The sequence below is a fragment of the Ochotona princeps genome, chromosome 7 (genome assembly GCF_030435755.1).
Source record: "Ochotona princeps isolate mOchPri1 chromosome 7, mOchPri1.hap1, whole genome shotgun sequence".
Classification (NCBI taxonomy): Eukaryota; Metazoa; Chordata; class Mammalia; order Lagomorpha; family Ochotonidae; genus Ochotona; species Ochotona princeps.
Genome location: NC_080838.1, coordinates 49,036,139 through 49,271,992, shown reverse-complemented (window position 1 = coordinate 49,271,992; position 235,854 = coordinate 49,036,139). Strand labels below are relative to the sequence as shown.

The following is a 235,854-nucleotide window of genomic DNA, read 5'->3' as shown; positions in this document are numbered from 1 at the left end:
AATAAGGAAAATATTCCAGAATAATAATGCATTGGTTAAGATTGCTTCTCCTATAAAACAGAAGTAAGATCAAAATGAATATTTATATGTAACAGAAACAAGGTTAAAATAAATTAATTCAAAACATTTTCCTCTCCCCTTACATTACAAATCTGCAACATAGGCAGCTCAAGACTGATAAAAGGCTGTCTAATTCTACCACAGACTCAGAGCTCATTGTGCCAGACTGCAAATCTTCCTCTGGGCTGGATAATATCTGCTATACTCCTAACATGTTTGCACTTCAAGCAGGAAAAAGAAAGATAAGGGGGAAGGGTGCAGAGTGATGGTCAGACCAGTCAGCCGCTTGTTCAACAGTGCTTGACCAGCAATTTCTGCTTGCATCTACTTGCTTAGAACTGGTCCTCTGCCTTGCTGGTGTTGGGAGCATTTCAGCTTGATCCAAACAAAAACTTAAATTCAGTTAAGAAATAGAGAACATACATGTATTAGGCAACCATTTGCTACTTACATTTACTGAATTTCTTTTCCGTGACTGCCTTTGAGTCGTGAAATTGTAGGTGATTCTTCTATCTCCTTGCACAGTCTGAATTATTATGAGTGTTCTGTTTTTTTTTTTTCTTTTTCAATTACCAAAACTATATTCAGTTTGCAGGGCAAAACAGAAAGTCTAAAGGTTCATTTTAAAAGACTGCACTAAAATATCCATGATATTAAATTGTCTTCTTTTAATGGCTATGTTGAAATATTCTTACTGAAAATATAACTTTATGCATACACTCTCTGAGCCTTGGTTAACACCTCTATAAAATAAAGACATTATACCTAACTCCCAAAGTTATTATAAAATTCAAATGAGATAATGGATATAAAATACTTAGCACAGTGCTCAGCAAATAATAGCTTTTATTAGCCCTACTTAAATACATTGTAAATGTGAAAGTCTTTTAATTAACTGTATTATGTATTGATTTTACTTAACTATACCTGTTGTGTTCCTTCATTTCCATTGAGCATTTACTATGCAATAGGAACAGTGCCAAGTGTCCTATCAATATTAATCATTTAAAGTTAAAAATAACCTATGAAACAGACAGTATTTGCTATCTTCCTTTTTGTAAGCAAAACAAAACCCAAAAACAAACAAACAAAGCACCCTGAGGATTAGAGAAGTTAAGGAACTTGCCCAAGCTTATATGGCTGGATGTAACAATCCTGAGTTCAGAGCCACTGGTTTGACTCAAATTTTTCATTCTTACTCAGTCTTGCTACAATGCAAATATGAAATTCCTCTATTTTGAAATAATGAAAGCCTCCATGGCTGGGTCATAAATCAGTTCATTTAAAAATTTACTTTAGGCATTTAAATTTGTAAGCCTAGCAAAAAGAGATGTAATATGAGCTGAATACATTTTAAACACATAATCAAAAATTTAAGCATTGTGATTATAGTATTTTCTAACCATAACACCCTGCATTGTATACTCTCTAATCCTTCTATGGTAGGTGCTCAAAAGTAAAGATTCATGCTTTTGGTAAAAATACCAATTTTTCAAGTTAATGTTTGTGCTCAGTGTAATTTGTCTATGTTTAGACAATGAACAACACTATGGCAAAGTAGTAAGCAATCTGTAATAGAAGAACAACATAAATAGCTACTCAAATACTGCATTGGAGTAACTAAGTTATTAACTCTTCATGCAGCTGAATTCATAAGAACAAAGGTAAAAATGTGAATAAAAGATCTTAGTTTTTAAAATATTCATTGAAATCATATAAGCAATTTACAAGATATCTGAATATAAAAGAACTATGTAAATGGCAAAATAGACTAGAAAATATTTTAGATAATTTCATATAGCAAATGGCTGTGTGAGCACAAGCATTTACCTACACAAAGTAATTCCAAGTAATAAAAGTTGAGGAGTGTCTAATATTTTTCTACAGGCTAGTTGGAAAGGCAGAATTTAAAAACAAATATAGTGCAAGAAGTGAGTCTTTTTAAAGCATTCATGAAGTGCTGGCCCATGGTCCCACCAGGATGTGCCAAATCTGGCATAGAGAGAGGTTCTGAAGGAGGAGCTTGGGAAACTCCTCTGTTGGGACACAGTCCCTGCAGGTGAGCACAAGAACCATGATAGGGTGCAACCCAGACCAGGCCAGAGAAAGACACCCACTGGCATACATTTGGCATAGGTTGGGGCCAGACCAGGCTGAACCAGTTCACATCAGCCACTGGTGAAACCGAGCACCAAAACAGAGTGTGGGTCAGGCCAGGTTCAGTCATGACACAAACCAGTACACATTAAGGAATGCCAAGGTGAGGGGAACTGTACCAGATGTGATTGCAGCACCCAAACAGCACACATGAGAACCAGGGAGGGAAGGGGCAAAGCCGGCAAAGGGAATGTGGGCTCCCCTGCTGGACAACCACTCCCACTGGAGAGCATGAGTTGGGATGAGGGCAAACCAGAACAGGCAGGGCTACAACACCTGTGGGCCTCATGTGAGCTAGATCAGGGAAAAGCCAGGTTGGGCTGACTGTTCCTACTGGTGCAAGCAAAAATTAGAGTGGGTGAGGATTGGTTGGGTTTTGCTGCAGCATCAGCTGGCAGAGCCTGGCACTGGGAGCTAAATCTGTTAAGTTAAACTGTAGAACCATATGGAGAGTGCATAATCTGACAGTGGGAGTGGCCTAGTAGGGAAATAGTGAGCACCTCCCTCTTGGGTTACCACTCCCACTGGAGAGCACAAAAACCAGGACGGGCAGGGCAGGCTAGACATAAAGGCACCCGCCAGCATGTGTGTGGGCTGGATAGTAGGGCTGGTTTGGTTGAACTAGGCTTCAATGCCCATTGACATGTACAAGAGCTAAATGGGATGTGGAACAGACTGAACAAGTCTGCAGTACATACTGGCAAGCATGGGAACCAGGGGAGGTGGCCTGACTGGTGGGGTTATGGGGAATCACCCCGACTAGGCTGCAGCTCCCACTGGCTTGCGGGAGGGCCGAATATTGGACTGGACTGTAACACCCATTGGTTCACAAGGAAGACAGGGCTGGAAGCAGAACTGACTTAGCAATTGCAATGACCAACATGTGCAAAAGCTGATTGGGGCGACAGATTGTGCCAGACTCTGTACCGGCAAGCATACACAAGAATTAGGTCTGGGATCACCTCAGACGAGGTTTCTTTGGGTATCCGTCCAACTGAACTGCTGATCTCAGAACCTCAGCGATGAAGAGACTATGTCAGACAGTGGATTCAGAAAAGATTGCACCATGCTTGGAATGGCGAGATCGGCAGCAATTCAGAACTGTTGCACTATCAAAACTGCTTGAGCAGGACGCTCGGAGCATGCCTCACATCGGGGACCTAGGATGGGTGGAAGGCTGAGTGGGGCTTTTCCCTGTGTTTCTCCCCTGACTCCAGATACGGGGGAAAAATGATGATATTAGTGTGGAAACAATGGTCTTACCCACTTTCCTGTAGGCCTTGATCCTTTGTACCCTAATCAACCATGTAAGATTCTTAAAAAAAAAAAAAAAAAAAAAAAAAGCATTCATGAGGTAGAGATATAAAAAGAATTATATCCGAGGACCCATTAGAAGAGCTTTAGGTAGAATCTACCAAAATACTTCTTTAAAAAAGAAGCAAATGATTTTCACAAAATAAAAGTATCCTAAACAAAGCCGCCAATATGAGCAAGAAAACTATTTTAAAACAACAAAGTGATTTTGAGTGCTTACTTTTGACAAGCCTGAAAATAAATTTTGTGGAAAGAGATGAGCTGTTATGTGTGAAAGAGGTGATTCATGGGGGAATCTCACCCACCGTAACTGTAATTTGAGCCCTACCCGAGGTCAGTGAGGAGGCACTGAAAGATTTATACCAGTAAAGTAATGGGGTGATCTGGCATTTTAAATCAACCACTCTCATCACTTTGATAGATAGAAGATCCTCGTATTATTATGAAACATCTCTGCTGCTAGTAACACAACTTGCATTAAATGCTATTTTAATATTAATTCACTATGTTCAGCTAAACCAGTCTTGTATCAATTTTTGTGATTTAGACTTTTCACTCTTTTATCTTAAATGTTTATGCAACATTATTTTTCAAATTTTTTTGCAACATATAGTCATAGACTTCTTTAATTATTTTAAGCCTTAATTGTGACATTCATTAATATTTAATGCAATTTTGCTAGTACAGCTGTTTCTTTTCTTATTTGTCCTACTTCTACAGACTTTTTTCTATTGTTTTACTCTGGCATATGTTAAGGAACTTTTATTATGCATCCACACCCTCACCATTTGCTTACTAGCTATACACTTTTAAACTATCACTTTAGAAATTACTCTAAAGAAAGTTTCTCAGCCATAGTACCACTGGTTAAATACCAGTTGGTTAAATGCCTAAATGGATTGAGTGTTGGGAATAAGGAGCAGTTTATGTGTATATTTTAGGACGTTCAACAGTGTCCACAGTGCCTTCTTATTAGAAACCACTTGCTTCAGCCTGACTTCCCCAGTAATGGCATTCAAACACATCTTCCAACATTTCCAGATATCCCATGGAGATCAAAAATCTTTCTTTTGAGAACCACTGCACAAGACCTGGATTAAATATTAGCTAGTAACCACATGTGAGCGCTTGAACTGTGGCTTGATCAGTTGGGAATGTGCTACAAAGAGTAGCAAATTTCAAAGACATAATTTTTAAAAACTAGGACATCAGAACATTCTTTTCATCTTTTTTGTGCTATTGATGTCAAGTATTTTAATTCTGTATGTTATATAGAATTCTGTACGGGGTGGCTTTGCATTCTATAGGGTAAAGTGACCACCTGCAATGCCAGCTGTTGGTAATAGGAAAAGAGGCGACGAACTCATTCTGGCTACTTCTTCCTGGGGAGAGGCATTGTCCCTAATTGTGGTCCAGAGAGGGCTACGTGGGCACTGGAATGTAGGGGTGGAGAAATGATTGAGAGTGACCCATGAGGCTTCACAGATTTTTTTCTTTGGCAAACCTTAGAAAACAAGGGGCAATTGTTAATAAAAGGCCTATAACTATTAATGGGGTTGGTATAGGCATGAGCCAGATTACTAGGGGGGATTCCCAGATGTTAAAACCTGAATTTTTGCTCATATTGATCCCTTATTGATTGGAGATTTTTTTATCCTGGTTTCTACTATGCCAATTCAGTAACATAATAGCAACACTGTTCCTGTAGGAAGACACAGGTCCCCTCTTTGCTTGTAGTCAGAAGATCCAGGGCTCATTAATTCTGGAGTACCACTTCAGCCAGTGAGGTGATTTGTCACTGCAGGGATGCCAGGGACCTGGCTGAGTCCAGGATAAACTCAGTAACAACTACCACATAGGCTGCATGGCAGCAACTATGCAGGTCAGACACCGAGCTACCATCCACTAAAAAGAGTAAGGTCAGGAAACTGTAGAGGCTGGTGCAGCAAGCCTTGCCTAAGTAGAAGATGAGAATCACGGACCTGCTGGCAAGAGTGAGAGATCAGGAGCTGAGGAAAGTGTTAAGGAGAGAGGAACTGGGAGAGGACGGTGGGTAAAGTTCTCAGGTAAGACATGAAGTTACACCTCATTGGTACATAACTGGAACAGTGCTGTGGGAAAGGGGAAGCAGGAAGTGATGCCAGGGTCCGTGATGGGATGTGGGAATCACTCTCACATTCCTCCCTTTTGTTATATATTGGGGAGGAATGGCAGGCTCCTAGCCCTGCAAAAGAAACTGGTTAATGGTTTGGTTACAAAACTTTTTACGTTTGAGAGGAAGACACAGGAATGGAGGCAAGGGTTACTTATCAAAAAATGATGGCTTGAGTTCCTCCTGAAGTTCATTGAAATATGTAGTCTCTGAAGGTTGATCTTGAGGAGCTTCTTTGGGCTGCCTCTCTGATGGCAGATGGATCATCATGGCAGGTGTTGACCTTTTGTATAGACTCCTCATTCCAGCCATTCTTGGATGGAGTGCCCATTTGACTTTGGCAGAGAACTGAGGACACTTCTATTCAGCCTTTTGTTGTATGGAATTAGTGGGGAGGCTTAGGCAGGAACATGCACGAAAACTGGTTAAAACTATCTAGTGAGGCCTTGAGAAAAAGATCGGATGTATAGTCTGGCCTGCTTCTAATCCTATACTCTTTTTCTCCCTCTACACATGGGGGACTCTGGCTTCTACCAGGAGCTAAGTAAGGGCCTATGGTAAGGCCAAGGATCCAGTAGACGGTGGCCTTCAAGGGTACAGTGCCAGCTAGTAACAACTGTTTCTAAGGTTTTACATACATGGACACTGGAGTTTCAAGTCTAGATACACCCAGGAAAGTTCTGCTGTTACCCAAATCCGAAAGTTGGCCAGGTGCATGTAAGGTCCACGACCATTTATCTCTTCACGCGGGGTACCGGAAGAGACATCATATAGGAAGTGTGAAACTCTCGGGAGACATCCCGTTGACTCCCATTACCTGGCTGGACAGAGAAGAGAGCTGGCCTGAAAAGGAGGCTGGTACAGAACTCCACTATTCCATTTTTGATCTATGTCCCTGTTAACGTGCTTGGGAGAGCAGTGGGAATGGCTCGGATGCTTGTGTTCCTTCTGCCATGGAAGACCCAGAAGAAGCTCCTCACTCCTGGTTTCAGTTTACCCCAGCCCTGGTTATTGAGGACATTTGGGGAGTGAACCAGTGAATGGGAGATTGACTTCCCCGTTTCTTTTCCCTCTTTGTAGCTTTGCCTTTCAAATTAATGAATCAATCTTTTAAGCATCCTATATGATATTTCATTAGATATTGAAACATCATTCAACATTGCTTTTATTCCTTTATATTGACACTATTTATCCACCTTTGATTCTCTCTTTTGTTCTTTACTGATTCCTGCATTTCCATGCTCCTATCTGGAATCATTTTCTTGCTAACTAAATAACTCTTTTTGCTATTTTTTTTACAATGTATCTACTAGATTCTCTCAATTATTGTTTTTCTGAAAGTCCTTCCTTGTACCTAAATAATGTTCACACATTAATACATTACTGTAACCACAGCCTAATCAAGAGATGGAACATTTCCAGCACTACAAAGAATGTTTTAGGTTTCTTCTAATCAATACATACTTCCCCAAAGGTAATACCTTTCTGACCACTATGCCATAAATCGGTTTTGCCTTCTTTTGATATCCACATAAATGGAGTCACACAGTATGTACTCCTCTGTGTCTATTTCTTCTGTACAACATTATATCTGCAAGATTCAGCTACTTCGTCATTTTCTGAAAGTATTCCATTGAATAAAAGTACTGAAGTTGATTTATCCATTGTCATATTGTTGCAGATTTAGGTTGTTTCCTGATGTAAATAATTATGGATAAACCTGCCAGGAACATTCTTGTACATGTATATGGTGAATATAACACTCATGGTAGGTTTTAAGTTTCTGGTAATAGATACTGCCAAAAAATTTCAAAATATGGTGCCAATTAACATTCCCTCAACAATGAATGCCAATTCCAGTCTTTCCACCTCCTCATTACATTGTTACAGTCAGTCTGTTTTATTTGTAGTGAATGGAGTCCTTCTGGGAATATGTATCTTCTGAATTCACTCTTCTAAACTTTCAATCCTTACCATTCATTATCTTTTTAATAAATTTTGAATAATGTGGTACAATTTCGTATAGAATGTGATTCCCCTCAAAATCTCACTCCCTGACAGATTGTCCCCATTTTACTGTAATGGTGTAGACCTTCGTAAGGACTCACAATTCCATCAGTCTCTCTTATGTAAATGTACCCCAACATTGATGGTACAGACAATGTCAGACAGTCCAGCATTCCATTGTCTACACAGTTCCAACAGTTTCACGGAGAATCCATTTTTCAACTGGAAGCAGGAATGAATGTTGCATTATGCCCCCACATCTGGATATCGTGGACCCCAGTACTCCATTACTATATACATTTCCATAATTGAGAAGCCATGAAACAAGGACAACAACTGGTATGAGTTAGAACAGGCACAACAACAACGATGACAAAAACAAATTACAGCACCACAAAAAATGCGCCACTGAGTAACCAACACATGGATGACAAAAAGGAAGCACAAAAGTCTCTTGGGGAAAATGATGCCATCATGTAATCCATGAGCCAGCAATGAATTTGACAAGAGAAAAGAAAGTCTTTGGAATAAGTAAAACTGAGATTAAAAACATCAAAACACATGGGATGCAGCAAAAAAAAAAAAAAAAAAAAACCAACCAAACAAACAAAAAAACACAGTATGGATCGGATTATTGAAGTTACTCTTTCCATGCTGATTTTCTTAGATAAGAGAGAACATGTGGAACATTTGTTTTTTTGTGATTGACTCATTTCACTGAGCATAATGGTCTCTAGTTGGGACCACCTAGTTGTAAATACCACTCAGTGTCTTTTGATAAGTAAAACTCATTAACTGTGATGAGGTAGAATTTTTCAGTGGTATTGGCTAGTGTTACTACTTGTTTATGAAATAATTGCTTACTCTCAAGATCATGAATAATGTCTCACTATTAGTCCCAAAAGTTTTATTACTTAACTTTCACACTTATATTTGTTATCCATTTTATGTCCATTTTTAAGACACTTTGTTTATTTTGAATTTGTGGCATTCACTTCCATCTTGCAGAAGCTATTTTACTGTTGTTTCCGTCATTTCCATTGAAAATCTTATTGTTCCTTCTTTAAAGAGAAATTGTGTCTTTTTGCTGCTTCCACAGTTTTTTTCCTTGTATTTGGTCTTCAGCAGTTTGTCTCTAATGTGTCTACATACGGTTGTTTTTAAATGTCCTATTTAGAGTTCATTATTCTTTCGGATTCTGTAACTTGATGCCTTAGGTTTTAGAAGATTAGGGTCACTATCTGTTCAAATACTGCTTCTAATCATTCCCTCTCCTCTCTATCTTGAACACAAATCACATATGCATTAAAACATGCCATTGTGTCCCAGGATTCCATTCAGGGTGGAAAGCAGAGGGCCATGTAGGTGTGTGAGGAAAAAGCAAGAAGGGCAGCCTTACTTAATAATAGACTGTTCTCAAGGTTAATAATAACGTTCTGGGAGAAAAAACTCATTCCTGTGAGAGATGCACTGATTCTTCTTAATTTGCTTTTCACCTTTTAGAGGTCCAACTTCCTAACACCACTACATTGACAGACTAAAACATGAGCTTGGGCCAGGAGTAGAAACTGTATCCAATTTATAGCATATGTTGAGTGAAGAAGCATCCACTCTGTTCAATTATTTCATGGAAAGTAACTTATTCCAAACATGGGTTCCTTGTAACCTTTTCTTGCTTTTAACTTTATAAAGTTAAAGGGCCATGTTGATACCAGCTAAGTGGGGAGCTTGTTAGTGAATAAGGTTGCTGAAAGGTTTCCAGTAGACTTTGTATCTTGGCTCTCTCTTTACTTCCAAGACTCTACTCTTCCTTGCTGACTCAGCATACCTGCTTTTCCATGATGCGCCTGAGCCTGAGCCTCCTCATCATGCAGGAAATGCCATGATGAAAATGCATATTGAGTTTCGTGGGCATACCATGAAACCTTCTCAAGGATCACCGCATGCACTGAACTCCAGTCAAATTCCACTCTATTTGTATATTCATTTAAGACACCATCCTCTACCTTAAAAAAAGGCATGACTGAACTGCTTGGGGATGATTCTCCCTCAAAGAGGTTAACTGCATCACCTCTGAGGGTGTTCTTTCTGATGGTTGCCATGGTAACCGGAGGAGGGCAAAGTCTGCTTCTAGCCCCATTTCCAGCTACACCCCAGAAGGGACAGCAGAATTCAAGCAGCAGGGTCACTGCTGCATCAATGATGGACACAAACCAATATTCCCCACCAAATAAGGGCCAAAGCGACCCCCGCTTCAGCTTTCATGTTAACAAGGAATTTAAAACCCCTTTGTAGGGCTCTTCCTGGCTCTTCCTCCTCTGTAGCTCTCTCCTTCACGTCTGTTTTTCTGCTACACCAGGAAGGGAAGCCCGTGACCAAGGATCCCTGGAATAAAGGCCATCTAAATTCTTTTCTGTGTTCGGCTGATGTGTTCCTCCCCTGGTAGTCGGCGAATCTTTTTCATCTCTGAATAAATCTTGCTCCCATTCCTGGACTACGTTTCTGCTTTGAAACATAACAGAGATAATACATATCTCATGCTGAGATAACAACTTGGAATAAACTCAGCTAGATACATGCCATTTCATAACAGTTGGACAGCTTTTGGCCATAGATTTAAGTATTTCCATATCTTAAGTATAGATCACAGAAGCAATACATGGATATAAATGGCACAAAGCATATATAATTTCAAGCTGGAGTTGTTCTGATAGCACTGATTAATTAATAGGCCCTTCAACAAAACTCACTGACCAAATCTGTATCCTGCCTTTTCAACTGGCTAGTTCTATACTAAATATCTAAGGTCGCAAAATCTCAATTGCCTTATTGGCAAGATGGAAATACTAAGAACACCTAATCCGTTGAGATGCTATGACAATTAATTGGAAGGATGCATATGAAGTGCTCAGCACAGTATCAGACATAATACAAAATATCAGTAAATATTAAAGGGTTTATAAGTTCAGATCAAATAAATTGCTTGAAGGTAAAATTAGTACACTCAAGTGACTATTGAATTCTACTTTAAAGCACCTTTCACCTCTGTCTAAATGCCAGGGGGGATCTAGTTGTAACATTTTTAATGACTTTGATCATCAGAACTTATTTAAACTTGAATTAATTAAAGGTCTGGAAGTCACAAGTCCTAAGTGAGTTTTAGGGGGTTAAAACACAAGACTGACCAAAGCTTATTTCCCTGAAAAGTTCCAGAGGAACATCTGCTCTTTTCCTCTTCCAGTTTCCAATGACTGCCAGGCTTCCATGGCTTGTGGCCACATGAATGCAGTGCCTTCTTCCCTGGGTATGTTGTGTTCTATTCATGATCATCTCCTACATCCCTCTTGTGACCATGCTGAGGACTTCCTGAAACCCACCCAAGGTGTAATATTCAGTGTATCCAGGATAATCTGTTATCTCTAGATCCTCAGTTTGACATTACCTACAAAATATTTTTATGGTATAAGGCAACGTAGCCACGGGTCATGGCAATTCAGAAATGACATTCTTAGGAAGGCCTTTATTGAACCAACTACAGTCTTATATGCCAAGTCTAGCAGCAAAGCCCTGGGGAAAAAATTTTATTGGAACATCTTAAATCATATGCCCATCCTAAGCTAACCACTATGACCAAGCGGATCAATTCAAGGATAAGCCAACCTAATTTTCATGACCATTCGTGAAGAATGGAATGAGAATGGAATGGCCCATCAGGGCCATAAATATCTGGAGAGGAATGGTTCTCCAAAGGAAAGGTTGCTATTACCAGAAGAAAAGAGAAGAAATGATAATTAAAAAACAAGGCAAACAAATAAACCAAACAACCCACACAGAAAACAAAACACATACCACTACACATTCCCAATTGAACCACATTGTCCATACGTTTTAGTAAGCATACAGGACTGTTTTCATCCTGTATGGACAAGGATTCTATATGCATTTGTCTATAAATATTTGACTTGGACTCTAAAAAGCAAGTAGGATATGAATTTAGGCAAACTGCTCTATGTCTGTTTAGGCATACATATATACACTATATATATATGTACATATATATATATGCTTACAACCTGAGACTATAGAGTAATATATAGAGTATAGAGTAATATAAATATTAGACACATCATTGAAACTTCCTGCTTTTCAGTTTCCTTCTAAAATAAAATATTTGCTACATTGAACATGGATATTTGTCATGATTTTGCTTTTTTGTCTTTAAAGATTTATTTATTTGAAAGGCAGATTTATAGTCATTTCTTCCCTCTGCTGGTTCACTCCGGAAATGGCTGCAATGGGCAGGGCTGAGCCAGATTAAAGTCAACAACTTCATTAATGTAAGGTCCCAGGTATTTGGATCATCTTCTACTGCTTCCCTTGGATTATTAGCAGGATGGGGAAACGGGGTACCAGGACGCCAGCCTCAATTCACAGGAGAGTCCAGCGTCACCAGTGATAGTTTGACTCACTGTACCATGCCATTAGTTCTGATGTTTGTCCCATTTTTTTAAATTACCCACCACATTTTGAAATTCCATCACTACATTGGAAAATCCTAACATAAGAGTCCTGCTACCATAGAGTAAAATGCAGAAAACTTTATTCCCAACCTCTCTAAGAGCTCAATCTGGGAATTTGACAGTAGGAAGGTTCTCCAGTCTGATTCATATTGGTGGAAAGTTGACCAGTAAGCAAGCAACAAGCAAAAGGATAAATAGTCACGATCCATTTTTTATGATTTGTGGGACAACTTTGTCTTCTTGGTTTGAGAGCACCAACAGCATCTATAGCTTTTTAATGACTTCAAGCACTGAACTGGCCTAGGCAACTTGACAGCACCTGTCCTAGCACTCTATGGAATACCATCAGGAGCAGTAGCTTCCTCTTTGGGTCAATCCTTTCCTGTGGTTTTCAAAACCATTCCTGGAAACTCAATTCCAAGAATAGTTAGCCAGACTTCCAAATACTTCTATGGGCTATCAAATATATTTTAGTTTTAAAGAAAAAAGCAAAAAAATTATTTTCTGTTGGTTGGGTAAAGAATTCCATTGGCTCAGTTGATTGAAATTAAGAGTGCTGATTATATATCGTCCTCAGAAAGTTGTCATAAATAAATAACATACTGCTATGCAACAAAATCCCAGTTATCAGTCAGTACTCATTCAAAATGTGCAAAAGTAAAGTTTATTGGGGAAAATTCAAGGAGAGAGAAAACAACAAGCTGTACAAACTCTCTGGTACACTGTAAGGTAGAATGGTCTTAGGTCACACTCAGGGTGAGGGATCCCAGTTTCTGATGTGAGCCTTTATGATACATGAGCAGAGAAATGTTGGCTCTTACTCTCAGGTGATCCATGACCAGAATGTTTTAATAAGATAACATGGCAGAACTGCAATGCCAGCCCTATTTTTTTTTAACTTTTTTTTTAATTGATTACATTGCATTATGTAACACAGTTTCATAGGTACTGGGATTCCACCCACCCCTTCCCAAACCCTCCCCCCATGGTGGATTCCTCCACCTTGTTGCATTACCACAGTTCAAGATCAGTTGAGATTCTTTCACTGCGAGCACATACCAAGCATAGAGACCACCATTTTATTGTCCCGACAAATTCAACGGCTTGTTGGGGAGATCATCTCTGGTCTGAAGGTAGAGCCAGCAGAGTATCATCCCTATTAATTAAAAGCCCTGACATAACATCAGCAACAATTTATAATATTATGGAATTAATTGACATAGTATTGAATAACCAACATGTTGAAAAAAAATGCAAGTTCTTTACCACATCCTGTGACTCCTTCGTTGATATTTCAATTTCAGTTTATACATGACCAGGTTCTTTTTTAAAGCTCACTTTCTATATTTGTAGCAAGCAGGAACACTTCACCTGGAATGATCAGGGTCTCAAGCTCTAGTCTTATGGTTGACCAGGATTGATTGCCTTGTTGTTCAACTGTGACCAATTTTCGTAAAATCCTGCAGAAGGCTAACTCCTTTTCTTTGGAGGCTAGCCCATAGCGAACTAGTTTGGGGCAGTTCAATTCTCACTTCTTGGACTAGATTAATTGTGTCCCCAGAAAAATTAAGTCATTTGGAGCCTCAGAATGTAAATCTTGATGTAAAAATAGTCTTTTTACATGGAATCAAATCATGTAGAGCTCAACTGTAGGAGACAACCTCCACTCACTGACAGCTTCATACTCCAAACCCTTGTGTCTCTCCTCCCTGCCTGAGGGTTTTCTCTGATACTGTGGAAGTTTGCTCTGCTAATGTCACTTAAAGTAGCACCAACCCAAGGGAGATAGAAATAGGGGAATAAATGCTCCAGGCTTCTCACTGTCCAGCAAGGTTTTTTAGTAGCATGCTAGACACTGAATATATAGGGAGAGACATGGCCAGACCCTACAAAAAGAAGGACCCTTAACTACAATCTACCGAAACTAGCCCAGGACCCAACTCATCTCTATAGAAAAGCAATCTACCAAATGCAAACCATACTCATATGATATCAGATCACTATCTATAGCAGACAGCCCAAGAAGTTAAACAATACTTTCTGTGATAGTTGATCCTGAATGACTAGGAATAAATAAGTTCTTTTAGTTTTTTACCTCTGCTTCCAACTTAGGACGTACAAAGAAACTCAAGGGTGTACTCCTAACCAATCACATAGGGTGCTTTGTTTGCCTTAGCCTGCCTGCAGACTCCCCAAGTAAACCAGCCTCCAATCTGAAAGCTTCCTTGGGATCTGCTTTTGAGGGCACCAAAGGAAACCAGACCACTGTAATGGTTTCTTCCAGTCAAAATGCCAAAATGTCAAATATCATTTTTAGAAATTTGAGATTACTTTAGTAACTTTCTATGTCATTAATGTACTTGAGATTCATTATTTATTTCCATTAAAAATATTGGCCAAATTCCCACTAGGGAATAGTCTTTTAACATGTCAAGTCATTTTTTTGTCTATCCCAGGGTCAAAGGACTAATGCGTAATCACAATGAAAATAGTGCTGAAATTTAAAAGCACATTTAAAGGAGAAAGCAAAATATTCAGTAATTTGCTGCTGGTTGGCAAAGTAGTTTACAAGAAAAGCTAATTACTTTTGGGAAGCATTTGAAAACTTTAGTCTTAGAATATGAGAGTGGTTTTTCTTTGAACAGATTAAGAGAATTGACTCATCTTTGCTTCAAACTGATCCAATTACATTTAGTAAGAAAATATTCACAATGTTTGAAACAACAACAAAAACAGAGCACATTTTCCCTGCAGGCTATGACTTGAAAATTCAATTAAGATTTATTGATAAAAGACTGCACCAGCTAAAATATATTATCCTAATTTAGAAATCAATAAGCATTTCTGTGATTTTACGCACTATAAATTGTATGTTTTAATTTATGCCTATCTGATGTCCAAGGGTGTTGGTAAATGAGATGCCTAAAGCGAAGTGCGTAGGGTGCAACATAATTTTGTTAATGTTGAAAGAGGTGGCATTTGTATTCTAGTCATGATGGAGCTTATGCGGACTGTTTTAACAACTTGTGTACAAGACCTGTATTTATTTAGTGCTCCTTCTGTCTGTGGTTTTCTGCACCTGGCTGATCTACCCACACATCATAAAAACAAATGGGGAGATCAACAGAAAGTATAAACAGCTACCTCTACACTTTCCCATTTTCCTCGCCCACAACTCTCACACCTGCTTGTAGCCTGCTTTCATTTTTAAGGGCCTGTACATAAAATGGAGTTCTGGGCGAGACTGAATTAATCCTGAGTGACAAATTGGCAGCATTGCTTGGTTTGGGTACCTGGCACCTGTCCCCTAGGAGAGTTTCTGTTTTGCTTGTCACCTCGGAAAGTTGTTCAGGCATCTGTTCTCCTGGGAGAAAGTCTCATGATTTCATGTTTCTCCTGATGACTTCTAAGTGTGCAGAGCTTGCCTCTAGAGAAGCCTGCATGCTGCTGAAGGAAGTGTGAGTGGAAGCACAAGCAGGGGATGAATCAGAATCTGACCAATTGCCCTTCTGCGGTATAATGTTTTTTTTGGTTTTTTTTTTTTTTTAAGATTTATTTTATTTTTATTACAAAGTCAGATATACTGAGAGGAGGAGAGACAGAGAGGAAGTGGAGCTGCCAGGATTAGAACCAGCGGCCATATGGGATCAAGGCGAGGACCTTAGCCACTAGGCCATGCTGCCGTGCCCTATAGTGTTTTTTTTTAAAAAAAATTTTTTTTCTCATAGTTTGAGTTGGCTCAGCTCAACAATATTCATTGGAAAGTGGCACTAAGAGTTTTGAAGTGGAGCTTTCTTTCGTGATTTGGGCTTAAAATATAGTCATCTCAAGAATCTGGCCATATTTTTTAGTTAAAGCATGTGTGGAAAGCAGCACAGTGAGCTCAGTCCGCACCAGACTAGCAAGTTGTCAGCATGGGGGTTCAGTGACTTCATATGTATAAGTTTGATGCTGCACCATGGTCAAATGGAATAGTGCTGAACACACAAGGACCAGAAAAGAGGTCACTGCAGTGACGGCTGAGAAATGTTCACCAGCCTGTGTGGAGCAGGGGTCCAGGAGAGACAGGGAGCATGCACTGGTAAAAACTTGTAAAGTGAAAGGCTCTCAATGACTTTTTAGCCTTCTCTCCCCATGTATTTTTGGAAGCTGAACCAACCCATGTGGACACTCTGATGTAGGGCAGCCGCAGCAGGCAGGCATTGGCATTTTCACAAATGGGAGAACGGGGTTGCTGATAGATTTGTGCCAAGCTGACAGATTAAATTGTGGTTTCCAGCTTTGCTCACTTCCAGAGTTCTGGCAGTCACTCTCCACTCCCATGTCTGACTTTAAGCTACATATGTTATAAACTTAGATCATGGGAGTACTGATTCCAAGGGAGTATAAAAATTGAACAGAAAAGATAATGATAATCTTTTTAAAGTTATATTTTTTTTATTAAAGATTTATTTATTTTTATTGGAAAGTTCAGACACACAGAGAGGAGGAGAGACAGAGAGGAAGATCTTCCATCTGATGATGTGCTCCCCAAGTGGCCACAACAGCCAGGGCTGAGCTGATCCAAAGCCAGGAGCCCAGAGCCTCCTCCAGGTCTCCCACATGGGTACAAGGTCCCAAGCCTTTGTGCCATCCTCAACTGCTTTTCCAGGCGACAAGCAGGGAGCTGAATGTGAAGTGGGGCCACTGAGGCACGACCCAGTGGTTATATGTGGTCCCAGCACATGCAAGGCAAGAACTTTATCCACTAGGCTACCATACCTGGCCTGAAAACATATGGTTTTTTTAAAAAAAACATGGTGGTGCAAGTGTTTCTTTTTTTTAGAAGATGTATTTAATTTTATTGTAAAGTCGGATATATAAGGAAGAGGAGAGACAGAGAAGATCTTCTCTCTGATGATAACACTCCCCAGGCGGCCACAACGGCTGGAGCTGAGCCGATCCAAATCCAGGAGCCAGGAGCTTCCTCTAGCAACTTGCTCTAGGTCTCCCACGTGGGTGCAGGGTCCCAAGACTTTGGGCTGTCCTTGACTGCTTTCCCAGGTCACAGGCAGGGGGCTGGATGGGAAGTGATGCTGCTGGGATCAGAACCAGCGCCCTTATAGGATTTTGGTACGGTCAAGGTGAGGACTTTAGCCGCTAAGCTACCACACTGGGCCCCAAGTATTTCTTAGATACAAAATGTTGATGTATTTTGGGTGTATACCCATAAGTTTATAACTGTTCCATATACTCAAACCAAACTAGGGTCTTTTGCTTTTTAGTTGATGAATTATTATTAAATGGGACATCAAAACCTTAATAATGTTTAATGTAATTAATAATATTTATTAATGTTTAATAATAATGTTTGATTAATAATAATGTATGGTTGTATATACATTAAAAATAAATTATCTCAAAAATGAAAGAAAAGGAGGGAGATGGAGGCAGAGAGAGGGGAAAAAAGAATTGTTCATTATTAAAAAATATATAATCTCTGAAGGAAAATACACACTACTTTTTAAAATTTTATTTTTATTTATGTAAAAAGCAGAGGCATAGGTCTTTGCTTTGCTGATTTACTCTCCAAATGCTCTAACAGCTAGAGGTGAACCAGGAAAAAGCCAAGAACCAGAAATTACTTGCAAGTCTCCCATGTGGGTGACAGAGATCCAATTACTTGAGCCACCACCTGCTGATAATGTGGCTAATGTGCACATCTGCACGAAACTGGAGCTGGGAGCAGAATGCTACGACTGTGATCTGGGCAAGCAGCATCCTAACTGCTGCACCAAACACTTGCTCCAGGTTACACTTCCTTTTCCCACTATTTGGATGTTACGCGCAGAGGTCTAAACTCAGTGTAATGCGTCTCTCCCTTCACATTTCCAATAGGGTGGAAAGAGAGATGAGAACTCTCAGCAGAAACATTTGAGCCGTGAGCTGATATGAGCAAGCCATGCTGCTATAGCAGTAAGAGAATGATAGGAAGAGGGACCAGCAAGCTCAAAGAGGCTGAAATATTAGTAGACTTGACTAGTGTGAAGCCAGTAGTTACACGGGGAAGAGAGTGAAAGAAAGGGATTAGCAGGCAATATGAAAAAGAAGCCTGGAGTTGCTCTTTTTAAAAAAGATTTATTTATCTATACTGGAAAAGCAGACTTACAGAGAAAAGGAGAGACAGAAAGAAGGATCTGCTGGTTCACTCCACTGCTGGCTGCAACAAGCTTAGCCTGGCTGGTCCAAAGCCAGGAACCAGGAACCAGGAGCCAGGAGTCAAGATTCTTACAATCTTCCACAAAAGGGTAGGCTCCCAAGGCATCAGCCCTTCTCTGCTGCTTTCCCAAAATCAGAGAGCTGAATAGAAAGTAGAGCAGCAGGGACACAAACCAGCACCCATATGGGATGTCAGAACGTGTAAGTGAAGGATTAGCTTATAGAGCCGAAGCACAGGCCCCATGAGTCAGATCTGTTAGAGTCTTCTAGGTCACAGTAAGAACTTTGAATAATACTTTGGATAAAATTAGAAGGCACAGGAGGGTTTGTGAGAAGAGTGTTTTGATCTAATATTAACAGAAAAAGAGGAATAAAAATAGATAAGAAGCTTATGAAAAAATAATCAATTCCTATTGTGTTGAATTCATACTATTTTTAAAAATTGATGGGCCACTTTTGTCACTAAGACAAGAGCAAAAATTAAAAGGCTGAAATACCCAGTAATGGTGAATCGTTAGGGAAAGAGGCACTTTCATCTGCCTTTGATAGATGTCAGCTGGTACACCTTTTTTGGCAGACAATTTGTTAGTTTAATTTAAAAACAGATATAGTAATAACCTTTAAAAAGGGTTTAAATAATAATGTCATACAAATGTAAAAAAAATCGTAAAGCAATTTATAAAGCAATTTACTTGAAGCATTACTGAAAGTAGTAAAATAAGCATTTTGCTCAACATTAGTATCGGACTTGTTGTGTAACTCATAGTGATTCTATATTATAAAAACTTCAATGATCTAAAATCACCTGAATTTCTGATCCAGTTTCCTGCTAATACATCTGGGAGGCACTAGATTATTGCTCAAGGGTTTGGGGTCCTGCCACTCACACGGGAAACCCAAATGAAGTTCCTGGCTCCTGGTTTCAGCATGGCTCCGACCTGGTTATTGTGGCCATTTGGGAAGTAAACTACTGGATGGAAGACCAATCCCCCATTCCCCAATCTCCCTTTCAAGGGTTCTTTAAGAAGTTCATTTGTTGTTTAATAGTCAATTTAAATCTAAAAATAAAAGCTAGTGGGCCTAGTGCAATGGCTCAGTGGTAAATCCTTGTCTTGAATGTACCAGGATGCATCTGGGCTCTGTTTCATGTCCCAGATGCTCCACTTCCCCTTTTGTTCCCTGCCTATGGCCTAGGAAATCACTGAGGACAGCCCAAAGCCTTGGGGCCCTGCACCCACGTGGGAAACCTGAAAGAAGCTCCTGACTCCTGGCCTCAGATCAGCTCAACTCCAGCTATTGTGACCACCTGAGGAGTGAACCAGGAGACAGAAGATCTTTCTCTCTGTCCTTCTCTCTGTAAATATGCCTTTCCAATTAAAAAAAAAATCTCTAAAACAAAAGAAAAATGATTGATAACAATCCATCACAGCAGTGAGGAATGAGTGACAGGTAAGAAATTCTCACTTGCAAAGCATGTATGGTCTCAAGTCAATCTGAAACAATAGTCTTACATATTTTATAAACAGGTGCTATTAAGAATACATTCACTAAAGACCAATAAGAAAAAATATCAACTGTTTTTGGAATTATGTCTATTTTATGACATGAGAATATCTTCTGAACAGACGCTTGTTCACATAGCCCTAAATTATACAAAACCCATAATGATATCACAATTCCGTAAGAAATGTGACATTCACCACTGTTTTTATGTTTTTTTTTAAAGATTAGTTTATTTTTATTGGAAAGGCAGATTTACAGAGAGAGAGGCAAAGAAAGATCTTCCATCTGCTGGTTCATTCCCCAAGTGGCCACAATGACCAGAGCAGAAGCTTCTTCCCCACGTGGGCGCAGGGTCCCAAGGCTTTGAACCAGGCCACAGGCAGGGAGCTGGATGGGAAGCGGCGCTGCCAGGATATGAATCAATGCCCATGCGAGATCCCAGTGGATGTAAGGCAAGGATTTAGCAACTTTTTAAACACCACTTTCCTGACTGTTACTCTACCTTGTCTGCTAAGGCTGAATACTTTTCATTTCCACCATTATGATAGGTTGCCCTGGGTTGTTAACACGTAGCCCATAATAAGTGATGGCATTCTGACATTTTCACAAGGAATAAAACAATGTATGCATGTGTACACGTCAAGTTTTTGATGTCCAAATTCATTTCATGCTTTTTCTAACCTTTACTTTTTGCCTTTATTTCTAACACCTATTTCTGAGCAGAGTACTCTGGATTAAAATCATCCTGATTGGTTGACATCTTCTTGGCTGAACCACTGTCAGATTTCCATTTGGCCTTTGTATTTTCATCAACTCCCACTACAGAAACACTGAAGGGGAAAAAGCAGATATTCAGAACCAGCCTAAAAACTACACAGGTTTTTTTCTACACTGGCAATGTCGGTGGTATGACAGCCAAAATACAATTATTATTTTTGCAGTAATTATATTAAGATAGAACTAAAACCACTAGTAAGGCACCTTACTCTTTAAGGACATGGCATTCTATAACCTTTCTGAAAAGCTAATGTGGTGAAATCCTTTTTTTATTTTAATTACAGAAATGGAGATACATTACCACGGAAAACAAAATTCTCCAATTGACTGAGTCAAAAGCTTCCAAGAAGGAGATGTTGCCATGGTGATTATTATTATGGGTTGCTGGGCGCTGCCGGATAATAGCCTCCCAGAGAATCAAGGTACCTAGTGCTCAGCCTTTGAACATGTGGGCAGATTTGAACAATGCCTTCCCTATTTCATGACCTACTCTTTAATTATGTCCTTCCGTTGAAAACCCTAGGGATTTCTGTTTTGCCTGAGTCAGTCCAGGTTCTATATAGAATTATCCTCCTACTCCTATACTTTTAAAATATGCTAATGAACCTGAGGAGATAGATGACTAACACATGATATTTTCTTTGTAAGACCTTTTTAAAGATAATATGCTAGTTCCTTATTTTGTCAATCTTATAAATTTTAAGTTTCATATATTAAGTAATGAATGATACCTCTTGTGAGTAACATTCCATATAATAACTCTTTATTAAGGTACGTGAAGTATGATATTGGCACCAAGACCTTAATCAATATTCAGCTAGCTTTAGAAGAATAGCTACCATTGCATTTTTTTACAACTGCATTTTATGTGATCTATTTTTATGAGATATAAAAGGAAAAGGCTGAAATTTTACTTATTAGCATAATAATTATTAGAAATGACAATAATGCTATGTAAGTCTTTAAGATGATTACATGAGAAATTAAAATGTTTGATTGTAACTAGTTTCTTGTGTAAGACTTATTTCTGTATTTGGAAGGCAAAATTATGGAGAGCAAGAGAGAAGAGAGTAAGAGAGATGAGGTTTTCATTTGCTGTTTAAACCTCCTAATGATTGCAATGCACAGGCCTGGACCCAACTAATGCCAGGAGCTTCGTCCAAGGCCCCTACAGGGGTGGCAGAGGCCACGCTTCTGTTAGCTTACCAGGTGCATCTTGTTTTGTCTTCCTAGGTGCATTAGTAGGGAGCTGAACCAGACATGGTGTGGCCAGAACTATTCACTTCCCCATAAATAATCATTTACTTCCCATAAATAATTCTGTTCTCAGACATGGTGTGGTCAGTATATTACTTCCCCTGACTGGCACAAAACAACAGAAGTTTTGGAGACTAAAAGAGAAAATCCCTAAGGAACTCCTGGATACAATCCTAGCTCACCTCTTCAAGTTTCAGGAAATCCCTAAAAATCCACAGCATTTCTTGGATTGCAGCTACAACTCTCAAATCTGCCTTTATCTTTTATAGGCTTCCTTTAGGGATGTCTCTGTGTGCCATCACCTCTATAGAAACACCTGTCATCAGACATAAGGCCCACCCTAATCCAGTGTGATCTCATCTCAAGATCCTTAAGTGATTGTGTCTGCAAAGACCCACTTCCAAATAAGGCTGCCTTCTGAGGTTCTGAGTGCACGTGGATTTTATGGGAATGCTGCCCAACCCACTACATGTGTGAAAAACCCAAACCTTCCAGCAACTATGCTCTTGAGTCTCTTAAAATGCTACAGTTTCACGGTTTCTGTCTTTTGTAAAGGTGAAGCAACTGTATGTTTTAATTCTGAAGTGCGAACAGGAAATTAACAGCTGCAAGAATACAATGGGGTGGGTTATAGCAAAACTGTTTTGGTTGAACAACGTGGCCCAGAGCATTAGAGAAGCACCAAAGCCTCCAGATTCCCACTTTACCCTCCTGAGAGCACAACTTTCCCTCAAAGGATGACTTCTATATGCATTCTTTTCACATGTGTCTGCCTACTTCTGATAGAGAAGCTGTGCCATTGCTTCATTGTGGAAAATGAAAATGAAGGAAAGGAGATAGGATATAACTCTTGCAGGCATATTATCTGACTCCCTTTTTTCATACAAGAAAAACCTCTCACTTTGTTGTTAATTGATGTTTCAATTGTACAATTCATTCTTATCTCGACCTTTTCTTTCTCTTTCTAGTTTAGCATATTCATTCACGGAATCATGATTGGATTATTTTATCTGAAACTTTCTGTTTGCTTATTAATGTAGAATAGGATGTATGAGACTTTAGAAATATTAGTTTATAGTTGTTTTGGTGTTTGCATAAAGATATGGATTTTGGAAAAAATCTTCACTATTTATAACATGGATTCTTTATTCTTTACATAAAATTAGAAAAAATGATATGTGAAGCAGGATTCTATATTTATAAAATCATCTACTCGTTATTCTTTGTTGTCTTCACATTTTTCACATCGCAAAGAAAGAATAACTTATAGCAGTTCAATAACTTTTTCTAACATGGGGCAATATGTTCTATCTACACTGTATCTTAGCCAGAAGGCTGAGAAGCAGTGCATAATATAATATGTTCTATCTAACTTAAAGAATAGGGCCCAACACGGTGGCCTAGCAGCTAAGAGTCCTCACCTTAAGTGCATTTGGATTCCATACAGGTGCCGGTTCTAATCCCAGCAGCACCACTTTCCATCCAGCTCCTTACGTGTGGCATGGAAAAGTGGTTGAAGATGGCCCAAAGCCTTGGGATCTTGCACCCACGGGGAAGACCCAGAAGCAGCTCCTGGCTCCTGGCTTTGGATTGGCTCAGTTCTGGCCATTGTAATCACTTGGGGATTGAATAATCGGAGGGAAGATTTTCCTCTCTGTATATCTGACTTTGCAATAAAAATTAATTAATTAATTAAAGAATAAAAACATGTGAGATGTTTAGCCAGAGTAGAAGGAGCTGATTGTAAAGAGTTTTACAGACTCTTGTCCCTGCTATTGAAGTACTGAACAGACTAATGGTAATGATAAGAAAATAATTCTATTATAATGAAACACATCTACTGTAATGATCCTTTCATACTACTAGGATAATACAGAAGGCTAGGTAGTCAAACAGGGCTTTACTGGGAATTGGCATTTGAGTTAAATCTGAAAGTATAAGAAAGACTTTATCAGGAAGGGGTAAATTGGAAAAACTCAAGAAATGAAACAACTATGCTAATTCATGGAGTATATTGTGTTCAAAGAATGGTAAAAAAAAAAAAAGTGTCTTGGGTCTAAAGAATAGGGCTTGTGTGTCAGACAGAATGTGGGAGGAAACCAAGACAAAGTAGATTGGTATGAAGATAGGATATGTTTTATCTGTGCAATAAGGATAATATTTTCCAAATCCTAAACTAACACCTTGGAATATCTCTGCTAAAATAGGTTCCTTTGCACTCTTTCACTCCCACAGTCAAGTTGTAAGTTTTATCATATCATAAAAAGGTAAATACTGGAAAATAATGGAACCTTGGGTTAGTTCTGACTCCTACATGAGACCATTTTCTTATCTCCTTGGAATATAGCAACTGAGTAAGCCAGGTTTTGTAAGAGAGGGAAAACAATTCACTAAATTTCTTGGTTTAGTCCCTCAATATTCAAAAAGCCAGCAGTGCTATTACTATAAGGACGTGGGAGGTCGCCCCTGGATGTCTGCCTGCTTGACATATGTGGGAGCCCGCAGGGAAGCAGCACACCGTGTCCCCAGGAAAAGCCCCTGACAATGGTGCTGGCTCACTGAGACCTCAACTGGCCTGGTCACTGACCATACAGGCCAAAGTGGTGACCTCACCCCAGTGTCTCTTCTCTCTCCTTGGCGAGCTATGTTGGGACTTCCTTGATAAGCAACTCTGAGAAGTCAGTACAGTGTCACATTGTCTGCCAGCCACACGTGCTGTGCATGTCAGCTGACCCACAGCCACATGTGGTAAACTTGACCTGCAGCATACCTGCCAGCCATGTGTATTGTACATGACATGCTGCGTGATTGGACATTCTCTTTGTTCGTTTGAGTATGGTGTCAATAAATCTGAGAACTTTTGTCCTATATGATTTAAACCCAACAGTCCTTACCATTAGCAAATCTTTGCTTCTAATATTCTCCTGAAATGAATTCACGGGTGGTAAAACTGACTTTAAAAGAAATTATATAGTATTTAATATCATATATAAGATAAAGTAAAAATTCATATTTTAATATATCAGTGCTCAGGTACAGCTACATTGAAACATATGACATAGTCAGATGCTTGTATCTATATATACAGACTCACCATAAATGTAACAGCCACAAATGCAGGGTTTTTTTTAATATTTCAAAAAGAGGACACAGAGAAGGAGAGATATTCCACTCACTAGTTCACTCACATATGTCGGTAAGACTCCAGACTAGGCTAGTTTAAAGCCAAGAGCCAGGAACTCCATCCAGGTCTTCCATGTGGGTGACAGGAACAGATGTGTTTGGGCCATTGTCCACTGCACATTATTAGCAGGCATTAGCAGGAAACTGGATGGGAAGGAGAGTAGCTAGGAATGAAACTGGTACTCTGATATGGGATGTTGGCATTGCAAGCGGCAGTTTAACCACTTATGCCACAACGGCTTCTTAGTTGTCAACATATGCATTATTAGAGTTATAAGCCTGTTTGGACTACCCTAAAATTCACCAAGTTCAGTAAAAATCATGCTTCAATACTATAAGCTGCTAAATATAAACGTGAAAATAGACATGAAACAGCTGAACAGTAACTACCCTATAACCATTTTAAGGAGTATAGCAGCTGGTTCTATATAAACTAAAATTGAAATATCAATGAAGTAGCCACAGGATGTAGCTAAGAACTTGCATTTTCTAACATATTGGTTACTCAATACCATGTCAGTTAACTCCATGATGTTGTAAATTGTTGTTGATGTTACGTAGTGACTTTTCACTGGAGGCAAAGATATTCTGACAGCTCTACTTTCAGACCAGGGATGGTCTCCCAAGGAAACTGTTGAAACTATCTTGACAATAAGATGCTGGACTCTATGCATGGTACATGCTCGCAATGAAGCAATCATGACTGAATATGAACTGTACTACTGTAACAATGTGGAGGAATCCAACATGGGGGGAGGGCATGGGGAGTGGTTGGAGGAATCCCAGAGCCTATGAAACCCTGTCATTAAAAGAAATTAAAAAAAAAAAAAAGAATCACCAAGATGACTTCTAGTTCAATTTGCTCAGCTACTGTCTTCAGATCTTTGAATCTGGGCTATCACCTAGTTATTCATCATAGCTTTCCTGTAAGAATAGAGGAGTTACAGCCTCTCTAGATCCAAATCACCTACAGCTGAACTGTAGGTTTTTGTTAGCAGGCACCCCTAACTCTTGATGGGGCCAAAGGTACACAAACCAAAGTCTCATAAGTGTTGGATTGTGGCACATCAAGTTAAAATCACAGCCTGCACCACCAACATTCTGTATGGGTACCAGTCTAAGTCCTGAATGCTCTACTCCTGATCCAGCTCCCTGCCAATGCACCTAAGAAAACATGGATATTTGTCCAAGTTCTTCTTCCCTTACATCTCCTCGTACCCATGCAGAAGAATGACTGAAGGTCCTGACTCCTTGCTTCAGGCCTGGTCTAGCCTCAATCCCTGTGACCATCTGGGGAGTGAACCAGCAGATAGGACATCTTGCTCCCCCTCTCCATATGTCTTTCTGTAACACTACCTTTCAAATAAGTAAAACACATCTTTAAAAATTCAATGGATAAATTCTTTCACACAGTGGAGCACTTCCTCACACCTGCCTCCCAATACCAGAGAATTTTCAGAAACATCTGAAAATATCTACAGGGCTCTCAATATCCCCTCTGCTATTGTCCTTCTAAAGCTTTCTTTCTGTTTTCTGTTCTCACCTGAGCAGCCTACAAAAGAGTTGGTTCTTCAGGAAATTGTGTAACACAGGCAACCTTTATAAGAGTAGAAACACAAACAAAAAAGTCAATCTAGCAACATTTCATAATGGTTCTGGCAGAAGCAACAGGTCCTTAGCCAGCATCTTGATTACCCAATGAACACCATATCCCTGAGGAGACTGAATCCCAGAGGGATCCCTTCCTCCTCACTTATACCTTACAATGGAAAGCTGGTGCTTAAATTTATCCATTGAGTTAAACTCTGAAATATTTTCAAGGCCAAAGGAAGGGCCTTACATTAAGTGGACGTTGGAGAGTCAAATGACTTTGTGGATAAATGTTGTTCTTCCTATGTGACACACATGTCATCTTTCTTGTGAGCACTCAATCTGTCCAGGGGCCACAGCATGAATACAGAATACATCTGAAAGACTTTCCATGTTTTGCAATTTTCACTGAAAATCTGCATTTTACTAAGTCAGTGCTACTCGAAAAAACTCATAGTTTGAAAAATCAATATTAGCATGAAACTCCAAATTTTGTCCCTCAACCCAAATCATGTACACACACACACACACACACACACACACCCCTCTTAAATTTAATAAAAAGTGGAAATAAAAGTTTGACAGCCACTTGCATTTTCTGAACATGCAAGATATGAACTCATGAAATCCCCAACCATCCTGGAAAAAGAAAACAGGTAATTGGAAAGAATTTGGAATCTGAATTAGTTGAACAGAGGTGCTTACAGAGATGGAAACAGATTTTTATCTCCAGCATGCAACCTTTCTGCCATCAGTGATAGGTGAAAGACCACAGATGCTTCCATGTCTTTGTAGAGCATATATAGGCTACTGAACATCTACAGGAGAGTAATTCATTTGTGTTGATGTCTACGGAGAAAATTTTGGAAACTATGTGCTAAATTGCTTCAATTATTCTTATGAAGTAATACAGTATGGATGTGATTGCATAAATAGATAAGACAAGTCGTCATTATTTTAATTACAATTCCAATGAAGTTGCAACTAGTGGCCTGCTTATTCTCCATGTCCTGTTATATTTCTGTGTAGCAGAATACCCAATATAAAGCACAATAGCAAATACTTAGCTGTGCGAAAAGGAGATGAGGTGGGAGCACAAATGGAAAATATAGTCCTACAGGCATCTGAACTACTAATGTCTGTGTAGGCACTGCCTCCCCCATGAGGCATTATAATTAGTTGAATTTCTAATATGATAGGTGTGCTTTTAAGGGTTTTTTTTTTAAATATTTTTTCTTTCTATTCTTAGAAGTGATGACTGTGAAATATATTGAGCTACCTTGATAGCTGGGGTTAGAAAAAGAAATGATAATAAATAGATTCAAATCCTAGGTCATTTTTTCAAACCAAATGTATTTAGATAATGAGTTCTCACTTAGCTATAATCTCTTTGGGAGCTTCTGTTCAAATTCTCAGATTTGAGAACCTGGGAAACATAAGCTGATGCAATATTCTGAAAAATCCTCCAGGGTAAAAACATCTACAAAACAAGCATACAAATGAATTGTGTTCAAGAATTTAAACAAAATGTTAAAGCTAAAAGAGCAATACAGGATCATAAACTTAAAATTATTTCATACTGTTATTTAAAATCATTACCTCTGTTTGGGAAATGTAGTAATTACAAGAATATATTCTTTGGGCCAGTGCCGGTGCAGTCCGGACCTCCCCTTTGCCTTGCTTGAGCTGGTGAACATTGCAGTCCGGCCCACCCTGCACCCCCTCAGGATGCACACTCGAGCGCCGATGCCCCAACTAGTCCAGATTGCCGTCAGTTCTCCAATCTGTGGTCAAAGGCATGCTTCCCAGTCACACCTAGCTTAGTCCATCACCATTCCATCTCTAGAAGTGACCTGTGGGGCTAGAATTTCTATAGGGTTTGGCCCTCGCCTCGCCAACTGAGTCCTCCCCCGATATGTTTCTCTGGCGTGTTGTTAATGTCATAGCCCTGCTTAAGGTGACCGGACTCCGCTGGGTCAGTTCTGTTTCCAGTTCCGTCATCCACCTGGACCAACGGGTATTGTGTTCCGGCTCGATCCTACCGACTTCACACTCAGTCCCCACACAAATCAATGTGAGCTGTAGCCCGGTTGGGACGACTCCGCACAACCTCCACCCGATCTACTCCCTTCCCTGCTTTTCATGCATGTGAGTGAGTTACTGCAGTCTTGTTCAGTCTGTCCTACCTCTCATTAAACTCTGGAACTTATTGATGCATTTTGAAGCCCAGCTCGACCCGACCAGCCCTCTACCCAGCCCAGACAAAAGCAGTGAACAACTAGGAATGTCAAGTAGAAAACAGGGATGGAATATGGAACCAGCCCAGCAACTGCAACCACGAGCCGATAGGGGTGATGGACTGTGCCAGGCCCTGTGCTTGCTGGTGCATACAGGAATCTCACAAAGTTTCTTCTGGGATCCCCGCAATCGAGCTTTCGGTCTCTGGATGCCAAACATCAAATGACAGGACAGAACAAGTCAATCGACCACCTCAGCTATATATTGACAATGAAAAAATGGCCCAACTGGAGACTATATGGAGTATATCAGTGGATTCTCCAGTGACCGCGTCGTTCCTGGAGTGGTGAGACTGGCAGTAATGCAGTTCTGTGAAACTATCAAAACTACTTTGCCAGCTCTACCTTTGGACCAGAGATGGCCTCCCCAAGAAACTGATGAGCTTCTCTAGACAATAAGATGCGGCACTTCTTGCCTGGTAGATGCACGCAATGAAAGAATCTCAACTGAATTTGATCTGTGGTAATGCAACAAGGTGGAGGAACACACTATGGTGGTGGTGGGGAGAATCACAGGGCCTATAAAACCATGACACATAATGCAATGTAATTTAAAAAACCCCACAAAAATGTAATACAGCAACGGGGTGGAGCAATCCACCATGGGGGGAGGTTACAGGGAGGGGTGGGGGCATCCCCAGAGCCTATGAAACTGTCACATAATGAAATGTAATTAATAAAATTTATATTAAAAAAAGAAGAATATATTCTTTGACTTAAAAGCTGTAGTTACTTTGTCCATCTTGTTTTTTAAAAAAAATAATATTGCTTTTATAACAGCACTGGGATAAATAAAATAAAATGAAAGGCTTCTCTAAAAGCACAGTGTTATTTAAACAGCTCATGGTTTGGCTGCACTCACCTAGAAATATTAAAGTAAGATTAATGTTCATATTAAACCTCACAGGATTTGCAAATATTTTATGAGTTTCAATTTGAAAGTTCCTATGTGAAACATTTGCATTTGCTACTACGTAAAAAAAAAGCACGGTGTAAGTAGGATAGATACATTAATGAATTAAAACATTTCACCAAATGCTAATTCTTGAACACCTGCCCAACCATTGTGACAGTACTCTCACTAACTAGCTAATGTGTAAAAGACTTTAATTTATAATTTCAAGTAGTTTTTTTTCTTTTAAGTATACGAAATTCCTACCCTGTAAACTGATTAGTGTCAGTTTATATGTTAAAATGTTAATGTATGATAATTAAGCTACCTTCGGAATTACTAGTTTAAAGTAATCACTAACATACTTATTTCTGGGCCCTGGGTCTGGTTGCCTAGCAGCTAAAGTCCTCTCCTTGCACACCCTGGGGATTCCATATGAGTGCTGGTTCTAATCTGGGAAGCCCCACTTCCCAGGCCTTGGGAACCTCTGTGGATCTGGAGGACGCTCCTGGCTCCTGGCTTTCGGATCAGCTCAGCACCAGCCATTGCAGTCACTTAGGGAGTGAATCAAGGGACAGAAGATCTTTCTGCCTCTCCTTTCTGTATATCTGACTTTCCAATACAACAAGTAAATCTTTAAAAATATATGAATTATTGAATCAAACATACTCAAAATAAAGCAAAATTTTAATGTTTGACATCCAGTCATTCATCTTTGTTCTCTGTCCTGATTTTCTATTCAGTCGGTTGTCTTCTTCCAACTTATTTTAAGAACTCTGTTTATCATGGATTCTGGTCCTTTGTTTAGCAAATGTGTGACATTTTTTTTCTAGCTTGTGGCTTATGGATTGCTGTTTACTGTATTTGAGATGATTTGTCCATACAAATCATTACACATTAGCTTTTAAAATTTTCAGGCTTCTACTTTTCGTGATATTCTCCAAAATGTCAAGCTGTTTACTCACATTTTATTTTTATACATTTGTGATTTTGTTTTGTTTAATAAAAGTGAAGGCTTTGATCTAACTATTTTGATTATGTTAGTAAATTAGATAGCCCTCTTATTTTCAAATAGGGTGATTGCTTAATTCAACATCATTTATAAACACTCCTCCCTTTTGACTTGATATGAGAATAACCTTCTGTAGTCTTTGATTGAGCTGACCTGGATAATCCAGTTTAATCTCCACCTCACAGCTACATCTGATCATTCCACTGGCCGCTTTAATTTCCCTTTGCTACATGACCTCACATATTCACAAATTCTGGGGATCAGGACATGAACATCTCTGGGGGACCCTTTTGTTCCATGTTCCACAGAAGGTTGGCTTAGAAGTGAAGGAGAAAGCAAAAGAGCTGGATGAATCAAAAAGAAATTTGAAGAGGCCACCCCAATTCCTTTGCAAATGATAATAATAACCGCACAACTGTAAAGAACAACTTCTTGTATCATCAAATATAATAGTTTAAGCAGAGAGCTTTTCCAGGAGGGTGTTCTCATCTGATATTCTTGGTTCAGAGAAAGTATGAGGAACTAGGTTACAAAAGATGGCTGAGAGATGGGCTGTCAAGATGACACTGTGAGTTTAAGCTTCCACGGACTGAGGCAGCAGCAAAACTCTAATAGTAATAAATTTAAAAATCGAGACAAAAATCAAAAAGACCTAATCAGACTCAAATGGAAGATAAATCTCTATGGATAAGAAGCAAAAGAGAAATAACAAAACACTGCTGGATTCTCAATTTAAAAATAAGCAGTGGTGGATAGTACTTGATTGCTGAAGAAAAGTAGAAAACTATATGTTGCAAGATGGAGAACTGTCATTGCTCAAAGCCAGGGCCTATGATGGAACTCCCCTAAAATGAGAATGAAAAAAAATACTGTATCTGTGGCTTTCGTGCTGGTACATTCGCAGCTTCAGGCGTAGGCAGCGAGAGCAATAAGCACCAGTCCTCAATTATGTAGTAAAACAAGCCAACAGGGGCTTCAGGAACAAACTTGCAGCACTGTTGGGGAGCAAGAACTCCACACTAGTACAACAAAACCTGACTCGCTCTGGGAGCCAGGGATCCTGGACAGAAGAAGCCACACAACCACCAGACAAGCAGGGTTGAGCAACTAGTAGAAAGAGAGAGTGAGAAAGAAAAATGCAGTAACAAAAAATCAAGTGTCTGTTCAAAAAATGGAAGACAATGAGCCAATGAATGTGAATGAATTAAAGCTACATTTTTTTAGATTTTATTGTTATCATTTGATAATACAGTTCCATATTCCCTTATCCCCTCCCCAATTCCCTCTCCCCCACCTAGGTCCTCTGTATCATTACTAACATATAGTTCTTCATACACAGTCATATGTCCATCATTTCGAGCATGGACAATGGCAGAGAGTCCAGAATCCTATTGTCAAGATGTAGTAAACAGTTTCATTGTAAGTCCGTCTTTGTCTGGAAGCAGAAATGCATGCCAGACTGCATCCTCACATCTGAATGTTAGTCTCCATTTCACAGCTACTGTACATCGCCTCTAATGAAAAGTCATAATACAAAATCAACAACAGAAAGAAAAATAGAAATTTACAACACCTGAAGTTAAATGACATGTTACTAGAGATGACAGTCTCCATTACACAGCTACTATACATCCCCTTAAATGAAGAGCCACAAAACAAAATCAACATCAGGGAGAAAAAAGAAATTAACAACACCAAGAAGTTAAATAACATGCTATTAAATGACTAACGTGTAGCTGAAGAAATGAAAATCAAGAACCTTCTTGAAGAAAATGATGCCACTGCATGATCTACATCTTTTAATGTAGGTAAGTTAAAAATCTAATGCTGAATGAAAAAACTGTAGGATGATACTGAAGAAAACTTAAAGACTTTTCTGGAAGTCTTTAAATATGCAAAATACTTATATAGAATTGTTTGTAGGTACCTATGTATATAACTGTATACTTAGAAAAAAAAAAAAAAAACTGGACCCGGCGTGATAGGGTAGCGGTTAAAGTCCTGGCCTTGAACGCGCCAGGATCCCGTATAGGCGATATGGTTCTAATCCCGGAGGCCCACTTGCCATCCAGCTCCCTGCTTGTAGCCTGGGAAAGCAGTAGAGGATGGCCCAAAGCCTTGGGACCCTGCACCTACCTGGGAGATCCGGAGGAAGCGCCTGTCTCCTGGCTTCGGAATGGCTCAGTTCTAGCCATTGTGGTCGCTTGGGGAGTGAACCATCGGACAAAAGTTTTTCCTCTTTGTCTCTCCTCCTCTCTGTATATCTGCCTTTCAAATAAAAATAAATAGATCTTAAAAAAAAAAACACTAAGGCACAAACAAGCCTAATGCTCAGTATTGTTGTCTTCCATGTTAAAGTTTTGCCCAGCAGGAGGTCTTCTGGAACAACACACATGGAGTGATCATCTCCCAGGAGCAGAAGATCTATAAGTTGAGCCAGGCAGTGTCTTGCAACCACTACACCAAATTCTCACCCCCATGTTTTCAAGTTTTTGAAGGAGAAGGAGCTTTCTGAGGTCTCTAAGTGCCTTTTTCAAACCCCTCACTGTTAATTTTGGAGGGAGGTTCTTTTTTTGCTTTTGTAATTGGCTTTTCTCTTGCCTCTCCAGCTACACATTCACTAAGCAATAGAAATTTTGCTGTTTTCATCTTATGGATACTCCATTGCATATGCAGCCTATATTTTCATTTTAACCAGAAGATCATCATGTTACACATGATTGGGTAATATATAACTAAGAAGATGCAAATATCATACACACAAGGTTTCCTAAGAAGGAGTCCAAACATTATTTGCTGCACCCAGTGTTACGACTCACTGGATAATCCTCTACTTGCAAGCACCAGGATTCCTTATGGGTACCGATTTACATCTCAGCTGTTCCACTTTTCATCCAGCTCCCTGCTTGTGGCCGGGGAAAGCAGTCAAGGACAGCCCTAAGCCTTGGGACCCTGCACTCATGTGGGAGACCTGGAGGAAGCTCCTGGCTCCTTGCTTCTGATTGGCTCTGCTCCATACATTGCCTCATTTGGGAAGTAATCCAGTGAATGGAAGATCTTTCTCCCTGTCTCTCCTCTCTATTTGCCTTTCCAATAGAAATAAATAGATCTTTTAAAAATTATTTATCTTGCTATACAGTGTAGAATAAGTACATGTTCTTTTCTCCATGAGATTCCTCAAGGACAAAAACGTGTGTGTGTGTGTGTGTGTGTGTGTGTGAAGGTTTATTTTATTGGGGACTGGTATGATGGCTCAGTGGCTGCATCCTTGCCCTACACAAGCCAGGATCCAATATAGTCACTGGTTTGTGTTCCAGCTGCTCCACTTCCAATCCAGCTTCCTGCTTGTAGCCTGGAAAAGTAGTTTAGGATGACTCAAAGCCTTGGCACCCTGCACCTGTGTGGAAGACCTGGTAGAAGCCTCTGGCTTTGGATCAGCTCTGTTCTGGCCATTGTAGCCAATTGTGGAGTGAACCAGCAAATGAAAGATCTTTCTGTTTGTCTCTCCTTCTCTCTGTAAATTTTCCATTTCAATAAAAATAAATTAATATTTAAAATACCTTTTTCCCTCTAACTCTGCCTTTCAAATAAATAAAATAATCTTAAAATATAAAAGCAAGTATAGGGCTGAAAATGACTAGCTATTGGGAATAAGAAATGGAAACTCGATAAAGAAGGATACGAAAAGTTTTAAATGCAATGTTTCAAAAAATAGCTAATTAAATCTGCCAAATACTCGAATTTTAAAAATCTAGGTGGCAAGTATAAGGGTATTCAAAAAAAAAATAAAAATAAATAAATCTTTAAAAAAAAACCAAAATATTCTTATTTACACTTTTTGTAGGTTTGAAATGTGTCATAATATAAATAAGATGCTTTGAGCATCTTTAGTAAGTCAATAATAATATGGAAAATGATTTAAATGAGTGGATAAAAATATTTACAAAATTGATAGTTGTTGCTGACATATAATTTCCATCTACAATCAGTGCTTGCTAAATATATTACAGCAAATCAATCATCAAGATAGGTATTATAACTATTGTGAATAATGAACAATGTATATTAAAACATTTGAAGTATTTTTAAAATGCTGAACTTCAACTCCAACTTAAATTCCTTAATACAAATCTGGAAAGGCTGAAGCTGCCATAAAGTGAGTCCCCAGTGTGTATCCCTTGCACACCACTTTTTGGGGAATCACAAAATGTTAGCACCAGAGAACTAAGAGGATTCAGATGGCTCATTTACTATAAGACCAAATTCACAAATTTTATTTGAAAAAGAAAGATTTGTACATCCCAACCATCTGTTCTATAGTTTTCACAAGTAAATTAGCAAAAAATAATACATATGTACTACCTGTTATCAATGAACTTGCAATTTGCCATACTACCTACAAATTATATTCATGAAACTACTTAACAGGATTATAAAATTCAAGTGGAGGCATGACTTTATTAAACCAACAGAAAATGTTCTAACCATTATTACATAAGCAGTTGCTTCAAATTATGAACTGTACATAGTGTAGTACATTAATATGTGTGCAAATGCATTACTGGGTAAGCTGTGATACGGTGTTTTCCATCCATGGGCTATATATACTAGACATATAGTACTTACATGCTTCCATGTCTCAACTGACTTCATGTTCCTTTATTCTACATAGGATATGCAATTATTTTTCTCTATGTGAGTGACCAATTCCAAGCATAAATCAAAAATATTCTGAATTGAATAAAAATTTTTTTCAGAAAAATATGTGTTTATCTTATAGGAAAGGCAGATTTACAAAGAGAAGGAGAGACAGAAAGAAAGATCTTCCATCCATTCGTTTAATTCCCAAGTGTCCACAATAGCTGGAGCTGAGCTGATTTGAAGCCAAAAACTGGGAGCTTTTTCTGGGTCTCTCCTGTGAGTACAGAATCCTAAGATTTTGGGCCATCCTTCGCTGCTTTCCACGCCATAAGCATTGAGCTGAATGGGAAGTGGAACAGCCAGGAAACTAACCTGCATCCATGTGGAATACTGCTGATTGGAGGCAGAAGATTAGCTAGCTAAGCTGTTGTGCCAACCCTAAAAGTTGCTTTTTAAAACAAGATAAAAATAATTCACCTAGCGGCCCGACATGGCAGCCTATTGACTAAAGTCCTCGCCTTACATGTTCTAGGATCCCATACGGGTGCTGGTTCGTATCCTGGCTGCTCCAAATCCTTTCCAGCTTGCTGCTTGTGACCTAGGAAAGTAGTAGAGGACTGCCCAAAGCCTTGGGATCTTTCGTCCATGTGGGAGACCCAAAAGAAGCTTCTGTCTCCTGGATCAGCTCAACTTTGGCCATTGCTGCTACTTGAGGAGCAAACCAGTGGATGGAGGATCTTTGTCTCTCTTTCTGTAACTTTCCAATAAAAAAAAAAATAAATCTTAAAATAGTACTAATAATTCACCTATAATTCTTATAATTCTTACTTTTAAAAAATATTTATTTATTTTTAGTAGAAAGGCAGATTTACAGAGAGAAGGGAGGTAGAAAGATCTGTCCACCGATTCACTCTCCAAGAGACCAAAATGGCTGGAGCTGAACTGACCAGAAGCCAGGAGGCAGGAGCTTCTTCCAGCACTCCCACAAAGGTTCAGGGTCCAAGGCTTTGGGCCATACTCTACTGCTTTCCCAAGCTGCAAGCAGGGAACTAAATGGGAAGTGAAGCAGCCAGGACATGAAATGGTACCCATACTATATCTCAGCATGTGCAAGGTGAGAATTTAGTCACTGAGCCATTGCACAGTCCTATAATTATTTATTTTTTCATATCATTAACATGTCTTAATTTTAATAATTAAGTTAAATGAATTATTATATAAAATCTTTATTAACTATGTAGCCCTGGATTCCTTAGAACACTGCTTCTCAATGTGAGGTCTGAGGCCTTGTGGTGATCTACAAACTGATAATGACCTGTGGAACAGTACGTTCATAAATTGCTGGGGTGGGCATTGTAGTGCAGTGGGTTGAGCTGCCCCATCAGAGATACCAGCATCCCCCATGGGTGCCAGTTTCTCTCCTGGCACCTCCATTTCTGATTCCAGCTCCCTACAGATAAACCTGTAAGGCAGAAGAATGTGGCTCAAGTGCTTGGACACCCACAGAGAGACCTTGATGAAGCTCCTGAATGCTGGCTTTGGCTTACCCAACTGTTGCCTTTGTAGGCATCTGGGGAGTGAACCAATGAGTAGAAGATTTCTTTCTGGGTCTGTGCCCCTCTCTCTTTCAAATAAAACAAATAAGCCTCAAAAAATAGAGAATATACCTTTGAAAATTTGTTTAGCGTATGATAATAATTTTATTGTTTTTATTTTTTTCAAGTAATTTATTTCTATTTGTATTGAATCACAACTGATTGATAGTTTATTTTTATTTATTTTAGGCTTTAATTTTATTTTTCATTAATTCCAACAGACATGTAAATTATATATAATGATAATATGATGCTTTAGTACATGTATTCATTGTGTGTCTGATCAGGGTAAATATATTTATTTACTTAGCCAAGTAGTTAACATTTTCTTTACAGTGAAAACACCCAAGTCCTAACCTCCTAGTTTTTTAATGAGAAATGTATACTAAATCAACATTACATATATGCAGCTTACTATACACTAGAACACGCAACTGTTTACTCATGTTTAACTGTCATCTACTACTCAACAGTTAATCTTTCTCCACCTTTCCTTCTATTCTCCATACTTTTCTTCCCTCTCTAGCCTCTGATAAACATGCATTACATATAGTCATACAGTACCTATTTTAAAGATTCATGTATTTATTTAATAGCTGGAATTAGAGTGGAAGAGAAAGAGGGAAAGAGTAATCTTCAATCTATTAATTCATTCCCCAGATGATCACTATAGCCTGGGCCAAGCCAGGAACTTCTGCATTTCCCACATAGGTGGCAGGGGCCCAAGTACATGGGGCATCTTTGGCTGCTTTTCCTAGGCCAACAACAGGGAACTGGATTGGAAGTGGAATAGCTGTGCCTTGAGCCAGCACTCTGACAAGGGAAACCAGCATCAAAGGCAATTGCTTTGTGTGCTATGCCACAATGCTGCCTCCCTACCATTATATTTTTAGTTTCTATGAGAGCACCTTTTATGTCAAACTCCACATATGGGTAAATTCATGTGGCACTTGTCTTTCTGTGTTGGTTTAGTTCACTTGGCATAATGACCTCCAGTTCCAAATGAAAATATTTCATTGTTTTTATGGTTAAATAGCATTCTATGATATATACGTACCATATTTTCATTATTCATTTGTAGATGGGTAGATACTTAGTTTCTATTTCTTGACTACTGTGAAAATATTGCAATAAACATTGGATGGCATATGTCTGTCCAACATATGTATTTCATTTTCCTTTGAATACATACCCTAAAGTGACATGGCTGGATCATATGGTAGTTCTGGTTTTGTTTTTTGTTAAGAACCTTCATACTGTTTTCCACAATGGCTAACCTAATTTACATTCCTGCCAAAAATGTCTGCTGGTTCGCTTTTCTTCACGTCCTTGCTAGTGCTTATTATCTATCTATCTAACTATATCAATATATCTATATCTATATAAAATAGCCAATCTAACTACAGTGAGTTAGTATCTCATGGTAGTTTTGGTTTGTAGTTACCTGGTGTTTAGTAATGTTCTTTTTAAAAAAGATTTATTTATTTTTATTGGAAAGGCAGATCTACAGAGACAAAGAGAGATAGAAAGATTTTTCATCTGTTGATTCAATTCCCAAATGCCCACAGCAGCCAGGTTGAGCCAATCTGAAGCCAGGAACTAAGAGCTTATTCTGAGTTTCCTACATGGGTACAGGGTCCTAAGGAATTTAGACACCCCCCATTGATTTCCCCGGTCACAATCAGAGAATTGGATGAAAAGTGGAATAGATGGGACATGATCCAGGGACCATATAAAATTCCAGCTCTTAGAGATGGAGGATTAGCCAGGTGAGCCAATGCTAATTAGTCATGTTAACCGCAATGCTGATTAGTAATGTTAACCCTTTCTTTTATTCACCTGTTGACCATTTGTACATCTTCCTTTGAGAAATGTCTGTTTGGATCTGTTCTCCCACTTTCAATTGCAATATTTGTTTTGTTGGTTGCTATTGGGTTGTTTGAGTCCGATATATATTCTGGATTTAACTCCTTGTCAGATGGATAGTTTGAGAATGTGTTCTGCCATTCTGTAGGTTGTTGCTTCACTCTGTTGATTGTTTCATCTGCTATGTAGAGGCTGTATAATTTGACTCAATCCAGTCTGTCTATTTTTGCATTTGTTACATGTGCTTTTAGGATCTGATCTAGACAATCCTTGCTCAATCTAATGTCCTCTGATATTGTCCCTATGGTTTTCTCTTAACAGTTTCAAAGTTTCAGGCCAGGTCTTTGACCCATTTTGAGCTGATTTTTATACATATGAGATCTAGTTTCAGTTGTCTGTGTGTGTGTGAGACACACTTTCTTCAGTAGCATTTTATTGAAAAGATTATCCCTTTTCCAATATATGTACTTAGCCCCTTTGATAAATGTCAGCTGTAAAGATGTGGGTCTGATTGGAAATATTAAAATCTTATTGCTTCCAAGGATAGTTTAATAAATACTAGCCAAGAAAATCCATTAATTTTGGCCTTAATGCTTCTAGACTTATTTTTGATATGTCAACTAAAAAGTATGGGTAAACAATATTAACAATATATTATATTCATTTATTACTTCATATTCCACCAACCTGCTAATTCTAGTAAGATAGGGTGTCAACAATATTTCCATGTTACACATAGGGGAATTAAAACTGAACTAAGTAAGTGACCTGGACAAAGTTGACCATTTTTCGCATAGCAGGGCTGTAAATGGAATATAAATCTAACACAATAAACCAGTGTTCTTTTCCATACATCACACACAAGGGGAAAATATACGCTTGTTTGATTTGAAAAATTGAAACCAAAATTTTATCACTCAACTTTGAAATGAAGTTATTCATGCTTTTAAATTCAATTGAAAGTGAATGGTCCTGCGGATTCAGAGGAAGAAAATAACCTACACTTGAAGGTTATTTTTTAGGCTGTGGATTTAATCTTAAGTAATCTTAGATTTTACTTCCATTGTCTATAGAGATTCTGAGGTAACAAAATGTTAATTCTCTGTTGATACATATCAAACATGCTTTAATATACACATAGCATAAATAAAACATATATCAAGCACATATATCAAAATACTTTTATTATGTATCAAATTTTAAATGTAAAGAAAAAAGGTAGAAGGCATACACTAAAACAAATGAGCAAAGAGCAAATGTTAGAAAGCATGTTCCAGTCAGCACTGTTTAGTAATAAACCACTAGCTATACAGGCTATTTAAGTTAAATTAACTTTCAGTTTATCATTTGGGTTGGCCACTGGTTTACTGTATCGGATAGTTTTCTATCACTGTGGAAAATTCTAACATAAATACTCTCTTTTTTTCTTTTTCCTAAGGGACTCCTCTCTTCGAAAATGCTAAAATGAAAAAGATAAATGGATCCAATTAATAATCTTCTACACTAAGAAAAATTTAACATATACACAAATATATAAGTAATGTGTATGTTATTTACAAAGCCAAATTGTTTCATACACTATATCCAGTCAGCTAAGGTTAATGGTGGGACTCTGTCCTAAAATTCATAGAAAAGGATTAAAATTAAAGAACTAGAATTAACATGCATTGGGAAAAGAACTAAAGTCTAATTTTGAGACATAGATTTAGCATGAAATTAAGAAATATTAAATAGTGTATCTTACCTTTAAAATTTACAAAAAGAAAAGAAAAGAAATATGTAGGTAATTAACTATCAAGCGAGAACCAAAAGAACAGTGCATTGCTCCCCAACAGTTTCCAGCAATGCCAGCAAATCAGAATATTATGGTCAGTAACTTACATTTGATAATGGAAATCATAATTGTAGAGAAGAAAAGCTAAAACAATAGGACAAAAGGATCCTTTAATATTGAGAAAATCAAGTAAAGTCCAGAAATGGGATGTATTCGTAGATTCATCTCCAAAGACATATGGCCAGCATTATAAAAACCCAGTTTCCTACTAGCTGCCGTGTTCAAACCCTGAAGTGCACTTCAGGCAAAATCATTGTCTATTGTACACCTTTTTGCTCTAACTCTAAAGAAATAGACTGGCCCCTACTTCAAGAAAGCTTTCAGGGGACCTTACCCGAGTCCCATCTATATTCCTGACCCGTAGACAAGCTGTTTTGGGGATAAGACACAGACAAGAAGATGATTTTTAGAAAAATAATTAATAGAGTATATTTACTTTCAAAATACTTCTGAAATCCATTGCATTCATCATAATCTGTATTTCAGAGGACTTTATGAACAGTTTATCTGATTGTTGCTAACACTATAGAATTAGTTAGAAACGGGAAGATAGATGACAATGCTGAATGAGGAACCATGTGATTAAAAATGCTCACAGGACTACAAGAAGCAAAGAGGTAGAGTGGAAGGGACACTGGCTCTGTGGATAGGTAGCCCTTGGTTAAATGGGCCCCTTCCTGTACCTGCATGGGGAATTGATACTATGTTATTGAATGTATCACCTGCAATTTAGAAACAAAGATATTTGTTATCTTGTTGCAAAAAAGATTTGTAATGATGACTAACAAAAATAATTTTTAGAAAATTGCAAGTTGTTACTGTTGCAATCCAATAAAAAGGAATTCCAAAAAGCCAAAGAAAAACCATGTTACTAAAAACAAGTTCTACATAGTTATTATCATATTATCCCAAGAAATGGAAAAGGCCATTAAAATTAATGTTAGCTACAGACCAATATTTAAGAGCAATCGAGTCCAACTGCAAAAAATGTGGAACTAAGATTTGACTACTGTAGATTAGTATTATAGTGGGCTTTCGAAGATCAAGGCAGAAAATTAAAAGCAGCAGAGAGCAGTGCAACCTGCAGAGAGCTAAAGAGGTTGTACCAGTCAAAAGGTATTGGGATTTTCAAATGTTTAAATCCTGTGTGTGTGGCACAGAACAAAACCGTAGGCGGATTTGACCTGAGGAATGCCAGTTTGGAAACTTTCACAAAACAATGACAATCTGCCATCTGTAGACTAGTTACGTGCAATACAAAACAGCAAAGATCCTGTCCATGCAATCCAATTCTCTGAGCTACGAGGGAATGAAGATATGGGTTAACAAATGGTGTGTAACATTTTCTAAAGCCTGGTTTTTGCTAAAAAGGATAGTCCTTACTCATCCTGTATTCTGACCCTCTCACATTAACCTCATAATAGATAAAGGAAGGAGGTATCAATAGACAAAGCAAGGAGGTATCAAAAGTATGATGTCATAGCTGTTAAAGTCCTCGCCTTGAAAGCCCCGGGATCCCATATGGGTGCCGGCTCTAATCCCGGCAGCTCCACTTCCCATCCAGCTCCCTGCTTGTGGCCTGGGAAAGCAGTCGAGGATGGCCCAAAGCCTTGGGACCCTGTACCCACGTGGGAGACCTGGAAGAGGCTCCTGGCTTCGGATTGGCTCAGCTCCAGCTGTTGCGGTCACTTGGGGAGTGAACGATCAGACGGAAGATCTTCCTCTGTCTCTCCTCCTCTCTGTATGTCCATCTTTCCAATTAAAAAAAAATAAATCTTTTAAAAAAATACAGAGTGAGGAACCTATATGCAGGGGAATATGAGCCATCTTAAGAAACAAACAAGACTACAAACCTGGAACACTGCTAAAGATGACTCTTTAAAAACTGGAAAATATTTTTAAAAAGAGAGAGAGAGAATATGTTGCCTAGAGAAGAGAGAGAAGCAGACACTTTTCTTTTTTGCTCTTTCTTTCTTTCTTGGCATTGAACGATGATCAGCATTTATTTCTACAGGAGGAGTGGGTGTTTCACGGTTAGACACCCACAGCCTGCATCAGTTACTTGGGTGCACTGCTGACTCCAGCTTCCTATCAATGCAAACTCTAGAGGTGGTGATAATGGCTCATGTACTTGAGTCTCTGCTACCTATATGGAGGACCTAAATTGAGTTCCCAGCTTTGGCCCTTGCTGCAAACTGACAAATGAAAGCATTTGGGAGTGAATTGAGATGGGATCTCTCTCTTTTTTCTCTGCTTCTCTACCTCTTAAATATATATATAATGTCCATAGCAGAGGTAGAAACAGCTGAGAAAACTGTGGATTCTTGGTCTTTCTGCTTCGTTGGCTTTACATCTTTTACGTAATGAGCTGTTAGGGCTCTGTCTTTGGTGGCTGAGAGCTTCTGTGGATCCTTTTCAGCCATTTGGATTTTAGACTTATTTTTCCTGTCCTGAAATGAGGAGTGCTAATTTAATAAGGAATAAAAGCATGGGAAAAGAAGAGACTAACTTTTTCAAGAGATCTATTTGTTTGGAAGTCAGAGTTAGAGTGGTTCTATCTGCTGACTTGTTCCCTAGATGGCCCAAGAGCCATGGCTGAGTCAGGCTAAGGCCAGGAACTTCATCTGAGTCTCTCACACTGGAGGGCAGAGGCCCAAACAATTGAGACATGTTTTGCTGCTTTTCCCTGGTCATTAGCACAGAGTTGGATTAGAAGTGGAGCAGCTAGAACTTGAACTGGAGTACATTCAGGATGCGGGCATTGTCAGGTGATAGCTTTACTCTCTAGGCCATGCAAGCCCCCTGAGAACTAATTGTTTGGAACTGACTCAGAGTTAGGCTTAAGAAAAACAAGTAGAGAATAATTGCGGATGTCTTTTTGAATTTTTGAATTTTTGTAACAGATATTGTTGTCATTATTTCTTATTTTAATTGTCAGGTATTTGAACCATTATCTTTATTGGGGAATTGCCCAAGGCTCTATGGGAAACAAAATCTCTCTTTTCAATACAGAAGCCTGATACTCTTTGCTAGACTCCCCTGCAAGTCAGATGAAATGTACCCAGGCTCCACTTTAAGGAGTTAGTGACACAGGGACTGTGTGGCACTCCATCCAGGTGTCTCAATAGCAGCAGTCCTAGCAATCATATCTGCTGTCTCTCATCAATGTTGATAGCTATTCAAGCTGCAGTGTCTGGGCAGTGGAGACTTGTGGGGGCCAGTCGAACCTAAGATTTAACCACTGTCTGTGGAGCCTCTAAGCTTACATTTCTTGCCCTTCCTGATAGTCTAAGAAGTAGCTAGTATCGTTTCCTAAAATGTTTTTCAGTTTAGGCTTAATAGAGCTGGTTTTTATTGGTTATGACAATAAATACACCCCTGAAGCCCAATCCACAAAGAAAGTTCAGCATACAAACTCTGTTGAGAAACAGACTGTCCATGTGCTTGGGCATCTGAAAATGGTAGCTGAGGTGAGAATGTGCATAATCTACGAATCCCATTTATACTGAAACTGCTTTCTCTGAAGCGTTTCATGATTATCTGACTGCTAAATCTAATGGCCTTTGTTCACTTCTCAAAGTTGACTTTTCTACCACTGTTGAACACCTTTCTTGGACAAAGAACATCTTGAGAGCAAAGCTTGAGCAGGACTATCTTTGCACTTGCCACTAATGACATTTTGCCATGCACATGGCACTCAGTGGAAGTTGAATGAAACTATAAGTGAGTAGATTTGTATTTTCTAACTGTGATTTTAAAAAAAACCCTGATAGGCCATTCCCACTTGGCTGGTTCTGATCCTGAGAGAAGCCCAGGGAACTGAGCCAGTGCTGCCCTGTGAACTCCCTGCCCCGCAGGAGCCCTCTGGAGGACACCCGACTCCTCAGGAGCTGGGAAGTGGCATTTGGAGAGTGAACCAATGGGTGGAAGAACCCTCTCTTCCTGTCCTGAAATATAATGAAACTACTGTACATCCCCTAAATGGAGAGAAATGATGCAGGATCAACAATAGAAAGAAAAGAAGAAGTTTGCAACGCCATGAAGTTAAATGACATGTTACTAGAGATGACAGTCTGCATTACACAGCTACTGTACATCCCCTTTAATGAAGAGCCACAAAACAAAAGCAACATCCTGGAGAAAAAAGAAATTGACAACATCAAGAAGTTATATAACATGCTATTAAATGACTGATGTGTAGGTGAAGACATGAAAATCAGGAACCTTCTTGCAGAAGGTGGTGCCGCTGCGTGATCTACGAGTCATTGAATGATTTGATCCGAGGCAAGTGTTTTGAAGAGATGAAACCAGCAGAAGGCAGCAGAACCCATGTGATATAGTTTCCGCTGATCTTTGTTGAAGTGTGTCTCCTCCAGATAATAAACAAATGGGTTTTGGTTTTAAAAAAAAAAAAAAGCCTGATAGAATGAAGCACAACAGAAATACTGGTCAAACAGTAAAAAAACAAAACAAAACAAAAAAAAACCCCAGCATTACAGTGATTGGTAAATGTCTATATATGTGCAAATTATATTAATCAATGCAAACAAGAAAACACAGGTAATTGACCTATCACTAAAATACACCAATAGGATTGGCCTATCTGTTCACATTTTGATCAATCAATTGAATTGGAAAGTAGAAAGATAAACAAAGAGCTATAAAAACTGCACGCAGTTGTCAAGATCCCCAGCAACACCTGAAGGTCTGTGGGTACTCAGTGAACTAGACAGATATTCACTGCAACAAAGTCAAAAGGCCCCTTGCTGCTTTAACAATATCACAACCATGTTTAGGTCTTCAAAGATCACAACCGCAGCTAAATCCAGTGATTTTTATAAAAGTGACTTTTATCTGGGAAAAACTGAACCATCTCTGTAGGAGAGTTATAATTAAATAATATTTAAACCAAGATCAAACATGTACTAACATGACAGGATAGCAAATGAGCAGGCACTGATTGATCAGAAAGAGAAGTCACAGAATATCAGCCGAGAGCAGGAAGTTTGGTGTAGTGGTTAAGAAGCCTTTTGGAACACTCACGTTCTATAGCAGAGTACTGGGTTTGAGTCCTGGCTCCACTCCAAACTCCAGCTTTCTGTGTCTGAGCGTCCAGAGGGGCAGCAGGCAGTGTGGCTCAAGTGGTTGAGCCTGGACCAGGTTCCTGACTCTTGGTTTCAATTTGGCTCAGTCCAAGACATTGCAGTGAGCCAACAAATGGTGGCTCTGTCTGTTTGTGTCTGTCTCCGCATCTCTACCTTTCAAAAAAAAAAAAAAAAGCCAGCCCAGCATCTGTTTTTATCAATACAATTTTATGGAACTAACAGTGCGCATTTGTTTGTCTATTCCTCACTATTTTGCTGTACAATAGTGCAGATTAGTAGTGAAGACAGAGGTGGCATGACACATGAAGAGCCTAAAATGGTTGCTATCTGGGCCTTTGGAGAAAAGCCCTGCTAAGCCCCAGTCAAGAATATATGGAGAAAGTAGAGTCTCTAGACTTACTCAAAAGCTCCCTCAAAATGAGAATTTGTTGACTTGTTTTGATCCCACACCCAGAGTCAAACTTATCCGCTATCCTATCCCATCCAAATCCCCATAGCACTATATTCAGGAATTATGATATTGAACAATTTTGATAACTAAACTTTTTGTTAAAACACTGTGGTATATCAGAATTCTATTTCATCTTAAAATTACACCAATTCTTTTTCCTGAGTTCTCACATTGCTTTCACTCTTTCAACAATAATAGTTTCTTTTTCATTGGCAATCTTTCTGCTTCTGACGACTCTGAGTCAACCTGCTTCTCAGTCCTCTTCTTTTCCCATAAAAGTCTAAAATGTAGTACATGTCATAAGCACTATTTTCTTCCAGCTCCACACTTGCTCATGCATCATTTATCTGCTCTCACAGCTCTCACCATCGTTTGGTGCAGTTAGTTCCTTCTTACTCTAACCTTTCTTCTAAAAAGCCCACACATGCATTTTCAAATGCTGCACATCTTCATGTGGGTATGTTGAATGCCTACTCACCTTTGTCTGATGTGACATCTAAATCATTACCTCTGCCCACAAAAACAAACCATAAAATACACACAGAAATAGCATAGCTATTCATTGCTAACTCAGATAATTACATCAGTCTCCCACTGATTGCTGAAAGTAGGAATAAGGGAACCTTTCACCTTCTACATCCAACCAGAATTGTGAAGATTTTTAAGTTTAAAATGCACCTAGAATGATCTATTTCATGTGATTTTCCAAACTCTGTTTTATACTCATCATTGAAAAGTTGCTTAGTTCCTATGTTAGCTCACCATCTCTAAAATTTATCCTTTATATATATTGTTCCCAGAATTATCTTCCTATACAACAAATCTGAACATCTCTGTGAAAAAAATTCAAGACTCCTCATTGACCTACAAAGCAAAACCAGAAGTTTTTGAAATGGCTTTCAAGGATAATTATGCCTTCAATTGCCTTTACAGGCTTACTTCCAACTGAGCCTCATCATGGAAACTTAAAATCTAGTAACATAGTATTATCTTCATTGTCCAATCAAATTTGTGGCATAAGAGTAGATTTATCCTTCCTATCCGCACCTGTGTGTTGACTCTTCTACCATGCACTTCAGGAACAATAAGTGCTCCTAGTTTGGCTCACTATTACATTTTGCTTTACTAACTCATGCAAGCTGATTGAGTTTTGAGAAGATGGAGAAAGAAAAGCAGGCCTGAGCAAGGTGGTTTAAAAGGCTACTAACAAAAAACAGAGCAACACCCAGGAGCGAGGCAATTCTTTGAGAAAAACTTTTCAGAAAAAGCAGTGTTAGATTCTTTTTGCTGTGTGACTCCTGTTTGTTTTCCTATTAAACTTTCAGAAAAGTCTACATTTCTAAGCAGTACTCTCACAGTTGTTTAAGAGCTGTAATTGGGTAGTGTGGCCTGAAGGTTTGCATGAACCCAAAACTTGTATTCCATTTTATTATTTACATGTTTGCCTCCCTGATAGTATGTTAAAAATCCTTAGGGGTATAGATCATATTTTATAGCAGTTGATTTCTGTTTGTGCAATTGAACAGAATCCTATCCAGTTCTATCCTGCTCTCCCCACCCCCTTCAATTGCCATTTAATGCTATTTCTGTGTTTTGCTCTCTCTGGAAGTATAACCAGGCAGCAAGACAAATGGGTTAGCTTCTTCCCACAGTTTCAGCTCCTATACAGCCCTGCCACAGTGACCAGCGTTAACATAAGCTCTGAAGCCCATTCATTCATTTTCTGAGTCTGAAGTTTGCAGCTTATTTAGAATCTTCAGAAAATAGTTGTTCCATCAGACATCTCCCCTCCCACCAAACAACAGTTGTTAGGTAGGGACCTACTTCTCTCTAAATGACACTAGGTGGACTCTTCTAATGAGGCCATTTTACTTAAAACTGTATCTTCCTTTACAATTAGAGCGTGTAATTGATATTTAAAAGAAAGTTGTACCATGCACTGTTCTAACATTGCAAGTTAATAAGAGAGAAAGCCTTATTGTCCTTGTCATATTCTAGTACGGAGAGAAAACAAGCAAATACATAAAACAGGAAAATACCAAATAACAAGGCTATGAGCAAAATGAAACCAAATGAGTGATTATTTGGGATTTGTTTGTGTACATTATTGAAGTGAGGCACTAAATTCTTCTGAGATATTTGTTCTGTGACCTGAATGACAAGTAGGCAGCTATGGAACTATCTGAGAAAAGAGCATTCTTGCCTGAAAGAATAGCTATTTTAGTAACTCAAGCAGGAGTAAGTTTGATATTCAGGAAACATGAAGAATGCCATTATAAGGCAGATTAAAATTTAAAGGGCTTTCTACCATTGTCCATACCTACAATGTCTTGATACACTTAGTAGCAGAATGCTGGACTTGGGACTGTTGCTGAAGGACTATACTATTATAATAATATAGAGGAAAACAATAAGGGAATGGGTAATTGGAGACGATGGAAGGAAAAACCCCTGAGTCCATTGAACTATATCATGATAAATAAATAAATAAATAAATAAATAAATAAATAAATAAATAAATAAAGGCAGCAAAAATATAAGCATAAATATATCACTTCAGATTCATAGTAGAGTAAGAAGTTTTGATATCCTTCTATGTAAGGTAGTAAAGTTTGGAATATTTTAGGCATGGAAATAGCGGATCTGATTTTCATTTTATGATGATGACTCTGATAGCTGTAAGGAGAATAGACTATAAAGTAGCAAGGGAAAAGTTAGGGACACCAACCAGGGGGTACTTGAAGAAATTTAGGCATAAGAAGATTGTACCTTGGACCATAGCAGTGTAAACAAATGTGATTTCCATAGAAGGAAGACTTGGATGGATTGGATGTGTGTGTGCCTGAGTGTGCTTTTGGGGTTTTTGTGTCTATATGAAGTAGGGAGGAGGGTGGCGAGGGAAGGGTAGTGAATGACACAGAAGCAATGGGAAGAATTAATAATGACCTTTGGTTTACAAAATGAGATGATAGTGGTTGAGACAAGACCAGATTGGGAGTAGGAGAACAAGCAAAATTATTGTTTGAGCCACAAAAATTTGAATGTGTTTATAAAATTCAGGGGTGGCTGATATACACATTTGAAATTCATGGTCAGGATTTGATGGAAAGACTTCTTGACTTGGCCTATTTCTATCTTTGATACATTCACCTCCCAACCTGACTATGAATCCATCTCCCACTCCAGATCAATTAAAAGCAAGGAGCAGACACTATCACAAAAAATCCTATTGCCATTTAGGGAATTCTCCAACCTGCAGTCATGCCCAGAATGGTCCAATATGATTACCATGTGATTTTCCTGCGATGACCATAGAAGCAACACTGACAATTTGAGTGTGCCATGTGCAAAAAGTCAACATCACCTGTGCAGAACACCAAACTCAATGCACTATGCTGAGGGGGATGAGCTAAACTCCGTGCCAGGCGGAGATCAAAATTCCACGAACTATTGGAGAACTACCACAGCCCCTCAAACTCATAAAAGCATCTATCCATGCAACTCTTCAGAACACCAGTCAACAGAACCTCTTCCCACTCTATTGCCTCCCTCCTGTTTGAAAATAAGCCTCCAAAAAACCTTGTCTGGATTACACATTAGCCTCTTGTCAAGTCAAAAGAATGTGGGGTCCATAACAGTGGGATTCAATGAAGACATTCAAAGGGGAAAGTGTGGAGAAGAGAAGAGAAAAAGGGGGAGAGGAGAGGACCTACCAAGGACTAGAGGAAGGCAGAGGGGAAGAAACTTCTCTGAAACAGGAGGAAAAACAGAACACAAATCTTCATTGTGCGCCATACTCCACGTGTAATATCCATTTTAGAGTCACTCCCAAACAGCTAAGGAGATCTTACTCCTAGCAAAATTCAAGGGTTTGCTGTGAGCCCCTGCACCAACACACTGGCTTGTTCTAAGACAAGTGCTTCCGATGTCTTCCTTCTTTGACTGATGATACTTCTTGTGCTGCAAACCACCCACCAGTCATTTTGAACTCAGCATACGGTTATCTGGCTTTAGCATCTGGATGTTCCTGCTTGTTCCTGATGGCACAAGACCTGTTGTAGTGGTGTTTCTGGGGGGAGGGAGAATCTCTGTTTTGTGTTTCTTTTTAGCTTTTCATGCCTGATCAAATTCCATCTCCGTGACTGAAAGCATCTTGAGAAAAGTATTTTAGACAGAAAAGCTTAGCACTCAGTGCTATAAAATTTGGCAAATCCTTGAAACTCATTTGCCTCACTTATACAGTGAATGTCAAAAGTTCTGGAAGTAAATGTTAAGTGAATTTATAGGAGCAAATGAACATTAACACATTTCTGAAGACTAAGAGCTGAAGCAGTTCTCTTCATCCTCTGAAGTCTTATCAAACAATAATGGTTTTTTATTCTCACCCATTTGGTGGTTAAGAGTTGTGTGTGAGAATAATAAATTATTGGTGTTAATCTATGCTTCCTTCTTTCACCTTCCCAACTCCTCTTTCAATATAAAATTCATTGTTAAAACCATTGTTTGCACATAGTTGATACTTAATAACTATGCTAAAGTGGGACATTTTGGCATGAATCCCACAGTACAACAGATAGTCTCCAGAAAGAACAATCATCCTAAAGTTGTTCTTTGACTGTTTTCCATAACACTACATTGTTAAAATAAAGGGGCCATCGTTCTTTTTCTTCAATGTGGGATGTACATAAGTAAACAAAGTATTGGGCCCAGCATGATAGCCTAGTGGCTAAATCCTCTCCTTGCATCCACCGGGATCCCTTATGGGTGCCAGTTCATGTCCCAGCAGCTCAACTTCCTATTCAGCTCCCTGCCTGTGGTCTGGGAAAACAGCAGAATATGGCCCAAGGTTTTGGGACCCTGCACCCACATGGGAGACCCAGAGGAAACTCCTGGCTCCTGGCTTTAGATCAGCTCAGCAGCATAGATTACCATCATTTTGGAAGTGAACCAGCAGATGAAAGATCTTTCTGCATCTCCTTTCTGTCTATCTGCCTTTTCAATAAAAATATTTTTCAAGATATTTATTTATTTATTTAAAGATAGAGTAGCTGAGGGAAAAACAACGAGATACACATTTTCCACTAGGACAGGGGCTGGGGTGGCTAGACAGGGACACCCAACAACATCCGTGAAGGCTGGATAGTTGAGCTGGTTAGATGGAACAAAGTTTTAATATTCATTGACATGTATGAGACCACAAGGGGATGTGCAACAGACTGGACTAGTCTGCCACACATACTGGCAAACCAGGTTAGGGGGCGGGTCTGATGGGGGTTATTGTGGGTCGTTCTGACTAGGCTACAGCTCCCACTGGTTTATGTGAGAGCCAAGTATGTGCTGGGCAGAACCAGGCTGGACTGCAAACACCCATCGGTTCCAGTGGAAGACAGGGATGGAAGCAGAACCAATCCAGCAACTGCAACCACCAGCTGATCGGGGTGATAGACTGTGCCGGGCCCTGTGCTTGCTAGTACATACAAGAATCTGGTCTGGGGCCCGGTGGCGTGGCCTAGCGGCTAAAGTCCTCGCCTTGAAAGCCCCGGGATCCCATATGGGCACCGGTTCTAATCCCGGCAGCTCCACTTCCCATCCAGCTCCCTGCTTGTGGCCTGGGAAAGCAGTCGAGGACGGCCCAATGCATTGGGACCCTGCACCCGCGTGGGAGACCCGGAAGAGGTTCCTGATTTCCAGCTTCGGATCAGCACAGCACTGGCGGTTGCGCTCACTTGGGGAGTGAATCATCGGACGGAAGATCTTCCTTTCTGTATATCTGACTTTGTAATAAAATAAATAAATCTTTAAAAAATAAAATAAAAAATAAAAAGACATGAATTTTTTTCCAGTGTTCTTTAGTGTAAGCATATTTTTGTCCTTACTTAATCAGCAAACACTTGGTATATAAAGTAGACTCACTAGGGCTTGGTATTGAGAACTTTATAAACTCATTCTCTTTCCAGCCCTCAGTAACTCTGCCTTTCAAATAAATAAAATGGATCTTCTTAAAAAGGGAAAACAATATTAGGATAATAAATGTTTGCAAGGTGAATTTTATGCAGTTGGGGATGGGCTTGAGAAATAAGTAACATGATTTAGGAAGCAGAAATAATTGTGTGCTTCTTCCATCTGGCTGTACTTATTTTATGAGTTAGCTCTTCTATGAAATCAGTATGGGTACAAACTGAACTGAGGAGCAGGCCTCTGAGCCACTATATCACAAGATGTTAAACCAAGATTTCTTTTAAATGTTTGGGCATTTCTAAATAAATATCTCTCACCAGAAAAGGATGAAAACACTGGCAAATCATTATAAAACAATTTAAAACAATTGTTACGTTATCTCATCATTTTTAATTTCTGTTTTTATGTTTGCTTTTAAGGGTACATATTATAGTAGAACATTGTTGAATATATATCAAGACTATTTAAAGACTACTCAAAAATGTTTACTGAAGAATACATAATAACAGAGAAATTTGGGGATTATTGCTTTGGTGTATTCAGCCCAATAATGCCCCAGGTTTTTTCCTATCTTAGTTATCTTTGACAAAACAAGTCCTTGCGTCATCTATTACAACCTAATCTTCAATTTCTTTACAGCTGTGTAGTATTCTAAATTGACTGAGTCCCCACTCCTACCTCAAGCCTTGCACTCTGTTGTTGAAGAGTTCTGCATCTGGGATCAGTAAAATGCCTGTTGTAGCTAATCTCCCTAGATATTACCCAGTGGATATCATCTTTTAGCATTCACATCCTTGTGAGTCCCCTCCCTTGAATCCAGACTGTTTTTGTAACTCATTGAATCCAGCAAACATGGAAAAAGTCCTGTTGTACACATTGTAGATCTGATAATCAAATGCTGGGTGTTTTTGGGAGCCTTGAAAACACCATGTCAGACTTTCAGCTGCACTGATGGAAAGCTCATAGGGAGAAGGGTGAATAAGAGATCTAGCCAAGCTATCTAAGCTCTGCTTTCCAGCCTTGCCTTCTAAGGTACCTGATAGGCCAAGAGCCATCTTGCATATTTCAGTCCAATTAAAGCCTCAGATTATCTCAGCCCTACATGGCTGCATGATCGCAAGAATTATTTTGCTGGATCCAGTTAACCACTAATGCTTGAAAAATCACACACACACACACACACACACACACACACACACACACATATTGTTTAAGGCATTGCATTTAGGTGTAGTTAGTTAAGCAGCAATAGAATACAAAACCCTCTTTTACATACATACTCAGTCTTTGGGGAATGTTCCCTCCCATCCTTTGACTGTAAAGCAACTTTCCACACTTCATCGAGTAGCCCTTACAAGTGACATCCATGTTTTCCTTCAGGCTGTGAGTGCTTAGAGCCAATAAAAAAAGAGATTTTCTTCCAGCTTCCCCTTGTCTTCCTGCAGTCTCCTCTGCTGTCTTGAAATTCATGCCATGTCTCTCTTCCCCTTTCTTTCTCTCTTGATCTCACTTCTGCCATCTTCTGTGATCTTGGCCATTCTTCTTTTCTCAGATACCCTGGCTCCTTGCTCACACTCCAGTTCTGTTTTCTTAATGACACTCCATGATTTCTGCATCCACCTGGATGACTGAGATGTAGCCTTTCAGTCATACCCTTGACTTCTTAAATTTTCCTCTATTCCACTTCAGCAACTTGTTCCCATAAATATGACCTAGATTTTTTCAGGCTAACCAACAACAGCATCTTAAAGGTTGCCTTCCTCCACTTGTCTCCATAGCAGCCAGAGTGGTCTCTCCATTCATAAATCAGCCTACATAGTTCCTTCTAAAAGCCTTGCCCTGCTTTTTTTTTAGTTATACATATCTTTTGTTACATTTGATTTTATAACACAGTTTCATAGGCTCTGAGATTCCCTCAACCCCTCCCTGTACCCTCCCCCCATGGTGGAATCCTGCACCTTGTTGCAGTATTACAGTTCAAATCCAATCATAATTCTTTCATTGCAAGCATGTGCTTTGCATAGTGCCCAGCATCTTATTGTCAAGATAAATTCAACAGTTTCTTGGGGAGGCCATCCCTGGTCTGAAGGCAGAGCTGACAGAGTATCATCCCGATCAATTAAAAGCCACAACATAACATCAACAACTGTTTACAACCTTATGGAGTTAAATGACATGGTATTGAGTGACCAATATGCTAGAAAATGCAAGTTCTTAACCACATCCTGTGGCTACTTCATTGACATTTCAATTTTAGTTAATACACACTGTCTGCTATACACTTAAAAATGGCTATAGGGTACTATTCAGCTGTCTCATGTCTATTTTCATTTTTGTACTTAGTAGTTCATAGTGATGTAGCATAAGTTTTACTGAACTTGGTGGATATGGGGATAGTCCAAACAGTCTTATAACTGTAACAAGGCATATGTCAACAGTTGAGGTGCAGAACAGTTTTAGGAGGGGTGTGCAGAGAAATCTTCAATACCTTAGTGAGGAGTAACTTCTGTTCGTGTCCTACCTAGTAAGGTATATGTGAGTCTCAGCTAACCATTTCCTGTTTGGTACTAAGCTTTCCTTGTTGTTCTCTGTCTATCTAATCTAATTTTTTTTTTTTTGTAGGTGGGGAGCTTCGGAGCGATCCTGATGGTCATTGCAAGAGAGGGTGGGGATCCAAAGTTGGAACTAAGTAAGGACCAGAGAAAACTCCTCTCCCGATTCCTAAAGGAAGTTTACTGTTCTTCTGTTTCTGCAGGCCACTCAGGGTTCCTGGCTATTGTTCCTATGACATTGGCTCCTGCGGGGTAGGATCTGGGCTTCTTCCATCCCATGTAGGAGATCCAAATGGGAGTGGATGACCTCAGAGTTCTTGGCTTCCGAAGGCACTCCAATTCCCCATGGTCTCCCTGGCTGTTGGGATATAGTTCTTGGTTCCCGTACTGATGGTCCTTGGTGAGGAATCAGGAGTCTCCAGGGTTGGGATACAAGCCTCCTCCTGTGCCCCTGCTCCACTTTGGCCCCCTGACCCCGCTCTGTGCACATGACCTCCTGTTAAGAGGTTGTCAGGATTGCTCTTGATTCCCCCCTGTAGGTCTTTATAGTTTTTATATTGTCTAATGCTGATTCGAGTCTGTTGTCTAGAAATTACCTGTTATGTTCTTGATAGGTTATACTTCACGTCATCCTCACACATTCTAAGGAGATGGAAGATTTCTCTGCTCTCCCACCCCGTTGCCGAGTAGCCTAGGGTCTTCAAAGTATATTAGGTTTTACAATTCTTTGGTGTATATCATAAGCAGTCTGACTCACATTGATTGTTGGTTCATTGGTTACATCAGAATATCTTATTGCATGTGATACAGGCTGTTTGAGGTTGAAATAGAATTACAATTTACAGGTACTATTTTTCATAATGACATCATTTCATCTTAAATTAAGGCAAACATGTGGTATCTAACCTTTTGGGATTGGCTCTTTTCCCTTAGCATAATGGTTTCCAGTCGGGCCCATTTGGCCACAAAGAACTGCATTTCATTTTCTTTTAATAGCTGAGTAGTATACCATGGAGTAAGTGAACCATAGCTTTCTCATCCAGTCTTCTGTTGATGGGCATTTTGGTTGCTTCCAAGTTTTTGCAATTATTGAGTGTGCTGCTGTGAACATAGGTGTGCATGTTGGTTCCTTGTGTAACAGGTGTTTTGGATATATTCCTAGGAGTTGCACTGCTTTTCATTAGGATGATACTCAGGTTGTCTTACGGCTTAGACAGCCTAACTGATAGATGTGTTAGGAAAGGGCCTGGTGCAATGGCTCAATTGGCTAATCCTCCCCTTGCAAGTGCCAGGATCTTCTTTGGGTGCTGGTTTGTGTCCTGACTGTCCCACTTCACATCCAGCTCCCTGCTTGTGGCTTGGGAAAACAGAAGAGAATGCCCCAAAACCTTAGGACTCTGCACCTGTGTGGGAGACCCAGAAGAAGCTCTTGGCTCCTGATTTCAGATTGGCTCAAGTGTTAGGATAATGTTAATCTCCCCCCAGCACATACATATACATACACACTTCATGAGGGGAGAGAGCTTTTTCTTTGTAAAAGTAAAATCATGGTAACATCCCTGGCCTCTTTCAGCAACTGCCTTCTTTACTCCTTCCCCTAGGTGCTTGAACAGGAAGAGGGAACGATCTCAGTGGTGATAGTGGAAATAAACACTGAGCATGTATGGTTCAGGGACTTCTTGGGTTCCTTTTTTCAGCATGGTCTATTTTTTTTTCAAAATGATAAATGATCATTTTTTAAAGATTTATTTATTTTTATTGTAAAGACAGATATACAGAAAGGAAGAGAGAAAGAGAGGAAGATCTTCCATCCAACGGCAATGGGTGGAGTTGTGCCAATCCGATGCCAGGAGTCAGGAGCTTAGCATGGCCTATTTTTTCTCTGCCTTAAAATCAGCTTCTTTTTATGCTCAGACCTCAGATATTCAAGAGAGGTGTTCCCAAAGTTACATAATAATAATACCTTCCCATTGCGATGTTTTTTTTTCTTAATATTTTACTTATTTTATTTGAAAGGCAGAGTTAGAGAGGGAGAGATCTTCTATCCAGTGTTTCACTCCCCAAAAGGCCACAATGGCCAAGGCTTGATTAGGCTGAAGCCAGGAGCAAAGAACTTCTTATGGATCTTTTGTGGGTGGGAGGCCCCAGGAATTGGGCCATCTTCCACTGCTTTCCCAGGAGCATTAGCTGGGACTTGGATTGGAAGTAAAGCAACCAGGACTCAATTCCATATGGGATGCCCAACTTACTGTGCCACAGCACTGGTTTCCCCATGGCCGTTATGGTCTATTGTATTTCTTTATGTGCTTCACTTACACTGCCAGTCACATTTTATGTGCTGTTTATTTATTGGATCATTGTCAACCTCATTCCAATGTAGTCTTTGAGGGAACACATCTTTGTCATTCATTATGTTATTCCCAGGGCTTAAATCATAATAGACAAATAGTATAGCATTGTGAATGATTACCATCACCTAAGAATTCATATCTGGCTTGTCAACTTTATAACTACAAAGAATTGATTTCAATTATTATATCTCAAGCAAGAATTACTTTCTTACTACCATGAAACCAAATCTGCAGAATGCAAATGCCTTGGAGACTGTTTTTTTTTTTTTAAAGAAATTGATGTTAAACATGTTAAAATACACTTAATCTCATTTTAATTGGAAAGGCAGAGAGACAGAGGCAGAGATATTCCTTCTACGGGTTCACTCTCCAAATCTTGCAACAGCCAGGGCTGGGCCAGGACAAGAGGGGAGCATGAAATTCCATGCAAATATCCCACATAGTGGCACAGAGTTTGGCCGTGATCTGCTGCCTTCCATGGTGCACAATAGCAGGCAGCTGGAATTGAAACTACAGTGGGACTCAGATCTCAGTAATTCAGTATGGGATATAGGTGTCCCAGGGAGGAGTCTTATCACTCTGCCAAATGTCCACCCCCTTGGAGACAAAATAACTTCAAGAACATAGTACAGGAGTCAACTTACTTTTAAAAGATTCTAGAAACGAATGGAAGCCATAATAAAGAAATTCTTGGTCGTTCTGGATAGACAAACATACATATTAATTAAAACATACACACAAAAGGTAAGAAAGTTTGTTTAATTTTCAAGTTAACTCACATTATCATGGCTGTATCATCTAAACAGTCGGTTTTCAGCATTTTTTATAAAACTAGTTAATAAAACTTTGAAGTAAATTCACATTAATGTACCATGCCTGTATCATCTATACATATAAGTCTAACTAATTTTCAAAAATTTAATGTAGCTTAAATATGGATTTTATTAATAATGCACATTAATAATTACTACATACATATAGGTCTTACTAATTTTCAAAAATTTAATGAAACTTAAAATAATTCATTAATTGTTGAATTAGGGAGACCATGTTTCCCAATATTCCCAAAAGGATCCAGAGCCGTGGCCCAATCCCTGGAACCTGTTGAAATACCACCTTGTATGCTATTACCAATTGGCAGGTTCTCTAGTTTGTATGCACACTATCACCTTCTGACAAAGGGAACACATTAAGGGACAAGTCATGTCAAGTCCAAATCAATCTGTCCATTCAGAAAAGGATTTGAAATGTATAGAGTTGAGGTAACTGAGGAAGAACAGGCCAGATGAAGTGAGAGACAAATGAAATGCAGAGGGAAGGGGTACGAAAGTACTTTGAACATGTACCTTGACAAATCATGTCTTTCCACACATGCTATGTTCAAGGATGACTGAAGAATATGCCAGAAATGGTATGTTCAAGGTGTCTAATGCCCTTAGAACCTGTCACTTAACATTGTAATGAACCATAAGGGCAGTTATTTTAAGTTGATCTTCACAGGCTTCAGATGTAAGATTGGTGGCAGTAAATTCTGCCCAGTTTTATCAGGGATTCTGGAAAAACAACTCGGCTGTTTATGGGTTTTTTATTTATTTTTTAATTGAAGATAACTATTATGGGATTGAAGTTACTATGCAACAAGTGAGCAAATGACTGTTATGGTCTGTTAGTATGTTAGATAGTCCCAGGAAGTTGCAATTAAGCAAAGGGAGAAAGAAACTTTTGTTTGTCCATGACTTCGTTTACACAGTAAATGATTTTGCAGATGCGATTAAATGAAGAATTATGACATGGGGAGATTACCCTGGGTTATGTACATGGACCCAATATAATCACAAGCGCCCTTAAAAGGCAAAGAGAAACACAAGAGGTTGACAGAGGGGGTGTGATATCAAAAGCAGAGGTTGATGTTGATGATCACAGGCTGGAAGAGGGAGACAAGTTACGGAATGCAGGCAGTCTGGAAGATAGGGAAGGCAGGGAAGCAGCTTGCCCCTTCGAGCTTTCAGGAGGACTGCAGCCCTGCCTACATCTTGATTTTTGCCTGCTGGGATCCATTTTGGATCTGTAACTTCCAGAACTGTAGGGCAACACATTTATGTTGTTTTAAGCTATTAAACTGGTAGTCATTTGTTACAGCAGCCACAGGAAACTAATACAACTACATTAAGCAAACTTTATTCAGCCGTTAGTACTTCAGAATTCTGCAGCCCTTTAGGGTTATCATTATGAGAATCAATTATTAGCAAACTGTAGATAGACATGCTGGTTAATGAAGCATTTCTATTCAGAAGGCTAAAATGAGCCAGCTTTAACTACATAAGCTTTGTAAGTGATAAGATTTCCTTAGCCAGGACTGGATGAAGTTAGACCAGGAAATATTTCCTAAATGAAGTGGAGCTATAGGTGAGTTTTAAAGAAGATAAAGGAAGACTACGAAAAAAGTTTCAAAAGAAACTTTAAGAAGACCTGGGAAAAGCTTTAAGAGTAGGTAGAATAAGCAGATACTTGTTTTTTTCTTTTTAAGATTTATTTTATTCATTTCAAAAGTATAATTACAGAGAGAAGGATAGAGAGAAACAGAGAGTGAGTTCTTACATCTGCTGGTTCACTCCCCAGATCACTGCCATGGCCAATGATGAGCCAAACCGAAGCCAGGAGGCAGAAGCTTCTTCAGGATTTCCCATGTGGGCACAGGGGCCTAAGCACTTGGGTCATTTTCCCTGCATTAACAGGGAGCTGTATCAAAAGTGGAGCTGCTGGTACTTGAAAGTGACTTACCTGGGATGCAGGTCTAATGGGCAGCCATATAGCCTGATATGCTGCAATGCTGGCCCTTGGCCAGTTTTCATTTAAGAGATGCGTAAGTATTGAAAAAAAAAAAAGATAGTCTTAGCAGAAGCCTTCTTTTAATTACTTTACTTGTGTCTAAATCTACTCAGTAATAAATATATCTGTTTCCTAAGACTTGGGGAAGAACGATTTCAACATAAATATTGATTAACTTCCTACTGCTCTGAAAAGGAAAGTTCTCCTAGTTAGGAGCTGAACCAGACATTGCCAGTGTGGAAATGTAAGTATGGTAAAATACAAGTGTCTTTTTTCTCATGGACTGTCGCAGTGGATGTGTTGTGGTGACGAAAACAAATGGACGGAATATAGCACGTAAAATGAAACAGTTGTAATCCAAATTACAGTTCACTACTTATTGATCATGTGATAATGCATTTATAAATGTGCTAAGGGAATAGTCTTATATTTTGTGAAACTTTAACAGGTTAAAAAATGAAACAGGGCCTGGCGCAGTAGCGTAGTGGCTAAAGTCCTTGCCTTGCATGCTCCAGGATCCTTTATGGGCGTAGGTTCTTATCCTGGCTACTGCACCTCCCATCCAGCTCCCTGTTTGTAGCCTAAGAGGGCAGTCAAGGACAGCCTGAAGCCTTGGAACCCTGCACCCATGTGAGAGACCCAGAAAAGACTCCTGGCTCCTGGCTCTTGGCTCCTGGCTTCGGATCAGCTCATCTCTGGCCAGCGGCCACTTGTGGAGTGAACCAATACATGGTTCTGTCTCTCCTCTCTGCTTTTGGACTTTCCAATAAAAAAAAAAATTAAATGAATCTTGGTGGAAAAAAATAGTATTATAGACAATCTTTGTTTGAAGCAAGAGTTTTATGCCTTTAAAATTCACTTCTGGGCCCAGTACAATGGTTCAGTGGCTAAAATGTTCTTGCATGCAAAGATGGGTTCTTGCATGGGTTCTTCTTGCACCCATGTGGATGCTGGGTTTTGTCCTGGCTGCTCCACTTCCCTGTCAACTCCCTGCTGGTGGCCTGGGAAAGCAGTGGAGGATGGCTCAAAGCCTTGGGAGCCTGAATCTGCATGGAAGACCTGAAGAAGCTCTGGTTCCTGACGTTTAACAGACTCAGCTCTGGTCTTTGTTGCCGCTTGGGTAGTAAACCAGCAGACACAAATTCTTTCTGTCTTGCCTTCTAAAAATCTGTCTTTCCAATAAAAACAAATAAATAATTATTTTTTAAAGTTTACTTTTGTTTCCAAAAAGTCCCTGAATTATTCTCACAGCATTACATTTGTGGATGTTTCACAATGCTACTTTTGATTAGAATGAAGTCAAGCTACTGATGAAATATTATTTTGCTTATTTTAATTTCACTTGGCTTTGTCAATCTAGTCCATGTGATGCTTAAAGGGTTCTTTTGAGAGATATAAGAGAAAGATGAAATCTTCCTTCAAAGAAGTCTAATGAGTTTCCTCACCTCATTTTATCCTCAAAATTTCATAAGAAAAAAAAATTCTGCTTTTGAAAGGAGAAACCATGCCTTGTCCTTCAAGTGTCAGAAATAATCATTTGCATGGAGCCTGGTTCTGGTAGAGGTTTTTAGTTCCACTACCTAAAGTTCTCTCTACTTTCTCCCCCATGCACACACCATCCAGACTTACCAAGGAAACCTTTCAAGTGACAAAACAATCCATTTCTTGTACCCTGGACTTGCTTAAAGCTATTGAAGGCAGTAACTGGAATTAGTTTTTGATGCCTGTGGGGTGATTAAGGTGTCAGAAACTCTCACATAATGGTAATGGTTTGAGTTAGGCATTTTATAGATAAGGAAAGGGAGATTCAAATATTCTCATTAATTCTCCAATGTCACATGATCTGAGTAAGGTTGTAGTGGAAAAGCCTTCTACTTCCCTTGCTTACAAATGGCAGATCCTATATGAGATTATTTAAACTTTGCACATGTTTATAGCTTTATTTGTAAATCTGAGATGACTCACATAGTGTTATTACTTAAAATAATCAATGCTGCACAACCTGTCCCCATTCTAATACTGCCTCCTTAACATTTCTCAACACTGTCAATCACTCGCTAACTGTACTGCCTTATCTCAGTTCAGTTCACACATGGAATATTACACAAGTCTCCTAACAGTTTCCTAATCTAGATTCTATTCTTAGCCATTTTCCACTTTGTAAATACTAAAATACAAATGTCATAAAGTCACTTTAAAAATTATTTTATTTGTTTGAAAAGCAGAGTTGGGCAGGCAGGGAGAGAGAGAGAGGAAAGGAGGGAGAGAGAGAGATGTCTTCCATCTGCTGGTCCACTCCCCATATGGCTGCAATGAAGCCAGAAGCCGGTAGCTTCTTCTGGGTCTCCTATACGGATGGGTGTAAGGGTTCAATCATTTTGGCCAACTTTACCTCCTTTCCCAGGAGCCTTATCAGGGAGCTGGATTTGGACTGGAGCAGCCAGGGCTCAAATTGCCACTAGCAATGCAGATGGAGGTGTAACTCCCTATACCACAACACTGGCCCCTACAGCATCACTTTCAACACTGTAATTCACCAACAGGGTGTGGTCCTTCTTACTTGTCCAGTGTTGTGCCATGATCTGTCATTCTTGACAAATATGCAAGCCTCATGCCAGCTCTAAATACTTGAAGATTCCTCAGAAACCCAGACTTTTGTGTCTAGACTTACATAGATACAACTTCTACCTACTTTGCTTGTGCTCATCTTTCAATTCTCTAATTAAGCGATCTTTTTCCAGAAGGCTTTCTATGGAAGATAATGCTCTTTCACATGACCCCACTTGATCATTGTAGTACTATATTTTATTTATAGCATGAGGATAAGTAAAAAATTTCACAGAAAAATGAGATTGAAGGATGTTTGGTATAGAAAAATTTAACATCTGCAGTTTTTCCATATGTGTTTTCTAATAACTTTCCCAAGACCCTTCATATGCACTGATGTACTTCTTAGCTTTACATGTCAGTCTTGGGCACTGTAGGGTCCCATAAATATCACAGATCTCAACCTTAGCTTATGATATTTCCATCTCGTGGAATATACTCCTTTCTTGTCATCACCTCCCCCTGCCCCTTGGGATAACCTTTTATACACATTTCAAATATCTTCTTATGAAATAGTATTTGTTGTTTGGACTAATCTCCTTTATTCATCATCATCTATAATCTTTTTCATAAGATTTATTTATTTGAAATACACAATTATAGAGAGGGACAGGCAGAGAGAAAGAGAGAGAGAGGCATCTTCCATTTGCTGGATCACTCCCCAAATGTGTACAATGGCTGGGGCTGTGCAAGTCTGAAGCCAGGAACCAGGAGCTTCTTCTGTGTCTTCCAAAGGGTGCAGAACTCAAGCAACAAACATCTTGTGCTGCTTTCCTGGGTGCGTATCTGGGAGCTGGATCGGAAGTGGAATAGCTGGGACTCAAGTAGGTGTCCATTTGGGAAGCCAGCATCACTGCAGAGAGCTTAACCCTTCACACATCAATGGAAACTCGCAGTACTCATAGCCTTAGCAGAGTTTCTTTTAAGATTTATTTTATTTTTATTGGAAAGTCAAATATAGAGAGAGGAGGAGAGACAGAGAGGAAGATCCTCCTATGATTCACTCCCCAAGCAGTTGCCATGGGCGGAGCTGCGCCGATCCGAAGCCAGGAGCCAGGAACCTTTTCTGGGTCCCAAGGTTTTGGGCTGTCCTCTACTGCTTTCCCAAGCCACAAGCAGGGAGCTGGATGGGAAGTGGGGCCACTGGGATTAGAACCAGAGCCTATTTGGGATCCCCGTGTGTGCAAGGCAAGGACTTCAGCTGCTAGGTTACCACATCCGGCCCCTTAGCAAAGTTTTTAATAGGAAGAGAATTTTAAAAAAGACTGCCATTTCTCTTGCATTGTATGATGGTCCTAAGTTATAACATTTAGTTTAGTGCCAAATTCATAAAAGATAACTATTCAGCTGATTTTAAAGTTGCATATCCCATCTAAAAATATGTAAGAAGATATTTTAAAGTTCATGGAAAATAGAATAATAATATAAGCTTACATTGGTGCAAAAATTGTTTGGAATCCATGCCTATGAGGTGTGCTCCAAATGTTCAGAGTGAATATATATTATGTAAACACTAAGGATTTAAAATTTGTTTGCAATAATATAAATATATTTTTAATTCCATGCCCCAGCAATTTTTGAAGCAGTCACTTGCATAATCGAGATCTATAATTGTCTGAAATGTGCAACATTAGTTTGACGTGATGGATTATTAAAAAAAATAAAATTGAAATTAAGCAAATCAAGGTGGGTTAACAGCAAGCATAAGGCATTTTAGTTGCTCAACCTGGACTAAATTAACCTCACCAAGGAAGGTTTTTGAAAATAAAGAGTTTAGGCAGAAAACGATTCACCACCGAATTATTTTTTAGGACTGCAAAGTTCGGGAAAACTGCTCCCGTGAGATCCTCGTAAATGATATTCACAGCATCATGGTGAAGAGCAGGCAATCAGTTCCCTATTATTCTTTAAAAGAACACTCTTGTTCTTCTCTTAATAGTTCTTGCTTTACCCTTCCCAGCATATATTTTTTTAAAGAATTTAAATGACTTTCTAAACTTTTTAAGTTTATATGCTTCAATGAAGTAAGTTTTTCCAAAATGTACTGTGTCTGGTCTTTGCTAATAGACATTCCCTGCATACGTTCCCTCCAAAATCCAGAAATTTAGTGAATAAACCCATTTTTAAAAAAAGATTTATTTATTTTTATTGGAAAGGTAGAACAGATTTATGGAAAGGAGAGACAGAGAAAGATGTTTCATCTGTTGGTTCACTCCCCAAGTGGCCCCAACAGCTGGAGCTGAGCTAATCTGAAGCCAGGAGCCTCTTCTGGGTCTCCCCAACGCAGGGACTGGATCCCAAGGCTTTGGGCCATACTCCTCTGCTTTCCCAGGCCACAAGCAGGGACGTGGATGGGAGGCAGAGGAGCCGCGCCACAAATTGGTTCCCGTATAATACCCTGGTGTTTGCAAAGGGAAGATTAGCCACTTGAGCCATCACAATGAGCCCTGAAAGAAACAATTTCAACATGTTATTGAAATAAGTCTTTAATTCATAGTTATGTTTCCTGGATGGAATCTGAAAACTTCTGGAGTGGGTCAGAAGTCCCTGCTTTATTTTGTGACAGACCTAATTACATCCTGGCAGTTGCCTGACCTGTTGTATGGGCACTTGCAGATTGATTTTGGAAAACATTGCTTTATATCATTAAATCCTGTAACTGTTTTTATGATTAACAATGAGAAGTCTTATGAAACAGTTTTCTAATCTCTAAGCTATTTGAAGGCAGGGACCACCGTTTTTTTGTTTGTTTGTTTGTTTGTTTTTTGTTTTTAAATCCCTAGTGCATATCATAGAGCTTGGCCATACACAAATGTCTACAAACTGAATGAGTGAATAAAAGTAGGACAAATATTCCAGTCAAGAGTCTCATAGTTTAAACTAAAAGCAGCACAGCACATTTATCACTCCTCAGGGTTATAATTACTAAACAGTTAATTTTATTTGGTGAGATGTTAGGATTTATAGAGAATATTAGCAACATTCTTGCTCTCACTCAAGATGAAAGCTCTGAACAAAAAAAGGTTTACATAACACATTTTATTAAGCATTTTGTTGTCTGCTGACACTGTTTTAGGCAAAGGAGGCAGACAAAAATCCTGGCCTGTGTAGAACTTACATTTCAATACGGATGACAACCAAACTGCAAAATAGGTATTAGCTTTTTGAGTAGTGCCTCAGAAAAAACAAAATACAGAATGAAGCACAGAAAGTGGGTGGAATGTTAAAGTTTTAGATGAGATGGTAGGAAAGGCTTCACAAGGGTGACTTTTGGATAAAGAGAGAAAACAGAGACCTGAAAAGATGCTATATTCTCATCATGAGACAAGAAGGGGAGAAGGTGAGATTGGTGTTGTGTTTGTAAGAAGTGTTGCATTGGTCCTTGCTGATTCATTTCTGCTTGTGGCAGTCAGTACCGGTTCTCACTGCTGTTACCCACCTGCACACTGGGCCGCAGCGCATACACTAAACCTGAACAGCCCTGTGGCTTTAATTGATGCAAAGGTTGGGGCCTGTGGATTCAAGTGAAACAAAACGGCATGAAAACCAGTGTCAGGTGGGAGGCCATTAAGCCAATTCAGCTCCTTTGGCTAATATCAATCGATACATTGAAAGGAAAATTGCAAGTTGTCCTAGGGAATTATTGCCATAAATAATAGGAAAAAGAAGTAGAAGCGAAGCGAAGCAAACCAAGTGAACTTGGGCATCCAGAAGAGATTCATGAAGGTTAAGCAAAAGCAAAGAGGTCAACCACCAGCAGTAATACAAAGGCTCTGCATGGTTCCTGGACAGTCAATAGTTGAGAATGGAACATGGCAAATGTATCTGAGCAGGGTGGCCATAGTGGTGGAGCTTCCACGGGTGCTTTAGCAGATGAACTGTGCTCTCCTGCACTCACATCTAAAAGGCTTAACCCCTAGGACCTCACATCATAACCTTATTTGTCAGTAGGGTCACTGCAGATACAATTAAGTTAATGAGTTCACACTGGAGCATGGTAGGCCCCTAATCCAGCACACATGGTGTATTGGTGAAAGAGAAACGTGAAATAGAAGTTGAGCATCACGTGGAGCACGGAGACTCCACAAGCCATGTGCTTCAACAGACCATGCTGCTGCCACATTGCCTTCAGATGTCTGCCTTCCAGGGTTGGGAGACACATCCCGTGCTCCCAATCAGCTTGTGGTAGTTGTTTGAAAAGCCCCAGGAGACGAATTGAGTTTAAGATTATTTTGAGGCCAACAGGAAGCGTGTCTGATTGTCCTGTGCACTGGGAAGTTTAACTTCCGTAGTGAAATTGTATTTTCCTGTTTACCCAAAGCTTTCTGTTCACCGTGTTTCATTTTCGTTTCAGAAGAATCACACCCAATCTCTGTGATTAACAAATGCCACGGCCGCTTGTGATGCATGTGTGTGCCTGCCGTATTATTAATCACACGTGCACATACTGATTTGTGAACATGAGGCACAGATGAAGAAAAATAAAGCCCCTTCTCAACGCAGAACCGAAGAGTATAAATTGGAAGAAATGTGTGTTGACTGCTTCTTCCTACAGGTTGTGGTGCTACTGGAGCCCCTCTCCTGCAGTCGCTGCAGCCCTGGGAGTTCATCCAGGCCCTCCCTCCGCCTGCCGCGTTACAGAGGGGTCAGGGCCAGAGCAAGATGAGAAGAAACACAAGGTTTTCTCAACCTCCTTTCCCAGGGCACTGGACCCAAACCGAGCTTACACTCCTGCGCATGCCTGGTCGGGAAGGCGCCCCAGGAAGGCAGCGCCCTTGCCCAGGTCCTCCCTGCAACCAGGCCAGGAGGCCAGAGCCGGCAGCAACCCCTGGGACCGCGCAACCTCGGCTGGGTTCCCCTCGACCTGGCTGCTGCCAACTCGGCTGGGCTTCTGTTTAGTGGCCCAGGAATGTCGCTTAAAGGGAAGCGGGCTGCAAAGGCACGTCCCGGGCGCCTAGGGGCAGCCGGAGGAAGCGCCCTCCAGGATAGGGAAGGCCGCGCGCCTCCTCAGGGAGAACGATGCGCTCGCTGGGGCAACCCCTCTGCTCGGCTCCCCGGGCTTCTCGGCTCAAGCTGGCCACAGCCGGGAGAGCCCTGACCGTCCGGGTTAGACGCTTTCTAAGACTCTCTCAGCTGCCGTCTCCGCGTAGCCCCGTGACGGGCGGGCGTGCCCCAGTATCCCCTAGCGGAATCGGCCTTCTCCGCAGCACGTGCAGCCCCGCTTCGTTCCGGGGCGGCTGCTTTGCCTCTTCCTCCCCCGGGTCTGGTGGAGCTGCCCAGTATTTTGGAAAATTCCCGCCCCATGCAGCCGGCCGTCCAGTCAGCGACTGCGGTAGGCAGGACGTGAGTCGGCAGGTAGTTGTTCGAGTTCCGGAGCCCCAAACGCTGCCTTCCTCCAGGAGGGCCCACCCTCCCGGCCCTCAGACGGCCGCCATCAAGCTCCTCTGCAGCAGCTGTACACGGGTAGGCAAACACGCCCACCAGCACGCTCAGCCTCTCCGGGCACCAAGGAAAAAGAAAAAAAAAAAAAAAGCAGCCGACGAGCACTGAGCATGCTCCGTGTGGAGGGCGGGGCGCTCCGGGCCGCGCGTCGGAGCCGGCGCTCCTGAGGCCGGCTCGGCGCCTCCGCCGCCCGCCCGCACGCCCGCCCGCCCGGAGCCGCGCCCGCCGCAGGCTGCGCCCGGCCCGCCCCGCCCCGCCCCCCGCTCGTCCCCGCCGCCCGCAGCAGCGGCAGCAGCAGCAGTGGCAGCGGCGGCAGCAGCAGCTGCTCCTCCCCGGCGGCCGCCCGCCCTTCCCGCCCCACCGCGGGTCCCTCCCCGGCCGTGGGAGAAGGAGGACACCGAGCTGCGCCGCCAGCGCCCCAGACCCTCTTCGCCTCGCCCCGCCGGCTCCTCACCCTCTAGGAGGAACATGGGTAAGTCATTCTCCCTCCCCCCACCCTCCCCTCCAGTCATCGCCTGACATGTTTCTCGTTCTCAGCGTGCTGCAGGGAGGGAAGCGTTTTTCTCGTGCAAACTTGCCGGATTCCTCAAGCCCACGGTCGTGAGACGGGTGGCTGTTTGCAGCGGGGCGCGTCAGCGCACGCGGCACGCACGCCGGTGCCAGTGCCTGGCCGGGAGGGTCCCGAGCCGGGTGCGGTTGGGGCTGGGGCAGGCCTGCCGCCCTCGTCTTCTGGCACCTGGCTCGTTGCCTGCCTCCCTCCCCACCCCCCATGCTTTCTGCCGGTGCCCGGGCATCCCGGAGCCGCCTGGCAGGCTCGCTTCCTCTTGCCCCCAACCTCACTTCTCCCGAGGCCGCCCGCTGCCCGGCTCCCGGTGCTTGCCGGCCTCGAGGCGCGGATCCGACCCCCGGAGAGACCACTTGGTGTAACTTCCCTTGCTGTCAGGGCGACCTTTCCCTCATCTGGGGGACGCCTCGTCCTGAGCGGGGAAGTGGGAGCAAGTAGTTGGCGAGGGCGATTTTACAACCTGCACCAACACGGTTCTCCATGGGCGAGAGTGGACAGCCTCATAGGTTGGAAGGATGGCTTGTCAGAGGCCAAGAGGGAGGGGAGAGCTGCTAGGTGTGGAATTAGTGTTGGGTGTTGCTGTGCTCGGCTGGTTTTCTAGCTTTCGTCTCCTACATAAGGAAACTGCGCTCTATGACATGTTATTTCCCAACTTACATGCTGGTTATTCCTTCCCGGCTTCCCCTGCCTAAATCTGCATAATCTGATTTTAGTTCCTTTTTGTATTTAATCTCGAGAGATGGGTTTGGACGAGATATTTGAAAAGCAAACCCGTTTAACAAAAGCACAATTTAGCCTGAATTTCTTTTTTCTCATTCTGTATTCTGTTACATCCAGTCATGACCAGCACGCCTACATGTGTTAAATTGTGCTAATGCCATCAAGAGCCGAAAGTTTCTTTTAATAGGAGCAACTTGGGATACTGTACTTCACAGTACGCGTGTTCTCCAGTTTTCACTCCTGTCATAGTCGCCTCATTTACAAAATGTGCTCGGTTGGCATCTGTCAAGGCGGGCTTTTCCCACCCATTCTGTGCAGATTGTTTTAAGCTTGAGTTGAGTGTGGTGTTTTTATCTGCCTTGCACCGCTCAAGGCTACTTACAATGGTCAGGGAAGTGTCTTCATTTAGAACTGGTGTTGATGGAGCCTCCTAGCAAAGCAGAGGCTTCCTGGAAAAGCTCTGATTCAGCCCTTCGGCCGTATAGCGGGAAGAGGTGGTACTCGGGTAAAATGATGTAGGTGCCTGAATTTCGTCTCCAGTTGTTGATAGGATGAACACATTTCTGCAAGAAGTAGGTGGCCTGTTTGTATGTGCCTGCCCTTTCTCTGGGAGCAGAAGTTTAGATAAATTTTAAATAAGATTACTGGACATACTGTGTTTTTGCTTTAAACGTATACACATTGTCTTAGCTGTAGGCCACAAACCTATAAAGACCTATATAAAATGCTTTTCTCCATATGTCAAGGTGAACAGTCCATTTAACCAACATTCATGTCAAACCAGTACTTTCTCATTGGAAAAAAATCCAGTTCAGTTTAAAAATACTGGAATGAAATAACCTACAGCAGATGAAATTGCCTACTTAAAAATTATTCATCTTGAAAATAATGGTACTGTTTAATTTAAATATAAAAGGCCAAGTAGAGAACCTCTCATTCTGAAACCATAGAAACTCTCGTTTTTCTTTCCTTATAGTACTCTGGTGGTACCTTGTTCGATTTTTAGACTTATAATGGAATCGTTGTGTTTGTTGTGTACTTCATCATGAGTCCCTAAAGATGCAAATATGTCCTGGTAATTTTTGTGTCTCAGGGCTTTTCAGTAAATCTATAGCAAACTAATTGAGTTAAAACCACTTATCTTCGTATTTTCAACACTTGAATCTACATAAATCGGCGCTGAATAAGCTTTTCAACAAACCTTTGGGTTGGTAGCTATTATGGAGATGTGGAGGAAGTCGCAACCAGGAGGGAGGTATAATTATACTCTGATTTCTTTCTCTTTGAAAAAGAGAAAGTGTTGGACTGTTCTGGCAGGTTTGGGTCAGCCTCAGGCAAGACGTTCCTTGCTGTGCTGGAGTTTCCAGTGGTGAAGCATCAATGACCAGTAGGTACATACGGGCATGGGAAACTGACACCCAGGGAAGCAACGATTTGTCTGAGCCAAGGAAGTTAGAGCAAGTCACATATGTCAGATACAACAGGAAATATGTAGTCATGTATGATGTGGTTTTCTCCACAAAAAAGTGATGAAAAATTACTGTTGTAGCCTGATAGACCATAATTGTTAGTTTTTTTTTAATCAGTCATGCACAGGGTTATGTGAGGATAAACTTTCATTTCAAATTTTGGTAATCCTTTTTATTTTAAAATTAACTTACTTGAAGGAGTAAGAGAGGCCTTGCATGTGTAGGCTCGTTCCCCAGATGCCTCATTGGCCAGGATTGGGCCAGACTGGAGCGAAGAGGCATGGACTGCTTCTAGATCTCCCAAGTGGGTGGCAGGTTCCCAAACACTTGGGCCATCATCCACTGATTCTCCAAGACCGGTAGTACTCGGGGTGCTGGCACAGTGGAAGCTTTATCTGAAACATCACAAGGTCAGCCCCAGTTGCTTGTAATCAGAACAAAATGTTACACACACACACACACACACACACACACAGAGATAGCTAACAGAAATAAATTTTGAACTGTTACAAAGTGTTAACATATACTGTAGATTCATGGGATAGAGAGAATGATTGAGAGAAATGGTGTAACTTGAACCAAAAGTCAGTTTAGTTTCTGAATGGTAGAAGTGAGACTGTTCATCAAAATTGGGGGTTGGCAGCAAAAATAAAAGGGAGAGAGAGGGAACATTTAGGGGATTTCTAGGATATGACTAATGATGTGAAAGTAAAAGAATGGTCAGTGATAGAGATGAAAGTTTGGATAGATAATGACCAGATATGGGAAAACCTTAAATTCAAGCTGAAGAATTTATACTTGCCTATTAAGGGTAACGACAAAATATTTTAATGCAAATAAGTTAGGGACTACCTCTGTAGTTTAGGAAAATTAATCCCAGTTCCAAATGGATTAGATGATTAGATGAGAAATGAGAAAACACCTCAAAAGGGAGTTGCTACAGCTTAAATAAAAACATTTCCTGTCCTGATTTAGGTTGTGACGATGTTAATAGATTTGCAACTAAAGATCAGGATTTACTTGACAACTGATTGTGCAGGTGAGAGGAAGACACAGGTTTTGCCTAGGTGATAATGACAGTATGGGGCTCTGTTAATCTGCTGGAAGAGGAAACATGAGCATTCAAATTTGAACTTCAGTTGGACGTTTATGGCCTGTTGTGTAGGTCTGCTCCTTGATAGCAGAAACTTTGTTATATTAGGTTATGAATGCATTTGTAATATTAGTGCATGGCCCAGAGTAGCTGTATATGGTGGAAATGTGTTGACTGGTACTAGGCAAAAAAAAAAAAAAAAAAAAGTTGCAAATGTTTATTTAACTTTTGAGAGGGTTTGTAGTAGAGATTTGAAAGTTACCCACAGATATTCGGACTTGATATCTGAAGTTAATACAGGAGAAGGATCAATAAAGAAACAAGAATCTGCCCACGGTATGAATCTTGAGGAATGACCCATAGGTAACAGAAATGGTGTGATTTGATACTGAAAAAAGACTGAAATAGGTAGCAAAGACTAGAATTGGTATGTGGTTGGTTTTAAGAACGAACGAATGTTTAATAATATCTTCTGCTGTTGAATGATCAGAATGATAAAGGACTACAGAGGCCCAAGTTGATATACTGTATTGAGGATGTTGCCCTGTATGATCAGCCCTCATGCCTTTTGCATCTATAGATTCAACCAACTAGAAATGGAAAATATTTGGGAAAAAATTAACTCTGCATTGAATATGTTATAGACTTCATCCTCTTTGGGGCGTTCCAACAAAAAAATTAGATATCAATTCTATGCAAATTCCGTGCTGTTTCCTGCGAGTTCCAGCAGCCGAGGATTGGGTGGTAAGATGGTCCTAAATGGAATCACTTAGTGTGCTGATGGACAATTTGTACATTTTCTAGACTGGTAACTTTATCCATTGACCTTTTTCTTTAAACAAATCTTTATAATAAATGCATCATTATTTTTATTGGAAAAGCAGATCAGATGTACAGATGTACAGATCCCCAAGTGACCACAATGGTTGGAGCTGTGCCAATCTGAAGCCCGGAGCCAGGAGCTTCTTTTGGGTCACCTACATGAGTACAGGGTCTCAAGTCTTTGGGCTGTCCAATACTGCTTTCCCAGGCCACAGCAGGGTAAAGCAGCTAGAACAAAAACCGTCACACATATGGGATCCTGCTGCTTTGCAAGGTGAGAATTTAGCCATTGAGCCATTATGGTGGACCCCAAACAGTTAACTTTATGAGGTCTAATAAATATGGAAGCTAATTGTAAAGTCTTAAGTGGGTAAGAGGTTAAACCAGCTCATTGTGTATTTGTGTTGTATTCCTTTGTGTAAGGATTTGTAAAAAAAGCTTCGTTTTTTTAAAAAAATACTGCACATTAGTTGAAATGATACGTTATTACTTTGGCTCAGAATAATTTTTAATTTTGCCATAGTGGTTTTTTTTTTCATTTCTTTGCTATTCCATTTCCTTTGAGACTTAGGATACTAGTTTTTTTTTTTTTAATTTTTGTAATGTCTGTCATATATAATGACTTTAGAAATGATCCTACATAAAAATTTTGCAGGTAATTTTGCATAAAGAACACTTTTTACTGATAAATGATTTTGCTACCTTTAATTTGTTAGACACCGTAAATGTGAGGACTTCTCTAGTTTGTTCTGTATGTCTCTATTTTGTTAATTCCTGGAGTTTTGTTTTTCTCTGTGGATGTAAGTATCAACTTTATAGTCATTTTCTCTTATTTCTAAGTCATGGAATGGCTTAGTAACAACTACTTTCATCTGTTATTTTGTGATAAAATATTTTTATTGAATTGATGCTTTTGCAAGAGAATAGATGATCAGAAAGTTCAGTAATTTTTCTTATTAGTATTATAATCTGTTTTCTATAAGCCCTTACCCTTTCATGGGAGGTGAGCTATATTCCAAAGCATCTCTAACGGTTCTACTGTTTGGAAAGTTACAATACGTGTAACTTGTTTTGAAAACCAAGGAATTTTTGCTCTTATAGTGAGATTTTTGGAGCTTTTAAATACTTTCTGGGAAATAACGTGCTTTGCTTCCAGAAATGCCAGGTCACTGGACCTCAGTCCTGGCACTTCTGGAGTTGCTGGTGGCACCAGCACAGCCATAGGAATTGCCTAGATGCTTATTTTCCAGTTACAAACATCAGGAAATGAGGAGAGAAACCCCATAAAATTTTATATAGGTAAATCTTAGGATAACTGATAAGGCAAAAATTCTTTTTCGTAGGCTTTTAATTTGACAAAGCTTAGCAGCTTAATATATAGAGAAGAGAGAAGAGTGAAAATAAAAATGTCATAGGTTATGATATTAATCCATTTTGTGTCGTAGAGTATTTGAAATGGAGTTTAGGATCAGAAATTTTGTCTTTCACAGTTCTGGAAGCTACAATATCAAGGTTTGCAAACGTTTGCATAGGAGTCCCCTGGAGAGCTTGTTAAAACAGCATTACCGTGCAGGTCCTTAGAAATTCAGAATCAATATCTGTGGGATAAGTTGACAATTTGCATTGTCAAGGCATTTCCTGGTGATTCTGCAAGGAAAAGCACTAACCATCCAGGAGAGGCTGATGAGCTTTAAACGGTCAGGTAGAAAGTCTGAGGCTTTGCCAGCAAGATCAAGCATTTAATGTGGAAAAGAGAAAATATGTATGAGAAGACAATAGATATCCTAATTCAAAATACGATAATATCAGTTAAACACAGCTCATTGGAATACAAAGCAAAAAATAGGAACTGTTTTTTGGGTGATCTAATTTCACTTGTCTGGGATTCAGAGTTACCCTGTTTGAATTGACTGCAGATGCTTACCTGCTGATGCAGATCTACAGTAGTTTGACCTTTGAAGTCTTTTCCACGCAGACAGGTGTCTCCAACTGTATATGATCTTAATGAGCGTGTTTTTATATGGAAGATGATTTATTTTTTGATCATACTGCAGAATAGAAAGTAGATTGTTTATAACTTGCAATTTAAACAATGAATCGAATAATTGTACTGTAGTGTAAGTTTCTCACAAAAGCACTTCTCTGTCTCATACCCACTAGCAAAGGTTATCCAGTCTGCAAATTCTATAGTTTCCAGAGCCATTTATAATTTTGTAGTAGTGGTTGATAGTCTTTTTTTGCTCTGAAAATTTCAGTTTTGCCCTTGAGACCAAAAAATCACAGCAAAACTTTGCAGCTGCTGAACTATTGGATTTCTTCTGCATGATAAAACAAATTAGGATATCCACTTTTATTTGTGATTAAAATGCACAGAACTGATGATAGTTAAGTCTCGCTGTCCCACAGCGATGGACTTGGTGCATGGAGCTGATAATAACATGCATGGACTCTGACTGATGGTCAATAGTCGAAGTTTATTAGTGGCATCAGACTTTATACACTGAGGGTCATATGGGATAAGGGAGAAATTATTGAACTTATCACCAAAACCCAGCAACTGTTTCTATACTTTTGTTTGGAACTCTTGTTTTATATATTCTACCAAGTGTTCTCATTCACATGTTGTCCACTTAGCTGTTCTCATACAAATGATATCCAATCAGTTATACAAAAGGTATCCATTTGGTTGTTATACAAATATGCGATCAGTTGTAATCCTGTGCTGCCTGACCTTCTAGGATCACAATGCCCTCCTACAGTTAAGTTCTGAAAGCAAGTGAATTTCACCATTGATTCAGTGATCTAAAATACAAGTATTTTCCCATAAGAGATATGGATTAATAATAGAAGGATGGACCATAAATGTTGTACATTAATTCAGTTAATCCTTTCTGTTCATGCATTTCTGCTACCATTAATTGTAACACATCTTAGCAGATTCCACTTCAGGTTATTCTAAAATAGTATTTTCTCAACTTTGAAAATATGCCTGCCAATCACTCTTCTTTACAAACTTTTCATAGAAGCTCATTCAGTTGCTACAAACTTGGAATTGACTTCTTGAAAAAAAAATAAAACATTATCAGTATCTTTCTGTGATTTAAGGGTCAGAAAATCTCCTTTTTTAAAGTTACAGTAAGTGTTGCTATTGTTCCTGTTGTCCTCACTTCAAATAGCTGTTCTCACTGAAAGCTATTTCTTTTTTTTTTTTTTTTTTTAAGATTATTTTATTTGAAAGGTGAAGGAGACGGGGAGGAATGAATGGAGAGAAGGAGGGAAACAGATATTTCATACTCTGGTTTACTTGCTAAGTGGCTGCTACAACTTTGGAGTAGACCAGGCTAAAGCCAGGGCATCATGCAGGGTCTCCCATTTGAGTGACGAGGCGGTATTTGAGCATCTTTCTGCTGCTCTCATATGCATGGCAGGAAGTTGGATTGGAAGTAGAGCAGCTGGAACTCAAACTACTACCCATATGTGATGCTTCCCTTGCAGGCCATGACTTAACATCACAACACTGGCCCCAGAAAGCTGTGCTTAAGTTAAACAAGTTATTCTCTCTGGAAATACTTCAAGTTATTTTCTCTAGAAATCTTTATTTGTTGATGCTATAAAATATTTAGTTAACTCCTATGTACACAGCTCTCCTTTCTTGAGTCACTCATGTTTGCAGCTTCATTTTCATGAAATTCTGTGATGAGGCACTTTGTTTTATATTTTCTGATTGCTGACAGTTGCTTTCATAGGAGTTCAGAATGTGATGAATTATTTAATGCCAAAATATATATTCTGTTTTTGCAGAAGGGCTGCAATGTCATTGCATAGTACACTGGCTTGCCATCTAACTGCATACATAGCAAAGCAGTCCAAACATCATTTTAAATGCCTTAAATGCATGACATTTGAAGCAAAAATGCTCAGTGTAATTTATAGTGAAACTTTGTCTTTATAAACACAGTGTAAGTTGAAAATATTTAGGTAAAAAAATGCATTTCCTACACCTAACCTACTGAAAATCATGGTTTAACAAACCAGTGTATTATAGAGTACAGGTCATTTACTGTTACTGTTAATGTGGAGTTGGGGCTTGTGGCCCTGCCTAGCATCATAAGAGTATTTTATTGTATTTTGTTGTTCAGGAAGAAATCAAAATTCAAATTACTGTTTGTACTGAATGTATTATATTAAAATATTAAAATAAGGGAATTGTGGTGAGCCATTGTAAGTTGGGGACCATCTGTATGCTTTTCTTTTGACATTATCAAAATTAAATCTGGTATGACAGTATACATGATACTTGAAACACGGAGTCATAACTATGTCACTGCAATTTGTAGTGCATCAAACAGCAGTGTTGTGATATGAATGCAGCCATAAACAACACACAGAGGAGTGAATTGTGTTACAGTAAAAATTTATTTAGACCCTGAAATTTAATTTTCACACAATGAAGTATATTCTTTTAAAATCATTATCACTGTACATGCGTAAGTCATCCCAATGTATAGACTGTAACATGCCAACTTCTGTAAGAGTAATGCTGTGCTACTTTACTTTTCCCAAGACCTTCTCTTCACAATGAATCCCAAGGCAACTCTTGCCTTTTTTCCTCATTAACAAGTTGAAGGTATTGTATGATGAAAAGAACATCAGTTTAGGATTTATGAAATAAAAAAATCTAGATTGATAATATCCCTGGCTAAAAGTGTGACCTAAGATAGTTCTTAAACTTCTGACCATAGCTTCACTCATCAGAGTGAAAAGATATAATAGAGTCCTGATATCAGTATTGGGAATCTTGGATTTTGAAATGTCTTTCAACTCCAAAACCCAGCAATCTGCAGATCTTCAGGAGAGATCTGGATTTCTTCTTTTGAATAACAGATATTCTGGCTTTCTTGTTACACATACCTATGTGGAAAAACTAAGGTTGAGGATAGAGTCCCTGTTTTAGACTGGATAAGTGTGTGTTTTGTGTGTGTGTGTGTGAACATCTGCCTTTACAAGGTAATAGCAAAAATTCACTCAGGTAGATTAATAAACTTTACATTACCATTAGTAACAATTAATACCATCATAATCCACATTATTATAATATTGAGATCATTTCTTAGATGGCGGCTAGATTTTATGCTTTCTAATCCTGTCATGTGACAGAGTAGCCCTTTTTTAAGATACTTGTCAGTTATATCACACTTAAGATTCTAATATGTCCATTGCAAATTAGGTTTAAGCTTTGCTTTCAATGTGTAGAAATTTGCTGTTATATATATATTTAACATATAACTATGTATTTTAAAAATACGTTATTTTTAAAGGATTTATTTATGTGAAAGGCAGGATGAGAGAGGAACAGAAGATGATCTTCCATCTGTTGGTTCACTCCTCTATAGTCATAAGTATCAGAGCTGAGTCAGGCTGAAGCCGGGGACCCAGAACCTAATCCGGGTGTCCTTTGTCTTCAGGCATCTCCCCAGGTGCATTAGCAGGGAGCTAGCTTGGAAGCAGAGCAACTGGGCCTCGAATTATTATGTTGATACGGGTTCCTGGCACCACAGAGAATGTTTTATTTCTCACAATTCTGATACTCGAGGTACTTCAAAAAGCTCTTGGAGGATAAAATTAAAAGGTAAATTTGTATTGATTCAAAAAACTTTTGCAATCCATGTGTTGCATTAGCAGTAGATCTTAACTGCTGTGTCTAATGTTCATCCCTTGACGGAACCCTCTTTCGTATTGATCAAAGAGTTTGGTTCTTTTTGTAATGTATGCCAGAGGAACTCTTCATTGTTTTTTCCATGAAGTTTTAAAGTCCTCTTACATTTTTTTCTGATATTGTCTGTCACCTAGATGTTCTTTACTAATACCATTGATAACAGCCGTCTAGCTTTGCTCCTGTTATTCGCTCTCCTAGATTTGCTCTTAACAGTTCGTGGTCTAACTTGTGAAACTCTTTTTTTTTTTTTAAAGATTTATTCATTTTATTACAGCCAGATATACAGAGAGGAGGAGAGACAGAGAGGAAGATCTTCCGTCTGATGATTCACTCCCCAAGTGAACCGCAACGGGCTGGTGCGCGCCGATCCGAAGCAGGGAATCTGGAACCTCTTCCAGGTCTCCCACACGGGTGCAGTGTCCCAATGCATTGGGCCGTCCTCAACTGCTTTCCCAGGCCACAAGCAGGGAGCTGGATGGGAAGTGGAGCTGCCGGGATTAGAACCGGCGCCCATATGGGATCCCGGGGCTTTCAAGGCAAGGACTTTAGCCGCTAGGCCACGCCGCCGGGCCCTAACTTGTGAAACTCTTACCCGTTTCACTCCTTCAAGAATTTCTTGTTTCATGAATTTCAACACGTGTAAAGTGGTATTAATAGTTTAATTCACTTAATGGTTTGTATTTTTTGTGAGCATTTAATAAATACTGTGCTGATGCTGTAGAGTCATAGGATTTGGGTCAAACTGCTGCTTAATGTAACAGCATTATCCTATAGTTTTGACAAAGGATGTAAACCAGTGGACCAAGCAGATGTATTTTCTTAGGGAAGTTTTAAAAATTTGAATTGTCCACTGTTTTTTTGAAAGTCAAATATGCAGAGGGGAGAAGAGACAGAGAGGAAGATCTTCCATCCACTGATTCAACTCCCCAAGTGGCCACACAATGGCCGGAGCTGAACCGATCCGAAGCCAGGAGCCAGGAGCCTCCTCTGGGTCTCCCTTGTGGGTGCAAGGTTCCAAGGCTTTGGCATCCTCTACTGCTTTCCCAGGCCACATGCATGGAGCTTGATGGGGAGTGGGGCCTCTGGGAAATGAACTGGTGCCCATGTGGGATCCTGGTGCTTGAAAAGTGAGCACTTTTTCTGCTAGGATGCTGCACTGGGCTCTAATTGTCCACATTTAACTGTTAGGAAATTTCTGATAAAAATCTGCCTTATCTACTTTTCTAGAAAGATTAAAAAATTACCCTTTGTTCAAATTAATGACTATTATAGTTCTCTGTAGTTCATTGCTTCCTGTAATCGTCCATTAAACAAATTTGATTCATGAATACTGCATATGTCTGGCTATTGGAGGTTAAGGATTTATTTGTGTCCAAAATTGTGGTAAAGTTGAATTTGTATTACTTCTTGAAAATTAGTGAATTGTTTTAAAATTAAGAACTTATTATGAAAATTAAACCAATCAGGAGCACAGTCACGATAATGATTGTAATTGGTCATCTGTCATGGTTAAGTGAATTTTAGAAGGGAAGAGGATGGATTCTCTGCTCTTCCTCAATCTGTGTAGTGGAGCTTTTGACCAGTTACCTAAGTTCTTAACATATTAATAACAATAAAATCCAAAGAATAGATTCCAGGTAAAATTGGAAAAAAAAGCGGAGTCCATTTCATAGGTAGTACAAACTGTAACTTGGAAACATCAGTTTCACTTGCTTGATAGGAACTTCACCAGTCTGAAGCAAGATCTGTTCTATTTTTCTTTTTCTTTATCTTTTTTTTATCCTTGAGCGATAGACATATCTTCTAGGAATAGTGATGGGGATGAGGTTTAAAAAAATCATCTGAAATCAGAAGGGTCACTAGGTTGGTTTATAAAGGTGGAAAGAGGGAGAGAAGAGAGAATATCTTTCATTCTTTTTCATTCCCCAAATGGCTGCAATGACCAGTATGGACAAGGCTGAAGCCAGGCACTTTCTCCAAGTTTCTGACATGGGTGTAGGGGCCCAAACACTTGGGCCGTTCTCTGCTGCTTTCCCAGGTGTATTAGCAGGTAACTGGACCGGGAATGGAGCAGTTGGCACTTGAACTGACACCCATATGTTGCTTAACCTGCTATGCCACAATGCTCACCCCAATATTGTTTTCTTGTGTCTTAGAAAGCATTTTCTTTCCTTTTTTTTCTTTAAGTCATTTTATTTGAAAGGTAGAGTTGCAGAGGGAGGTGGGGTAGAGAGCGTGAACACAAGAGCTCTTCCATTCACTAATGACAGTGATGGCTAGCACTGGGCCTGAAGCTGCCTCTGAGTCTCCCATGTGAGTAGCCTGGGCACCAGCACTTGAGCGATTTCAGTGATTTCCCAAGTGCATTAGCAGGGAGCTAGATCAGAAATGAACCAACCAGGACTCCTCTATTACACAGCCTAAGAAAGCATTTTCTGAGATAAAAGAATCACAATTATTTCAAATGATTATATACAAAGAGTACATAAAAGATAGAATTTAGATCCTAAATTTTTTAAACTATATAAAAACTGTATAAAACCATATGACTATTTAAAATTTTCAAATAGCTAGTAAATTCTCCTAATTTGTGGTTGGGAGAGTTCGGAGTCAGGAAAAAAAATACTGGGAATTGTACTTTTGCCAAAACATTTCTTGCAAAGTTATGAAAAACCCTCATCTAATTTTTTAAAAACAGTTCTTTTTTTAATTTGAAATACAGACACATACATAGTTCCCAGTTGCCCTCAGCAACTAGGACTATGTCAAGTTGAAGCCAGAAGCACAGGACTCAATAAGGTCTCCCACATGGGGTGAAGGAACCCACGTATGTGGGTCATCTTCAATTCTACCCTCACCAGGGCATGTATTCGCTGGAAGCTGGATTGAAAGTAGAGCCAAGACTGAAACTCAGTTTCAAGTGGTGTGTTAACTACTAAAATGCGTGTTCCTGGGCCTGGTGCAGTAACATAGTGGCTAAAGTCCTTGCCTTGAACGCACTGGGATCCCATATGGGCGCCAGTTCTAATCCCTGCGCCCCTGCTTGTGGCCTGGGAAAGCAGTGGAGGATGGCCCAAAGCCTTGGGACCCTGCACCCAAGTGTGGGAGACCCAGAGGAGGCTCTGGGCTCATGGCTTTGGATCGGCATGGTTCCAGCTGTTGAGACCGTTTGAGGAGTACATCATTGGGTGGATTATCTTCCTTTCTGTCCTCCTTTCTATATATCTGACTTTGCAATAAAAATAAAATCTTTTTAAATGTGTGTTCCTGTGATTTTCTTGTTTTATTTGTATGATAGAGTTTCAGGTGTTTGACGTAGTAGTTAATAAGCAGGTTAGGACGCTCACATATATCAGAAGCTGAATTGGATCCCTAACTCTGGCACCTGACTCCAGCTTTCTGCTAATGCAGACTCAAGGAAGCAGTTGCCCTGCCTCAGGTAGTTGGGCTCCTTCCACCCACAGGACAGAACTGGTTGAATTTGCAGTTCTTGGCTTTGTCCAACTGGTTGACGCGGATATTTGGAGAGTTAATTGGGAGATGGGAGTGTTCCTTATCTGCTGTTGTTTTCTCTTTCACTCTTAAACTAAATGATTGAAAAGTTTTATATTCACTCTCTACAGTCAGAGCAGGGGAAAACATTTATATGGGCTGGTTTACATACTTTTAGTTGCGTAATTACATTTTGTAGTTGTTAAGATCCAAGAGAATAACTGTAGTACCACATTTCTAGCTTTTATATGGTTTGTACAATAAACCAGTCAAATCAGAAATACAAGATTTTAGACATTACAGAAAGTAACAAAATAAGTAGTGCAAGTACTCATATTTTCTGTACAAACTCAGACTTAACTGTGCGTAAATAATTGAACAGTAGAAGTAAGATTAAAAAAGAACACACCTGTAACAAATTTTTAGTATTTAGTAAAGCTTTTCTGGCATATGCAACTCCTATATTAAACAACCTGGAATTTTTGAGTGGATGCCTGTAGTTGGCTCACTTATTCAATTGATCATTCAAAACTATGGTAGGAATTCTGCATTGTATGATTTTTGCTATAGTATGGTAGAGATTACCCTGGTAGAATCCATTGTTACTTGGGTTGCATATTCTGATACATAGGCACTTGTTAGCTAGTAACTAGCAGAGTTGGATTATAAATTCATCTTGAGGAGTTTAAGCATTAAGCGAGATACCAATGATCCTTTCACTGCATAGCTCTCATTCTTGTGAGATTTATGCTTATTAATTGTGCAAAAAGCCAACTACTTTTCTGTTCAGAGACAAGAGCCTGAACTTTGAAGACTAAGATGGTAGTATCTCAAAAGGTTTTTGGAAAATAGCATTATAAAGATTAGAATTTGCTTTGGTACAAAAAAAAGACATCCATGCTTAGTTTTGTTTTTGTTCTTGTTTTGTAATCCTTGTTTTCTATGTATTCTAATTTTTTGCATCAAAATAAACAATGCTTTTAATTCAGTTGTTCCATAAGCTATTAAAAATTTTGTTTACTTGAAAGAGTGACATGAGCAAGAGATGGATTGCTGATTAACTTCCCAGATGGCTGCAGTGGCCAGTGTTGGCCCAGGCTGAAGCCAGGAGCCAGGAGCTTTGGGTGGGTCTCTGCCTGGGAGCAAGGGACCCTTGGGCTATCTTCAGCTGCTTTTCCCAGGCCATTACAGGGAACTGGGTCAGAAGCAGAGCAGAAGGGACACAAATTAGCACACATTTGGGATGCTGGTGTCACAGGCAGTGCCTTTAGCTGCTTCTCACAAACTCATACATGTGATTTTATCCGTTTTTGGGCATTCTCTGCCAGTTGTTCAGCTTTTCCGTTTTTCTCTGTTTAAATACGATGATAATCTCACTGATTTCACAAGGTAGTTGCCAAGTATAATGTAAAATAATATCCATGTAAATTTTGATCTCATATCCAAAGATGAAAAAAAACAGCTGTTTCGGAAATATTTCAGGATAAAACCAGACAGTATAATGACATTAATTGTTTTAAAGAAACAGTATTGTCAATATTGTTACTATACCAAATTATATTTTCTGCAAATAGCCATAATGAGCTCTCTTATCTTACATATTCTTTTAGAATATGTATTCTTTTACTACTTCTCACTGAGAGTTAGTCTTTATCCTCCTGTTCAGTTTCAGTGTGCTTATGACTCACTTGGAGCTAGTAGAATGTAGTGGAAGATGGTTCTGTGTGACCCCCTTTTTTTTTAAGGTTTATTTTTATTGGAAAGGCAGATTTATAGAGAGGAGGGAGACAGATCTTCCATTTGCTGGTTCACTCCCCAAATGGCTACCACAGCCAGAGTTGAGCTGATCTGAAGCCAGGAGCAAGGATCTTCTTCTGGATTTCCCATGTGGATAAAGGGTCCTAAGGCTTTGGGCCATCTTCTGTTTTCCCAGGCCGCAAACAGGGAGCTGAATGGGAAGTGGAGCAGCCAGGACACAAACTGGTGCCCATATGGGATCCTGGCACTTGCAAGGTGAGGATTTAGACACTGAGCCATCACACTGGACCCTTGTGTGACTTTTTAAAAAAATTTGTTTAACTCATTTTAAAGGATTACACACAATCTCTCTCACATACACACACACACACACACACACACACACACACACACTTTCCATCTGCTGGTTCATTCTCCAAATGGCTACAATGGCTGAGGCTGAACCAGGCTAAAGCAGGAGCTTCATCCAGGTCTCATACGCGGATGTAGGGAACCAAGGACTTGGACCATCTTGTGCTGCTTTTCCAGGTGTATTAGCAGAGAGCTGATTCATACTCCAACTCATGCCCGTATGGGATGCTTGCATTGCAGGCACAGCTTAACTCATTATACCATAATGCCAGTTCCTCGGTGACTTTTTAGCCCAGCACGTAAAAAGCTATGTGGCTTCCACTTTGTTGGGCACCACCATACTTGGAGACCCAAGAAGTCTGTGCTGTGAAACTGTCAGGTTGTTGGGAAGCCTTATGGAGAAGTTTCACATCTTGGGTACTAGGTGTTGGGTCTTAGGTCAGGAAACCAAGTCTTAAAGATCTTTCTTCTTGGTCAGTACATGTGTGAATGAGTGGACCATTGGATTATTAATGTGGTGCCAGCTTTGGCCATTGAGTACATCCCCACATTATCCCTAACCTCTGAGATTGCATAAGCGCTGGGGCCCAGACTTTGTGGAATTGACAGAAGCCATATTCAGTGTGTTCTTTGTCAGTTCTTGTTTGCACAGAATCTGTGAGCACAATGAAATGGCTGTTTTGTGGCAGCAAGCTTGAGGTGATTTGTTATATAACAATAATTGAAATAGTTGTAAAAATGGAAATGGTATTTTCTCAGTAATGAATAATTGCTATTGTAAAATTCGTCGAAGTGGGAACTGCCTGCTAAATAAATGTTTACAGAGTTTTCTTAATTTTAAGTTAATATAGCCTAAGAGAATTTTGCCTTGGCAAGTTGCATTTCCCTGTTTTCTTTGCTTGTTCTTTACTGTAACTGCAGTTGCTTTTAAGAAACACTAGTTGCTTTTTTAGGAGACAGGGAAGACATACATATGTTTAAGCAGTATACACGGTTCATCTTAGAGTCATTTTTTATTAGATAAGTTTCTGTTTTTTTTTTTTTTCCCACAGCTTATTTTTATTGTAAAGGCAGATTGACAGAGAGGAGAGACAGAAAGATCTTCCAACTGCTGGTTCGTTCCCCAAATGGCCATAATGTGGAACTGAGCTGATTCAATGCCAGAAGTTAGGATCCTTGAGCCGCTTCCAGGTCTCCCATGTGGGTGCAGTGTTCCGAGGACCTGACCCATCCTCTGGTACTTTCCCAGGCCATTAACAGGGACCTGGATTGGAAGTGAAGCAGCCAGGACTAGAACCAGAGCCCATATGGGATGCTGGCACTGGCAGGCCAAGGATGAGCTTATTGAGACAATGCGGTGGCCCTCATGAGACAGAAAGGTCTTTCATCTACTGGTTCATTCTCCTGTGGGTGACAGGTCCAAACACCCAGGATGTCCTCCACTGCTTTTCTAGGAAGACTAGCAGGGAGCTGGAACAGAAGTGGAGGAACCAGTATATGGGCCAGCACTCGTGGGATGTCAGCATTGTAAGCAGCAGTTCAACTTGCTATACCACCACACTGGCCCCATCTTTTGTTTTACTCTAGAACTGCTCACAATAGATGCAGCTATCCCAGACCAAAGCTGGGTTGCAGGAACATGACCTGAGCCATCAAGTGCTGCCTCCCAGGGTCTGCATTAGCAGCAAGCTGCAATTGGAAATAGAGCTGGGACTCAAATCCAGGCAGCCGATACGGGATGTGGATGTGCCAAGCAACATCTTAACTACTGTGTCATATGTCTGCCTGTGTAATGGATACGTACCTAAGGCAAGATTTTTTTTTTAAAGATTTGTTTATTTTTATCTGAAAGGCAGAAGCACAGAGAAAGAATGAGGGAGGGAGAGAAAGCTTTCATCCGCTAGTTTACTCTCCATATGAGCTCAATGGCTGGGGCTGGGAGGACAGCAGAGGTATAGCATGTTCCTGGGAGGGACCACATGGTGAGCATGAAGCAGGAAGATTGGGCCTGATTCACATTTTTATAACCTTGTCTTTTGCAATAACCACCTTAGAAGGGAACACCTCTAGTTACATAAAGACCTTTAATAGGGCCCACCTCCTAAACACTGTAATTAAGCTTCCAACTCCTTGGTATGAGTAACTTCATGGCTTTGGAGTTTCATATGCTGCAGGGTTTGGCATTGTGCTGTGTGTAGTGGGTAAGGTTGCTACTGCAATGTTGCATTTCATATGGGTGTTGGTTTACATCCTAGCTACTCCACTTATGATCCAGCTAACAGCCTGGGAATGCAGTGAAAGATGGTCCAAGTGCTTGGGTCCCCGCTACCTATTGTTGTGACCTAGATGAAACTTCTGGCTTTAACCAGATTGTTCTGAGAAAGTAGTTAGTGCCATCATAACTTTTAAATTGCTTATGCTTTAAAGTGTGTGTGTGTGTGTGTGTGTGTGTGTAGCCACTGTGGAAGTCAGTATGGAGAATACGCAGGCAACTGAAGATTCCCCTAACAACATATGATCCCAGCAGTCCCGCACCTGGGAATATATCCAAAAGTAGTGATGTATACACATGAGATCCTGCACCCATGTATTCATTGCAGCACAATCAACAATTGCAAAAACATGGAAACAACCTAAATGCCCATCGAAGGAGGGCTGGATAAAGAACTGTAGTGCCTCTACGCTATGGTATAATACTCAGCTAATAAAAAGATGAAATATTGCCCTTTGCAACCAAATGGTCCCAATTGGAGACCATTATGCTTAGTGAAATGAGCCAGTCTCAAAAGGGCAAATATCATATTTGTTGTAATATAGGACAACCTCATACGAAGGTATGTGGTAAACCAACGTACACTTGCAGCCTCACAAACAAAAGATGTAGTGGAGCCCAAAATATCAGGAATCAAAGAAAATTGACAGGAAGAATCTCTACAACTGAATAAACTTAGATGCCCCCCAGCAAAACTTCAAAATATACGTAGACAATAGAATATTAAACTTTCTACCCTTGCCTATGCCAGCTGTGTCATGACCCATGTAAGAGCAGTAAGTTGGAGTCAGGACTATACTGGAAAGACTTTCACTACAAAATACAGGGGACAATGGAAAGGAGACATAAAAGTCCTTTTTAATGTTTTTGCTACATCTCATGGGATCTGATAATTTTGCTTTTAATTTCATTTCTTAAAGTTTTTTTCTGCTAATCTCGTCATTGACATAGAGGTCATGCAAGTAGCATCCTTTCCTACGGGAGGTTTTTGATTTTCATTTCTTTAGGGACATTGGTCATTTGGTAGCATGTTATTTAACTTCATGGTGTTGTAATTTTTTTTATTACTGTTCCTGTTGATTTTGGCTTATGGTTTTTCATCTGAGGGTAAGTATATTAGTTATGTAATAGAAACTATCATAACCAGTTGTCAAGATGCAGTACAGTCTGCATCTCTACTTCCAAACCAAAGATGAACTGCTAAAGAATGTGTTAATTATGTCTTGACAATAGAATGCTGGACTCCTGCCTTTGTACATATGTAAATGTAAGTTTACACTTAAATGGCAGAGTGATGGACATGTAACTGTTTATGAAGCACTATACAACTGCAGTAATATAGGGGATATCAGCTAGGGGAGGAGACTTGGGGAAAGGGAAGGAGAAATCCCAGAGCCTATGGAACTGCATTGTAAAATAATAACAATAATAAAATACAGTTAAAAAAAGATTCATTCATTTACTTGAAAGAGTTACAGAGAAAGGGATAGGCACAGACATTTCATCCACTGGTTCACCCCCAGATGGCTGCAGCAGCCAGAACAGGCCAAAGCCAGGGACCAGGAGCACCATCCAGGTGTCCCTTGTGGGTGGCAGGAGCTCAATCACTTACTTGGGTCATCTTCTGCATCTGGATTGAAGGTAGAGCAGGTGGGACATAAACAGCACGTGAATGGGTTGCCTGAGTCACAGTGGCGACTTTACCCACTGCACCACAATGCCACATTGCCACACAGTGTTTAAGTGTAAAAAATTGCATATGCATGTTCAGAATGCCTCTGGAAGGATATATAAGAAACTTAGCATTGATTGCTTCCAAGAGTGAAGTGAGATGTGTAAAAGTAATTTCCCCTATTAGTGGAATAAAAGCTATGGTATGGTTTTCTATATTGTAAAAAAAATGGAGGAAAGGACTGTGAGGTATTCCTCTATTTACTTTTAGTACCTAATGTAGTATTTAGGATTTGTTTTGTTAATTTAGTCACCTTGTATGCACCATTCATAATACAATAGATAATGATATTATTCACTGAAAAAGCAATAGTCCTCTCCCGTGTTTGTTCTTTGAGGGCTGTTTATATATCAGTCTTAAGTCTAGTCAAAAGACAAGCCACACAGTGTTAAGTTTGTATGTTTATGTCACTTATTCTGACAGCAAACATGAGGTTTTAGTGTTGGTTGCCCAAGCTCAGATTTCAACAGGGTCACACACTGAGAACCCAGTGTTACCTTTCACATGTAGGCATATTGTACCAGGTGAGGAAAACCTTAAAATTATGACGTTGTATATTTAGGGTTGCTGGCAGTCACAATTATCTATCCAAAAAATATACACACACCTCATCTTTATTCTGGAATTAAACAAATCCCCCCTAGGAAGGTAGAAGCCATCTCTATAAAAGTAAGCTGAGGGCTCGGCAGCGTGGCCTAGTGGCTAAGGTCCTTGCCTTGATCCCATATGGCTGCTGGTTCTAATCCCGGCAGGTCTACTTCCTCTCAGTCTCTCCTCCTCTCAGTATATCTGACTTTGTAATAAAAATAAAATAAATCTTTTTTTTTTTTTTTAAGATTTTATTATTATTGGAAAGCCGGATATACAGAGAGGAGGAGAGACAGAGAGGAAGATCTTCCATCCGAAGTTTCACTCCCCAAGTGAGCCGTAACGGGCCGGTGCGCGCCAATCCGAAGCCGGGAACCTGGAACCTCTTCCAGGTCTCCCATGCGGGTGCAGTGTCCCAATGCATTGGGCCGTCCTCGACTGCTTTCCCAGGCCACAAGCAGGGAGCTGGATGGGAAGTGGAGCTGCCGGGATTAGAACCGGCGCCCATATGGGATCCCAGGGCGTTCAAGGCGAGGACTTTAGCCGCTAGGCCATGCCGCCGGGCCCAAAATAAATCTTTAAAAAAAAAAATTATAGAAAAAAGTAAGCTGAAAGCAGATTTCTGGGAAGAAAAGGAATTTTTGTTTTTATTGTTATTACAATCCTCATATGTCTTCAGGGTGGGAAACTCAGGTTTATTACACTTGCCGGTTTCTTTTGTTTAGAAAGCTTCAACCATGCAGAAATGCCAAGAAATATAAGAATACCTGTAAAATGTAATATTATCTCAACCTCATGTGGTTAAGAACTTGTCTTTTTTTTTTAACGTACTGGTTACCCAATACTCTGTCCATTAATTCCATAACATTATAAATTGTTGCTGATGTTATGTTGGGGCTTTTAATTGGTTAGGATGACACTCTACCGGCTCTACTTTCAGACCAGAGATGGTCTCCCCAAGAAGCCGTTGAACTTATCTGGACAATAAGATGCTGGACTCTGTTTGGTATATGCTTGCGATGAAACAATCTCAACTGAACTTGAACTGTGGCAATGCAGCAAGGTGGAGGAGTCCACTATAGGGGGAGGGGTTTGGGGAGGGGTAGGGGGAATCCCAGTACCTATAAAACTGTCACATAATGCAATGTAATAAAAAAAAATTTGTCTCCCAATGAAAAGTCACCAACAGGGAACACTGAATGCCCAGTTATGAAGCAGTGAAAGGGAAATAACTAGGAAAGGTGGCTAGCACACTCTGAAGAGCAGTTAGACAACCAGAAACGTATCCAAGGTGTGAGGAACTAACTTTGGAAGGTAGGTTCTCATTCCAAGATGTCGTTTTAACCTTCTGGGTATGTATAGGTTCATTTGGTTACCCAGGCCAGACTGGCTCACAGTTCCCTGACATGTAGCAACAACTGTTAGGTCTGTTGGCTTAACAAGCTGAGGTGGGTGTGTGGATACACAGAATTGCCGGTACTATTGGAAGTGAGAAATGGAGAGGCCTCTGCAGGAAGCTGGCATGTGTCTCAAGCCATCTGTCCCGTGAGGCTCCTAGCACCTGCAAGCCCGAGGAGCTAGTGAAGGAAGCAGTGATCTGTGCAAGGGTCTGGCCTCGGGCTTTCTGGGGCTAGCCTTGGCAGTGTTGGAAGATGGTGTGAGAATGTGTGGTGAAAGCCGTGGCTTGTAGGCAGTTGACTCTGGAGACTATCGTGTGGGCTGAGAGGAAAGAGAGCACCTTAGCATCCGCTGTCCTCTGTAGACAGAGCTTTTACTATGTGCTCTGACAAAAGACCAACCCCTAGTGTTCAGGTTTTGCACATTAGGTAGTAAGAGTAGTTAGAGATGAGACATCAGTAAGTAGATAATTGACAAAATCTGTTGTTTAACTTTATTATTTTATGGGCTTATGTGATTTTCTGTTTTCCTTATTTTTTATTGCTTTATATTGATCCCCAAACTTAAAAAAAATTTATTTTTATTGGAAAGGCAGATTTACAGAGAGCAGAAACAGAAATTTCTCTTCCTCCTAGCCACCCCCTCCCCCCACTTACTCCTGAAATAGCCAATATGGCTGAAGCTGAGCTAATTGAAAGCCAGGAGCCAGGAGCTCTTCTGGGTCTTCCAGGCAAGTGCAGTGTTCCAAAGCTTTGGGCCATCCTCCACTGCTCTCCCAGGCCATAAGCAGGGAGCTAGAAGGGAAGTGAAGCGGCTGGGACAAGAACCAGTAACTGACAGATAGAATGCCAGTGCCTACAACTAGAGAATTAGCCAGTTGAGCCATCATACCGCCCCCCCCCCCCAATTTTTTTTTTTTTATTTTGGTTAAGGGTATCCTGTGATAGCCCACCTTTATAGATTCATGAATGATAGTTTAGATCATATTTTTTGTTAGATTTTTACACTTCTGAAAATATTGCTTAATATTTATGTTAAACTCCTTTTCATGTTTATTACTACTTATACATACATCATTTTTCCCTTTTGGGATTTTATTACCTGAAGAAATTTATGCTGCTTAAAAATTTATGAATTTCACTGAATTTTATCTCTTCTATATTATTGGGCTAGTGAGACTGTTTAGCACCAAACTTTTTTTTGTCTTGTTTTATGACAGTTTCATAGGCTCTGGGATTCCCCCAACCCCTCCCAATGTCCTCCCGCCAGGTTGGATTCCTCCACATTGTTGCAGTAGTACAGTTCATATCCAGTCATGATTCCTTCATTGCAAGCATGTACCGTGCATAGAGTACAGCCTGTTATTGTCGAGATAGTTTCAACAGTTTCCTTGGGAGACCATCCCTGGTCTGAAGGCAGAGCTGGCAGAACATCATCCCCTTCAATGAAAGGCCACAACATAACATCAACAATAATTTACAACATCATGGAGTTAATTGACATGGCATTGAGTGACCAATATGTTAGAAAGTGCAAGTTCTTAACCACATCCTGTGGCTACTTCATTGACATTTTGATTTTAGTTTATACACAACCTGCTGCCATACACCTTAAAATGATTATAGGGTACTAGTCAGTTGTCTTGTGTCTATTTTCACGTTTATATTTAGCAGCTTGTTGCATTGAAGCATGATTTTTACTGAACTTGGTGAATTTTAGGATAGTTCTTACAGGCTTATTCTAATAAGGCATATATTAACACTTGAGACTCAGAACAGTTTTAGGAGGGGTGTGCAGAGAAATCTTCAATACCTTAGTGAGGAGTAACTAATCTTTGTGTCCTACATAATAAGGTTTATGTGAGTGCAGGCTGACTGTTTCCTGTCTGTTCTAAGCTTTCCTTATTGGTCTCTGTCTATCTGATCTAATTTTGGGGGGACTCCGGAGCAACCGTGATGACCATTGCAAGAGAGGGTGGGGATCCAAAGTTGGAACGAAGTAAGGACCAGAGAAAACTCCTCTCCCTAGTCCCAAAGGAAGTTTACTGTTCTTCTGTTTCTAAGAACCACTCAGGGCTCCTGGCTGTTGTTCCAATGACATTAGATCCTGTAAGGAAGGATCTGGGCTTCTTCTATTCCATGTGGGAGGTCCGATAGGGAATGAATGACCTCAGAGTTCTTGGCCTCCGAAGGCACTCCAATTCCCCGTGGTCTCCTTGGCAGCTGGGATATAGTCCTTGGTGCCAGTACTGATAGTCCTATGTGAGGACCCGGGAGTCTCCAGGGATGGGATACAAGCCTCCTCCTGTCCTCTTGCTCCACTCTGGGGTTCTCCCCTGCTCTGTATTTTGAACCAATCTTAAGAATGTTCTGTGTATACTTCTCTAATTAATGAAAGCCCCATTGATCTAGACCTTATATGTAAACCTTTAGTCCTGTTCTCTATTACAAAGCTTTATAAAGGAGGGTCTTTGCTACTTTCCCTACCACTGTATTTCCTGAGTCACATCTTTGAATGTATTGTGGTGAAGAATTCTGCTTTGGAATTCTCAGTAGCTAATCCTAAACACGTTTCTTTGTTTAACTTGTACAGCAGTAAAAATTCCCCTGGATCCTCAGGATTTCCTTTTGAATTCATATTATCTCTCCCTGTCTGTCTTCTCTCCCTGTCAAGCATATCCCAGAGTCTAGGGCAGAATTCGGAGTCAAGATGGCTTTTACTTTTGTGAAAGTGTCAGGAGCTTCCAAGGCATTGTAGGCAGCGACCTGTCTAGTATCCTGAGAAGTGGAAGTACACAGCTAAGGTAGTAAGCCCGAGATCACTTGTCCTCTCAGGCTAGCATGCTGGAGTTTGAGAGCTGAGAGACAAATCAGGACTGAAAAGGTGGTAAATACAGAATAGGATAATCTGAATAAGCTAACAAGGTATCATTATGGAACAATCCTTGTGATAAAGTGCTGATAAATGTGAGGTCTTAGGTTCACCTGCAGGCACATTGTATAAAGGAAACAGTACAAGGCAGATATGCTTCAAACAGACTTGTGTATGTTTCAGTTTCTGCTTTGTTCTGCATGTAATTATTTCACATGTATATAAGTGAAACTTGAAAGTGTATGTCTAACTTCCCAGCATCTGTTGGAGCTGCTCCATGTATAGCAATCATTGCAACAATTCTTTGACACAGAACCTACAATGTTCCATTAGTAATTCCTGCAGTTCTTTATAATTTTAACATTTACTGTTAAGTTTGTTTATCTGCATTGAGTGTATAAAATGCCTTGTAACGTCCTGAGTTTTGAACACTGATAGAACATCTTAAATCTCTTTGTTTAGGAGACTGTTGAAGGAACCACCTAGGGTTTTTTTTTTTTTTTTTCTGTCAATTCTGGGAGAAAAAAGTTAATATAGCCTACATCTGAACATGAATCATGTGGTTTATACTACTGTGGAACTGTGATCTTCTTACTGTCTTGTTGAATATTTGAGTTGTGGTAAATGAAGCCTGTGAATATAAATTAAAACTATGTCTGGAAAAACTGATGAAGAGAGAAGAGGAAGTGAGGGAACTGTCGTCTTGAAACTGTACCCATGAAATGCATGTAATTGTTCTCTTTATATGAATTTTTTTATTAAATTTATTCATTAATTACATTGTGTTGTAATTACATAGAATCTGGGATTCTCCCCCCCACCCTCCCCCCATGGTGGGTTCCTCCACCCCGCTGCATAACCATAGTTCAAGTTTAGTTGAAATTCCCTCCCTGCAAGAATTTGCCAAGCATAGAGTCCAACATCCCATAGTCCAGACAAGTCCAACTACTTATTGGGAAGACCCTCTCTGGTCTGAGGGCAGAGTCAACAGAGTATCTTCCCGGTCAAAATAAAGCACTAATGTACCATCTGCAACAATTAACATCATTATGGATTTAATTGACATGATATTGAGCAGTCAACATGTTACAAATAAATGCGATTTCTTAACCACTTTCTGTGACCCCCCCATTCACAGTTCAATTTTAGTTTATATACTACAAATGACATAATATCCATAACATAACATGATATGCTTAACATCATATCATATTAAATTAAGGCAAACATGTGGTATCTAACCTTTTGGGATTGGTTCATTTCCCTTAGCATTATGGTTTCCAGTTTGGCCCATTTGGCCACAAAGAACTGCATTTTGGTTTTTTAATAGCTGAGTAGTATTCCATGGAGTAGATAAACCATAGCTTTCTTATCCAATCCTCTGCTGATGGGCATTTTGGCTGCTTGCATGTTTTTGCAATTACTGATTGTGCTGCTATGAACATAGGAGTGCATGTTGGTTTCTCATAAAACAAGTGTTCTGGATATATTCCTAGGATTGCTATAGCTGGGTCATATGGTATGTCGATTTTGAGTTTGAATATTCTCCATACTGATTGCCATAGAGGCTGTACCAATCTGCAGCCCCACCAGCAGTGGAGTAGGGTTCCTTTTTCCCCGCAACCTCGCCAGCAAGTGTTGTTGGTGTTTTTCATGTGGGCCACCCTTACTGGCGTTAGGTGGTATCTCATTGATGTTTTAATTTGAATTTCCCTTATTGCCAGGGAGCTTGAGCATTTTTTCATATGTTTATTTGCCATTTGGGATTGTTCCTTTGTGAAAAGTCTGCCCATTTCCCGTGCCCATTTCTTGAGTGGCTTGTTTATTTTGGTGTTTTGGCTGTTTTGTAATTCTTTGTATACTCTGGAGATTAGTCCTCTATCACCTATGTCGTGCGCGAAGATCTTCTCCCATTCTGTGGGTTGCCTTTTTACTTTGTTGATTGTTTCCTTTGCTGTGCAGAAGCTTCTTAGTTTGATGAGGTCCCATTTGTTCATTTTGGTCTCAATTTCTACTGCTTTTGGAGTCTTTTTTAGGAAGTGAGGGCCTACCCCTAAGTGTTGCAGTGTGTTTCCAACATTTTCTTCCAAAAGTTTGAAGGTTTCTGGATGCAGGTTTAGATCTTTTATCCATTTAGATTTGATCTTAGTATATGGTGAGAGATGTGGGTCTATCTTTTTGTTTCTACAGGCTATCAACCAGTTGTCCCAACAGCATTTATTGAATAGACCTTCCCATTTGCCTGGATTATTGTTTGTCCTTTTATCAAAGATTATTTGACTGTATCTGTGTGGGTTCCCTTCTGGTGTTTCTATTCTGCTCCATTGATCTTCCTCTCTATCTTTGTGCCAGTACCAGGCTGTTTTGGTAACCACTGCCCTGTAGTGTGTCCAGAGGTCTGGGACTGTGATTCCCCCTGCTAACTTCCTGTTCTTCAGGATGGTTCTAGCTATTCGTGGTTTTTTGTGTTTCCAGATGAACCTTTGGATCATTGTTTCCAGTTCCATGAAGAATGTTTTTGGCAATTTGATTGGGATTGCGTTGAATGTATATATTGCTTTTGGCAATATAGACAGTTTAATGATACTGATTTTACCTATCCAGGAGCATGGGATGTTACTCCATCTTTCTAGATCTTGTTCAATTTCTTTTTTCAGTAGTTTGTAGTTTTCCTCAAGTAGGTCTCCTACATTTTTGGTTAGGTTTATTCCCAGATACTTCATGCTTTTCCCTGTTATTTTGAATGGTATCTTGCTGGTTAGATCTTTTTCCAACTTGGAGCTGTTAGCATACACTATGGCTGTTGATTTTTGTTCATTAATTTTGAACCCTGCCACTCCACCGAACTCTCGTATAAGTTCTAGTAGTCTCTGTGTTGAGCCTCTTGGCTCTTCCATATAAAGAATCATGTCATCTGCATATAGTGAGAGCTTGACTTCTTCATTTCCCATTTGGATTCCTTTGATTTCTTTTTCTTGTCTTATGGCCTCAGCAAGTACCTCTAGAACTATGTTGAACAGCAGCGGAGAAAGCGGACATCCCTGTCTTGTTCCAGATTTCAGTGGGAAGGGTTCCAGTTTTTCTCCATTCAGTATGATGCTGGCATTGGGTTTTTCATATATTGCTTTAATTATTCTGTGAATTTTTCCAACTATGCCTACCTTGGTTAGGATCTTTAGCAGGAAGTTGTGCTGGATTTTGTCAAGCTTTTTCTGCGTCTATTGATACTATCATGTGGTTCTTGTTTTTCAGTTTTTGGATGTGGTGTATCGCATGTATGGATTTCCGGATGTTGAACCACCCCTGCATTCCAGGGATGAATCTTACTTGATCCAGAAGAATGATCTGTCGGATGATTTTTTTGAATTCTATTGGCTAGGATTTTGTTGAGTATCTTAGCATCAATGTTCATCAGAGAGATAGGTCTGTAGTTTTCTTTCTCTGTAGGATCTCTGTCCAGTTTTGGGATTAAGGTAATGTTGGCTTCATAGAATGAATTTGGAAGGGTTGCTACCTTTTCTATTGTTTTGAAGAGTTTGTAGAGGATTGGGGTCAGTTCTGTTCGGAATGTTTTGTAGAATTCTGTAGTGAAGCCGTCTGGGCCTGGGCTTTTCTTTGTTGGGAGGTCTTTAATCACTGATTCAATCTCTGCTTCAGTTATGGGTTTGTTCAGGTCGTTTGTTGCCTCTGGGCTAAGTTTTGGCAGGTTGTGTGAGTCTAAGAACTTTTCCATTTCTTGGTGGTCTTCTGATTTGTTGGAGTACAGTGCTTTTTAGTAATTTCTAATTATGTTCTTAATGGTTGTAATGTCTGTTGTTATGTTGCCTTTTTCATCTTTGATGCTGTTAATTCTTGCCTTCTCTTGTTTTTTCTTTGTCAGTCGGGCCAGTGGGGTGTCTATTTTGTTTATCTTCTCAAAAAACCAGCTTTTTGATTCATTGATTTTGTGTATAGTTTTTTTTTATTTCTATATGATTGATTTCCTCCCTTGTTTTGATGATTTCTTGTTTCCTGTTGTGTGTGGGGCTCATCTGCTGCTGTTTTTCCAAATCCTGGAGGTGTGTGGTTAGTTCCTGTATTTGGCGCCTCTCTTGGGCCTTGACATGAGCTCCAATTGCGATGAATTTACCCCGCAGCACTGCTTTGGCAGTGTCCCATAAGTTTTGGAATGTTGTGTCAGGGTTTTCATTGGTTTCCATAAATTTTTTGATCTCATCTTTAATTTCTTCCCTGACCCATTGTTCATTCAATAGCATATTGTTCAGCCTCCTAGAGTTTCTGTATTTCCTTGGGCTTTTTGAATTGCTGATTTCCAGTTTCATTCCGTGGTGGTCTGAGAAGGTACTTGGTATGATTCCTATCTTTTTGAAGTTATTTAGATTTGTTTTGTGTCCTATCATGTGGTCAATCCTGGAGAAGGTGCCATGTACTGCTGAAAAAAATGTATAATCTATGGTCTTAGGATAAAAAGTTCTATAGATGTCTACTAAGTCCAATTGTTCTAATGTTTGTATGAGCTCTGTTGTTTCTTTGTTGAGTTTTTGTTTTGTTGATCTGTCTGTTGTTGTTAGCGGAGTGTTAAGATCGCCCACTATTATTGTGTGCATATCTATGTCTCCCCTTAAGTCTGTAAGTAATTGCTTCACGTAGCTAGGTGCATTGGAATTAGGTGCATGTATGTTCACAATTGTAATTACTTCCTGATGGATCAGACCCTTCACCATTATATAATGTCCTTCTGTGTCCTTTTTGATGTCTGTCAGCTTGAAGTCTAGGTCATCTGAGATTAGAACAGCTACTCCAGCCTTCTTTTCTCGTCCATTGGCATGAAATGTCTTTTTCCATCCCTTCACTTTAAATTTATGACAGGCTTTCCTGGTTAGATGTGTCTCTTGTAGGCAACAGATTGTTGGGTGCTGTTTGATCCATTCCATTAATTTATGCCTTTTGGTTGGTGAGTTTAGGCCATTTGTGTTTAGAGATAATATCGAGAGAAATTGATTTTGGGCTGCCATGAGTGTTTGTAAGTGTGCAAGTGTGTATTTGCAACTATTAGAGTTTCTGACTGGTTGACTTTCCTTGTATGGGTTTCAGTGGGGAGGTCTTCCCATTTGCCATCTTTGATTTTGGTTTTCATTTTTTCTCTCTGGGTTTAGCACCTTCCTGAGGAGATTTTCCAGAGCTGGTTTCGTGTTGATGTATTCTTCGAGTTTCTCTTTACTGTTGAAGTATTTGATTTCATTCTCAAATACAAATGAGAGCTTTGCTGGGTACATTATTCTTGGTTGGCAGTTGTTTTGTTTCAGGATTTGATAGGTTTTACCCCATTCTCTCCTTGCTTGGAGCGTTTCTTCTGATAGGTCGGCCGTGATTCTGATTTTCCTTCCCCTGAAAGTAATCTTATCCTTTTTTCTTACTTGTCTTAAAATAGTTTCCTTATGTTCACTTGAGGGTAGCTTGAGGACCACATGTCTGGGTGACGATCTGTTTGGATCATATCTACTGGGGGTCCTTTTCCTTCCTGGATTTGTGCTGGATTTATATTTCCGGTGTTCTGGAAGTTCTCCTGTATTATCTCATTGAGCACCCGTTGCAAGCCTGTCTCCTTTTCCACTCCTTCGGGAAGGCCTATTATTCTAATATTTGATTTTTTGAGGTTGTCTTTCATTTCCTGTATGGACCTATTGGCTTTCTCTAGATTTGTCTCCAACTGTTTGATGAACTGCTGCCTTTCATTCTGATTGTCTTCCAATTCTGATATTCTGTCCTCTGCTGTGTTCATTCTGTTAGTTGGGCTTTCAGTTTTGTGCTCTATATCGAGGATTCCCTTTTTGACTTGGTTTATTTCTGCAGTGACATGGTTTTCAAATTCCTTGGACTCTTCCCAGCGCTTCTCACTGGGGCTCAGAAGTCCCCACACCAGCTCTGAACAGTGGAACGGCTGCTAGAGCATCCACTGGCTCTTACCGCTGGGCGTAGCCTGAGCTCCAGAGGCCGGGCAACACTGGGCACAACCCCACAACCTGGGCAGAAGAGCAAGCCAGAAGGGGCAAGTACGCGTGCTCCCCACAGCCCTGCGCTCCCCAGGACTCTGCTTCCACGGTTGAGAATGTGCAATTGAGAAAGTAGCCTCTCTCAGGCAGAATCCCCTGCTGGGCCCAGCGGGAGAGGCCAAACCAGAGCCTACTCAGCTGAATCTGCGAGACTGGTTCTTCCAGCAGGAGCCCCGCCCAGAAGAGTCTGCTTGTGGTAGCTGGAGGTGGCGCCGCCCCTCTCAGCAGAGCAGCACCTGAGAGGGAATTCTGGAGCAGCACTCCCGAGAGGGAATTCCAGAGAGCAGACTGGTGCTGAGGCCCGCGGAACTCTCCAACACAGCCCGGGGCCGGGGATCCCAAGTCTGGAGCAGCAGAGGCCCACACGGAGGAGGAAGTCCTCAGTGGGGCAACGCCCCCGAGACGGTAGAGAAAGCCAAGCTGCGCAAGTCTCCTGCGCTGCACCACTCGGGGCGCCCTGTAGGAGCCCTAAGCCCCGGCTCCCACACAAGTTGGAGTGTTCAGTTCTCGCACAGCTTCAGACTGGGAGAATTCCGGGGGAGAGGGGGCACTGAGCAGGGTCAGTCTCAGTATGGTTCTCTCAGGGAGCGAAAAGCCCCCAAATTTTTTCTTTTTCGCCCCTGGCGCACTCCACCTCTCTGGGTTCCTGTGCGTCGTCCCGGAGTCACCGGTGCCCACTCCACAACAAAGCTGCTAAGCCAGGTGCCTCTAGGGGCCCGTGTGGCTTAGAGCGCCAAGCAGTCTCACAGCTTTGGTTGCTGGAAGTTCCGCCAGGAGGGGAGCGGTCGCTGCTGCTGGCAGGGGCCTTCGCAAAAGGCAACCCGTCCCGCTGTCTCCAGCCGCCCTGGGTCCTCTGGGCTTCCAGCTGATGCGCCCCTTTCCCGGGATGACTCACCACGTTTTAACCGGGTCTTTGTGTTTCCTGCGTTCCTTCTCTGGATTTCTTCCGAGTTATGTGTTTCTTCTTGGATGCTTGATGTCCAGGGAGCTTCTGGCACTCCTTCCTGTGGTTCTTTGGTCCGCAGATCTCTCTCCAGCCGCACCCTGTCTCACTTTTAGCGCTTCCCTTTCTATGCCTGTCCTCTCAGGTCGGCCATTTTTTCTGTCTCCGAATTTTTTGAAGTAAAGAAGGGAAGGTTTTCTGTATTAAATTTAACCTAAGGTAGTAAACTGAGTAGGCTGTCAGTAATAGAGTATGGAGCTGTTTTCGCATCTGATCTTGGAGACTGGCACAAACATTAGAAAATAAGGGCTACTCTGATCAGTATTTGCTGATCAGATAATGAAATGCATTAAAACACAGGTGACTTAAAACCACTCTAATTTTGTTAGTGGCTGAATATGTGATCATAGGTAATTGATGTTTATTCCATGCACATCTACCAATATTTAAAAATGGAAGAATTGTTTTCACTGATGACATCATTCTAAAACATACTGCATTGAATTTAACAATAAAATCATAGGATCTTTATAAATACAGACAGTTTTACCGGGGGATCCAAAATGAAATCTGAACAAAATAAAGTCTGTACAGATAGTGGAGGGAAAGGTTTTGTTGTGAAAAAATGCAGGTGATCGCGAAGTTAAAATAGAGACTTAATGTAATTCCAGTTATAAGTTATTCACTGTGGAGTGATGAGATGAGTTTAGAGACCTGGAAGCAGAAAGTCTGGATAGCCAAAAAAATAGACAGTAGTATGAGAGGTAACCTTCACTAGACAGCAGAACATTAGATAGAGCCAGTGTAATTATATCAATATGGTATTAGTATAAAAGTAGAGATCATTGGGTGGAAGAGAGAGGTTAGAAATGTTTTTCTGGATATGAAAAGAGGGTGGTAGTTTGGTGGGGGAAAGGATGGAACTTTAGAACTACTTACACAATAAAGTAAAAGTAAACCCTCATTTTGAGTCATACATAAAAATAAATTCCATAAAATTGAAGACTTAAGTCCAAAAGAATCATAATGCCAGACATGGAAAACATTTGTTGAGAATCCAAGAAATTTCCTTAGGGCTGAAAACCCAGTTGCCATAAAATAAAACTAGGAAAAAATGCATAAACCAAACCAGTAGATTAATGATAGATTTGGGAGAAAAACATTAATCATAGATAACAAGCGAAAGTCTACACTGACAAATGTTGTTATTACACAGTGGGTACAAGATAGGGTAATATATTTGAAGACTAGGCAGATAATTGAATTAGCATTTTATTGGAAATAAAATTTAAATGACCAACAAATACAAAAAGATATAATAGTTAAATAAACGGAAATTAGCAATTATATCACTCTAGACCCATCGAACTATCAAAAAAGTGGGGAGCTATATATTAATAGCCTGGTAGTTGCAAAAAGAATAAGGACACTTCTAAGAGCTGATGGCAAAAAAAAATGGAACTGAAAGGTAATTTTATTTTGTTGCATGGTTTTTGTAAAATTCAAGCACAGTTTTTGTGATAACCATTTTGCTTTAACTTAAAATGCTCACTTTATGTGAATAATAAATTTCACAGTATGGTTTTAGGAGCATAGTGATGCTTCCCTCCCCCTTCTTCTACTCATATTCCCCGTCAACCCTCCTGCTTCCTTACTCCCCCCACCCCCTAGGTTTTTACCATAGCATGCTTTGAGTTCAGTGCTCAACCACAGGCTTACCACCCCATTAAGTGAAGAATTCAGCAGCTAGAATGAAGGGGGAATAAAACAACCCTACTGTTCCTCAAGAATGTAGACAAAAGCTACAAACAATAGTCAGTTCTCCGAATATTTATCTTGCTTCTATAGATTACATTTAAAAACAATGCTTGAAAGTCATAATTACAAAGAGATGTTAAGATGGGGAGAGAGAGAGATCCTCTAGCTGCTGGTTCACTCCCCATATGGTGGCTTTGGCCATGACTGGGCCATCTGAAGTCAGGAGCCAGGAGCTTCTTGTTGGTTTCTCATGTGAGTGCAGGAGCCATAGGACTTGAACTTCCTCTGCTGCCTTCCCAGACTGTGAGTGGGGGGCTGGATTGGAAGTGGAGCAGCTGGAGCATGAACCAGTACCCACAGAGGATGCTGATGCTACAGGTAGGGGATTAGTTTTGTTACACTACCGTGCCAACCCCAGATTAAACATCTTTTACTCTTTGTATTAGTTACCACAGAGGGGGGAAGCCGTATAGTTACCTCAGAGGGGGGAAGCCGTATGATATTTGTCCTTTTGGGACTGACTTCTTTCACTAAGCCTAATGGTCTTCAACTGTATCCATTCTGTTGCAAAAGACAGGATTTCATTCTTAAAGCTGAGTAGTATTCCATAGTGTGCACATATACCACATTTTCATTTTCTAGTCATCCTCTGTCGGACACTTGGATTGATTATATATCTCATCTATTGTGAACTGAGCAGCAGTGAGCCAGGGTATACAAATAACTCTCTTGTATGCTTATTTCATTTTTTTAAAGTAAATTCTCATTATGGTAGGTTAATTTTCAGGTTTCTGAGGACTTTCCAGAGTGTCTGTCATATGATTGTACTAGTTCACATTCTCACCAATTGGATTTTTTCCCCTACTTGTGTACTTTCCCCCCACTTCCTCACCAGCATTTATTGTTTTCTCATTTCTGTATTGTAGCCATTCTGACTGGGGTGAGATGAAACTTCACTGTGGTTTTGATTTGCATTTTCCTGATGGCTAGTGATATTGAGTGTTTTTCATGTGTCTTTTGGACATTTGTATTTCATCCTTTGAAAATCACTCATTCATGCTGTTTGCTCACCTAACTGAATTGTTTGATTTGTTCTTGAGTTTCTTGAGCTCTTCATAAATGCTATTTATCCTCTATCAGTTGGAGAATTTGCAAATATTTTCTCCCATTCTGTTGGCTGCTGCTTATTTGAGTTTCATTTGCAGTGAATGGATTTCTTAGCTTGATATAATCCCATTTGTTTATTTTTGCTTTAATTGCTGGTGTTTCTACAGTCTTTTAAAAGACATCTTTGCCTGTGCCTATGTCTTGAGGAGTTTTCTCTATGGTTTTTCCAGTAATTTGATGATATTGGGTTGCAGATTTAGATCTTGAATCCATGTAGAGTTGAGTTTTGCAAAATGTGCAAAGTAGAGGTCTTGTTTCATACATCTGCACACAGAGATCCAGTTTCCCAGCTTGCATCTCAGGCCAGCAGGAGGGTAGAGGTGTGTGTGTGTGTTACTCAGTCCCAAATGACTGCTTCATCTCTTTCCCCCACCCTCCGCAGTCTCATGTCAGTGGGGAACTACCATATTTGAGGAATTGCATTCACTGCACAGAGCCAGGCGAGCCTTGGAGCAGAGCTAGGCATACACCCTACAGCTACTGCTTCCACGGGAGCTTTGCTGATTTTAAAGTGGTTTTCTAGTCCAGCTGACCCACTCCGCGCCCCCCCCCCCCAAGATGGTGCCTTCTCCCCACTGGTCCAGGCACTATGTAGGGAAATGAGGAAAAGCCTTGTGCTCCTACCCCAAATTGCTGTGGTGGCACTCTCCCCCTGCTCCGGTTCCAGGCTGAACCCGGAGTGAGCGTAATCTCTCAAAGATTCTATGTCGGGCAGTGTCACCGGTAAGTTTGGCTGCTGTGGTCTGTGTATCCTCCATTTCCCATTCCTGAAACATACCTGTTGCTGTGGAATAGTGCTGCCCACTCTACTCCAGTGTCTCTGCCTTCTGCAGAAGCTTCACTGTCATAGTCTACCCACCCACACTGGCAGTGTGCTCCCTCTGCTTCCTTTCACTAGCCCGTTCCACTCAAAATCAGTGGGTCTTGACGCTGTTCAGCCAGTTGTCTTGATCCCCCTTGGTTTTCATTAATGTTTGCAAGATCTCTTGAATCTTGTGGGTACCAAAAGTAAACTTACCTTTTAATTCCATTTTCCACCAACTGTGAAGTTCCCTACCATTCTTAACACCCTGCTGAAGGAAAAATGAAATCTTTCAGTCATTTTGCAAGGTAATCAGGCAATGTCAGTTGAAATTAAGTCCTCAAAGTGCTATGCACATGTACAAACACATTTACTGCACTGTTGTTACCAATGGCCAAAGTGAAATAAAACAAGATAGTGAAGATCAGTGCGTGCAGGGATAATTAACTTGGGTTCCATCCATGCCCTATTGGGGCACTTCAGAAGATTCATGGAGAATGCGTTTAAAAGGTAAAATTTGTTGGTGCGAAAGATTTGAAATCCATGCATTTTATATAAACTTTGTGCCACAATGGTTACCCCTCTACAAACTTCTTGAGGGACTCTCTGAAGCATGGCTGTTATTTAAAAGAATGACTTACAACTATCCAGACTGACTTGTAATAATTTTAAGGATTTTATGGACTAAGAAAAATGTAGAAAAGTATTATGTAGAAAACAATTCCAATTCAGTTAATAAAGTTCCTAAACTTTTTGGTATATTTGTACATAATTATGTGAGGGACAAATATGAAAACTTTAAAAATACTTTAAAAATACTGTTTTATTGGGACTATGCTATTGTTATAATATGGGGGGAAAACAGTGGGTTAAGTGGAACAGGGAGGGTGGAAGGGGAAACCCCTGTGCCTAAGGAACTTTACCATGAAAAATTAAAATTTAAAAGAAAAATCAATACTGTTCATTGACATGCAGAAAGATTAAACAAAAAAATCAGATATCATAAGTTATACATGTTAATGATGCTTTCTGTCAATGTATTAAATTAAATAACCATGAAAAAAGAAAACTGAATACAATTTTTATTCAGCACTGTCGTTTTTTGAATGCCTGTTTACATGCATGACCAAGTGATGGGTGTGATGAGTATGCAGTGATGACAGTTACAATTATTATATCAACAGTCAGTGTAGTTCCTGTTTAAGAGTATCTCTTCATTTAATTCTCGTAGTAGGTTAAAGAGATGGGTTATTTTTATCTATGGCATGAAGAAAAAAAAAGAAAACCTTCTTAAACTTAAATTCTGGCTCACATTTAATGCATTTAAGTGCAAATAGGATTGCTCCAGGTGTGCATTGTTTTTTTTTAAATATATATTATATTTTGGACAATCTTAATTAGGGTAAAAAGGTTCAAGGTAAAGAGGGATAAGCGCCACCCAGTTTCCCACCCACCCCTGGTCCCGGATGTGGCGCATGCTCTGAGATTCTTGCTCAAGTGTTTTTGATAGTTCACCAGTTATGAATTGTTGCCAGTCTCGCCACTCCGAGCACGATGAGGCCGTTGAAGGATCTACTGATTGACATAGTCCATCCTAAAGTCTCCATTTGCCCAGTATTTCGCTGCCGACATATAGCTGAGGTGGCTGATTGACTTGTTCTTTCTTCTGTCTTATCTTGGTTAGGGTTCTGAGTCCGGCATTTTGATTGGGGAGATCCCCAAAGAAACTTTGAGGTATTCCCAGACTAGATTCTTGTATGTTCTAGAAAGCACAGGGCCCGGCACAGACCATCACCACGATCAGCTGGTGGTTTCAATTGCTGGGTTGGTTCTGTTTTCAGTCCCGAGTTGCACTGGAACCAATGGCTGTTGCAGTCCAGTCTAGTTCTGCCCAGCACATACTCGGCCCTCACATAAACCAGTGAGAGCTGCAGCCTAGTTGGGGCGACCCACAATAACCCCCACCAGGCCCGCCCCTACCCTGGTTTGCCCATATGTGCAGCGGACTAGTCCCGTCTGTCCCACATCCCCTTGTGGTCTCATACAGCTCAACTGTCCAGCCCTCATGGATGTTGTTGGGTGCCTCTGTCTAGCGACCCCTGCCCCTGTCCTGGTTTTCATGCTTTCTAGTGGGAATGGTAACCCAAGAGAAGGGAGCCCACTGTTTCCCTCCCAGGCCACTCCCACTCCCAGATTAAGGTGTGCATTGTTAATCTTAGCATATACTACCCTTTGTTTCCTGGAGTTGAGTAGTTTTGGTAAAACTTTTGTATAACTGTTCATATAGAGAATAATGAAATGAATACTGTGGCTGAGATATGAACAAAATATGGAAGCTTGTCAAAGGAAGAAGTTGATCTTACGCCAGAGAACAGGAAGACTCACTGAAGAATTGTTGTGTTAATTGATTTTGTAGAGTAAGTCAATTTTGTGAGCGGTGAATGCAATGTCATTGTAGACAAGAAGAATTTAATTCACATAAATGTAGAAATGGAAGCATGCTTAGGAAGAAGCCAGGAATGTAAGCGACTGACAAACATGATGTTGTATGGTAAAGTAATGGGAAGTCAAAGCATAAAATTGAGGCTGTTGCTTTTCATGCCAGTTATTTTGGACTTGAGGCAATAAGCCACTGAAGAATCTTAAAAGACTAGTAATACATTCTGGAAAGAGCACATTTCTGAGGACTCTAGCCTGGATGAGTAGAAGTTAGGAAGGTGGGCTCAGATTACTTAAGACTCCAAAAACATTATTCATGTACTAATTCTAGCATGAAGAAGAAAGTTAGGCAATTTAAATTTATTTTTAAATCAGGGAGGAGGCAGTAACTAGATGTGACTTCAAATCTTCTATTGGTCTTTGAGTTCTCTCTTAGCTGAAATTCATTATTATGCAGAAACAAAATGTGTTTTTCCTTTCATGTTATATAGCTTAATGGAATATGAAATAGGTTAATTTGTTTGGAGACCTTGATTTTCAGATTGGCTTAGGATCAACTCTGTAAATATATATTAAACAAGGGACCATGTCAGTAAGTATTATAAATTTCAAAATATTATAATTGTTAATTACAGTAGTTTCCATGTGTTATGCTAACAATTATTCTGATTTTACTAGATAATTTTTTTAAATGGCATCATTTTGTCAGATAGTAAACCATTGATGTAAGAGACACCTAACATTCAGGAGAGATTGCTGTTATTTCTAACTCTCAACCAACTGCCTCATATTTCTTAATGTTGTTCATTTTGAGATGAGTTTCAAATTCTTCCTTCCATGCATTGACTCCATTGTAGGTGCTTAAAAGAACCAATTAGTGCAGAAACTATTTTTCTTTTATATTTGATGTGTGTAAAAATGATGTGAAGAGACCACTGGTACTAGTTTTGTGAAAATTATATTAGCTTCAAGATACTTACACTAATCCCTTTTATCTAAAAGATTACTGCTGTTACTGAGCAACTGTAGATTTAGGGGGAAACTGAATGACATTTGAAGGAGGATAAAAAAGGCTTGAACTTTTATGACCTTGGTTAGCAGTGTCATGCACTGTGGGTTTTACTGTCAGTAATGGCACAGTTGTCCCAAGATGATAAACACACCCACCTATCTATCTGTCTAAGAAAAGCTGATGAGAAAAGATAGAATTTTTTTCAATAATCTGATTGCAAAAATGCTTGTATGATGGTTCCAAAGAGCCAATCTCAACGTTAGACAGGATCATGTTAGGCTAATACGTCTTGAAATAATTTGTCATGTGTAGAAGCATATTTTTAGTGTATCTTCCTTGAAATATTATCCAGAAATATAAGCTTTATTTTCTACTTCACTGGACATAAAATACTTCAAATTTTTAATTAATTCACTGTACACAAGTAGCTGAGGGTAGGTGTATGGATGGATGAGTGAACAGATAGATGTTTGAAAGAAATGAAGGCATCAACACTCACATCAAAATTTATGGGACACAATCAACGCAATGTTAAGAGGAAAGTACATCTCAGTCAATGCTTATGTTAAAAAACTAGAAAAGCACCAAGTAAATCAGCTAACTCTACAGTTAAGGGAAGTAGAAAAACAACAGTAAAGAAACAGTAGTACATCTACTCCATGGAATATTACTTAGTAATTAAAAAGAATGAAATTATACCATTTGCAGCTAAATGGTTCCAACATTATGCTCAGGGAAATCAATCAATCCCAAAAGGATAAATACCATATGTTCTCTCTGATGTAAGGAAACCATCCTTACTTCCAAATCAAAGATGGACTCCCAGTGATAACTGTTAGACATATCTAGACAATGGGATGCTGGACTGTCTGACATTGTCAGACACCATCAGTGTTGGGATACACTTACGTCACAGACTGATGGAATTTTAACTCCTGTGAAGGACTATACTGTTTCAACAGTATGGGGAAAATCAGTGGGGGTGTGGGAATTTGAGGGGGGGTAAATCCTAGACTCTGAAATTGTACCATAAGTTTCAAAATTCAAAATAAAAAATTTTAAATTCATTAATTTATCAAGATGAGAAAGACACAGAGATTTTCCACCCACTTGCTCACTCTCCAGAGCTCCACAACAGCCTTCACTGCACTGTTCCAAAGCAGGAGCCAGTAATTCCTTCCTGATTCCCCCAATTAGGTGGCAGGACTCTGAGGCATCATCTGTGGTTTCTCTAGGAGCCTTAGCAAGAACCTGGATCAGGTACTCCAAAATGCACTATCGGCCTTAAACTATTGCACCACAACAGCCACCCCTGACTAAAAGTTTTAAGTCTTACCACTGCTTGAGAGGATCACCGCTTGATGTTGAATTTCTGGCATGCATTAAAAAAAATCCAAAGTATAAAACATCATCGTATTTTAATTATTTCAGATTTCACATGGCAGTTAATGTTTAAAGAACTATCATCTATTAAGTTTTGGTAAACTATTAAGGAATGTTCAGGTAGCTGGGGCCATAGGCTAACATGTAATGCTAATGCCTGCAGTGTCGGCATCCCATATGGGCAGAGTTGGAGAGACAGATACATAGATTTTCATTCACTGGTTCACTCCCCATATGAAGTTGGACAGCCAGGGATTGGTTGGCCAGGAAGTCAGGAGCATCATCTAAGTCTCTCATGTGGATGATGGGGACCCACACACTTAGGGCATTTATGGTTGCTTTTCCAGGCCCATTAGTAGGGAGCTGCATCAGAAGTAGAGCAGCCAGGACAGAAACCAGTGCCCTTATAAAATGTCAACATCTCAGGAAGTGACTTAATCCTCTATGCCACAATGTTGGCGCTGAAATTTGTTTATTATTTGAAAGGCTAAATGACAGAGACAAAAAATCTTCCCTTTGCTGATTCACTCCACAAATAGCTGCCACAGCCTGGGAAGGGACAGAAAGTCCGAGTCTCCCACGTGGGTAGCAGGGGCCCAAGTACTGGGGTTATGATCCATTGCCTTCCTAGGTATATTTTTGTAGAGGTAAGTTGGAAGCAGGGCAGCCTGGATCTAAGAAAGCACTTGAAAATGAGATGCTGGTATCACCGGTGGGGGCTGAAGCAGCTGTGATTAAGTATTAGGCACCACAGTTCATGTCTTGTACAGTTACATTATTTTTTTTAATTTATTTTATTGTATTGTTGTTGACAATGGTTACATAGTTAATTATGGTTAAAAAAAAAAGGTTCGGGGGTATAGGGAAGTGGGTAATACTATTATGTCCATATTATTTCCATCATGTATCCGAGGTAAAGGGGAATATTGAGGGAGAAGCCTCGCCCGGTTTCCCGCCCACCCCAAGTCCCAGATGTGGGGCATGCTCTGAGATATTTGCTCAAGTGGTTTTAATAGTTCTGCAGTTATGAATCACTGCCAGTTTCGCTTGATGAGGTCGTCCACTGATTGATATGGTCCATCATAAAGTCTCCGTTTGCCCCATATTTTGCTGCCAACAATATACAGCTGAGGTGAATGATTGACCTGTTGTCTTCTGTCTTGTCTTGGTTAGAGTTCTGAGTTCAGCAGTTCGATTGGGGAGATCCCCAAAGAAACTTTGAGGTATTCCCAGACTAGATTCTTGTATGTTCTAGAAAGCACAGGGCCCGGCACAGACCATCACCACGATCAGCTGGTGGTTTCAATTGCTGGGTTGGTTCTGTTTTCAGTCCCGAGTTGCACTGGAACCAATGGCTGTTGCAGTCCAGTCTAGTTCTGCCCAGCACATACTCGGCCCTCACATAAACCAGTGAGAGCTGCAGCCTAGTTGGGGCGACCTACAATAACCCCCACCAGGCCCACCCCCTACCCTGGTTTGCCAGTATGTGTAGCAGTAGACCAGTCTGTCCCCCATCCCATTTGGCTCTTGTACTTGTCAATGGGTATTAAAGCTTAGTTCCATCTAACCAACTCAACTCTCCAGCCTTCACGGATGTTGTTGAGTGCCTCTCTATCTAGCCATCCCAGCCCCCGTCCTAGTTTTCATGCCCTCCCACGGGACTAGTGACCCAAGAAGGGGGAACCCGCTTTTTCCCTCCCAGGTCTCTCTGTCCCAGTTTATGCACTCTTCAGGTAGTTCTGTGATTTGACTTGACAGAATTAGTCCCCAGTGCCAGCTGATGTTGCGGCTAAGCCCAAACATCCCTCACCCACTCTAATTTATGCTTGCACTAGCAGGAATAATCAGCCCAGCCTGGCTTTTCCCTGATCTAGTCCACATGCAGTGCACAGGTGTTGCAGCCTTGCTTAGTCTGGTCTGTCCCCATCCCAGCCCACGCTCTCCAGTGGGAGTAGCTGTCCAGCGAGGGGACCAGTCCCTTAATCCCCCTGCCAGCTCTTCCCCTCCCTTCCTGGATCTCACGTGTGCTGGTTGGGTGCTGCATTCATATCCAGTACAGGCAACCACGCCCTGGCATTCCATAATGTGTACAGGTTTTGTCGCGACCAAACCCGGCTCAACCCACACTCTGTTCTGGTGATCGGATTTGCCAGTGGATGACATGAACTGATTCAGCCTGGTCTGCCCCTGACCCATGCCGAATGTGTGCCAGTGGGAGACTTTCGATGGCCTATTCTGGGCTGTTTCCTATCATGCTTCTTGTGCTAACCTGCAGGGACTGTGTCCTGCCAGAGGAGTTGCCCAGGCTCCTCCATCAGAACCCCTCCCAATGCCAGATTTTGCGCATACCAGGGGGTCCTTGAGCCAACCCTACTCAGTTCACCTCCTGTCCTAGCAGAAACAGTGGCTTTTCCTGGCTGGCTTTCACCCCATTCTGGTTCTTGTTGGATGTTTCAGCCCAGCCATGGCTCGTCCATACCCACATACAGCTCACACATGACTTAGTAGGGGGTTGAGACCTAGCCTAGTCAGTCCCACGTCTACCCTGGTTCTCCATGACACCAGATGGTGTTGGGGTCTGAACTGGCCTGGTGCATCCAATCCCAGCTCACACTAGTGCCTCGGGTGACTACAACTGTTTCCTAGATAGAATGCAGCCCCCATTCCAGCACACGCAGCCCTTGGTGGGAACCTCAACCCAGTTAGGGTGTCCCGTTACCTCCCCATTTGGGCCTGTTCCTAGCCGTAAATCACGCACCTGCCCGTGGTTGCTCTGAGGACCAGTAGGTGCAAGAGCCTAGCTCGGTATGACCTGTGCTCCATGCTGGTTTCTAGTTTTGCTTGTAGGCTAAGGTTTGCTTAGTCCTGCCCAGCACATTCTGTTCCAGTACCAATTTCACAGCTCAGCATTGTTAAGTGATTAGAAGTTCTTCAAAGGAAGAGTTACTGACATTGGGAATCTTTACGATTGACTCAGATCCCAGAAACATTGCGGTCAGCCTGGAGCTACCTAAGCAATGATTCAGACAACCAATACCCCAGAGCTCCCCAGCCGGGCGGCCAGCAGGCACAGCCTGGCGCCAAATGGCGCACTGGCCGCCCAGGCCCAGCTCAGCATGAGCATGAGCACTGGTGGCTGGGATCGGGATCCGAGCTAGACGCTCCCTCCTGCAGCCCACAGCAGACTCCCAGCTGCTGAAGTTTAAACCTGCAGGACCAAGGTTGCGCCCCACCCCAATCCCGTCCACCACCTAATGAGGGCGGTGGGTGGGCCCTGGACCCACCCAGTCCCGGAGACTCCACCCCTTCGGTGTACTCACCCGAAAGGAAGCAGTTCCCGAATCCAGGTGGGCCCAGGCCCAGCTCACCATGAGCACGTGGTGGCTGGGATCGGGATCCGAGCTAGATGCTCCCTCCTGCAGCCCACAGCAGCTTCTCAGTTACGTTATTTTGAGGCCTCTCCAAAATTTCTCTTTCATTTTACGTATTTAAAATACAAGAAAGGGTCCAAATCAATTTTTTGAAAATTTAGTTTTTCTCAACTGTAGCTGGTAACTGATTTTGGTTTTCAAGCTGAATAAAGTATAAGAACACAGAAAAGAATGTTCTGTGCTAATCAGTGAACTTTTTGTTTCACATTTAAAAACTAATTGCTTCATACTTAAGTGGATAAAGCTTTATTTTAAATAATTTGTAATAGTACAGTCCAGTGCCAGTTTGGAGTGTCTGTGCGGAGTAATCCACTGTAGTGGGAAGTTTTTGTGTATTAGTAATGACTGTTTATACTTCAATTAGGTAAAAAATGACAGTGATAAAGTGGGTTGCGTTTCTGATTTTTCGTTTCCCTTTTAAGCAGATAATCTCAGTGAAACCTTAAAGAAGCTGAAGATAACAGCTGTTGACAAGACCGAGGATAGTTTAGAAGGATGCTTGGATTGTCTTCTTCAAGCCCTGGCACAAAATAGTAAGTTTTATTACATTTCCTCAGAACAAATAAACAAATCAGCAGTCATTCCAAAATTGGTATGTAGCTAAACACATAGCTTGTTTCAACATAACTTGAATGTTTTTGAATCCTATCCCTGAATGCTAAGATTGTTTTACAAGTTCTACTCTCCCACCCCCCTTCCCACCAACAAAATATATTCAAAGCCACGTAGATAGGCAAAGAAAGGAGGAATTGATTGGTGGTGATGATGCTAAGACAGGCTCAGAGAGACCATTATTTCCTTTCTACAGACCAGCATTATAATTGTTTATTTCGGCACACCTACCTTTGTGCTTTAGGAAAGTGTTTGTGGAATGAGTGGTGGAGAGAGTGAGAAGTGTTGGAAGGATTAACCTAAAACACTTCTCCCCTTGAGATCTTATAGTTGCCACTTAAAGTAATTTTAATTTACAACAATGTGTATATGCATCGATTAAATCGGAAAAATAATCAACAGTCAAGTGAAAATCCCTTGAAATTGAGACAACTTTGGTCTGTGGCAAATATGAGACATAGGAATTACGGAATTCTTCATTTTCTACCACATTGTGTTATTTCATTTAATTTGTACTACTTTCCATTCACAAATTTTTGTGAAACAGTGAATAAGTATAGAATGATTTTCATTTCTTGCCTGATTTCTGCTTGTGCTGTACTTGTCTTTAATTATGCCATTATCTTAGCCTGAGGCTAATTATGTAGTTGACAGAGAATTCAGCGGAAAATACATATTGTTAGTTTTGATTTCAAGCACTCTGAGATGCATGCTATTGTTTTGCTTTTTATTTTTTAATATACTGTGATTAGAAAAAGTAAAGTAATTTAAAACAGTACTTTTCAACAGAAAAGAACATATTAAAGGTAGCTTTAAAAAGCCTTTGCTTTTGCAATTATGATGTCATCAAGTGATTTAATCTTTGTGATAACAGGAGATTGAAAAAAAAGTTTAAGCATTTGGACCATGCTCAACATGATAAAGTGAAAGAGTTTCTCAAGTCTGTAGTGTCCATTGTAGTTGTAATGAATTTCCTGAAACTTAAAATTCAGTTCTCCAGTGCTTTCATTCAGTGGTTAGGTTTGGAAAGTGACTATTTTATTGAGGGAAAGAAATATAAAACATTGTTGTGCTCAGTGAAAATTCTGGATAGCACTATTCTAGAACCTAAAAAGAACTAAATGTTGATGTAATTATTCACACTTACAGGCAACTTCATGTCATAACCTAAGAAGATACTTTTTTTATACTCTTACTTCTAATAACTAGTTCTTTTCCCTTTGCATTAACAAACAGGAATATTATGAAGGAGCCATTTGCTTTAGAAATGTGAAGGACACACATGTCTTTAGTCAAATCTAGATGAATGCTCTGTCTGTTCCTGGGAAGATTAGAGACAAGGACATGAAGAATGGGAGAGAGATGAGAAATAAAGAAACAAGGAAGCCACAGTCTGTAGAACAGATTCAAGAAAGAATAAGTATGTAATTGTTGGATTAATGCTCAAATTCATTTTGGGCTTATTCATTGAACCTCTTTGTTGAACATGATTCTGAAATTCTGCATCACAAAATATAACCAAAAGATGTTAACAGCAGCAAATTTTTTGATGGCATCCCAGGAAGGGAATAAAAGCAATGTCTTCTTAATAATCTGTACGCAGGTTTGTAAATGTTCTTGTGTCTAACACTACTGGTATGAAAGAACTTGCCTCAGAAGAATTTATGCAGAAGTTCAGTTTTTCAGTTGTATCTAGTATCTGTCATTAGAATGCCTGTTGTGTATTAACATTGAGCTGCAAACTGTATTTACTTTCCAGTCTTTTCTTTACTCCACAAGGTTGGCTTATTAGAAAGGACAGAAAACAGAGCAGCTACGATTATTCACATTGATATGTCACAATAAAGAGTTTGGAATTGAATTCTTAGTTAACAACATCAGAAAAATTATACTTTAAAAGTGGGTTTTGTTGCTGAATTTAGACAATGTGAAATTATCCAAAGAAGCTAAGTATTAATGTTGATTTAGTCTTTGTCTTTAAAACAATTCCAAGTATTTATCAGTAACTAGTAGAATAATCTTTTTTTCCTTTGAATTTCCTTGGTATACTTATCATGTGGGTATTTATTAATACAATTTAAAAATATCTGCTTTGAAACCGTAAAAGGGTAGTGTATATTATTTTCTATACTGTTTATTTTCTGCATTCTTACTTGTGTAAGTAGTTGACCCATTGCCACTTCAGTCCTCTTTAAGACACCATTTAACTAAAGGGGCTTTTTTTTTTTTTTAAACAAACCTTTTAATTTCATAATTCTTCCCTGGTATCAAATGTTTTTTTTTTTTTTAAAGATTTATTTATTTTTATTACAAAGTCAGATATACAGAGAGGAAGAGAGACAGAGAGGAAGATCTTCTATCCAATGATTCACTCCCCAAGTGAGCCGCCACGGCCGGTGCTATGCCGATCTGATGCTGGGAACCAGGAACTTCTTCCAGGTCTCCCACGCGGGTGCAGGGTCCCAAGGCTTATGGGCCGTCCTTGACTGCTTTCCCAGGCCACAAGCAGGGAGCTGGATGGGAAGTGGAGCTGCTGGGATTAAAACTGGTACCCATATGGAATCCCGGTGCGTTCAAGGCAAGGACTTAAGCCGCTGGGCCATGCCACTGGGCCCGGTATCAAATGTTTTACCAAAATTTTTTCTGTTTGCACCAAAATTGTACCTGGTCAAAAAAAAAAAAATTCTCCATTTTGTGCAGATTCAAGATGGCAGTATGTATGACAGAAATTTAAACCAAAAGTTTACTTTATAGTCCTCTAACTTGTTATTGGAATGTATATTTTGGAAAAGAATTTTGTTTTTGAAATATCTGCACTATGTGAATTTAGTCCATTTGAATTGCATATAAGTGATCTCATGAAAATTTTACTGTGGCGTAGGACTTGAGTGGTTTGCTTCCTTTTTTTCTGTAACATTAAGCATGGTGTCTGTGCCAATTTTAAATGAAAGACTTCAGAAGGTTTGAATATGTAGAAGATTTTATGGAAGACATTTTTTCTAAATTTATATAAATCTCTGATCTGATTTAATAAGAGGCATTGAATTACTTGTGTAAATACTAAAGATCTTAGTTTCTAAAGTGTTTTTGGTAAATATAGGAAGACTACCAGCCAAGAAATCAGCCTCTGTTTATTCTAGTCTCTTTTGATTGAGATTATAATTAGATGGTTCTCAGTAAACGCTTGTTGAATTACAGTGTGGCTATTCTATTTCATGCTTGTTTGGAAATTTAAAACAATAAGCCACTTTTTTCATCCCTCAACATTTAGATAATAATTGCCCTTAGATTGATATCTGAGTCACCTTAGAAGGCAAACTGCTAGCTAGGATGAAAGGTAAGAAAAAAGTTACCATTTTTGTCATAAAAGTTCTATTAATTCTCCCAGATCTTCCTCTCTGCCTCTCCTCTCCGTATATCTGACTTTCCAATTTAAAAAAAAAGTTGGTTGCTTCCATGTTTTTGCAATTACTGATTGTGCTGCTATGAACATAGGGGTGCATGTTGGTTTCTCATAAAACAGGTGTTTTGGATATATTCCTAGGAGTGCTATTGAGAGGATTGGATAAGAAAGCTATGGTTTATCTACTCCATGGAATACTACTCAGCTATTACAAAAAACAAAATGCAGTTTTTTGTGGCTAAAGGGGCCAAACTGGAAACCGTAATGCTAAGGGAAATGAGCCAATCCCAAAAGGTTAGATACCACATGTTTGCCTTAATTTAAGATGATATGATGTTATGTTATTTTATGTATGTTATGTTATATGTAGTGTATAAACTAAAATTTAAATGTCAATGAGGTGACCACAGAATGTGGTTAAGAAATCCCATTTGTTTTCAACATATTGGTTACTCAATACTATATCAATTAATTCCACAACGAAGTTAATTATTGCGGAGGGTATGTTGGAGCTTTTAATTGATCGGGATGATACTCTGCTGGTTCTGCCCTCTGACCAGTCAAGGTCTCCCCAAGAAGCTGAGGAACTTGACTGGACTATAAGATGTTGGACTCTATGTTTAGTTTATGCTTTCAAAGAGGGAATCTCAACTGAACTTGAACTGCAGTTATACAACAAGGTGGAGGAATCCACCATGGGGGGAGGGTGCGGGGAGGGATGGGGAGAATCCCAGCACCTATGAAACTATTACATAATACAATGTAATCAATGAATAAAAAAATAAATAAAAATTAAAAAAAGTTCTATTCTCCCCAGTCCTGGGCAGCTGCCTGAGTTGCTTTGTATCTCGACAAGTGTTGTACCTGGGAGAAAAGTAGCCTGCAGCTGGAGGGCGTTCTGGCACTGGTTAATGCAAAATTTGTGTTAACTATACCAGGATGCCAGCAGTTGCTTACTTATTTTTTTTTTTTTTAAGATTTATTTATTTTTACTGCAAAGTCAGATATACAGAGAGGTAGATCTTCTGTCCAATGACCCACTCCCCAAGTGACTGCAATGGCCAATGTTGCACCTATCTGAAGTCAGGAGCCAGGAACCTACTCCAGGTCTCCCATGCGGGTGCAGGGTCCCAAGTCCTTGGGCCATCCTCAACTGCTTTCCCAGGCCACAAGCAGGGAGCTGGATGGGAAGTGGAGCTGCCGGGATAAGAACCAGCGCCCATATGGGATACCGGCGCGTTTGAGGCGAGGACTTTAGCCACTAGGCTTCCACACCGGGCCCTGCTTACTCCATTTTTTAAAAAATTTTTTTGTTTTATTTTTAAGGTGTATGGGGGTGACAGGGAATGCTGGGCCAGGATATGCTACCCTGGCCCCCAGGGCAGGGGGCAGGGCTCCAGATTGCCCAAAGAAGGGGATATGGAACATATTGGAGTGGAAACAGGTGTGGGCATGTTTGACAGGGGAGTAATGACTTCTAGGGGCTTCTACAGAGCAGGCCACAGCACTTTGAGATAAACGAGAGAGCTGAGACAGAGTGGTTAGGGCAGCAAACCAGACGTCATGTTTGGGTCAGGCCAAGGTGTTCGCCTAAGTGGGAGACCTGGGCTGGGCTGAATGGTATTGTCCACTTCCCTCTGGTGCACACAAAAGCTGGGGCTGGAGGGCATGGCTGGCTGGGCTGGTCCACAGTACCGGCCCATTATTGTCAGAGAAGGGGTGGGTCACGTCAGGCCAGGCATAGCACCCACCAGACCTGGACCTTGGTGCAGATTCTGTAAGGGACTTATGGGCTGGCCTCCGTGGGACTGCAGCACCCTCTGTCCCACAGGAATGATGACAGGCCAAGTCAGGTGGATCACAGAACTCACTTAACAGGAGTGTACCTGACACTTGAAGGAACTGGGCTGGGAACAGGCTGGGTAGGAGCAGGCTGCAGTACCCACTGGCACATGCAGAGGCTGGAACTGAGAGCAGATCATTGCCAAGGACGAAACACTTCATATCCAGAACTGGAAGCAAGCCTGGTAGGGAAACTTAGGAAAATCCCCTACTAGGCCACTGCTCCTGCTGGGGAGCACAGGAGCCAGATCTGGGGGCAGACCAGACCAGGCAGAGCTGCAGCATTCATCAGAATTTGTACAAGTTGGACTGCGGTACCCCAGCACCCACCGGCACACATGAGATCCAGGATAGGGTGTGGGCTGTACCCAGCTGGGCTGGACCAGACTGCAGTTGGGCCATACCAGGCTGGGGCAAAGCACCTGCCAGCATTCACAAGACCCCGTGACTGGGAATGGACCTAGTAGGGGAAATCTGGGGACGCCCCTGCTGGGCTTCAGCTCCCACTCTTGAGTGGGATAGTCAGGGCTATGGGCGACCAGGCTGGGCAAGGCTGTAGCACCATCAGCATGTACGTGGCCTGAGTCTGGGATCGGGCCAAACTTGGCTAGGCTCCATTACTTGCTGTTATTCCAAGAGCCAGAATGAGTATAGGACAGGCCAAGCTAGGCCATGGCACCTGCCATGTCACCTGAAAGCCAGGTCTTGGAGTTGGTCAGACTGGACTAGGCTGTAGCACCCCATCTGTGACAGTGAGAATGGGTGTAGACCAGCTAGGCTAGGCTGCAGTAACTGCTGGTGAGTGCCAGGACTGGGCACTGTCCATGTTAGTCTGGACAGCAATACCTGCTGGCACAGGCAGTATCCATTGCTGGAAGTAGGACTCATAGGGGAATCTGGAGAACTCCCCTACTAGGCCTCAGCTCGTACTAGTGAGCCCAAGAGCCAGGGCAGGGGGGGCAGGCTAGATCAGGCTGAGCTGCAGCACTTGACAAGCATATCTGTGAGTGGGTCTGGGAGAGAGATGGGCTGGGTTAGTCTTCAACACACTGGCGTGAATGAGAACAAGGATGGGGTGCAGGTCAGAACCGGGTTGATTGTAACCCTTGGCACTTTACATGAGGGCTTAGGATGGGAGTGAGCAGGCTGGTCTAGGCTGCACACCCTGTGACAATAGCTGAACTGAACGTGGTCCAGGCTGTGGCATCCCCTGGCATGCATAAGAGTCAGAGCTGGGAGTGGGCTAATAGGGGAACCTGTAGGACTCCCCTGGTGGACCACTGCTTCCAAAGGTAAGCAAGAGAGCTGGAACTGGCAGCAGATCAGGCTGGACTAAGCTGCTGCACCTGTTGATGTGCATAAGAGCCAGAATGGATGTGGGCCAACTGGGCTAGGCCTAGCAGTAGCTGGCAAGTGCCAGGATTTGATGCAAACCATGCAAGGCTTAACCACTGGACCTTCAGCAGGTGCAAGATCCAAGGCTGAGAGCATGCATGGCAGAACTGTGGGTACTCCCCTGCTAGGTTGTACCTACCACTGTTGAGCATGAAAATCAGGTCTGGGATATGACACTCTGGACAACGCAGTGGCACCTTTTGGAATACGTGAGGGCTGGGTCTGGGGGGTAGGGTGGGCTGAGCTAAGCCACAGCACCCATAGGTGTGCATGAGAGCTGGGTAGGATATTGGCTAGGCCAGGCTAGGCCACAGCAGAGGCTGACATGCACAAAAATTGGGGTTGGGGGTAGGTCTGATAGAGGTCTTTGAGGTCACCCTGACTAGGCTGTGGCTCCCGTTAGTATGCATGAGGGTTGGGCCGCAGCACCTGATGGTTTGTGTGAGGTGTGGGGCTGACTGAGCAGGCAGCTGCATCCACCTGCATGTGAGTTGGTTGGTATAGGTGATAGACAGCACTTGACCTTGCACTGCTTGGCACACACAAGAGTCCCCAGCTAGATGGCTGGACTCAAACCCCAGCCACAGGGAAAGATCACAATATATGTAGTGCGACCTTACAGTGCATGTATTGACACTGTGCCTCCTCAGTTTTTGATGCCCATGCAGTGGGACAGCATGCCCAGATACGTACTGGGGGACATTATAGCCAGCACATCTAGGCTAGCAAGGGACATTGAAAGATTTTCTCAATCCTGGTACAACAAAATTGATGATAATCAAAAGTTCTGAAGTAACTCACTCAGGGTGGATGCCTTCAGAAAGGCATCATGAGATGATCGTCCTCCGTCCCCAGGTGCTGATTTAGTTGGACAGCAAAGAGCAGCCCCCACCTACTCCTCTGGGCACATGGGCTGAAAAACAAGAGGCCGAAACATTTGTCCCTCCCACCTTTCCCCAACTTGACCCTCTCCACCCTAATCAGAAACCTATATGAGCATGCATCCCTCTCAGTTATGTAAGCAATATTAAAAAGAAAATTAAAAAAAATTTAAGTGCTGTTAATTCTATTCATTATAAAATGCAACAAGATACTATTTTGAAAGAATTGCAAATATAGTGCAATAATATTGCCAGCAGCTTTAAGCTGTTCTGAAGAATTACCCTGTTCCTCTGCCTGTTACATTTTTTTTTTGCATTCCAAAATTTGTTGCTTGCCTGTTAGAAATTCTTACAAGAATTACATAATGATTTTTTGCAAATAACTCTGAGACAACACGTAAACTTGTCTTCCAAGAAGAAAGCATTTAGTATCTAGTTCCACATGACTAAGCTCAGTTTATTTCCTCTTCTTGGTTTGTATTTTATTTTTTATTGGTTTTTGGTTCTATACTAGGCTACGATCCTAAGCATATCAAATTACTGCTCCAGCTGCTGATAGGACCTTTCTGTTGTCAGTTGCTTTCAGTCTGGTTTTAGATTGTATTCTCAGTATTAGGGAATTTTTATTCCATCAAGGCCATTTGTATACTTATCATTTGCAGGCCATATACAATAATCAACTTTAAAAATTAGCTGCCTATTGATTTATGGAATTTCAGGTACTATCTGTGGTAACCACAGCATGGGCAGACCAAATGGTTTCACTGGCCTGTGGGTCATACATCCCTCCTCCCTGCGTGTCTTCAAATACACTTAGCATTAAGTAGATAAGTTATTTCTTAACCAAGGAACTTTGAAATGTATTTATTTTTCAGTAGCTATGCTAAAGCTTGTTGAGCATAGAATATTGCTGTTGTTTTTGTACACATGGAAATGTAATATTTTACTGTGGTATTTCATAGTAATACCTCAGGTGGATGTTGTCAAGTGTACAACAGATGTGGTATTTTATAGTGCTTCTTTAGTTACTGTGTTCAAGAATTTAGCCTAAAGGTAACATTTGAAGACCATATAAGATTCTCAGCCACACCAAATTTTTCAACTAAACGACCAATTTGACAGTTCCTGATAACTCAAGACTTCTGGACTGTCAGAGCCTGGTGGTGACTAATAATCTAATCTTTGCAGTTATTCTCAGTTCATACTAATCAACAAAGTCATCAGATATAACCAACCAACCATAACTTGTGCCTTTAATAAAACTGGGAAACAGATTTCATTTTATTAAGGAGAGAAATAAATATTCAAATCTAGCTGCTCAGTTAGGTAGATTTCTGTCAAGACTGCAGAACCTACATGAAAAGGAGATTGGAGAACTAGGAACTCAACAATCATAGTATACAGTAACACTGACTTCAGAAAAATGAAATTCCTACTCTAGTGGGAGAATATTAAGCTGTAATTTTAGGTTCAGTTAGAACTTTGGCTCTTAGAAATGCAGGGCACCACGTGTAACAGTTCAGGAGAGTGCCAGTTTGGGGGATGAAGTTCTTCCTTCTTGTGTACTTGTGGAGAGAAGAATGCAAAAGGAGGAAACTAAGTGTTCTGTAGAAATACAAAAATCTTGGGCCCGGCGGCGTGGCCTAGCGGCTAAAGTCCTCGCCTTGAAAGCCCCAGGATCCCATATGGGCACCGGTTCTAATCCCGGCAGCTCCACTTCCCATCCAGCTCCCTGCTTGTGGCCTGGGAAAGCAGAGGAGGACGGCCCAATGCATTGGGACACTGCACCCGCGTGGGAAACCCGGAAGAGGTTCCAGGTTCCCGGCTTCGGATCGGCGCGCATCGGCCCGTTGCGGCTCACTTGGGGAGTGAATCATCAGACGGAAGATCTTCCTCTCTGTCTCTCCTCTGTATATATCTGGCTGTAATAAAATGAATAAATCTTTAAAAAAAAAAAAAAAAGAAATCCAAAAATCACAAATTCAGAAGACACTCTCATTTCCTTTTTTTTTTTCCAGTTTAGAAGGGGCAGTATTTCAGTCAAAGAACCTTGGCATCTATCTCAAATCTTAACCTTTAAAGCATACAGCTTTTATTGCTGTTGTGGGAAAATAAAACTTAAACATTGAGTAGGAAATTTCAGTGAGATGCATATGCAGGTGCTGCGAGGAGCAAAGCAGAAAGTAATAAAACATTTTAGCTATTAAGTCTTCCTCTTAAACCATTTATGAAGCAATTATCAATAATATAGCACCATGTACATGATATTAAACATCCTTAAGCTTTTGAAGATACAAAAAAAACCTTTGTGTCAGATATCTAAAACCAGTTTTTGAAACCATGAAGATGTGAAATGAGAATTGGCCAAATTCCAGAAGGAATGACAGAATCATTCTAGAAATTACAAGTAAATTATCAGATTTGGAAGGAAGAGTGAAGATATTTGAAAATTTATAAGAAACAGTAAGGAAAGGGTTGAGAGCAGCACAAGAATCAAGAGGGGAAAGACGATCAGTATAGATGATAGTAAAAGATATGCATCATGCGTGGATTAAAGTTCTTAACAAGCTGAAACAATGAGACAGAAGTGGTACTAAAATTAGCTTTCTAGAAGTAGAGGAAGACTAACACCTGCATGTTGAAAGTGCCCACCATTATAAGCCTGTGGTTGCAAAGAAATATGAAATCAAAAACTGTCAGGATATTCATATAGAAAAGATCAGATAATTCACAAAGGAAAGAAAATCAGAAAATTATCAAACTTTTCAGTAGGAATATACACTTCTGTAATGGAGCAGTATTTTTCATCTAATTCAAGGAATAAGCATTTTATATTGAGACAAGCTGTTCAATCAGTGGCAAAGCTAAAGAAAAATATTGTTTAACATAGAAAAACCGGTCTGGCGGCGTGGCCTAGCGGCTTAAGTCCTCACCTTGAATGCGCTGGGATTCCATATGGGCGCCGGTTCTAATCCCGGCAGCTCCACTTCCCATCCAGCTCCCTGCTTGTGGCCTGGGAAAGCAGTTGAGGATGGCCCAAGGCTTTGGGACCCTGCACCCACGTGGGAGATCCAGAAGAAGTTCCTGGCTCCTGGCTTTGGATCGGCATAGCACCGGCCGTGATATTTCACTTGGGGAGTGAATCATCAGATAGAAGATCTTCCTAACTGTCTCTCCTCCTCTCTGTGTATCTGCCTTTCCAATAAAAATACGTAGATCTTAAAAAAAAAAAAAAATAGAAAAACCAAGGAAATGCTATGCTCATTCATTTTCTAGAACATTCTAAACTTCTGTCCAATATAGTAGCCACTCTCCAACATGGTTTTTGAACATTTGAATTAAGACTAATCTGAAATGTGACATACAGCAAGTATAAAATATGTAACTAAATTTCAAAGATTACCTTAAAAAGAACATAAAAGGTACTAGTTAGGAACATAATTGCATACCGATTCATTTTTTTTACGTCTTATGTTTAAAAATGTTTTATTTAAGCTTTGGGCCAATATTTCTTCAGTTGTGAATAGGAGCTGATCAGGGTGGATTTGAAGTTTGAACTAGCCAGTGTGATAAACTTGAGATTGGCACTCGGTGTGGGATACTGGCATTCTAGGTGTCAGCGTGGCAAGCTGCACCCCTTGTAAGCCTCTCTTTTTACCTTTTTAAGTATGCCTGTTTAAAAATGTAAACCAATGTGCTTGGTTCTTTATACATTTCTTTTGGGCAGCAGTGTACTAGAACAATCATTTTCAGACTTTAAGATTCATAAATTTATTTAGAGATCTTGTTATCCTAGATCCTTGGGTCCTGTACCCCATAGATTTTGATTCAGTAATTTCAGGATGGCATCCCATAATTACAATTCTGCTAAACTTCTAGAAGATACTGATGTACTGATCGATCACTTTAAGTGCAGGTTAAAGTGAATTAAAATCCAGTATTAGCAGTCACATAATTCTGATTCCGTGTATTCTAATTTGTAAGTAAGATGTTGTTAGGGCCAATGTAGCAGGTAAAGCCAGCACCTGCACTGCCAGTATCGCAGTTAGGAGCTGGTTTAAGTCTCCACTGCTCCGGTTCCAGTCCACCTCCCTGCTAATGTGCCTAGAAAGGCAGTGAAGGATGGCTCCTATGCTTGGATACTTGCTGCCACTGGGGAGGTCTGGAGGAAGCTTCTGGCTCCTGGCTTCAGCCAGGATCAACCTAGCCTGTTGCATCCATTTGGGACGAGAACCAGTAGCTCAAAGATCTCTCTCTGTTCATCTCTGTATCTCTGTCTTTCACATTTTATGTAACTCTGACTTTTAAAATAAATCTTCTAAAAAATATATTGTCATGTGATCTAGAGGATTATAAATATAAAAATTGTTCTGGACCTTTGAAGAAAAGGATCTCACATTGCTAAGTTTTAAACGGGTATTAGTTTTAAACGGATATTATTAACAAATAAGAAAATACAAAAATAAGAGCAACTATTTATCAACTGAGTAAGATTTAACATGTCATTTCTTCGACTTTACACCTGTAAAGAAAGGAGGGAAGAAAATTGTAGGAAAAAATTTGCATACTTATGAAAGTTTGATTACATGTGGCGCAGAAAGATCTGGTAAAGCTCTTGGCTTTTTCAAGATTTTTGTCCTCTTATTTCTGTATTCTTAACAAATTCTGTCAGAAATGATGAAAATGAAACGGAGAGAACTATAAGAAGTCAGACAAGGGGAGGAAAACGGGGCTCATGTATAATGGACAGCCATAAGGAAATAGATGGGGAACACAGCTTATTCTCTCTTATGATACTTTCAGATCTGTTTAACTCATGAGTCTCAGGCCAGGGACTATGTTTTAGTCATATTACCATCTGATTTTGTGGTTTTTAAATACCTCACCAGCCTCAACTCCAACTGGTAATCCTTTTCTGTCTTATCCTTAGCAAATAATTATTCTGTCCTTCTGAAGAACTTCATTTTTTTAATGAATCTATTTCATTTTTTTATGACCTAAGATTTAAAAACCATCTTTTAATATTAATTCCTCATTTCCCTTCTTGCCACACTTTGACCCCATTTCCAGCTCCTGGGAAAGAACATGTTTGCTCCCTCACAGACCTTCTGCATTTGAAGATAATGATTGTATTCCTGTTTCCTCAGTTGGTCCTCTTGATGACAGAGACATAGTGCTGTGTTACAGGATGGCAGAACATCCTGCTGTTTGTGTGGCAGTGTTTGTTGGATTGTCTTCTAGGAGCTGCTCGTATCCAATAAGAGATGGGTGGGGGAATAGGGAACTGTACATAGAAACTGAAAGAAATAGGTTCTGAGAGAGATTTTAAGGAGTTTCTTTATAAGATTATGGCAAGTGACAAGTCCAGATATGCAGGATGTCATGACCTTGGGCAGAACAGGTGCTGCAGTCCAAGACTGAGAACAGCTGGTGGAATTCTTTCTTGCTTTTGTTCTGCTGAAGGTGTAACCTGTGTGAGTGAGTAAATTAGGGCGGCAAATCTGCTTTGCTGAGAACTCACTGTTTTTAAATGTTAATCTTGCCTTGGAGGATCCAGAATAAATGTTTAACTAAACAGCTGGGCACTGTAACTCTGCCAGGTTGGCATAAAATTAATTTCACAATGGAATGTACGTTTCTAATGAAGCACCAAGATGGGTTGTTTTGCACAGTATTTATGTGTTGGGATAACTTCTGCAAGGAATTCCAGTTAGCGTTGGAACTTTGCACACAAGAATCTAGCATTTTACTGAGGTTTTCATGACTTACTTTTTGATACTGAATCAGCCTCAAGATGAGGTTCTAAAAGGCAGAATAATACTTGGGTTTTGTTATTGTTTTGTTTTAGAGACCTATGGAACTGAGGTCTAACTTTTAGTACAGTGTCCTGGAAAGTGAGTTCATTTTTGATGCTTATAATGTTCTCATGTTGAGTGATAGACATCTCTTCATGCTAAAGGAGTAAGCATTGTTTTCAGTTGACTCATAATAACTTCATTATGAATCAAACATCTCTTTCCAGTGTGTGCATGTAGGAAGGGTACTATAAAAGCAAGGTAATTTTCTACAATGATTTCTGAAGGTTTAAAGAACGCTTTTGCATATATTTGCTTTTCAAAAAATATCTGTGATCTGATTAGCTTAATGCAAAGTGAAAAGTTCAGTTTCTGCTCGAGTCAGTGATGGATAAATTTACAGAAATTTAGCTTGAAAATGCTTGTGAGAAAATTCTTGAAAATACAAGGCAATTTCCTTTTCAGTTCTTTCCTTTTTTCTGGTAGAAGTAATTAGAGCTACTACAGTATCATAACCCAGTTGCTTCATCGTTTGTATTCTCATGACAGATGATACGATCTTCTGTTCACATTTATATTGGTATATATTCATTATTTTTAATATCTTTTTCATTTACTTACAAATTCAATTAAGAGCAAGTATGCAGTTGTACTCAGTTAACACTTATAAGGTGATGCCATGCTTTAGTTCTTTGCTGTGAAAAGTGTAATGTGTAGGTAAATAAGTAAATTTTAGATTTTAAGATAGTACGATAGAGCTGATTACGAAGTATTAGAAACAGCTGGGTTTGACTTGTAAGAGTCTAACAAAGACTGTACAAGTCTCACACAGAGTCTTACAAAATGAATGACTGATGTTTCAACTGTGACTGATAAATAGGTGTTTATAAGTATATACTGTTTTCTTTATTCTACTTGGCTTTTAACATGGGCAGTGCCAACCATCTATTTTTTAGGATTTCTGATTACTGGTAACCTTTTGCTGATTGCTAAAAAGTGAACCAATGGACAGAGTGCTACCATTACAGGTTATGTTCTCTGGCCTCAACTGTTGATGTTTTTATGTATTCCTTCTTTGTAAATGTCTTTCTTGTCGTTTATTTATTTATTTATTTATTTATTGTATCTTAGGAGGTTTATTTCAACGGGGTAGGAACGGGGTAGAGACGGTGAAGATCAGGAAAGAAGGGAAAGGGCTCTTGTCGTTTATTTAGAATGTGCTTTATTGCCCTTAAAACTTCAGATCAGATGTTACCTTCTCAGTGAATAGTCCCATTTTATACAACCTTGATGTCTTTCCATTGTACCCTTTGTGTAAAACCTCTATGATAGCATTAGTCTTATTGAATTGTAATAAATTACAATTATTATCCTGTCTTTTACCAGACAGTTGTTAGTCTAAGGGTATGATTTATGCCCTCTTTAGCCAAACATAAGAGCAACTTAGTTAAAAAATGAAGTCCTTTCTTTGAATAGTCTCATAGATTAAATACATTTTAACAATTCAAAGCCAGTTATGTTGAGTGTCAGTATTGGGGATGAAATGGATGAAGCCTCCATCTTGTCATCACGGGCAATCTCATGACTTCTGGACTTTAAGATTCACATGAATTAGCCAAATCCTGTTCAAACCACAGTACTAAGTAAATGAGGGGCCTGTGGTTGAAGCAAAGGAGATAACCTGAACAAAAATACAGCAATAAGAAAAATCTCTAATCTGCTAAAAAAAAAAATAAAATAAAAAAATACACTGAAAAATTTGGTGTGGCTGCCAAAAAGAGTTTAAGTGGAAAAGTAGAAAAAGGAAAACCAGAAAGGGAGTAGGGATCAATCATGAAGAGATCTTAAAACTGTTAGTTTTTAAAAAAGCTTTTTAAAATTTTTATTGGAAAGGCAGGTTTATAGAGAGAAGGAGAGACCGAAAGAAAATTCTTCCATCAGCTGATTCACTCCCTAAGTGTCCACCATGCATGGCTGTAGGTGAGCCAATCTGAAGCCAGGAGCTAGGAGCCTGTTCCTGCAAGGCTTTGGGCCATTCTCTACTGCTTACCCAGGCCACAAGCAGGGAGCTGGATGGGAAGTGGAGCAGCCAGGACATGAACTGGCACCCACATGGGATCCTGGTTCATGCAAGGCGAGGATTTAGTCATTGAGCTGTCACTCTGTACCCAAATCTGCTATTTTAAAGTCAAGGAGAAGACAGAATTGTATGACTGGATTCATACGGTGTTAAGATTGAATAGCAAGATAACACAGATAGGATTTTAGAAACTGGGGTAATAGAATTGTTGAACTCATTTATCATTTTACTCAGAGTGGGAAAAGTTGAAATAAATCATGGAAAGGACTGATAGGAAGAGAATGAGCTGTTGAAGGAATAGATTTCAACAAGGCTAAAAAAAATGTTTACCAGTAAGGAAATAAGAGATATCTTAGAATAGAAAACTGATAAGAAAGCAATTTCCACAGTTAAGCTTTTTAGCATGGAGCAGTGCTTTGTGATGACACCCTCAAGATGATATTTTTGGTGGGTTCTTTTTTTTTTAGACATTTATTATTATTGGAAAGCCGGGTATACAGAGAGGAGGAGAGACAGAGAGGAAGATCTTCCATCCGATGTTTCACTCCCCAAGTGAGCCACAACGGGCCGGTGTGTGCTGATCCGATGCTGGGAACCAGGAACCTCTTCCAGGTCTTCCACATGGGTGCAGGGTCCCGAAGCCTTGGGCCGTCCTCGACTGCTTTCCCAGGCCACAAGCAGGGAGCTGGATGGGAAGTGGAGCTGCTGGGATTAGAACCAGCGCCCATATGGGATCCCAGGGCGTTCAAGGCAAGGACTTTAGCCGCTAGGGCACACCGCCAGGCCCCTTTGGTGGGTTCTTAAAAGGAGAAATGGAAATTAAGCCATTTGGTAAAGTTGGGGAATACGAGGCCAAGTTGTTTACTGTTTCCTATGGATTCAGAGTTGTTCATGATGGCAGGAATCAGGAGGGAGAGAAAAACTGAGTGTGTTTGGATGTGTTAGAATGCTGTGAATGAGAATGGAACAACAATCTCAAGAGATGGTAGAAATTCAAAAGAAAGAGTAGTTTTCAAAGAAGCGGGAGCATAAGCGTCTCAGCCATTCTTGAGCTAAGAAAGTGAAACTCAAGTGCAAAGCCATGTATCTTAAGACAGAAAGTGAGGAAAATAGAGTTGAGTACTTCCTCTGGAAGGTTCTTCAAGAGAACTCTCAGAAGAATTCTGACTAAGTGTGAATGAGAGGAGATGGAATTTGGGGAATGTCTGCACTTGGCTCATATTGATTAATAGTAAAGAGGAATTGAAAAGCAAGTCTGGAGGGATAATGAAATCTAATGCGAATACTGACTTGATACTGGTAAATTATGGTGGCCGGACTTTTTTTTTTTCTTAGTTCTGATAGATTTTTATTGTTTTTGTAGTCAAAGCATATTGAAATAAGCTGTTTGAATGCTTAAGTGATTGCTTCTTCTCCTCTGAGCATGATTCAGTTCAGTTGTAATGCTGGATATATTTTATATAGAATTATTAGCAATTGGTTGTTTAGTAATACTCTTGATGTCTTTTGACAAAAACAGAGTAATTGTTTTTTTTTCTCCCTAAAATGTGTACTGACTGTTTAACTGATCCTCACAATTTTGTGCCATAGTTTTGTCTATTACTTTTCTTGAAGTGCTTTGGTTTGATATTTCTTCCATTCGTTTCTTAGAATTCTCTCTCCCTTACAAATGCTTTTTAAAAAACTGAACTTCCTCTGAATACTTTACAGTTAACAATTCTTGTGTTGTAGACTGTATTTTACCTATTGTTCCCCTTTCACCTAAAGGATCATATAACATTATTGACTTTTATCATTTTTATTAAGTCATCTATTCTGAAGTACTTTAAAAAAATCAGGGAAATTAATGCCTTATTTGCTCTTCGTTAGTTATATCCTTTTTTGCTTCTCCATTCTCCAACCCTACCTTCATTTTAAAGGTTTGTTTTTTTTAAGCGAAGGAGCGGCAGAATGATCTTCAATCAGCAGGTTCGCTCCTTAGAAAGCTGCAATGGCCAGAACTGGGCCAGGTTAAATGCAGGTGTATAGAACTCTGTCATGGTTTCCCATGTGAATGAGAGGGGTCCGGGTACTTCCTCAGGCACAATAGCAGGGTACTGAATTGTAAGTGGAGTAGTGAGGGCTACGCCAATGTGGAATGGTGGCATCACAAGTAGCAACTTAACCTTTGGGCCATAATATGGGCCTCTCAAAGCCTTGTCTTGAACCTCTTTGATAACTTTGACATTCTATTTTCTGAGATTTTACTTGAAAGAAAATTGTAATTTACTCCCACAGGATTTAATTTTCTTCTTAAGTCAACATGGTTTTTCTTAGATTTTCCTTCTCTTTCTTTAAGGGTGTTTTGGGTAATGTTGGTTCTGTGTGATTCTTCAGCTTTTCCGCCTTTCTGTGTAACTTAAGAAGTATTTTAATTATTTGAGAAACGGAGAGAGAGGAGAGAGAGAATGACAGAGGATACTCCCCACCTTGTGTTTCCCCAGATGTTCTCCAGATGTTCTGGAGCCAGAAACTTTTTCTAGGTGTCCGACACAGATGGCAGGGATCCAACTATTGGAGCTTTCACCTTTCCATGGTGCGTGTTAGTAGGAAGCTGGAATCTGGAACTGGGATGCAGGTATTGCAAGGAACATCATTACCAGTGGGTCAAGTGCTGTCTCCCATACACCTTTTGATTGTTTCCTGCATTTTCCTGGAAATGTGGAATACATTTTGTAAGATACTAAACTATAGTTAGTAAGGTTGCAGTATTTTCTTAAATAGATTATTTGAATCACACTTTGTTTTTACATGTGTTATAGGAAAAATGTACTTGAGAACAATGTATTATCCTGTAGGCTCACAGTAAAGATTAGTAAATTAAGGACTTCAAGGAATCCTGCCATCCCACATCTCATTAGGTTTGTTTACTTTGTATTTTTCCTATGCTGTTTGATAATAGAATGGAAATGGACTTTTTTTACTGAAAATGTTTTTAACTGTTTTTTACTGGATCTTCATTCTCTCAGCCTGAGACATCCACATTTCTAATAGGGACCTACATCTTCAGTAACTATGAGCTGGTTACTGCTAATTTTAAAGAAAATAGTAAAACTGGGACATCCCTCCACTTACTCTAGTAATGCTTTCTAAATGTATAAGGTCCCACTCCCATGGCCTACATTGTAATTACTTTAAAGCTATCAAACTCATGTTTTTTGATTCTGTAAATTTAATCTCACAGCTTAATTTTTTGTGTTTCTGTGAGCACTGTTTTGTTCCACTCTTTTTTAGGTCTGCATCAGTCCTCTTCAAGGATCTCTGTATGTTGTAGATCCTTAGGAGGGGAGAAAATCCTCACCAGTGAGGGGAAAATGCCAGTTTATTATTCTCCCCTCTTGCGATTTTTCTTGTAGAAGTAGGGACTTCTCATTTGTTGGGCTTTTACCTTAGTCTACTGAGATGCAGCGTATTTCTACTGTATGTTTGAACCCTGCTTCACTATCTGTATATTCAGTTGGTTTCTTCTGTTTTAATCATTGCCTTGATTTATCTCTCCCCAAATTCTGTACATACTTTTTCTAGTTGTTTTAAAAATTTTATTCCTGTAAAACATATTGACCAAAAATGCACTTCGCATAATAACTTAGCAATCAGACAAGAAGGTATTATCATCATCAAGTGTCTTCTAAACAGCAGTTTGATGGGAAAAGATTAAAAACCAAAAGATTGGTTTCTTATTCCTCTTTCAGTATAACCAGTGTATCATCTCTTCTGATTCTGATTTGTAATTTATCTATGATGGCTTTTTAAAGTGAAGAGATAATGTTTGAAAATTCTTTTCAATTAACAGGTACTCAATTTAAAGTCAAGGTACAGAGTTCTTATGTTAGATATCATTAAAATATTAAATGACTTCCAGTTGGGTATCTGAATAAACGCCGTGTAGGTCTGAGTAGGAATTAGCCAGGATGACAAGGTAGGAGGAGCAGCATTTCAGGGAGGGAAAACCATGTGCACAATGAGATTATAAAATAAGATGATTCATTTGGGTTAAAATGCAGATGAGTAACAAAATATTTGCATTTCTAGAAATGTATTCTGATGTCGCGGTTGATGACAGATTGTGTAGGAGTGAAACTGGAGTTAGGAAGAGGCTTAAGGAGGCTCTTGTGCATGTAATAAAGTTCCACACTGAGAACTTGAAGTAGCGTGGATGTTAGAAAGCAGAAGACTCCAGCGAGCTGGGACCCCGGGGACATAGTTATGATTAGATGTGACTATATAAAGCTGTAATCTAAAATAGGAGCATTTATGATTATTTTAGGGTTTCTGGCTTAGGTAAGTTCCATACCATTCACTGAAGTAGAGGCAAGAATACATTTAAAGGAAAGAGTAAATGTGATTTAGGGCATGTTGAGTTTGAAGTATTTATGATATTTCCAAACGTAAATGTTTTCTGTTGGATAAAATAAAGGACTTGAAACATTTCTGAGTGGCTAAAAAATGAAACTTTAGATTTGAATCAGACTGGCCAGAACCAATTCTTGTTAAACTTTCTTAGAAATCTGCCACTTGAAATAATATATGGTTCTCCAGATACCAGGGTATCCATGGCCATTTGAGCAATGTTGCTGGTCTTTGCAGTCATAGTCCTCGCTGAAAACCTGTTCTGTTACAAACTGCCACAGGGAAACACTAGGCCATGTAATATCAAGGTAACTTTTATTGGGCTCATAATTCCCAGTAAGACTTACTTTTTATGCCTCCAAAATTACACTATTGGTGTTATCCAATTACATTTTTTACCTAATAGAGTGATGGCATGGCAGTGACCATTTTTATTTTTCTAACTTGGAATTTGCTATAAATCAATTATAAAATAGTGTTCATTAGGTTATTTACATGAAACCTATATGATAGCATAACATTTTAATTTGATTGATTATAATAGCATGCCTGCACACTCTTAATTTAAACTCTAAAGCCAGTTATTTTAATGTAATTACTTATCAGCATTGTTGGGCACTTTAGCCTTTCTCAAACTGTAGTCTTCACACATGATATGCTTCTCATTCTGTCTACTCTCTCCTTTCTGCTACTCAGTTATTAACCTTGAGGAATTGTGTGAGTTGTGCTTTAACTTCCCCTGCTGTGGCATCATATCCTGTCTTGTTTTATTGTTTTTCCCAAGCTTCTCTGGCCCGCTAGCCTACTTTATCTTATCTATCACTGGCAGTGTGATAAGTGAACAGCCCCTGCACCATCAGGCCAGGTGAAGTGTTGGACAGGATTTCATTTTTATGTGAAAGAAGGCAATACTTCATTTTAAAATTCTAAACCTACAGATTTTTTTAAAGTAGAAATCAAATTTGTATGAAAAATTAGGTTATGTTTTCCCTGTCCCATGTATTTCTCAGATAATAGTATTATGAAAAGACCATTCCTGATTCCTGATTCCTCTTTCAGCATTCTCCCAATTCCTTTAGTTGCATTTTGTGGAAAATCTCATTGTGTAGGAGCTCTGATATTATGCCATTCTTTTAGTAATAGTTAAAACCGAGACGTGCATGAATGGTTTGTAGTTACCCTGTTCACCCCTATCCACATGAATGCCGCACCTTCACATCTAATTGTGATCCATGCCATATGCCAGACTCTTAGTGTCATCCCAGCAGCAGCAGATGGCGGGGCCGGATCCCCGGGGCAGTGTGTCCCCATCTTCTGAGGTTGTGCGTCTGGTATGTTGATCAGAAAAGGAAGTATTTAAACATGGCAGTGGAGTTCAGTTTATTTTGGCTTTCTGTTAAAAGAGGGACATTTTAAATTAATGGGCCTTAGGTGTCAGATTTTCATATGGTGTCTTCAAATTTTAGTCTATAGATATGGGTCTCTGGTCAAGACCCATGGTTGGAGAAATATTTTACAAATAGCAATGCGTTCATATATAGTTACATATACATATTCCTAGTTCAAACCAAAATTTTAGTAGCAGTGCTTCATTTTACTATGAGCAGCTTCTAATCTATTTCTCACTTGTTATTAATTTTATTACTGTTTTTAAAAATTCCTCATTTTCCGTTATAAAATAGATTTTAGAATTTGCAAAAAAAATAGATTGGATTCACAGTTGGAAAGATACTTTTAAATGATCAGTTCTTACATAAAGAAATATATATGTCCTTTCATGGATTTCCTAAAACTAATCTATTAAAGTGATTTTACTACTCAGCTGCCACAGGCTTTGGAAGACATTTTTATGCTTTTCTATTTCATCCATCCTTTGGTATTTACAGAAGATTGTTTCTAGAACCCTTTACTGGTATCGTGTTTCTTATATAAATGACAGACTATTTTTCTACAACTTACAGTACAGACATCTTGCCATGTACTTTAAATCATCTGTTAGTTTCTTTTTTTTTTCCTTTTTTTTAAAATTTATTATTTTTAATTCATTAATTACATTGTATTATGTAACACAGTTTCATAGGTACTTGGATTCTCCCCACCCCTCCCGAAAGCCTCCCACCATGGTGGATTCCTCCACCTTGTTGCATAACCACAGTTCAAGTTCAGTTGAGATTCCCCCATTGCAAGCATATACCAAACATAGAGTCCAGCATCTTATTGTCCAGTCAAGCTCAACGGCTTCTTAGGTATACCCTCTCTGGTCTGAAGACAGAGCCAGCAGAGTATCATCCCAATCAATTAAAAGCTCCAACATACCATCAGCGAAAATTTACATCATTATGGAATTAATTGACATAATAATGAGTAACCAATATGGTAAAAGTAAATGCGAGTTCTTAACCACCTTCTGTGACCATCTCCTTGACATTTCAATTTTAGTTTATACACAACATATAAAAAACCTAACATAACATGTTATACATAATATCGTGTCATCTTAAATTAAGGCAAACATGTGGTATTTAACCTTTTGGGATTGGCTCATTTCCCTTAGCATTATGGTTTCCAGTTTGGCCCATTTGGCCACAAAGAACTGCATTTTGTTTTTTTTTAATAGCTGAGTAGTATTCCATGGAGTAGATGAACCATAGCTTTCTTATCCAATCCTCTGCTGATGGGCATTTTGGCTGCTTGCATGTTTTTGCAATTACTGATTGTGCTGCTATGAACATAGGAGTGCATGTTGGTTTCTCAGAAAACAAGTGTTCTGGATATATTCCTAGGAGTGCTATAGCTGGATCATACACAATGTTGATTTTGAGTTGTTTGAATGTTCTCCATACTGATTTCCATAGAGGCTGTACCAGGCTGCAGCCCCACCAGCAGTGGAGTAGGGTTCCCTTTTCGCCACAACCTCGCCAACAAGTGTTGTTGGTGCTTTTATTCATGTGGGCCAGTCTTACTGGCGTTAGGTGGTACCTCATTGATGTTTTAATTTGGATTTCCCTTATTGCCAGGGAACTTGAGCATTTTTTCATATGTTTATTTGCCATTTGGGTTTGTTCCTTTGTGAAGTTCTTGCCCATTTCCCGTGCCCATTTCTTGAGTGGCTTGTTTATTTTGGTGTTTTGGCTGTTTTGTAATTCTTTGTATACTCTGGAAATTAGCCCTCTATCACCTATGTCGTGCGCGAAGATCTTCTCTAATTCTGTGGGTTGCCTTTTTACTTTGTTGATTGTTTCTCTAGCTGTGCAGAAGCTTCTTAGTTTGATGAGGTCCCATTTGTTTAGTCTGGTCTCGATTTCTACTGCTTTTGGAATCTTTTTTAGGAAGTGAGGGCCTACCCCTAAGTGTTACAGTGTGTTTCCAACATTTTCTCCTAAAGTTTGAAGGTTTCTGGATGTAGGTTTAGATCTGTTATCCATTTGGATCTGATCTTAGTGTATGGTGAGAGATGTGAATCTATCTTTTTGTTTCTGCAGGCTATTAACCAGTTGTCCCAACAGCATTTATTGAACAGACCTTCCCATTTGCCTGGATTATTGTTTGTCCTTTTATCAAAGATTATTTGGCTGTATTTGTGTGGGTTCCCATCTGGTGTTTCTGTTCTGCTCCATTGATCTTCTTCTCTGTTTTTTTGCCAGTACCAGGCTGTTTTGATAACCACTGCCCTATAGTATGTCCAGAGGTCTGGGACTGTGATTCCCCCTGCTAACTTCCTGTTCTTGAGAATGGTTCTAGCTATTTGTTGGTTTTTTGTGTTTCCAGATGAACCTTTGAATCATTGTTTCCAGATCTGTGAAGAATGTTTTTGGCAATTTGATTGGGATTGCGTTGAATGTATATATTGCTTTTGGCAGTATAGACAGTTTAATGATATTGATTTTACCTATCCAGGAGCATGGGATGTTACTCCATCTTTCGAGGTCTTGTTCAATTTCTTTTTTAAGTAGTTTGTAGTTTTCTTCAAATAGTTCTACATTTTTGGTTAGGTTTATTCCCAGATACTTCATACTTTTCTCAGTTATTTTGAATGGTATCTAGCTGGTTAGGTCTTTTTCCATCTTTGGGCTATTTGCATACACTATGGCTGTTGATTTTTGTTCATTAATTTTGTACCCTGCCACTCTTCCAAACTCTCGTATAAGATCTAGCAGTCTCTGTATTGAGTCTCTTGGGTCTTCTATGTAGAGAATCATGTCATCTGCATATAGTGAAAGCTTGACTTCTTCGATTCCCATTTGGATTCCTTTGATTTCTTTTTCTTGTCTTATGGCCTCAGTGAGTACCTCTAGGACTATGTTGAACAGCAGCGGAGAAAGTGGACATCCTTGTCTTGTTCCAGATTTCAGTGGGAAGGGTTCCAGTTTTTCTCAATTCAGTATGATGCTGGCATTGGGTTTTTTATATATTGCTTTGATTATGTTGTGGATTTTTACATCTATACCTACCTTGGTTAGGGTGTTTAGGAGGAAATTGTGTTGGATTTTGTCGAAAGCTTTTTCTGCTTCTAATGATACTATCATGTGGTTCTTGTTTTGCAGTGTTTGGATGTGGTGTATCACATTTATGGATTTCCGGATGTTGAACCATCCCTGCATTCCAGGGATGAATCCTACTTGATCTGGATGAATGATCTGTCGGATGATTTTTTGAATTCTATTGGCTAGGATTTTGTTGAGAATCTTAGCGTCGATGTTCATCAGAGAAATAGGTGTAGTTTTCCTTCTCAGTTGGGTCTCTGTCTGGTTTTGGGATTAAGGTGATGTTGGCTTCATAGAATGAGTTTGGAAGAGTTGCCTCTTTTTCTATTATATTGAAGAGTTTGTAGAGGATTGGGGTTAGTTCTGTTCGGAATGTTTTGTAGAAATCTGCAGTGAAGCCATCTGGGCCTGGGCTTTTCTTTGTTGGGAGATCTTTAATCACTGATTCAATCTCTGCTTCAGTTATGGGTTTGTTCAGGTCGTTTGTTGCCTCTGGGCTAAGTTTTGGCAGGTTGTGTGAGTCTAAGAACTTTTCCATTTCTTGGTGGTCTTCTGATTTGTTGGAGTATAGTGCTTTGTAGTAATTTCTGATTATGTTCTTAATGGTTGCAGTGTCTGTTGTTATGTTGCCTTTTTCATCTTTGATGCTGTTAATTCTTGCCTTCTCTTGTTTTTTCTTTGTCAGTCGGGCCAGTGGGGTGTCTATTTTGTTTATCTTCTCAAAAAACCAGCTTTTTGATTCATTGATTTTGTGTATAGTTTTTTTTTATTTCTATATGATTGATTTCCTCCCTTGTTTTGATTATTTCTTGTTTCCTGTTGTATGTGGGGTTCTTCTGCTACTGTTTTTCCAAATCCTAGAGGTATGTGCTTAGTTCCTGTATTTGACGCCTCTCTTGGGCCTTGACATGAGCTCCAATTGCGATGAATTTACCCCGCAGCACTGCTTTGGCAGTGTCCCATAAGTTTTGGAATGTTGTGTCAGGGTTTTCATTGGTTTCCATAAATTTTTTGATCTCATCTTTAATTTCTTCTCTGATCCATTGTTCGTTTAATAGCATATTTTTCAGCCTCCAAGAGTTTCTGTATTTCCTGGGGCATTTTGAATTGCTGATTTCCAATTTCATTCCATGGTGGTCATGGTATGATTCCTATCTTTTTGAAGTTATTTATGTTTGCTTTGTGTCCTATCATGTGGTCAATCCTGAAGAAGGTGCCATGTACTGCTGAAAAAAATGTATAATCTGTGGCCTTGGGGTAATAAGTTCCATAAATGTCTACCAAGTCCAGTTGTTCTATTGTTTGTGTGAGCTCTGTTGTTTCTTTGTTGAGTTTTTGTTTTGTTGATCTGTCTGTTGTTGTTAGTGGGGTGTTAAGGTCCCCCACTATTATTGTGTGCATATCAATGTCTCCTCTTAAGTCTGTAAGTAATTGCTTCACGTAGCTAGGCGCGTTGGAATTTGGTGCATATATATTCACAATGGTGATTACTTCCTGATGTATTAGTCCCCTCACCAATATATAGCGACCTTTCCTGTCTTTTTTGATGTCTGTCAGCTTGAAGTCTATATCACTGAAATTAGAATAGCTACCCCAGCCTTTTTTTCCTCATCCATTGGCATGAAATATCTTTTTCCATCCCTTTAGTTTCAGTTTCTTAGAGGCTTTTCTGGTTAGATGCGTCTCTTCTAGGCAACAGATAGTTGGGTGCTGTTTGATAATCCATTCTGTTAATCTGTGTCTTTTGATTGGTGAATTTAGGCCATTTGTGTTTAGAGATAATATTGAGAGAAATTGACTTTGAGCTGCCATGAGTGTGTGTAAGTGTGCAAGTGTATATTTGCGACTATTAGAATCGCTGCCTGGTTGACTATCCTCTTATGGATATTAGTGGGGAGGTCTTCCCATTTGCCATCTTTGATTTTGGTTTTCATTTTTCTCTCTGGGTTTAGCACCTTCCTGAGGAGGTTGTCTAGGGCCGGTTTCGTGCTAGTGTATTCTTCTAGTTTCTCTTTGCTGTTGAAATATTTAATTTCATTCTCAAATACAAATGAGAGTTTTGCCGGGTACATTATTCTCGGTTGGCAGTTGTTTTGTTTCAGGATTTGAAAGGTTTTACCCCACTCTCTTCTTGCCTGGAGTGTTTCTTCTGAGAGATCTGCTGTGATTCTGATTTCCCTTCCTCTGAAAGTAATCTTGTCCTTTTTTCTTACTTGTCTTAGAATTGTTTCTTTGTATTTGCTTGAAGGCAGTTTGAGGACCACATGTCTGGGTGAGGATCGCTTTGGGTCGAATCTATTGGGGGTTCTCTGACCTTCCTGGATTTGTGCTGGATTTATATTTCCGGTGTTCTGGAAGTTCTCCTGTAATATCTCATTGAACACCCGTTGCAAGCCTATTTCCTTTTCCACTCCCTCTGGAAGGCCTATTATTCTAATATTTGATTTTTTGAGGTTGTCTTTCATTTCCTGTATGAACCTATTGGCTTTCTCCAGATTTGTCTCCAACTGTAGGATGAACTGCTGCCTTTCATTCTGAATGTCTTCCAATTCTGATATTCTGTCCTCTGCTGTGTTCATTCTGTTGGTTAGGCTTTCAATTTTGTGTTCTATATCGAGGATTCCCTTTTTGACTTGATTTATTTCTGCAATGACATGGTTTTCAAATTCCTTGGACTCTTCCCAACGCTTCTCGCTGTCTCTGATGAATCTCATCACTAGTTTCTTAAATTCCTTCTCTGGTAATTCCTCTAAGTCATCATCTTGCATCTCAGGTATTGAGATTAGTTTTTGGTTGTTTTGGGGGGAAATGCTTGATCTTTCTTCTGAGTCATTACCTTTTCTGATACTTCTCCTCATTGTGTTGTTGTTTCTTGCCATTTTGGGATTTTAGCCTCTGACTTGCTTGTCTGGAGCCGTTGCCCTCGGTGCTGTAGCTTATAGGAAGTGTGACCCAGCAACTGCTGTATGGAGTGTTGGCCTAAGTATAGCTAAGCACAGCAGGGGGTTCCAGCTGCTTGTTGTTCGGAGTTTGCAGACCACAGCCCCAAGCTGGGTCAGGAGACTCTATGTCCCAGCCCTAGTGCCAGGCCTTCCCCCTGCAGCTCCCACTCACAGTCGTTGCTCCACTGTAAGACACACTGCTCCACGCCTCCGTCTGGGTTGGTTTACTCTGCTGAGCTGTGTTTTGCCTCTTGGGCTCAGGGCCTCTGGGCCACCTCAGGACACAGGTCTACAGAGCTGGTCCCGCCTCTTGGGCTTGGGGCGGGAGTCGCGTGTAGCTGGGGCCTCTGCGCCACCTCAGGCCACAGGTCCACAGAGTCTCGTCTTGCCTCGGGCTCGAGGCGGGAGCTGGGGCCGTGGCCGCGTGTAGCTGGGGCCCCTGCGCCACCTCAGGACACAGGTCTACAGAGCCAGTCCCACCTCTTGGGCTTGGGGGCGGGAGCCGCGTGTAGCTGGGGCCTCTGCGCCACCTCAGGCCACAGGCCCACAGAGTCTCGTCTTGCCTCTTGGGCTCGAGGCGGGAGCTGGGGCAGTGGCCGCGTGTAGTAGGGGCCTTTGCGCCACCTCAGGCCACAGGTCTACAGAGCCGGTCCCGCCTCTTGGGCTTGGGGCGGGAGCCGCGTGTAGCTGGGGCCCCTGCACCACCTCAGGACACAGGTCCGCTGGGAGAACTTGCCCTGCAGTTGCTTCGGGGTCTCCTGCTGAGCTGAGCACAGCCGGGGATCTGTTCAAGTTCACAGTCCTGCCCTGCCCCCTTTACAAGGCTTTTCTTTCTCTCTCTTTTTTTTTTTTTTTTTTTTTTTTTGCACTTTCTCAAAGGTGTTCTGCCGTTGGGAGCAGAGCCGTGGGAGTCATGTAGCTGTGCTCCCACCAGCCTGCACCTCTGTCCAGGGAGGCTCTGCCGAGTGTTGCCCCGCTCCTAATGCTCAGACTGAGCCCAGCAGCAGTTTCCACTGGAGACTCTTGTAGTTAGCTGAGTTGGGGATTACTGTAACCCGGACCCAGAGCGCAGCTCCAGTCTCCTCTGCACTCTGTCAAAGTTGCTGACCTGCTGCAAGGCAAGTTTCTGGGCAACCCCCCCCCCCCCCCCCCCCGCTTATCTTCGTGGGATGATGCCCCCTTTGTTCAATCCAGTAGCCTCCTTTAGGGTCTCCTGCACTCCAGTGGTCTGTGCCCCTGTGGGTGTGGACGCCTGTGCTTCCAACCGTCTTTGTCCTTCCAACCGTCTTTGTCCTCCCAGGAACGGCTGAGATTCCGCCGCCTTCCCCCTGGCTGGGATGGTGACTCACCAAAATTCTCACGGCGTGCTGTCTCCTCTTTTTTCCTTTTGATGGTTGTCTCTCCACGCTGTGTAGATCTTCTTACTTCAGCGAACTCCAGTGACCTTCCTACACCTATCCCCTCAATTCTGTGTCTCCTGGCTTGTTTCTCTGCTGGATCGGTTCCCCTCTGTCCCCACACTGCCCTACACCAGCTCTCTATGGTCGGCCATCTTCCCATCTGTTAGTTTCTTACAACATAAATGATGTGTCAGTTCAGCCATTGTAGATTTAGGGAATAATACCCCTCAAAAAAGTCTGTACATGCCCAGTGTGCACATTTCCCCCTCCTAACATTTCTGATTCTCGGTTGAAGGTGGGTATGCAGAAATCAGATATACAGAGGGTCTGTTGTATTTGTGTGTGTTTCTCAGTATCTGAAAGATGTGTAGGAATTAAATGGAATTGAAATGCAATAATGGTTTTTGTAACCCTCTATATTTACATACATGCCATTTCTCTTGAGTGTTCACAAATAGTAATTTCACTTCCTTAAATTTTTATTTGCGTTATTACTCCAAGTACTCACATTGCTTATTATTTTAACAGACACAAAATTCTTTTGTAGTGTAGGCTCGTTGTTCATATTTTAGCAAAAAAAAAGAAGGAAAGAAAAAGAGCATCTTGCATTACCAATTCACCAACTGGAGTTCTGAACCAATGACTTCCACTGTTCAGAATTGCTGTAGTATTATATGTAACCATATGGTTTATATAAAATATGGTATTGTGCTGTTGTACCTATGAATATGAAAGGGGTGTAGAAAAGGTATGATATAATAATATGTCTGGAAAGAATCCCTTTGTAACTTGGCCATAGTATTGTGAAGTGTTTTGAGCAGCTTAAATTGCAAGATAAAAGTGGATAATTTTATATAAATATGCATTTGATTTTTCTTGAAACTAATGTCTATTATGGATTGGGGGAAAATGTTGGTGTTACAGATTTTCTCTGAGACTCTTTGTATCTCTTTCTTTCAGATATGGAAACAAGTGAAAAAATACAAGGAAGTGGAATACTTCAATTGTTTGCAAATCTGTTGGCTCCACAGTCATCCTGCACAGCCAAAGTAGCTAACGTCATAGCAGAAGTAGCCAAAAATGGTGAGGTTTTCCTCAAGAACTTTTCTGCTGAGAACATCTTCAGTTTTACACCTTACTTGTCAGTATGTTTTATTAATTTATGTTTTACTTTTGTAGATTAGATGTTTTTAATTTCTCCTTTTTAATATATTGTTTTAAATGACTAATGTTACAGTCATTTTACTCATACATTTGTCATTTGCTATTTCATTCTTTTAGAATAGAATTAAGGAAAAGAATTACTAGCCTCAGCTATACTTGTGTTATATGATTATAATAGATTCTACTTCTTGCCATTGAGTAATTCAATGTATTGCCATGATAGATGCCTTTTCTAATATAGGTATTAGTTATGCTCAAGTACACTCAGATATTTATTTTTCTTTTGTTTGTCCTTCTGGCATTTGTGTTTGATTTGTTGCAGTTGAGGGATATGTTCTGTTTTTGATACTCATTTTCAAAGAATGTTTATGTTTCTTAGATTCTAGTGTAAGAATTCTCTAGGAAAACAATAATGATTGCATAGTTTGGATTATGTAATAGTTTCTTCCTTGAGTATTGTTTATACCCAGTGAGTCTTTTTTATGCCTTATTTTGTTCATTTGAAAGGCAGAATGAGAGACAGAAGAGGGTGGTGTTCCATCTGCTAGTTCATTCCCCGGATACCCACAATATGAAAGGATGGTTCAGGCTAGAGCCGAGAGCCAGAAATTCCATCAGGGTCTCCCCAAGTGAGTGACAAGGACCAAAGTACTTAGGCCGTCATTCGCCATCTTCCTCCCCTTTCCCTTTCTCTCTCCTTCTCCCATTTTATAGTCACCTTTCAAGTCAGTCAATGAATTGGTTTTGTAAGAGTGAGCACGTATACTGTAGCACAAATTTGGAAATTTGGGTAGCAGGATTTTTGTGAATGCATTGCTCTGCCTATATATTGTTATTTTTAATTGTATCGTTTCTTCATAATGATTTGTCACAGTTTAATGATAATTCTGCCAGAGGTTTCTTCTAATAATACAATAGTAGAAAACAGCGTTACCCCAAAGATTCAGTTTTTTAACATTCCTACTTTAATGAGGTGCTGACTAGCATTTATTGGTAAAAAATAACTTAAATGCATTTGGATGTTTATTACTTAATCAGTGTGTTGCTTTTTTATGTGACTTGCTGAGAACTAGAATCTTGTTGATTGTTCTTTTTAAAATAATTACACATCTTTGTAAATATAACATGATACAGCAGCTTATATTAACTGGGCTTATATTTCTTAGAATCTTCACAATGAAAAAGATTCTCTGAACCAAAAAAAATGATGTTTGAAGTTTATTTGTTCATATTTACTATAGTGTTATGTAGCCACAGAGAAAAGAATCCGCATGTGCGTGTTAGATTTGTATTAAATACAAAGTACTGGAATATTTAAATTTGTATATACAAAAATATGTAGAAACTAAAATATCTGGCTATATGCTGATGTTCAAAATTCAGAAGATTGGTAGGAAGATTAAAGGACGAACTGAATTGGAATGATAGCTGTGACCATATATTATAGTGAAAGATTCTTACCGCCTTTAAATGAAGTATTCCTTTATATATACTGAAGACAAAGAGGTGAAATGTCCTGCTTATGCAGGTAGGCACTTAGGAGCTACCATTTATAGATTTGGTTTTTTTTCTTTGTTTCTTTTCCCTGTTTTCTACATAAAAGTAGAGGAACATGAGTAGTCTGAGTACAGGAATACAATATATGCAATGAACTGACGTGAAAGTGCAAAAGCAAGCAAACTTGAGACACTTGTTATCTGTTTCTTCAAAGCAGCAGTTTCCTAATTGGATCAGCAGCATCAGTCACCCAAGAACTTGTTGCATACAAATTCTTGGATCCTCTCAGTCTTACTGAATTGTAAACTTAGGATTGGCGCGCACACATCCATTCTTACGTGTCCTGTATATAATTTTTTATGAGGATAAATCTTGAGAAGCAGGTCTCAGTGAAAACCAAAAACACTTATTTTTTTTTAAGATTCATTTTATTTTTATTGGAAAGGCAGATAAACAGAAGGAAATACAGAGAGAAAGATCTTTCGACCACTGGGTCATTCCTCAAGTGGTTGCAGTGGTCACAGCTGAGCTGATCTGAAACCAGGAGTCAAGCAGAGCATCTTCCAGATTGCCTACATGGGTTCAGGACCCAAAGGCTTTGGGCCATCCTCTACTGCTTACCCAGGCCACAAGCAGGGAGCTAGATGGGAAGTAGAACAGCCAAAACATGAACCAGTGCCCATACGGGATCCTGGCAGATGCAAGGCGAGGATTTAGCCGCGAGGCTATCATGCTGGGCTCCCCTCCTTTCTTTTTTTCATCTATCCTTTTCATGTTGCAGATGAAAGATCTCTCACCCTGTCTCTCCCTTTGACTTTTAAAAGAAAATAAATCTTTTACATAAAATAGATTATTGTAAAAAGGAGTTTTAGTAAATCTCAGTGTATGTGAAAAGAAAACTGTCTTTTGATTTTCAAAAGCCTGTAAATTCAAAAGATACCAAAAGGAATATAATTCAAATAGGTAAGTGATAAGTAAGAAATATTTACAATGTTTAGAAATTAATTCAGTTAACAAATATACTAAAATTGTGAGAAGAATATATAGTTATGTAGAAATCAGATTTATAGGGCCCGGCGGCGTGGCCTAGCGGCTAAAGTCCTCGCCTTGAAAGCCCCAGGATCCCATATGGGCGCCGGTTCTAATCCCGGCAGCTCCACTTCCCATCCAGCTCCCTGCTTGTGGCCTGGGAAAGCAGTCGAGGACGGCCCAATGCACTAGGACACTGCACCCGCGTGGGAGACCCGGAAGAGGTTCCTGGTTCCCGGCATCGGATTGGCGCGCACCAGCCCGTTGTGGCTCACTTGGGGAGTGAAACATCGGATGGAAGATCTTCCTCTCTGTCTCTCCTCCTCTCTGTATATCCGGCTTTCCAATAATAATAAAATCTTTAAAAAAAAAAAAAAGAAATCAGATTTATATTAAAATTAGTTGACATTGGGATAGAGCATTGCTTATTGCTTAGTATTGGATCTCTACATTAAAATCCACTTATACAGAAATCAAAATGAATTTTCTATGTAAACACACACACAGCAGTACCTCATGGTTTCCACTGTATTTTGTTTTGGTCTATCTATACTGTGCTCCCCACGCCACTTCTCTATTCTAACGCTATGGGAGATCAACTGACCTTTTTAATTTTATTATTATTTTTTTATTTAAAATTCATTACCCTTGTTCTGTTTAGTTAGACCAGCCTGCTGTACAAAGCTGGACTGTAGCCGGAATTCAGCCAGCTGTGACCAAGTTGTCAGCTTATGCCATGTGAATGTTGAAGGGGTGGCTACAGGAACTCTTAAGGATAACCTCTACAGCCATTCTAAAGCTTTGACAATATGATCACAAACACACACCAGAATAATGTCCTATGTTCAAGATTAGTTTAAGTGGGCCCCCACTGTTTGTTTTCAAAAGTGGATTATCTTAAAAGAGAAGGACTTTCCCAATAAAAAATAAATCTTAAAGAGAGAGACAGACTTGTTAGGCTTATTACTCTCTCCTGAGTCTAGCAGTGTTTTCTTTTACATTTCCTGAAAGCTGAGCACCATTCTACCTTGGTCGTTGTGTTTTGAGTAAACAAATGGTTTGGAAAAGTTTTATTTGATTCTATAATTTTCCTGTAATTTACCCTGCATCATTTTCAAGATTACCTGAAGATCCAATTAAAGAATCAAAGTTTGAAAAAGTGACACTGTCGGCAGTGAGAATGTAAGAACAAACCAAAGTAATAACAAGTAGAAATTGTCATGCTTGAAGAATATCAACACCAAAACAGACATAACGATAAATCAGGTTCTGTTTATGAAGCAAGAGTGCAGATGGATTGTATCTTGTGTTAATGAAATGATCTCACTGTTGGAAACTGCACAGAGCCTGTTGAGAAGGATACTTTTGAATTGGTGACGTGTTAATTTAAGATTTAAGACCTATGAAGAGTCTAAGCTAACCATTAGATTAAGAGGTCATCAACTAGATTGATATGTCATCAACAAATGATCATTCAGTTAATAGATGTGTACAGCATAATTCCTTCTCTGGACACATAACAGGACAGTTCATACTGCTGAGTTAAAACTATCAGTGACAAAGTTTAAACGTAGGAAGGACTCTATCGATCTTGGAAGTTTAAATATTGAAAGTTTTTGGTAATACTGTGTTATGTTAGAGAGAGGATAGGAAGGAACAATGTCCCTTACTGCTAAGGAGGGAAAGAAGTTGCTTTCAAAGGTGACAGCTAACAATAGCCTTTTTGAGTGCTCTAAAATTTTAAAGTAAATAAATAGAAGGAAGATTGCTTATGAGGGTCCATGGAGAAATAACTCTTTGAAAGAGCCTGTGCATGGGCCAGCCTTGTGGCATAGCAAGTTGGGCCATCGTCTCCTGTGGCGCACTGGTTTGTGTCCTTGCTGCTCTGACTGCTGTCTGACTCCCTGCTGTTGACCTGGGAGAAACAGCTAAAGATGGTCCCTGTGTTTTGGCCCCTGCCACCCACAAATGAGAAGTGAGGCACAACTCCTGGTTCCTGGCTACTGCCTCATCTAGTCCTAGCCATCTGGGGAGTGAGTCAGAGAATGGAGGGTTTTTCCTCTCTCTCGCTCTCTCTCTGTCTCTCTCAGTATGTTCCCCCCTCCACCTTTTCTCCACTTCCCCCCGTCCCCCTCCCTCTCCTATGTTATCCTGACTTTCAGATTAATAAATATTTTTGTAAATGTGTAAATATTTTTGTTTTAGTAGGACAGGTTTTGTTTGTTTATTTATGGGGAATGAGTTCTTTGTTGAGTAACTTCATTGACCTGAATATTCCGTGGGGTAAGTGATGATATCAAAAATGCCGGTTTTAATATTGGTTATTAGAGCTCTAACATTAATTATTTATCTTCATTATCATTAAATTATATGCTCCATCATGAGGCACTATAAAAAGTTTATTTCTGATCATGGTCGTGTTCATATCATTAGAAATCAGTATGTATTGAGATACAAAATAAGGAAAAAGTTTGAAATATAAGAAGCTTAACAGTTGATTCTGTAAATCAGTAAAAACGTGGATAGTGCAACTGATAGGAGTAAGCTACAAAGTTTATTTTATAAAATTAATAAATTAACATAAGGAGTAGATGATTCCCTGAGGGCTTACCAATTGAAATGGATGTATTATTTTCAATGTTTCGCTGATAGCTTTTTAAATTGGAGAGCATATAACAAAAAAAGTCAGTTTTTGATGACTGGCAGTGTAATTATCAAGCTCATATGAAAATCATTGCCAGTGTTTCCTCATATTGCTTCCAGAGCAATCCAGTTATTATAAGATAGTTGCAGATTAATTGTGATGAAAGTTAATTTAAAAATCCTCTGGTTTATAAAGAAGCCTATGAAAATAAAAATATGACCCATACTCATTTTTGTGAGCTTAGTTCCTAACATATCCTTATTTAGTAGGTTTGTAACAGTATGCTTTTGAATTAAATAGTAAGCTAGCCTAAACATTGTAGTGATAAGTACTTTATTAAGGGAAATGACATATAAGTTGTGACTCTTTAGCTTTTTAAATTAATTATTTCTCTTATTTTCAGAATTTATGAGAATCCCATGTGTGGATGCCGGCTTGATTTCTCCGCTGGTACAGTTGCTGAACAGCAAAGACCAAGAAGTACTGCTTCAGACGGGCAGAGCTCTAGGAAACATATGTTATGATAGCCGTAAGTGTTGGCACGCCAGCACATGCTGTGCATTGCTAAGAATTGTGATTTTTTTTTTTCAGGTTAATTTCACTTGGGTGCAGAGATTGACTTTACTAATCTAAGACTCTTGACATCAATTGCTATATTTTTTAGCTCTGCTTATTTGGCAGAACCAATGGAAATTTGGGCCACGGTATTCTTAATTCAGAAATTGAGAATTCTCTTCCTGTATTAGCATTAGTCATATTTTTGAGGGAAATAAGTCACTTTCTAAGAAACTGGGGTTTTAAGGTTAGCTAAATTGCAAATGTGTATCTTCTCAGTTGTGTTTTATTGAAGCACTCTAAGAATGAGAATACTTCTGGTCAGATTTTTTAAATTTCACATACATTTTTAATTAATTGTAACTCAGTGAAAACTGTTCATAAAATCATTATCTTCCTAAGAACTAGAGTGGCCTGTTGCATTTGTATTGACTCCATTCCTATGTATCGTTATCTCATTGTCATCTTCATCATCTTCTGTGATAACTAACACTGTTTACTAACCAAGCAAAAGCAAGATCTCAGGTATGGGTACATTGTGAAAATGTTACAATCTTTACATATAAACAAAGTATAGAGAAATCTTGAGTATATTCATATTAACTAGGCTTTTTCTGGTTTTCTTTAGATTGTTATTTTGTGAATTAGAACACATTTATCATGCACCTTTAAATCTCTTAGGAATTTCATTTTATTGATGTAATTCAGACAATTTTTAATGCTGATTTTCTGTTGAGTTTGTAACTTGAGTAGTATTTTTTATAGGCACAAAGATATGGTCCTTTCATCACAAACATTGCTTCCAAAAGTGGATTATAAATCTACATGAGCCAGACAGCAAATAAGGGCCTAAGCAAATTCAATTATATATAAGGAAAAACTAGATAAAAAAGTTTGTCAGTTACAATGGTATATAACAATATTGGCAAAGCAAGCCTCATTAATATTCCGTTTTTCTTTTTTCTGAAGTATGTTTCTATGCCCATTAAGACTTGAAGTACCAATAGTTCGTAAGAGGGCATGGCTGTCTGAAAGTGAATCTTAATTTATGGCTTCTAATGCTCTGTTCTGTAAATATATCTGCTTCCTCCAATCCAGTTATTTTAATACTAGGATATTAGCTTTATAAAATTCTTGTACTTTCTAATTTTACATTTTCATAATTATGATTTTCATCCAGTGCTACAGCTTGTAATGTGAGCTCTGAATATATATTTTATAATTATTTTTAGTGAAACATATTTGAAAGCTATTTACTGAGACATAGCCAAAGATTCATGGCATATGTTTGGAGTATTTTGATTATTACTGATTTTATTCTTATCCCCTTGTGTTAATTATTTGGATAAGGCTACCAAAAATATTCTTCAAGCATTGTTCAGCATAGTTTTTCTTGAATTATGTATTAGTTGCACATAAGACTATTATCTGGTTGAGTACGTTTGCTGTGGAGTTTCACTTAATATTGGCAAAATAGAAAAAGCACATAGTTATCATTTGTCTTATATTGCTATGTTTTAATGGGCATAATTGTTTTACTTTCTGTATACTCCTAATTACTTTCAATTTGGGGTCATGTCCAGGTAATAAGATTATTATTTTGATGAGATTTAAGCTTATTCATTTATAGCATCTTTAGGAATATGCCTTATGAAGTTCAGTGGATATTCTTTGGCATTTATTATCAATAAATATTTATAATTATTCTTTGTCATTTACTTCAGTTCTAATTAAATGAGTAACTAAGCATAATGATGCCATGCTGTTATATATTTTAACCTTAGTTAAGGAAAATGAGGTTTGTAGTTTTAAAAAATTAATAAATTTGCAAAGTGATTTATTACTCTAAATCATGTGATGAAAATGTATTCAGTATTCTGTCTTATGCATAGTTTTTCCAAACATCTGCATGATTTCTTATCCTTTTATCTGAACTTAAAATTTTTAGCTCCTTAGTGATTTCTCCAGGATTATAATAGAAAAACTACAATGCCTATTTTTAAGTTACAAGATGATGCAGAAGTCTGTAAGTGCGATGCGATGTGATTGACTTGTGAATTTACTTGGCAGGTATTTTTCTGTTTTGTCAGTTGTGCATTTTAAGGAACTTAAAAAATTTCTCTTTAAAAGCTTAATGGCGTCTATTTTAGTTAATTCATCAGCTACCTTCCCTCTTAGGAATATAATGCTCAGTGTTTTTGTGTTGTAAGGAACAGAAAAAAAAAATAAAACAATTAGGCCTGGTACTCTTGCAAATACAAAGAATCTTTTTCTTCCAAACAAAAATGTTTAAAATTTTTTATCAAATATACTTGTCAGACTAAGCAGTCAATCTGACTTAATATTTGAGAGGCAGAGACATAGAGCTTCCCATCTTTGGTTTACTCCCTAGAGATGTGGAACGGCCAGAGCTGAGCCAAAGCTGAAGCTGGGCACCTGGACACTGGGAACACAGTCTGAGTCTCCCACAGGGTGGGAAGGCCTTGAGTACTTGAGCAGGCACCGCTGCCTTCCATGGTCTCCATTAGCACAAAGGTAGAGGCAGGAACCGGAACTAGGTTTTGCACTCAGGCACTGATATGAGATGTATCTCAGCTGACCTCTTTACTGCTCAGCCAAATGTCTTCTCTGACTTCTATTTTATTAATATGATCTAAGTGATTTTTCAGAATTTATTCAGATGATGGTGATTACAGCAGACAGTAAAGCAGACGCACACAGAAAGTAGTATAAGTAGTTTACTATTGGAAATAAATATTTGAGAAATCTTTTAAGTGCCCTACAGATTTTTGTTTTGATAGTTTAGGAAGTAAAACATTTGATAACATAGTTTATTTGAAAGGAGGAAAGCTCCCTCTGTGGGAAAAATGTGTCTGCCATAAAATCCATGGAAATCGTTGGGGAAAAGTAGGTCAGATTTCAATTTGGCCAACCTTGACAGTTTCCATTTTAGGAACTCTTCTAATGGATGAAAACAGTCTTTTATAATCCTAAGGTCAAATAACAGATGGCTGTATATCCTAAAAGCAATGAAATGAGGCTTTGTTGCTGATGAACTTTTTGTCTTCTAGTATCCATTTTGCATATAGAGATTAGAGAATCACAGACTGGAACTGTATTTCATTTAAAATGCTCAGTCTTTTTGTTTCATTCCAAAGAACCCCCAGTCGTTTCATTTATAGGTTTTTCTTTCAAAGTATCCAGACTTCAGAAATGAACAATGTTCAAAAAAAAAAAAAAAAAAAACCTTATGGTTTAACTTTGCCAAATATTTCTTTTAATGAGAAGTTTGACTCCTTTTAAGAATAGAGAAAGTTTGTATTTCAGTTAGGAAAGAAATCAGCAAAGCTGTGCATTTAAGAAGATACAGTAGGGAATGTGGTTTTTTTTATAACCAAACGTGCTCACGTTTGTCCTGTTCATTACCGTTCTCTCAGTGGTGATACGAGTGCTTTGTCTCCATCCATTGTGTTATTCTCTTCTCTCAGTGATTTGCTTTGTTTATGTAACTGTGCACATTTTAAGTTTCTGATATTTTAAGTGACCTATAAATTTGGAAAACCTTTATGATAAATTCTTATATCCTGCATTTATAATCCCGAGGAATAAATTGGTGATTAGACAGACTGAATTTTTTTTTTAATCACTGGTTGAGGCTAGGAAATAAAAGATATTTAATGTACTGGTTAAAAGATGCTAATAGAAGCTAGATTACAGTGTTACCATGCAATGAAATATTTGTCCTTTTTCTAGAGAGAGCAAGAAGAATGAACCTTTTTAAATTAAGTATGCCATTTTCTAAAGGTAGAATTACTGCTTATTATATAACTATTCCTAGTCCTGGGAGGATCAGCACATTTAACCATGCATATGCTGTGTAACATGATCTGGAAGGAAAACTGTTTTGTTGATCCCTGTTGAATAAACAGATATGCAAAGGGAGGTGGTGTTTGTGAAGCAAATAGGACATTGTTTATTTCATGGAAGTCAAGTGTTAAATGGGAAGGATATTCAGCTATATATATGTAACCATTTTTTCAGTAGTAATTCTTAATATGTTACGCTACCTTAGTATAAAGAAAGATGACTGCAGATGTCGAAAAATAATTAGCAATAACTGCAATATGTTACCAAATAAATTGGTCAGTTAGATGTGCATAAACAGAGTGCAGTGATACTTTGGAATTGCCAAGGTAATCGAGGTATATTTGCAGTAGTCTGTATGTACCTTATTAAAAAAAAATAGAGCCAGTAAATTACCTAAACTGCTGCTTCAACATTTACCAGTTAATCTTATAGTTTATGAATAAGTTTATCAAAATATCATGTATATACATACATACATGATCTGTATGCTAATGCTACTCTGGAGATAGAAAGTATGAGTAATATTACGTGAAAATACTTCATTCTAAAGATGTCCTAAGTATACAGGTTGCAACTGATGCTGTTTTGTGAACCTGTGAAATATACACAAAATATTTCCCCCTCAGGTAGACTTAGTAAAGAAAATAGCACGAATACAGGAGCATTATGAATGACAATTAACAGGGTGTATATTTAAATTTTCTGTTTTTGCAATGAAAAACAATGATGAAAGTATCAATTTGAACTTTTTCAAAGAAAAAATAATGCATTTCTTATCAATTCATTTAAAATTAATGTAAATGTATAAAATTGTAATATGTCTCCCTGGATGGCTGGAACTACAAGCAGATAAGATTTTCCAGCATTACTATTGCATTTTGTCATTTGCCCTTTCTGATTTTAGTTTCCCCATTGATAAAGTAATCTGATTGTATGGATTAAGTAAGATTATATGTAAGTAGAAAATAAATTATTGTTTATAGAATCATTTCTAAAATGTGTGCTGATGTATTGTAATATATATTCTAAATACACATGATATTTAAAATAAAAAATAATAAAAGCCAGAAGTTATATAGAAAAGCAAAGATAAATTTATTAAAAGTCAGGGCTAATATGCAACCATATATAACCAGTGGTTTAACATCAACATTTTGGCAGTTGATGTGGCAGAAATATTTTTATATAATCTGTATTTATTCTGTAACTTTAATTTTATGTCAAAAAGAAATATTTAACAATTCTTACACAAAAATTTTTGAAACAAAATTCAGAAAAAGGTATATAATCAATTTATTAGTTCTCTGGATGTCAGATACCTACTAAAAGATAATGACTGCAGTTGGCAGACAGTGTCTGAAGTAACGGTTCTAGAAATTTTGTCAAAATGTTTTCCATGTTATTGTGTAATCATTAGTAAATCCAAGAAATGATACTGAATACTTCAGTAAAAGTATCTGTTCGGGTAGTCTATTTGGTAGTTGAACTTGCTTTGAGGATAAAAGTTTAAAAATCTGAAAATACAGTTCTACTTTGCCTACACTATGCCTTACATTTTCACAGTGAGAGTTTTGTTTTTGTAGTGGTGATTGTTTTGAGAGTTGTTTGTTATTTGTGGAAAGCAGAGAGAGATTTTTCATTCTCTGGTTCATTTTCCAAATCGCTGCACATGCCATGGCTGGACCAGGCTAAGCCCGGGAGCTTCATCTGGGTCCCATATGTGCGGTACAGTCCCAGGTATTTTGACCATCCCCTGCTGCTTTCCATGCACGTTACAGTGGAGCTGCATCACAAGTGCAGCAGCCTGGATTCAAAGATGCAGCCATATGCTTTGCTGTTGTTGCAGGTGGCGATTCAGCCCTCTGTGCTACAGCATCAACCTTCAGTGTGTTCTAAAATATATCCAAATTTTATTCTCTGCAACCAGAAGAATACTTGCCTTTGAGTTTTTAGTAGCTGTTTATCAGATTGGCATGATAGGATCTAAAAACAGCATATTGATGGTGGTTACATGAATCAATATATATGATAAAATTTCTTAAACATACATATCTAGATACATCCTAGAACATGTAAGTGAAATATTAATATGATTATTGATTATATAAATACCAGTTTCCAAGTTGGGATGCTGTATTATGTAAATGTTATAATTGGAAGAAAATAGATGTCATGTACATGAAGTGTACATGTCCATGTGTTATGCTTTTTTTAATTAACATCTTATGAGACAGTGATGTCGAAATAAAAACCTAATTGAAGCTCCATATACTCAGGAGACATACCTGTGCTCTTTTTTATGGGAAACTGGCTTTATTTTTTTCAGATCTCCTGAGGCAGAAAGTAGGAGGAGTATATATACACATACACATAACATTCTCAAATTTGATCGACTGTAGTCTTTTTTTAACATGTTGTACAATTCAAGTGAATGATAAAATTACTTCTGATTTTTTCTTCTCCCTCTATATTTGACTTTCAGACAACAATCCCCCAGATCAATTGTTTCAGAATAAAAAAGGACTACAAGTTTATTGAGTGAGAATACTATTGACAAGAAAAGAATAAATTTCCTAGAGGGAGCAATAGTTGATGGAGAAAGGTCATAGACAAAAAGATAATAAGAAATGAAATCATAAACCCAGTAAATGAGTTGAAATAGGCTGGTGTTAGATTGAGAGAGGTTATTTTTCCCTTAGAGACAAGTATAGAAGTGAAAGGTTGAAAAAGATTTCAGGTAATAAAGAGCATGTTCAGGCAACTCCCAGGGTGTCCCAAGTTCCTGGTTTGGCCACTTCTTCCTAGAAAGATAAAAGTCAACTCCATTAAAGAGAGTAGCAAAGTGATGCTAATATGGGGTAAAGTTCAGAACTGGAGCTGTGGAATGTCTTGTAAACAGTTATGAAGATAGGATTTTTTTAAATCAAAATGGTGTTTTGGCTTACTGTGGGTAGAAATCTTTACATCAGTGTATTAATGTGTTTATTAAATGTGCATAACAGAGGACTTATTTTTGCATTAATTTGTATAAAGTAACTGAAGAAATTGGTATTTTCATGATAGCAGCATATAGTTCAGATTGGCATAGGAAAAGATGTAAGAAGGAGATATCAGGAAACTGTCATAAGAGAAACCAAATGTGATGTAGCAATGAGAATGAAATCAAAGTGCAAACGTGAGAGACACTACCCAGATGGTTTGTTGCTGGTCTGTTTTTTTCCTTGCATGGTACTGTTCCAGATTTAAGCATTCAGGTAATTTATAATTTGAGGAAGTATAATATTTTCATTTTTTACTTGAAATCAAAAGTACTAGAGATTCTGAGGTTTTAGGAATTGTTACTTTAACAAAAATTGTAGGACAGAGAACACATTATTTGGCTACTTTTCTTCAGTGCTGCTATACAGAGCTAATGCCTTGATAAAGGCATGGAATATTAGTTTTGGGTAAGTGCTACTGATTTTACTGACGTGAAATTGGAAGTAGCGTGTGTGAGAACATCATTGTGTATGGTAAAAATATTAGATGATTTTTCTTGTGTTCTCTGTGAAGTCATGTTACTTTTTTCTCACTTTTTTAAAAATTATTTTTATTACAAAGTCAGATATACAGAGAGGAGGAGAGACAGAGAGGAAGATTTTCCATCCAATGATTCACTCCCCAAGTGAGCGCAATGGCCGGTACTATGCCGATCCGAAGCCAGGAACCTGGAACCTCTTCCAGGTCTCCCACGCGGGTGCAGTGTCCCAAAGCTTTGGGCTGTCCTTGACTGCTTTCCCAGGCCACAAGCAGGGAGCTGGATGGGAAGTGGAGCAGCCGGGAAAAGAACTGGCGCCCATATGGGATCCCGGGGCTTTCAAGGTGAGGACTTTAGGCTCTAGGCCACTGTGCCGGGCCCTCTTTTTCTCACTAGCACACTAGACTCCCTCATAGTTTTTGAAACAAAAGCCTTTGTTTTCCCTCCTTGATTAGTAAGTTTTAGATAGGTTTGGGAAAATCTTGATTATAGTGCTCTAGGAAAAAAAAAGCTATTCTGTTTATTTTGTGGTTTAAATTCTTTACCCCTAATCCTTACCAGCCTAGTTTTTTTTGGTGGTCAATATTTAGACATAAAACATAAGTCTGCTTATGGAACCCTATCCTATCCACGCATATCATTATGCTCATTTTAATGTTTTAGTTTTCTAATTTTGTTTAAGAGCTTAAGTTTTACGAGCTTTACATGCTCTTTTTTAAAAGATCTATTTATTTTTATTGGAAAGGTAGATACACAAAGAGAAGGCAATTGAGAGAAGGATTTTCCATCTGCTGGTTTACTCCCCAAATGGCAGCAATGACCAAAGCTGAATCTTTCTGAAGCTGGGAGCCAGGAGCTTTTTCTGGGTCTCCCACGCAAGTGCAAGGTCCCAAAACTTTGTGCTGTGCTCCACTGCTTTCCCAGACCATATGGATACTGGATGGGAAGTGGAGTAGCCATGACAGAAATCAGCATCCATATGGGATGCTGGCTTTTTCAGTTGAGCCATTGTGCCAGCCCAAACTTCATATGTTCTTATTAATTAAAGCCTTCCAAAGGAAGTTATTTCCCTTGTCTGGTAGGGAATGTGAAAGTGCTAATATTTAAAGGAAGGTAATTCACATTTTATCTGCTGAGTGAGATAAAGATTTGTATCTCTAAAACTGTGCTGTCATCAGTTAAGGTTAAATTCAGAAATCATATGTCGGGCCCGGCACCGTGGCCTAGCGGCTAAAGTCCTCGCCTTGAACGCCCCGGGATCCCATATGGGTGCCGGTTCTGATCCCGGCAGCTCCACTTCCCATCCAGCTCCCTGCTTGTGGCCTGGGAAGGCAGTTGAGGACGGCCCAAGGATTTGGGACCCTGCACCCGCGTGGGAGACCTGGAAGAGGTTCCAGGTTCCCGGCTTCAGATCGGCATAGCACTGGCCGTTGCGGCTCACTTGGGGAGTGAATCATCGGACAGAAGATCTTCCTCTCTGTCTCTCCTCCTCTCTGTATATCTGGCTGTGATAAAATGAATAAATCTTAAAAAAAAAAAAAGAAATCATATGTGGACATGCATTGGAATAGTTTCCATTAGATATATTGTCATCTTTAAAAACATCTAATTTTAAATACGTGGGATAAAATTTAGTTTTTATGAAATTTTGCTAAAAATATAAACATTAAATTATAGTGTTATCTGAAAACTATTTAGAAAACATTTTAAATAAATTTTAAAGGAATAAATTTAACAATATTTCATACTTTGTTTTGACCAACATTCAGTCTTGGTAAAATAACAGAAATATAAAAATATGGGGAGTAAAATATTTTCATTTATGAATTATCTGGTAGAGAATATGTTTGAAAATGTATAATCATTAAATGATTTTTAACTGATGCGAAATCTGTATTACCATAAGTAATACCATTATTAGCAACAAACATAATGAACAAACATATTAGCTTTGATATGTGCAACGAACATAATAACTTAAACTTTTTTAAACTGCATTTATTATACTAGTGCTTTGGGAAATGAAACAGTTTATTCTTTTTCCTGATTGAGCTTTATTAGTGTTAATATATATAAGTATCTTGAACATTTTCAGCATATAGGCAGAAGTTAAATATGATTTACCTTCCAGCCCCCTTTTATATGTGAAAATTCAGTGGTCTTGGTGACTTTTGCTTCATGACTCATTCTTGTAATTTCGTTGATATAATATTTACAGCTTTTGATTTTATGCCTAATTTTGCATAATTTTATATGCACCTGCAATATGAACAAATTGCTTTTTTCGTCTTTTAAGATTTATTTTTATTGCAAAGTCAGATGTACAGAGATGAAGAACTTCTGTCTTATGATTCACTCCCCAAGTGACCATAATGGCCAGAGCCAAACCACTCCAAAGCCAGGAACCAGGAGCCTCCTCTGGTTCTCCCACGTGGGTGCAGGGTCCCAAGGCTTTGGGCCATCCCCGGCTGCTTTCCCTGGCCACAAGCAGGGAGCTGGATGGGAAGTGGGTCTGCCAGGATTAGTACTGGCATGCATATAGGATACTGGCGTGTGCAAGGCGAAGACTTTAACAACTATGCTACTGTGCCAAGCCCACAAATTGCTTTTTGAATTTCAGTTGGTGGGTTTCATTTGAATGCTTGAGATGTGTTTGAACGTGGCTTAGGTATAAAATAAAACTTCAGCAAAATTATTGGAGGAAGTAAAGCATCATTTTTTCATTTTCCTCAGCAAAATTCATAAATATCTTCTAAATATTTCTTGAAAAATAATATAAGTATGTCTGCTTAGCATTAACTTGTTTCAGAAAAAGAGCACTTCTCAATATTTAAAAAGTGGTATATTTTAGGTGAGTAGAAAAATTTCTTACGTAAGGATTTTGATCAAAGACAACTGGTGTATGTGATATTCAAGATATGATACTGCTGCCAAGGATTTGGATATTTGCTGCCACCATTTTCTATACAAAGACCTCCTTTTAACACAAGGATGATTGTTCTCTTATCATATACAATAATGACTCTACTAATAAAATCTGTTTTTAAAAAATATATTGATGCTCTGTATATTTCAAGGATAAAAAATTCTGTCTTGGAAGAGAAGCCTTTATCATTTGCCAAGTAAAAGTTGTCTGGATACTCTATGGTGCCAAGAAGTGCAACTCATATCCAAAAAAGATGTGCCAGCATAATGAAACAGTAAACAAGTATGAAGATTTCATGTATTGAATCTTCCCTGTTCCTCCAAATATATTTATTTGGAAGATGAAGAGATGGCAGGGCAGTTGAGATGGAAAGGGAAAGAGACTCAGAGCATCTCCCATCATGGTTCACTATTCAAGTGCGTTCAACAGCCAGACCACAGGCAGACCCCAGGAGTCCAGCCTGGTCACACATATGGCTATCAGAACCCGACCCATCATCTGCTGCTTCTCGGGGTACACTGCAGCAGGAAGCTGCAGTGGAGAGCACTGTGGGGATCTGGACTCAGACACTGCAATATTAGGGTGCAAGTTTCCCATAGCAACTTAGCTGCTGTGCTAAATGCTCACTCCTAGATTTTCCTGGGTTTTGTTGTTGTTGTTGTTTCTATGCTTTCTGTACAACAAAGGACAAAATTTGCCTCTGCTGAATGAGGTTAGAATTAGAAACATTTTATTCTGTCATTGGACACGGTAGCTTTTATTGTCATACTTTTGTAGTAGTATCACTTTCTGGAAGCTAACACTGATAATGTAGGACTTGAGTTTTCATTGCTTTGACTTAAACATGTATTCTGTTTCAGAATTTTTCCATGTGGCATAGGTCTTTGGGATTAGGCTTTGAAGTTTACCTTCAGAAAATAATTTTTGATTCATGTATCAGAATTCTTAATAGTTTGCAGGAATAGTTGTTTGAGAAAAGTACATTAAACACCCAAACTACAATGAATAATGATGGGAAAGCTAAGACTGCAAGATATGAGAGTTTTATTCCTAAGGGAATACACTTGCTTTCTTTCTCCCTCCCACATGCGTACCTATACTTCACACGTAGTATTTGGACACATGGAAAGAAATGAATTACGACTTGTTCATTCTTACAGGCCTATAGAAGAAAAGGTTGTATATACGGTTAATTCTTGGCTGTGCGTCTAAATACTGTTATTTAAAGCACTTCCTATGGAAGTTTTCAAATTCACTCACTCTCAAAATGAATCTCGATGAATGTGTTAGTGACTTTCCATGAGTTTGGTGAAGAAGTGAAAATTGTGTTGTATAGTGCCAGTTTAAATTTTTACCAATTACTTGTGAAGTGAGCTTTGTCAATTAACTTCTGTTTGTTTGGTATGCACTTTAGACAGCAATGGTATTTATAAATTACTGTTTTTCTCAGATTTTTATTTATTTTTATTGGAAAGTCAGATCCACAGAGATGAGATACAGAGAGAAAAATCTTCCATCCACTGCTTCACTCCCTAAGTGGCTGCAATGGCCAGAGCTGATCCAAAGCCAGGAGACAGGAGCTTCTCTGGGTCTCCCATGTGGGTGTGGGCTCCTAAGGCTTTGGGCCCTCCTCTGCTGCTGTCCCAGCCCACAAGCAGGGAGCTGGATGGAAAATAGAGCAGCCAGGATAGAACCAGTGCCTATATGGGATCCTGGTACTTGAAAGGCCAGGATTTAGCCACTAGGCTACTGCGCCAGTCCCCATTGATTACTTTTAATAATTGTTATGTTCATAAATACCTTGAAAAATTTGGAGGTGGAAGAAGGCAATTATTTTTCTGAAATACAAATCCAAAAATAGATTATAGAGGCTCATGTTATCTCTTTTAATGCACTACCTGCAATATGGGCATCATGTATAGGCAACAGTTTAAATCCTGGCTACTCCACTTCCAATCCAGCTCTTTGCTAATGTGCCTGGGAAAACAGTAGAGTGTGGTCCAAGTGCTTGGGCCCTTCAACACACAAGGAAGATCTGGAAGATGCTCCTGGCATCAGCCTGGCCCAGTCTTCAGCCATTACTGCCATTTGTTGAGTGAATCAGTGAATGGAAAATTTCTCCTGCTCCCTCTCCATCTTTCCCTGTTTCTTTTTACTTTTCCTCAAGTCTCCCTCTGTCATTCTGCATTTTAAATTTTTTAAAACTTGATCATGCTGAGATGGCAAAGGCAGTATACCTTTATTAGAAGTATTTAATGAGGATTCAGACTTCAGACGTATAACTCAGACTTCCAATGTTCTTAGAATGCTGATGTTTAATCACTTCTTTTCTTTAAGCACAAAGTCTAATATGTAAAAAAGGCATGATTTATAATTGGTCTTAATTATCATTGTTCTTTCTAAAATATACCCACAATAGAAGCTATTCATGTGTTCTTCATACATTGGCTTTTATTATAATCTTCTACAACCTTAAGTAGCATTTTTGATGTATACTGTATACCCTCTGTTATTATGTGTGACATTTAATACTGAACTGTAGCACTTGCATGCAGAGCCTGCATCTTTAACAGTTGAATATTCATTATGAGCAGGATGCTTTCAAGAATGCAGAGAAAATGAAGAATTGTAACACTCCGTGATACCTTATAATATTAAAGGTGAACTCCTACTACAGAAAACTTCTTTGAAAACAAAATACATTTTATCCAACAGTATCTCCACACAGTTTTATTGTGTCACTTAGTGTTACTGTAAATGAAATTTAGATGGAATCTTCTTACCACTCTCGACTCTTTCTGCTTTTTCCTCCCATGTACTTGGTTTTGTTTTGTGGTGCATTACGGTTATCACTGCAGTAACAGTTACTGATTTCGCAAAGGATAGCGTCTGAGAATAAATCATCTGATCAAATACACGCAGAACCAAGATTCTGTTTTTACATACATAATTAGAGTGTGGGAGGAAAACCAATGACAAATATGTATGTGGGCATAATTCATTATTTGTATTTGGTATGAGAATTTCCAAGAATGTTTTTTAAAAGGTAATATTTAAGCCATAAAAATAGAAGACAGCGTGAAAATTAGATTCTGCATATGCTTAACAGATGATGATCTAGTCAGGTTATTTTTTTCATCTCCTTAAGTCTTTTTATAAAAATTAATATAGTGCTTATTTACACATCTCTGGAGTATGGTGAGACAGTTTAATAAATGTACACAGCCAGCATGCACCAGTCAGTGAAAGCAATTGGTGTTCACCTCTCCCCATCATTATTTTGTGGAGGCTTCAAGCTCTGTTCATAAAATATATGTGGACTGTGGTTATCCTCTGCTGTGGTACCCAGTGTCCATCCTGTCTCTAGTCCACCTCTGTCCCCTCTGAAATTTCCCTGTTTCTTACAATCACTACTCTATACCTTAACAAATACCACTCATGTGGAAAAGAACACATGCTCGTTGTCTTAGTGTAATTTAACTGCACTTATTCTGTCTTCGGGTTCTACTCATTTGTTGCAACTGATGATTCATTGTTTTTATGGCTAAATAATATTCCATTGTGTGTATGTGATATATTTGTACACACACACAGTTCACATTTTCTTTACTCATCTGTCAGTGGGCAGCTAACTTTCATATCTTAATTGTTACATATTAGTAGTTAAGTATAAACATGAGGGGGCAAGCATCTCTTTGATAGTCTGATTTAACTGCCTTTGCATCTGTACTCAAAAGAGATAATTGTATCATATGGTAGTTCTATTTTTGTACTTCCATTCTGTTCTCCATAATGACTAGGCCCATTTACATTCCTGCCAACAGTGTGTGAGTTCTTCTGTCTCCACATCCTCACCATCATTTATTACTTTTTAGTCTTCCTGTCAAAACCTGGGGGGAGATGAAATCTTGTAGTCATTTGATTTACTTTTTCCTCCTGGCTAGTGATACTGAGCATTTTTCGTGAAATTGTCAGCCACTTGAACTTTTTTATATATTTCCATTTTAAAAAGTGGAGTTCTATTCATATCCCTCTGCCCATTTTAATTGAATTTTTTAGTTTATTATAAGTTCTGGATAGTAACCTTTGTCAGATTTAGTTTGCAGAAATTTTCTTGAATTTTGTAAGTTGTCTGTTCCTTTGCTGATGATTGCCTTTGCTGTGAAGGAATTTAATTCAGTAGATCCCATGCGTACTAACTTTTGTTACCTGTGTTGTTGGGATTTTATTCATAAAATTATCACCAGTACTATTTGCTTAAACTGCTTTTCTCATGTTTTCTCCTTATAGTTTCAATATTTCAAGTCTTAGACTTATGTATTTGATCGCTATAAGTTGACTTGATGTAAGGTTTGAGGTTTCTTGAGTGGGAAGGGGGGTGTCAGGTTCAGTCTTCCGTGTATGTGTATCCATTTTTCTATACAGCTTATTGGTGATAATTGTCCTTCTCCAGTATGTGTTTTGGCACTCTGACGAATCACCTGGCTGTACATACATGGGTTCATATTTGGGATCTCTGTTCTACTGCAGTAGTTTGTGTTTTGTTTTTAGTGACAGATCTGTTCCACTGGTTAATGTAACTACTTTTCTGTCAGTACCATGCAATTTTGGTTGATACAGCTCTTCGGTAAATCTTAAAATCAGATTTTGTGATACCTCTTGGTTTGTTCCTGTTGATTATGATTATTTCAGCAATCAGATATTTTTGTCATGTATCAGTTTTGGGATTGAGTTCTGTGATGAATATCATTGATTCTTTGATGAAGATTACACTGGCTCTGTAGATTATCAGTACTGATTCATATAGTCTGTGACCATAGGAAATCTTTCCATTTATTTATGTCTTCTTTAATTTCCTTCACTTACATGTTTTGTAATTTTTGTTGTATAATTTTCACATCTTTCACTAAATTTCTTTCAAGGTATTTTTAGTAACTATTGTGGATGGAAGTGTATTATAATTGTTCCATGACTCATTATTATGCAAAATTCTGATGAAAACATTGCAGCTTTGCTGAAGTTACTCATTTTAACAATCTTTTGGTAGAGTTCTTATTTCCTGTCCATTGCAGACATTTTTTCCTTGAAAGTTTGCTTATTTAACAAGCATAGTGATGGGAGAGACAGAGATTTTCCGTCCACAGGCTCACTCATCAAATGGCTGTAGTGGCCAGGACTGTGGCCAAGTCAAAGGTATGAACCCAGAACTCTGTGTGGATCACCTAGATCTCCAGTTTGGAATACTGAGGTCCCAGCTGCTTGGTAACCCATGGCATTATAGTGCTAGCCTTTTGGTGGAGTTTTTAGCATTTTTTTTACAAAAGAATTGGATCATTTTTTAAAAAGAATAATTTTACTACTTCCTTTCCTGTTTATATGCTTTTTTTTTTTTTTTTTTTTTTTTTTTTTGCTTTACTGCCCTATAAAGAGTGCCGAGAGTGGACATCCTTGTCTAGTCCATATGTTAGAGAAAAAGACTTCAGCATTTCCCCAAGTCAGCATTGCCTGTGAGGTTGTCATGTATGACCTTTTTCATACTGAAATTTAGTACTACTTTTTCTTTTAAGAAAAGATTTGTTTATTTTACTGGAAAGGCAGATCAGATTTACAGAGAGAAGGAGAGAAAAAAAGATCTTTCATTCCCCTGGTTCTCTCTCCAAATGGCTGTGACAGCCAGAGCTGTGATAACTCGAAGCCTGGAGCCAGGAGCTTCTTCTAGGTGTAACACATGGATGCAGGGTCACATGCTTTTGGCCATCATCTGCTGCTTTCCCAGACCCTAAGCAGAGAGTTAGATGAGAAGTGGAGCAGCTGGGACATGAATCAGCAGCTATATGAGATCACAGCTCTTTGTAAGATGAGGATTTAGCCATTGAGCCATCTAATCAATATAGCCATGCTATACTTAATTTTTTCAGAGTTTTAATCCTTTTGTATGATGAATTTTGCCAAATGCTGTTTTCTTGATCTGTTGAGATATTTATATTTTTATCTGTCTTTTGTTCATATGAGGCATTTTTAAAGTAACATAAAATTGTATGAAATTTATAGGATACCTTGTGATGTCTTGATACACATATACTTTGTTAAATGTTCAGTTCATGGTAAACATAGTGATATTATCAAACATTTTAAAAAATCCTCCCCTAGAGTTTTTTTTAACCAAATGTAGGGTACATACCTGTGACATTACAGTTATCTGCCTTCACTTTGTGGCAGTAGAATGTCAGAATTTCTGTCTTCTGTCTAATAACTTAGTACCATTAATTGGCTGGTTCTATCCCACTCCCCACCCACTGACTCTCTCCAGGCTCTGATAACTACCATCCTATATTCAACTTCAAGATTATAATTATTTATTTTTAGATTCCACATGAGTGTTATCAGCTATCACTTGCCTTCTCTGTGTCTAGTTTATTTACAAGATGTGAAGATAACAATTTCATCCTCTTTAATGGTTGAATACTGTTTTATTGTTTATGTGTATCATATTTTCTTCACCAGTTGATAGCTCTTTTTGGCTACACTAAATAGTACTGTAGTAAATATTGGAATACAGATGTCTCTTCAACAGAGTGAGTTCATTGCCCTTGGATAAATATACACAGTTTTGGAATTGCTGGGTCATATTGTACCTTGAAGTTTAATTTTAAAATTGTTTTATTTATTATATATTTTGTGAGAGGTAGAAGAAGTGGGATGGTAGTTGCAGAAGAGGGAAATCAAGATACCTTTGCTATTTACTTTCAAATGCCCAAGACTACAAGAACTGGATTGTGTGAAATAGGCGAGTCAGGAATTCCATCCATATCTCTCACACTGGTGGCAGAAGCCCAGTTACCTTAGCTCTTCCTGCTGCCTCCCGGTGTTGCATTAACAGGAAGCTAGAACCAGGAGCCGGAACTGGGAACTGAACCCGAGTTCACTGTTGTGCAGATAGGCAAGTTAACTGTTGACTTGGCCCTATTTTTAATTTTATGGGAGACCTTTTTACTATTTTACAGAATGACTATACTTACATGCCCACCAACATAGTACAAGTGTTTTTTTATCCACATCTCTTTCAGTATTTCTGCCTTCTGATAAAAGCCAGTCTAAATGACATCTCATTGTGATTTTGATTTGCATTATCCTGGTTTAGTTTTGTTGAAAAAAAAAATTTTTTTGCATATGCATAGAACATTTATATCTCTTTCTTGGGGGAAAACATATAGGTGTAGATCTATTGCCTGCTTTTAGTTGGTACATGAAGTCCATTTACCATCCTCTGGCCTTACCAGGTGGTCGAACTGTGTCCAGAAAGTTATCAGTTTCAGCTAGGTTTTCCAATCTGTTAATATATTCTTGTTCCTATTACTTAATCTTAATGATCCTTTGTAGTCTTGTGGTATTAGTTGTAATATCTACTGCTGGGGTCCGTGCAGTGGGTGTGGAGGACACGAAGGTGTGTGGAGAACTGTTCCATTGCAGGCAGGGCCACAAGGAATTTCCCATTGCATGGCAGGACCCGGAAGCTGTCTCTACAAACCACCTGAAAACAGTTCCACTTTCGTTTGCATGGACACTGGACCACCCGGCAGAATTCTGTAATCTTTTCAGGCATTGTTTGCTGCTGTGGAGTTGGTTTTTTTACTATCAGTGTGAGCTTGGAGGTTAATGTCACTGATAATTGCAAAAGGGCCTGTCTCTCTCTCTCTGCTGCCCCTATTTGACCATCCTTGATCGTTAGGTTTCCCCCTTTTTTTGTGATACATTTCTTCCCTTAACTGATTCAAGATTGAGTTGTAGAATAAGAGTTGTAGCAGGAATGTGTTACTGATTGATACACACCTGCTATTGAAAACTTTCTGTTGAGAATTTTTAGGTGAAACAAACGGCAGAATTCTTAGATACACCCACTTGACCATGATGTCAATAGTCTGTGCCAGAGCTCGTGAGGGTTTCTGTATAAATAAAGGGGACAGCTTTCTTGCATTTGTCCATTATGATCCCGAAATTGTAGTGGTCCATTATTTTCCCTTTACGCTTACTCCATGCACCCTTCTTGAGTTCCTAACTCAGCTGGAACTGGACTCCAGCAATCTACCTTTTTGTTTCGAATTTTGCTTGAGTTACTTCTCTGTTTTTCTTGCTAAGTCTAGCTAATAAGTCTGATTTATTTTTTTAAGATTTATTTATTTTTATTGGAAAGGTAGATTTACAGAGAGCAGGAGATAGAGATCTGTATGCTGGTTCACTCCCCAAGTGGCTATAATGGCCGGAGCTGAGCTTACTTAAGCCAGGTGCAGGGTCCCAAGGCTTTGGGCCCTCTCTACTTCTTTCCCAGGCCACAATCGGGAGCTGGATGGGAAGTGAAGCAGCCTGGATTAGAACCAGTGCCATTATGGGATCCCAGACAGATGCAAGGAGAGGATTCACTCACTAAGCCGTCATGCTGGGTCCAGGTCTGTTGATTTTATCTTGTCAAAAATGCAGTTCTTGATGTCACTGCTCTTTTTTAATTTTTTCCCATTTTGTCCTAATAATGATCTTATTCTTTGCTTTGCTCTTGCTTGTTCTTTAGATACATCCTGAGATTGTTCAGAATTTGGGTTGTGGTTTTGTTTTTGATATATGTGTTTATTGATATAGAATTCTTATCACTGCTTTTGGCATATCTTATAAGCTCGGTATGTTGTGTTTCCATTTCCTTTTGCTTCAAGAAGTGTTTTCATTTCTTTTTGGATCTCCTCAGTGACCAAGAGTTCATTCAGAACCATATTATTCAGTCTCTGTACTGGTGGGTTTTTTTTTCAAGTTTTTCTTGTTAATTTATAGTTAATTATATTAAGATATACAGTATGATATTTATTGTTTTGAATTTTCTGATTTATTTTGTGAGTTAATATATATTCAATTGTCAGGAATGTCTCTGTGCTGATGAAAATAATATGTACTCTGCAGTTATTGAGTTATTGGGTGAAATGTTCTGCTGTGTTCTGTTTGGTCTACTTGGTTGATAGTATAGCTTAACGGAAGCATTTCTTTGATGGTTTTTTGCCTGGCTGATTTAACTATTAATGAAAATGGAATTTGCAAGTCCCCAGCTGTTACTGTTTGGGAGCCTTTTGCTCTCCCTTTCAATAATGTTCATTATGAAAGTCCGTGCTTCAGCACTAGTTATGTATACATTTAATTGTTATCTGATTTTGTTGAGTTGATCGCTTAATTATATTTGTCCCTTTAACATTTTTTTGTCTTAAAGTCCATTTGTCTCCTAAGTATAGGTATTACTTCTTCTACTTCCTGCTTGGGTGGAATGCTGTTTCCATGGTTTCACTTTCAGACTTATGTTTTAGTGGTACAGTTTCCTGTAGACGGCATGATTCAGGTCTTTTAATCCACTTAGCTAGTTTGTGTCTTCTAACTGGGAAGGTTAGTTCATTGACATCAAGGATTATTATTGGATAGCAGTGACTGTCCTTTCATTTTAAAATTTTCTGTTTACTTTGTGTATATTGTTTTCTTCCTCACATTTTTCTTCTTCATGGCTTAGCAGTTTGCTATAGCAATAAGGCCTAATTCTTTTTTCTTCCTACTTTGTTTATCTGCTCTGCTAGTAAGTTTTCAACTTTCAAGTGTTCTCATAATGGAACACATCTTTCTTTTGTTTCTAGATGTGGTTACTCCCTAAAGCATCACTTGTAAAAGTGACCTGATGGTGATGAAGTCTGTCAGTTGTTGCTTCTCTTGGAAAACTTTCATGCTTGCCCTATGTGTTCTCTAGTGGGAGTTTCTATAAAAATTTGGCATTTTGTTCTTGCAGATTTTGGAACTCTCATTTGATGTTACAGTATTTTTAAAAACTTGAATTTCTTTTAATTACTTACTTGTAAGTCAGAGTTAGAGACAGAGCTTCCTTCTACTGTTTCATGCCCCAGGTGGCTGCAATGGCCAGGGCTTGGCTAGACCAAAGCCAAGAGCTTCGTCAGAGCTTCCCATTTGGATGCCAGGGCCCTCTGAGGGCTTGAACCATCTGTGCTTTTTCCAGATCATTATCAGGGAGTGGGGATTGGAGGTGGAACAGCCAGGACATGAACCAGAATTCGTACAGAATACTGGGGTCCAGGGCAGCTCTTTTACTCACTGCATCACAGTGCTGGTTCCAGTGTAATATTTTGCAGTTTGATTGTAGAAAGTTGCATTGCAGTCTGGGTCTTTTGTTTTCGTGTCTATTTGTGGTCTGTATGGCCCTTTTATTTGTGAATGTTCATATTTTTCTCAAAATGAGGGAAGTTTGAGCACAGCACCGTAGCCTAGCAGTTAAATCCTCTCCTTGCATCCTCCAGGATCCCATGGGAGCACTGATTTGTATCCCAGCTGCTCCATTTCCCATCTAGTTCCCTGCTTGTGGCCTGGGGAAACAGCAGAGGATAACCCAGTGCCTTGGGACCCCTGCACCCGCATGGTAGACCCAGAGGAAGTTCCTGGCTCCTGGCTCCTGGTTTCAGATCAGTTATCTCTGGCAATTGTGGCCATTTGGGGAGTCAAGTAGTGGACAGATCTTTCTCTCTGTATCTCCTTCCCTCTGTAAATCTGCCTTTCCAGTATTAATTAATTAATTAATTTCTTTTTTAAAAATGGGGGAAGTTTTTAGCTTTTATTTGTTGAATATTTTTTCTGTGAATTTATTCTCCTTCAGAGGTTCCCCAGATTTGTGGGTTGTTTCACTTAACAGTGACCCAAAAATCTCAGAGGCGTTTACTGTTTTTGTTGCACCGGGCAACGAGGTTTGGTCTGGTGTATTTTGTAAGATTTGGGTAGCTGTGCATCAGAGTATTAGCTTTCAGCTGTTGGGGCAGGGCGTGGGTCTGGGGAGTGTCTCTGGCAGGCAGTGTTTGTCACGAGCAGATTTGAAAGCTGCCTACAGGGTACAGTTATTAGAATACTGTGGCAGTACTAGTAAGGTTGTGTGGATTCTGTGGCCCGTGAAAGTTAGGCTGAGATTGAATGAGTCTTGGTAGCAGTCTAGGAATTATAAGATGGCCAAGTCTAAGTTGTTGTCTCCAGCGTGATAAAGAATTGGAGGATGAGACATATGTAAACTTAGGAGAGGGATATGATTTATTTTAACAAAGTGAAAATATTCACGTGAAAGGCCGTGTGGACTAGCTGACCATGAGCTACATCCAAAATCACATCACCCTGCATGTGATTTGTTTAATGTTTTTGGACATTATGGCATCATTCCGACATGCACCAATTTGAACCTTGACTGCATCATTTCCTGTTCAACTTCCTGCTAATATGCCTAGGAAGCAGCAGGTAAAGGCCAAGTACTCGAGCCCCTGCCACTCACATGGAAGACCTAGATGGAATTCAGGCTCCTGACTTGGACCTGGCTCAGCCCTGGCTATTGTGGCCATTTGGGGTGTGAGTCAGTGAATGAAGATAACTCTTACCCCTCCGCTTCTCCCTCTTCTCACCTCCCTTTCACTGACTCTCTCTCTCTGTGAGATAACTGTCTTTCAAAATTAAAAAAAAATGTTTTTTGGAGAAAATATAAATTTTGGTATAAAAGTATTTGATATCCAGGTGTCGTTTTGCCATAGTATGCATTTCCCACTCACTCTTTAAACTGCCCGCCTATTTTATGTTCTTTAATTCCTGCTGCACTCCTGAGAAACAGATGACCTAACCTTGTTGTATATCCGATACAAGAAATACAGAGACTAGGTAACTGCATGTTCACACTGCTGCAAAAGGGTAGGCTAAGAATTTTTAAATTAAGTTTATATGCCAATTTTCTTCTCCAGTATTCGGCTGCCTTGCCAGTTTTCCTCCTTGCATGCAGGTTTTTTCTTTGTTTTCTTTTGTTAATTTGAACCTTCTGTCTGTATTGTGTTGTTGTGTTTGCCAGTTCATGTCCTAGCTGCTCTGCTCTGATCCAGCTTCCCACTTACGGCCGGAAAGGCAGTGGAGGATGGCTGAACTCCTGGGGCCCTGGGCTTCAGGAACCCTGCACCCACGTGGGAGGTCCAGAAGATGCTTATGGCTCTCAGCTCTGGCCGATTGCAGTTTTATGGGGAGTGAACCAGCAGATGAAAGGCTTTCTCTGTTTCTTCTCCTCTCTGTAAATCTGGCTTTTCAAATAAAAATGAATACATTGGTAACCAAGAAAAATAATCTTTGAAATAAAATAGAGTTTAAAGAGTTGATAGACTATACTTTTGTTTAGCTGGATGCCTTAGAGTTGCCAGTAGTTAAGATATAAATTATATATAGAGAAGAGTAGCAGCTGACAATTCTTCACAAATTGTTACTATTACAGAAAGAGTTAAATGAGCCTGTGTGATGAATATAAACGTTGAGGATGAGGAATCCTTTGGAGATTTTTCCATGACTGGTAATATTCATCAGTATAAAGAAACTGTGGAGCTACCTTGACTATGAAGTATCAGCTTATATGGACTTCTGCAATGATAGGCATTTAAATTCCTAATAGGCATTTAAAGTAAAAAAAAAAAAAAAAGGATTACTGTGTAAATTAAGTAACTTGTTAAAGTAAAAGGTGGGCCTACATTTAGAAATGTGGACATTCAGGAATGTGGACCTTTAGTATGAGGATGCTTTGGTTTTTTATCCTCAAATTCACTAAGATTGTAATTTCTACTAGGGAGATAGTTTATGCTCCACGAATACCTCTTATTAACTCATGAATAAGGGACTGCCATGGAGACAGCTTGCACAAAGGAAGAAGAGTATGGAAGACAAGAAGAGGAAAAACATTGGTTCTCAAAAACTCTTTGCCCTGTAATTGTACTGTGCTCTTACTTTTCGTTATTAAGTTGTTGAACAGATTTGAAATGTGGAATAGCTGTATTGATAGAAAGCCATCTTCAGCTTTAAAAACTCACTGCAGACCGTCTTCACATATTTTCTACGCTTTAGTTTCTTAGTACATGAAATTAAAACTTAATATAATTACTGTCTAAGTTAGTCCTCATATATCTCGAGTTTTAATGACAGGTGTTTCGGAAGCCTGTTTCCAGCATTTAGAATCCAATACTATCTGAGTTTTCCCATCAGAGGTTGGGGTATACTTAGCATTCAGAATATTGGAAGTCTGAATGTTTGAATTAAGTAGTCCAATGTTTAGTTTTCTGAAACAACATCTCTGTGCAAATTGCTGCAGAGTTTAGGCAATCTACATTTATTACTGGAAAATAAAAACTTGGAGATACAGATTTCCAGCTTTCATTTGACACTGTTAGTTGATTCATCTTACAAGTTATTCTGACAGTAGAAGAGATTTTTGTGATCGTATTAGCCAATTAGCATAGCTATTGATATGCATCTGTATATTATTACAGTGCAATTAAGTGGATTAAAATACTTCGTTGCATTTTAATATGGATTTTCTTAAAAGTTTTCAAAATTATGAAGCGAAGCTAGTATTTTTAAGGTTCCACTGTGCTGGTATGTAAGTCCAAACACCACACAATTACACATCTTGCTGTATAGTATCATTCAGCAACAATTTAATGGCCTTAGTTTTAGACCCTTTGTTAAAGCAAAATAGCACACATTAACTTCGCAGCTATAATTCCCTTGTGAACCATTTCTTGTATTGATCCCTTTGTTATGCCTCTGTAGCTGAGCCGTCCACTGTGGTGGCCATAAACCTAATGTGGCAGTTGAGTAATAATCTGGGAAAGCACAGTTGGATTTTGTAGATTTTAGAAACAATGTAAGATATCTCACTAATAGTTGGTATAATAATTACATCTTACAATAAAATTTAGTTTTATTGGGTTCAATAGAATATTACTAGATTTCATTTCTAACTTTTTAAACATAGCCAGCAGTGAGTTTAAATTACACATGTGGCTTACACTTTCTGTTTGTGTTTTTATTATACAGCACAATTCTAGGGGCTGTCGTGTTTCATACAAGGAAATCAGATTTAGAAAGATACTCTTTTTTTTTATTTCTTTGCAATCCTATGAGTCTGGAAGGTATTGTAAAGCTATTTATGAATCCCAGCAGTGAAATAATGCCTGTTCCATGCCATGTAGATGTGCGCATAAGGGAATAAGTGTGTGTTTGAGCATTGTCTGACACTGGTTGTCAGGTTGAAGTATATTAGTATGTTCTAGAAAATGGGGGAAAAAGAAATATAAAGTAAAAAAAGGAAAACATTCTTCTGAGGTATTAAAAATGACATTGAAAAGAACTTAGCACTACTAATAAAATTAAGCCTAATAGTATACAGTTTTGTTTGATAATAGGTAACTTTGAAAGCCACCGATATATTCTTTCATTTCTAAACTGAGGAGCAAACTTATGCAGTAGAATATCACTTAGTTGCTTTTTCTTTCTGTTACACAAACCTGTCATTTGTGAAAGAAGGGGTAAACTTCTAGGACACAGAAAAGTTATTTAAATTCCTGTATGATGCCAATGAAAGTAATCTTTTTTTTTTTTTGGCCTTAAAAAAAGTGATTGTCTCTTCTCCCCATCCCACTCCCATTTCCATGTTTTGTTTTGTTTTGTTTATCCAAAAAAATATATTTGATGCCCTGCTTAAGTTTTTTTTTTTCTGCTTATTTAATAAAGATTAGTACTGTTATGTTATGTATTTGAAGTTATAAGGTACATTTATTTTTTCTTTTATTTGTAATTTAACTCTTTGTTTTACAGATGAGGGCAGAAGTGCAGTTGACCAAGCAGGTGGTGCACAGATTGTAGTTGACCATTTAAGGTCACTGTGCAGTATAACAGATCCCGCCAATGAGAAGCTCTTGACTGTCTTTTGTGGCATGCTGATGAACTATAGCAATGAGAATGGTAAACAAAACTGAAACCTTGCTTTATCTCTGGGGGAAAAATTAAAAATCATCTCTAGTGTAAAACAAAAATACTTGAAAAATGATGAATAAAGAATATCCTAACTGATAAAATTAGTAAATAGCTAACATTAAGTTTTAAGGTTTTGAAAATACAGAATGGTCTAATTTAGTAAATGGGATTAGCTTTTTAAAGGGTCGCCCGTATTAATCAGTACAAAACAAAACAACAAAATCTTTGGTATAGTTTAAGCTTTTTTGGCTCTGAACACTCCTTGAATAAAGAGTAGTAACATCAATTGCATTGTGTTTGTTAATTTATATTAATACCTGAAGTAGCTTTAAAGCATAAATGCTGTCTATATAAATAAAATTATTTTATCTAGATGCTAGGTTGACTTGGAAAAATGTTTAACAAACCTCAGTAATGTCTGGTTTTAGGAAAGTGGCGTTCAGAGCCAGTTCAGACAGCATAGCTGAGTCATGTAGTGAAGTCTCTCAAAGAACAGATTCTGTTCTCTGTCAGACATGCTTAGACTCGAGTAACAATTTTCAGATAGCCTAGAGGGTTAAATAAATGTACCGAAAAAAATAGTGTTATTAAGGCTTCACTGTACTTTGGTGTCATGAAATATCATTTTATCATTTTCTATGAGTTACTGTGTGTATCAAACACTCAGATTCTGAGATGTTCTTGGCATTTACTAAATATAAAGTCTTTGGTTTGCTTTGCAGAGGTTTTTCAAGTTGTCTTTGTACAGATTTGCATATTGAACATGAATGATATTCTTTGATTTTATGTGGTCTAGAAACATGTTGTCTTTCAGCATCTTTTTTGATTGTTTTTCATTTTTACTAGTTGTGGGTCCAAAGAATAATTCTTAGTATTTTTTTTAAAAGGTAAGCCTTGACAAGCCCATCTTTGGTCCTTGGTGTTAGAAGAATGATGGGTTCTTGAGTTTGACAACTCCCCATGTCCTATAGAAAGGGGAGAGCTTCTACTCCTTTCTAGGCAGTTGTGTTTAAATGTCAGCTTGGCCAAATTCTATCTAATCTTTTTATTTGAGGGAAAAGGGAGGTGGTAAAAATGTTTCTTTTCATAATGACATCTGATTTGTCAATGTTGGATTATATTTGCTTCTTTATCACTATTAACAGGAAGTGTGTTCAGGTCCCATCCTGGCTGATGGATGAGCCTCACAATTAAAATTACCTATAATTATATTACCTATAGGTATATATTATAGGTAATATAATTACATATAATTACATATATACCTATATATTATATAGGTATATATGTAAATATAATATATAGTTTTTGTTAATCAGATGGCTAACTTATTAAATTTGAGCTAGTAACAAGCTGTAGTCTTTTTGTGATCATTTTCTTCTGTATCTCCCACCCCTTGGTAGAATTAGTTTTGAATAGATACTGTCCTGATTATGAACAGGAGAGCAAAAAGGATAGTCTGGGTAATCTGCAAAACAGAGTAATTTCCTAAATAATTGAAATTGATCTTAAGCTTCCACGTTGCATTAAGAAATAATTGATTCACTTGTCCATGTTACTTGCACTCTCTCTAACTTTATTTGGGTTTAAGCATCTGGGAAAGTAGGTAAGTGTTAAATAGGAGAGTGTTTCAGAAAGCCAAATGAAAGGAATTAGTCATGAAGTTATTAAAACAATTCTGGATTTAATGAAATTACTCCTGTTATTTGAAGAAGCTGTGTTTAGAACTCAAAGTTTATCGAATGATGCTCAAGAAAGCATTGCTAATTCTAATCCAAAGCAGACAGTAATAGAAGCTATTTAACAGCCTAGAATTGTAGAGAAAATAATGATTAACAACATACAGAGTGCATAGGCTGAATGCCTGTTTCTTTCTTAACAGTATGCCTTTTCCTAGTGCTCAGGTATTGCTAGGAAACAGCCTACATAATTTAGAGACTATTAAGTTTTTTTCCCAAATATATTTGGATAAAGGGTTTTGTTCTATTATTCCAAAAACTGTTACTTGAATGTAGCTTTTAAACTTGATACTTAAAATACAAAAATTCTTTAATAATTTGAAGGAACAAATGCCAAACTATCGTCATCCCTTTTGCTGTTTTCCTCTTATGTTATCATAAGCATCAAAGTTTGTGAAGTGATTGTTTTTTCTTCTTTATGATCTTTAACTTCGGTCTTTTAGTTCTCTTTAGAATCTTTATTCTTTTCTTTAGAATGTGTTAAATGATTTAAATGTTAGATTTTTTTTAAACTAACTTTAGATTACTTAGTATTGATTCTGTCCACCTACATGTGTTCCTGAGACAAAAATTTAGAGCTTTTCAAAACTCAGGAAGTACTTTTTTTGTTAGCACTAATATGCATAATTTATTTTTATATGTGTTTATATTGAATTTAAATGATAAGCATCTATTAATTTGTGAGTAGACCATAAAATTGAGGCAATTCTACTCCAGCTGGGAACTTTGGAGTTAATAATCAAATATTACCAATAATTAGGGATTTATTGTTTAGTTGTACATGATAAAAAAAATCTTAAATATGTTGATAAGGAAAAAAAACATAAGAAACACAAAATTATGTCAACATTGTTTCCCCAAAGACCATTTTTTCACTAGATTGAGACTTACATCTCAATTTGAATACTTTCTGTCCAAACATACTTACTCAATAAAGGTGTTTTCTTACTATTTGATAAAGCTGTATACACACATAACACACATATATGCATATATTTATAAACTGAATTATATAAGCTGAAAATTACACTTGTTTGTAAAAATATTAATATACTCTGGTTTCTGTGCTTATGAGGCAATTAAAATTTGTATATTCAGAAAAGTGTGGAATATCTGAATAAAAATTACAATGCTTAGCCAGAGAAGTTATGTCAATAATAGCATGTAAATGACATTTTAAAAGAAGGCAGAAATAAAAAAAATAACCATCTCATATTTGTCCATTCTGGAAAAGGATTCCTGTGTCATGCAGCAAAAAACACGTTGTAATATATTTGACCGTTGTGACTATAAAAAAGCATGTTAACAACTTGGCATTCAGTTTGAGGGAATATGCTGAATTTGCTGATTTTTTTCTTTTGATTAAAACTAGAAAATGTGTTTCAGCAAAGAATTCAGACTTTTAAGTATAGATATTTCTACAAGAATACTTCATAATTTTATGAAAAAGGTGGAATCAAGACATAAAATAAGTTTATTCTGGCATAAACATTTAAATCTGTGCATTTTTTAATGTGCATTTTCCATGAAATCTGTGAAGACCCTTTACGAATCTAGTCAGTTTCTTAAATGCTCTTTTTGACTTTGGCTGTTCAGTCTGAAACATTGCCTTAAAGACTAAACATTTTCTTCAGTTGTATTCTCAAGTGAAGATGCTCCTAGACTTGAAAATGTGGTTAGATCCTGAAAACCCCATCATAACTTTTAATCTCACGATTCCCAAATGCATTTGATTTAATCTACCAAACATTACAGTTCACTGTCATGTGCTAGTTGCTTGCCCTGTAATGAAGTGACAACTCTGGATTACAACTCACTGACGTTACATAGCATCATAGGAGTTTTGTGCCACATATTGCCAGCGTGGAAAAAGATCAAAATTTTAAGTATGGTTTCTTCTAGTAAGTTCAAGTCACTTTAGCATCATTGTAAAGTCAAAAATTTTAGGCAAGTTTCTGTTAGGTCACAGTCAGTATTATTTTAGCACATAATAGTTTTGAAAGTATTTATTGACTTCTCTTGAGATATATGTAGTAAGTCTAAATTAATTAGCAAAATCAATGCTTGGAAGAGAAGTATGGTTGGGAATTAATTTACTTCACTACCTAAGGTAGAAGCCTTACATATTACTTCATATATTAGTCTATAGTCCCTATCCACGTACATAGCAGTGAGCAGAGAGAGACACTGGAAAAATCGTGATAACAACAAGTGCCAGATCTACATTTAAAACTGTCCCAAAGGTGAACTGTAGTGTTGATAAGTCTGCCTGCATACATATAAAGGTTAGTTGCTAGTTTGAATAGATACCAACTAGTAATACTAAAGCAGTTCACTGCACACCAGAGGAACACCTTATTGAGGAATCTCAGGTGGTCACCATTGCTATATAGAAGTACGCCCAATCAAGAATTCTCTAATTCTGTAGTTAGTTTTATTTTTCGCTTTATGCGATTGTGCTGGAGTCTCAAAATGGAGGGCGATCTCTGTTGTAGCTCTAATAACTGAAGTTACTTGCTTTGTATGTAATGCATACTGAGAGAAAAAGTAGAAGGAATAAACTTGCTATCAGTAAAAAAGTAGTTCCTTCTAAAATTAATATGTACAGTCTGTGACTTCTGATCTATATTTGTGTATGTGCTCCTATGGCTTCTATAAATAGAGCTGATTTTACTTTAACTCCCTGTTATCGAAAGACTATTGTCTGGGGTGGGAGAGCTGTGTGGTCCCTTGTATCTTAAATACATTCATGGTAGTTTTCATATTTTTTGCTGTGTATAGTTATAACTAAACCATGGTTGAAATGAACATGTCTGTGTTATTTAGGAAATGCAACTCATGGGATGTGTTGCAAAAACATAACACTTGATTTTTATATTGAACCCAGTACTATAAAGTATTTTCTGATCTCTTATTTGAAGATCACTGAATTTTAGCCAGTACTTTCATTTCAACCTGTAGACACAATTTCTTTTTTTGAATGTGGGTGGGTGGGAGATTTACTCTTTTTAAAGTAATTTTTTATTTTTTAATTATTTCATTTTGATAATCTTGACATAGTTGATTAGGGTGCCAAGGGACAAGGGCTACAGGAAAGTAAGACCATTGTTTCCACACTATTTTTTTTTTCTATATCTGGGGTAAGGGGAGAATAAAGGGAGAGGTTTTTAGTTTCAGAAGATGAACAGATTTCGTATGTTCAGGTTTAAGAGCAGAGTGATTATTATCTTACCCTATCCTCGTTCCCACCCGCACTCCCATTCTTCCCTTCTCTTATTTCTTGTCTTTTAATATTTACACTGACATGCTTTCATTTTTTTATATGTATATAACAAGCTTAACTCCTCACTAAATAAATTCAATGAAAAGTGAATAGAAAAGCCACTGTTCCTCAAAGTGTAGACTGGAGCAGTAAACAATAATCACAATTTTGCTCATATACATGACAGTTTTTGTACTCTGAAGATCACAGTCAGGGAAAATGTGATGTTTGTCTTCTTTGGAACCGGTTTATTGTATCAAGTGTTACAGTTTCTAGTTGCATCCGTTTTGCAACAATTTCACAGTTTTAATCATGCTATTCATTTTCGTAGTGAACACAGCCAGTAGTTTGCTTTAGTTTGTCTTCATCCTAAAAAAATAGAAGAGTAGACATGAATGAAGGAATGATCCTGATTAAAAATAAAATGCTGCTTGACCTAAGTGCACATTTACCTGTTTTGATGCTTATTACAGGTGAGAAAGAACATCTCCTAGATTGGACCTTTGGAAAGATTTTTGTTTTAAATGAGTGACAAACTGTTTCCAAAGCTTAATTACTATGTGTACAAGCCAATCAGTAATTCCATGTATTTCCCAAAAGAGTGAAATTGTTTTGGGTAAACAAAGAAAAGAAAATGTATAAAATTGTGTTTTAGCAAGAATTGTCTTTTTTTTCCTACCTAAAGATAATTTTCCAGTATGCTATTTTAAATATACCTGTGTTCACTTTGTTTATAAAGATATGAAAGACATTCTGTTAAGTTTATATCACTTGAAGCCTAGTTTGTCAAATTTAGTGCTTTAAAGATCTTCATTGTAGAAAATGAGAAGTTGATACAGATACAGAGAGGGAGGAAGAGAAGAAGAGAGATCTTCCACCCACTGATTCACTCCCCAAAGGGCCAGCAATGGCTTACCACAGTCCTGGGACTGCATCTAGGCCTCGCCCTTGGGTGGCAGAGCCTCCAGTGCTTATGCCATCTTGCACTGCTTCCCCAGGTGCATTCACAGTGAGCTGAATCAGAGATGGGGCAGCTGGAACTTGAACTGGCACTCACATTGGATGCCAGTGTTACTGGCAGCAGCTTAACTTGATATGGCACAGTGCCAGCTCCAGGGTGTCTGTATTTATTTGCTGTTCCAACAACTATTTATTTGCTTTATCATTATTCTCTTGAAAATATCTTAAAATTTTTATCAGCAGAATTTTCAGTTTTCTGAAGCAGGTTGCATTCTTAAAGTTTTCCTGCAAATGCCATTAAAGAGAAATTGTTTCAGTGAAGGAGCAGTTTATTTGGTATCTCTTGCTAACTCTGTTAACCCTTAGAGTGTGGTAGCAGCCATAAATGCTCCTAGACAATTACTTCAATTAGAAAAACAACTCTAATGACTTCATCTTACAAAGAATCTGGTTTTCTGCAGTGAGAGCTGGTGTGTGTTGGGCTTTTTCCTCTCCTTCTCCCTGTCTGTTAACTGCCTGCTGTGATTTAATGAGTAGGCTGAGAACATGGTTTATAGTAGAGGTGTATCAAATACATAATCTCATTCCACATGAACAAATAGCACTTAGCTTTGTCCACGAAAGAATGAAGTTTTACCTCAGAAAAATGAAATGGTCTATATATTTTTGTCAATAACTTTTGGTGGCTTAATATTTGCAGTATGGCATTAAATTTTTACATGAGTGAATTTTAATATTGTTACTTTCAAGATTGCCTCTGTAATCATACTAGCAAGTTTGGCATGGTACTACTACATAGATGCTCCCTTTGGACTATGGGTAGTGGAGGAGCAAAATACATTTGGGGCTCATTCTGAAACATGGTTTTCTTTTTATTTTTTTAGAAATGCCTGTGTTGAAACTGCCTAAACATAGATGTTACTTAGTATTATTTTCAAGGTTTCTTTGATTGTGAAAACTGGAAAACTGGCTTTCTGATTTTGACTTATCCTCACAAAATGTCAAGAATTCCCCCATGGTCCTTTTTAATTGATAGACTTATGATTTGAATGAAATTAAATAACTTAAAAACTTTTCCCAATGTATACTTTATGGTGTAAAATCTAGAGAACAGATGATACATTTTCAATGATTCTGCTTTTATTTGATTTTTTGTTTGTATAGTTTATACCATTGTTAGTTTAAAGATTATTTCTTAATTTGATAGATACATACACACAGGTATACTACTCAACTGCCTGCAACAATGTGAGCTAGGTGAAGCTGAGGCCAAGATATTGAAACTCAATTTGGGTTTCCCACTTGCATGGCAGGTACCCAATTATTTGGGCCACTTATTTGCCGGTGCCTCACAGGGATATTAGCAGGAAGCCATAAGGATGTGCAGAGTAACAAATGGTGGTATAACCCACTGCATCACAATCCCCCTTTTTCGTCAACCCCCCCCATGTTTTACTTTATTGTTGATGTTGTTATAATAGCTGAAGTGATGGTATCAGCCATCATGTGCATTGATTCTGGATAAATTTTTAGGGTCCAGAAAAGACCTTGAAGTTAGCACTGAGCTTAGGCTGATGTCTCAGGTGAATAATAACCAAATATCAAGCCATCTCTGATTTATGCCACTTCCAAAGTCTATTCAGAAAAGAATTGAAAAAGGTATCATTTATAAATTACTTTTATAAAAATTAGTAATCCTATTTTCACAAGTAAAATATAATACTCAACTGCCTATGTTCTTTAAATACTGTTTGAAAAGCGAGAGTGTTGGCTGGAAATAGAAAAATCTTGCACATGTCTATGTATCATTTTAAGACAGTTTTTGCATTTCAAATAACTTCTATCTAAAAATGTAAAACTAAATCACGTTTTAGGATAATTAGTAAAGTTTCTTTAAATCAGTATATCCTTTTGTAAAACAATTTTTTGTATTTTCAACAGGTCTTTTTGTATTTTGCAATATAAATTAGCCTGGCATTTAGCTTAATTTGCTATGCAAGAATTCAAGTGAAAACTCAGTGCTTACGATAGGTCTGACTTAACCTCAGCAGTGCTGTTTGAGCGCAGAGACTATTGGCTTCTGTTACTGAGATGTACTTAAACAACAGCAGGCAGTTAACTGAAAAAGAGAGGAAAAAGAAAAAGATTTACCAATTTTCACTGCAGAGACCCAGATTCTTTGTAAGATGAAGTCATTGGAGTTGTTTGTTTTTCTAATTAGAGAGCACGTTTACAGAAATTTCCTTTGTAGCAATATTGACTAAAGCAAGTGTTGTTGTGTAATAAACAGTTCATCCTGGAATGTGGAAAGTATTACCAGATTAGGGCGTGATCATTTTAGATACCACTGAATTCAGACCCATAAATGTAAGAGCCGCTTAAGACTAGTAAAGTACTTTTCCTGTTCTGATTTTTGCCCTTATACAGTTTTGTTGTTGATTTTTTGAACTTTCATGACAGAGAAATGTTGTTACATTGAGATTTTTTTGGGAACACAGAAATTTCTAGTTTTATTCATAAATTTTTTTAATAAATTTATTTTAGAAGCATAAAGACACAGACATCCTGTGCTTTGGTTCATGCTACAGATGTCCCCAGACAACAAAATGACAGACCCAGGGCTAAAGTTGGGAACTGGGAACTTGAACTGGGACTCTTAACGTGTGTCACAGACCCAATTACTAGAACCATTCCGCCTGCCTCTTAGACATCTGAGCCAACCGGAAGCTGAATCTCCGGGTATTGAACCCAAATATTCCTAACATGGTTTGCCTGTATCATAACAGCTATCTTAGCCATTAGATTAGACACCATGCTCTGAATTAAGTTTCTTACTGATAACTTTCACATAACAATAAATATATAAATTGCTCTAAGACACTAGTATTCTGAATACCACTAATTTCATTTCACTTGGTTTTCCCTATTTGGAAACTTTCATGTGTCACTAAAATGTCTGTAACTTGGTGCATGGAAGAGTGGGTGCATGAACTGGGTGAAAATACATCTGCATGTTTTGTAAAAGAAGGCTTTTTAAATCATGACATGCAGTTAGAAACAAAAGTAAATAACCTAGATTTTCATCCTCGACACCAGGTTTAGAATAAAGCTCTCTACTGATCAACAAAGTGATACAAAAGAAAGTTAAAGAAATACCTTTCTGCTGTATATTGCCGTTTATGGAGCTTTTACTAATCATACTCTTAGTGTTTAAGTCACTTTCCTTTTCACTGTTACAATAGAACTAAAACCTACATAAACTGCAAAGCCCTGCTTCACTTTATATCATTTCTTTTAACTTTCATATCCTTTCCATTTTTGAAAACATGTTCTCATTAAGTCTCTATTATGTCTTTGTTATGCCCAAATGGTTTTTAACCAATTTCTAACTTTTTACCAAGTTTTAATCCATTTGGCTGTAGATGAGATTTTCAATACAATCTATAATAGTGATATTGTACCTTAATATTATGAATGATATATATGTTATATATACAGCCTAATATAGAAACTATGTGTTGAATTGTATCTTATTTTGACACAACTTCATCCTTAGTCTTAGTAACCAGTAAATTTAGTAATCTTATATCTGTAAAGGCTCTAGGAATAAGATAAACATGTTATAATCTTTAAAAACTTACTTTTAGTGATGAGTCAACATACTTCCAGTTGAGTTACTAAGAATCTGAAGATACTTTTCTGGACCTATAATCTAGTCTATACCAATGTTTTAAACATTAAATTTAAAACTCAGGAGGAAAAGGTTCCTCAACTTGAGATCTTCTCTCCAGATCTCCATTCTTTGGAGTTCCCATGAGTGTGACCTGAAGAACTTGGAACCATTGAAATTCAAATGTAGGTAGGTAAGTGTTCACACCAGCGCATGCGTTGATTGCCTTATATCTCTTTGTATATGCATCTGTTTTGCACCCCCTCAGTTTCTTTCTTCCTCTTCCTCCCATAGATCTTGTAGGGCCTGTGTCATCTGGGTATTACATAATTTTGTAAATTTTGTATTTTGGTCTGTGATGTGTGTCAGGAACAATTATCAGAACATCTTCAGACGTTTGTGACATTTATGATGTTGTGCTGTCTAGAGACTGTCTTCCACACCTGTCTGCTGTGTATGGCCTGGGTTGCATTTTTATGAGTTGCTTTTTGTGGAATCCTGATGAACTTTGCCCTGAGGCTTGTGGTACTCCATGAGAGATACAAAAGTCAGCTTTTTGCAGAAAGCAGTCAAGAGTTGTTCCAGTAACTTCCTTATATATTTTATTTAGAAAATGTGAATTATTCTTGATCTAATCTTGTTAGTATTTCACTTTAAAGTCATTCCTGATATCATTTACTGTATATGAGTTTAAGCCACACAGACAGAATCCATAGTCCTCAGTGCACTCCTGACCCCATCCCCACCCATAAATGAGGAAGATATGTCCAGATACTTAGTTTAAGGTCATGTCTCTGAAAATATCTGAGTACCAAAATCTAGGATTCCTTCATTATTTCAATTTTCACTTCCTTTTGTTTGGTCTTTTCATGTTTTCTTCATTCTCCTACCCCTCATCTGTAATGAAAATTAGGTAATCTTTTGACATTGGAGCCTATACTTATGATCTTCAGACTCTTTTAGACATCAAGAAATTAGATCTTAGACATTTTTATGCAAATCAGTTACATTTATTGATATTTTCTGTATTGGAAAATTTAAATGGAAAAATGGATTTAAAATAAACCAATCATTAACATAAATAACATTTTCGTCAAAATTAAAAAAACAGAAAACATTGAAAATTCACATTTTACCTGGATTATATGATCTTCAATGCAGTGGCTACTAATACAGTTCAATGCCATTTTGAGGTTAATGCTTAAGTGGCAGGAGCTTTATTTTTGCAGTGTCGGTGTAAAAAAGTGAAACCTTGACGTTTTTATCAAAAGAATTTTGACTTTGTGATCCTCTGAAAGGATTTCAGGGACCCCAATTTGAGAACCATATCTAGGGTGTTTGCATCATAAAATGAAGTTGTTTAACAACCTGTTTAATAGGAAAAATCACATGTTTCTTGGGCCTTCACTCGCTGAGGAGAGTGACTTGCCTGCAGTATGGACATATTTTGTAATTAGTTCACTTTGATTTTTGCGTTAGTTAGCATCATAGAAATAATGGATGTAAAGAAACGAAGCCAAATGGTCCAAAATAAGTCTGTCTAGTTGAATGACTAAATCTCTCTTCTTGTGTGTGATATATGTGTTGTTACATGTGAGTGATTAACTGGGTTCTTGTGTTGTTTCAAAACATTTCCACGAAGCAATGTGATTTTCATGAATTATGGCAGTTCACATAATGCACTATTTGGCTATGCAACTTTTCCTGATCTGCCACAATTTCAAATATTACAAATACTTTTATTAAGCTCTGCAACATTTCTTAAATTTTTGGCCCTCTTTTCCTTGGAACCAAAATTTACAGCATTGTAAAAGAGGTCCAAATCGGCGCCAAGGATGCCAAATTAGAAGAATGTGAAGAACGTCGCATCTTCTAAGTGGCATTCCCATGTGGAATCCTCTCCATGATCAAGTGTGTTACTCCTGATATCCCTGTGCTGTTGGATTCTTGTAGTTCTACCAACAGTACTGAGGGGGTGTGTGATGCTTACAAGTATGCAGACATATAGTGGAATTTGACTCACACTCAATGCATGCGCTAGTGCCCACGCTTACATACCTGAGACTTAATGATTGTGCAGCTCTGCAGTATTTGACAAGATAGTCAAAATAAATAATTAAACCAATTCTTAAAGAACGAGGATATGCAGAGGTGACTTACACACTGTGTTTCCTGGTAAGTGATGTGATTTCCAACTTAGAAACTCCTCAGTGCATGGTCTTTATCAGTACTGTAAGCATAATGCAAGTACTCTGCCATAATAACATACAGGTTTCAAACTATTTAAGTATTTTGCCTCTTAAAATATATGTTGAACTTTGTTCATTACTGCTGAATTCTGTATTCAGAAAAAATATGTACTAAGAAAGGTGTAAAAGCAAATCATTTGGTTAAATACACTACACTCATGTATTTGTATTTCCTCTTTGAATAAATTTCATATTTCCATTGCTGATTTGAAGTTGTTTTAGACTATTTGCAGTCTAACCTTCCCTCTTATGTCAGGTTTCTTTGCTGTTGTTTTGATAATATGGCCTTTTTTAATGCATAGACCTTCCCCCTGCCCAAGCAAACCAGATGATTATCCCTAAAAACCCACTCACTCATCAGTTTCCTGGAGCAATAAGCCTTTGTTGGCTTTCTCCTACCTTACTCTAAAAGCAGGAATTAACAAAGACCACCAAACAAGTCACATCTCATAATCCACCCAGTTCCTTATCTACAGTTTAAAAACTCTCCAGACCAACCCTGTCCAGGGATTTGTATTATGAGGTCAAAAACAGAGTTCTTAACTTTGCATACCAAATAACTAACATCAAAGTATTTGGAGAAAAGTATTCACTTGAAAATACCAGATAGTTTTAAGGAGACACAGAACGTAAAACACTCCTCTGTCCTACTGAATCATTAGTGACCGTGTAGCACTGCTCATAAATGTGAATGTATGTGTCCCAGCTTGCTGCCAGAGGCAGTGCGTTAAGTTTTCACTTCACCTTCAGCCTTGCTGCCGGTATTGTAGTTGCTGTGGAACCATTGTAGAAATCCAAAGCAAGTTTCCTGCCTTCTATAAAGCCACTTAGTTGCTTAGAAAATGAAGTCAAACCGTGGTATGTGATTATGTTGACCTCACCCATTACCTCTTGAGCGCACTTTTTTTTTTTTTGGAAAGAAAGTACTTTAGTTAACCCTGTTTTCCTTGTTAAAACTGCATTCCTTCCTAGAGTGAATCTTAATGTTTACTGTGAAGAAACTTTTTAGAGATCTCTGAGTTAATCTCCTTTGTTGATCTTTATTATACCTTTTTCTGAGCTTTTCATATTCTCTCATTTCCTGTCATGTATATATTATATAATCTATGTTATAAGTCAGTGGTAATGTTATTTATATAGCTTCAAACTCTGACCTTCAGGAAAAGAAAAACAAAAACCATGTTTGGATGTATTTTCTGAGTCCAATTTCATTTTTACAAATCTTTCAATTAAAGGTTCAGAACTCAGCTCTTCCAAAGCACTCTAAGTGTTCCAGAAAATCACGTGAATGGGCATCACTTTTTCTTTGCTGTAGTTTAAGTAGCACTGAGCTTGTAATAGAGATTTAAAGACTTTTCTTGCTAATATTCATTTCAACTTGAACACCTTTTGTTTTATTTTTTGTTTTATTTTCCTTAACAGATTCTCTTCAAGCTCAGCTTATCAATATGGGTGTGATTCCTACCTTAGTGAAATTACTGGGCATCCATTGCCAAAATGCAGCTCTTACAGAGATGTGTCTTGTTGCATTTGGAAATTTAGCAGAACTTGGTAAGTGATAGACATAAACCATAAGCTGACTTAATTCATTAAGATACTTTCAGGTTTTCCTTTAAATGTCAAAAACCTCGGAATTCATTTTTGGTTGTCTAAATTTTTAGGCATTCCAGGTGTTTTCTTCAGTGTTAAGAAACAGTAAATATGGTTATATCTTATGATCATATTATTTAGAATTTACTACATTGCTTCCTAATTAATTTCTATATTAAGGCATAATATTTATATCATATATTATTTAATAGTTGACTATTAATACTAAAGATAGCTAACTTTAGTATTGATTTTAATATTCTTACATTATAAATGGCCTTGAAATTTCATTATAGTTACATTGTATAAATTTTTTGAGTAGAAAGAAATCTAGCCAATGAAGATTCTTTCCTTTATAAAATCCCCCCAAATAACAAAACTTTTTCAGGAGAATATATTTATAGCATGTAAAACATAGTTTCTTTTTAAAGATATATTTTTATTTGAAAGGAAGCATTTCAGGGAGAGAGGACAAGAGACAGAGGTCTCCATCCACTGGTTCACTCCCCAATGGACACAATGGCCAGAGCTGAGCCAATTCGAAGCCAGGAGCCTCCTTCAGGTCTCTCATGTGGGTACAGGGTCCCAAAATTTTGAGCCATCCTCTTGCTGCTTTCTCAAGGCCACAAGCAGGAAGCTGGATGGGAAATGGAGCAGCTGGGACACAAAATTGCACCCTCATAAGGTCACGGAACTTGCAGGGGAAGGATGAGCCAATCACAGAGAAAAACTAGGGATAAAATGAATAAAGAAAATGCCATGTGCATGGAAGTGGCTGAACCTTGAGAGAATTTAGCTACAGAAGTCTTGCATTTTCCAATAAGGTAGTACTGGATATGTATTGAAAACTCCCCTTTACAACTGTCCCATGAAGTAGGCAAGCCCTAATTATTACTGCAAATCCAACCTTGTGGTTTATTTGGCGACATGAATTTAGGATCAGCTTATAGAAGGGAATTTGTGATAGGGAAGGTAGGCCACACATTTAGACTTCCTCTACATCATTTGGTATGTAAATGCTAATATAGATCTTGGAATGTTTAAAAATGTATTATAAATGCAAAATTTTAACATTTTTCCAAAATTACCTCAACAAAACCCAGAGTATAAGGTGGTTCACCTGAGGACATTATTTTTCAAACATTCCTGAATTGTGGCCCATAGTATGAAATACAACTTGTACCACTTATTATTGCTAATCACATCTGAAACTGAACACTGTTGATTCCCGCCATATTCAGGGTACTCTGATAGTTCATCTTTGAACTAGAGTAGTTATACAAAATTTATTTTTAAAAGAGAAATTTCACAAAGAAGCAGCTTTATTTTGCTGGTGATTTTAACTGTCGCTTCTGACTTTATTCTTTGTGATTGGTTTATATCATTTTATTAAAATATTTGTCTTATTCATATTTTAAGTATTAACAGTTAAAATTGAACTGTGTATCACAATTTTCCATAATGTTTGTTGAGTATAAAATTTGCATTTAAAGAATAGTTAATAGTTCATGGAAATACAGGGAATTGTGGGTGTTGAGTCATAACAGATTAAGCTGGTAGTTGGGACTCCTACATCCCAAAGCAAGTTTACCTTCACTTCCAATCCAATTTTCTGTCCATTTTAATGGATGATGGTGGAAATACTTGGTCCCTGCCACCCAAGTGGGAGAATACAGTTCAAGGTCTTGGTTCAACCTGGAACAGCGCTGGCTATTACAGACAGAGAATAAAGTAGCAGATGAAAAATTGCTTCTTCCTCTAATTCTCTCAACTTTAATTTTACTCTGTATCTTGCTCTGCCTTTCAAATAAATAAATTTAAAATTCATGAAATAAAGAAAAGCTTGTTTAGGTACAAAATAGTTTTGCAGCAATGTATAGTTTCAATGCCTAACTTTTACATAATATGTTTTGCATGAATATTTTGAAATGAACACAAGAAATTAAATCTGTGAGTTTCAAAGATCCAGAAAATGGTACTTCTCTATCTTGAACAACCCTGAGATCTGTGACAGTTAACAATTTGCAATTTTGTTGAAATAGGTTTGATAGAGATGCACGCTTCAGGGTGGGTGCAGGAGAATGGGCACTGATTTAAGTCTCAGCTGCTCCACTTGTGATCCAGCTCCCAATTGATGGGCTGGGACAGCAACGATGGCCCAAGTGCTTGGGTCTCTGGCACCCACATAGGAAACCTGAAGGAAGCTCCCTGCTCAAGGCCTCAGCTTGTCTCATTCCTGGCCATTAGAACCCTCTTGGAGTGAACTATTGGATAGAAAACTCCCCCCTCTTCCCCTTTGTCTCCCTGTCTGTAACTCTACTTTGCAAATAGATAACTCTTTTTAAAAATTTAAGTATTTAGTTCTTTTAATTCTATTTTTAAGTGCTCTGATACATACTTTATAGTAGATGGATATTTTTTAGTTTCTGTATGCATCACATCAACATGTACTTTCTCACTAAGCTGGTATTTTTATTGAGTCATGTGGAATGAAAGTGGAACAGTGAAAGAATGCTTCCACATTGGATTTTCAAACATTTTATTTTTTGAAAAAGAAATATTTACCAGAAACTGAAATCCCAGAAATAGCAGGAATTTTTTTTTTCGAGTTTCAAAAATATGCATTTATTTTCATTGAGTTTGAAAGACAGAGAAACAGAATGATAAATACCCACTGGTTTACCTCCCAAATTTTTTTTTTTTGTTGATTATATTGCATTATGTGACACTGTTTTATAGGTGCTGGGATTCCCCCCACCCCTCCCCAAACCAACCCCCATGGTGGATTCCTCCACCCTGCTGCATTGCCACAGTTCAAGTTCAGTTGAGATTCTTTCATTGCAAGCATATACCAAGCATAGAGTCCAGCATCTTATTGTCCAGATAAGTTCAGTGACTTCTTGGGAAGGAATTTGTGCTTTTGCTCTCTTCATTGAAAACTCACTTCCATTAACTAGTCCTTTTAAAAAATATGTATGATCTTCAAGATAGCCATAATTATCAGGCATCTACCTCTTAAAGATTACTTTCCAGTCTGTTAACATCTTTTTAATGTATCTTACCAGTAGCTGGCAAATACTGTCAGATGCACGACATAGAAATGACCAAGGAAAATGTTTTATCAGAACACGTGTGTGCGCGCATGCACACACATACATATATATAACTAAATTAGATTGGGAAGATGGAATGTGGGGGTTGCACGAAAACATGCTTCATTTTTCATTCTGGAAAGTTGATCAGAAATACCTAAAATTAACAAATTTAAGTAATAGTACATTAGAGATAGAAAATTAACCATTAAGCTGAAAGAGGTTTGTTTCCTTGGCCCTGAAGAAGAAATAGTGGTAAAAGGGGACTAAAATGTGGTAATGTTATGCTAACCAGCCCTTTAAACTGTGTAATTTTGATTTAAAAAGCTTTAGTAAGTGAAGTTCTTGCTAAAAATCTATTAAGAATTTGTGTCATTTAGTGTGGGTATCATGTTGTAAGCATTCTTCATGCTGCCTTTCATTTTATCCACCTACAGGGTAAGTACAGATTTTGTTCTTTAATTATTGTATATAAAAAAGGTACATTGTTTCTTCTGTCAGCAAACAAGACCCGAATTACATAGCAGCAATTTGGCTTCAGTATAATAAATGGGTAAAGAGAATATATTTTGCAAAGAAGACAAATAGTGTTATTTTAAAGAAGAATAAAAGCACATAAGTAGATAAGTGATGTTGTCTGTTTACATCACCTATAATTTCATTTATGAAATTCATTTCATTTATAGACTTCTCGGAAGCAGAGGAACAACCAGAAATGTTCTAGAGTTAAATCATCTCTATTTAAATCAAACTGTCCTCCCTTTAGGGTAGAGTGCTGACATTTACAAAATGTGATGTCTGAAGATTTAGTAGATTATTAGAAAGGGCACCTCACCTCTGCTTTTTCACAGCACCAAAGAATCTAACATTCTTGAGGGAAATTTTCATGATTTTGGCATATCTGATGTAAGCAGTGAAATACAAAGAAAATTAAAATCACATTGAGCTGCATTAACATCTGTATTTGTCCTTTCTCAAAGTTAAGCTTGCAGCACTCAGTTTTCTATTTGATATGTAACAGATTTATCTGAAGATTAGAGAATATCTGAATCTTGCTTTCATTTACATGCTTGTTACTTCCTCATTTAGTCCACTTATTTTGAATACCTATTTATCATGCACTGTTCCTGTCTATTATATTGTGGTACACTATCCCTGCTCTCTGGGTGGAGTAGAGTGGAGAATTACAAATAAATAGGCAAATAATTATTAAGTATGGTGACTGCTATTAGAAAGTAATGAGATAAGGTGAGACTAATGTAAACAAGAGGAATAGAAAGAATGTTTTCAGAAAGTTAAGGTTTCTAAAATGCTTATCTGTACACAGTGTACTATAACTTTCTCCGGAAAATTCTGCAGTATGCATCCACCCAAATAAGGCGAATGAGAGGACAGTAGTTAGAGTCCCTGATTGAGGACGATGAAATGGTCCATCAAAGATATTCTAGAATGTCAACTGTGCTCCCAAACAGAGAACTCATGTATATTGGATTTGGTTGGAATTTTCTGAATTTCCAGAAAAATTAGCAGAATGTCTGGTTTAACCAAATAAATTGAGAAACAGTTTGGAAAGAAATGGAGTGGATTCTAGTTGTAAATTGGAGGGAGATTGGTAGGTCTTGGTGATTTATTGATATGGAGTGAACACATGAGCAATGACTCCTTGATGTCTGCCCTTTTACAGAGTCACTGAGTTAGAGAAGTCCAGAGGAAGCACGGATTTCAGGGTATATCGGATAAATTGTTTTACATATTGAGTTTAGAGGTGTCAGATAAGCAGTTAAATACATAGCTTTGAATCCAGAGGAAGACTACATGGTTGTAAAATACCAACACAGAGATACGTTTCACTGTGGAAGAGAATTAGGTTACCTAGTGTAAGAATCAAGAAAATAAGAAGGCAAAGCACTAGTAGGTCCCAAGGGACAAGAATTCATAGAAGTCTGGTAGAAAAGGAGAAGCAAACATAGGAGACTACAAAATGAAGAGACCTAGAATGAAGGTAGGTTAAGAATGCGAGTTGAAAGTACAGGCTATATACATAGACATTGCTACCAAGAGACTTGGTAAAAGTGACCGAGATTGAATGGTAGCTAAAAAGAAGTTGAATAGAGGAATGTGTGTAATTCTCACATTGTTTCACATTGGGAAATAATAATATTCCTAAATACTGACTGATGGTGAGGAGTGGATGGAAATGCTGAAGAATCAAGAGGGAGCGACATCTGAAGTATATGTGAACGATTATACTTCAATAGCAGACTTGTTGGGACCAGTGCAAAAACATTCCACTTTAGTGGTATAAAGATAAAATGATAAATCACGCTTAATTCATCCAGTCTGCTCATAAAGTCTGTTATGAGTAATCTAAAGGCCTTGAAACTATGCATTTATGACTTAGTAATTTTATTGTTGCTATGGTTACCTGTAATGCTAGTGAAAACATTTTTTATAGTCTCAGATATAATTGGGTCAAAATATTTTCTCTAAAACCTTAGACATTTTTCATTTCCAGGCATTAAGTTTCCTACACTTGAAGAATGCTTGATTATTTTTTTAATCACTAATGATACAAAGTGACCAAGTATTGAAAGTAATACAACAGTTTATGGGTTTAATTTTGTTTAATTTGCCAAATTTTTCTTTTATTTTGCAGAGTCAAGTAAAGAACAGTTTGCTAGTACAAACATTGCTGAAGAGCTGGTAAAACTTTTCAAAAAACAAACAGAACATGATAAAAGGGAAATGATTTTCGAAGTTCTTGCTCCGTTGGCAGAAAATGGTAAGGAAATATACCTTTTCATATTTGATCATGAAGACTTTTTAGCTTTTTCATAATATTTCTTAATCATTATTTAACTCAAAACCTATTGGTGTTTTATTCATGATGTGTTAAATATGATGTCTACATTATGTACCCTTTAACTATATCTATGTTGACCAAAGCTACTTAGAAAGTTACTTTGAGTTTAATGTATTACCAAAAATGTATCTGTAGCTTTCACCTTTTTTGTGCTAATCTATAAATGCCAGCTAAGAGGCTGAACACTACTTCAGTGTCCTTGTAAGGCAAAGGGGATAAAAACGGGAGTGCTAGGCCCGCCAATGGTAAGGATATTTGTCAACTGTTACTCTCTTGAGAAAATATTAAGAATTTACCTAATGAGTTACTGAGTCATTGTAAAGCCATTCCTTGTAATTAATTTTCAAATATTATGTTTACTATGCAATCAAAAGAACTAGACACTGCATGAGAAGAAAGACAGTAAGCAAGAACCAGCACAGAGAGTAAAGCATCAGCACAAAATTTCCAGATACTGGAATTATTATGCATTGTCTCAAAACAGGTATGCTCATTATGTTCAAAGAATTAAACTGGAATCTAATAAAAGTCACACAGCAGATCTGAGAAATCAACAAACGAAAGTCCATGACTTCAAAAATCTAACCAAAATTAAGAATTTAGTGGGGAGGTTTTAACAGGAGAGTAGATATAGTTCAATTAGAAAACAAATAGACTGGAAAGTAGCTTGGAAAGAAGTCCAAAATGAAGCTTCAAGACAAACAAAGCTAGTTTATTTTTTTTTTGTCTTTTATTATTATTATTATTGATTGCATTGCATTATGTGACACAGTTTCATAGGCTCTGGGATTCCCCCAATCCCTCCCCGTGCCCTCCCCCCACGATGGATTCCTCCACCTTGTTGCAAGTATTATAGTTCAAATTCAGTCAAGGTTCTTTCATTGCAAGCATATACCAAACACAGAGTCCAGCATCTTGTTGTCCAGATAAATTCAACAGTTTCCTGGGGATACCATCTCTGGTCTGAAAGTAGAGCTGGCAGAATATCATCCTGATCAATTAGAAGCCCCAACATAACATCAACAACAATTTACAACATTATGGAATTAATTGACATGGTATTGAGTAACCAATATGTTAAAAAATGCAAGTTCTTAACCACCTAATGAGACTACTTCATTGACATTTCGATTATAGCATATATACAACCAGCTTCTATACACCTTTAAGTGGCTCTAGAGTACTATTCAGCTGTCTTGTGTCTATTTTCATTTCAGTATTTACCGGTTTATAGTGTTGAAGCATAATTTTGCTGAATTTGGCAGATTTTAGGATAGTCTAAGCTGGTTTATAACTCTAACAAGGCATACGTCAACAGTTGAAGTGCAGAACAGTTTTAGGAGGGGTGTGCAGAGAAATCTTCAATACCTTAGTGAGGAGTAACTAATCTTTGTGTCCTACCTAGTAAGGTATGTGTGAATCCACACTGTCTGATTCTAAGCTTTCCTTGTTGTTCTCTATCTATTCTATTTTGTTTGTGTGTTTGTTTTGGGGGGGTTCCGGAGCGACACTGGTGGTCATTGCAAGAGAGGATGGGAATCCAAAGTTGGAACTAAGCAAGGACCAGAGGAAGCTCCCCTCCCTAGTCCCGGAGGAAGTTTACTGTTGTTCTGTTTCTGCGGACCGCTCAGGGCTCTTGGCTGTTGTTCCGATGTCCTTGGATCCTGCGAAGAAGGATTTGGGCTTCTTCCATCCCATGTGGTAGATCCAAATGGGGGTGGATGACCTCAGAGTTCTTGGCCTCTGAAGGCACTCCAATTCCCTGTGGTCTCCTTGGCAGTGGGGATGTAGTCCTTGGTGCCCGTACTGAGAGTCCTTGGTGAGGATCCTGGAGTCTCCAGGGCTGGGATACAAGCCTCCTCCTGTCCCCCTGCTCCACTCTGGGGTCCCCCCCTACCTCATGCATATGACCTCCTGTTAAGAGAATGTCAGGGTCACTCCTGATTCCCCCCATATGTTTTAAACAAAGCTAGTTTATAAGAAGAGGATAAAAGAGGCACAGAATGAAGTGAGAAATTCCTGTGCATTTTTTTTAGAGTACAAGGAAAGTAAAGATTGGGGGGTGGGGAGAGAAGCAATATTTGAAGAAAAAATTTTTTTTAGATTTTTTTTTTTTTTTTGCAAAGTCAGATATACAGAGAGGAGGAGAGACAGAGAGGAAGATCTTCCGTCCAATGATTCACTTCCTAAGTGGCCGCAACAGCTGGTGCTGCACCTATCTGAAGCCAGGAACCAGGAACTTCCTCCAGTTCTCCATCACAGGTGCAGGGTTCCAAAGCTTTGGGCCATCCTCGAGTGCTTTCCCAGTCCACAAGCAGGGAGCTGGATGGGAAGTGGAACTGCCGGGATTAGAACTGGCGCCCATACGGGATCCTGGCGCTAAAGGCGAGGACTTCAGCCACTAGGCCACGGCTCCAGGCCCCTGAAGAAATTTATGGTGAATCAGAAATCAATAAAACATATTAAGTATTCAAGAAGTTCATTGATTCCAAGATATGATAAGCAAAGGGAAATCTACATCTAGATGTATCATGCTGATCTTAAAATTACCCAAATTATACCTTCAACTGAGTAAATGTTTCACCGAAAGCAAGCTTCTCAACAGCAATAATGAAAGCCAAGTGAAAGTGGAATAACGTCTTTATTTTTGCTAAAAGAAAGTAGTTACCAGTCTAGAATTCTAAACCCATTGAAGACAAGGATAAAACATTGTCTGATTAAACACCAACAAACTTTACCACCAATTTAGCTTCACTATAGCCAATTGCCAAGGTTACTCATCCAATAGAAGGAAGATGACATAGCTGCAGGGAAGAAACTTGTGGCTATGTAGGTGTAACTCAGGAAGGCTGAATGTATTTATCATTAAAATTTAAATGCAAATTGCAAATTTAAAAATACTACAGGGACTGATTCTTGTACTGCAGTTTAAGCCGCCATTTGGAATGCCAGCATCCTCATGCAATTGCAGTTCTGGCTGCTTGATTCCTGAGCCAGCTCTGCTAATGGACCTGGGAAAACAGCAGAGGATGACCCATGTATTTGGGCCCCTGAACCCTGGGGAAAACAGAGAAAATGTTCCTGGCTACTGGCTTAAACCTAGTCCAGCCCCGGCCGTGGTGGCTATTTGGGGAATAAACCAGCAGATTGAAGTTTTCTCTCTGTAAATCTCCTTTCAAGTAAAAATAAATAGAGCATTTAAAATAATAACAATACAGTACATTTTAATGCATGAGTAACACAAGAAGGAATAAAAAAGCTGAATAAATCTTTTAAATTCTTCCGGATAATTGTAAAACCAAATATGCTTAATAGATTTATTTTAATGAAACTATTGAAATTTTTATATTGCGTTTCCAACAAATACAAGAATAAAGAGCAGTGACATGAGCATAGAACTAAAATTCCTCCAAAAATTTCAGCAAATGAACTCCAGTAATATTTTGAAATTAAATATAACATTACATCTTTTGAAAATGTAATACAGTTTAATATTTAGAATGCAATCAGGTTGATTCACTACCTTAAAAACATTGAAGAAGAAAAAAATTCAAGAAAAAGGATTTGCTAGGATTAACCATCCATTCATGACTAAAAATTCTTAGGAAGATGTCGGTAAGAGGAAATTTTTAAAATCTGAAACCCTACAGAAAGCATTAAAGAGAAGCATTTGCTTGGAGACTTGCAATAAACATTATTTTAATTTCTACTTCTTTTTGAAGAAAATGATCATAAAGAGATTTAGTCTTAAATAGCGCTTAATTATTTATATTTAACTGGAACATTTCATAATGTTAGAAAAATATAGGACCTAGATGTTGCATTAAAGAGGATGAAAAAATGTAGCAAAGAAAATTACTATTTGTAAATGGTTGTTATTAAAAAAAGTCTGTAGCTCAGGGCCTGGTACGATGGCTCAGTAGCTAAATCCTCATGTTTAATGTGCCAGTATCCCATATGAGCTCTGGTTTGTGGCCCACCTTCTCCACTTCCCATCTAGCTCCCTGTTTGTGGCCTGGGAAAACAGTAAAGAATGTCCCAAAGCCTTGCAACCCTGCTCCAGCATGGGAGACTCAGAAGGTCCTGGTTCCTGGCCTTAGATCAGTTCAGTTCTGGCCATTGTGGCCACTTGGGGAAAGAACCAGTGGATGGAAAATCTGTCTCTCCTTTCCATAAATCTGATCTGCCTTTCCATTAACAATAAAAAAGTGTTAATAGTTTTTTAAAAAAAAATCTGTAAACCAGGTTTCTTGATGAGGGTTTTTAAAATTAATAATAGATTTCTGGCCTCCTGTGTAAATTCCAGCTAGGTGAATGTTATAACCAGAAGTTTTCTGCACATGTTTATACTCCTGTGGAACTCTGATCTTCCTACTTTAACTTCCTAATGTTACAATTAAAGGCCTCTTAAGCCTATGACTATAGAGTGGATTAAAATAATATCATACAAAAACTGATGAAGAGTGGGAAGGTTGGGATATTGAGAAGTATGGAAGTGAAGGAAATATGCCTATAAAATATACGGAATCTGTTCTTTCATAAAAATAAATTTAATTATATAACAGGAAAATAGTATCATGGCCTTGGAACACAGCAAGTTTTTTTTTTTTTCAGTCATGCAAAGCTCTAATCATACAGAAAACAATGGACAAGTTTGCTTACATTATTCAAAGATGCCATTTAAGACTGAAAACCAAGAGTGGACCAAAGGCTGTGTTTACAATCCAGCAGAAGGCCCAAGTGTACAATGTACTTTTAAAAATTCTGACACACCAGTTTGAAAAATGTAGAAAACAAAGCAGGGAAAGATGACTGAAAAGATCTGAACAGGCACTTGAAAAAAGCATGAAACTGGTTAATAAAAATATGCCCAATAATCAGGTCATACAAAATGATAAAATAATATTGTATACCCATTAGAAAGTCTAATAAAACCAAGTGTTGATGAGATGTGGAGTAAATTCTAATGGCAGTGTAACATGATTCAATTTGGAAATTAGGATGTACTGTGGTTGGAGCTATGCATCCCTCTGGTCTGGCAATTCTGATTTTAGGAATATACCGAGAGACATGTACACCAGACTATTAAAGCAATATTATTCATAATGATAAAAAATTGAAACCAGTCCATATCTACTAACAAAATATACACTAAGCAGACGATGGCAGTCACACAATGGAAAAACACAGAATTAGCAAAAGAAATGAAGACATTTCTAAATTTTAAATATGGACAAATTGTTGAAAAGCTTACATTGAGAAACAATTTATTCTATGTGTATAAACTTTGAGAGGTAAATTGAGTAATAGAAATGATATATGATGAAATAAAAATATAGATTTGATTACAGTAACAGCCTGGGTAACTTAAGACGGAAGACAGCAGAAGCAGTTGTGAGGAGGAAGGGGAATCAGTACTTCAGGGTGTTGGCAATACATTTCTCCATCTAGCTTTCTGATAATTTATTTACTTAACATGTATATTGTATCTACATTTCTCCATCTGCAGACTTTTATTACCATCTCATTTATTTTTTAAGAAAACAGTTTTATTTTGAAAGGCACATCTTCCAGAGAGGAGAGAAATCTCCCATCCTCCATTGGCTCACTCCCCACATAGCCACAATGGCCAGAGCTGAGTTGATCTGAAGCAAGGACCAGAAACTTCCCTTCAGGTCTGCCACATGGAGACAGAGGCCAAGGATTTGAGCCATCCTCTGCTCTTTTCCCAGATCTTCAGGCAGGAAGTGGGATCAGAAACAGAGCAGCCAGGGTCTAGAACTGGCACCAGTGTGGATTGCTGACACCTCTGGTGGAGGATTAGCTCCTCTATCACCATGCTGGTCCTTTTTATTACCATTTAAAAAAAGGTTTCAGGGAAGGCATTGTGGTGTGTCAGGTTAAGCTGCCACTTTTGTGGCCCACACTCCGTATCGCACATCAGTTTCTCTGCTTCTGATCCAGCTTTCTGCTGATGCATTTTGGAAAGTAGCTGACAGAAGTGCTTGGACCTCTGCCATGCACTTGGAAGACCAGGATGGAGTTCCAGGTTCTGGGCTTCAGCCTGGTCGAGTCCTGGCTGTTGGGGGTATTTGAACAATGAACTAGTGGACCGAAGATTAATGTCTGTCTGTCTCTCATAGTCGCCTAGATGAAAAATTTTAAATGTACACATAGATGTGATACCAGCATACACACATACACACACATACAGGAGTTCTAATTGTATGCAAAAGAAGGTGGTAAAGATAGAAGTCTTCAGACTGGTGTTGATACATATGTTAATGTGTCTGTTTTGCCAGAATACTTTGCTAATCCTAATTAAAGCATTGTAAGCCTCCTATATTATTTGTGGTTGCAGTTAAACCATGAGAGATGTGTAAACTTTAATCTAGGTCTTGTCTTAGGGAGCAGTTTGTTTTTCCTCTCATTTAGTGGTTTCTGTCAGTTTTACATAGAAGATTATCAGCTTTCTTTATAGTATTTCATAGTAAGAGTTAGTATTATTTTCTCCCTCCATCTCCATTCTTCAGTTCTATAACTGTTCCATCTGTGAAATGATAGCTTTTAAGAAACCTGCTTTGGGACTGAGCTTTTGAAAATCAGTGTGGGGCCCAGCGGCATGGCCTAGTGGCTAAAGTCCTCGCCTTGAACGCCCCGGGATCCCATATGGGCGCTGGTTCTAATCCCGCCAGCTCCACTTCCCATCCAGCTCCCTGCTTGTGGCCTGGGAAAGCAGTCGAGGACGGCCCAAAGCTTTGGGACCCTGCACCCGCGTGGGAGACCCGGAAGAGGTTCCAGGTTCCCGGCTTTGGATTGGCACACACTGGCCTTTGCGGCTCACTTGGGGAGTGAATCATCGGACGGAAGATCTTCCTCTCTGTCTCTCCTCCTCTCTGTATATCTAACTTTGTAATAAACTGAATAAAGCTTAAAAAAAAAAAAAAGAAAATCAGTGTTAATTTCTTTTGTATGCAAAGGGAAGAAATTCTGGTGTAACAGTTAATATTTGTTTAGTTTAAGGTTTTTTAGTATAAGGCTTTTTCATGCTGTTTTTATTCTAGTTGCCACAGTTCTAGCCTTAGCATTCTGTAACCAAGGAAATGTCCTATTTTGAGCACAGCATAGTACAAGTAATACCTTTAAAAAATAAAATATTTGAATATTCTGAAACAAATCTTAAAAAGAAAATTCAGTGACTGTAGTGACAGAAAAATACTAAGTTTTTACACTATATTCCCTTTAAGAGAAAGTCTTGGCATGTGTATATATTTTAAAATCTTTGTTTTACCAGTATGACACACTGAAATTTCCAATGCTGCCTATAAAAATATGTGCATACATAGGGAAACCAATCGCTATAGTATAATGCAACTAAAAAGTGAAATTTAAGAGCTGGCTTTGGCACAGCTGCCACCTGCAACACTGATATCCCATGTGAGTACCAATTTGGATCTTGGCTGTTCCCCTTATGATCTAGCTCCCTATTAATTTGGGGAAGCAGCAGCAGATGGCCCAAGTATTGGGCCTTTCTATCCAACATGGGATACCTGAAAGGACCTCCTGCTCCAGGCTTTGGATTATACAAGCTTTGACCTTTGCACCCATTTGGAGGGTGAATCAGCAAATGGAAGAGCTCTATAACTTTACCTTTCAAATAAATTTTTTTTAATTATTTATTATTTTTACTTCATTAATTACATTGTATTATGTGACACAGTTACATAGGTACTTGGGTTCTCCCCACCCCTCCCCAAACCCTCCCACCATGGTGGATTCCTCCACCTTGTTGCATAACCACAGCTCAAGTTCAGTTGAGATTCCCCCATTGCAAGAGTATACCAAACATACAGTCCAGCATCTTATTGTCCAGTCAAGTTCAACGGCTTCTTAGGTATACCCTCTCTGGTCTGAAGATAGAGCCAGCAGAGTATCATCCCAGTCAATTGAAAGCTCCAACATACCATCAACAAAAATTTACATCATTATGGAATTAATTGACAATAAATTTTTTTAATAAAATAGAAACTAAAATTTACATTTAAAAATCTCTGTGTAGAAAATGTATTTCTAAATTCAGTTGATCAGAATTTAGATCAATGTAAATCAGATGGGAATAGGAAGCAGTTATGAATGTGAATATAAATTCTTCATTGAAATAAGTATTACGATGAAATGCTAAACATTGATTTAGTAGCATGTTATAAGGATCATTTTTTGAAATATAATTAGGTTTAAATTGTTTTTATAATACTCCATTTTGTTGGTTACCCCTCAGAGAGCTTTGCTGTCATTTCTTTCACCTTCTATTATGGACATTTAAAAACATACTCAGAGGTAGAATTTAGTATGATAAAGTACTAATTAACCAAGAAAGTTTTAAATTAAGGAAGACCTGAAGCTTTTCTTACAAATATGACTCTAATGTTCATAGTGTTGGATTAGCTACGCTAGAAAAATGGCATCTATGTGCATGTAAGTCGAAATATACTTAGGGTGTAAGTTGAAATTAATAGCACATTGCTTCTCAATAACTTTATATTCAAGATTCATCAGATACATTTTTAACTTTTACAAAACAAGTATTATAGGCATATTTGACATAAGATTTTATACTGATGACTTTCTAAACAGAAGCATAATGCTCGAAATAATTTTGGTGTGATACTAGAGGTCTTCAGAACTGAGAATTGAGTTGGGTGTTGTATGATACTGTGAAAGGTGCTGTAATTCTATGTAGAACAATGAAATAAAATATTACATATTTAAATTGCACAGATACTTTCTTTTGAAACTGATTCCTAAACCCATGTTATATAAATCTGCCATTTTCTTTGTTTCTCTGGTTCGTGATAATGACTTGCTACTAGGAAAAATCTTGTTTCACCTTGCATTTTGGGGTTTTTTTCTTTGGTTCATTGTTCTTCAGATGCCATTAAACTGCAGCTGGTTGAAGCCGGCTTGGTAGAGTGTCTTCTAGAGATTGTTCAGCAGAAGGTGGATAGTGACAAAGAGGATGATACTGCTGAGCTCAAAACTGCTTCAGATCTAATGGTTTTATTACTTCTTGGAGGTGAGTTGTAACTTATACCATCCACAGAACATGGCTGTCAGATACTTTTTAATATATTAAATTTGTCATTTTCGCATCACAAATTCTATTGATGTAACAAACTGGAAACCTTAAACACATCAATGAGAGGATGAGAGATAATGAACTTAAGAGAAGTCTTTCCTGTTGTCCCATATTTTTAGAACTGTTGTATAGAAGAAATAAGAACTAACCACTGGATGTCTACCTGGGAAATAGCCTAGAAACACTCTGTTGTCTCGTCTGAATTAAAGGCTGTAATAAAATGTGCTTACCTTTCATGTTATGAATTAAGTTTGTGAGCTATGTAGTTTCCCAGTTAGAAGCTTAGGAATATGGATTTGTTATACTTAATTATTTTTCTTTTATTTAGCCATTTGTTTGATTTACCTCCAGATGAATCCATGCAGAAATTATTTGAAGGAGGAAAAGGCAATGTGTTTCAAAGAGTGCTCTCTTGGATTCCCTCAAATAACCACCAGCTACAGCTTGCTGGAGCTTTGGCCATTGCAAATTTTGCCCGAAATGGTAAGGGTATTGGTTCCTCCTTTATAAATCCAATGTCCTGTATTTCTATTTCCAGTGGAAGAATTCAGAAGTTGTAGTGCTCTACAATAGAGTGACTGTGCTTCGCAATCATATACCAATGAAAGAGCCAGAAGAAGCTTATAGGCTCTAAGCACAAAGAAAGGATAAGGGGAAAGCTAATTTCCTGGTTTGATCAATACATATCTATTGATACATTGCATTGTACTCCCTGAAGATGTATAAATACATTAATAAAACTAGGTATTTGTGTAATATATACATATTTGCTGCTGCTTTAATTTTTTAGAAGTCACAAATATGGAGCCAGTGCGGTGGCTCAGTAGCTAAATCCTCACCTTGCAAGCGTTGGTATCCCATTTGGGGATGGGTTCGTGTCATGACTGTTCCACTTCCCATCCAACCTCCCTGCTTTTAGAACATTTTATTCTGTCTCACCCTTCCAATAGATATAAATAAATCAAAAGTCAATAAGATTTATATTGACTATCCTAAGAAATTATGTGTTTTATACAGTTCAAGTAAATTCTAATGAAGATCCATGAATTATGAAGTAGTTCTGTTGAATACTGTGCATTTTAGAGCTTAGTAAGCTTGAGTGTTATTCTGTTATACGTTTGATATAAGGAGATGTGCTCTTTTCTTGGTAATTTCAAGCTGAGTATTCTGCTTTAATACTTAAATACATTCGTACTTAAGTGAGAGGGCCCAGTGAGATGGCCCAGGGGCTGAATCCTCACCTTGCAAGCCCCAGGATCCCAGGTGGGCACCAATTCATTTCCCAGATGCTCCACTTCCCATCCAGCTCCCTGTTTGTGACCTAGGAAAGCAGAAGAGGATTGCCTAAAGCCTTGGGACCCTGCACCCATGTGGGAGACCCCAAAGCAGCGCCAGCCATTGTGGTCACCTAGGGAGTGAACTAGAGGGTGGAAGCTCTTCCTTTGTCTCTCTTTTTCTCTGTGAATCTGCCTTTCCAATAAAAAATAAATAAATCTTAAAAAAAACAAACTTAGGTGAGAATATTCCTTAGTTATGATATTGTATTCCTCCTATTCAGTGTAGAAGCTCACACTATGGGAAATACAGCACACTTTTACTCTTAAACTTAGTAACTTCAGTGATGGAGTTAAGACAGACCAATTTTTGATGATTATTCAAGCCAAACATGGGTTAGTGTATTGAAGTATTCTGTCTGGTTTGTAGATACCTGAAAAATAACTTCATTATCAGCCATGATAACAGGAGGTTGAGTATAGTCAGTCACTGTTCCATTGGCAGAAAACAAGCATCCTGCACTGTATGTGAAAACTATCAGTGAAAATTTTAAGCATGTGATTTCTACCTGCCCTGATATGCAATCATGCTATAAGCAAGAGATCTTTGTTGCATTTTTCTGTTTTTTCAGACTTTAGGCATCTTTATAATCAGACTTCTCATTCAGTAAAAAGAAAAATCTAAATATGTTTGGGAAAAGAACTGGGTCTTTAATGTTTTATTGGCATGCATCAGTACTACAAAATAGATATTTAAAAGAAAAAATGCTTTTTTCTTCAGATGGAAATTGTATTCATATGGTAGACAACGGAATTGTAGAAAAACTTATGGATTTATTGGACAGACATGTAGAAGATGGAAATGTGACTGTACAGCATGCAGCACTAAGTGCCCTCCGAAACCTGGCCATTCCAGGTAAGGTATAAGAATGGAAGGCAAACATGTACAAAGTTTTAAAAAAACTATCCTTTTGGGGCACATTAATGTACTTTAAGGAACTTTTCTGACATATAGTAAAAGTCTTCAAATTATTCACACTTTTAACTGATAACTGGAGATATGTTAAGTAAATTTTCGGACACTATGTCCCATATAAATCCTTTCTTCAAATTATTCAAACACCATTGTGAATGCTTGGCTTTTCATTAGGTTGTATGGTAAAACTTTTTAAAATTGTCTTCAGAGTAGAAAAGTTAATGACATTGATGAACAGAATCCTCTAAAGACATTTTTTCCCTTACATGCGAAAACAGTGTTTTTTAAAAAGTGTCTCTGAATTAATAGTTTTTGAGCCATGAATCAGATTATCATGGGAAATAACACAGATGATCGCTTTCTAAAACTAAATGTTTGATTAGGTAAATTGTTTCCTGAGGAACAGTCAGTCAGTTGAATCAATGCATTCAATTCTGTTTAAATAGCATTTTAAAATTTATTGATAGCTATAAAAATACACTGTGTCAAGGACAAAGAAAACTGACAAATTGTGTTTTCTGTAAATAAGAAGTCAGCGTTTTCAGATTTTTTATATATTATATAACTTTAAATTAGGCTTTAAAAAATATATGTTATGCTGATATAGACAATAGAATACTTAAATACACACCTCTACTCTTAAAATTCACAGAAATGCAAAAGGATTGCTTGTAGTGTATTATCTTTGAGGTTCCATTTTACATTTTTCTAAGTTATATTCACTGTTTCCCATCAAGAGCACCCACACCAGTTTAACCATAGCCTGTTTCTCTTTTTGTCTAGTTGTAAATAAAGCAAAGATGTTATCAGCTGGAGTCACAGAGGCAGTTTTGAAATTCCTTAAATCTGAAATGCCCCCAGTACAGTTCAAACTTCTGGGAACATTAAGAATGTTAATAGATGCACAAGGTAAAAGAAATTCCTCATTTTTGGTATGATAACTGTGAGTATGCCTCTAGTTGAAAAGGGTCCTTTTGTTGTTGTTTTTACTTATTTTTGAGTTCTAAGCCCTTCAATACATTGCTTCCTTAATGTTCTTCAAAGTCTGCCACAGTACTAGCACACAGCCAGGCTTAATCAAAACAGGTATGAAGTTGTTAGTATATTTTGTAATAAAGTCTAAGGCATTACAGAAAATGCCAAATAGTCCTTTGTAATAAACTCTACAGCTTTACAGAAAGTGCAAAAAATGCCAAACAGTCCATCAGATAAGGAATGTTTGAAGTACTTGCTTTAATAAAATTGCTGTTCTGTGCTTTTGAAACGTGTGATTTCTTTAACACTTTTAGACCTTGACTAATGATTGCAGCTGATTGCCATTTGTTCCTTTGAGATTTGTCTTTTTTTCCCTATAGCAGAAGCTGCTGAACAACTGGGAAGGAATGTTAAATTAGTGGAGCGTCTGGTGGAATGGTGTGAAGCCAGAGATCATGCAGGTGTGATGGGCGAATCCAACAGACTGCTCTCGGCCCTCATACGGCACAGCAAATCAAAAGTAAGTTCCAAAGGAAATTGTGACTAGGAAACATTGGACTGGCCTCTTTGGAAACCCAGCATCACAGAACCTACATAATAAGCTTATTTTTTTATGTGTTTATATATAGACACGTTCAGTAACAATGCTAAGGAAAATTTATTGAAGATGCATTATTTAGTTTCTTATAGTACTAATATATAATACTTTGGAATCAATAGATGGAGTCATAATCTGTCATTTAGATGGTCAGGTTTCTTTGTATCTGTTTCTTAATATACAAAAACAGATGAGATCCGTCTAAAAACATTGTGAGGATTTAGTGAGATCATGTCTATGAAGTGATAGCTGGTACCCATCACGCAGGAAGCACTCAAGAAACCAAGGTTTCTCTTGCTGCTGCTTTTATTGTTGCCGCCACAACCAGTACTCATGTCAGACATATTCTTTGTGCCAGACACTAACCCTGCTAGCTGTGGACATTGAGAAATTACATGGTATTCAGACAGCATATGATAGCCAGAGCAGAGTTGAACGGTAGCCATGTACTGGTAGGTAATTTGCGAAAGAAGACATGAACTGTTTTAAACATATAATGCTGAGAACACCAGTCAGCAGCCTGGCACCTAATTTAGTAGATTGTATTTCTTTTATTATATATACACACACACACACACACACACACACACACACACACATATATATATATATATGTTAGTATATACATATACCTTTATCTAAGGTGAGCCTTTTGATCACTTGAGTTATACAACCTGAGTGGTGATTATACATAAGAAAATCAGTTTAGAATTCAAATCCTCCAGCTATTGTCATTAACTTAGGGATTTAGAGAAAAAAAATGAGTGTTCCTTGTGTACATCTCTTTAACGTCAATAATTACCTTCACCGTCATAGCTCTGCCCTCTGGTTAGCCAGCGGCCCTTCCCCTTCATGCTGAAGCTTCAGGGCTGTACCTAAGGGAAAGCAGTTGCTTTCCAGGACCTTCTTACTACCTGTCTATTCCAGTCTTTTTGCACTGACAACAACAGTTTGTGGGCACTGTGACTAACTAGCAAAATGACCTCCTTTTGTACTTTTTTCACCCCTTCTCCATTGTAAGTCCTCTCCTAGGCCCGCTTGTTTGCCATATAAATATAACATGTAGTATTAGCTTACCTATCTAGTGAGGGGACTGATAGTAAAAGCACATAAGAATAGCATTGAAGCCACATATTTCATTCGACATAACAGGAGAGAGACCAATGCTGTCTGGGAGATCCAGAATGGTGTTATAGAGGGGGAGATGTTTCATGTAAGATAAGGTGCAAGTTTACCTTGTGGGTTCCAGGAGAGGAGATGCGACCTGAAATAGGGGGACAGTGCTCTTTTGTCAACTGACAAAGTTTATTTCCAGGGCATCAGTTTTTATACATTTCATGAAACAGTGGTTCAGATATAACTCAGGATTGGATCATGCCTAAGAACACAGAGACAACAAAGAAGCTAACAAGGCAACTTAGAGTTATTGTAACAGGGAATAGATAATACTGTCCATCCTTGCTTGACTAGACAGAGCACAGATGTCCATGTATCTTCAGGGAGAGCAGGAAAGCACATCCAAGGACTCACTGGGGGCAAGAGCACACTGTGGGAGAGAGGCCTTCCGCCTTCTCTTTCCTGGAGCCTCTTCTCAACAGGGTCCCACAGGCCTCTGCTGTCCCAGCTTTCCTAAGGGATGTGTCCCAACAATAGGGGTCTCAGGTGAAGAGTTAGAAACTGCAAATTAAGCAGTATTGCTGGAAAACAGTATATGGGGACGATGGCAAAAGAAAATAAAGATTGAAGCTTGATATGACAAATCAAAGATTTTCCAGAGAATTTTAGAAGCTTTTAAGCAGCAGAGTGCCGTCATTGGGTTTTCATTTTGAAGTCTGACAGAGGGCTTTAGTGGAGGCAAGCAAAAAAAATTGAAAAGTTGTTACAAAAATATACATGAAAGATGAAGATCTGAATTAAGGTTTGAGGTTGAACAGTTGACATTGCTGATGTTAAACCACTTTTGACACAAAGGAATACATTTTATGTGGTTGGGAGAAAAAAGCGAAGGATTTAAGAAGGATAAAATCAACTAAATTTGACAGGTTTGCTGGAGGAGGTGATTTTAAAGAAAACTCCACGTTTCAGTAGCAGCCCTGGGTTGTGTTTTGCCATTAAAATGTTATATAGGAAGAGATGTAATTTGTTTATTCCTTACTCACAGTCTCAGCACTTTTTGGAACTTAACCAGCATTGACTTAAAATTTTTTAAAAAAAATCTTAATTCTGTCTAGTTAGGTTACAAACAACAGACATGTTTCTGGCATCTGATTTAGGACTTTTAAGTAAGTTCCTGTTACATAAAGTAGGAAGCCATAATGACTTTGTAAATGTGTCTTCAGTTTGGTATCAGCTAGCGGTTATATAACAAACCATTATCCATAGAAGCTGCACCCCAACTGTTTTAAGGGCCAAAACTCTTGAAATACAATATTCTGTTGAAGTTTGAAAATCTTGAGGAATATAACGAGTTTCATTTATCATAGATTTCCCTTTCCTTCATCTAATCTCCATTCTTCCTCCCACTCCCACACGCTTGACTTTTTATTTGTTGAGTATCCATCACTCTGTGGGAGCTTTGAAAAATGAAGAATATAAAGCAGCACCTTTCTGGATGTTGTAAGTGTGTATTTATGTATGTAATAGAAAACAGTTTGAAAATGTCACTACAATCCTATAAAATTTAACTTCAGAAATGCAATTAAATACCAACCAAATAATTTCTCCTTTACATATTTATTTTCTACAGTTAATAGGATTTACACTGGACATGTGAAAATACCTCAAGTTTGTTGGAACTAGAATTAAGATGAGTTAATTTGAATGCATACAAAACTCTTCAGAAAGTGCACAGAGAAAAGATGGAAGCTATGGCAAATATGCCTAGACTATAACATCTTTTTCACAAAACACTATCTTCTAATTCTGTTTTGCACAATTTTTTTTGAAGTACTTGAAGGTGCTTGGGAAATGCTGCTCTGAAATACACTTACAGTAACACTAGGTGCGAACTGGCTACATATAGATCCTCAAACAGCTGTTATGAATCACAGTGCTCTCCATGTGTTATTCTTAAACTTTGAAGATCATACTCCTTTTAAAGTTGCCCTGAATTCTGTCTGAGAATTCATCCCTCCAAAAGCTTGCCCTGACTTGTAAGAGTTTTCTCTACATCTCAGGTTTATGGAATTAGGTAAATTCACACAGTTGAAAGAATGCCCTCAAATGGAGCTCCTCACCAGTTTGCTGGATCTTCATACTGCACATAGCAGAAACTGACAAAGGGAAAAAAATGAGTTTTAGCTAACTCAGAGTATAGAAACTGTCAAGGAATCATTCTTCTTAACTCTCTAAGGGGATGACATTCATCATCAATTGTATATTAAGCTAAAAGCTTATTTAAGGAAATGTACTTAGTCATTTACTCATTCCCCGAACAAGTATCCAAGTCGCAATTTGAGAAGACTTTAATGGTAGTCTTGAAAAAAATTTCAGTAACACCCACCTGTATATTTATAAATTGATTATTCTCTAATCAAGCCTATCTCAAAACATTCTGTTTGTGAGCAACATGATTACTCAGTTTTCAGCATGGTTTTAAAACCTGAATATATTTCAGTCACCAAGGCCAGATTGCCTATTAATGCTAAAAAGATAAAATTGTTGGCAAAGGCAATTGGTTTTGATTTTACGTCCCCAAACTGAATTTTCTAAAAGAAAACTACTTTGAAATAATGTTTTATTGTACATATTTCTGTTTTCTAACTTCGTAAAAATACTTAGAAATTTTTACGGGTTTTACAGAGACATTTTGTGGTTAGCAGGGCTATCTGTAAGAATGTTCCATTCTGTAATATGTAGAAGTGCTTTGAAAAAAATTAAAAATGACTTCTGGATTAGTTTAAGTCTGTTGGTTAACTTACTGGTATTTTTATAGGTGATCCTTTTTGCTTCATGAACTGCTAATAATCTTTCATCTTTTGAAAAATATCTTGAGGTTAAAAAATAGCAATATTCATTCATAGAGCCATAGTCATATTAAATGATTACTCTGCATAGATGAATTTAGGACATTAGTTTTACATTGACCATAAAAGACTGAGGACTTGGTAATCAAACTACTGCATTTGAACATTAGCTTTGCCATTTAACCCCATCTGGTCTTGAGATTTCCTACCTTATTATGAGTTTCAGTGTCTTCATCCATATACGGGAAACAATGTTTTACTAATGGGAAATTCCTGCAGAATGAAAAAAGAAAATGCAGTAAGGACCCGGTATAATAATTGTTCCATAAAGGAAAGCTTTTGAAATTAGATTGCTTTTGTAATTTTTTAAAGATTTATTGGAAAGTCAGATATACAGAGAGGAGCAAAGAGGAAGATCTTTTGTCCACTGATTTAATCTCCCAGTGGCTACAATGGATGGAGCTGAGCTGACCCAAAGCCAGGAGCCAGGAACTTCAAGGTGTCCCACGTGGGTGCAGGGTCCCAAAGCCTTGGGTCATCCCAGACTGCTTTCTTAGGCCACAAGCAGGAAGCTAGTTGGATGCCCATTTTGGATCTCGGCGTGTGCAAGGTGAGGACTTTCGCTGTTAGGCTACTGCGCTGGGCTCAATATTAAATTGCCATTTATCACATAACAGGTAGAATGCTTTATTTACCTTTTTCCCTGCGAACTGTAGGCAAAGCAGTTTCATACAGTAGTAGCTGTTTAATATTTGTCAAATATTTGGAGACAGGCATTTCTAAAGGTGTTTTGGAAAAGAGGGAGAACAAAGAAACTATGCTGGATGTAACATCACTTTTGATGTTCTGATATTTCCTGTTCTTCCTTCTGCACTGGACTTTGCAGGGTGAATTTAAAAAAAAAAAAAAGGATGAAATGACCACCCAAAGGCCAAATCTTCTCAGAATTGGCATTGTGGTGTAGCAGGTAAAGCCAAGTCCTGCCATGCCAGCATCCCAAATAGGTTCAAGTTCATGCCAATCTGCTCCACTTCCTGTCCAGCTCCCTAGGAAAAACTGCAGATGGCGCCCAAATGGCTGGATTCCTGCCACCCATGTGGGAGACCTGGAAGAGGCTCCTGGATCCTAGCCTTGGCCTGGCCCAGCCCACACTGTTTCAGTCTTCTGGAAGTGAACCAGTAGATGGAAGATTTCTTTCCTTGCTCTCTCTGTATCTCTTTCAAATAAAATTTTAGAAGTTTACAAAAAAACTATTAATGGAAATTTACTATATACCAAAATACAGCTCACAGAAGTTACCGTAAAAATAATTCTAATCGGAAATTCCAAGTGTCTACTTTTCTTAAAAATGTACATAAGAAAAAAATGCAAAGTAAACATTTTTCAAATATTTTAGCAAATTTGAAAGAGTTCCTATTAGAATTGGTTTGGTATCATTTTTTTGTTGCAAACCCAACTGGCCTTCCATCTGCTGGTTCCCTTCTTCTTGTCCGACAGTCCCCTGGTCTTCCACATGGCTGGTAGGAGCCCAGGTCCTTGGGCCACTATTGGCCATCATTACAAGCAGCGGCTAATGTACTATGCTGCAATGCCAGCCCCAGTTCATATCCAGAGCTTCACAGTAAAAATACTAAAAAGTAGACAAAAAATTAGTTTTGAAGTATTCTTCAGTTGTAACTTCCCACTTCATGAGTTTTAACACAACAAAATCCTCTGCAGGATGAAGATAAAAATGGTTACTAGAGATAAATGTGATTGTATTTGTTATCTAACTTGTAAGATAGAAAACTACCCTGGGAAAAGTACGTTAAGTACAATTATGAAAGAAGCCTATGGGACACACATCATCCTGACATCATAGATGAAGTCCCTAGGATAGGACTCAGTGGCGTGGACTAGTGGCTAAGGTCCTTGCCTTGATCCCATATGGCCACTGGTTCTAATCCCGGCAGCTCCACTTCCTCTCTATCTCTCCTCCTCTCAGTATATCTGACTTTGTAATAAAAATAAAAAAAAAAGTCACTAGGATAACAAAAGTTCTGGACTTTTCTCAGTGTTGTTGCTGTGATATTGAATCCAGAACCTGCTGCCACTTTGCCATGAATACAATACACAGGGCACCATGAAAATGGGGACAGAGAGAATTTTGATTGAAATCCTGCTCAATCCTTTTCCATGTCATCCAATTCCCATTTATCTTATGGACCCAAGGGCTAAAAAAATACTATTTGTAAATTTTATAAAAACTTTATCTGATTCAGCCTGGTCTGCTCCTGACCCATGCTGAATGTGAATCAGTTCATATCACCCACTGGCAAATCCGATCACCAGAGCAGAGCGTGGGATGAGCCGGGTTTGGTCGCGACAAAACCAGTACACATTATGGAATGCCAGGGCGTGGTTGCCAGTACTGGATATAAATGCAGCACCCAACCAGCACACGTGAGATCCAGGAAGGAAGGGAGGGGCAGAACTGGCGGGGGGATTAAGGGGTTGGTTCCCTCGCTGGACAGCTACTCCCACCGGAGAGCATGGGCTGGGACAGAGACAGACTAGACTATGCAAGGCTACAACACCTGTGCGCTGCATGTGGATTAGATCAGGGAAAAGCCAGGCTGGGCTGATTATTCCTGCTGGTGCAAGCATAAATTAGAGTGGGTGAGGGATGTATGGGCATAGCCGCAGAAGCTGGCACTGGGGACTAATTCTGTCAAGTCAAATCACAGAACCACATAAAGAGTGCATAAACTGGGACTGAGAGACCTGGGAGGGAAAAAGTGGGTTCCCCCTTCTTGGGTCACTATTCCCGTGGGAGGGCATGAAAACTAGGACGGGGGCTGGGATGGCTAGATAGAGAGGCACTCAACAACATCTGGGAGGGCTGGATGGTTGAGTTGGTTAGATAGAACTAAGCTTTAATACCCATTGACAACTGCCAGAGCCAAATGGGATGGGGGACAGACTGGTCTACTGCTACACATACTGGCAAACCAGGGTAGGGGGCGGGCCTGGTGGGGGTTATTGTAGGTCGCCCCAACTAGGCTGCAGCTCCCACTGGTTTGTGTGAGGGCCGAGTACGTGCTGGGCAGAACCAGACTGGACTGCAACACCCATTGGTTCCAGTGCAACTCGGGACTGAAAACAGAACCAACCCAGCAGTTGCAACCACCAGCTGATCGGGGTGATGGACTGTGCCGGGCCCTGTGCTTGCTAGAACATACAAGAAACTAGTCTGGGAATACCTCAAAGTTTCTTTGGAGATCTCCCCAATCGAACTGCTGGACTCAGAACTCTAACCAAGAAAAGACAGAAGACAGAGCAGATCAATCATTCATCTCAGCTATATGTTGGCAGCGAAATACTGGGCAAACGGAGACTTTATGATGGACCATATCAATCAGTGGACGACCTCATCAAGCGAAACTGGCAGCGATTCATAACTGGAGAACTATTAACACCACTCGAGCACATATCTCAGAGCATGCCCACATCCGGGACTCGGGGTGGGCGGGAAACCGGGTGGGGCTTCTCCCTTAATATCCCCCTTTACCTCGGATACAAGATGGAAACAATATGGACATAGTAGTATTACCCACTTCCCTATCCCCCTGAACCTTTTTTTTTTCTTTTTCTTTCTTTAACTGTAATTAACTATGAAAAGATTGTCAACAACAACACAATAAAATAGATTTAAAAAAAAAAACTTTATCTGAAGCATCTGAAGAACAGCTACTTGGTAATATTGCAAGAAAAAGAAAATTTTGCAATCCAACTTTTATTCTCTGCTGTTGATCCTGAGGTCAGTCAGCATTTAGGAAAATGGAGCTTCTATTTTCCTGGCTTTCATAGCTTGTAGGCCCCTCTATTCTATGTTGGAGGTGCACTGGTCTTTCTTCCTTTAGCAGTTCAAGTTGTCATCTTTTGACGAATTTATTTTAAAGCTAAAAGCTTTTTGCTTTTCTGGGGGGGAAAAATTGTGGTTAAATGCAATGATTCATACAGGACACTGTCACAAAACCACTCAGCTTAACAATGAGTTGACTGATTGTAATGCAGTTTCTCTATGTTTAAAATTAAAGTTTATAATTCTGTTATTTATTGCAGGATGTAATTAAAACCATTGTGCAGAGTGGTGGCATCAAGCATCTAGTTACCATGGCAACTAGTGAGCATGTAATAATGCAGAATGAAGCCCTTGTTGCTTTGGCACTAATAGCAGCTTTGGAATTGGGTAAGTACCCAGTGACCAGCTTATTTTCTCCTATTTTTATCTTTGATGAAAGGAAGTTCAGGAGTGGAATTGAGATCATACAGCACCTTGACTGGAAGCATTTTGGCCATACTTATATGAAATGCAGAGCATCTAATTAGGTGTGTTACCACAGCTGTGTCCTTCAGCTGTGCTTTTGGTAATGTTTTCATGCCAATGTTGTAAGGTCGTTTAACACTTTAAGTGGTTATAAATTGATATTATTAAAGAATACAGAAAATGTTTAGGTTTCCTAGAATATTTAAAATACAACATCAAGTGAAGAACCTGTTACCATTTCAGTAACCCCAGATCCTCTCTGCAGTCTTTTCTCTCGCCAGTTCTCTTCATCTCATCATTCACCATGATTTCTATTAATTTTGTAACACTTCTTTTGTTAATTATTGTCTTCTGTGTTACTCTTGTTTGTGTTTTGCGTGCAAGTTTCCTCAAAGCAGAGTCTAATTCCATTTCTAACATACTGCATTCTTTGTTATAATAAGCTTTACTTATTTGTCTTTTTATTGGAAAGTCAGATTTACAGAGAGGAGGAGATACTGAGAGAAAGACCTTCCGTCCACTGATTTACTACCCAACTGGCCACAACAGCCAGTAGTGAGCTGATCTGAAGCTAAGAGTTTCTTCCAGGTCCTCCATATGGGCACAGGGTCCCAAGGCTTTGGGCCATCCTCTACTTCTTTCTCAGGCCACAAGCAGGGAGCTGGAGTGGAAGTGGAGCAGCCAAGATTAAAACTGGAACCATATGGGATACCAGTGGAATACAAGGCAAGGACTTAGCCACTAAGCTTCCGCACCGTGCCCCATATTACATTCTTATGTGGCAATTCTTTTTCACAGGAAACTAGTTTAAGGCTGCTGGTATATGAATAGCAACCTCTGGCTCAAAACCTCACCCTTGATATAGTCACTTAGGGACAGCATATGAGGATAGTACCTGTGGTTAAGACCTAAGACTTCATGCACAAAGGAGCATATAGAATCATGTGTGTCTTATAAAATTCAAAGCCATCGTGGTACCTATGACCAATCTGCTCTTAATTCCCATTGACGGTTTATAACTGCAATCCTCACTGGGGCAAGTTGACCCACAAACTGCAGTCCCAGGAAGGAGAAAACAATAGGATGGATGTAGTCTATATTCTTGCATTTTCAGATGGACTCATATTTGGGGTATGAAAGATCTGAATTTTTGTCATCTTAGAAGGTTTTGAATTTTTAGGTATTGTGTTTTTAAAAGCCATAGAGTCTGGCATGATAACCTAATGACTAAATCCTTACCTTGCATGCACCAGAATCCCATAGGGGCACTGAGTCATGGCCTGGCTGCTCCACTGCCTATCCAGCTCCCCGCTTGTGGCCTGGGAAAGTAGTAGAGAGTGGCCCAAAGCCTTGGAACCCTGAACCCATGTGAGAGACCTGGAAGAAGCACTTGGCTTTGGATCAGCTCAGCTCCAGCTGTTGTAGCCATGTTGCAGCCACTTAGGGAGTTAATCAGCAGACAGATCTTTCTCTCTGTAGATATGATCTGCCTGTCCCATAAAATCTTTTTTTAAAAAATTCGTTGATATTCTACTAGTGTAGTAGTAGTTTGAATGTTAAAATCAAAAACTTTAAAAATGTTTTTCCTCCGCTCAGTCACTCCTGCAGTCTATAGGTTGAAAAGATTTTGTGGTCTACTTTCGTCCTGACTCAGCCTAGGACTTCTCTCCCAAAGGTGAATCATTAGTTGGTCTACAAGGTCCCCATCTTTAAGTTTGGAAGGCTTTAAAGAGGGAGGGTGATTGTAAGTGCTCAAGGTAATGCAGCAGTTAATAGAATATACCTGATCTCCCCAGCGAGGGCGAATCTGGTTTTGTGCCCCTTGTGTTTAGTGTCTTCCAAACAAGCTTCAGCTTCCTAAGAGCTGAGCACTTGCTGGGTCACCTTACAGTAGAACTACAGAGACTTCACACTTGCATACTTTGTTACCTGTGATTGCTAAGCCCCCTAGATACCAAAATGTGAATAAGCCTATGCTACCTTTTAATACACAATACACTTTGAAAACCTCGTTTCTCTAGTCTTGTTTCCTTATAGATTTAGAGATTTGTAATGACAATTCCTTATATAGTGTCAAAAAGACATTTTGAAGAGTCCTTGTTTTTTGAAATGTAATTAATATTCAGAGTGCAGTTGTAAAGTGATCCTTTGTGTTCACTGTGCAGTTTTTCCCAGTAAGGTACCAATTTTAGACCTATAGCATATCTTAACCGTTGACATAGTTTACTCATTTAGATTTCCCCAGTTTTACTCATACTCATTTGTGTGCAAGTTCTGTATGGTTTTATCATCCATTTAAGATTGTATATACCATCAATCATAACACTTCCAGCATCACAAAATTCCTTCCTGTTGTCCACTTACAGCAGCCACCTGCTTCCTCTATCTCCCACGTTGTACCTGTATCTTGGAAAACACTAATGTATTCTTCATTACTAAAATTGTTATCTTAAAAATATTACATAAATTTAGTCAAACAGCATAACCTTTGGGGATTGACTTTTTGTGCTCAGCATAATTCTAAATCATGTTTTAGTCTTTACAATGTTTTATTGTTGAATAGTGCTTCGTGGTATATCCTCATGTAACCACTGCTTATTTAACGAGTCACCTGCTGAAGGACATTTGAACTACTTCCAGTTTGGCACTTTAAAAAATAGGTGCTAAGAATTTTTTTAAATTCATTGTGTGCAAATTCTTAAGTGAATGTAAATTTTCATTTATCTAGGTAAATGCCTTAGAATGATATCTGTGTCACTATTGTATAGAATGTTCCAAAAGAATTTCAGATGAGAGGTAGATGAAACAGTACTGTCCATAACTGTTGAAGATGGCAGTGGGTATTTCTGTATATGTAGCATTTTTTTCATAATACAGATTTGTTTCATTATCAGATGTTAAGCCTAATTAAATGTCTTCTGAAATTTGGTTTCATCTACTTCTTTCACATAATCTGAAATAAAGATCTAGGTAAGTGTTAATCATTCTCTCTGGGGAGGTTCCACAGTTTCTAGAGAACGAAGTACTTACTAGCCTGAATATGCTGAGTTCATATGCAATGAAAACCTTTTTTTATATTTTAGGCACTGCTGAGAAAGATCTAGAAAGTGCTAAACTTGTACAGATTCTACACAGATTGCTAGCAGATGAAAGAAGTGCTCCTGAAATAAAATACAATTCCATGGTCCTGATCTGTGCTCTCATGGGATCTGGTAGGTATTTTTTAACATCATTTGATGTATCGATACATAATTAACCCTAACTACCAAGTACAGATGAAAAGTAAATGATGGTTTGGCATTTTAAAACTTTAGAGATAATGTGTTTGAAGATGCAGCACTTCTTTTACAGTGAAAATATTTTCAAATGATTCTTACTACAGTAGAAAGTATCGTATTAGCATATATAGGCAAAAATTAGGCTTAAAACATTAACCTTGTTACAGTATGTATCTTAGTTTGTATGCCATGATATATTAGCTAAGAAATTTGTTACAGAAATCATGAATGTATCTGCCTAGAGACCTGTGTGTGGAGAAGAGTATCACAAGGGTCTTACTTGAATAGTTTTGATAGTTCTGAGTTGGTTTCATTGCTCCAGGGTTAAGAAAATCTTCCCAAAGTCTGTTGGTTGACAGAGTCCTCCTTAGTGCATCCACAGACCCAGGAACATGCTGCAAAGCTTGGCCAGGAGAATTGTCCAACCTGTTCTATTTTCCATCATCTGTTGAGGCAGTTTTCCTTGGTGGCCTAGATGAGCTGGCCATCATGTCCCCTTAGTGCATGCTGACCAGTGCACAGGCATTAACTGTGCCAACCCAGTCCCAATAACTACTCCACGGTCAAACCACACATCCTGTGATTTTTCCCTGTGGCTGGAGTCTGAGTCTAGTGGTCTAGCTGGGGTGTTCTCCAGCAAACCACCTGGGATTACCTGAGACTAAGCTTGTGTGCTAGCCAACACACATACCTGAGGATGATCAGTTCTGCTGCAGCCCCACATCTCTCTTGAGCTGACAGGTGCTGCAGTAATCATGGATTTCTAAGTTAGCAATTGGAACATATATTCAATGTGCAGTGATCAAAAAACGGATAGTTTGGATTTCCTTTTCTTTAAACTTCAACAGTTCTTCTTTATATTGGCATACTTCAAATTCTATTCTTATAGCCTTCCCTAAAAGAAGTTATACAAGCAAGGATACTTCATGAAGTCTGTGAAGGGGCTGGTACTGTCGCCCAGCATGCCAGCCACTGCTGTAACACCTGTATCTCGTATCAGAGTACCATGGTGAGTCCCAGCTACTCCACAGCTTGCTGCAATGTGCCTGAGAAGGCAGCAGATAATGACCAAGCCCTTGGGACCCTATCGTCCACATGTAAGACCAAGCTGGTGTTCCAGGATCCTGGCTTCAGGATCCTAGTCCTGGCTGTTACGTCTATGAGGGGTAGGAGGGTAAGCTAACAGGTGTGGAAGACAGCTGTTACTGCCTTTCAAGTAAATATATTTTAAAAAGTTGTTTAGTGAAATTGAAAGTTGAGTTTATTTGGTGTCAAAATTTTAAGATTTACTTGAAAGGCTTAATACAGGTAGAGAAGATTTAGAAAGGATCTTCCAGCTGTTCATTTACTCCCCAGATGATTCCAACAGCTAGATGTGGACCAGGCTGAAGCTAGGAACTAGGAACTTTGCCTAAGTCTCCTATGTGGGTGACAGGGTCCCAGGCATTTGACCCATTCTCTGCTACTTTTCCCAGGCAATTAGCAGGAAGCTGGGTTAGAATTAGAGCAGTTGGCACATAAACTGATACCCATACGGGACACTGTTGTTGCCAGTTTTGGCTTTACCCACTATACAACACTAGCCCATGCTGAAAAAAATCTTAGAATCTATGCATGCTAGGAGTCTTCATGAAAATGAGTAGCATGAAAACACTACATGAATTTCAAAACTTTTTGCACAAAATGAACTTGAAATTCCATAAGTAATATGGGTATGACTGTTTTGTGGTAAAGAACCCTAGAGCTTACCTATCTATATTTTGGTATTTTTTTAATCCAGCCTTTCTCTATTTCCCTCTCCCCTTCCTAGCCTGACAGCTAGTATTCTGCCCTCCAAGTCTATAAAATAAACTTAGTTTTTCCATGTGAGTAAAAACATACAGTATTTGTAAAAACATACAGTATTATTTTATGATGGGGTCTTTAGGTACAAAAACATTTTTCACTCTGATGAAATTCAATTTGTCTTGTTGCCTATGCTTGCTTCCAAAAGAATATTTTCTATGTCCTGTATCATAGTTTTTCCCTTGTGTTTTCTTTTCCCCTATATCCTCACAGTTTTAGCCCTTACATTTAGGTCATGAATCTTCCCTTTTGTTATATTGGGAAAGCAGAGAAATAGACACTAGGGGTGGAATGGATGTTAACAGGTTTGCATCAACTGGGTCTCCTCAAATGCCTGAAACATCCAGAGCTCACCAGATTTCCTGCGTAAGTGGTAGAACCCAAGTACGTGGGCCATTGTCTGCTGCCTCCTAGTGTGTACAGTTCCAAGTAGCTGGATTGAGGATGGAGGTGGGATTGGATCCCAGACAGTCCAATCCGGAAATTAAGAGTCTCAAGCTGTGGTTGACCTGCTGTGCTGTGGTAGAATGTTGGTTCTGATTTTATGTGTCATCCTGTTAAACACACATGTTTGAAGAGTGTTGACTATATTAAACATATTGAACTTCACTCTTCCTGTGCAGTGTTATTCTTTAAGAGACTACTGTAACTTCCTAGAATTGAAACTAAATGGGACAAGAAAGCCAAAAAGAGAAGGATGGGAAGTTTGAGACTAGTGCCAGAGAAATTCGTAGAAAGGATATGAAGTATAAGCTTTTCATTTGCCGTAACTAATTTGAAACAGATAAAGATTCTTCAAGAACTCATTGATTTTCCTATTTGAACTCTTGACAGGGTTTAAGTGGTATATAACTGAAAAATGAAGTTTTGCAATGAACTGTGTATAACTCATTATCCTAATCAACCTTAGACTACAGAACTAGCGATCAGATTTATCCTTATAAAAATATGCCAAGTTTTCTGACTTTCTTTAAAACACTGCTTAGCTACTGTTATGTGTCGTTCTCTAGAATTATATCAAAAACATTGAGCATGTCTTCAGTAGCATGAAAGAGCAATAACAGGAACATACATGCCATGTTTTTTGTCTTCCAGAGTCTCTACACAAGGAAGTTCAAGATTTGGCTTTCCTAGATGTTGTATCCAAACTTCGTGGTCATGAGAACAAGAGTGTTGCCCAACAGGCCTCTCTCACAGAGCAGAGACTTACTGTGGAAAGCTGAGACATGTACCACCATTCTATCTCTGAGATCCCCTCTTGTCCTCTGTCCAGCTGCCCTCCTCTTCATTCTCTACCATATCACTTGTGCATGCGTGTAACGTTCCCATACCAATGGAAGAACTGCTGTAGGTACATGCCTAGTAAGATTTCTAAACACATAGTTAGTGTGAACATGGCTTTGTCAAACAAGTCTCCACCCATAATATGGTTCTCTTGTACTCCTGTTGCTTGAACTACAGTAACTAGAATGTGCATGTTGCAAACCTATGATGATATAAACTTGGTACTACATAATGACTTGCTCCTCACTTGCAGTAAGCTACATAATAATATACTGGTAAATTAGAAACAAAGAATACAGCAGGACCTGTCTAGCTAATTAAGATGAAATTAATAGTATAAATAGCTCCATTTTTTTTGGTGCTTTCAGAAGCACAGTGACCAAAAAAATTGTATGGCTGTACACTCATTAATCTTACCTACTAATGTCAAACCCCTGGTACCTAACATTGAATAAAATTCCAGTGCTCTCAATCTTTACCCTATGATTTCTCCTTTTTCCTAGCAATAGGCTACTGAAATAGCCAAAAACTTGGCAAGACATACTAAGGTTTCTGATGCCTTTTCATTGGCTGTCTTAATACTCTGAAAATTACAAAGGTTTTCAACATCAATATGAAACTAGGAGTTGAAGAACCTCTAACACTAGAGCGTTCAGTTATTGCCTATATTTTAGTTTCTGATACATGTGCAGTTTCAGCTCAATATCTTCTTCCATCAGTTAATCGACATTGTCAAGCACTTGTCTTTAAAACTCAATTGGTACTAGTGTTCAGGTGAAAGTGTAGCTCACTGAAAAATGGATTTGTGTGTGTGTGTGTATGTGTGTGCTACTGTTCATTCAGTTTGCAAGTGAGAAGTTTCATCTTGGTCCTTTTAAATCTTATTAGGACTAGCAAGATATAGGAGGAAAGATGAACAAATAAACTTGTTTAGACTAAAAAAAAAAAAGGCAAGTTTTAAAAGCCATAGTAGCCAGTCCAGTTCATTCCACTGCTGGTCTCATACCTGTCACTGTTAAGTGTCCACTTCCACTCTTCCACTTAGAAGCAAGTAACTAAGAAAGCAAAGACCCAAGAGACGGGAAGACTCCCTGGGCGAAATAGAGTGTAATCTTCACTGCCACTACCACCACCAAAAGGGTTTTTAAGAACTTTAAAATGCAGTCTTTGTAAATTAAAGCATCCTGTGACCCACCTGCCTTCTCCCTGTACCCAAGTTTGACCGCTCTTGACCTAAAAAGCAAAATGGCTCCAGTGTGGAAGGAGAACAGGACAATAGCACAGGCTGCCCAGGAAGTGAAAGGCATCCCAACCCTCCAACAGGAGATGCTGCTCGTGTCCACAGGAGCACCAAGTTGGACTTAGGACTCTATGAAAACAATTCAGGGAAGGTCAGACCCTAAAGGAGGTAAATCTTAATGTTCCCTTTGATATAGAAATAAGGAACTATTGTTGAGTGCTTATGCTACACTTACTGTAAGAATGATCTTGTTCGTTGTTTTTCTCCTGGACTGGAGAGTGGACTATATTTTACTATAGGTTTTGAAAGACATCTGTAAAGTTGCATAATAGATTGTCCATATTAATAACTTAATAAACAGTATGAAACAACAGTGGCATTTGGTCTGTTTGTGTATTTTACATGTATTCCATCTCCTGCAACAGTGCTTGCTTACTACGGATGTCTAGAAGGTATTTGATGAATGAATTCCTACTTTCCTGAAGTTTCAAGACTCCCTGAACTTAATTCCAAATGGATGAGTAATGGGAAATTTGGGATTTAGATAGTTTGACTTAAGGAAGATGTTAATAGTGGAGTTGTCCCTATTGAGAAATATGATACAGAAAGCCTCAATAGTATTCTAAAAATCCGATTCGAGAAGACACTGTGTGGGCCAGCAGCTAGCAATCAATTTACTGATTCCGTAGGAACTCCATCTCCACCAAAGCAAAGTACAAATTGAGTTACCAGTTGTTCTGTAGAACAATCAAGACCATGCCCTAAGATGACAGGTGTCTACCACACTAGACTGTGCACTGTGTGCCATGGCAGTGGGAGGCAGATCACAGCTCCCACCACCTTGTCTCACCAGTTCATTAGTTTTCTCTCCAGCACAAGTGTTTTCTGAGAGAATAGGAAAAAGTACAACAAAACTTTAAGTATCATCTTGTGCCAAGCTTTGAGCATTGATGAGAAGCAACTGGAATATCCCTTCTGCCCTCAGCCCCATTAGCAACTTGGAACCTAATTACCCTTCCTTTCCCAGATGGTAACCTCTCACTGCTCAAAGCAGAGCAGATCAAACACTAACCCCTAAACCATTGCTTTCCTGGGCAAAACACTTTTTGGAATACTGATGAAAGGAACTGGTAGACTTTTTCAGTTCGGAGATGATTTGCTGATGAGTGGAACAGGACGCAGCTGTCCTGCAAGCAGTGTTGTGATGTGTTCTGAGAAACCCTGCATGTGAACTGCTCCAATAGGAATTGCATCAGGAGGCTTATTGTCCAATTTCAAGCACATGGGCTGAGGATGTCAGGATATTAAGACACTTAGCTGAACATTACCTTTTGTATCCAGCTGCTACAGAATTAGCTTAAAAGCCACATCACTCTGGGGAGCCAGGTTGCTTGAAATTACTAAGTATCGTATTGGGAAGTACTGAGTGATATGCTGGATGTTTCTTCATTTTGTAACCAGGAAAATTGAGGGCTTTCCCCTCCCCCCCAGTTGTTACTTCACATGCATGTGCATGCAACCACATCCATAGGACTTCCAAGAATCCATGGAAGATGGAAGTTGAATGTGTCTATTGGGGTGCAAAAAAAAAAAAAAGTTATTTTCACTGTGTTTTTTCTTTCCATGAATTTTTTGTATTCCCTCTATGTATACATTTTGGTGCTTTCACAAGATAAATTTGTATTTTGATTTTACTTTATATGAATTCCTTGAAGTCCCTTTGGAAGGCTTCTTAAGTCTATATGGGTGTGTCTGGCTGGAGTGTGATAACTACTATGACAGAGTCAGTAGAAAGAGGGTGGTCTTTGGATGTCTTCTGATCTGTGCTCATAACTTAACACTGTTACAGACTGTGTGACCACAGCCTGATTATTTTAACTTTCTGGGTGTTGGCACTGCACGTGTGCCCTGAGATGGCACCAAGACCATTCCTCCTCTCGGAGCTTGGCAGTAATCAGGTTTCAGGAAGTGCCTTCTGATTGGCCCATAGCTGCATGCTTGGCACGTGTGCTACATGTGATCAGAGTTATGAGTGGGCTGCCCGCAGCGTGCACCAGTGACCTTTAAGCTGATTGGATTAGGATTGCATATAAGTGGTGGGGGTTTCAGGAGGAAGAAGGAAGAAGAGAAGGAGACGGATCTACAGAGATGGAGGACAGGGCATGACGGACAGAAGAAGACTGGGGGTGACGAGGAGACTGGGGAATGAAGCAGAGGGAAGGAAGAGGAAGAAGAGGAAGAAGAAGTTGAGTTGACCTGCTGGGAAACAGACTGGTTGGAAGAATAAAGTGCCTCTTGAAACAGAGCCTGGAGTGTTGGGTGATTTCTTCTGCAGGATGGGAGACCCCGATAACTGGGTTTTTGTGTGACTCGGACCCAATTCAGTTGGTAAGCAGCAAAAAAAAAAAGGTAAGCAACTGACCCAACATCTCAGGAAGCCGCAAAAGTGGGAACAAGGTAAGCAGCTGAGCTTACAGTGGGAATTAGTTTACAACTGAGCCAACAGCTCAGGAAGCCGCAAAAGCGGGGACGTACGTCACGCTTGCAGGTTAGCAACAAGAGAGAAAGCTCACAGTTATGCGACAAGAAGGTTCACGGTTGAGTGACTAGAGAAAGGTTAGAGCAATGGGGAATTTGTTATCCATGGTGCGCATGCAGCACCTGCTGCAGAGATTGTTAAGTGTGTCAGGAGAGTTAGACTCGGAGGATAAGGAAGAGGCCTCTGGAAGTGAGTCTTCTGAGGATCCCCCACCCATTGAAAGCTTGGCTAAATGCTTTGCTCTGATAGCAGTTCTTGGGATGCTGATTTTGTTAGGCCTTATATTGCTAACAGGTGGCCGCTTTTTGATTCATCCAGACCTCCATTACCTGACTCTTAAGTTTTCTGTTGCCTGGTTTTCCACCTTTTAAATATCAGAAAGAAAAGGTCAAGAAAAAAAAAAACAATTTTGCAGAACTTGTCCTCTGGGCTTTCAGATTGTACTTTGGAAGGTCTTTTGTTGTGATAAATGTTTGGCAGGCTAGCTTCATCTGCATATCTGTGGCCCATGGCAACTTTTGGAAATTTGGAGTTCAACGGTAATAGAAACAAGTCTCTTGTGATTCTTGGGGTTTCATTTGTGATGTTTTAAAAAATGTGAAATTTTATCACAAATGATTTGTTATAAAAGTAAACTAATTCATTATTAAATTGTTTTAAGGTATAAGTTAATGTATTTGTTGTATATAAAGCGTTTTTATAGTTTAAAATAATTCTTGTGTTTTTGGCTGGTTATCAAACTTCTCACAGCTTTAAATTGGTAAAGATTTTGTATTTGTTTTAAAGGTATTTGAGTGATGATTTCATGTCAATAACGGAGTCTAATCTATAATGTGTTATACTAACAACAGCAAAAACCTTCTTCCAGATATTTTTAGCCATCCTTAAAGGGGCATCCAAGAATTCAAAAGTTCCCAATTCTAAGGTTTCTCTTGGTATTCTTATGAGGCCTCAAGAATGCCAACAGATTTATCTCCTGTTTTGTGGAGACAGTTGACCAGGCTATTGGATTATATTAAGATTATTGCCAAATGCCAAATTGAGTAAAATTTTATTGTGTCAAAATGTTGTATACAACCATGGAGTTGTGAAGGTTTAATTTTAGTTTGTGCACGTTTAATGATTTAGCTCTAAAGTTGTATCTGGTTAAGTATGTATTCTTAGGATTGCTGTATCACTGGGAAGACTTGAAATTTGCATTTTTAGATTGATGGAGGGATTTCCTAGTGTGATGAATCTTTTTGTCTGAGTTTCTTGGGTCAAAACTATTGATTCAATGGCGTTTGACTTACTGGCTTCTGGTGAACACCAAACTACTAAGTTTGGTGGAGAATAATATTTTTAAGTCTCCAAAAGTGTGTGTGCGTGTCTGTGTGTCTGTGTGCGCGTGCACATGTCTTAATGTTTGTCATCTGTATAAATTGTTTAAAATTGTTATAATGTGTTACTGTCTGTTGGTCAAAAAATGTTCTAGCTTTTGTGAATTAAGTTTAAACTTCCTGTAGGAAACATTTTTTTAAAAAGCAGGTAAATTTATGCATCTATCTCATCAGCTATCTAGATCCTCAACTGCAAACCCAGGACACATAATTTGCATATCAACAGCAAAAGCAGGTTGCCTTGAGCTGAATTCTGCAGACACTCCCAGAGCTTTCTGATAGGATTGTAAAAGTATCTAAGTGATTTTAAACCTTTGCTACAAACTCATTTACTTTGAATAAGATTACTAGTTAACATGGATTTCTTAAATTCATGTAATTTAAATTACTAATAGTTATTTTCAAAATATATCATTGATACATTTATTATTAACCTGTATTCCTGTCTCATTTATAACAGGAAGTAGGCCTTTGGGATAAATGTTTAGTAAAGCTATTATTTGACAGTTTTCACTTTATACTAACCCTGTAAGAGTAAGCAACCTGGTACCTCAGACCCAAGGCCCAGATCCCGTCCTCATTTGGGGGCGAGGATCAGTCTATATTTTCCCAAAAAACGAAAATGGTCCGAGGTGGATTCCTGAGAGGCTTGTCCGGCAAGCTCCTGCTGCTGAGTCTTGTGAAAGCTTGGGTACTGGCCAAGATGATGGCATTTGAATCGGAAGATGGACGGGACAAGCAAGTATATTGGGCCTTTGTTAAGCACCCCTCTCTTTATCTTTTCTTTCGCCTATGAGCACCTAGGTCCTGATATTTCCTGCAAGTTTCTCCTTAAACCATACTATCAGACTGTCTGGTGTGTGACCCCAGCTGTTGGGCATCTGGAGCTCTTTTTATAAATAGCTCAATTTCTGGCCATGCTTTTTCTTGGAAGGTGGCATACCAAGAGTTTTGTTCAGACACTGCACAGCGTAATGCTGCGGCAGGAAACCCCCAGTGGAATTTAGAGACAGGCAGTAGGGATCTACAGGGATGCCTCTCCAAAGTTATTAAAGGAGCCAATGAGCCTTATGTTGATTTTGTAGCTAGACTTATTCAAACTGCCTTGAGAATTTTTGGGGAGGTGGAGTCAGCAATGCCTTTGGTAAAGCAGTTAGCATATGAACAGGCTAATAAATGCTGCCTAGAAGCAGTAAAGCCATGGAAGGGTAGGGAAAAAAAACCCATAATCAAAACTATGCTATATAAACAGAAAGGGGGAATAGGGGATCAATATAGATCCTCAAAGGACAAGCTAGTTATTTTTTAAGGTGAGTATTAATATTAGTAATTCTACTGTGCCATCACCCTGCATTGTATTGACTAAAATTTTCCCACAGATAAAAACAGTACATTTAGAGGACGTAAGTATTCCTACAACAATCCTATGCAGAGTATAACCACAAATTCTTTTGAGGTGAGGCCTCCATTTGTGCTGTGGGAGCAGCAATGTCCATGATTCTTAGAGACCAGTTGCAGAATTGCTTCTATTTTTATTCAGGTATACTTTTGAGAGCTCGGTAGCAGTGGTTAGTTGCATTGCTTTTCTTTTAGGCCCACTCCTGTGTGCCTGAGGTTCCGTTTGTGTTTCTTGTTAGCAATGCTAGTCAGGTAGGGATTCACTTAACTTGTGGAATAGATTTTCTTTCAGAATGTTGGAATACAACCGAGTACCCGCTGGCTGTGGTGATGTGCATGCCCACCTATTTTCCCAGACCGATGACGGTTAAGAAGACGACCACAGTCCACCTGTGGCCAGAGCACGACTTCAGGGTTACCACTGCCACTGTGACAGCAATAGCTACAGCTGCCACTGCTGGCACCATGGCCATTGCGGCCCTAGTGACTGCTGTACCAGCAGCTATGACTGTCAACACCTAGGCGCGACAGACCTCTGTGGTTCTTCAATCACAGGAACAATTTAACCAGCATGTTTGGACTGACTTGCTAATCATGAACTGATGAGTGGACTTGACTTAAGAACAGGTGGACATGTTATCTGAGGTCCTCTCAGTTTCCAACTTGCAGCTAATCTATTTAGAAGCCTTTCATTTTATTTGAATGGGACTTGAGATGTTTAGTTTGATAATTTACATGCTAGAGAAGATTCTTGGCTTATTTGTATGGGACTTGGGATGTTCAGTTTCATAATTTACACACTGGCTGTGCAGGAAAAAATTGTAACCATTTATGCCACCCAGGTAGAGGTGGTTCCTGTGGAACAATGGGTTTGTTATGGGTACAATCTCTGGTCCGCAGGGTCAGACATTGACTTGGGTTTTTTGTCTCTTGGAGGGTTATTGTGCCTCGTGATCTTCCTGGTTGTCTGCTTTATGTGCCTAAGACATCGGCAAGATAACACCATTATGCAGCAGGCCCTGATGGCCCTGGGAGCAGGGGCCTCCCCCCAGGTATAGTTAAGCATGCTGGACCAGTAGTCAAAGACGGGTAAGTATCTGATAAGGCTTTACCAACCTAAGATAGGCACCACGTTCACAGCCATGTGGTTAGCCCATGACGGGTAAGGAGAGCCCTAACTCGGAACACCTAAGACAGGCACAGTCCCTTGCTTATTAAAACAAAAAGGGGAGCTGTTGGGGGCACTGCACGTGTGCCCTGAGATGGCACCAAGACCATTCCTCCTCTCGGAGCTTGGCAGTAATCAGGTTTCAGGAAGTGCCTTCTGATTGGCCCATAGCTGCATGCTTGGCACGTGTGCTACATGTGATCAGAGTTATGAGTGGGCTGCCCGCAGCGTGCACCAGTGACCTTTAAGCTGATTGGATTAGGATTGTATATAAGTGGTGGGGGTTTCAGGAGGAAGAAGGAAGAAGAAGAGAAGGAGACAGACGGACGGAAGGACGGACGGATGGACAGAGATGGAGGACAGGGCATGACGGACAGAAGACTGGGGGTGACGAGGAGACTGGGGAATGAAGCAGAGGGAAGGAAGAGGAAGAAGAAGAAGTCAAGTTGACCTGCTGGGAAACAGACTGGTTGGAAGAATAAAGTGCCTCTTGAAACAGAGCCTGGAGTGTTGGGTGATTTCTTCTGCAGGATGGGAGACCCCGATAACTGGGTTTGCTTTTTTGTGTGTGACAGGTTTTAAAATCCCTATTTGAGGACTTTTGTGACAAACCTTTGAGATTCATCTCAAGGTTCAAGAATTGTGATGATCTTTTTGCTTAAAAAATACTTCCAAGGTTGGCACGCTGGCATAGCAAGCTAATCCTCTACTACATCAGCAGAATACCACATGGGTGCCAGTTCATGTCCCAACTATTCCACTTCAGGTCCAGCTCCCTGCTATGGTCTGGGAAAGCAGCAGGGGATGGCCCTGGTCCTTAAGTCCTTGTACCTTTGTTGGAGAGACCTGAAAATATCCATGGCTCCAGGCTTTGGATTGGCTCAGCCCTGGCTAATGCAGCCATTGGAGAGTGAACCAGTGGATCAAAGATTGATTCTCACTCTTACCCTCTCTTTCTCCTTTCTCTGTCAGTATGCCTGTCTTTAAAGGAGGATATTTTCCATACCTCTCTGCAGGATTCCAAACCACCAAGCAGAAGAAAGGGTGTCTGTCATGCTCAGCACAGAATACATCATCTCACTCTTCTGAAATGGAGATGCCCAGGTCTGCAGAATAAACCTTTTGTTGCAGTCCTCAACCCTGGGGTTCTGTCTTCCTGTCTCTGAGCTTCTCATTCATGATGAGACAGCAGCTCACTTCAACTAGCTTTTGATATTACCCAGTCAATAGAAATTAAACAGCACTATCCTGCATTTTTCCTCAATACAGAAACATTTTTCAAATCGAGCCTTTCAGCTAATGGCCACAGAGATTCTAACCTAAACACAACCACACTGCAAGTAGACAGCAGACACATGTCTACTATTGGTGATGCCAACAAGAACTTACATGATGACAACTCTCTGTGTACTGACACCTAACACAACTGAAGCCAAACCTGAGCTACTTAGAAACAGGTCATGTAGTTTTCCTGGCTTTTGCTCTCAGTCATTGGTTTTCCTACTGACTGGCATTTTCAGATTTGTCCCAAGAGAAAAAGAGTATAGAGTCTCCTATTTGTGAAGCATACTGTATTCTACTGTTACTACTGCTGCATCTGTTTCAAAGTGAGCCTACCCTCCAGCCAGGTGTTTTTCCTTTTCAAAAGGGGCTGCAGTGTGAAGAACGGAGCCCTGCATGATGCAATTGAAAAAGACAGGCACCACCTGCTGCGATGTTGAGACCAGCCGCACCCTAGGGCCTTGTGCTCACTTGTAGGAAAAACAAGCATCTTCAGGACAGTCAGTATTCTCCCAGGCTCAGCATTTTCAGAGCCCTGGAACAGCTGCATGCCAATGACCCTGATCTCCAGAGCCAAGGCACATCAGGCAAACACCTAATGAGTCTTAGAACTTCTGAAAGGAGGGGAAGGTTGACTAGGATGGTGACAGAAGCACACAGATTGCAAGCCAAAATGGGGAAATAAGGCATTGCAAGAAGTCAGGGTGAGCAGTGGAAAGGATCTGTCAGCCGGAATAGCTCTGACTTCTGACCCATCTCTGTCAGAACCCAGTCACTCAGGAGTAGATGATTACTTTTCTTTACCATCCCTTTGAACATCCAGAATGCAACCCACTTTCCTCCAGCCTCTCCCGCAAGGACTTTTTTCTGTATAGTTAAGAAGAGCAGGGCCCAGCGGCGTGGCCTAGCGGCTAAAGTCCTCGCCTTGAGAGCCCCGGGATCTCATATGGGCGCCGGTTCTGGTCCCAGCAGCTCCGCTTCCCATCCAGCTCCCTGCTTGTGGCCTGGGAAAGCAGTTGGGGACGGCCCAATGCGTTGGGACCCTGCACCCGTGTGGGAGACCCGGAAGAGGTTCCGGGTTCCCGGCTTCGGATCGGTGCGCGCCGGCCGTTGCGGCTCACTTGGGGAGTGAATCATCGGACGGAGGATCTTCCTCTCTGTGTCTCCTCCTCTCTGTATATCTGGCTGTAATAAAATAAATAAATCTTAAAAAAAAAAAAACAAAAAAAAAAGAACAGCAGGGGAGTTGTTGTCAACCAATCATATTCCACTCTTTTCACCCACACAGCCTCACCTCTTCAGTAGAAACTGGAGGAAGTGACAGCACAGGGGCCAGTGAGGCACCTGGCATCCCAAAGTCACAACTGCAAAGCCGTTTGCTGCCCTCCTCCTGCTTCTTGCCCTCTTGTTCTCCTAACAGGTAATTGGAAAATGCAGTGAATTTCCCTGAGCCACAAGAAGAAAACTGACCTAAGAAAAGCATCTGATGAAAACTCATTTCCTATTACTCCATGGAGATTAACTATGCATTTGTTAAATCTGGCTAATGACTAATGCAAAGTTCCAGAATGACATCTGGTGTGCCCTTCCCCAGCACTTGCCCTGTGTCTTTCACATAGCTGAAGTAAATTTGTTTTAAAGATTTATTCATTTTTATTGGAAAGGCAGATGTACAGAGAGAGAGAGAGAGAGAGAGGAAGATCTTCCATCCAATGGTTCACTTCCCAAGTGGCTGCAATGGACGGAACTGAGCCAATCTGAAGTCAAGAGCCTGGAGCTTCTTCCGGGTCTCCCATGTGGGTGTAGGGTCCCAATACTTTGGGCCATCCTCAACTGCTTTCCCAGGCCACAGGCAGGGAGCTGGATGGGAAGCGGAGCTGCCGGGATTAGAACTGGTGTCCATATGGGATCTCGGCACATTCAAGGTGAAGACTTTCGCCACTAGGCCACGGCGCCAGGCCCGAACCATGAGGTTTTTAGAAGTCTCATCTCCCCACTCTCATCCAGACCCCACATTTATTCAAAAGGCAGAGAAAGCAATCCCAAAGACAAGTTTACTCCCCAGATAAGCTGCAAGTTGGATGGATGGAACAGTAGCTGGGAACTTAATTCAGCTCTCCCCTATGAGTGGTGGTGACCCAACTATTGTAGCCGTCATCACTGTTTCCCAGGGTCTGCATTGGTACAGAGATGGAACTGACCCTAAGTATCCCAATAATGGATGCAAGTCTCCTAACTGGTATATTTTACCAGTAGACCAAATACCCATTTTTGTGAACTTCATTTTTCGGGGTTACCTTTTCCCCATGTAGAGCATATTTTGAGAGTAGGTACTTGATGCAACAGTTAAGATACATGTGATTTTTTTTATGAAAACCTAGTTCTGACTTACAAATAGATTGAGCAACCAGGGATGGACTCCTCATTCCAGAAGGGTTGGGTGTGGCGGTGGGGGGTGTGTCCCTGGGGGATAGGGCGTGCCTTCCAGCCTGTTAGACTCCCAGGTCATCTTCTGCATTCACCTTAACTCCATAACCCCTGGAAGCCTAGGTCCATAAGCTCAAAGTAACAGCACTACGAGAGAGATCGCCTCTCCAGGAAGTCCAAACGCTTGCTTCATGGGCATTCCCGTGACCGCTGTGTTTTTATCCTCTTCAAGAGAAGGCGCAGCATGCTGAGGGCCAGTGGCAGCTGCAGTCTGACAAGTGGGGGGACAGGAAAACAGCTGCAAGCCATGCTCAGTTCTGTGCCAACCATATCCGGCTAGTAGGAGGCAACTGGAGCTGACCCTCCTGTCTGTTCAGAAGGCTGGCAGCACCCAATAATCATACAGGAATGTGGAAAGTCCCTTCTAAAGTGGATTGGAAATGCATCCCTTTTGAGGCCAAAGCACACTGACCATCCTCTCTGCCAAGGGTTGGTAGTATTTATGCAGTTTCAGCCCGTGCTAATCCAACTCTGCTTTTGCTCCTAAAATCTCCCTTTGGAGACTCCCTACCACAGGCTGCACTTGCCACACACACCCAACCTCATACTCCACAGTTCCTTTTGGATAGCCATTCCTCAGGGAAGCGAATCTCCTGACTTACAAAATCTTACACACTGGGAGTGTCACTCCACTCCTGGCAAAGACCCCAGAGAAGAATACCCTGAAAAATTTCTCAATGGCACCATATCTGCAAGGATAGTAAGCCCCAGGTCCCAACAGGCTCAGAAAAAGTCAGGTAACTCTCCAAGCATTGAATAAAGTAGGAGTTGAAATGTGGTAGTAGCAAAGAATTGTTGCCACGCCCAATTTCCTTTAGCAGTACCTCTTCCCCAACCCTACCCATAAAATAAAGCTACTGGCATCCTTGCCATATTTTCAAAGTACTAAATCAGAAGGCCCAGCACAGTAGCCTAGCAGCTGAAGTCCTCACCTTCCATGCACTGGGATCCCGAATGGGCACTGGTTCTAATCCCGGTGGCCCTGCTTCCCATCCAGCTCCCTGCTTATGACCTAGGAAAGCAGTCAAGGATGGCCCAAAGCCTTGGGACCCTACACCCAAGTGGGAGACCCAGAAGAGGCTCCTGGCTTCAACTCTGCTTAGCTCTGGCCATTGCAGCCACTTGGGAAGTGAGTCAATGGACAGAAGGTCTCTCCTCCTTTCTGTATATCTGACTTTCCAATAAAACAAAACTTAAAAAAAAAAGAAAAGTACTAAGTCAGAGTTGAGGGACCAGTGTGGAACAGCATGTTAAACCACCACCGGCAATGTCAGCATCCTATGAGTAACTTCGAGTTGCTGTTGCTCTGCTGCTCCAGCAAGCTCCCTGCTAACGCACCTGGAAAAGCAGCAGATGTTGCACTGTCACCAAGCTGTAACAGCACTTTCGCAGCTTTCAAGAGCTCATACCTCTGCACCCACATGGAAGATCTGGAAGAAGTGCTTAACTTCAGTCTGGCCCGACCCTGGCCATATGCAGTTATTTGGAGAATGAACAACCAGGTGGAAAATCTCTCCCTCACTCATGTTTGTTCCTAATCTTCACAAGAGGGCTGCTGTACTTCTGCACCCATATCAATATTTGAGTACAAACCTGATGTTGAAGGCTTACATATTAGGGCAAGTGGCACGGGGGAACATGAATGAGCAGGAAGACCAGCCACATACTCAGAACCCTCACACTGACTGCATGAGACATGTACCTGCCTATTGAGATCCCGAGGGGAGCGCTGCCTATTATTAGCAGCAGAAGGCTAGTCTTTCTGTGCATCAAGATTTTGCAGAATTAAAGAACTGAGATCCAGAATCCAAGGCCTTTAACAGGAAGAAGTTATTATTATGTCCCCTACAACTCAATTGGATTTGTATATACAAAAGAATGGACATTTTCTTATGTTTTTCACTTCTTTGTCTCCCACATATGGTTACAAACATACCTTTAGTTGGGTATTCTAACGATGAATAATGCCTGCAGGAATTCAGAGAAAATGGTATGCCTACATATTTACTGATAAGGTTTAACTAGTTTCGCTTAACAAACCTCATATTCCTCCCACTACATACATTCAGCATTGGTTGAAACCAATTCTGTGCTGATAAGTAGAAACTAAAACTGTTACAAGGAAATGGCTATTTTCCATTCCCAAGATAAACTTGTGTGTGAGTGTGTGTGTGTGTCACTTTGGGCAGGCCTCCACCACACAGATACAGGCTGTGTCCACAAAGCTTATTGAAAACATTTCCTGGGACTGACAGAACGGCTAATCCTCTGCCTTGCAGTGCTGGCCTCCCATATGGGTGTTAGTTCATTTTCTGGCTGCTTCACTTTCCAACCAGTTCCCTGCTTAAGCCCTGGGAAAGCAGTAGAGGAAGGCCCAAAATTTGGGGACCCTGCACTCACATGGGAGACCTAGAAGAGATTTCTGGCTTCTGCCTTCAGACGGGCTCAGCTCTGGCCACTGGGGTAATTTGGGGAGTAAATCACCAGATGAAAGATCTGTTTCCTTCTCTCTGTAAAATCTGACATTCCAATAAAAGTAAATCTTTAAAAGAAGGGCCCAGCATGGCAGCCTAGTGGCTAAAGTCCTCACCTTGCACGCACCAGGATCCCACAGGGGTGCTGGTCCTAATCCCAACAGCCCTGCATCCCATCCAGCTCCCTATCTGTGAGCTGGAAAAGCAGTCAAGCATGGCCCAAGGCTTTGGGACCTTGCAACCATGTGTCAGACCCAAAAGAGATTCCTAGTTACTGATCAGTTCAGCTGCAGCCACTATGGCCACTTGGAAATCATTGGATGGAAGATCTTCCTCTCTGTCTCTCCTCCTCTCTGTGTATCTGACTTTCCAATAAAAATAAATCTGAAAGAAAAAAGAAGCCACTTCCACTGAATTCGAAAAATTAGCGATACCAGGCCTGCGTTTTCTTTAACATTCATTTTATCTACCCAAAGGACATGGTTAGAAAGCTCTTCCATTCACTGGTTCACTTCAAAAATTTCTGCAATGCATGAACTTGAGCCAGTGCAAAACCTAGAACCTGTAACCTCATCTGGTCTCCCATGTGGTTTAAGGAACCCAAATACTTGGACCATGTTCTTTCTCCCTGCTATATTAGCATAGATCTAGGTTGAGCCATCAACTAGAACTCGTGTGGTGCTAGTTTGAGATACATTCGCAACAACATGGCCACAGTACGATCCCCAACAGCATCAATTTGAACCGCACACCGAATTGCCTTTGCCTTTGCCTTTGCCTTTGCCTTTGCCTTTGCCTTTGCCTTTGCCTTTGCCTTTGCCTTTGCCTTTGCCTTTGCCTTTGCCTTTGCCTTTGCCTTTGCCTTTGCCTTTGCCTTTGCCTTTGCCTTTGCCTTTGCCTTTGCCTTTGCCTTTGCCTTTGCCTTTGCCTTTGCCTTTGCCTTTGCCTTTGCCTTTGCCTTTGCCTTTGCCTTTGCCTTTGCCTTTGCCTTTGCCTTTGCCTTTGCCTTTGCCTTTGCCTTTGCCTTTGCCTTTGCCTTTGCCTTTGCCTTTGCCTTTGCCTTTGCCTTTGCCTTTGCCTTTGCCTTTGCCTTTGCCTTTGCCTTTGCCTTTGCCTTTGCCTTTGCCTTTGCCTTTGCCTTTGCCTTTGCCTTTGCCTTTGCCTTTGCCTTTGCCTTTGCCTTTGCCTTTGCCTTTGCCTTTGCCTTTGCCTTTGCCTTTGCCTTTGCCTTTGCCTTTGCCTTTGCCTTTGCCTTTGCCTTTGCCTTTGCCTTTGCCTTTGCCTTTGCCTTTGCCTTTGCCTTTGCCTTTGCCTTTGCCTTTGCCTTTGCCTTTGCCTTTGCCTTTGCCTTTGCCTTTGCCTTTGCCTTTGCCTTTGCCTTTGCCTTTGCCTTTGCCTTTGCCTTTGCCTTTGCCTTTGCCTTTGCCTTTGCCTTTGCCTTTGCCTTTGCCTTTGCCTTTGCCTTTGCCTTTGCCTTTGCCTTTGCCTTTGCCTTTGCCTTTGCCTTTGCCTTTGCCTTTGCCTTTGCCTTTGCCTTTGCCTTTGCCTTTGCCTTTGCCTTTGCCTTTGCCTTTG

At 39.2% G+C, this 235,854-nt stretch overlaps 1 protein-coding gene across 6 annotated transcripts; it reads left to right on the top strand.

Annotated features, from left to right (window-relative positions):
- Positions 1-68,407: 68,407 nt before the first annotated feature.
- RAP1GDS1 (Rap1 GTPase-GDP dissociation stimulator 1) lies at positions 68,408-221,926 on the top strand. Of its 6 annotated transcripts, none has more exons than XM_058667027.1 (15): positions 68,408-68,622; positions 112,411-112,518; positions 142,169-142,291; positions 147,946-148,071; positions 173,090-173,236; positions 186,551-186,679; positions 192,467-192,592; positions 201,603-201,746; positions 202,161-202,292; positions 203,865-203,999; positions 204,843-204,968; positions 205,415-205,554; positions 213,702-213,828; positions 216,990-217,118; positions 220,125-221,926. In XM_058667027.1, the coding sequence occupies exons 1-15, from the start codon at positions 68,619-68,621 to the stop codon at positions 220,250-220,252; spliced, it is 1,824 nt and encodes a 607-aa protein (XP_058523010.1). In that variant the 5' UTR covers positions 68,408-68,618; the 3' UTR covers positions 220,253-221,926. The 6 variants fall into 6 exon arrangements, with proteins under 6 accessions (XP_058523010.1, XP_058523009.1, XP_058523008.1 ...); XM_058667026.1 differs by having other exon boundaries at positions 112,408-112,518; positions 205,418-205,554; XM_058667025.1 differs by having other exon boundaries at positions 112,408-112,518.
- Positions 221,927-235,854: the final 13,928 nt, after the last annotated feature.

What these genes read in the sequence shown, in the direction of transcription:
- RAP1GDS1 (XM_058667025.1), top strand. An exon ending in TGCAAATTTTGCCCGAAATG is followed by an intron (nt 202,293 to 203,864) that starts GTAAGGGTATTG and finishes TTTTTTCTTCAG; the next exon opens with ATGGAAATTGTATTCATATG. An exon ending in AATAGCAGCTTTGGAATTGG is followed by an intron (nt 213,829 to 216,989) that starts GTAAGTACCCAG and finishes TTTATATTTTAG; the next exon opens with GCACTGCTGAGAAAGATCTA.